General features: G+C 41.1%; 12 protein-coding genes across 39 annotated transcripts in view; 6 read left to right on the top strand and 6 right to left on the bottom strand.

Annotated features, from left to right (window-relative positions):
• Nucleotides 1-5670, top strand: part of LOC141772632 (5-aminolevulinate synthase, non-specific, mitochondrial-like) — a 6226-nt gene extending 556 nt beyond the window's left edge. The window contains exons 1-11 of one of the 2 annotated variants that reach the window (XM_074643830.1): nucleotides 463-609; nucleotides 837-1042; nucleotides 1134-1310; nucleotides 1810-1920; nucleotides 1995-2214; nucleotides 2335-2519; nucleotides 2629-2808; nucleotides 3615-3779; nucleotides 3879-4147; nucleotides 4259-4421; nucleotides 4798-5670. In XM_074643830.1, coding sequence (XP_074499931.1) covers nucleotides 554-609; nucleotides 837-1042; nucleotides 1134-1310; nucleotides 1810-1920; nucleotides 1995-2214; nucleotides 2335-2519; nucleotides 2629-2808; nucleotides 3615-3779; nucleotides 3879-4147; nucleotides 4259-4421; nucleotides 4798-4958 — 1893 coding nt within the window. In that variant the 5' untranslated portion in view covers nucleotides 463-553 and the 3' untranslated portion in view covers nucleotides 4959-5670. Of the gene's footprint in view, nucleotides 1-462; nucleotides 610-836; nucleotides 1043-1133; nucleotides 1311-1809; nucleotides 1921-1994; nucleotides 2215-2334; nucleotides 2520-2628; nucleotides 2809-3614; nucleotides 3780-3878; nucleotides 4148-4258; nucleotides 4422-4797 lie in introns of those variants that run through there. The other variant, XM_074643831.1, reaches the window with a different exon arrangement.
• Nucleotides 5671-10261: 4591 nt separating this feature from the next.
• LOC141772633 (dual specificity protein phosphatase 7-like) lies at nucleotides 10262-14942 on the top strand. The gene is made up of 3 exons (XM_074643832.1): nucleotides 10262-11119; nucleotides 11939-12367; nucleotides 13242-14942. Exons 1-3 carry the CDS (start codon nucleotides 10714-10716, stop codon nucleotides 13550-13552), a joined length of 1146 nt encoding a protein of 381 aa, XP_074499933.1. The 5' UTR covers nucleotides 10262-10713; the 3' UTR covers nucleotides 13553-14942.
• Nucleotides 14943-25255: 10313 nt separating this feature from the next.
• On the bottom strand, nucleotides 25256-30652 carry tnnc1a (troponin C type 1a (slow)). Its single transcript, XM_074643833.1, has 6 exons — nucleotides 30497-30652; nucleotides 28593-28623; nucleotides 28293-28439; nucleotides 26710-26824; nucleotides 26086-26222; nucleotides 25256-25948 (listed from the first exon to the last, which is right to left on the bottom strand). Exons 1-6 carry the CDS (start codon nucleotides 30518-30520, stop codon nucleotides 25917-25919), a joined length of 486 nt encoding a protein of 161 aa, XP_074499934.1. The 5' UTR covers nucleotides 30521-30652; the 3' UTR covers nucleotides 25256-25916.
• Nucleotides 30653-51536: 20884 nt separating this feature from the next.
• Nucleotides 51537-60707, top strand: LOC141772636 (sodium- and chloride-dependent GABA transporter 1-like). The gene is made up of 15 exons (XM_074643834.1): nucleotides 51537-51926; nucleotides 53310-53704; nucleotides 54671-54802; nucleotides 54980-55080; nucleotides 55240-55349; nucleotides 55503-55635; nucleotides 56324-56458; nucleotides 56562-56665; nucleotides 57317-57441; nucleotides 57613-57725; nucleotides 58331-58462; nucleotides 58680-58782; nucleotides 59082-59182; nucleotides 59346-59513; nucleotides 59637-60707. The coding sequence occupies exons 2-15, from the start codon at nucleotides 53473-53475 to the stop codon at nucleotides 60096-60098; spliced, it is 2151 nt and encodes a 716-aa protein (XP_074499935.1). The 5' UTR covers nucleotides 51537-51926; nucleotides 53310-53472; the 3' UTR covers nucleotides 60099-60707.
• Nucleotides 60708-75517: 14810 nt separating this feature from the next.
• On the bottom strand, nucleotides 75518-83669 carry vgll4a (vestigial-like family member 4a). Its single transcript, XM_074643841.1, has 6 exons — nucleotides 83537-83669; nucleotides 82910-83046; nucleotides 81014-81176; nucleotides 80323-80542; nucleotides 78077-78191; nucleotides 75518-77930 (listed from the first exon to the last, which is right to left on the bottom strand). The coding sequence occupies exons 2-6, from the start codon at nucleotides 82989-82991 to the stop codon at nucleotides 77731-77733; spliced, it is 780 nt and encodes a 259-aa protein (XP_074499942.1). The 5' UTR covers nucleotides 82992-83046; nucleotides 83537-83669; the 3' UTR covers nucleotides 75518-77730.
• On the top strand, nucleotides 83579-101693 carry syn2a (synapsin IIa). Of its 5 annotated transcripts, XM_074643836.1 has the most exons (14): nucleotides 83579-83713; nucleotides 86391-86428; nucleotides 87470-87818; nucleotides 94403-94460; nucleotides 94564-94655; nucleotides 94761-94917; nucleotides 95023-95112; nucleotides 95251-95313; nucleotides 95481-95623; nucleotides 95706-95780; nucleotides 95895-95997; nucleotides 96117-96263; nucleotides 98210-98276; nucleotides 100715-100875. In XM_074643836.1, the coding sequence occupies exons 3-14, from the start codon at nucleotides 87478-87480 to the stop codon at nucleotides 100858-100860; spliced, it is 1482 nt and encodes a 493-aa protein (XP_074499937.1). In that variant the 5' UTR covers nucleotides 83579-83713; nucleotides 86391-86428; nucleotides 87470-87477; the 3' UTR covers nucleotides 100861-100875. The 5 variants fall into 5 exon arrangements, with proteins under 5 accessions (XP_074499937.1, XP_074499940.1, XP_074499936.1 ...); XM_074643839.1 differs by lacking the exon at nucleotides 100715-100875 and having other exon boundaries at nucleotides 98210-100367; XM_074643835.1 differs by lacking the exons at nucleotides 83579-83713; nucleotides 86391-86428 and adding an exon at nucleotides 87106-87264.
• A 4350-nt stretch (nucleotides 101694-106043) lies between these two features.
• raf1a (Raf-1 proto-oncogene, serine/threonine kinase a) lies at nucleotides 106044-126868 on the bottom strand. Of its 5 annotated transcripts, none has more exons than XM_074643857.1 (18): nucleotides 126828-126868; nucleotides 122939-123034; nucleotides 117193-117419; nucleotides 116217-116329; nucleotides 116002-116104; nucleotides 115754-115911; nucleotides 115112-115201; nucleotides 112954-113107; nucleotides 112207-112231; nucleotides 110890-111005; nucleotides 110457-110574; nucleotides 110167-110251; nucleotides 109830-110006; nucleotides 109710-109756; nucleotides 109461-109579; nucleotides 109223-109354; nucleotides 107333-107467; nucleotides 106044-107236 (listed from the first exon to the last, which is right to left on the bottom strand). In XM_074643857.1, the coding sequence occupies exons 3-18, from the start codon at nucleotides 117391-117393 to the stop codon at nucleotides 107096-107098; spliced, it is 1914 nt and encodes a 637-aa protein (XP_074499958.1). In that variant the 5' UTR covers nucleotides 117394-117419; nucleotides 122939-123034; nucleotides 126828-126868; the 3' UTR covers nucleotides 106044-107095. The 5 variants fall into 5 exon arrangements, with proteins under 5 accessions (XP_074499958.1, XP_074499961.1, XP_074499959.1 ...); XM_074643860.1 differs by lacking the exons at nucleotides 122939-123034; nucleotides 126828-126868 and adding exons at nucleotides 112401-112520; nucleotides 120750-121221; XM_074643858.1 differs by lacking the exon at nucleotides 126828-126868 and having other exon boundaries at nucleotides 122939-123151.
• Nucleotides 126332-130853, top strand: cnbpa (CCHC-type zinc finger, nucleic acid binding protein a). 3 transcript variants are annotated; one of them, XM_074643868.1, is made up of 5 exons: nucleotides 126332-126486; nucleotides 128918-129053; nucleotides 129299-129364; nucleotides 129568-129766; nucleotides 129893-130853. In XM_074643868.1, exons 2-5 carry the CDS (start codon nucleotides 128921-128923, stop codon nucleotides 129972-129974), a joined length of 480 nt encoding a protein of 159 aa, XP_074499969.1. In that variant the 5' UTR covers nucleotides 126332-126486; nucleotides 128918-128920; the 3' UTR covers nucleotides 129975-130853. The 3 variants fall into 3 exon arrangements, with proteins under 3 accessions (XP_074499969.1, XP_074499967.1, XP_074499968.1); XM_074643866.1 differs by having other exon boundaries at nucleotides 126333-126486; nucleotides 129857-130853; XM_074643867.1 differs by having other exon boundaries at nucleotides 126469-128192; nucleotides 128229-129053; nucleotides 129857-130853.
• A 655-nt stretch (nucleotides 130854-131508) lies between these two features.
• Nucleotides 131509-138040, top strand: LOC141772642 (haloacid dehalogenase-like hydrolase domain-containing 5). 2 transcript variants are annotated; one of them, XM_074643863.1, is made up of 9 exons: nucleotides 131522-131799; nucleotides 132702-132916; nucleotides 133396-133599; nucleotides 133708-133820; nucleotides 133925-134018; nucleotides 134120-134153; nucleotides 134255-134429; nucleotides 135218-135406; nucleotides 136803-138040. In XM_074643863.1, the coding sequence occupies exons 2-9, from the start codon at nucleotides 132896-132898 to the stop codon at nucleotides 137203-137205; spliced, it is 1233 nt and encodes a 410-aa protein (XP_074499964.1). In that variant the 5' UTR covers nucleotides 131522-131799; nucleotides 132702-132895; the 3' UTR covers nucleotides 137206-138040. The 2 variants fall into 2 exon arrangements, with proteins under 2 accessions (XP_074499962.1, XP_074499964.1); XM_074643861.1 differs by lacking the exon at nucleotides 132702-132916 and having other exon boundaries at nucleotides 131509-131799.
• Nucleotides 138041-138146: 106 nt separating this feature from the next.
• gp9 (glycoprotein IX platelet) lies at nucleotides 138147-148418 on the bottom strand. Of its 2 annotated transcripts, none has more exons than XM_074643865.1 (2): nucleotides 148290-148418; nucleotides 138147-139665 (listed from the first exon to the last, which is right to left on the bottom strand). In XM_074643865.1, the coding sequence occupies exon 2, from the start codon at nucleotides 139662-139664 to the stop codon at nucleotides 138930-138932; it is 735 nt and encodes a 244-aa protein (XP_074499966.1). In that variant the 5' UTR covers nucleotide 139665; nucleotides 148290-148418; the 3' UTR covers nucleotides 138147-138929. The 2 variants fall into 2 exon arrangements, with proteins under 2 accessions (XP_074499966.1, XP_074499965.1); XM_074643864.1 differs by lacking the exon at nucleotides 148290-148418 and adding an exon at nucleotides 140458-141099.
• On the bottom strand, nucleotides 141249-242137 carry iqsec1a (IQ motif and Sec7 domain ArfGEF 1a). 13 transcript variants are annotated; one of them, XM_074643843.1, is made up of 16 exons: nucleotides 241490-242136; nucleotides 223519-223548; nucleotides 213600-213707; nucleotides 155910-156189; nucleotides 154332-155614; nucleotides 153837-153998; nucleotides 153405-153527; nucleotides 152909-153075; nucleotides 152646-152785; nucleotides 151146-151175; nucleotides 149408-149533; nucleotides 149219-149318; nucleotides 148823-148984; nucleotides 148290-148466; nucleotides 146638-146687; nucleotides 141249-145337 (listed from the first exon to the last, which is right to left on the bottom strand). In XM_074643843.1, exons 1-16 carry the CDS (start codon nucleotides 241750-241752, stop codon nucleotides 144810-144812), a joined length of 3729 nt encoding a protein of 1242 aa, XP_074499944.1. In that variant the 5' UTR covers nucleotides 241753-242136; the 3' UTR covers nucleotides 141249-144809. The 13 variants fall into 13 exon arrangements, with proteins under 13 accessions (XP_074499944.1, XP_074499943.1, XP_074499951.1 ...); XM_074643842.1 differs by having other exon boundaries at nucleotides 223501-223548; XM_074643850.1 differs by lacking the exon at nucleotides 146638-146687 and having other exon boundaries at nucleotides 223501-223548; nucleotides 241490-242137.
• Nucleotides 242138-248670: 6533 nt separating this feature from the next.
• On the bottom strand, nucleotides 248671-281067 carry nup210 (nucleoporin 210). 3 transcript variants are annotated; one of them, XR_012594936.1, is made up of 41 exons: nucleotides 280449-281067; nucleotides 277391-277530; nucleotides 274989-275120; nucleotides 274276-274372; nucleotides 273827-273977; nucleotides 273225-273357; nucleotides 272831-272989; nucleotides 272495-272563; nucleotides 272280-272386; nucleotides 271056-271196; nucleotides 270797-270934; nucleotides 270445-270600; nucleotides 268439-268637; nucleotides 267340-267485; nucleotides 266179-266397; nucleotides 265753-265926; nucleotides 264884-265076; nucleotides 264472-264578; nucleotides 262935-263039; nucleotides 262310-262411; nucleotides 262055-262183; nucleotides 261701-261828; nucleotides 261485-261620; nucleotides 261335-261397; nucleotides 260689-260868; nucleotides 260521-260601; nucleotides 259481-259612; nucleotides 259032-259190; nucleotides 258544-258635; nucleotides 258223-258397; nucleotides 257316-257491; nucleotides 255545-255765; nucleotides 255030-255166; nucleotides 254162-254276; nucleotides 253229-253375; nucleotides 252145-252395; nucleotides 251856-252060; nucleotides 251263-251382; nucleotides 250686-250763; nucleotides 248859-250034; nucleotides 248671-248813 (listed from the first exon to the last, which is right to left on the bottom strand). XR_012594936.1 is itself a non-coding variant. In XM_074643870.1 (40 exons), the coding sequence occupies exons 1-40, from the start codon at nucleotides 280619-280621 to the stop codon at nucleotides 249931-249933; spliced, it is 5670 nt and encodes a 1889-aa protein (XP_074499971.1). In that variant the 5' UTR covers nucleotides 280622-281067; the 3' UTR covers nucleotides 248848-249930. The 3 variants fall into 3 exon arrangements, 2 of the variants coding, with proteins under 2 accessions (XP_074499971.1, XP_074499970.1); XM_074643870.1 differs by lacking the exon at nucleotides 248671-248813 and having other exon boundaries at nucleotides 248848-250034; XM_074643869.1 differs by lacking the exon at nucleotides 248671-248813 and having other exon boundaries at nucleotides 248848-250034; nucleotides 251263-251385.
• Between the last annotated feature and the right edge of the window lie 7291 nt (nucleotides 281068-288358).

The following is a 288358-nucleotide window of genomic DNA, read 5'->3' on the forward strand; positions in this document are numbered from 1 at the left end:
TGGGATAATAGTGAATGGGTGAAATAAAAAAGCATGGTTAAAATAAAGTTGTGTACAGTTAATTTACAATTTACAATCTAAATCTAAGATGATGTCCTTTCAGTGATAACCTCATTAATGATTATTACATTAATAATCATTAATTATTAATTTCAGAGTCAAGGTCAGTTTCCTCCAAAACTGTTAATTTGTAGAAATAAGGTATTTTATGAATTGGTAACAACAATAATCATTAAAAAACACACAGACTATACATAGCATCTCGTCTGACTGTGTGTGTGTGTGTGGATGTTATGAGATCCAGCCCCGGCATGTTTTGTAACACATGGTGGATGGTGGGGGCTCAGTCTGTTTCACTTCATGTATATCTTTCATCTGAGCAGCAGCCAGATGGCTCTCCTTCGTTGAGAGACAGGTCCTTGAGAGGCCTTCCCTTTTCCTTCCCCTCTTGTCAAGGACAGCTGACTACAGAGCAGAGTGAATGAAAGTAGTCTCTGAGGCTTTAAACATATAACATTCCTTTCACTGGTCATAGATTAGTGTGGAGTCGGTCATGTTTCGCAAGACATTTTTCATCTGTTACGTCAAGGTGGACTGGGATATGTTCAGGTAAAACCATCAGTTTTGGTAGAAAATATTCTTAAATGTTACCTGAATAGTTAGACCTTTTTCACATTGTTGATATCTATCTTTATTTATTATTTAATAATGTTAGTCCCAAGGTGTAAGTAGCATTTCAATATCTGAACATTAGGGAATATACTGAATGTAATGGATGTCTAATTTGCTTTCCCTCTTGACGTATTATTAATGCTTTTCCTCCTTCTCATTCTCAGGTTAAGAGTATCACATATGGACGCAGTGATCCGTCGGTGCCCTTTCCTCACTGGTGTGCCCAGTGTCTTCCTGCAGCTGGCTGGGAAATCATCGCTGGCGAGCTATGCCCAAAAATGCCCCGTGATGATGGACCTGGCCTCCAGACCTCTGGCCAGAGCTCTGTCCTCTTCAGCTTCTGTGTTCAAAGGCACTCCAACAAATGATGGTCAGTTTTAAGGCATCCTATTATAAATTTATATGATTTGCTTTTTTTTATTTTGTACACCGATATAGAAATGAATTCTTGTCTTCTGTAGATCAAAAGCCTGAAGTCAAGTTGCCCCCAGGTCACGTCACGCCCCCTGCCGGCCAGGCCGTGGGCTCCAGATGTCCCTTCCTGGCTGCAGAGATGGGGCAGAACAACAACAGGGTGGTGAGAGAGGCCCGCATGGAGCTGCAAGAGGACGTCCAGGAGATGCTCTCTGCACGCACAGGTAAGCAACCGCACGGCCACACCTGTAACTGGATATCCATAGAGGAAGTCAGTGATGTAAATTGTGAAAAGGTCCTTGTTTGGAGCATAGTGACATTTTTTTTTTTTTTAACAATGTCTTTATTGTTTTTTTGTTATACAAACATCAGCATTATTATGCAATATATTCAATACAGGATTTACTTTAACAAACATAAAATACCCCACACACCCACCCGTTCCCTCTTAACTTTTCCCTTTCTTACAGGGCCTAAATCAATATACAGCTTCACAGTATCAATCATACAATTGAACAGTTAAATGGCACCTCTAACAAAATGAAGATAAACAGAAACAGAAAATAAATATATAGAAAATAAATAATAAATAAAATAAAAAGATTTTCAAAAACAAGAATCCATTCCCTTTTGAGGGTCTACCACTATTGTGACATTTAATGTTCATATCCAATGAATGTATTGATTTAGAGATCACTAATAGTGTGCATCTTTCTTAAACAGGGAAAAAAGATGTTTCGCTTATCGAGGCAGAAGAGGTCAACACAGGGACACCAAAAAACCTTCTTAAACCTTCCAAAGTGTCTCACCTGCTGAAGGACAATCTGCCCAAGGGTAAGAAAGACTCTTCTTAATGATCAAAAACTTCTCTTATTATAAAACCCTCCTTCACTTTTCCCCCCCATCAGTCGTCACCTTTCAGTATGACAAGTATTTTGAAAAGAAGATTGAAGGCAAGAAGACAGATCACACATACAGGGTTTTTAAGACGGTGAACCGGCGTGCCTCAACGTTCCCCATGGCGGACGACTACTCGGAGTCTCTTCACGCAAAGAGAGACGTGTCCGTGTGGTGCAGCAACGACTACCTCGGCATGAGCCGTCACCCGAGAGTCACCCAGACAATCATGTGAGTATAGGCTCACTGATCAGCAATCACCCATAAACATGCGAGGGTGGTGATAAATACAGATTCAGCTCTGATGAAATATGATACGGTGGTTTTAAGATCTTTATTTTTTTCTTCAAGGGAGACATTACGAAAGCACGGTGCCGGTGCTGGAGGCACACGAAACATTTCAGGGACAAGCAAATTCCACGTGGAGCTCGAACACGAGCTGGCTGACCTGCACGATAAGGACGCTGCACTCCTGTTCACCTCCTGCTTTGTAGCCAATGACTCCACTTTGTTCACTCTGGCAAAAATACTACCAGGTACATTAAACTAAGCTTGGAAATATTACATGTGACCTAAAGTTCCATGTCGAAATTGACTTGATTAAACCCAATTCAACATTTTTTTCCATTTGTTTTTCTCCTCTAGGTTGTGAAATCTACTCTGACGCCGGCAATCACGCATCAATGATCCAGGGAATAAGAAACAGCGGGGTCAAGAAGTTTATCTTCCGTCACAATGACGTCAGCCACCTGCAAGAGCTGCTCGAGAAGTCTGACCCCTTCACTCCAAAGATTGTTGCCTTTGAGACGGTGCATTCAATGGATGGTAAGTACACAGCCCTCCATGCTGGTGTCAGTCTTATTTAATTTAAAGGACATTTAAAAGATTTTATCAGAATCACAATCAGCAACACTTTATTAATCTCCAGAGGGAAATCGGGGCATTACAGTTGCTCTTATAAGAAAGCATAAAGAAACATAAGAATAATATAAATAAAGGAGTATATAACGTGTAAATTATACAGTACATAATGCTACAATGTATGTAGAGAAATATAAATAAATTAGAAATATAAGAAATATGTACATCAAACATATACAATATATAACCACGGTGTAAATAAAAAAAAAAATGCTGGGAAGTGGGATCTATTAAGTGTGTTAAATATAAATGCAAGAATAGTATAAATAATAATTAAATAACAATATTTCTTGAAATTTACAGTATAAATGCAGTATTGACTATTGCACAGTTTAGTTTTTGTACAATTTATTCACCTGTGCAATACTCATTAATACTGCATCTTATAACACTTTTTTTATTTATTCCTAATTGATGTGTTTCTATGTTTGATGTGTTTTAATTGTTTGTTGGAAAATGAGAAACATACTGATTTACATTACTGTCACCACAGAAATGTGAGTAATATTTCTCAAAATTAAATTATTAAAAAATAAATGAAATTAAGAATAATTTAAAATAATAAATAAATAAAATTAAGAATAATTAAAAATTTTAAAAAAATAAGAAAAATAATTGCTGTGTTTACAAAGCAGGCATCACATCACAGCATTTGCTATGATGAATGATGATAATGATAAATAGTCTAATGAATGCCGTGCCTTCGACAGGGGCCGTGTGCCCACTAGAGGAGATGTGTGATATTGCCCACCGGTTTGGTGCCATCACTTTCGTGGATGAAGTTCATGCTGTGGGCCTGTACGGGCCCAGAGGAGGAGGGATCGGGGACAGAGACAGAGTCATGCATAAGATGGACATCATCTCTGGTACCCTTGGTAAGTAGAACCCTCACTAATGAGGGGAAATCCATCATAACACCCTTACTAGTTAACATTATGTGCTCCTCTCTGACTTGTAATGGGTTTCGTTTCCAGGCAAGGCCTTTGGCTGCGTGGGCGGCTACATCGCCAGCACCGACGCCCTGGTGGACACGGTGCGCTCCTACGCCGCAGGCTTCATCTTCACCACCTCCCTGCCCCCCATGCTGCTGTCGGGGGCGAGGGAGTCCATCAAGGTGCTGAAAAGTGAGGAAGGCCAGATGCTCAGGAGGAAACATCAGAGGAATGTCAAGCTGCTCCGACAGCTGCTGATGGACTCCGGCCTTCCCGTGGTCCACTGCCCGAGCCACATCATACCTGTCCAGGTATGGAAATTAATCATTTGTCCGCTGCTGATGCAGGGATTCACTCGGGAATCTTTCACTTCTATGACTATGTCTCTTTAAAATGTGACACATGATGTGTCTGTTTGGCAGGTGGCGGATGCAGAGAAGAACACAGAGATCTGTGACATCATGATGTCTCGTTACAACATCTACGTGCAGGCAATCAACTACCCCACTGTGGCTAAAGGAGAGGAGCTGCTGCGCATCGCACCCACGCCGCACCACACTCCCCAGATGATGTTCTACTTTGTTGGTATGCCCACTCTATAAATTATGATGCACATCTCCTGAATCAAAAATATCCCAAGTATTATGTGTTGGGTTATATAAAATATCTGGTGAGAGTAAAATTCTCAATTGGAATAAGAATAAAATGTCATTATACTTTAGAATTAACCTCATCATCAGCAAAGATGATGAAATACTTGAAGTTGCTGACCCTGTTAAAGGAGATGTTTAGGTGAATATTGCAACTCTGAAACAGCTCCCAGTATACATTGGATAGTGAGACATGTATTCCAAAACACAGTTTGAAACACGTTTTACTCTTTTAGGAAGATCTAGTATCCATGTTTTTTGGCAAAGATTGTTGTATCCTCAGCTGTTTGTTCTCTGCTCTGTCCCCACAGACCGGCTGGTGAAGACGTGGAAGGAGGTGGGTATGGAGCTGAGGCCGCACTCCTCAGCAGAGTGTGACTTCTGCCAGCAGCCTCTTCACTTCGAGCTGATGAGCGAGAGGGAGAAGTCCTACTTCACAGGCCTCAGTCACATGATATCAGCAGTAGCCTGATGTCATGTAAAATACTAAAGCCCAGCAAGCCCCACCTCCTAGTACTCAAGCTATTTATTGTATTTACATTAAATATATCACTGCGTGTTGTGTCACCAACACAAATGTACGCTTAAATTAGATTATCATTTTATTATTTATTTATTGCCTTGTCTGGGAGTATTAGTCGACTGAACCATAGAACTTCTAGCTGGTATGCACATTAAAACACCAGGATCCGGGAGCCATTTGATAATTTATTCAGTGAGGATAATGGATGAAGATAATGTTGATTTTTCTGAAATCAATATATTGCCATGCTTACCACAATTAGAAATAACAAACAAGAGGTACATAATTTATCCGATATTATTAATGCATCAACATCTTAAGGATGAAATACTTTCACATTCTCAATCCGGATCCTAATTATAATAAACATAAGTTAATCACTTCACAAAATATACAACCACTTTCTTCTAAAATGAACACATTGCCTTACTTACTGGGTTTCACTTTTCCTCACATGTAAGTGGCTTATATCACACTGGTCTCAGAGAATTAACTAGAGGCTTGAGATTTTGAACACTGGGGATCGAAACCCTGGACCTTCTTGCTGTGAAGCAACAGCACTAACTGCGCCGCTGTGCCACCCACTGTATATCTGTGCTTGTCCCATGCATAATTCACATCATGTAAATGAATCCCTCTATTAAAAAACAAATGCATGACATTTGAATGAGGTTTTTTTTGTATAGCACTAGAGCATCTAAAGGTTGAATTAACATTTTCTAAAGGCCTTGTTTCAGATAAGGAGGACTGTGCTTGTAGGAAACTGCAGCAACGGCAATCTATGCTGCCTTTTTGAAAGAAAAAAAATCCCCTTTTCCTATTACCAGGTGGGTTGTTTTACTGATGTGTTGCAAATGTGCCTATTATATGTTACGCAAAGATCTAATCGGAATAATCTATCTGAACATTTCACGCTAGAATAATCTTCAAGTATGAGAGGGCAGATGGCGTGAAATATCACACACACTCACTCCAACCCAGTGAACACGCAGTATCTTAAATCACTAATATGGTGCAACCATGTCTTACATGCAGTTTTATCTTTATACATTTACCATGACACCCAGGATATTTGCTGCACACACGTGTACTGTATGTGTAAACTATTTCATTACATGCAGCACTCCTGGTTTATCTCTCATGTCAGTGATAACATGTTATGGAATGTGGCATTGCTTCCTCCTGTAGATACATCACAAAAGGTCAGTGAAGGAGATGTATGTGGATTAGGGATGTAAATAGTAGTGTTTATAATAAATAGTAATGATTGTAATAAGTAGTTCTATCATAAACAACATGAAAGGCATGACTGTTTTTCATCAGAAAACCTTCTGGCTTAGTAAAAAGGCAGAGATGCATCAAGTAGTGGTGTTCATGTATAATCAGCTTAAGGGCAGATTTGCGGTCATCCATTCATGAAATGCATCTCATGGCGTTCTTGGTTTTCACCACGAGGAGGCACACTGGCTCTCCTGTTTGGAGCTGTGAAGCCGTGACGACAGACACCTCCTCCCTTTAGCAGATGACTCATAGCTGGAGCAGCAGCTTTCATGATCAACCACTAGATGGTATCAGTAGAGAACAGGATATTGTGTTTCCCATCTAGATAGCATGGCAGATCATATTGGTTGTAATAAAATGCAGCAAATATGCTTCAATGTATTTCACACAGCATGTCAGGCATTACAGGGAATTTTAAATGAATCGTCAGATTTATCTGTCATCGTTGTAGCAGCCTGGTTATAATATGTAGCTTTTTCATACAAGATAGAATTAACATTTCTGTTGACGTTTTCTATCCTGCGTGCCCTATGATCAGCATGTCAAGATAAAATGAGGTCAATAAGAAAGCCCTTTTACTCCCACATGCAGAGAAATATCAATGGAGAGGAAGCTCTCCTCCCATCTGTCTCATCCTCAGTGTACATGTGCACGTGACGGGTGTGTTTATGTGTCCGTCGGGGTATAAACAGCACTTGACATGCAAAAACCTGGGATTCTGTAAATCAAAGACTATAGTTGAAAGTGTGCTCTCTCTCTCTTTCCTCTGAGTGAATTACCATGAGCTCACGTTTGGAGCTGCGTTATGTAACCAAAGTGTTGGTGGAAGAAGTGGAGCAGCCAGGTGACCAACACCACTGTCAGAACATGAATCAATACTCCAGTTATGTTCATGTAGTTGATTTCAAAATCTTGAGACTTATTCATTATACACAGCAGCACCATTTGGTTCTTGGATTGATAAACAAGGTCATCTTTCCACCTAAAATAAATCTTGCTTCATATACAGGGGAGTTCAGTATATCTACATCTGTTGTTGCGTTGTTTGACCTCATTGTCACATATTATTTCCTTCATCCATCACTGTCTTTACAGTTGCAGGCTGCCCAGTTCCTTAATGCAAAATAGTCTGAGGGCAGGTCCAACACTTCTACACTTCATAGATTGAGAGTTCAACCGGAACAGCAATCATGTGTGGTACAATGGACCACAGCCAGTATGTGTTATGTGGTGGTTGGCTGTTGGAGGCAGGTGCTGAAATGGTGGTGTTTTGTGGTGTAGTGTAGCAATGATATGGTGCCTGTTGTTGTGTGTTGTGTGATCAGTCCATGGTTGAGAGCATTTGTGTGTGTGTGTGTGTGTGTGTGTGTGTGCAGGTTTAGCCCTATATTCCTCTGTTAATCCTGATGCTCTGCACATCTGTGTCTCCCCCCCGCTCACGTGTGCAGACAGATGAGCTGCGTGGCTGGATTCCCACTGCACGCGTGTCTCTCTCTCTCTCTCTCTCTCTCTCTCTCTCTCTCTCTCTCTCTCTCTCTTATTCCTCCACATTCACCCATTCACTTGCATTATTATACACGTAAGTGGCGAACCATGCATCTAGTGTTTGTGGCTGCATTCTAAGGAAAGACATTCATACGCACAGCAACATGCTTTTTGAATGAATGTCACCATGTAACATACAGAAGCGTGGGAAATAAAGTCCTTCATATACTTCATCTCGTGTGTAAGAGGAAAAATTGAGGAAGAGAGCCATTTCAAGGGTGTGTCTAATGCTGATGATTATTATCATGATGAAAGATGACAACATACTTCCTTTATGAAATGTTCTGCTGCTCTACTGCATCACCGATTCAAAGTCAGCAGTAGAGTTTAGACTAAACTAATGGATTCAGCACATTTTGTCACGTCTCTGGCCTTGACTCCAGGAGTTTTTCAGTGTTCTGCTTTCCCTGGGTCTCCCCCTCCCCTGCCTGTGGGTGTGGCAGGGGCGCGGCTTCCTCATCAGGCACCTGGTCTCACTCTCCACTCTGCACTCTGCACCTGTCAACAATCACCTAATCAACCCACAGTACAAGAACACCAGCTTTCCTGCCAGTCCTCGCCAGATTGTTCTGCCTACCAGTTGGTATTTTCTCGGCCGCTCTGTATTCTACTTACCAGAGTTATTCTTATGTTTCCTAGTGCTTCTGATATCTAACCTTGTGTTCTCCTGTCTTCTGGATTCCAGTGCCAGCCTCCCATCGAGCCATCCTCACGCCGCCGCAGCTCATTCCTCCAGCTGCTCCACCCTGCTCAACAGCCTGCCTGTCCCCTGCCTTCTCCAGCGCCCTCACCACCTTTAATTATAATAAATCCACCTGACTTTCAACCACCATCCAGCTGTGTCTGTGTCTGCTTCTCGGTCCTAAACCAAAGCCCTCACACATTTGTTGTTGTGTACTAAATGGATAATGAATGGACAGGGATTTAATTGTAAATACGTCATTGCACTTCCTCCTGTGTAATAAACAGATACTAGTAAACTGCTAATACTAACTTATAGTGGTTGTAATATGACTAGTATTGTTATATGAATAATAAAAATGTGGAAATTTGCCTTCGGCTTCATGGGTTGGTCAAAACACATCATAGTAGATCACAGTAAATACAATAACTAGCACAACATGCACAGTACAGATAACAATAACAGACAGTGTGAATGGTGTTTGAGTTTAGCAAAGTTATGCATTTGGTATGAAAGACTTGTTGTAAATGTTCTTGGTCGCTGGGGCAGATATATATAACGTATATATATATATATTCCCAGGGGCAGTTTTATAAATTCTTTATAGTTGCATACTATATAGGTAAATGGCTTATATATACAGAATCTGGTCCCAGCTAAGATACAGTATGTCATAAGATTGCAGGCAAAGTATGCAGAATATAGGTTAGGGGAATTTCGTTTTGAACATGATACACAAATATGCAATAATAATACATGTTATGTGCAATAAAAGATAATAATGCACACAGTGCACTTTCATAGAATAAGCTACTGGAGTTACCCTTCACTATACTCATTTTGAACAGTCTCCTCTGCACTATATTCACTTTTTTAATAGTCGTGTATCACAGCTGTTACCCTGCATTACATTCAGTTTTCGCAGTTTTCTTCATCTCCTTGTATTTTTATATCTGGTATATTTTTTTGTACTTTGTACTTTGCACTACTAACTTTTTTACTGCCTTTTTACTGACATGTTTTGCACTATGGAACTGTGATGCTGGAAACTTGAATTTCCCTCGGGATCAATAAAGTTACAATCTATCTATCGATCTATCTATAATGCAATTCCACCTCATTTGTTAAGAGTTTCCATCCTTCCATCATGCAACTATGCAAATATTATGTTACTCTAACCCAGACACACCTTCAGCCCAATGAATAATTAATAAGTTACACAAGGTTACAACAAGGTCATTTGGAAGCATTGAACAGAACTAACTTTAGTCCCTATAGGAAAATGTGGGGGATCATATTTAGTGATTGTTGGTGATAACAACCCCCTTCAAATAATTCTGCATAAACTTGTTATATGGGTGGCATAGTCAAATTGAAACTGCTGTGTGTTGATGAGTGCTGTTGTTGAAATTGTTGTGTTGTTGTGTGTGTTTTTTTGTTCTTCTTTTTTTGAGGTATTTATTTGTTTTGTCTTATCTTTTATTTGATTTGTTTTCTTTGTTAGATATGTGAAATACATGAAATGTCATGTCTCTCTTTCTTTGATTACTGTGGAAATTCTGACTAAACATTTCATTGTGTAATTTAATTATTAATATTGTTAGTCTGTCTGTATGTGTATATATGTATATATGTAGAATTCAATAAAAAAAATATTGTTTAAAAAAAACAAAAAAAAACTGTAATATCACAAAACACTGGTTTATGAATAGTGATTGACAAAAATCGAGTGACTCCATTGAGATGAAACGTTGTGCTATTTCTGCTATGACTTTAAATCATAAGGAATAAACTCCTCCCTCTTGAGTTGCTCTACTGTCAACTAAAAAAAAAAGAAAAACTCTCCCCATGCATCGGAATGGTAGAAGGAGAATGTGCATGGAGGAGGACCCTGGTACGATGTGGAGTAGCTGAAGTTGATGAAGAGACTTATATAAAACAGTCACATTTAAAACTTATATGTGTGGTAAATGAAAGAGTAATGAGGTCTCCATTAGGACAGGTCAGACTCACTGACTGATGGAAATAGAGAAGAGGAAAAAGGGGAAATCTCTTCGCTTCAAGCAGAAAACGCAGCCATGCACTACTGGCGGAGGAGCAACATTTCTAACGCTTCTTTTTCTCGGCTGAAAATGTAGTTTGTGTCTCGTCGCTCGGGTGGACCATGTAGTAAAGTATTTGCGCTTTAGCTTAGCAATGTGGTATGATATTGAGTCCGATATGTCTACTAATAATGTGACGCCGAGTAAAAGCGTGGAATGGCTGCAGCTGGAGTTAGAGTCCGGGGCGACCTCTCTGCTCCTGCTGGACTGTCGTTCACACGAGCTCTACGAATCATCCCACATCGAGACCGCCATCAACCTGGCCATACCTGGGCTGATGCTCCGGAGGTTCAAGAAGGGCAACATACCGATCCGGACCATCATCCCCAACCACGAGGACAAGGAGAAGTTCATCAGGCGGTGCAAGACGGACACGGTGGTCCTGTACGATGAGTGCACCGGAGTGGACTGGCACCAGGACAGCGGAGCTCCGACGTCCGTTTTGGGGCTACTACTTCAAAAACTGTGGGAGGACGGCTGTAAAGCGTATTACCTGGAAGGTACAACTAGTTTCTCTCTGTCGAATTAACCCCAAAAGAATGAAATTATACATTAATGTTGAATATTAGGTAGTTAAAGTGTGTCTGTGTTGGAGTTTAGAACGGTAGAAAACGGCTACTAACTGACAATTCTAGAACGTTAGTAACGGTGAAAACGTCTAACTGACAATTCTAGAACGTTAGTAACGGTAGAAAACGTTGAACTGACAATTCTAGAATGTTGGGAACGTTAGAAAACGTCTAACTGACAATTCTAGAACGTTGGTAACGTTAGAAAAACGTCTAACTTACATTTCTAGAACGTTGGTAAATATCAAGCTAGTTTTGCGCAATATTAGCATAAGCTAGCATCTTTATAAGCTGTATTAAAGGCGAACAAGCTAAGCAGTTTAAACTTTCAAATACCGACTTTTTGAATGTTAATACTGCGAGACGTTTATCTCTGTTGTTGTGTAGTAACGTTACAGACGTTGACGTTACTAGAAGCGCTATAACGTCCATCCTGTGTTGTGGGTTTTGCGGTTTGTGAGCTGTTCAAAAAGTTTGTGTCACTGAGATTCTCAATTAAAATTCCAAAATGGCTGCGCCATGTTTTGCTCTAGCAGGAACAGGCATGCATTTCATGAATGGTTCTTTTTTTGGGGGGAACTTGAGCAGCTTCTTTTACAGCTCTGCTTCCACACACACCCAACAGACTTTTATTTGCTATTGAAAATATGGTTAATAATAAGCAGTTTATATAGGCTTTTATTGAATAAATTATTCATTTCTTACTATGGTGTGACTTTGTTAACCTGTGTGTTGTTGGCTCTTGTCCAGGTGGATTTGTAAAGTTCCACACAGAGTACCCAGAGCACTGTGAGACCCTCCTAGACAGCTCCTGTCCCAGCTCCTCTCCTCCGCTGTCCGTCCTGGGTTTTGGGAATCTCCGGATCAGCTCGGATTGCTCCGATGGGGAATCCGATCGAGAGCCGAGCAGCGCCACGGAGTCCGAGGAGAGCCCCATCCCCAGCAATCAGCCCGCCTTCCCCGTCCAGATTCTCCCCTACCTTTACCTGGGCTGCGCCAAAGACTCCACCAACCTAGACGTGCTGGGCCAGCACAACATCAAGTACATCCTGAATGTCACACCCAATCTCCCCAACATGTTTGAGCACGACGGCCACTTCAGGTACAAACAGATCCCCATTTCGGACCACTGGAGTCAGAACCTGTCCCAGTTCTTCCCAGAGGCCATATCATTTATAGGTGAGTAGGTCAATAACTGGCTTTGTTCAACTTACAACTCACTGACACACTTTTCAGGAAATAATTGTTAAATAATTAATAATAATTAATAATTGAAAAAATTGTTTTTTGTCACAAGGAGTGTCATGTACTGTATCATAATCCCGTGTGGGCTGGGCACCTTTTATGATGGTTAATCCTTAGTATTAATCAAGTCATTGCTTGATAATTATGTTTAATAACAATGTAATAATCACTACTTCGGAATCATTTATTAACAATGATTATTTGGTAAACTGGTTTGTGAATGGATTTGTGGGACAGGTGGGAGTTTTTCAGATCACAACCTGATTGTACTGTTGTACAATAATATCGCTGAATTTCTTTTATACAGAACAACAATTCATCTTGAAACTAAACATATATTTTCCTTTTTTTGGTGGCACCACTACATTATGTTTCAGTTTCATTATTGATGCGTTGTCTATTGCCACGACTGCACCTGAAACCACAGCTTGTTGACTTGTTTGTTTGGTGGTTGCATGGATGTGTTTCATGAACTAGTTTCCAAAAGTTTTAGGTAGAATGAGGAAGGAAATGGTGTTTCCACTCTCTGGGGTTGTGTTTGAATGTAGGTCCACAACAACAAGCGCAGTGTTGTTTAGTTGACAGTTGTTTGCTGATGTGTGTAATTAACGGTCTACTAGGCACGCCGTTTTCTAGGTCAAATGAATTCTGAAAACAAGAACAGCAGAAGCTTGTGGTACCTTTTTATTGTGCCATCAGCAGGGTTACTTCTGTCAACTACATTGTAATACAAGAAAATATGAATCAATGAAAATATTATTTAGAACAACAACTTTCTGCTGACAGTAGATTTCCCTTGGTCTTACAGATGAGGCTCGGTCTAAACAGTGTGGCATCCTGGTCCACTGCCTGGCCGGCATCAGCCGCTCGGTCACCGTCACCGTGGCCTACCTGATGCAGAGACTCAACCTCTCTCTCAACGACGCTTATGACTTCGTCAAGAGGAAGAAGTCCAACATTTCCCCGAACTTCAACTTCATGGGTCAACTCCTGGACTTTGAGAGGACGCTGGGGCTGCACAGTCCCTGTGATAACCGCTCAACCAACGAGGAGCAGCTCTTCTTCACCACGCCAACCAATCACAACGTCTTCCAGCTGGACACGCTGGAGTCAACATGAGGATCGATTGATTGGATGGCCTTTTTTGTCATTTCCTGGGGTGTCTCTGAGGTTTCTTCCGAGCCCGTCAGACGCCTAAATAGCTGACACAAGTCAGTTACAGTATTTCTGCACCAAAAGGAACTATATTGATCTGTTAAAGGAGCCTGTGTCACAGAGAACATGATCCATTAGATCCAGCCTGCCTGCCTTAATTTCTAACACAAGGATGACTTTTGCTCTCAACCATACATGGCATTAATCAGTGGTCATGTACGACCATAATAGCAGGACATTTCATAACTTTTCTATTAAATCTAGGATTGACTGTTATTTGTTATTCACCAACCGTAAAGCGGATGTTAATGTGTGTCTTTGTATGAGTTTTGATTATTGCCTTGATGGTCTAAAAGGAGTCTTTGGCCAATCCGAATGTTTTCTGGGGACCAATCCGAGATGTTTTGATGGTACTCTAGCTGAGGGAAATAAGCTACTACAGTGATCTGGCCTTGAAATATTGTCCTTCTTCTGATAACTGTTGGCAGCTCACTTGCAGCAGAATGGAGTTACTGCAGAAAGCATTTTTTTGTGCTTTCACTCAGAATACCGTCACTAATGTCTGGTAAACACCACAATGTTACGTAGTTCTTTAAATACAAGATCGAGTGGCCACTTTCTGTTAAAACATCAAAGTTAAAACACATTATTCTCTAGAAACGCCCCTGTACATTCTGTTGCTTATAACTGCATTATTTGCATGTGATTGTGTTCTACCAAGGATCTTGTTTTGAAACCTTTAGGTCACATTTCCTGTTGTTGTTGTTGAGGCCTTGATCATAACCTAACATGAAATTGAACCATACGTCAGTTACTACCAGGTCGTGGTATAGTGTATAGGACTGGCTTTTGCCCCGATTGAAAGGAACAATTTCAGTGAGTAATCAGTGTATAAAGGAATAGATGTTGACCTTTGTTTTTACTCCGACAGTCTTCAGTCTGCAGCTACTCCTTCTGTGGCACAATAATGTTAAGGGAAACATGATGTGTGTGTAATTAGCTGTTCTCTATTGCCAGTCTTGTCTCAGAACAAATGAGTGAGTTTGATGTATGAAAGGAAATGAGTTTGACAAAATGTGTTTTTACCTCACAGAGAGACATTTTCAGGGATTTTTATACAAGTCATCTGTGTCTCGTCATGGCCTCTTAAAAAGTGCATCCAAGGGCTGTTTCGTTTGGTATGTTTGTAAAGATGTACATAAAATGTGGTTGTCATGGGGGACATTTTCTTAAAATCATGAAGGATGTGAAAGTGACCCTATTTTGACCCTTATGTATAGTGTATGTAAAGCTAAATGTCCAAGACATTCTGTACAAGTTTATACAACAAATATATTGTATATTTTTACTTGAATACCTTTTTGTTTGTCTTTGTTAAGAGTTTACTGAAAGTGGATAGCACACTTTCACAAAGTCTCATAGTATGTGGTTGAGTCAGGAGTCTCAGAGTGCATCAAGAGGTCAGAGAGTTGTGGCTCTGGTCTATCCAGCCCTGAGGCTCTAGGTGTGGTCAGATGTCCGCTTTCTGTCCACTCTGATGCCTTGCTTCCTGTCTCTGACACAAAGACAAGTGACAGAGCCAGATCTGTCAATACCACAGTGCAGACACACCCACTACCAGTCACTCAAACAGCGCTTAAAGGAAGAGGAAGATGACATGTACTCTACCACAGATACTTCCGACAGCTCTCCTCTGCTACTTGGGGAGTGATCACTTTTAATGACAGTGTTGTGCCATAGCCATGTGAAGCGCATTCGCCTGTGATTAATAGAAGCAGCCAACAAACCTATGTAAACAGTGTAGGCTAATATATGATATGATTGAATAATGGTACTTAATCAGTGTTTGTCTGCATTAATATAATAGAATATAGTGCAAGAGTTGCCAACAATGTACACAGGAATATGACTTAGTAAAAACGCAGTAAAAACCAAGAAAGTTAAAAGGTTAAATTAAAAAGTTTAAAAAAGATAGATACAGTATTAAGTGTAGTATAGTATAACATAGTATACAACATAGTATAGTACAGCAATTTAACATAGTATGGTAATAGTACAGTATAGTACAGCAATATAATAGTATATAGTATAACATAGTGTAAGATATGTAAGGGATAATGTACAGATTTCCGGTCATTGTTGTGAAATAAACCCAGACAGTGTGATGCAAGACCCGCTAGCTGCAATGACCCACTAGCTGCACATTATCACACTTATTGCACGGCTACTTACTTAAGAAATCAATAATTTGACACAAAAATGGTTGACATCAGAACTGTGTCCATAGCAACGGTCTGTTATAAAGAAATAACAGACCCGTAGAAAGCTGTGATTGACCAATCAGAATAGAGTATTCAACAAAGCCGTGTAATGAAACATAATGATAATAACTAGGGCTGAAACTAACGATTTTTCGATTAATCTGTCGATCATTTTCTGGATTAATCAATTAGTTGTTTGGTCAATAAAATGTCAGAAAACTGAAAAATGAAGACCAGTTTTCCCAAGATGACATCCTCAAATGTCTTGTTTTGTCCAAAAACTCAAAAGATATTCAGTTTACTGTCAAAGAGGAGTAAAGAAACCAGTAAATATTCACATTTAAGAAGCTGCAATCAGTATTTTGACTATTATTTTCTTAAAAATGACTCAAATGATTAATTGATTATCAAAATAGTTGCCGATTAATTCAATAGTTGACAACTAATCGATTAATTGTTGCAGCTTTAATAATAACATAATAATATGTAGTACAGCAATATAACAGATTTTAATAGAATATCAAATTTAATATGGTATCATATGGTATAGTAACAAGAATATATTAACAGTATGGAGAGGTATATAATCAGTCCAGCAGAGAGACAATGGAGAGGTGAGTGTCTGGAGTGAACCAGACACTACGGAGTAATGGGTCTGTGTGTGTGTGTTCAGGTGTTCACGAGGTGAATCACAGCGTTCATGTGTTACTGCCAGCGGCAGAAATCAGTTGTGCATACTTTGCCTTAAATCACCCAGTGATTAAACTACGCAAAACATTTCCAAAGTAGCTGGGAGAAATATGTGTTCCCCTTCTGAGTGTTATGTCAGATTTATGCTCCGTTACAGCTCCGGGAATTCTCGATGGGTTTGGTATTGTTTCTACCTTTGTCTGGGAGATTTACTCATATGTTCTCCACCAGATGACAGAAAGATGATGCAGTGAATTCCCTTCCCTAAAGAAATGTATTTCCTGAACTGCAGCCAAGCTTTCAGGAAAGAAAAAAAAATAGGTGGAGGGAAATGTTCTGTAGTTGATCTGTGCAGCAGTTCATGGTGCAATAACTGTCACTCTGTGGGATTTAATGACTTAAATACCGCACTAAAACACTTTGAGTTCCAGCTCCGGGTGTTTGAGATGACCGAGAATAATATTGTAGTATAGGCTGAAACTAAAATCTTCAACTTTTACAGCACATACAATACAGCACATGACGAGACTTGCAACACCTCACGGTTGTGATGATAAAACCTGTTGAGTGATGGGTTTTCCAGCGTGACTGAACCCAGCTAGCCACATACCTGCAGGGCAAACCTGTGATTAGGTCTGAAAAGACACCCACGATAAGGCTATAGCCGCAGAGCGTGGAGCACACTGCCTGGGGATGATGGGAACCATTAATCAGAGATTATCTGTAACTGGCACTGGGCATCTACAGTAGAGAGGAGTGAGAAAATTATCTATATAAATATATATATATATATATATATATATATATATATATATATATACACACACACACCTTCGTATACCAGTTTTTATCACAGTTGCATAAACCTCATATAAGTAAGGGATAATGTACAGCGAGCCGGTCAGTGTTGATTCACAACAATGACCTGCTAGCTGTACATTATCCCGCTTATTACGCGGCTACTTACTTAAGAAATCAACAATTTGATGCAAAAACAGTCCACCAGAGTTCGAGATCAGAACTGCGCCCATAGCAACGGTCTGTTATACATAGCAACGGTCTGCTATAAAGAAATAACAGACCGTAGAATGCAGTGATCGACCAATCAGAATCGAGTACTCAACAAAGCCGTGTAATAATCAGATATAATGTACAGTAGCAGTCTATGTCTGGGATTCCCTTGCAGCAGCTTTTTGGCACCAACCGAGTGTCAAGTTAAGCATAGTCTTTTTCTGTTATTATAAATCATTTTGTGCCCCGCTGCCAACTTCAAAGGCAACGTGTGCAGTCTTAACAGCTCCTGTTTTCCCCCCGTTACTAAGTTACTCAAGAAAATCAATAGGGAACTCACACCTGCTCATGTAAATAGAAATTACAGAGAAATTATTCTGAACTTTTTAACACCTTTGATGAGAGAAAAAAGTATAATTTCCATGAACAAAAAAAAAAAGGATGTGTGTCTGTGTTTTTCACAATATGTTTTGTGTGACGGGAGTATTTTTGTCCTGTTATGATCACACATGAAGGGAAGCAGAGGCTAAACCAGTGCTTACTCAGCAGTAGTTGCTGGGGAAGCAGATGTGCATGAGACTGACAGGATTGTAGCTCGGGGTGGGGGCATGTGTCTGTTTGCAAGCATGGTGTGTGTGTGTATGTGTGTGTGTGTGTGTGTGTCGAAGAGGCTGAGCAGAAGCCAGTCAGAGCTGGTTCACACCTGCTGTGGTTATGAGAACATACTTAGCATACTGCATGACTGACAATAATTTCACAGCTGCTTCTGCCTCTGATGCACAATAACTGGAATAGTTCATTTATTCAGCTCGCCCTCGCCTGACTATAGAGACTCGGTCGTTTTTACATGAAGGCCAATTCACCTTGTAGCCGCAGTAGAATGAATTAATGTTTTGTTTATCCATAATAATGGTTCTAATAGTTCTGAAAGGGTCACTATTATCCTATTATACAGATAGATGTTTGTCCATCCTGCGGTAAAAGCCACTCTCATCTGAATAACTGCCATTCTTTACCGCAGGGATTTTTACTCCCAGTGGTCTCTCGCTCTGTTTGTTTACAGCAGATGTTCAGGGCCGAGGAGAATAATCCTAATCTCAGTATTTTGCCGAATGCTGCCGAAGAGGAGGTGAAATCATGGAGGGCTGTGCTGTCCTCGGAGGAGCCATGCTGTCTTTATTTCTGAGCGAGGACACTTAATATATCATTATATACTGTATATATGCATTTCAGCGTCTAGACAGAGCCGTATGACAGGAATACAATCTATGGTTGTTACCGGCAATGACACCGAACATTATGAATTAATGGTTGCATTGAAACACAGAAATTCCCTGCAGCCGTGGTTCAGTGAGCTATGTATAACTGTACTGGAATGGCATGCCAGTGATTTCATCTCCTGTTGTTGGGGATTTTGCCATTTGATTCTCAGAACACTTGAATCACATCGAAGCCATTTGCAATGCTTCCCACTTCCCCATATGTGTAATGGAAGATCCAAAGTTAGACAGTCTCTCATAGACACAGAGAGGAAGGACACATTTAGAAGCCGAACAAGGCTCAACTGTGTGGTCTGTTGCCATATTGTAAACTTTAACAACATAACCACAACTAATTATAACAAAATACTTCTGGTAGTGATCATATTCGCAATGCTGTCACCAGTGATGATTCAGATGTCTGCCGTTAGACATCTATCCAGTCATGCTCGGCTTTCCGGCCATCTAACAGGAAGTATCGTATCTCGCCAGATTTACTATCTTTCCAAAACAGCTCTCACAACCCTCCTCACTAACTCTTCAATCTTTTCTGAGAGACATGTCTGTCCTCTGATGAGGAAGAAAAGTGTGAGTTTTGGCAAAGGAGGATACTGGGTCATGTGTAAAAGCACGGCCACATGGAATACTAGTGGCAGAGCGAGGCAGCCATCTGTTAATACCAGAAGTCTCTCATTTCGAAGCCAATTTTGCCATCCGGCGATGTACAGTAGCCCCGCGCTCACCAAGCCACGAGAACAAGGTGATATTTGTTTTGCAGTTTAATCCGTGGCAAATGGCAAAGTGAATGAAAGGGAGCATTCCTCGTGTCTCGCTAGACCCAGCACAAAGTAAAGGTCTTCTGTCTATCATGTGTTCGTGCTTGGGAACTACGGAGGAGGCCGTGCTGGGAGCTGTCTTGCTGTCTGGTATGCCATTCACACAAGGCCATATGTTGCTCACAGTACAGAACTGCTGAGTGAGCCAAAGAGCCTGTCTGTGCTTCTATAACATCAGTGACCCAACTAATGATGTCATAGTGCAGGGGACAGGAGGTTGTCTGTCACTTAAAACAAACAAATTAACACCCAGGCCTGCTGGAGAAAAGCATATGTTAGGATGTCTCTTATTTCTCCAGCCTGACATACAGTTTTATCCTGTAGAAGAATACTACAAAGTACATTTACTTTATTGTACTTAAAGGGGTGCAGTGTGTAACATCTGGCGGCATCTAGGTTGCAGATACGGTGGCCGAGGTAAAAACGTGAATGTCCCTCTCTAGAGCCAGTTGTTGTAAGAGTAGCGTAGGTCATTTGGAGAATAACAAAGCTAGAGCATGTGTCTTTGTGGGAAGTGAGTGGTGAAGCGAGAGAGAGAGAGAGAGAGAGAGAGAGCAGCGGCGAATGTGCGTGAGCGAACAAGTGAGCTAGAGGAGCAGAAGACAGAGTTAGTTTAGCTCTGAGAATAGTGACTGTCAGGGTTATTTGGGGATAAGAGGTTTGGACCCAAATGCAGAGAAGGATGCAGAGGCAGCAGGTAGAGTGCAATGATTTTATGACAGGAAAACTCACGTAACAAAATGCAGCTGGTCCGGCAGACAGGTAACAAAAGTCAATCCACAAAGTAAAGGTAAAAGTAATAGACTTGATATACAAAACTGGAAAAACTCTCTCAAGGGGTGAAACTCAATACACGAGGAGCGACGATGAACTGACAACGAAACAGGGGGGACACACAAACACAGGGTGATTGAACACAGGTTGGACAAATCAAGGTGGGACAGACAATCACTAAGGCGGGAAAACACAAAGACAGGAAGTAAAACCAGACATGACACAAGAGGTGAGTGACTTTCAAAGTAAAACAGGAAACAAACTACAACAAAAACCCAGGACTGTGACAGTGACAGGGGTTAACTCTGGAGCGACCCCGGCCCAAGCAGGTAAAGTTAGCACAGTGATTTGTCCATTCTGGGCTATTATAGAAACACGGCGGCCAGCTCCGTGAAGAGGACCCGCTCCCTACTGTATGAAGATATAAACGGCTTATTCTATGGTAATGAAATATTGTAATCCATTTCTGCCAATAGATCCACTTAATTGTCACACACTGGTCCTTTAAAGTGGCTATAATCAATATTTTTATAAAACCAATGGATCATATTAGTGTGTCAAATTTGAAAGGGGCCATCTGTAGTGACATAGAGAATTAGTGCTCGACTCCACAGCTCTACGGAGCTTTAGTATAGCGTCTTTCAGCTCATTGTTTTGGTTTTGCTGCCCTCAGCTTTACTGTTTCGGTTCACTCTCATGGCTCTCATAGCGTTGCTTCCGGCTTTAACAGGCAGATGTTTTCCACGAAAAAGCTCCGATAAGCCCATTTTACACTATTATACAACAGTAGACAGTTGGCGACTAGCTGATGAACAAATGGAGCATTTATCAGCTAATGACGAGACAGTGGAGACCAAAAACAGAGCTAAACATGACTCCTAATAAATGCTAATATTGCTGCTTGATGTTTAAATAGGCAACTGTTTGTCCCATATAAACTCATACCCATAAAAATGTCAATATTGTGTTTGTATCCACTGCCCATCAAGAGGCCAAAAAATCAATTATTGGAGGTTTACTTTGATTCACTACATTTCAGAGGCAAATTGATTTGTTTACTCAGTTAAATTTAATTGATAGCTAGTACTATAATAGATTGTTACTTTACAGATTAATAGTATACATAGGCCTACTGTAAAAACGTGATCAGCTTATAAAATACAATACACTGTTATAGAATCAACCCAACAAATTGTAAAATGTTCAAAAGCAGGTCCACCAACTACAACATCAAAATGCTGCTTAAATATTAATGAATTAATAATAACTTTTTTAACTTGTAGTGGAGTATTTCAACATTGTAAAATTGCTACTTTTAAGTATACGATCTAATACACCATTTTACACACATAAAAGTTTCCTTTTTGAAAGTGGTAAAAATAGATAAACCCTCCAGTGGTACATAAAAACCAAACAATCGCTGTTATTCATTTGAATCAATGAATAGTCATTGTGGAATCTGAGACTTGTGTGTCTTGTCGTCTTGCTGTTCTGTGGGCCTTTATGGCCGAGCAGTCCAGAAACAGTACTTCAGTGTTCTCAGCACCACAAGTGGGACGGAGCATCATGATACAATATTCTGTCTGTTCAACTTTGATTTGCAGTCCTTCCACTCTCTCTTTGTCTAAAGCGTTCCACTTCCTCATTGTGTATTTATGGCAACAAAAACAACTTACCATTTGCTCTTCAGAAACAGGCGATCATCTAACTTTCTGTATTTATTCACAAGAAGATTATTTATAATAATTCCATGGTTTCTTTTTTTGTTTTTGGAGACGGGGGTGTTGCTCACAGATGGCAGCATAGAATCATACTTTTACCCGCAAGAGCCAGACTATTAAAAGCAAACATAAGAAATCAGTATCACACGACTTTAAAAGAATAGCTAACAATGAATCCAGAGATTTTGAAAGCATATATTCGTATATTTCATGCTGATTGTGAATGGCGAAAGAGAAATTTCCAGAGATTAGGCCGTGATATTCGGCACTGGACAACTTCCAACACCATGTGATGTAGAGAAGCAAGAAAAACAGGAATCCTCTAAACCCAAAAAGCCTGCTGGCTTCAAACGAGGTCTGCATGCGTGGGCCGCAGAGAGATGGTATGAGTATGGTTAACGCCTTCCAAACTCTGAACCAGGTTCGCCCGGGGTATTCCTCACTCTTCCGGGAATTTTTTTTTTTTTAAATCTATAAATCATACTGAGCTGGAAAAATGGTTATGAAAACACCACGCTGTTGGCGTAGCGAAGTAACACTGTTTTAGGACGATTTCATGGTGGATCATGACTGTTGTGTAATGGGTGATTTATAAATCAATAAAACAGTGGGGCAGTGTGTGTGTGCGTGTGTGTGTATGTGTGTGTGTTCTATACACAGCTCCATATCCGCCTGACTCACTCTGAGCCAATGGAATAACCCGTTTTACCCAGCACATACACATTGGTAGAAAAAAAACCCTGAATGAAGTCAGTTACATAATATCCATAGCTTACTATTACCTATGTAAATCCCCTCTATCTCAGTCACTCTCAGAGGTAAGAGGTCAGTATTACAGGGTTGCACACAATGAGGAAACAGGTCAGGCTTATGGTGGCTCATGTGTCCCTGAAATCCACATTACCAAAGGTGGTTCGTAACCGCAGTGTGTGTTAATAACAGCAGGCATGAGTCATCAGGCCTGTCTTACGCAACTGCGTCACTTCTCCACCCAACTCGCTGCCTAGTGCGCCACACCCCAGATTCATTCACACACTGCTCTGCTGCTGCCCAGCCTCCCATTGATGGCGGGGAAAGCACCACTCAGCTTCTGCTCAGAGCTTATCAAGAAGTTGGGCAGCAGAGCAGTCTAATCCGTGCGATAAAATAATGTCAAATTTGAACATCTTTTCACCTCATGTTGTCCCTTGGTCTTACTGCAGTATTTTTGGACTGGAGAAAACAGTAGATGCGGTGTGTTATATTTGTCAGCTGACTGCTGAGATTGGCCTGGCAGAGCAGCTGTGCTTCACTGATGATTGGGGTTTAAAATCCCATCAGTAACACAGACCACGAGGGCTGGATGGAGCTAACAGGACCCTCAGGGAGTCAGAGAGGGAGAGAGATGGAGGGAGGTGGTGGGGAGGCCTTTGGACGCTGTCATCAGTCAGGCCACTGACGTCACCTGCTCACACAAAAAAACAGTCGACCCCATTTCACAAACTGTAGAAAAGATACGATTTAAAAAACGATTGTCGCTTTTTTAAAAATGATGCATATTCATTTTGGAAATAGACGGAAAATTAACCCTCCTCCTAATCATCCCATTAGAAATCAGACTTTTTTTTTCAATACTATAATGGCATATTTATTATTTTCAAAGATTATTTTAACCACTTAGAGCACAAACATATTATACTCTAAATCATCATCTCCTTTTTATCCTGATTGGATCAATCTATGTGTTCTCATAGACTGGCGAGGAAGTATTATCTGTGTTTGGAAAGAGTGCAGCTGTGCCCTAAAATCTCCTCATCCTCTGGTTCCTGTAACTGAGCCAAGCAAACAGATATGAATGTGTTTACCTGCTGACATCCAGTGGCCACAGTGATAACTGCAGCTCAATCAGGGGAGACTTAATTTAGAGTGATCAAATTAATGTATTACATGGTGCACGATATAGTTAGAATTGTCATATTTAGGGGGGTAGTGATGCCATGGTTAGTACAGGAATTTGCCCCCTGATGGAGTCTAGATTCCGGTGGTTGTGGTTGTGGTGGTGAGGTAAAGACAGTTGGCTGGAGATCTGGATGATGGGATGTGGAGCGGGATGAGCTCATTGGAAGGAACCTTATTGGGCGCTGATGTGATGAAGACTAGGGGTGAATGGTGAGGAGGAGGGTCGTACTAAAACTGACAGCAGAGAGGAGAACTGTCTCTAATTTGAAGTTTGACGGCAACAATGTGATTGAGATTGTGGTTGTTGATTTAACTTTAGCCGATGGTGTAGAGGCCGGAGAGTGAGCGACAGGAAGATTTGTGAATGAATGAAAGCCAAAAGAGAGTCTCCTTGACTGAACCCCGATCTGCTACTAAAACTGCAGCCTGTTCATCTGGAAACAACGTTTTACACAACTAAGAAAATGTTGTGAATCTGTTTTTTCTTGTTTTGTTGAGGAATTCCTCTGAATGTGGCACTAAAATTCAGAAACTAGAATTAAAAAGGTTGTTGGTATGAAATTAATCTTTCTTCTCTAATCATCCAGACATTTCAATGTACCAACACGTGTCAGAATTAAAGCTCTTTCAACAATAGAACTGTGATCCCTTTGTAGTTAAATAGCATTCTTAATAAGGGCAAAGGCATCTGATTGTCAACTGGTGTCGCTCAATCCAGATCCCCTAACATGGGCACTAACATGATTAGACATAAATAGCTCCTGTCTCAATAGACTGTGTAACTGGACACGCAACCATGGGAATAGTTCACATGCCGCAGACAAGAGCTACTATACAATACAAATTACACTCATGCATCAACATTTAGGGTGGACACCCACACAAAAGTCTTTTGTTTTGAGGTTACATCAGTCATATTTCAGGCCTTGTTTTGCTTGTTTATTTGCTGTGTGAAGAGCAAGGCAGGGCAGAGAGGCAGGCATGTGATCTGTCTATAAAATCAGGAATGAGATCGTGAACCAAGTGTTGTTTGCTTCTCAATAACAATTGCCAAAAAGCCCGACCTGACCTTGTCTGCAACAAGCCAAACAAGATTCTCATCTCTATTTTTAAAGTGAATATTAGGAGTAATTAGATTATACAAACAAAATGAAAAATTGACAAAATGACTGCTCTGACAAATGCATCTTGTTTATTACATGAGCGCACATTCCAAACAGACGTTTCATGTAGAAATATGCAGGGACATGAGAGGGGGGATACAAAGTCCTGAGGGTGTCTTAAACATACAGAAATGTACACAATGTGCACATCAGAACGTGCACACAGTATACAAACTGGATCCTGGATACATTGCTCTAAAAGTATGCTATGAGCGTGGTGTAAAACTATGTTAACTCACGGATGTGTTCTGCTTTGTGCACACATACATTTTCTGCCCAGCTAAACAACATCAGCCTCTCAGTAAGAAGATTTGTAAACCGGCTGTGGCACTTCAGAGATGAGATTTACCCGGAAACAAACACAAAAGTTGATATTTCGAGCAGCCAGACTGGTGCACTGTGTGGCCTCTATAGGAAAATATAAGAAATTTGGATACATTTACACAAATTCTGTATACATGGGCACCAAAAATGAGTTACAAACTGTATTTACAACGATGCAAGAGATGGTAGAAAAATACATAAACAGTCAGCAACAGTATTCGACTGAATCTTGCAAGGTCGTTCCGTTGTTTTCTATCAACGGCATTCAAATCGGCTTCCAGTTTTCCACAGATGACCATGGAGTCACAGAGAAATAGAAAAATAACACTCTGGATCTTCTCTTGTTCAGGATTACTCCACTCCTTTCATGAACTCCAAGAACTCTGTGGAAAGAAGGAAAACATAGTTAGACAAATGAGTCCAAAACAAGATGCCTTCATCAAGGGAATGTCTTATTTGGTATGTATTTTGGTGGAATCACCTAACTTTCTATCACTTTAATACATTTCAAACTCCTCACCATCGTAGTCAATTTTGCCGTCGTTGTTTTTGTCCCCGTCTTTCATCAGCTCCTCGATGTCGTCCTCAGTAATCGCCTCTCCTGTGGACTCCAGCATCATTTTCAGCTCGTCCAGGTCAATGTAACCATCTGCGTTCCTGCACAATCAAATGTATTAATGCATATAACAAAACCTAAAGTTAAGCTTCACAGATGGCAGCGGAGGAGGTGGTGTGTTTGTGTGTGACATGTGACTGATCATATCTTGCATTTAAGTGTTTGGGAACCATCATTGTGAGAGAGATGAAAAAAAAAAAAGAGTCTGTTCTTTGATGCTCAGACGAGGTGTCTGGCTTACACGGAGTGGGTGTTTGAAATATTCTGTGCTGTCAAAAAGGATTATGGAGCAAACTACACGCTGTACTCTGCAGAGCCGCTTGGCATTTTGTCAGTACGCATAATTGCACATGGGAAGCGTACTTTGCTGGATGAAGAAATTTGATCACTAGTCTGTGGTGATTTTCAGGTGATGGTTTTTGTCACGGAATGTTTTTTGTTGTTGTAAGATTGTGCCAGTGAACTGCAAACTTAAGTCTTATAATTCAATGGGACAAACCAGCGACAGGGTTTAAACATGAAACTCACTTGTCAAACATGCGGAACAGCTCCGCCAGTTCTTCCTCTGACTTCCCTTTGCTGTCGTCCTTCATGCACCTCACCATCATGACCAGGAACTCGTCAAAGTCCACCGTGCCACTCCCTGCACACATACAGTCATCACATCCCTTCAGTCCATATTATCTAACCACCAGAATGCAAATGTTCACCTTAAAGGCCCAATTTATGAACACATTATCTCAATATAAACAGAAACTAGACGAGCTAAGGAATTGGTATCAACCATGTCATGCTAGCTTGTCGGGAAAGAGGGTAAATAATGCTACGAAGTTAAGTTAAATTTTGGCGAAGGAAAACTGTCATGTCCATTTTCATAGGGGTCCCTTGACCTCTGACCTCAAGATATGTGAATGGAAATAGGTTCTATGGGTACCCACGAGTCTCCCCTTTACAGACATGCCCACTTTATGATAATCACATGCAGTTTTGTGTAAAAACCATGCAGTTTTCTTAATGCAGTATAAATGTGTTATTATCGCCTATTCTAAAAATGATGTATTTGAATACATACTGGGGTCCCTAAACAGTCTTGGAATTACATAAATTGTGTATCACTGTAAAGCTGAGACTCTTGTGGATCCAATGAGTCCAACTGTATTCATGTGTAGTGATGTTAGTCCCCATAGTAGCCATTTCGTATAGTGAGACCATTTTTAAAAACTTGACCTCACTGTATAAAATGACCTGTGATGACCTCTAGGATAATCACAGCCTCATGAAACTTTACAATAACAAACTAGAGACCTAGGGCATTCAGAGGCGGGTGGCATTCCTGGGTAGATTGACAATAAGGGGGTTTCTGAGCAGTTTCCAGAACAGAAGTGCTCGCCATCCAATTGCCGAAAAATGCAATTCTTGCAGAAATCTCCAAATGTCAAAAAATGTTGATACCAAATCGCAGCATGGCTTTTTCTATGGTGTTCCTCAAGGTCTTAGTGTCTTAATGTGATATTTTGGAAGGATTATTGATCATTTTAATCAATTCTCGAGTAGAAAAAAAAGGTTAAATTTTGCACCAAATCTGTGTTACAAATGGTATCAACTCAAAAATATGCCAACTGCATAATAGAGCATGGGGATGGCCATCATTTACTTCCATCATAATGTTTTAAGCCTTATACACTTTCACAATTTATTTGAATTAATTCATTAATTAAGTCAAAATCTTAATTTACTGTATAATACCAAATATACCTGTAATTTATATGAGCAAAAACTACAGATTGGGCCTTTAAATGTCCCTTTATGTGCGCTTAGCTCCACTATTTGACAACATGACATATACACTGAAGCTTTATCGAGTACATGGAAAATTCAAGATGACCTGTGCATCATCTGATATGCATTTCCCTTTAATGCAGACTGACACATCTTGTTGCATGTAAGACCCTTGTCTATCATTTGACGTTAAGTTCAGAGGGTCTGAAGTGCACTTGTCTGCACCACATGATTGTGCTATGATGGACCTGCCAGCTGGCTCGCGGAGAGTGACGACAATCAACCAATCATTTTGTCTCTTGCACTGTTAGTGCAGCGTTGTTATGATTTACCGTCTTCATCCACCTCGTCAATCATCTCCTGCAGCTCCTCCGGTGTGGGGTTCTGGCCGAGCATCCTCATCACCTTACCCAGCTCCTTGGTGCTGATGCAGCCGTCCTCCGCATCTTGTACGAAGATGTCAAAGGCGGCCTTAAACTCTGCAACGCCACAGCGGCACAGAGGGAAAAAACTCTATTATCACCAATAAAATGTGATATGGAACCTGGACAGGGTCAACTAGCTTTCAACATTATGCACAATGTACAGATGACAACATAATTCATTCATATTTGAAAAAAATGTATACATACCATTTTTCTGTTCGTCTGTCAGCTGCTCAACCTGCAAGAAGTAAAGCATTTAAATAATAAGTGCTAGTAGTAACACTTTGGTAACCTGATTGTACCAAATTGGGCAATTACTATATTCTGTACATTCTCAGTTACTCTTACGTTATTATGCATTTCGTACCAATGCTCAAAAAAGCCATAAGAAGGGCTTCACTTATGGACATCGGTTAAGATATCTTAAAGGTCCAGTGTGTAGGATTTGGTGACATCTAGCGGTTTGGTTGCAGATTGCAACCCGCTGAGCACCCCTCTGCTCACTCCTCCCTTTCCAAGACTGCGGTAACGTGAGCCTTCAAGGGCAAAACTGTGGTAACGCCGTTCGCCTCGCTCAGAGCCCATCCTTACCATAATAACACTACTTTAGGAGCAAATGAAGTCAGATGGCGGTTGGTGGTACCACGGATTTTGCAAGCATGTCAGAGAACTGCACTGGTCTTCAGGTAACGTAAAAACGTGAAAGGCTCTCTCTCTGGAGTCAGTGTTTGGTTTGTCCGTTCAGGACTACTGTAGAAACATGCCGGTGCAACATGGCGGACTCCATGAAGAGGACCCGCTCCCTATGTGGACATGAAGGGCTCATTCTAAGCTAACAAAAACACAACGATTCTTCGTTTCAGGTGATTATACAATAATGAAAACATAGTTATGAATATTATAGTCCGTTTCTACTAATAAATCCCCCAAAATGTTACACACTGTTCCTTTAAGATACCAGCCTCAGGACTTGATCATCCCTATCTGTTTTGATAACTGTCCAGTCAACAAAGGTCATATTTTGGCCCCACACACTGGGCCATCCTTGACAAAACACAGAACCTATATATGATATGTGAGAGCCAGTAAGAGAAGGAGTTAAAAATAAACAGATAGTATCAGGAACCACAGATAAAGGACACAATACACAGTGCTTTAAATTAGCATAGCTGTGGATCTGGCTCAACAATGGAACAGTAATCCTGGAAAAGCTACCACGAATGAGAGAGGGAGACAGCTGCTTATGTAAGAGTTATTGTCGGTCGTCCACCATAAACTAAAACACATGCAGATGCACACACACATATACACACACACACACACACTCCCCTGGTTATGATATATGAAAACATCTAAACAAACACATGTAATGTACATTCCTGTGTGTGTTTTTACTGTCCCAGCTGCACTGCGCACTTGGGATGTGAGTGGACAGGACAGCCGGCTGACCGTCCGGGCGGTGGTGGACAGACAGCTTTCGGGCTCACAGATAATGCTGGAATTCAGTCGCGGGGGGTTTATCTAAACCTGAAGCCCTCCTCTGGCACCAGGGTACCACAGACGCAAACGCGTCTGACCAATTGGCCAAAATTAGCCATGCGAAGTGGGACTGCTCCATTTGAAGTCATGAATGAAGCAGCATAATGCGGACAAGGGACCTGTCCTGTCAGTGACCTCCTCAGTGGCCCCTATCAGCTCTGATAGGGCGATGAAGTAGGACAGCATCTAGAGACGTATATGGTGTCAAGGCGCTTTTGACATCAGCTGGTGATGGAAGCGATGTGTCGCACAAGCCGCATCAACGGGGATTTGTCAACCATTTAAGTCACATCAGATGAACAAAGTGATGGGGGACTTTTTTTTATACAACAAATACACAGAATATTCCCAACAACGGCCGCTTCAACAGGACGGAATAAAAGTACAGTCTTACATTGTAAACCACTGATCGTGTGTCACAAACTAATAATAAATGTTAGGGATTATGGTTTGTTATCCAAAACAACATACCAGAATCAGTTCACACACAGAGTTTTGGTGAGCATCCAACAAACTAAAATCACTTCATCAGAGGAAGCCAACTGCACACTATGAGTTGTGAGAGGACGTACCGCTGCCTTGTAGATGTCGTTCATGTTGGAGGCTCGTCTGCTGCCTGTCCTGACGGCGTCCTGGCACAGAGGAAGGAGGTACTGTCCAGCTCAGGGCAGGACACTGGCCTCATCCTGGGAGGGTTTTATAGCCGGAGCCTGGCGCTGTCTGGTCCCTCCCCGGGCGCACCAGCCTCCCCTCGGCGTGCGTCCATGAATGTGTGTTTGTGTATGTGTGTCATTTGGCCAATCTGTCACAATCACCGGGCTCAGATAAAAATGCGGCAGCTCTTAGGGGGCATACTTTGGAATGGAATGAAGTGAGGGGGGCACGGTGAAGCCTAATCTCCAGGGACGGGGCTATAGAGACACTCAACATTCCTCCAGACCTGGACCAGAGACGCAGAGGGCTCAGGAGGTTGTGTGTGTGTGTGTGTGTTAGTGTGTGTGTCTAGAGCGGGGGTGGTAGGGGAGGTAAGAGGGTGGAGGCCAGGATGGGGTAGACGCAGACTACAGCCAGCAGACCGTGAAGTGAGGACAGAGGAGGAGGAGGGCAGACCTGTGGAGTCAGAGCAGAGGAAGGTGTCACTGTGGTTCAGGAAGATCTGATCATACAGGCAGGTATGGGCAATGTAGACTTTTTTCATGGCAGACATTTGGACTCATCATAGTAGGAAAAAGCACAATGGTTCCAGTCCATATAAGGCTCGTAGTGAGCCTTGCACCAAGGCCCTGGACCTGGACCACCTACCTGGAATGCAGCCATTGTGGATGTTACACCTGTGCTTTTATTGGTACGACATGTTGAAATGTCTTCCGCAAAAATGGACTATAAGGTCACACAAATCACCTTTTCATCAGCTCACAGGTCATTCTCATATCTGTAGAGAGAGAGAGACATAGGATAAATTCACTCAAATCACCAAAAAAAATCACCTTCTTTCACTTTCCTCCAGATGTTTTGAGGTTTCCACCTCCAGCCCATTACAATAGAAGTAAATCATATTTTGTTCCACTGGACCTTTTTTAGTCTTTTACTGAAGAAAACTGTGAAAACTGTTGGGTTCTGTTGATTATTCAGAGTAACAGTGACACTGTTTCCTTGAAAAAGGTGTTGATGTTGAATTTCTTTTTTAAGTTAAAGGGGCACTATGTAAGAATCAGAAATTGCTTGTTAACAGTGACACCTGTGGTTGTTAAGTCGACGACAGTGAGCGTCCTGTTGCTCGCGCTTGTGCTCGCACTACGTAGACGCGAGTGAGCATCGGTCAAAACAGTGAGGCGACACACACAAGACTGAACGTGATTGACAGCTTAAACCACAATATCACTATATATTTCACCTGCTTAGCAGTAATGTTAGCTGACCAAATGAAGGTTCCTCCATGTCTCGAAGGCCACGGACAATGCTGATCCTAGTTTACCCTCGGCGTCGGTCACATTTCTGTTTTGCAAGACGGACTTCACTAGATATAACTTAGTTTCTTTTGTGATTCCCTGGAGTTTGTGTTGGAGTCAGAGTTGTGGTGGCGACTGGTCGTTTGTTGGCGTTAGCGGACTCCATTTCTAACCGAACATTAGCTATTATTGCACACTGTTAGCCCTGTAAGCGGAGCTGGAAACAGAGACACTCACGAGCGCACATGACGTCACATGCGTTGGATTTTCACGGAAAAACCTGCCCACATTCTCGACATTAAAAGCAGTCTACAGGCTGACAGAGGGAACCCAGAACATTGCGGAAGGTCTCATTTTTTAGGTTCATTTACACCTTGTTCACACATTGGAGATGATAAAAAATTATAAAAAACGTTTATACGTGTAAAAACTAACATACAGTCCCTTTAAAGTTTCAGTGATATGAAGCACCAGAAAGAAATTCCCTTTCATTGGGAATTTCCTCTATTGAATTGGGGTGAAGGCAGAAATCTCAGAAACAGTTATTTCAAACCCAGGGCAAATAAAACTGACCATACCATCAGAGTTAAGTAAAAGAAATATGATTCTTCATTCTTCATTTCAGTGAACCGACACTTTACAAGGAAAATGTTATTGTCTCCCCAAAATGATTTGCATCACATGCGCAGTGATGCTGAAGTCCACACATTAGATTTTATCCTATGAAGAAGACAACTCAGGCAGTTCACACTCTACATGATTCATGAGGATTTCAATTCTTAGCCTTCATGTGCAACACAGATTTAGTCAGCAGAGGGTGCTGTTCACTATATATCGACTAAATTAAATTGTTGCGCAAGCCTGCCTCCGGATAACCAATTTATCAACAGTGGGGTAGGTGAGAAATCTGGGTCAAACAAACCAAACACTTGCAGACACATTTAAATTGAATTGTACACAGTGCAAGACTTTGCAGCATTTTTTCTCCATGTTCTTTTGAAACAAGGCCATCTCAATCACTTGACTGTGTGAATCACACACACGTTCACACACGTGCTCTTGCAAAAAAGCTCTCTCCCACACACACACACACACACAAACACACACTGAGTGATCATGCTGGTTTATAATGGGATGCTAATGGGGACTGGCACAGCTTACAAGCATCACACAGCCACTCAGAGAGACAGAGAGAGAGAGCTCACACTGAACAACATGCATGTCCTACTCTAGCATCTTAGATACAGACACAAATCTCCTGACAAAAGACCTCACATCAGTGCACATCAGTCACATGCAAAGGTGGAGCCTCCATGGAAATAGACAGGCGGTGAGGTGGGGAGGGGACGCGAGGAGGGGGCATGAGGCAAAATTAGATTTCGTGGTGCTTTTCGATGTGTGTTTTCTCCGTCATTCGTCAAAATTTCTTAATCAAAAACACACGGCACTGCACACTGCTGTTAGAATTCAGAGCAGCAAAATGAATCGTCATCAATGGCACCGGCTCCGTCAGCTGAAACCCAAAGCATACTGATGAGTACACACGGTCAGCCAGACAGATCCATTTGGAGAGCCGAGTGCAGTTTGGTGGGTGCCAAGAGTGACGAGCAGCTCTGCAGGGGGCACTAGATTCTAATGTAAAGCTTTCACAAGCGTCCACTCACTCACACACACACACACACACACACACACACACACACACACACACACACACGCATGAACATGCACACCCCCCACCATCACATGCTGTAGTACCAAAGACTGGCACACACACCAAAGACAGCATATGGAGTGCTGTTTCATTGGAGCTCTCCACCAATTTCCTCTTTACAGAGGAAGGCTGACGAAAGAGCCAGCCATCTCCTCCACACAGCGCAATCAGACAGCGCATCTCAAATCCACAATTCACCGCACACCGCTTTTTGAGGGGTTGCCATAGAAACTCTGCCTGGGTAGAAGCGGGCAGAAAATGAGAGGAGATGAGCGGGGCTATTTCCCCCCTCCACCTCCCTCTCTGCCTCCCTGCCACCACATTGTGTCCTCAGAGTGACTGTATTATTTTCTATTCTTTGCCTCTCGTACGTATACATGCTCACATCAAAATTGCTTGCACATATGGGGGTCACAATTAGGGTTAACAATGGCTATTTGTGCTCCACAGCCATTCATGCAAAGTCCAAATGATTACATTTCATGTATCATACTGCAATACTTTCAATTCTTTCATTCTTGCATCTAAACCAGGTTATGTGACATGTTTTGAAGTTGCACAAGCATTCACCTTGTGCTTGTACACATTAATACTTATTTGACAGGCTTGAAAAGATTTGAAAAGCTGAATTTCTACCATCATCAACCAAAAATCTTTTCCTGCAGAAAACATTATAGATTCCAAGCGCGCAATATGTCAAAACGCCCGGGGCGTAACATCTCATGCTGGCAGTACTGAATCAGCTGGACTACGTTTGTGAAGATCTACTATACTATACACAGCATACATCATGTGCATTTAAATACTCGTGTGATATAATGATAGGGCTGACGTGCAGCTGAGTTTGAAGCATAGGTCCAACGCTCTCTCCTCCTCCTCCCCTCCATGTCCTCACCTCCCTGATTGCAGAGGGGTGGAGAGGAGCTGAGCCTGTCAGCCTTCCTTTCTTTCTTTCTTTCTTTCTTTCTCTCTATTCTTTCCTCCCTTCCTCTTTCTCTCCATCTCTGCCTCCTTTCATTGATGACCAACCTGTCAGCAGCTCCTGTTGTGGCAGGGCTGTGAGTGCTCTGCATGTGATTGAATGATACTCAGTGTTTTCCACCATGAAAGCATCTCTGCCCGTCCAGCGAGCGCTTCATCAGAGAAGCCCAATCTCTGATCAGCGACAATGTCTAACCCAAATTGAGGGATTTATCTTTAGAGATGAGGGATGAGGGTAGTCTTTACTTTGCTTCACTGCGTTCAGTGGCTTCTTTCTGAAACTCTTTGCGCCGAGGCACTCGACGTTACGCAGTGTTCCTTACATCAGAGCTCTAATGAGCCAGTGGCCACATTAGCTCCAGCGCCGGCCGATAGAGCCACGCACTAACTCTCTGCCAGGGGGCAGCGTTTTCCAGTCCACTGGACCACCAAGTCGCCTACCACCCTTTCTACCCGAACCCACCTCCCCAACCTCTATAATAGCCTAGTGTATGAGACACCCAGAAAAGATTTCCTTTAAGATATATGGCAGGAGAAGTTCCCTTCAAGCAAGAGAGAAAATGTGTTTCTTCTATGTGGCACCAAAAAGAGCAGTCAAGATTCTGTGTTGAGATTTATCATCGAACACACTTTGCAGTGGCAATGTTGGAAAAAAATAATGGATATGTCATGTTTTTTTTTCTATTTTGACTCAGTAACTAATACTATACAGCCAAATGAGGTAACACAAGAATGATTGAGCCTGTGGCCCACTGATAAAAGTATTGCAATTAGAGCTGTCAATCGATTAATCGATTAAATCGCAATTAATCGCATGATTGTCCATAGTTAATAGCAATTAATCGCAAATTAATCGCACATTTTTTATCTGTTCAAAATGTATCTATAAAGGGAGATTTGGCAAGTATTTAATACTCTTATAACATGGGAGTGAGAAAATATGCTGCTTTATGCAAATGCATGTATATATTTATTATTGGAAATCAATTAACAACACAAAACAATGACAAATATTGTCCAGAAACCCTCACGGGTACTGCATTTAGCATAAAAAATATGCTCAAATCGTAACATGGCAATCTGAAGCCCAACAGGCAACAACAGCTGTCATTGTGTCAGTGTGCTGACTTGACTATGACTTGCCTCAAACTGCATGTGATTATCATAAAGTGGGCATGTCTGTAAAGTGGAGACTGGTACAAATTTGTATTAATGCGTTAATTTGTTCTAATGGGCCCCAAATATAACGTCACATACATATTGTACATTTATTTCTGTCTGTGAATGACTTTTTGGCAAGACCCCAACCACTGAGGAAGCAACACCAATGTCAACAAAACACAAGGGTTAAAGGTATGGCGTAAGTACAATAACTGAATACAATTTGGACTTATAAATGTAGTCTGTGACAAGAGTAAAAACCCTCCCTGTGTGCACACACACACCCATTTTGGATTTGTCAGTGTCTCTGCCTTCTCCTCTTCCCTTCAAATGGCAGCTCTCTGAAATGGAATCAGGCCCTCAGGGTTTCTGACTGTTTCCTGAGTAAAATGAACAGCGGTACAACTTCAGCATTACTACATTTTAAAAGTTTGCTCTATCGAGAGTGCATTAAGAGAAAGCGGGTCACAATTTGAGTTACCACCCAACTTTTAGATTGCCGGTTGCCTTTCTGAGCTAAATCAAAGTTGAAGAACCACATTTCACTGAGATTCTGGAGAATGGTGATGAAAATCTTTCAGTACAGTAATAAAATACAATACATTAAATAGCAACATTAATATTGCAAATGATCCTTTACCATTAAATGCAACAATATAAACAAATGTGAAAATACGAATTCAAATATATGAAAATCATCATTGAATGGTACATCCACGTGTATTAAATGCCACCAATATGGTCAAAGTCTTCATTGTCTTTAGCATTTAGCACAAAGCATCCCTGCCTAAGTACAGTAGGCTACAGCCTCACAGAGCAGATAGCATGACTGTAGACTCTTCTCATAAGCGGGGTAAAGCAGGGGACTGTATTTCTGTCCTGGTATTTGCTATTGGCCAGTGCTGATCTGTGCTCTGTGTATTGTGTCCAAGAGAAAATGTTTTGAAATGGCTCTGGATTCTGTCTGAGTCCTAAACAAACTGTCCGCATGAAAGCTGCACCAGGCGAGATTCGCAATAAAAAAATGTCACAATACACCAATGTAACCGGCCTACATCGTGAAATGGGAATGCAAAAGAGGAAAGTGTCCCATCTCAATCATATTATTAATTCGGTTTTGGCTATTTGGTCAGAAAAGGAAATCGTTGCAAGAAAAGGAAATCAAGATAAAACTACCCTGTTGCCATTTGGAGTGACCAACATGCACAACTGCCAAGTAGTTCAACCTTGGTAGCAAGTAGAGGCATGTCAGACTGTGAGATCTGCTACAACCAGCGGGCAACCTCTAGGTCTGAAAGGTGAAGCCAATGCAAAAGTGACATAAACTTTTATTCTTTCTAATAACCAGCAGGGGGCGACACCTCTGGTTGCAAAAAGAAGTCTGATTGTATAGAAGTCTTTGAGAAAATGAGCCTACTTCTCACTTGATTTATTACGTCAGTAAACATTGTAAACATGAGTTTATGGTCTCAATCGCTAGTTTCAAGTCTTCTTCAATACAGCATGATGTTCATTTAGTAAAATATGGTCCCATTTAGAGTCAAATAGACCATAAAGCAGGGTATGCTTTAGGGCTTGGCTACCTTGTGATTGACAGGTCACTACCACGGCGTTGTCCGATCTGGGAGTCTGAGTTTTCGTCTTACGACTTTAAGCCTTTCACAGTGTGTTTTCAGTACATCAAATTTAATAGTTATGTTTAAGTCGCCTTAAAAATGTCTTATTCAGCATTCAGTTGTACTTAGCTCCACCCTCTCCTATCCAAGCCCCCAGGGAGAGCTCCGGTCGACGATCCGGACTTTCGTAGTGGCCAAACGGCAGTACTGCAACTTCCGTGTCAGTCACATGATACTGTTGGGCCCAAAAATACTTTTTCCCATAGACTTACATTGGGAAAGAGACGTCTGTAACTCAGCGGATAAATTTTTTTGAGGGAATCAACTTCCCAGTACGAACACTCTAATAGCCCTTATTTAAAAATTACGTTTTTAAAGTTGTAAAATGCACTAATACCAGAGTTATTTCCCTTCCTCCGTTCATGTGAGAGAGACCCAGACCGAGGCTGGAGCGCAAGCCGTGATGACGGTGTGACGTTGGGACCCCGTGACCGAGTCATGTGACCGAGCGGACACTACTGCGCATGTCCCAGTTGCCCAAGATCCGCCAAGATCCGGGTACTTTTCCAGACGGAAGTCGAGGTAGGACAGAAGATGCTATATCCAGTTCTTTTAATACATCCATGCTCCTGTCACTTATGGTTGCAAAAAAACAAGATGGCGCCAGCTTCGAAACAGCAGTCCGAAAACCAATGGGTGACATCATGGTGACTATGTCTACTTCTTATATACAGTCTATAGCTACAACAGAAGATCTAAATGTCTGTCTATACAAAGACTTAAAGTGATGAAGAGTAGTGGACTCCAGCAGAACCTTGATGTGTGTCTAATTTTATCATTGTCTGTTTAATCTCAAAAGTCAAACAGCTAAAGAAAACAATATCTCTGAAGGGTTTATGGACGACTCCATCTTTGCCCTCTGTGAGATGTGGGTCCAGAAGTACAGTTTTATTTGTTATACAATTCATGGAACTGTCTGGGGATAAATGCCCTCCAGAGGCTCATTCATAACATACATTGGCCGGAAATTCATTGGTCCTGCAGACAGTCTGTGTTTCCCTTTGTATGTCTCACCCTCTCTCTCTTTCTCTCTCTTTATCCTGCTTTTATGTACAAACACACTCACACAAACTATCATTAGCATACACTAACATACACACACGTCCCCTAACGCTCATGTTCTTCCTTGTTAGTTGGGGTTGCAGTACGTTCGGTCTAAAAGAGGGGGAAAAAAACACCTTTGCATCCGTCTGCGTAGCTGAAGTCCAGCCTAGGGCCTACTAGGCTTCAGTGAAGTGTGCTGTGATTTGACAAGGCCAGTGACAGGAGGCACTGTAAATATCCGGCTGTCATGTGACTCACTTATTGGCCTCAAGGAACCAACGAAAGGTCAATGTTTCCTGATGCCATTGCCAACAACTAAATTAAGTGACTTCATCTCTCTTCTCTCATCATCTCTTGCTCATGCATCCGTCCCATTTTAGGAGATGGATACATTGGAGGTGTTGCATCACACTGCTCATGCACTGCAATGATCATTCACGTTTCTACGTAAGTAAGCACACACACACACATACATTGGGTCCGTTTTACGAGCTCTGCCATCTCTAGATGTGGATATACGTAACACATACACCATCAGGCATGTGGCACGCTATCACAACCTCTGGGTTTGTCTTCATGCATGTCATGTCTGACAGTGACAGCGGCGTATTAATACGTCTCCACAGCTTCTCATAAAGCAAATGCGATCCATGTTCTTTATCCAATAACGCAGTGCAAAAGGTTAAATAGCATAATTTCGCTCTGTCACTAGTTACATACAAGAACGGAAATATACTTGAACTCAAAAGGTCAGTTTTTGGTGCAGCTGCAGCTCTAGTGTGAATGCGTTTCTTTGTCCTAAAATGGCTTAAGGGTCTTGCATTTATCTTAAATTGTTCCACCTCTTAATGCTAATGCATTTGTACTCATGTGCAAAGGCACCAAAACTTTTCCGCTCTAATGGAGAGCACAGAAATGTTATGCACAAGGAGACGAAAAAAGAACCAACAATCCTGTTAAACAAAATAAGTCGCTGTAAAGAAGCGCAGAACCTGAAGGAAATTCAAAAATAGATTAAGAACAGTCAAATATAAGGTAATCTGTTGGAAGGAAAAGCTGGGAAAGGGAGCTATAAGTAGTGGGGGTTTTAAAGCAAAGAGAAAATAGATGCTGACAAATGTCCAAAAACCCTGAATGTCTGTAATGCCCCCAGTGGAAAAGACCCTAATGGGATATCTGGCCATGTGCTAAAACACTCATCGCACTGATTAATTGGGCAAGTTTGAATCAATTTTCCAGCCTGCCACTGGTATATGCCCGTGGTAAATCCGATGCTCTCTAAATAACATGTGGTTTACTTTGAACAGTTTACTGTGCTATGGAGAAACATCATGGAGGAAATAAGTGAGATGGATCCAGCAGCCACAGCACATGAGCAATACTGGTAAGTCATAGGTCTCACCTAGTGGAGGCTGCGGGGTGATAAATATAACAAGTTTGGGATTTGTACTCAAAGCTTGGAGCACTTTATTATGTTGAATTGACAAATAAGCAGCTAGCGTCTCTGTTCAGTGCACCAGTGTGGGCCAGAGGTACAATAATGCACCGTATAACCAAAAAAAACACTACAAGTTATCTATATATCATGCCAACAATTCATTATGCAGGTTACTCAGTGTAGTTTAGTAAACTGTTTCAAACTAGATAGTCATGTGTCTCCCATACGCTGATTGTTGCTACAGTGTCAATGCGTCAGTGATATTATATCTTTGAAATGACTCGCAATGTGACAATAACTGCTTTTTTCTAATTTTAAGTATATATAGTTTTTATGTTTTGTCCATTACTGGATACGTGCAAATCCAAACTAGGGAAGATTTAATAATCATACATGAAGATCTAGTCAAAGCCACTTATTCCCTGCAAAATACCATCCAAGGCCCTCACTGCAAAAATAAAAAAATAACGCTAATTTGCTCACAAGAATTGACTATTTCTTAATATTTATATTGGTTCGGTTTGTTCAGATTTTACTCTTTTAGCTTCAAAATGCATCAACCAGCAACCCACTGCACTCCTATTATGGAAGAAATATTGAAACACTGCCTGTGTAATGAGTCAACTTGATTCTCCATTTTACTTATAATGTAATTCTAGCAGCCTCATGGTCATGGATGGATTACTGAACGGACCTACCGGATACAGGCTCAGGCAGAGCCTCATATATGAAGTGACTGTCATTAACATTTCTTGTTCGAAAGTCAAAGAACTCAGAGAAAAGTAGGGATGTGGGATTACCTCACTGTATTTTCCTTGACAGACTGGAAAACTGACTGGGCGGCTGTTCGATCCCCGGCTCCTCCTGTCAGCATGTTGAAGTGTCTTTGAACGAGACACTGAGTCCCTGCCCACTGCTCCTAAGGATGGATTAAATTCAGATTTCAAATTTCATGTATGAACCTACATGTATGTATGTACATGACAAATCTAATAAAGTTTAAGTTTTAAGAAAATCAATTTGGCCTGGCTGTCATGCATGGTTACTTATCTGTAAGAGCACAGTTTGCTTCCTATAGTAATACTATATCAACATTTTCTAAAGTGAAACATGGAGTACCTCAGGGATCTGTTCTTGGGCCTCTATTTTTCTCTCTTTGTATTTCACCCATGGTCAAATTATATGCAATCCTGGAATTAATTTCCACTACTATACTGATGATACTCAGCTGTACGTGTCTGTAAAGGCAGCTGATCATTCTCAAATTATTAAATTATAGGCCTGCTTGTCTGCCGTGCCCAGTCTGTGTGTGTATTCTACGGCATCACAGGTTTCCTTTGGGTCTTTCTTATATTTTGTAATGTCCCCTGTATTTTGTATTATATTTGTGGAGAGAAATGCCATTGTGCATTTATCTAGACACCCTCTCTGCATATCCACAACACGTGAACAAATTACTGAAATTCAGTATTCAGGAAAATAGACTGAGGAATGGCAGTTCCAGTCAGTCAGTCCACCACATTGGTCCAGACTGAAATATCTCAACAACTATGGAATGGTTTGCCATTAAATTTTGTGTAGACATCCAGGGTTCCCAAGAAGATGAATCCTAATGATTTAGATAATTCTGACTTTTCACCGAGTGCTACCAGCAGGTAAAGTTCTCACTTATCCTGGGAAATATCTCAACATCTATCAGATGGATTGCGATGACTGTTGCATGAAATTTGTAAGAATTGCACCATCTTTGGGTCAAAATGTCCTGTCCATGCCTCATGGTTGATATTTTTTTCAATATTTGTGATTTTCTTTTAAGGATTCCTGAATCTTTGATTCTGTATGCGGATGTTATATTCTCCAGTAGAGTTTTAATGTAGAGGACTCTTTAGACACTGATATATCAGGTGCCATTAAATAGTGATCATTAATTGTCCTTACAGACAGCAGCCACCCTGGCCTCATGGCAGACGACACAAAGACAGCTGGTGAGGACAGTTACAATGCTCATAAATACTACAGAAATTACCATAAGTGGTAATTGTGTTAATTAATTAATGTGACCATATATCATCTACATCTTCAGGGATGTTGCAAGCAATTACCTTTGTAATTACCTAAAAATTTAACATGATATGTCTTTACACTGGAGACATGATGCAGAATTGCTTTTACAAATGTCATCCTTCCTAACATTTTTCAAAGCTGAATAAATCAAATAAAAATGCACATTACAATGTGTGTCGCTGTCTGGGGAAAGCTTGTACTTGCATAAGCGTTTTCTTGCAGCAGCAAAAAAGATGCCCAAAATCTGTTTCTGAAAAATGGTTTTGTTGGCCAAACACGTCAGTCCAGGTGTAATTTTCTCCACTGAGACAGAATCAACACAACATGGTCCTAACACACCCTCATAAATGTTAAAGTAGTGTTTATTGTTGCACTGCTGGATGTGAATTTGTAAGAACAAATGACTTATGAATCATTAATCAAGGACATCATTTATTTATTTCATAGTTCACTATTTGCTGATGTGTTACGCAAATTACAATTCATGATAAACAAAGTATTACTTTACTTTTTTTTCTCTCTTTTTATGATAATAAACCTATTTCTTATCCTACTCTATAAAAACATTTAAGACTCTTGACAGTGTTTGGGAACACATAGACCTCGGAAGTGGGGGGGGGGCCAGAGCCGGGTAACTTTTGTAGTCTGAGATAATATTTTTATGAATAAATGCTGAATTGTATCTGTGTTTTTTCTCAAAACTTGGCCGAGATATGTGACTATTGTCTGGCTGTTTGTTGTGTGTAGGGGATGGGGTGTACTGTAGGTGCAGCGCTGCCTGTGGTACTGAAACGGAGTGGAGGAGATTGATAGACAGACAGACGGAACACGTCACTTAGTTTGGTTTATTTGGCCTACTTGCTTTTCGTGGTTGTAAAGAGAGAAATATGGAGAAAGAGAGAGAGAGCTGCTGGCTGTAAACAGTTGTTTCTACACACCTACCGCTGCTGATTCTGACAGAAAATTGTTCATAAGTTAAAAAAATATTTAGCGCTCTGCTAGAACTACATTCTTATGTTAGTGCTCTGATTAATAAATGTATTCCTTGTAGCCTTCTGTTGTTGTTGTTGTTGTTATTTAGCCTCTCTGAGGCTATTGTATGGTTAAATCAATTAATATTTTTTATGAAAAAGTGACTTCATCCTGTGTCGGACTTAAAAAGCGTTCTATAACGTTACTCAATACTCAAACATCAGTAATGTAGGTCTACTACTGTATCTCTGTTTCAATGCATATGTCCCCCACCCCTTCTGCATGCCTTGAAATTATAAAACTGTGGAAATATGTCTATCAATTAATACCAATGACAATCTTATTGGTTGCTCTGAAATTAGATTATTATTAGATACAGGGCTGAAACTTGCGATAATCAATTGGTTGTTTTAAGTCAGTTATCCAGTAAAAATCCCAAACACATGGGAGAAGCTTCACTCACTCAAAAAAATTCATGTGTCTCTGTGCCTAATGGCGTCTACAAGATTTCACAGACCGGAGGAAAACAACCAATCAGAGCCGAGACGGAGCCTTGCCGTCTCTGAGCAGCTGTCAATCACTCACGAACTCCAATCAAACAGTCAAACTAGGCAGCGCTGATCAAATATGAATCAATATTCTGTTACTGTAATGCCTATTTCTCACCTCAAATGTTTTCTGAAACATCTTGTAGTGTACTGTTTAGCTGTAAAATGAGAAAGTTTGTGACCCGGCAGCCATGTTGAGATCAGTTGAGGACCAAGCACCGCCCACCAGCCGAAGGACAGCCAATAGGAATGCTCAATAGGAACGCTCTTGCTCTCTGAAATGACCTGTGATTGGCGAAAAGTCTTCCATCATGGGCTAGATTTTCTAAAGCCTGAAAACAGAGCCATGAGGAGGTGCAGAAGTCTAGTTATCACTCAGAACACTTGAATTACAATATGCTGAAAGGTTATTATGACATTTTTGCCCAATGATCCCAAAAATATTCTGCCTCCTGCAGGTTTAAGTGCAGAGGAACATGTAGAGGAAAGCATGATGGGTAGTGCCATCAAGCTTTGGGACAAAAACTCTCCCAGGCAGGTGTTTCATGTCATTTTGACATTTGTTATTAAAAGACGTAAGATGACAGCAATAAGCGAAATCAACAGACTGCTTTCCTGGTTCATCTCCAAAGGTTTAAACTATCTCAAGATCCATGTAGCACCAGCTTCATTTTCACTTGCTTATGTTTAGGTTGTGTTTACCTGTGGGCTCTGTTCTCCAGCTTATCTCAGGTCTACCAGCGTTAGCACTGACCAGACTGATGGTGCTAGTGATTACAACCATTCACCCTCCTGTAATTAGCAATTACTGAAGCTCTTCTCCAAGATGTTGAGAGGGTTGAAGAAGTGTTTTTTGGATGTATTAAAGCTGACGTCAATTGCAAATGCAAATATGCTTCTCCAAGCTTTATGTTAAAGCTCTGAATTGGGAGCTTAGCTGGGGAATTTTGTCCACATGCTCTACCCCATTCTTGTCAGTGCTGGAAGGATTGCGTGGTCTCACTGATGGGTTGGACGACCAGCTCCCTCAGCTTTGAAGCTGATAAACCTTTTAAAACCATGACAAATATTCTCCTGCAACTTTGCCAGAGGAAAGGCAAAGAAATTAAATAGGTAGCAAGGCGCAGGAATATGAAAATTTGCTCCATCCACCTCAAACTCAGCTAAGTTTGTCTTCTAAAAGGCTGAAGTGCTTACTCTTGCACAGCTTTGAGCTTATTGTCTCTTCTGGAGCCGTCTTTGAGCTTTTAAAGCACATTAACCTAATGGTCCTGCATCAATATGTCAGCCACTAATAGCCAATAATGTCACAGCATGGAGACATGTTGTGGAACGGTGATCAGGCGGCATTTAACTGCACAACCTCCGTGTCAGTGGCCGACATGGCTGCATGGCACAAGTTCGGCAGCAAGGGTGAGACATCCAGTCAGTTTCCATAGTGATGTGGTTGAATGGAGGGGATTAGCAGGGGCAGTGTGGCGAGAAAGGATTGCAGGCTTCTGTCAAAGCTTGCATTTAAAGAGCTCCATGTCTTGGCTCCCTCCTATTTGGTGATGCTGATGATGGACCCTTCGTTTCCCCTTCACTCCCCACACTTTCCCTCACGCTGACATGTTTTACTGTCTCCTTTCTCAGGTTTCTCAGGTGTACAATACTTGATGAGCCATGTTGTTCACAGTAACAGTATAGTGCAAATGCTGGTGCCAAATCTAAAATAAAAACCCTCAGGATTAACTTGTTATGAATTACAACCAAGCCAGATATTCTGAATTTTATGCCATAAAAGTGCTAACGTGTTGAATGATACACATCTAGTCCAACTTTCCCCCACCACAACATGCAGACCGTTTTCTCACTACACACGTAAAACCTCCAGATTATACTGTATGGATTAGTTTGCCTTTAAATCTGCAGCATGTGAAGTTAAACATGAAATTATTACCAGTTCAGACAGTCATTTTAAGAATGTAATCCTTATCACTACGGCTAACCATTATGTGTGTGTAATCTCCATCTCACTTCAAAGGACACTCAGTAATATTATAATGAACCACATGATCTGATTATTGTGGGTTGGTCATTAATTTGTAATCAAATCGCTTTAATCCTATTATTTTTTATTTTCTATCTATTAACTGTAAGTCTGGTTGTAATGAGGACTGGGCGGTTTTACCAACAAGAGAATTATGGGGGCTGAAATGCAACTCTTAATTACAGAAAGAGGGAACAGAGAAACCAGAGATAATTCAATATATAATAAGTATAATTCTAGTTATTATCGGATACTGTACCTTTGATAGGCCGCAGATTCAGTCACTTTGCTGAAGCATTCTATAAACATACATTGAGGTGGAGATTCAAAGATTATTCCGTTTATCTCAAATATCTATGTAAACACAAGATGTATAGAACAATTCAATCTGAAGACCAAATACCTTTAAAAACACCTTCTTATATTGGTAATTTTTCATATTTGAAAAAAAGCTATTGCTTTAGAAAATATCAAACACAGTGACCATCCACATCTAAGGACACGTTTTAAATACACACTTATCTGGTGTCATCATTGAGGGAAGCTTTTTTTTTTTAAAACACGATTTATTCGATAAGTAATTAATTCTAGATAATAAAATATAAATGTCAATGCTGAGTTTGAAGTGATGTGCAATTCATCAAACAGTTGAAAATTGTCATCCACTTTTCTACCCAGTTGGACTCGTGATTATCTGCTTATTTCAAAACGCAACTAAACATATCATGGGGAGGGAAGACGTCAGGGTAGATGTATACAGTATGTCCTTAACATATCCGGTATACATATTGACACAGCATAAACAAATGGAATGACATAAAACACTAGAAGTATCTATGTACTGCATGGACTTTTAAAGGGTAGATTTCGGAAAAATGGGAAAATCCCAACAAATCTTGCATCATAAATTAGTATCTTAATTAATATTTTAATAGGACGTTTTTTTTTTAATGGCAGACATGATAAAAAATTAGCAGTTCACTGTACATATCATATATAATGTATCTCTCACAAATTCTATGGTTCAATTTCTATGCAATATATTATGTATGAACTTTTACATATATCTATGATTCTATAGATTTTGTGCAGTACCCTATCTACTCTATATATATATATATATATATACCGTGTATATATATATATATATATATATACAATTACCATATATATATATATATATATATATATACCGTGTATATATATATATATATATATATACAATTACCATATATATATATATATATATATATACGATTACCATATATATATATATACACGATTTATATATATATATATACGTATATATATATATATATATATATATATATATAAATCGTACACCAGCAACTTTGTAGAAAATCTTTAAAATGAACAGGAATTACAATTCAAGTGTAATCCTTTTTTTAATGCAGAAACAAATTGCTCAAAACTTAAACAGGAATGTAAATTCCAGTTTATAATGTATATAGTATATATACATAGAATTGAATTTAATAGATCGGCCCCATTGTCACCGATATCCGATCCAGCTATTTGAATCAGTATCGGACTGATATCTGATCCGGTATCGGTGCATCCCAATTCATGTCTGTATTCAGTGTAAAAAGAGGTGCTACATTTGTGTGTGTGTTGTGTTTGCACACATACAAACATTATAAATCCAGACTATTAGTGTGACCTAACAAATATTTTTCTAACAGGATAGCCTTACAGAATGTAATTGTATTAAATTGTTTTCTCATTTTGAGAATCAATCACAACAGATTATCTCTGCAAATGAGTTTGTCAGAGATGGAACCAGTGTGTCCAATTTGCCACATAACCTTTTTTTATATTGATATCATTGTTTATAGCAAGCTGTCATTGCTAGAATACAACCATGTAGGCTTCTAGGATAATTCCTTTCAAAGGCCCTTTTCATCTCTGACATGCGTTTGTATGTGTGCGTATATTCCTGTGTGGAGCGTCGATGTGCTTTTTAACCCTCAGAAGCCTAATCTTCACCATTAATGGACTTTTTGTAGAAGTTAATTAACCATTTTCAATGATAGCAGCACAGCAATCCCAGTAGAGAGCCATACAAGGAGGGAGAGACGGAGACCGATTATGCTGTTGCCTAGCAACACATGTACAAAATTTGAAGCGATTTAGTGCCCCCATACTGGTTCTCATGGAGGTCATATGTTTACTAAATCCACACCGTGTGCTGGCTGTCACACAGGGCTGTCAACAGATCAACACGGGTACCTGTCCCCGTCCTGCTCGTTGCACTCTGATGTGTCGATGCCAAACATGTTAAACCTGCAGCTACTGTAGGCTGAATGTCTCTTAAATCATGGCTGTCTAATTCCACGGATTTGTGGAAACTGCATTTCTTTTGAACGAGTGGCAAATGCTACATCAGAATCCCACGGAGGAAAAAAACTAGTCTTTTTTGAAGCCGTGGGATTTAACTTCTTTGCATAGTTGATCCCTTCAGAAGGTAAAAATCAAAAAAAAAAAAAAAGGGGGGAGAGAAACAGAGCATGCTCCACAAATTTGCTAGATGATTCACTCACTATTCCTGAAATATCATTGGTCAGCCCACCTCACTTATTCCTGCATCCCACAATACTTCACTACGCATGTAAATAATATCTGGCAAAAAACAGTTTGTTATAAAAAAAACTGTCCTCTCAGCTTGTTTTGCTTGTTTGTAAATTGTGTGTGTGTGTGTGAGAGAGAGTGAACGAGAAAAGAAGGCATACAAAGAGACAGAGAGAGATGTAGGGAGGGAGGCGAGACAGAGCTGCTGAGGCACTCACTTCACAGCAATTTAGGTCATGCTAAACAAATGCTATACTAAAGAAGCACATACAAATAGGAGCATCCAGCCTGGAAGGGTTTTCAGTATTATACACTGTGAAGAAGCCGTATACATGCAGCGACTGTCTCAGGTGTCTCCGGTGCCGCACGTGCAAGTGTGAGGTGTAAATGTCATCAATCACCCATGGGTGGGCAGGCCAAATTACATTTATGCTTTATATAGAAATATTGAGTGAGCGGTTATTCAGTTATGCATTGCGTCCCCCGGTGAAATGCATGTATGCCAATTCTTCTATCATGAAGACACGAGTGGTACACCACAGCGGTGTTGTACTCTACGCTCTCTCGGTGCTTACAAGTCAAGAAAAATGTACAGCAGCAATCACGGTTAGAGGCTGATGAAAACAAAGAGAAGACAGCAACAGAGAAGCGGCTGCACATCCAGGCTTCTGACAGAATAACTCTTTGTGGGATTTACCTAATAAGACATATTGATATTTTAAATACCCTGTTGAAGTCTGCCTCACTGTCAAAACAAAGGTTTTGTAAATATTTAGTTGTGATTTTTGCGTTTTTGAATTGTATTTTGCAGCTTTTCAGCAACCAGATTTATCCTGAAAAAGGGGATTGAAACAATATTTACCTGTGCAATCATATAATGTACCTTGGTACAATGGTGACATTATGTTAAGATGCACCATACGTAAAAATCATCACATTGACTCGGCTGTTTGTAATAAAAATACAAAAATAAAATGGGATCCGTACACAATTTCAGCAGAAGAAGAAAAACAAGTCTGCGACAATATGAATAAAATATGTGAATTGCTTATGATTAGCATACTAATGACTAATCATCATGCTAATCAGTTTTCATTTTGTGACCTCAAATTGCAGACTGGTGTTGAGAAATATGAGTGCATGAAAATGCATTCTGAAAAGGGGAGAAATACTCAGAGAATTGCACAATTCAATTTCAAGGTAGGTTATTAAAAAGTAGAGACATCACAGTGGCCTGTCACACTGCTTGAGCCACATACAGAGACGTTTTTTTTTCTAAATTTGACATAAAATGTTGTTATATTTAAAAACCCAATTCAAAAAGTATTGGATTTATATAATATTTTATCTTAATTAATATTTTGTGTTTTTATTTTGACGATTCTCACAAATACAATGAAGGAATTTGTTTTCAATTTCATCTTTAGATCTGTTAATATTTTATTTATTTGAATTTCTCAACATATTTTGGTAATAAAACATTATTTTAAGAAATATTTGGTGTGATTTTGAAGTGTATATAGTCACATTTTAATACAATTCTGTCCATAAATAAATGACAAGAAACTAATGGAGATTCTTCAACGTTAAGTGCACCATCCTCCCCAACATTAAGATGATTTTACAGCCAATGGGCCAGTAAAGAGGGGCGACCCAAGACTCAATCTCAGTCACATACTCTAAAAGCCATTACAAGAAAGGACAAGTAATCCCAGCCTAATGGAGCACGTACAGCGTCCACTGAAAGTAAGAGACTGGGGGGGCTGCTGGTGAAAAGGGCAGTGAGCTGAATCAAACCAAAGCTGCCGAGGTTAGGAGGTCAGCTGGTTGAGCATATATACATGTCACCAGCCCATTGCTCCATCAGCAGGTGTATAAATATGTGTCATGTTTCACACCCCATGTCTGCGGGGAGGTTCAAACCCAGATGGGATTTTAAATGCTGCATTTCATGTGGTATCATTTAGTAGGTTAGTTCACCCCTCATTGGTTTGCCATCTGGTGCCCTCTCAGCCAGGAACATTCACACTGGAGTCTGAACACTGCTGATCTGCCTGCTAGAGCAAGTTCCTGAAGTTTACACCAGTCAGTGTGCACTCCCTCCACCTTCACCTCCACCTCAACTCACTGACAGAAAATACAACAAAAAGTGCATCTGCATGTTCTGATCTTAAGCAGGAAACTAAGTGATGGCACAGGTGGAGTTTGGAAACCAAGACTAGAAGCATGAACTATATTACTACTATTGTTATTACTACTATTATTACTACTATTACTACTATAACTACTATTATTATTATTGTTATTTCTTTTCTTGGTTTTGTTTTGGTTTTGAATGTTGAGGTTGTTTTCTCTTTAGTGTACTTAATGGGTTTGTCTGTAAGCTCATCTACTTAAAAGTTAGTTTATAGACTGTTGTAATTACAAACAGTGGATTGCATTTATATGAAAACAGCCATGAAAAAAGGGAAAAAATAAAGTATAAAAAAAAGAAGCATGAACTATAAAGTGAAGTTTGTAAGATAAGTAGAAGCCAACAGTGACATCACAGTTCATGCAAGAAAAACAGCTGATGAAGAACAAACTTGGATATTATATCAAACAAGTGGGCCTATTTATACATGCTGTGCATCACTTACCAAAAGTGTCGAACTGCTCCTTAAAGAGATGTTTTCTTCTTGTCTTCCACTTTCTGGATGTTTTCTGTAAAAAAAAAAAAAAGTAAAAAAAGAAAAAAATAAGAAAGTAAAAAATCCGCAGCTGGATCTCATCTTCATTTCTGTTCTTTCTTTTTTTTTTTTTAATTATGAGTTTGTAGTCCACGAGTTTATTCTCCTCATATCATCCCCTCATTTGTGGAAGACGTCGGTCTTTGGACGATTATCCAGGCAGAGTTAGAGACAACCAGCCAATGTTCCCTCCATTTATTGACTGGCTCCCTTTATCACAATTTGCCAGATTTGCAGCAGACAGCCTCTGACTGGCCTCACCATGGACCTGTTAATGCTGCTTCTATTACCAACCCAATATGTTTCCATTTTGCACCTCGACCATATATTCCATTACTGGATGGGAGGGGGTGGGGGGGACACTCTTTTCTTGTGGTGGAGGGACACATTTTGTGTCGCTGGTTGCACAGATTAATTTGCATTTTAAACAGTTGAATCCTAAAAGTGTTTGAGGGGAAAACAACCTGAATTAAAGACTTTTTTCTTTTTTTCTTTTTTTTTTAAAGCCCCCAAAACTGACAAATATTTATAACTTTGAACAGAAATTGTCCTTTTTTAGTTGCAAAACTTGCCTCTATGTGAATATCTCATTATTGGTGTTTAATAAAAATGAGGTTGAAAGAGTGAAACAATTTGAAATATTAAAAAAACAAACAAGTGCGATGACAGTGCAGCCTATAGATGAGGAAGAGGAAGAAGAGGAGGAGGGGGGATGGAGAGGGGGGGCGACTTTGAGATGACATTGAGGCTGTGTGGATGGGAGTTGAGTCTCTGGTTGTTGATGTTAGACAGTCGCACAAGGCGAAGCGGCTGCTGCCCGTGTTGATTCAGCCTCCTCCTCTTCCTCCTCATCCACCTCCTCCTCCTCCTCCTACTCTTCCTCTTCTTCCTCCTGGTCTTCAGCACTGGACAGCTCCTGCCTGGACACACTCTAACGCTGCATGGTCCCTTCTTTAAGTCTTTTTAATGGAAGTAAAATCTATTTATGTTCCAAGAAATATTGGGAGTTTACAACTTCACCCACAGGAGGAATCTGCACAGGATACCTCGCTTCGAGATTTGTGGCAGCAGGCAGCGTATCCTCGGAGGCACAGATCACAGATCCATTGTGAGTAAAACTGAATGCTTTTGCTGTCTGTATGTCTGTGCGTGTTTGAAACCCTCAGTCTGGCTTAATGCATGATTCTTTTTTGTATTTGCATTTGCAGAGAGTGTGATTAGATTGTGAATGAGCTTGTCACTGTGTTGCTGTGGGTCAGTGTAATGACTGCATGATGAGCTCTGCACCTATACAGCCAATTAAACCTCGAATTGATTGCTGTTTTGCTCGTCTATTGGATGGTGCAAATATGTTTAGTTGTCAATTAATCGTGTAGAATAGCGTGGGTATGTGTGCAGCCTGATGCGTAAAGCTTTTACGCATTTGGACACCCCCTTTGTCTCCACTATGCGTTTTTGTGTTCCAGTTTATTTGAGACCTCTCTGTTATTTGCTATATTCTGTGTGTGGATGAACTGTTTGTAGAATCTGCAAGGTGGTAATTTGGTGGACTCACACTTCATTATGCTTGATTATCATATAGGCTGTATATTTGCTATTTGGTGCGTCTTGCGCTCCAAGTGCATGTTTTTGGATGCTGTAAATTTGTCTTAAAGTTTTTTCTTCTTTTTTTTCGACAGCAATATCTATTTTTCCATTTATTGGCTTCATTTAATTGCAGACTTTTGTTGTGAGGCTATCTTGTGTTTGCTGTTCTGGTTTGGCTGCTGTTCATTTACGCGTAATTTTTTGTTATTTATGGGAGCACAAGTCCAGCAGGACTTTGCCCATCGATGGGTTTTTTTTTTTGGTGTTTGTTGAGTCTGATATGAATGGATTTTTTGTTGTTGTCAGGCAGTCATGAGAGTGTGCGTTTTTAAAATGCATATTTCCAATAAATAATTGGATTGATAGTTTTATTGCACCTGCCACCAGGGAGTAAATTAATGTGTGCAAAAAAATGTGTTTGCTTTACAAGTAAACCACTGTGTTTTTAGTTATTTATGGGAGCACAAGTCCAGCATGACTTTGCCATCGATCGTTTTTTTTGTTGGTGTTTTGTTGAGTCTGATATGAATGAATTATGTCTCAAGTGTTTTCATGAGAGTATGCGTTTTTAAAATGCATATTTCCAATAAATAATTGGATTGATGGTTTTATTGCACCTGCAAGAGACTAAACGAATGTGTGCAAAAAAATGTGTTTTGCTTTACAAGTAAACAAGTCTGATATGAATGCATTTTTTTTGTTGTCAGGCAGCCAAGTGTTTTCATGAGAGTGTGCGTTTTTAAAATGCATATTTCAATAAATAATTGGATTGATAGTTTTAGTGCACCTGCCACCAAGGAGTAAATGAATGTGTGCAAAAAAAAATGTGTTTGCTTTGCAAGTAAACGACATCTTTCAGCTCCTCCTGAGAAAAAAAACCCTGCTCTATTCACGCTCCCTGCAGGTTAACGGTGGTGTTTGTGCACATCAGGACTTCATCATCTCCAGACATTTGGTCCAAGAGGTTATAGGTTTCTTGAATAACCGCGAAGCTGCTGTCTACGTGGACTGGTGCTGAAGCGTCTCGTCCGACAGCCAGGACCTTTGCCAAACCCAGAAACAGAGACATGGCGACGAACGGCACCAAAACGGACGGACAAGTCACAGAACTGAACGAGGTGGCGACTATCAATGACAAGCCCAAGAGCCTGGACGTGAAGCCAGAGAAGCAGAAAAAGGATTTGCCAGATAGAGAAACGTGGGGAGGAAGATTTGACTTCCTCCTGTCGTGTGTGGGTTATGCAATTGGACTGGGAAACGTATGGAGATTTCCATATCTCTGTGGGAAAAACGGTGGAGGTAAACAATATTATTTGTCACAGCTATATTTAAGCATGCACTGTTAAGAATTTACCAGTAAAATAACAGTAAAGAACTGGCAACAGGGTTTCCTTTATGTTACTGTAAAATTAACATTATTATACTGTCGCTGGAATTTACAGCTTTGTACTGTTAATGAAAAATACAGTTTTATTTTATTAATTTCACAGTATTTTACATTTAATTTACTGTTTAAAGATACATTATATAGCTGTTTTTCCACCTTTCTTTTATATTATCTTACTGGTTTGTTTTAATGCACTATTTAGGTTGTATTTTTTACATACAACATTATTTTTTGCCTAGATGAATAGACTTAGCAGGTTACAGACAAAGGAATAGTCACACTAAATACAATTAAAGGCACTTGTTAGGAAAAAGGCTATAATAGACTTGTTGACACTTTTCCCAAAAATGTCTGTCTATAGCTGGCTACAAGCACAGAATGCAAACCATAACAACATGTGAGTGAAGAACAATAAAGCTAATTCACTGATTTTACAATCATGTACAATGTACAAGCCTCACATGTGCAGATCAGGTCCCAGAATTAAAAAAATACTGCATGAAACTGTAACTGATGATATTTTAGACAGCTGATCAGCAGTAAAGTGCTGTTTTTTAAGAATGCATTATAGTTCAGTTAAAAAACGGCTTATGAGCGTAATTTAACAGGTTTTCTTTTGTATTAACAGTAAAGCACTGTTTTTAGCAATAACAGGTTAATACTGTTGAAATCCTGCTGTAAATTAACAGCAATTATTGACAGTGTGGCTCCCATTCAGCTCCATGATGCACATATACTCGATGAAAAGAATTAATATTTACATGCCTAATTCATTGTGCTGTGGTGTTTTTAAGTGATGCGTCAGTGCAGTTTCAGCCTATAAGATTGGTCAGTTGTTTTTTTTAATGCATAACCTGATCTACTTTTGTTCCATCCAGGAGCCTTCTTGATCCCCTATTTTTTGACCCTCATATTTGCTGGGGTCCCCTTGTTTCTACTGGAAACGTCTCTTGGTCAATACACCTCAATTGGAGGGCTTGGTGTGTGGAAACTGGCTCCTATGTTTAAAGGTATAAACTACATATTATATCTTGATACCAGGCCTCTCTTAAAAAAAATATATATATATATATTAATACTGTTTGGTGCCTTCGTAGAAATAAATCAGGATTTATGGAGGCCACATATAACAAAACATATCCAATGCTAGTTTTACTACACTGCCTAATTCATTTCTGTAATAATAGGTGTGGGCCTTGCAGCAGCTGTCCTCTCCTTCTGGCTTAACATTTACTACATTGTAATCATTTCTTGGGCCATTTACTACCTGTACAACTCCTTCACCACTGTAAGTATTACACAGTGTACTCACATTAAAAAAAAAGCAGCGTAGGGTCAAGGTTGTTGTACATCAGTTACATTAGGCCTGTGATACCTGTGAAGAAATTTTAAAATCCATAAATGTGTCAAGGAGGAGGAAAAAAACACTGATATTTTGTTTTTACAGGAACTTCCATGGAGCTCTTGTGGCAATCCATGGAACACAGATAAATGTTACACGAACCACTCCATCCCAGATACCACCAATCTCACCAGTGCAGTGCAGGAGTTTTGGGAGTAAGATATTGACTTGTTTTCCACAAACAGCAGAGCTTTAAAGTATCCTGCATGCCTCCCCGAGACACATAAAAGAAAAGAAAAAAAAGCCTCCTCTGCTGCATTTCCCTGTGTGTGTATAATAGTCTCATTGTTGCTCGCTCTGACTTATAGGCGCAACATGCATGAAATGACCGATGGCTTGGAAAAACCAGGCCAGATCCGAGTGCCACTGGCAATAACACTGGCCATCGCCTGGGTCCTTGTGTACTTCTGTATCTGGAAGGGGGTTGGCTGGACAGGGAAGGTAAGACGATTGCCAGATTTGGGTATCCAAGACCTCTTATGCTATCCTGGTTCCCCAATAAGTGACAGCAATGCAATATTAATCAGTCTAATATCACCTCATCCATCATTTAGACCGCAGTCAGCATTGTCCAGATAGATTTTTTTTAAATAAGAGAAGTGACATCAAACGCTCGTGTTCACTAATCCCACTCTGCCTCATGGTGGCTCCTCTAATTCCAACTCTCCTGACACGGTGTCTATACTGAGTGTGGATTCATGATAGGAGGAGCAACAAACAGCCATACGCTACAATCTGGTTTTGTCCTCTCCCTCCACTTGGAGCAGTTTCCCCTCCCTTGCGGTGCCACATTTCGAAAGTCGAACGCATCACGTGACCATGGCAAATAAAATTTGTTTTGGTCACAAAATACCCCATCCTCCCCACCCCCACTGCACACTTTGCTCACAAATTGCTTGCACAGTGTCATAAATGCACATTCAAAGTGGAGCTGCGGTGATTTCTTTGCTGAATATTTGATCTCTTTATCTGTTTGGAGGTTTTTTTGTGTGTATGTGGAAGAAGAGGCCGAAGAAAATAAATCAAGAAAGTCTTAAAAACCCCTCATGAACATTTTTCCAAATTTACAATGTCTGTATGCATCATACATTTACTTAATGGTGTTATCCTGCTTTCTCACATTGTATAGGTGGTTTACTTCTCAGCTACGTATCCCTACTTCATGCTGTTTATTCTCTTCATCCGTGGGGTGACTCTACCTGGAGCTAAAGATGGAATTTTGTTCTACATCACCCCCCAATTTGAAAAACTCAAAGAATCGGAGGTAATGACATAACATCATATATGATTCCTACCTATGTACTGCATGCCTGAGTGAGCAGAGAGCTCAGCATCACGCAGCTGAATGCTTGTCTTCCTGTTGTCAGGTATGGCTGGATGCAGCTACCCAGATCTTTTTCTCCTACGGATTGGGATTGGGGTCACTTATAGCTCTGGGCAGCTATAACCCTTTCAATAACAATGTTTACAGGTAAGACTGGTGATGGATTCACGAACATGCTGAATTTAATATATCAGAGCAAATTGGAATAGCTGGAGGTGGCAGTAATTAAATTGCTATTTTAGTGTATTATACGGCTCTATTGAAGACCTTATTCAAGGATACTTGGTAAGAGCCCTTAAAGGGTCTTATTAATGCGAGTTTCTGGCATGAATATAATAACAATCTAAGGAGAAGGCTGTTTCTTGCTGTCGGTGTGCGTGCTAGAGGGAAAAAAACAACAATGATTGCAAACCCTGAGTGTTTTTCTCCAGCAGCCCCATGGTTCTGGGTCACATCAACAATCAGTTACATAAAAATAGTTGCCTTCATTTTGTGTGCATGTTTCAAATAGATCTATATTTCTACATCTATATATTTCTATATATATAAAAATACATTATTTGTCGTGAGTTCTTAAAATGAGATCTGTTTATGTCTGTCATAAACAATAAAAAATGGTGTTTTTGCCAAACATCTGTGTGATCAAAAGGAATAATAGCAGTGATGCAGCTATTCTCTCAGATCTCCGTCTCTCCCGTCCTGTGTGGACTGTTTTGAGGGAAGCTTGATACAGAAAAAAAAACTGAGTCAACTTAAAAATCTTTGACAAGAGGCCTATTTTATATTTCCTCTCCCCAGAGACTCTATCATTGTGTGCTGCATCAACTCGTGTACCAGCATGTTTGCTGGCTTTGTGATCTTCTCTATTGTTGGCTTCATGGCACATGTGACAAAGAGACCCATTGCCGACGTAGCAGCTTCAGGTAACGACAGATTGCATGTTAATGGTTCCGTCGCTGCACGAAAAGAAAAGTGCTCTGTCACTGATACTGATTGCTAAACGCAGCATTTGTCATCACTTCTATGTGTGTTGGAAGTCATAACAGATGAGAATAACCCTGATGAAATATGATTTTTCCCTATTTTCTACCCAGGTCCCGGCTTAGCTTTCCTGGCCTACCCGGAGGCTGTAACCCAGTTGCCTGTGTCTCCTCTCTGGGCCATTCTGTTCTTCTCCATGCTGCTCATGCTGGGGATAGACAGCCAGGTAAGGGGCTTGGAGATGATCTGCTCATGGGCTGACCTAAATATTTAAATGCAGGTACATATCACTGCAGCTCGCCCCTGCTCCCTGCATGATAAGCGTGCAATTTGCTTCTTGTGGACAGATATAGCTGAGCTTTGACATCAGCTGTCAAGTCGTTTTAATGCAACTTTATCACCTCCATGTGCCCCGCAGGTTTCCCTGTCTGTGTTTCTTTCTTTTGTGTGTGATATTTGGGTTCGAATAAGGCCACAGAGACTGGAAATATACATGCAGTTATACACTGGATATGACAACCAGCACTTCGAAGAAAAAGACATAAATGATATAACCCGATTAGGGTAAATAGCCTTTGCATATCAGAGTTATTACCAAAACGGCCTCCAAGAAGTGGATGCTTGGTCATTCAGAAGATTATGTTAGTGTTTCTGTCCCATGGTTTGGTGCACACTCAGTCAGCCTAACCACCAACGTAAAACTTCTTTGGTGAAGAATACGTTTTCCGAAAATATTCACCCACCTTTACATGCTACAAAAAAATATATGATAAATGTGCAGCATAAATTCACACTTACGTTTAATGCTGTTTCTGTGATTCTGTCTTTCAGTTCTGCACCGTTGAAGGCTTCATCACTGCTCTGGTGGACGAGTTTCCCAGAGCTCTTCGGGGTAGACGAGAGATCTTCATCGCAGGTGTCTGTCTGGTGTCCTATTTGATCGGACTGTCAAACATCACACAGGTACAGCAGGGGCAGCTCTCTTATGTTCCCACTGACTATTAATGGCACACGAGTAATAGAATTGAGAGATGTAATTAAAAGATACAAGTGAAATCCACGCATCTACTGTATGTAGCGGGCAAGAAGCAATTTAAATTTGGATTTGCTCTCTTAATGGCATCAAATGCAATAGCAGAGTATGTTATGCTGTATTATAACACCATTTTTCTGTACCCAGGGTGGGATCTATGTGTTCAAGCTGTTTGACTACTACTCTGCCAGTGGAATGTGTCTGCTGTTCTTGGTCTTCTTTGAATGCATCTCCATATCCTGGTTCTACGGTGTGTATCATCAATGTTTCATGCAATATAGCAAAAACGGAACAAAATGATCATTAAAAATTTGCATTTTTCTTCACAATTTAACAAATTGAGTTAGTGAAATCGCACACGTATGAATATGAAGGTTAGAAAACGTCACGCCTATTCAGAGATATTTGCTTAAAATGCTGTTCAGCCTCAAGGTCACGAGCACTCGTGTGTTCCACCTCGCCGTCCTCATCATCATGCATGGCGGACCGGCGGCAAATTGAAATAAATTGGATATGAATATTTTGATCATAGATTCATTTGTCTCGCAGGTGTGGACAAGTTCTACGAAAACATCGCGGAGATGATTGGCTACAAGCCGTGTATATGGTGGAAGATGTGCTGGGTCGTGTTCACCCCTCTCATTGTCGGCGTGAGTGCTCTGAACTAATACAACCGTACATCTAAAGTCATGACATGAAAAATGAAACAATAAATAAAGTCAATATTACCTGCCTGCAGCCACGTCAAGCTGAGACTGCGCTGCCTGTGGTCAGTGGTGTCAGGATGCATAAAGCGTCTCGTGTCTCCCACAGGGGGTGTTCTTGTTCAGCGCCATACAAATGGTTCCTCTCAAAATGGGAGACTACGTGTTCCCAGGCTGGGGTCAGGGAGTGGGCTGGCTCATGGCGATGTCCTCCATGATTCTCATACCAGGATACATGATCTATATGTATCTTGGACTCAAGGGCACTTACAAAGAGGTAAGAAGTGAATTTTCTGTTGGGTTTGTTAGGTAAACATCAGGTCTTGCTTGCTTGTGTTGCCGGATCATCAACATACCTTCTTCTGTTATGTAATTAATATGCGTTGTGTTTCTCTCCCAGCGACTTCGGATAATGCTTAGGCCTCCCGCAGTTGTCAGGCGACCTCAGGAGAATGGACCCGAGCAGCAGGCGGAGACCAACACCGCTAACCTATCCAGCCCTGCCAATCCAGCAAATCCCGCTAGCCCCGTCAACCCGGCTCCCGCCAACCCCGCGAGCCCCACCAGTCCAGCTCCCGTCAACTCCAGCAGCCCCGTGACCCCGGCTAACCCGGCTAACCCGGCTCCTCCGCCAGCGAATCCAGCCACCGCCGCTAGCCCGGTGAACCCGGCAACCAGTCCCACCACCACCGTAACCATCACCACCACCACCACCACCACGGCCAGTCCGGCTAACCCCACCGTGACAACTGTAAGCCCGACCAGCCCACCACCCAACCCAGCTAGCCCGACGGAGCCCGTTAACCCCCCGAACCCAACAAGCCCGACCTCTATCCTGACCAATGCCGAGGCCAACGTGTAGACAACAAAGAAACCCTCATGGAGCATGTAGACAAAAGAGAACATTACAAAAGGACTTCCAAGATTTTAATTGATTCACCTACCTCCAGGGGCAATATGTGATCAAAACAGATTTTCAAAACCGTGTTTCATTTTTTTCTGCATTTGTAAAACCAGGCCAATGATGTCTTATTGTTGGTTTGCATTCTGAAAACAATATCAAAGACTGTTAGTGTTCACAAATACAACCATAAATCTGAATTTAAAAAAATGTAAACATACTGTGTGATACTGTGAGAAAAGAAAAAAACATAGAGATATAGATTAGAGATTTGTTGAATATCTTCATGAATCAAGTAAATACCGTGTGAATATAGTAGATGAAGTAGTGAACAAAATTGACATCATTGAAGAGTGCAAAGGATGGCGTCAATTTTTACCGTGGATGTTTACTAAACCTCACACAGTTGTCTCTTTTCCAAACGTTGCACTCTGTGAGGTAAACTACAGGCCACAAGGCAGACGGGGAGCTCTGAGTAAGCACAATGCCAATAAGAAGTTCATGTTTAGGAGCTCTGTTGCAAAAGATGTTGTGTGTGAGAGAGACTGTTATTTTTCCTTCCTTTTTTTTGGAGTAAAAAAAAAAAAAAGGGAAAACTTTTATGTGATCAAAACATTTTTAGAGTTATTTTTAGGATGTTTTATACTATATGTGTTGTGATGGAGGACCAAAATCAATAGGCAGACAAAAGCAAAAACTATGCCATTTAGTGTTCGGTTGGCAAAGCACAGGGTACAAAGAAGTACAAAAAAAAAAAAGCACAGGGTTAGAGATGTGATTTACGAACATCGACTATCCCTTAATGCTGACAGTCAATCCTGTTTACGTTTTGCATGCTTTCCTCAGGAACATCAGTGACAAATTTCTGAAATGTCTCCTGACAAAAAAAGAAGAAGAAGAAGAAGAAGAAGAAGAACAGAGAAGGCCTTAAGCCAATACACCAATTTCATCGAAGCCATAGTCTGTTTACACGACTGGGCCGAACTACAAAATACAACTTTGTATGCTAGCACAAAAAACCTGGACCAACTCTGTGTTTAAGTCATTCTTTTTTCATTATGTGTAATGATCAATTATAGTTTGATCAATATGTATTGAGCAATACATATGTAGATGTATAAGTGCGGGCCAGTAAGCAAGTGGCCTGTTTTATCTTTTTGTTTATGTTGTCTTTGCTTTACTAGTGAAAAGCACAAAGCTTTAATTTCCCCCAGACTTTTTGCCATGGCGTGTTAGGACAATGTTAGTTTGCTTCTATGGCAGCTACTGTGAAAGGCATCTGGTCGAACAGAACATGTTTACTTTGAAAAGCGAAACAACTGAGCGAAAATGTGAAATGGCTACAGTTCATGTCCTGTGAATTTTGTATAAAGTTAAATCTACCACAGTTTTCTCTGGAACTTTGTTGTAAAACTGTACCGTGTAAAACATGTAACTGTGAATGTCTGTAATACATTGGAAAGTTATTGTCTAAATGTTGAAAAAATGGAGTTGCTGTTTTCTGCAATAATATTTTGATCACAGAAGCTAAAGCACATATCTTACAGAAATATACGAGATGATGATGATAACAAATGAAGATGCTGACGATTATATTAAAAATAGAAACTATGTCTAGTAAAACAATATTGTTTTGTATATTTTTAACTGTCTCACTGCCTAATGTAAAACATAATATAAACATGATATGTATCTAAATGGTGTCACATGATAAAGCACGATTGTTATGTTATACAAACAGAAAAAAAAGACTGAAAAAATAAAGAATTATAGAAAATATAAATACAATACATGCCTGGCATATGTCCCTTATAGCATGTGTGTTTAAAGTAGCAGGCCTCGCACTTTTCAATGCTGTTATCGGGAAATTAGGTCAACCCAACTATCCTATCAAAAGATGTATGCTGCGCTGAATCCTCCTGCGGTAATTGGCTATTGTTCCCTCTCTTGTAGATAAACCCTGTTGTTGTCCATAGAGCATTTTCTAGTCAATAGATATAGAAAAATGTGACCAATAAAATTACAAGCAGGGACTTAAGTGGGATAAAAGTACAAAGGATTATGTTTTTGTTGAGTTAGAATGAGGTCAGGTGGGACGTGTAAAATGAAACCTCTCTTCAGTAGTTTTGGGTGAAGATGAAACCCAGCTTGACTCTACCGTGGGGGTGAAATATAGAAACTAAACATTACAGAAAAATGAAACATCAAAAGAGAAGATCCAGCTTCCTCCTGGTTTATTGAGTGTCAGAAACACAAGCTGATAGAAAGGCCTCGGCAAGAAAAACATCACCACAGAACAGCTCCTGCCCCGGGGGCTGCATGGCGTGCCCACCCGCCCCATCTCCCCAACCTCTTACAACTCTGTGTGTATTTATATGTGTATATGTGTGTGTGTGTGTGTGTGTGTGTGTGTGTGTGTGTGTGTGTGTGCATCTTCTCCCCCACCTCCTGCAGTTGCTGCTTCCATTAGCTTCCAGTGTGATAAAGGAGACAGCACCAGCTGACACCACCACAATGACTCGCCGTGGATAAAAGAATGAGATGTCCTCCTCTAGTAGCTCGTGGCAAACTGTGTGTGTGTGTGTGTGTGGGTGTGTGGGGGCAGAGAGAGAGATGGAGGTTAGGGACAGAAGGCTATGTGTTGGAGCGGACAGGGGTTTGAATAATGCCCCTAATGGCAGCTCGTACGAACTAGCCCCTGATGGATGGCTTGCTAGCCTCCTTTTATTCCCAGTTGTGTAATTTAGCATCATTACCTATGAAAACCAGTCACCGGCGAGACAACCCAAACTGATGTCTTACATCCACGAGAGCCATAGATCATCATTTTCGGGCAGAGGAGGACAGGAAGGAGGAAGCTCTTGATTAGTTGGGAGCAATCTAGCAGAACACAATTAGTCTTATAGCGCCGGCAATTTTCAGCAGCTTCAGCAGTGATGGATTGAACTTCTTTAAAAATGTTATTACCAAAAAAAAATTATCAACGGAGAAAAAAAAAAAATGTTTTTCTGCGTTAGTTGGCTGCAAAACACGTGCTTTTTGTTTTTCTACCAGAGAGGATGCACAAAGAGTTGACCAATTTCTGAACTCCCCTTTTTTTCCCCCTCCCCCTTGTTTTCTCCAACGACAAATAAGTGTTGACATCCAAGTGTTATGCTGAATTTTGTGACCCATAGATTTTGCGACCTGATTAGGAGTTTTGCCTGCATTGCCACTGTTTATTATGCTCACCATTTCACTGAAAACGGGGCCTCCATAGGATTTAGATACTTTAAAAATGAATATCTGCAATAACATATTGTAGCCTCATAATATCTGGATTGGGTCACACATGTTGATAGCTGTGATGGCAGAGACTAGTAGCCATCTGTGTTTGTCTTTTTCTTATAGAGAGGCAAAGTCCCGCCCCTTCTAGTAGACCACCATTGGACCTTATTTCGGAAAAAATATGAACAATAGTCAACGGTGAGAGACAAATATTTTTTGATCCCGTTTGAATTGCGCTGTGAATCACACATAGATGTTTGTCAATTTACACATAATTTTACAAGTCAAGAAAGTTGTAGTTTGTTGTAAAACTGTTGAAGTATTAGACTGTGAAAATACGTAATTAGAAAGACGACACACCCAAAAGTCGCATAAGTGACGTCTCTCTCGCTGAAACTACGATGCCGGTGTGTTTCCTACTGGGATGTACTCACACCAGCAACGGGTCTTGGTCGTTCTTTCGCTTCCCGGATGATAAAAACACCAGGAGTCACTGGATAAAACACATCAGCTAAGATAATGATTCATTTGTGCGTGGAACATACAGTAGCTAAGATAGCTAGCTAGCTAGTGTTGGTGACGTATACTGTGCGATACTAGAGATGTAGTTGACTGAGTGGTTTCACACAAAACTAAATGATACTACAACAAACCTACGACAAACTGCGACTTTCTTGACTTGCAAAATTATCTTTTTATAATTGACATCATACGTCCGATTCATGGCGCAATTCAAGCGGGATCTAAAAAATATTTGCCTCTCGCCGTTGACTACTGTACATATTTGTTTCTGAAATAAGGTCCCATGAGGTCCACCAGTAGAGGAGGGACTTTGCCTCTCTTTAGCTGATCCTTCAGCGCCACTGACTCAGACAGGTCACATATTTCAGTGTAACACCCGTTCCTATAATGACCCTTAGCGACAGCGGTAGAAGATGGTGGCCATGTTGGTGCTGATGTCCAAACAGCTTGTATTTTTCAGTCTTACTGCTTTTTATTATTCTGTTTTCATTTTGTCAGCCCATGTTAGGACAATTTTTTCTTTTTTTGCCTTAATGAGCAGATAAAGGGAACACCTCCCAAAGTCTGGCAAGTGTCATTTTCACTTCCTCACTCTAAATGTGGAAGAAGTCATTGATTCTGTAACTGTGATTAAAGGGTATACTGTATACTTGTACATTAGGTGTGTATATATGTATCAGCACTCATTGATATAGATAGCATTAATTAATGTGACACTATTTATTTTGTTCATGCAGAGTCCCTGGGCTTATCAGCTCCATTTTGTGGCCAGATCTGAGCAAGGGGACATTGTTTGGTGTTTAGCATTTCTTGGCACTCTCTGTCGCGAGCCTATTTTTAAAGTTAAAAAGTGCTCGCAGTGTGGCCGCGAGAGAGGACACTGAAGAAGCAAACTGGTGATCCATGATGCTTTTATGAAAGGATGACAGAACGCTACAGCTTATAAACTCACACAGGCTGCAATGATTAATCCTCATAGCCCACTTAGAGCAAGAGAAACTAATTCTGCTGTGAAGATGAAAAGGCTGATAATTATGTTTATACTTTCTCTGTTTTTAACCCCAGTGCCAAAGGATTTTCTTAATCGCAACGCCCTATTGGGTTTATGTTGTTGTGGGTCACCGAACCTGCATATTTTTGATGTGGATTTTGTGTGATCGTTTGTGACATTTTCCCTCTGATGCATTTGGTTTGCCCCAGACTTTCTGTCTGAGGTACGCTCACCCGAGAATTCAAAGCAAATACATTAATGAATAACTAATCTTTGCAGATGCATGAATCTACATATCAATGTAATCAGAGGATGTTGTGTGCATGGCTATTTCCAGCAGAGGGGCTGAGAGGATGTCAAGCATGCAAAGCCTCTCTGCATATATGCTAATTGGGCTCCATTTTCTCAATCTGAATATGAACCTTTGCTGAAGTGAACTTGTTTACCAGTTCACTCTTTTAAGGTGTCTTTTTTTGCACACAAACTGCACTGCTGCTTTACACATCAAGCAAACACTTGTGCTGTGCAGCTGGGTGAGATCTGAGATTAACGGGTGCACTCTGGGACATGTGAAACTGTGTGATTCCCAATGATTTCGCTGTTTGATGGTGTGCTCTCGTGACACAGCAAATATTGTAGTTATTTCAGGCAGCGAAGCTCGGAGGCAAGCGGAGCATACGATTTCTGTGCAGATGCAAATGTCAGAATCCGAAGCCTATGCCAAAGAGGTTACCCTGTCAAAAATCATAAGGGCTTATCACACTAGCTGCAAGAAAACCTATGGGTTTGGATTAACAAATCCCCCTCTTCTGGAAATTATACAGACCCTTCAAAAAGGACTTCAATTTACATGACATTGCCCTTCCCCCATCTTGCCTCTTTTGGCAGCTCATAAACCTATAATATCATACAGAGAAACCTGTACCTGTCTGTTTCATCTGGTGTCTAATGGAAATATTTCTACCATCTGAATTTCTCTTCTGTATTTCTATACAGTTTTCTTGTATAATCCAAAAAGGGGATAGCAGTTTCAATCAAGGAATACTGCAACAACAAAAAAGCAACTGTGATTAAAATGAATCTCTGTGAGAGTGAATTTAAAGTCACAATTTTTAGCTAATCAGGAGACCGTCCCCTGCTACTTTCAGTTTGCTGTGGCGCTTCTCGTCTTTTGTCACAGCTTATAACGTCTCCCCAATGTGCCAGAGGCTTATGGGGGAGTCATTGTAGATTACTGCCTTGGTCAAACACTGAATGCAAATCAGGCCGAGGAACAGGCGAAGTGAAACACTGAAAAAAAAAAAAATCAGGGTGCAAGAAATATTTAGAAAAGAAATGGCATTTTCTTATTCTTTACATTTGTTATATATGTTATGTGTACAGCGGCATATATTTAATAATTCTGAAAAAAAGAGAATACCTGATGTATTCTAATATTACTTGACTATTTTCCGAGCTTGCTAATTTACAAGACTGAATAGTTCCTGGCAAAACGTAAGCCAAGGGGAGAAAAATTCCACATGGTGAGCAAGACATGTTACTCTGCCTGGATGTCACGCACAGTGGGTGCTCTGGATGATCTTGTGCCCTGATGTGAAGCTAGTGGGAGGAAGGGCTAGCTCTCCAGCGAAGCTCCTCTAATGGCTTCCTCCTGGATTGCCTGCCCAAAGGGTTTCAGGCCCTGTGCTCTACCCTGGGCCTCTTTAGGCTCTGGGACTTTGATAATAGCTGACAAATGAAAAAACTCTGCCGACATCAAATGGAGTTATTTGTTTCCCTGCTCTTACGCAGAAATGACAACAGAAGAAAACGTACTCTGTGTTGCACTGAATTTCATTATTCTGCAGATAATCTCCTGGAAGTTAACCCACACCGACTAGCAATGCTTTACCTCTGTGTTTACAGTATGTGCAAATGATGTGTATTAGCATGTAGTATGTTTGTGCGTACAGTTGTGTTTGCATAAATGCATGCATGCATGTGTGTATGCATGTTTGTGTGCATAGATTTCCTGTATGTGAATGTGTACAAATACACCTGTTAAGTGTAAAGACAAGATCAAACAGCTGCTTCAGGCACAGCTTTAGTAAAGACCTGCATTTTAAATGAGTTCTGTCAAATTACACCTGCACACACTTAACACTTCACTCCTCAGTATGTTGGTGTTGAAATCTCCTCAGTTTATCACAGCCGGGAACTGAAAGTGAGGTGGGAGGTGAGGAGCAGGCGATAAGGCAAAGTTCATGACCCCAAACTATTGTTAGTTTATTCAAAATAAACTCTAAAACAAATTGTAGCCAAGCAAATACTCTTGCATTATTCTAACACATGAGAAATTAGTTGTATATATTGTAGGTGAGAATCACAGTTTTATTGTGATTGTGTGCAAACAAATGCTGATTTGATTATTTTGGGGCATTTTGTTATATGCAAATGTGACCGAGTCACCTCCGCACGTGCTTTGCATGCATTATCCCTACTGTTGCATGACATTTTCACTCATGTAGTTATGCCCTTGACTGCACATTATGACGGCGCAGAACAAGACACAGATATTTAAGCCGACCCACATGCATTAATACCCTCCTCCCTCAAATACGAACCGAAAACTGAGACAAACACACGAGACACGTACAGTGCTATGCTCTGGGAGACACTTTGAAGGCCTGTTAAGATGTAGTTTACTCTTTCTGACACGTAGAAAACACACAGGCAACTTTTATAGAAGCACTGTCATATGCATACAAGTTCATTCATTCCACGTCTGTCTCACTCTCTTCCTTAAACAACGCACACACTCACAGGCACACACGATGATTAAGAGGTCTGAGGGCCTTCAGTGCACGCTTGGACTTGGGGCTGCAATGAATCATAGCTATGATGTGGCGCATGCTTTCTATTCTGATCTGTCAGAGAGGTTTGGGAACTGTGCTCACTGATGAGTGAGCCGGACCAGGCAGGGCCACAGCAGCCTGCTGCCCGGTCTGTCCTTCGTCCTCCTCGGGCACCTCGGCTCCTCTCCCCTCCCTCCCCTGACCTGAACAGTGACAGGTAAGACGCCCTGAGAGCTGCCTGCACACTGCAGTGCTGAGAGACGCAGCACGGGTCAATGAGGTCAGGAAGGAGTCAAACAAGAGTGCAACCACTGATGGACGACAGAACCAACTTCTATTCAGCAGCACATAAGACATATGTTGTTAAATATAAAGCGCGTTTGGATATTTCATATTAAAGGTACTAAATACAGGATTGGGAGCATTTCTATTGCCTCTCAACAAGTCGATGGTGAGTCGCAGTTAACGATGCTAACAGCGCAAACAATGCAAACAACGGAGAGATTGCTGGCAGAGATAACAGTGTTGTGAACCAGAGGGTGGGTGCTACTCTTCCTGGACGGCGTTATCAGCTGTAATCACCGTATGAGGGCAATGCAGAGCAACGGCCGTGGGCTAGCCAGTGGGGCACGCTCACATGCACTAACATGCACGAAAAGCACATGCGTGCAGCCGGCCCAGCTATGTCAACAAAGCACGGAGAAGCTTGAATACAACAACACAGAGGAATAGTGACTTTATTCTCTGCTCAGGTAGACATTACTCCTCTATATCTTTACATAGCAAATAGCGGTTTGCAGCTATATTAATGCTCTGGATATCAAATTTAGCACCTTTAAATTGTTCCATATTAAGGTCATATCATATTTATTATTCAGTGATTATGTATTTAATTTTGAAATATATCACATCCTCTCCCCTTTGTGATGCAAAGAAGATAAAGCATTTGCATCATATATTTAAAAAGAAAAAAAATCAATGGAAATAAATAATTTATAAATATAAATTATGGGGTACCAATGTCAATTATTTAGTTTAACTTCCTACTACATGATCACATAATGAAGGAATTTGCACTCAATTATGAGCAACTTCTCAGTTCATAATAAATGCTTGTACCTTATATTTTTTGGATCAGTTCTTTGGGTCAAGTTCGTTTTCTGTTGTACAAAGTTGGTCCAGTCTTTATCAAGTGTGAGAGAATTAATCTACTCAGTAAACGCACAGGTTGTATGCAAATTTGAAAAAATAAATCCTCTACTGCCACTTTCAAGGTTGAAGACATTGGCTGAGTACCAAAACACTTCCACAGTGCACGATAACTATAGATTGTCATCATTTTACACACACTTTTTTTGCTTCTTCTACAAACCTTATTGTCACTAAAGTGCAGCGTCTTGAGTTGCCTTAATAATGTCTTTTTCAGAGGATCAGTTAACACTCCAGACTCGTGGCCACAGCTTGACAAAACTGACTTCAGTTAGATGATGCTGGTTCAGTCAAACTGTGGCCTGTGGTTTGAGAGATTTTCCAAACTTAACAGTGTTCCAATTTGTTTCATGTTTATCCAATTTATCCTTGAGATGAATTGCACACAGAGCACTGAAAGCTCACACACAGTTATAAAAAAAAAGCTTTTTTTAAAGGTGCAGAAACTAATGTGTCGACATACAAGATGACACTGTAGAGGCTGAAACTTTTACGGAAAATTTAAAACGTGTATGTCTGAACAATTACCTTTTGAAGGCTAATTTATGTTTATTTCATTGCGCTCCAGACTTCTCTCTAATGTGTGATTGTCTGCAAGTCAATGGACGTGTGGAGATAAGCATATCAGTTTTCATGGTCGTCTGTGTAAAACCTTTAACATTACTTATTTAGTTCAGTCAGTTATTAAGTTAGAATTACAATTCGTGTATAATTTCAACTGGAGTTTTGTTTTTTAACACTTGAATCACACTGAAGTAAAAGAGGTATTCAAATTATTACTTACTAATCACACATTAGAAATAATAGTGTAAATGAAATACCACAAATATCTAACATGTAACAATGCATTTGTTGAATAAAGTTAATCAATGGCTGCCCTTTTTATAACACTATTATTTCATCATATTCCCATACATACTAACTAAATCAAGGATGAAATTCAAGTCTCTATTCTATAAATAAGACCCCAGATGTGAGCTTGGAACTATCAAATAGGTCTGACAATATGAAGGGAGGCAAAGCGTTGTGCTGGAGTGAAGTTCCTGTGGTCTGTCAAACACATCCCCTGGCAGGGCTTAATGTGGCGTGTGACACGTCACACCCTATCACTCTGCCTTACAGATGACCAGCCGCTTACGTATGCCGCGTGCACCACTGGATCCCAAACCAGACACTGTCAGGTGTGATAACGGTTTGAGCGCCAAACCCACTCTGAAGCCTTGCCCTCTCCCATTCCCCCACAATTCATTTGATGCTGCAGCCGCACACAGCTCACGGTCTGCTATGCACTACTGCGAGCATGTGTGCTGTGCCCTGAAGATGCTTTCATTCCTGGTTCACCTGCACATTCCCACCCCAGGCTGAGGGCCAGAGATAACCCCACCGCTCCGCTCCCTCAGACCAGCCAACCGCTCTCCATCACTGGGGGGTTTACAGAGATAAGGACTGCTGCTGATCCCAGCGCTTTGGAGGGAATCAAATAGCTGAGGTTCAATGTGGTGGATACTTAGACAGCCAGCGACAACGGTGCATGTTATACATATAACTTACCCACATTTAACTTATGTCATCCTATTAGTACACCACTGTACAACAGCTAAATTCTTCCTCCCTTCAGAGGAACTATTCTCTCAAAATTGCACACTAAAGGCTCAGCTTTTTTCTCTTCTTTATCTTGTCATTTGTGCCCTTTGGTCCCAAAATGTGCTGCCTATTTGGCAATGGAGGTAAATGTTCCCCCAGCACACACTCATTATTTCAATCCTCACAACACTGTGGACAGGCCCGACCTCTTTGACAGCGTTTGATGCTCTCTTGCTCTCTCTCTTTCTCTCTCTCTCTCTCTCTCTGTGTGTCACCATTTCTTCCACTTGATGGCATTTCTATTCATTTCATTTTATCAAGGCTACCTGGCTTTTTGTGAGCATTTGAGGTGGAACATTTAGTGGCATTATGTGACAATCATTCAGCTTGTTCACGAATGGAAGTAAAAAGAGAATTCTGCTAAATGTTGAGTAGGAACCACAATAATGATTTCATTATAATTGCATCAGTTTTTTAAGGATGTTTTTCCCTATTGTAAAAGAGGCCAGCCCCTCTGGATAAAAAGCTACGTTGTATTAAATATTTTTTTGTAGCTTTTTTCGTGAAGCGACTCAATTTTCTTTTATTAAAATCAATCTCTGCCCGTCACCTTTTTTTTTTCCTGACTGAGTTAAAGTTGACTTCACTGCGTATGCGTATAACGAAGCGAGTGAATGAATGAGAGCACATCAAAAAAGTGTAAAGGTTTCTATACCTGAAGCATCTTTGACACGTCTTCCTATCTGGTCTAACCGGGTTGGCTTGCTTTTTTTTTTTTTTCTAAGTGAACCTCTGATCATTCCCCATTTGCTCTGTTTGGTTTTCGACATGAAGGGGAATGCTGAAGCAGATAATAATTCAGTCTACTGTACAATCTCTGGGCACTGAAGTCTGATAAAACAATGTGATGGTGGAAGAGAAGAAAAATCAGCAAGGAGCAATTTTTCTGTGCTGGATTGTTCTCTTTGATCTGGAGTGCAGTGAAAGGAGGGCATTATGTAACGTCTTCAGCACACACATGGCCGACTGTGTGACTGCCAAACACACGGGGGGAGTGGTAGTGGTGGTGGTGGTGGGGCGCTGTGGCAAAGGGGGGGGGGGGGGGGGGTGAGGCAGACAGACAAGAGGAAAGAGATAGGGCCATGGAAGACAGTAGTAGATGGACTTGTGAGGAAAAACATTGCTGCTCATATTGGTGTTGGGTCACTTTCCTTATTAAGGCTGCTCAGTCAAGCAGCTGTAATGTAGGCCCTAACAAGCCTCATAATGAGGCATGAGGATGCCCCTTAGTGATGGTTCAAACATTTATCTGCTGCTCAGCGCCCAAAAACCACTGTCTCAATACACATCCTTTTCCGCCTGTTGTCAAGAGCGGAAATTTTAATAATTACATTGGGTCCTGATCTTGTAGGAAAAATATGGTCTGTAGCTAACAAGAAATATTACCCTCATCATTTGTATGCCCTAATTGGAAGCAATTCATTATCTTGAAGGAACAACAAAATGGCAACATAGTCATGCAATGGTGCACAAGCAGATGGCCCTTTAAATCAATCATTTACAAATCAATCAATAATATATAAAAGTATGGAATTCAAGCCAACTGTATCGGTAGGAAATCACCGGCTGTGTCGAGCACCATACGGCCGTACGGCTGGGCCAAAATGTGCTCGGCGAAACGGGTCAAAGATGGAGCTGAGGAAGCACGCAACATAATATAAATGTATTAATAGGACCCTGCCAAATCAATGTAACATGCACGCCACACAAGACGGCCTAATCAAGAAGGAGCTGTCTTAACTGATGGAGGGAGGAAGTGAGGAAAAGGCAAAGAGCGATTGGTAGAGTGTGTTGGTGGTGGTGTGCAGCTGAAAGCTGATGTTGAGATGGCCTGACAGGGTCTGTTTCTGTTCATTGCAAGACTGTTATCCAGAGTGACCGTGTTGTCTTCCCTTCCCTCCACAAAGGTTATGCCATTGCCAGCAGTCCACATGACACAATGAATGAGCCACAATTGCCGGAGCCAGAGACGCTCGTCAGGTCGGTCTTAAAGTACGTACCGAACCCTGCACTCGATCCGTACCACATTCAAGAGTCATTTAGGGGTAAATCAGCGTTGGATCTCAATATATCCCCCCTTGATTGCGACCTATAGTGAGGCTACGGCTGCATTTTAGAAATGACGTGCTTGGTAATCGGGTGTGTTGGGCTGTCAGCTCAGGGTGCATGATCTTGCCAGCATGACTCAAGTCTGCCCGTGAGCTGCTTCCTGTGCCTGTGCATCTACTCCAGTTGCTTGTATGATCTATTTTAGATTCCTTTGCCCAAGGATGTGTGTGCATCCTCACAGCAGAGAGCCACAGAAAATAAGGAAAAAAGAGGAGGGGGAATAGATAATGTTCAAATAATCTACAGGCAATCATGCAAATTCCCCAGACGTTGTGCACTCGGGGATGCTGTACATAGGGGTGCAGCCTCGCGTTCTATTCAGGCACAACACATTTTGAATTATAAAAAAGGAAAGAATGAGATCTCTATCAGCCATTTGTACAGGCTAACTTGTAGGCAATATGTGAGTCAACATGTGTGACACTGCAAGGGCCACTTTTCTCATTTAGTCCGTTGTCAAATCATGCATTTACCCAATTGGATTAATTATGACTCCATACCGTGTCCACAGTGCACTGTTAAACCGCTGCCATTGGTCCGTTCCCTTTACGTAACCGAGAGCAAAATGGAGAAGACAGTGTTCAACATATGTGTGTCTTGACCGTGTCTGAAAGCAGCAGAGTCCATCCTGTTACAGCAATAACAGGAGGCAGCAAGCGAGAGACCAGTCCTCCATCGCAAGCACAGATGTCATGCTCCTTGTGGCCTTCACACACTGAAGGGGCCAAGTCGAATTTGGCGTGACCCTGATGTGTCATCTTGATTTAGACACTAGTTTCGTGTCGGCCACCAATGTGGCCTGATAACCGTGTGCGTGTATCTGCGTGTGGATCTGCGATTGGTTTTTGCACAAGCAAGGAAAAAAATGTGGATCTCCTCTCCATAATCCCACAAGAGCAGGCTTCCTTGGAAGGCATGGTGCAGCAGAAGCAGGGGCATTGTGGTTGGTGAATGGCTGGGTCTAATCTCGTGGAGGCAGTGGTCTGTTGGAGGGGCTTTTGAGCAGATTTGAGCCCGAGGGGTGAGAGCAACAACAACCAAAAAGAAAGAGAAAAAAAAAAAAGATCTTTCTTTTCTAGTTTAAAGATTTGCGTTATGAATGGTGCTCAGCAAATTCAAATTAGCCAAAGTGGAGGTATACTCATTTACATTTTCATTCAGCCTTTAAGGGTTCTATTTATAGCTTAAAATTTAACTGTGGATATGCTAATCCGACGCAACGTTTCCAATACATAAATACATCTAAAATGAAATAAAAAAAAAAAAATCCCTTAAGGCAAGCGTCTGGGATCTGGAGCCATGTTGGGTAAATCTAATGCATTTTCTCTCAGCATGAAAGCAGTGTCTTGTCACCTATAGACCCTTTTCACATGTAAAGTACATTTTCACGTTACTAACAGACACATTGAAGAAATGCTGCATCCGTATCAATCTTCCCAGAATGATGACGCTCGTGTCTTTTGTTTGATCTCCAGGGACTAAGAGAGTTTAGAGGAGCCTTAAGAGTGGTTTAAAAGCGCCATCTGCTGGTTTGGGAAAGATAAGTCAGCTAATCTCTGATCCTACTAAAGCCTGGTTTTACAAGAATTATCAGTCATATTATCCCATTTCCATTATAACATAATAATGTGGAGGCTAAAGGCTTTCTAGGTCAATTCTTAAGTCTGATTCAAACGATCTCTCATCGCTGACAATCCACAATTTTTCTCCCTTTAAAAGTAATGGAGCAATTACCCAGTCTTTTGTTACCATGACACCAAATCAACCAAATAACATCTATGGCCAACTGGGTCCAAAGAGGCTTCAAATGTACCGTCTGTCTGACGTCAGCTGCTCGTCGAGAACATGACGACTCGGACATAGAATTTATTACACAGCCATTAGGTAGAAATAGAAAGATATTAAACATACAGCTGTTTTGAGACTATTGTGTCAACAGGCGCTGGAAACATAAATGTGTGAATCACAAGAAGCAAATAACTGCATGTGCATAACCTACGGATAGAGACAGCGGGCAAAGGGAGGGTGACTCACTAAACTAATATTAAAATATTCCAGTATTTAACTCTAAAGAGCAACAGCTTCTCCAGGATCACGTTTTCCAGCCTCCTCTACTTTATGTTTATGAAAGCTGGTGACAAAACACTGGAAACACGACACAACTGGGCTGCTCCAGGAACATACGCAAACATCAGGCGCTGTTCCACATACTGTATGACCATCTAAGGGACATTTGTCCAATGCTGGTCCCTCTGAGCCAAAGATGTCTGGTTAATATGTTGATAAATCACACTGTGGCGACGCCTGTCTAATGAAAATAGAGAATGACTCCTGATTGCTTGGTTCAAAAAAGGAGTGCTCTAATCAGTGTAACCACCTCATTGACTCAAGTATCTGCAACATTGAAGTTGCAACAAAGAGGTCTTGAGTTTTACAATTGACCAATATAGCAGCGCTATTATACGATTTGAGAGATGAGCAAAAGAAAACAATGCAGTAACACTGCCATCTATCTAGCTATCCTCCCATCAGTTATTTTGGGACACTGTCTGCAAAGCCACTTGGATTAGAATGAATGTTGCCCCTGCCATTACTATTTTCACCTACTGGCTACCAACCATGACCTAGTAGCTAAGCTTTGACTAAAATGCAGGCCACAAGCCTTTATTTTTATAGGTGGATTTTTAAAAAAAATGTTTTGAATGAACTGTTGAAATTGCTCATCAGGCACTTTGTAGCTTGCAATAACAAAATGTTTCTTTTTTTAAAACATTTTTGCTCAAACGTGCAAATAACACAATATAGAATGTGTCACATTTTATTTGGTAATAAAATATGCAACAGGAACAATGCAAAGGTAGGCATTTGTATGTTTATTTGGAAGAAATTAAGTACAAAACAGTGGCATTTTCTTCCAGAGAAATAAGGACAAAAGTGAACAAATGTTACTTTTCTTCTATGTGGATGACACCTGAAGCAGGACCTTTCTGTTTTTGAGATACAGGTAGTCTAAATATAGCAATTAAATAACAATGGACTAATACCCCAAACATATTACTGAAAAACCTACTTGTGTCAAACAAGCAGATTCCATGATAATCCCTAAAATCCACTAGAGTACACACAAAAAAGCTAAACAAACGGTTAGTACAGAAGTCTTTGACGCTGCACCGAGAAAGTCTTTGATCGAAAGACTGTTGTGTTCCTGCACTTATTCATCATCTGACACTTGTGGGAAAATAACCAACTCTTAGAAAGATTTTTTTTCAAAGGCATGGTTAGAAGATAATGAGCATCCATGCTACATATGAGTACACTACTCTCAATAGAAACAAAATATCTATGATCATTCCGCGCGGCGCAATGATAGTCTTATGAGTAAAATATAAAGACAGGATAGTGTGTGTAACAATTTAAAAACTGTAGAATATTAGTACAAATGGATGTCGTCATAGACAGTTAATTGACATACAAAACAAATCTGAATTTACAATACCATATCTTAATCAGTGTTGACAAATAAGGTTAGGCTACCATAAGTAGAGGATTTCAGAAGGGTGAGAAATTAATTCAAAAAACATTTGTAACCCACTTGCACCTTTTCTCCGTGATAAAAGGAAGATTTTGGCAGCTCACACCATGACATTGTCTTGATTAAAAAAGGACAAGTGACTGATAAGTGTCAGGCAGTCATGGTGGGATGTTGATGCCTACTCGTGAATTAAGAACACCCATATTGCATGTGCATTCAAATCTTAGTTTTAAAAGGAAATCAAATGCTTTGTCACTGAAGCAGTGGAGACATCCTCTGTTGTTCTCATTAGAAAGAAACAAAATCAACATTAGAATTGTGTTGTCGCCATGTTTTGCCGAAAGTCCACATGAAACTATCGACGTGTTCAGAATAAATAAAGCCACTGCTAATAGACTGCTACCGAAGGTCAGATTTAGCTGTTTTCAGTCGTGTAGAAAGCTGTAGCATCCAGGTCCACAGAATAATAAGCAATATAGCCTTTTAAACTGCATTCAGACAACCTTGCCAGAGGCTGTGATTTGTAGATGGGTGCTAAGATATACACCTACATATAGTAATGAAAACCAGATACAAAAAATATATTGAGTACAACTGTACCAGCAGTGAGTATTTCTAAAATGTTACAGATAAAAAATAAATTCTGAGTAAATATATAGTATAGAATAAGGTTTGTAATAGAAACCAGCTATTTGAAACATGCTTTCTAGTTAGACACATCTACTATGATTGATATTAGTTTACTAAGGAATCAGCCACAGTGAGCATATAGACAGGAAACTAAAATAATTCAGTTAACAGTGGATAAGTCCAGTTCAGGATCATAAAGAAGACAAATTAGTCTAGTGTGTTCAGAAAGCAGAACGGGGGGGAACCAGAGCCTTAATTGCATTATCACATATTCAAAACACAAGACGTATCTTGAACACATTAGTTCCAACTGAAACAGGTAACCCTGCTACCTAAACGGTCAGAAACGTAAAATGAGACCTGGCTGACTTTTTCAAGTAATATAGATTTTAAAAAAGTGTTGTGATTTTAGAGTGGAAAAACAATAAAGACCAGATCTATGGCTTATATGTTGATGGGAAAGGCAGGGAATTCTTTGGCTATCAAGGCAGGTAAAACAGAAGATGAGCCCCTAAACACTTTGTGAATCTCATTATCAATGCAAAATCAAAAAAAGAAATCTCTGATTGTACAGTTTCCACAACTAACAATGTTCACCCAACTACGCAATACTTCCTTTTCTTTTCTCCAATAAAAGAGACGTCGCCAATTTTTTAGAGTACGAATCTGAGCCGAGTGTTCTAATAAAAGGTTGACCTTGAGGTCCACAAGGGAACAGCCTATGTGAGCACCATATGTCTTACATTGTTCTTGGTTAGGGGGAGTTGATGCTTGGCAAGAAATGACAGCGAGCAATCTCCACTCTCATGTGCAAAACACTAAGAGAAGTGGTTCTAATGTTTACTCCCCTCTGCCTCATGGGTCTGCGTCTGGGGTTTGATGACCCCCGTCTTTAGCCTTGATTTGGAGCCAGGCATCTCCCAGCGCCTTGGCAAAGTGGTCGTCCACTGAACCTGTGATGGACACTGAGTTGGACACAGGCTCCGCTTCTTGGTAGTTTGATCCAAGGCTGCGACGGAAGTGCTCCTCAATCACAGGATCACATTCTGTGTTAGCTAAAACAACATTATGATGGGGAGGAAGGAGACCAAAAACCTGGTTAGTACCAAGCACGTAATGTATAAAAATATCACACTAATATATATATATATATATATAAGCATTAGATTACACGTTGCGTATTGAAATGACCGTCGCTTACCGTTGGTCTTCATCGGATCAGTAGGTGGGCTGGGTGAACAGCCATTCATGTGGCAGTGCGAGAGGTTACAATTGCGGTTGCTCGCAGGGGCACAGGTAATCACAGAGGGACGATTCTATAGGTGGAAAAAATACATACAATCAGCTAACACAGGCACAGTACTATGTAGGGTTTGGTAACATAAAAAAAATACTCTACACTTCAACACTGCTTAATATTTTGTCTAATATTTGTCCAGAAATGTTTAATAAAGACGAATCTACTGTTTCACTAAAATGCGAATTCTACAATCTCTGAATATATAAACACAGAGATGAATGTCTATAACAGATTTAAAGAGGCAATCCTTAAGATTTTGGTCCTGGCTGATTTGGTGACACCCTGTTTACTAGTGGTAACAGCAAATGTGGTCCCAGAATACTGGGGGGCAGCAAAACAAACTATTGTTGAGAGTCTGCGGACAGCTAAAGTGAAAGTAGTTGGTTACCTCACTGAGAAGTTGTAGATGTGTCGCCTGCAGCTCTTCATCTAACAGCTCACTGTTGCTGCTACTTCTTGTTCCATTACTCCTTGCAATATTTAAAACTGATCCCGTCAAAAAAAAAATGACGAAAATGACCGTCGTCTTGTTTTGTAGACCGTTTTTTGATGAACGACAACGGTCAAGCTCACTGACAAACACGTTTCATTAACTGTGACTGCTTCATAATAGAAGTCAACTCTGGTTTCGCCACTTACATGCTTTTAATGTGAAACAGCAGAAGTAGGAAATGTTTGGTTTGCATCAGCAGTTCGTAATATAGCAAATTTCTAAATATTGCAATACTTTATCAGTGGGCCATAGGCTCAATCTCCATTGTGTTACCTCATTCAGCGATAGATAGTGACTTAACAGACATTAATTTAAATGAAAATCTTCGAAATTATTACTTTAAGGTAAATACAGAAAAGCCTTGTATGTGAAGACAGCCATCGACATTAATCTGTATGGTGAAAGTCAAACATGGCAAGAAAGCCTCAGGGAGACGCAGTTTTGAGTGGAGAACTTCTTTCAGCATCTGCACAATTAATGATTTTAATATTCTTTTTTGCGTAAGTCCTCTACAGTATTTTCGATTGCACTAAATTGTTTTCTGTTTATTTTTAGGAAGTAAATAACACTTCAATGAAAATTTAAGATGTGAACATGTAAGCACTACCCGTGTCATCTGTGGTTAATTGTGGCATTGAATCTGAGCTGGTTATTTCATTTAAAAAAAGGAAAACATGTTATCTTTGCAGTCAGTGTAATTCCTGTTACACTCATATTTTCTGTATTGTTGCTTGTAATAAAATGCAACTTTCAAACAAGGTCAGTGTTTCAAAAAACAATTTACATCATGCACTGCACATATCTCAACAACATCTAGAATGGTGGTTCATCAAAAAAGAGAAAATGTATGTGACAGCTTAACAAAAGTAGGACCAAGGATGCGAAATATAAGAGATGAGAAGCATCAACAAGGTGAATTATCACGCTACAGCCCACGCGGTCACAAATTTGGGGTGGCAAGCAGACATTCAGTCAGGTGCACCAGCTCAAAAATGTATGTGCACCCAAAAAAATTTCACCGCGCCTTTTGGCGCCACAATTAACATTTCAAGCGTTACCTTTTTTGTCAGGTCCAACACACATTGGTCATTTTTTAACACATTGTGTGTAAATTATTTTAAACAGGAATAAAAAGGTGCAGATAAATGTTTTTTGAGTCAAATGAGGCCATCTCCACCAAAAATGTTGGATCAGAGAATTGATATTCAATACCATTTCTCAATACCACAGTGAAAAATGTACACAAAATTGAGGGCATAAAGTTTTTGATTTTTATCAAAAGATAAATATCAGTGTGTGTCTCAACTCACTGTCGAAGAGAGGAGAGAGCAGAAAGCGCAGCTGGTACCCGTGTATCAATACCGCAGAAAAGGAGCATTGAAACCGTTTCAAATATTCAGTATCGATATGTATTCATACTTCGATATTTTTGACAGCACTACAGGAAGTAGGGGGTCCAACCACATGCTTACATATTACATTTGTAGTGTGTTTGAGCGACAGAAAGAGATGGGCTCAGAGCAGATCAGCTGTTTGGCAATCATCACAGCAGAGAAAAAAAATTTGTGGTAAAGTTGTCTTGTTTTTGCCCCCTACCCAAAGTGAAAGTTTAGTGCTTTCATTCTTGTCACTGAAGTGTTAGAAGTTGACGTACCTGCTGCCGCTCGACAGTCCCACTAATGACAGACCTCTCTCTGGTCCCGACTCCAATGTCGTGGCTGCTTTTGGTCAGAGCCAGAGGCTGGTCTACAGCATAGCTAGAAATGGAAGCATACAGGTGGTTTCCATGGAGACCGTTGGAGGTGGATGTAATGTGCTCCACAGGAGTGTGACCGAGGCTCCAGTGCTCATTATGATTGTCTCCAGCAGAGGCCCTAAACAAAGAGAGTACAAATTAAACATATACCACCAACAGTTTCACCTATTCATAGACAATTCATACACCAGCTGTCGCATCTCATGTCTAGGAAAAGATGACAACACAGTGTAGACTGGGCTTACGCTCTTGTTTGTCTTTTTTAGTGTGCAGCCCATTTGTCGTTGTAAGCATTTCTCAGAATTACTTAAAGATGATAAGCATGATTTTCCTCCTGAAGACTTTGTTGTGCTGGTAATCTAACAAAGTTGTCTCTTAAAATCATGACACTTTACAGCCTGAAGGTAGTATTTGCATTCCACCTGAGTTAATGCTGTAAGGTTATGTTCAAACCTTTGTTTCATAATCTCACACTGTGCCATTTCAGGCTGACTGGTTTCACTGTTCTTTGACTTGTTCAATAAATAAAATTTGTAGAGGATTTTTTCCTCAATAACAATTTATGCTTTAATTTCTGAAGGGAACTTACAGCTGAGTGGCAAACAATCTGCTCATTTTGGTCATGTGGTCCTCATCACAGTTGATTCGGTCGTCCATTTGTTCTTCGCCATACTTCCGTTTGCTTGGGCAGTGTGGAGGAGGCCCGGTTATGTTGGACATAGCATTGGGCAGGGAGGGTGTCCTGGACTCATCTGTGGGAAAGTAATCGGCAGAACAAATAATCTAATTATATTTAGATTCTAGCAACAAGTACATAACTCCACATTGAACATAAACTACTACAGTTTAATATGTCTACATTTATTGCATCATGACCATTTAAAAAAAAAAAACGCTCCCCTAAACTGTTAATGTAACTTGGCCAGGGCATACATTCAAGCAATCACTGATTAACCACATTTACGGTTTCAGTAAACCAATGGTTGGCCTGGAGAGAATAAAGCAGAAAACTGTTTATTTATGCACATTTTGTTTTGTCAACATAAAAATGATTGGGGGGGAAAAGCAACTAAACTGTGATCCAGATTACCCCGCTGACATCCCAAATATGGAAAGGCGAGGACTTTGTTTTGTCTTCAGAGATGGAATTGATTTCTGAAGGCAGCTTTAAAAAGTCAAGTCAATTGAGCAATGAACAAGGGAGTCATTTACTTCTGGAGTAAAACCACCTTCTAAAAATGATTAAATTCTGTGTACAAAAACAACTACATACACCGTTATTGTCAATACATTTCCCTTGCAAAACTGTATTTGTGTGGAATATGACCTCCCCATAGGCTCAAAGTCTGACACATCTGCATCAAATAAAGCAACATTTGCAGTGTTTGCTGTTATTGTTCTGGACTATATAAATGAATGAACGAAAGACTTTATTTCAAAACATAAAAATAAATAAATACAGATACAAAATAACAAACAAAACTAGAGTAATAGTGTCCGAAAAGGAGTAGGTAGAAATAAAACTTATATTTCCCTACCTCTTTCTCACTTCTCTAATAACTCATATGTCATAGAATGATAATATATAAACTATCCCAGATGTATTTACATCCCAAATTAAATATATGAACAGCATCCCAAGTTTATTTACAACCCACATATCCCTCCGGAGTTAAAAAAGTAGATATAAACCAACCCATAACGCAACTCTTATCACAACTCTTCCTCATCCATATACCTCCCAAAAATTTCTTTTTTGTACAGCTTTTTAAAGTGATTTATATTTGTGCTCCGCTTCAACCCATCACCTAACCCATTCCACAAATCCACACCACAGACTGAAATACACATACTCTTCTTTGTTGTACGAACACAATGCTTTTTAAAATTTAATTTTCCTCTTGAATTATATCCCCCCTTCCTGTCACAAAACATTTTTTTAATATTGCCCAGAAGTGAATTATTTCTTGCTTTGAACATAATTATTGCGGTTTTAAATTTGACCAAATCCATGAATTTCAATGCATGTGACTTTAAAAACAGTGTGTTCCCTATATCCCACATCATTTACTATCCTGATTGCTCTCTTCTGTAGTATGCATAATGGTTGTAAGTTGCTTTTATAAGTGTAACCCCAAATCATATACAAATACTTGTGGGTATAGGTCTGGGTGCAGTTTCTAACATGCTTAATTGGAGTGTTTGAGGAAAAGGACAGATAATGTGTCATGTATGGTAGTATTTCCGGTATATAGTTATTCACACACACCAGTATCCACTTTATCCCCAGTTGAGTTAAACCTTGTACATAACAAAGTTGTGTGCTTGACTCCAGCCACAGTGTTGGTCAAAGCAAACGTCAGTCTCAAACCAAAACACAGACATTTACATGTATGTTGGTAATTAGGGAAACCTAAGCAACGTGTAGCTCCACAAATAAGTTAAATAAACACACATTACAACACTGAATGAATGCGAAACTAACCTTCGTAGTGCAGTCTCCCGATGTTATTGTTCATCTTGTCCATGAACTGAGAGTTCAACAGGTCCATGCTAGTGAAGAGCATTTACACCAACAGGCTAGCTGCTAACATCGAGGTTAGCAAGATGCAAAGGTATATCCTAAAGGAGAGGAAATCAGATATTAAACTTGCTTTACACTTGAAGCAATGTAATGGAGACTAGTGTTCAGGTGACGTTAGCGGTTTGGTGGCTAGCAGCTAAGCTAAACACTCTGCTAACTAAAGTCGCTTTAAACACCTACTTCTTACTGCCACGTGTGAGATAAAGAGGTAACAGACTAATAAGGACTGGTGGTGATAGTTAACATTAGTTAGTTAGTTAGCTAACTGTTCTCGTAGTTGCAGGAGCTAACACACTAGCTACTAAAGTTAGCATTAGCAGCTAGTTAGCAGTTAGGCTAAACTTTGAATGCTAGTTCAGTTAGCTTAAAGGTCTCCGGGGCAACCAGCAGAAACATGAATAACCGTTTAACTTAACGTTAAAGTTACACTTTAAATACTCAGTGATAACTTACTTTACTCAGTGGATTTATGTCCAGCAAACTACAAGTTTCAAAGTAGTTTAAACCTTGAAAGTTAAAGTTACTCACTTCATCGGCAGAGTTAGCTCGTTACAGCCACAACATCAACATCAGCAGCAGGCGACCTCGGCTCGTCCAGAGACCAGCTCGCCCTCACGCACTTTAACACCGCAGCACTGCAGACACAAAGAGGAGCGAGGCCCTAGTGGAGACCAGGAGAACGGGGTGAGGACATCCAGCTACAAGGTGTTTTTATTCTCTAGGCTGGAAATACTTTGATTGGCTATTAACCACTATATCTATATGGAGGTCTGTCTATCAATACACAGTATAAACCTGGCTGCTACACAGCTCTGCAGGAGTTCACTTCAGCTAACACAAAACTGTAAGTTATTTAATTATACTATAACAAAAGTTTGACTCCCACTCCTTATCAACTAGACAAAGCACGTTTTGTTTTTTGTTTTTTTACTTTACTTATATTTAAACTATACATATATATAGTTTAAATATAAGTAAAGTATATATACTTTATATAAATATATATATATATATATATATAGTTTAAATATAAGTAAAATATATATACTTTATATGTATATATATAGTTTAAATATAAGTAAAGTATATATACTTTATATATATATACTGTAGTTTAAATATACGTAAAATATATGTGCTTTATATATATATATAGTTTAAATATAAGTAAAGTATATATAGTTTTTATATATATATAAAAAGTATATATATATATATATATATATATATATATATAGTTTAAATATAAGTAAAGTAAAAAAACAAAAACAAAACATGCTTTGTTTCCTGGCCACAGCCAGTGGATACTGTTGGGTCTCTAAACTATGGTGTACGGTCATAGACCTGCTCTATATATAAAGCGTCTTGAGATAACTTCTGTTGTGATTTGACGCTATACAAAAATAAATTGAATTGAATTGAATTGAATTGAATTGAATTGAATTGAATTTAGTTGATAAGGAGTTGGAGTCAACTATCTGGACTATCTGCATCTACCTGCATCTACTTGCAACCACCTCTCCTAACCACTGGTGCACTTTAAACTTTAAACTTACTTCTACAATACATATACCATTTTATAGACTGCACATATTACATATATTTATTGTACACTAAATTTTTTTTATTGACGGACGGTACACGCTATGTCCATTCACTATTTTCATTCACTATGTATATTCTGTATTTCTATTTATTGTTTTATAATCTTTTTGTACACCTCTATGTCTGTATCTGCGCTTTGCTGCTTTGACACCTGAATTCCCCCCCTGGGATTAATAAAGGTTCATCTTATCTTATCTTATCTTATCTTATTTGTAAATTACATAAATATAAACCTTTCTCTGAGCACCTGTAAATAACACAAATGTATTCATTGATCATCTGTGATGTTCGTTCATTATGTTGCATCTTTAACGGTCTCTTTCCCATACATGGCCCTCTTAGATAGGCAGGACAATATGCAACTCTCCCTGTGGTCGCCATACATTAAGACATAACCACTTGTATGTACCATTACCTGTCCTGCACATACAATATTTTGCAATGATTTTCACAACATAACAGCACAATGCAAGGAGCGGATCAGCATCCTGACTGTAGCACAGAGACCATTCACTATCGCTGTACTGTTGGATCTTCTCCTTTAGCCTAAACATCTGATTTATCATTTCAGCAAAGTGGAGGTTGATTTAGATGTTCACTACACCACAACTACCAGCTGATGTCACCCTAGTATCCATGCATAAGATTCAGCACATGATGCAGCTTTTCTCAAGCCAATATACAAAGTACAATTTTAGACTGTCCTCATCACTGTCTGTCATTACCAATATTCAAAAAGAAAATGAGACACCCAGGTCCTGTTTCCAAGGATATTCAGTCAAGAAGGCTTGCACCCCATCTTCATCCTCTTCATACTGTACATTATAAAGAGTACAACACACACCATGCATAGCCTTTATTTATGTATCACAAAGTCACAAATTTGCCTCAACGGGCTTTAAAACCCTCTGTCATTAAATCCTAGATTCAATTAAGGACAAACTCCACATCCTCTAACAGGACAAATAAAACAGTTATGCAGCAGATGTTGTGTATGAAGAGTAATCAGGCAGAGTGACAGTAAAATTACAATATGGAGAAACAGAATGACAATATTATAGTGCCAACATACCAAGCTGTAATTAGAGTTTGTCGCTGTCATGGTTTCAACAAAACTCCACTATTAATGTGAAGCTCGGCTTCGACAGATAGTATTATTATTATTATTATTATTATAGGAGAATTTAATGTTTTATTACCAATTCCCTCTTCTGTTGCATTTGCTAGAATCATAAAATTCACTAGAAAACAACAAATAATAACAAATTTTGTATATTTGTGCAACATTAGGTTTACAAATAATAGCAGTAAAGTCATGCAAAGCCAATTTGGACAAAATATTTACTTATTTAAATATTTACTCCACATTTAAAAGGATAAAACAAATTCAAGGATATATTTAGAAGACAATTAAATATTGGTCATTTATTTAAAGTGTCAACCAGTCCATACAAAATACAGCTTACTGTATGTACTATATGTTTGAGTCTTTTTGTGCAAGTAGCTTGATGCTATATTTACCATAATTGATCTAATTACCTATTATCCAAGTAGCCTGGAGAGCCTGTGCCTGTCAGTGTAGTTTACATCTCCTGATGCCCGAGGGAGTGGTTAACCTGTGGACCAGATTTCAATGACGTGATGACACCAGTCAACTAGTACTTTTAGCTTTATGGTTGTTTGGTAGAAAAATATTCATGCTGAGAAATAAAAATGTCATTGCCTTTGTATTAAAATGTATAAATCTGTAGATTGAGTCCATGTTTGTGTGTTTCAGATTTGTGTGAACTGTGCAGCGCCTTGACCAGACTGCTGGTGAGTGAGTTATTGACGAGTTATTGATTTTATTGATCTGTTTCCTGGAGTATTTTCAAAATGTATTGGAGTCATGGTGGTGTGATGGTTTCATCACACAGCTTTAGCTCCTTCTATATTCTCATTGTATATACCAATTAAAACATGTTAGAGCAGCTTATTAATGCATTATAAGGAGGAATACCAGTGGCAGAATGTAGCAGAATTTTGCAAAAACAAATGTTTTGTTTTTTGCAAAATGGAATTGTTCATAAATGCTTTTTGCAAAGATGTCTTTTCAGCATCATTTATGATAATTAGCAGATAATTTAGTACAGAATAAATATTTTTAAGCTGAGCTTTTGGGCTATCAAAAACAGGGAGGTAAAGCATGTCTTGTTGGCAATTGTAATAAGTAAAATCAGTATATATGGGTTGATAAATCAATTAAGAGAGAGGGTTTACTGCCTGTCTCAAGGGGCTGCTGCTTTCGCTTCTCCTCTCATTCAACATTGCCCACTAGTCCAAACAGCCATTTTAGATTTCATGGCTGCATATCATGCACACACAGAAATGCTTTGCATGGACAGAGGGCAAAGAAAACACAGGGAACAGAGGGGGCCGGAGGAAGGCGACCATGATGTAGTACTCTGTATACCCTCTAGCACTTACACTGGAAACCCCTCTATATTAAATACTGTGGTTCAGAAAAGCATGACGCCTGTGAGGCAGTAGAAAATGGGGGAGGGGTAGGGAAGGCAGACACGCCAGTGAGAGTGGAGAGAGGAGAGAGGAGAGAGGAGGAAGAGGAGAGGCACAGTCGGAGCATCATTTGCAATGCTGGAGGAAAGCACAGGGTAAGGGGATTGGTTGAGGGAGAGTGTAGCGTCACTGCCAGTGAGGGGGAGCTCTTAAGGATGCTCCGCTGAACAGGGTGGGAATACAGTCGCTGGGAGTTTGCATTTAGAGCTCAGCCATTATCAGCAGTACACAGGGACTCCTCTGCAGAATCGTTTTCCACACCTGGTGCTCGTTGACTCTTCTTCTTCTCCTCTTCTCCAGCTGCAGCCATGAATTACTTGCGTCGGCGTCTCTCGGACAGCACGTTCATCTCCAACCTGCCCAATGGCTACATGACAGACCTCCAGAGGCCTGACAACGCTCAGCCTGCTCCACTTGCCACCACCACCCCTGCCAAGTCTCCTACAACCGGCCCTACACCTCCAGCCACTTCCCCTGCTCCGGAGAGGAAACCCCCGACGTCTCAGTCCACCGGGGCGGGCTTCTTTAGCTCCATCACCAACGTGGTTAAGCAGACAGCTGCCTCAGCAGGGCTAGTGGAGCAGACCCAAGTCACGACGTCTAAGAAGTTCAAGATTCTCCTGGTAATTGACGAACCACAGCAGGAGTGGTAAGACAATATGTTGCTCTACTAAGTCATCTTTATGGGCTACGGTATTGTTTGATTGCTCATCCTTAATGATGATTTTCTCCACATGATCCCTTTGAATGTAGTAGTTAGGTAAGGGTTAAAGAAGCACTGAAACAACATATATCATGCACCCTGCAGCTGTGAATGGGCACTGCTGCTGTGGTTTGATGGTACAGCATGCCAGTGCTACAGAAAACACAAAGAGGCAGCCAATACTTAAGCAAATGGGGTCCATTAATTCTCAGAAGTAATGACATTACACCAAGATAGATGCTTTTTATTTTCCTCTATCTTGTCTGTTTTGTAAGATTTTTCGGTGGTTTTGTTGCACATATTGGAGAAATACAAAGTAGGGTTTATGACAGCTGCCAAAGAATGGTCCATTAACTCTAATTATTGATAATATTGCCCTGTAACGTGACATTTTTGCCATTCTTAGAAATAGATATTCCACAGGTTGTGCATTATTGGAAATATATATCATTTCTCTGGAAGTAGACTAAATACTGCAGTGCTTTCCCTCCATCAATGGGGTTTCCCCCTGCTCTCTGATAGGAGATCACGTGACATGCCTTGCACTAACGTACACTAACGGCGCATGGTGCATAGGCTTCCATTAGTTGATCATGCAGGTGGTGTGCAGTACATAGGTAAGTATGAAAAAAAAATATATCATCATCCACACGGCTATATCTCTCATCCCGCTGGGAGAAAGGACCATTGTGTCATTAATGTTAAGAGCGGGCTTACATTAAGGCATTTAAGCTGTTACACTGACAGTCAGTGTCCTGGGGGATCTTACTCAAAAGGTAGCTTAAAACAAGCATCTCTGTCAGTCAAACTGTGGGGAGGAATTAAAGCGCTCTAAACGAGTATGCACACGGATTTAGAAGAAACTTATTTTGAGACTGATATCTTGTCGAAAAAAGTAAAGAATATGGTAATTCTATCACCACATGATCAACACTTGTTTACACAGCTGACATATTTTCCACAGCAGTGTGTGTGTGCTAGAGCTGTGCAGCTGGATATCCCACACATTTACACAATTCATCTTTCTATTGCATAGAAGTTATAGACATTATCAGTTGCCACCGAGAGATAAAAAGCAGGAAACCGAAACTCTATAATGCCTTACTTTGGTATTCTTTTTTCATATCGCAATACAAGTGAGCAAAACAAACAAATAAAACATGACACGGCAAAGACAAGCGGGATAACTAGACTCAAACAAACAGAGCAAAGGGGGGAGACAGTATTAACCAAAGGAAGATAGAAAGGTAAATATGAAAAGATAATAATAACAAAACTACAATGTTCCCTGGCTGCATCTCTGGTTGGGCTGGGGGGGGGTCAGGTCAGAATTTTAGGTATTTATTTCTATTTATTTCTATTTGATAATGCCTTTCTAACGTACAGCGCAAAGAGACTACTTTCACACTGGATGGTATGCTGACTTTTTGGGCTTTCCCGAGGCATGGAATTAAATCTACATCCCCCTTCTTTAAGCATTGGTCACAATCACAATATTCTGTGGTTAAATCCGATTTGAACTACGTGAAATTAACGAATTAATTCCTGAAAATGACCTACAGTAAACAGTAAAGCTATTTTTTACAGAACAAGGAAACAGACCAGACTAGACCATCTATGCAGGGTGTCATGTTGTATACATGGGTGTCACATCAAGGTTAATATGTCGTGTGTATCTGATGGACACGGTGGCGAGACGTTCATTTTACATTGATTAAGATACATATACAGCTGAATTTAGGACATTTCCCTTAAAACACACCAAAATCACACAAATATTAGTAGGTCTGCTTGGCTAATTCAGGTAGCCTTGCAGGATCCACTATGTATCCTGTTTATGTGTACAGGACTAGCCATTTATATAACAGAGCCGCTGATCAATATTAATAAGATCAGTCCCCCGTCAGTGGGACGGATGCCAGCCTCATGCGCTCACTTGTTCCACATTTGTTGCGAGTGGAATGCTGCTTGCTGAGGACTAAGGACTCAGTTTTGGCAGAGGAACACAATATAATACATTAAACTAAAACCCACGTCATTCATCAAAGGTCATTCCTATTAAGAATATTGAGTAGGTTGGGCCGGGAGTGAGATAATGTCTCACACTCACATCGTCCTCGCTGTCGGTATTTAACAATATCTGATATGTATTTGATAAAAAAAAATATGTCAAGTGGTTTCCTGCTCTGACTTTATTTCTGTTGCCCTATGCAGTTTATTCAATATAACGTTAGATCATTGTGTTCATGAGCTCTGTAGACTAGTATCGGTGTCTCGCTTCATATATCTGGTAGTACACATCCACTCGAGAGAAACAGACGAAATAACTCTTTCAAAGGGCTTGCTCTGTCTGAGTGCTACATCTATTTTTCATGGCTGCTCAGTATCACAGAGTGGGGCGATGAAAATGATTTTTCACCAGGGTTGGTTTGTTTGTTTTGCTTTTGTGTGACCTTTCACCCTGTGGTTGTATGTCACCATCGCAGTACAAATCAATTACTCAGGTTAGTGCAGGTCTGCTTCATTCACATCCAGTGTTCTGTAGCTTATAGGTGTTGATGTAGTGCCACTGTTTTGGACTATTACCTGTAACGTAAAGAAACGAATATCACATTGAGAATATTTCGGAGGAGAAAGCTTCAGAAAAGGAACGCGACATGCTTTGTATTCAGCTCTCACAGAGACGGGACGAAAAACATAAAAATTATAGCTGTTGGCGAGCTGCAAGAAGATGAAATGTGTCTTTATATTCATGCAGGTTTTGCTGAGTACCTAATATTCTCTGTAATGTAGGCACACCTTGAGTCTGACGGCTTGTTTATGTGCTATATCTCATTGTTCGATGGGCTGTTTCAAGACTTTTTTTTTTTGTACGCCGCCGCAAATGAAAGCCAGAGCGATGAGTGCTGGTGGCCCCAAGACACAGAATGAAATCAGGAAAGAGTCCTCCAGACTAATTACATCTGGCAGGACGCTCAGACATCAACATCTATTTTTCAGATAAAATGAGTCAAATCTCAGATGATATATATATATATATATAGTTATATGTGAATATGTACAGTATATGTTGCAAGGATTTTGTGTAAAAATAATGTATTTTTTATTATCATTGCACCACCCACATTGACATTTACCATACTGTCTATTAGTGTAGTAGTCAAGACCACCTAAACTGAGACCAAGACAAGACCAAGACCAGACCAGTGCGAGTCCCACACTACATGACACACTAACAATAAAATGTGGAACATGCAAATTCCTCAAATTAATCTGAAAGATCCACATCCTCATAAAAACACAGACAGAAAACAAATGAAGATTCCTCTTCATTCACCTCTTTTATTGCCATATCTACTATATATGTGTGTATGTGTATGTGCACCATGACAAATGTCTTGATAAAATAATCATTTCAGAAATTAATTTTATGTGTGGGAATTTAGATTTTTGTCTATGATAATCACAGTAATGGTGTTAACAAATAGCACAGGCAATTTAGTGATATCCCCGCAGTTGTGGTCTTGACCGGTCTTGAAATACAATCCAGTGTCCTCTTCCAGACCAAGACCGATCTCAAGTACTACAACACTACTGTCTATATAATTTGTTACCATACCATTATTACATTGTTTGTAAAATATATAATTGTGTGTAATCCTTCATATTTTATCAAGAACATTACAATGAATAATTGAATTCTAGGTGTTGTAGAGAAAAAACATTGACCATTACTTACAGTCTGTAAAATGACTAAAGGTGTCATTGACATTAACACCTATCCAGCAACAAATGAGGATTATTTTAGTGTCTGAGATGCTTTTATTATTACACGTTTGTTACTGAGAGCTTGAACAAATAGTAAAAATGTAAAATTTCAGAGGCCTCTAAATGTGAAATGTCCTGCAATTTTAGAATCAGTTATATAAAGAAAACAGAGGTCATTAGTTTGGACGAGTATCTGAATAAGGACTTTGTTGTGTAACAGGTTGTGTTAAGCAGAATAATGAACTGTAGGATAAAGAGTGTAGATATAATCATAGTGATTTCCAGAGTCAGAGCACATATAGAGACAGAAACCCTCCGTCATTCAGCCAGCGTTTTTACTCGTTAGTTGAAGCCACCAGTCTTCCAGAGAGGTTTGTTTTGTGCCAGGAGTGCTCGGCTATAAATTGCTCTTGTGACAGGAGGAGCAGATGTTCCACCGTCTTACTTTATCAGACTAGTGGCCTACATGTGCTGCTCCCTTATTCTCTCCATAATGTCACTCAGTGTAAAGTAGAGGTTCCTTTTACTGAGTCACAATGTTCAAAATTACAAAAATACATACAGCATATTTAACTGGAGTCAGAACAGGGATGCTTTGTACTGTGGGCTTAACCTTCTTCAAACATTACCCACATGTGAGAGTGAATGTTAAGCAGGCTAAATGATGAGACATTAAAATTCAGCACGGACTCCCGCTAACCAAGCCTCTCGGGTGTATCATCTGAATGAAAAATTATTTCACGGCAATGTATGTGATTTGGCAATTTGAGAACCTGCAAACATTAATGAAGTCACTTCTTTTTTTTTTTATTGTCTGTATTGTCTTAGTTACTCTAGAAATCATGAGACAGGAACACATTGTTTTTTTTGTCTTAATTGGTTTCTCATCTCATCTTTAATTCAAGTCAGGACTACCCATATTGATTATTACAAATGAATGATCCAAGTAAACATCTTCTCATTTAGCAGTTAGGCACAGCGCCCAGAGGCTATAACTCCAGCTTTAAAGACAGTACATTAGAAGGGGAATGGCATAAAATATTGCTAATATATAACAATAATGTCCTTTGTTTTTGGATGAAAGTCAACACAAGAGAAGCTGGTTACTGTCAAATACTAATGCATATTAATGCATCCTCTTTGAACGTGTAGCTTCTATGCTCAGTATGCTGAGCTGGGCTCTGCGCAGTGATACAGCATCAAACATAACACTATTACCCGTGCTGACAAAGATTGGCAAAATGAAGTCAGAGGCTTTTTTTCATGCCTGTGTTTGTTTCTCGGGGTCGTGTTTTGGAAACACTGTCTCCGTCTACAGTTCGTATTGGCTCAGAGCATTCATCACAACGCAGCGCAGGCTTTTCATTTTCCCAGATATAGGAGCGGTGATTCATATTTTAATGCTTGTTTACCTCCACAGCCAAATAGTTCCCTGTGCCCCAATTAGATATGGGAATGAATTATTCACTCGCTAAATTGGCAGGGAGTGCAGGGTACGTGACAGCAGGGGGATACGAAGTAAGAGGAAGTGAGAACTCCACAGTATGTCGTCTAAATATATCAACACAGCCATACTGAAACATGGACATGGTACAAATCCTATTTGGATAAAGGTTTCACAATGTTCTGCCGTTTACTCCACTGTTACACTGCTGTAGGTGGAGCTGTGGGAAGGAAACCAGAAATTGAAGGGAAGGGATCTTTTTTGGGCCACCATTAGTATTGATTTACTGTAGATCACCACAGTAGTTTCTACTGGCAGAGCTTATGTTGTCAGTTCCCAGCCCCGGCACATCAGTACAGGAAAAAAGCCAAAGAAATCAAACACGCTGTTAACACGACAATCGTTGTGTGGCTCCTGCAGCTTTCATCTCCGTGTGGTGTCAGTGTATAGACACTGATCCATCTGTATCTTAAATCCCATTGCAAAAGATTTCCACTTCACCAGTGATCCAAAGGGGGAAAAGAATTAAAGGTGACATTTTTTTATTCGGAGCCAGAAAAACCAGAGACTCTCTCTGTTTTAAAAAAGTGCTGAATCACAAGTCGTGAAAAGTGGAGCTATTGTCTGAATAGGAATGTTACCTCTCTGCGGCGTCCTTTATTAACCCCGCTGTGTGTTAGGCTTGCCTTTAAAAATGATGCCACCTGGAAAAGTGTTGTAATATTTTATCGCCGTCCTTTCTGCCAGATTGAAGGGAAGAAGTGTTAGAGAGGCTGTTTGTCAGCAGTTTGAAGAGCGTGAAAAGGGAACATTTGTCTACTCTGTGCTAGGGTGACCAGATCCCAACAAACCAAATGTGGGACAACGAGTATGTTTGTGTGGGACAATGTGGGACACGTTACCAAGGCTGAGAGGTAGTCTACAATTTTGATGTAATGTCCAACTTAAAAAATAAACATTGACAGCAAACACAGTCCCATGATGACAGCCTTCCCTGCTTTCTTCACAGCCATTGGATAAAAAACAGATCTTACAAAAGTGTCTGTCCTGCAGTGGTTTGACTTTTGAAAACTAGAGCCGATGAAAATGTGGGACATCGTCTCAATATGTGGGACGTGGGACAAGGGATAAAAATGCTGTGCAGTCCCTCGTAAAATGGGACACCTGGTCACCCTACTCTGTGCTGTATTTATACTCAACAAAGTCATATTCCAGGTTGTTGTAAAGTCATTTATTTTTAAACACATCTCTATTTTTGGAATCCTTATTCTGTTATTACATGACGTTAATACATCGTTTGTGTTTCTGTTTTAACCAGGGCCAAATTATTCCGGGGAAAGAAACTTCATGGGGAATATGACATCAAAGTGGAGCAGGTACCTCTCTCCAAGCCAGTGCTAGATCCATTTTAAGCACTTCTGTAAAGAGTTGTTAAAGTCCTCTGTCCTGATATGCTTCTCTAATCATCATTCTCCTCAGGCTGAATTCAACGAGATCAACGTTGTGGCTCATGCCAACGGGAGCTGCAACGTTAACATGCAAGTTCTCAGAAACGGTACCAAGGTTATCAGGTGAGACACATCCACCCAAAGTCATAAACTAGTATAGTTTTAATCAACAGGGATGTTGTGCATTTCTTCTGTTGTCACATGTCTGCAATAACTTTTATTTTCCAGGTCATTCAAGCCAGATTTTGTCCTCATTCGTCAACACGCCTTCAGTATGACCCAGAATGAAGATTTCCGCAACCTGGTCATCGGTCTGCAGTATGGAGGCGTCCCATGCATCAACTCGCTTGAGTCCATCTACAACCTGTGTGACAAGCCGTGGGCGGTAGGCACTCAGCAGCCAGGAAGAGCTTTTTAGATAAATGTACTTTGCTCTGTGACATTATTTATAAAAATCATATCTGATTCATTTGCCTTTTTCTTTGTCCAGTTTGCCCAGCTTATCAACACCCACAGGAAGCTGGGTTCAGACAAGTTCCCTCTGATCGAGCAGACCTTTTACCCAAACTACAAGGAGATGGTGAGAACCCACTTTCTGCTGTCTACAAAGATCATTTCAAAATTTATGTTTGACATTAAACAAAACATTGGTTGCTGATTTGCAAATGTAAGATGACATCATATGAGGCGGAATATAACTTTCGTACTTGTACTTTAGGTAAGCATGCCATCATTCCCGGTTGTTGTGAAGATTGGACATGCCCACTCCGGTATCGGAAAGGTATAGAGATTTGTTTCTTCCCTCAGTATGAAAGAAATGCAACAATTTGTTTTGCTATGTATCTTGCTTTTGTTTGGTAACTTGAGACATATTAAATATGAGTCAATTAAGTTGCAGATGCCTCTTTAAATCTCTCTTTCCATCTCTGTGTCTGTTTTTGTGTACAGGTGAAGGTGGACAATCACAGTAAGTTCCAGGACATAGCCAGCGTCGTGGCTCTTACCCAGACGTACACCACCACAGAGCCTCTCATCGACTCCAAGTACGACATCAGAATCCAGAAGATCGGCACCGACTACAAAGCTTACATGTAGGTACACTTATCTCACTTCAAATTTACATGAATGAGAAACAAAAGTGTTGTAATGTGTGTGCTTAATAACACGCTGCAGGAGAACGTCTATATCTGGTAACTGGAAGACCAATACTGGCTCAGCTATGCTCGAACAGGTGGCCATGACTGAGAGGTGAGTGTTAAACAAGAATCCTACACAATACAATACAAAGACATACATGTGATAATCAAACCGTCATCATACTGCCACTGGTTTTGAGTCATATGTGGATTTTGTTTTGTGTAGGTACAAGCTGTGGGTCGACACATGCTCGGAGATTTTCGGGGGTCTGGATATTTGCGCAGTCAAAGCCATTCACGGGAAAGATGGCAGAGATTTCATCACAGAGGTAAAGCTTTTCCTTACGGTTCAAGTATTTCTATACATCAGCCAAAATGAATGTGACATATGTGTCGACATCCTCTTTCTCTCCATCTGCTATATAACCATCCTCCATGTGGCACACAGGTGGTGGGCTCCGCCATGCCCCTGGTGGGGGAGCACCAGGCCGAGGACAGGCAACTCATCGCTGACATGGTGCTGGCAGAAATGAACCGGGTTGTAGAGAAGGAAGCTAACGCTCCCCAGAGACCCACCACCATACAGCCATCCCAGGTATAGTAACACACAGGCACTGAGATCAGAAACATGAGGCCTGTGTTAGTTTAGTATCATTGTTAAAGGTACAGCGTGTAGCATTTAGCAGAACTATTAATAACTATGTTTTCATTAGTGTATAACCACCTGAAACTAAGAATCATTGTATTTTTGTTAGCTGAGAATGAGTCCTTCATATCTACATAGGGAGCGGGTCCTCTTCTGGGAATCCGCCATGTTGCTCCACCATGTTTCTACAGTAGCCCAGAACGGACAAACCAAACTCTGGCACTAGAGAGAGTCTTTCACGTATTTACGTGACCTGAAGGCCACCGTAGTTCTCCAACACACTTGTGAAACTGTGGTAATGTGAGACGCAGAGTGCAAAACCGTGGTACCGCCAGCCGCCGTCTGACTTCCGTTGCTCCTAAAGTAGTGTTATTATGGTAAGGATGGACTCTGAGCAAGGCGAATGCCATCACCACAGTTTTGCACTCAGTGGTTCTCTTTACCACAGTCTTGGAAAGGGAAGAGTGAGCGGTGGGGTACTCAATTGGTTGCAATCTGCAACTTCCATTTAATATACTATCAATTCATTTTTTTATTATTTATTTTCTAAGTGTCACTTAGTGACAAGTCTCTTCGAAATTGCGTGGAAGTTGGAGACAGTGCCTAAGGAGTGGCAGACCAGGGTGGTGGTTCCCTTGTTCAGAAAGGGGGACCAGAGAGTGTATGCCAATTACAGGGGTATCACACTACTCAGCCTTCCTGGTAAAGTCTACTCCAAGGTGCTGGAAAGGAGGGTTCGGCCAAAAGGCGAACCTGGAATCGAAAAAAGGAACAATGCGGATTCCTTCCTGGCCGTGGAACAACGGACCAGCTCGTCACTCTCCCAAGGATCCTGGAGGGGGCCTGGGAGTATGCCTATCCAGTCTACATGTGTTTTGTGGACTTGGAAGGGCGTATGACCGGGTCCCCCGGGAGATACTGTTGGAGCTGCTGCGGGAGTATGGGGTGAGGGGGTCACTTCTTAGGGCCATCCAATATATGTACGCCCAAAGCGAGAGCTTTGTTCGGGTTCTCGACAGTAAGTCGGACTCGTTTCCGGTGGGGGTTGGCCTCTGTCAGGGCTGCGCTTTGTCACCAATCCTGTTCGTGATATTCCTCGCTGGCATCTTCGGTCTGTCACCTCCAGCACTCACTGGAACAGTTCGCAGCCGAGTGTGAAGCTACTGGGATGAGGATCAGCACCTCTAAACCTGAGGCCATGGTTCTCAGCAGAAAACCGATGGATTACCTACTCCGGGTAGGGAATGAGTCCTTACCCCAAGTGAAGGAGTTCAAGTACCTCGGGGTCTTATTCGCGAGTGAGGCGACAATGGAACGTGAGATTGGTCGGAGAATCTGAGCAGCGGGGGCGGTATTGCATTCGCTTTACTGCATCGTTGTGACGAAAAGAGAGCTGAGCCGGAAGGCAAAGCTCTTGATCTACCGCTCAATCTTCGTTCCTACTCTCACCTATGGTCATTAAGGCTGGGTCATGACCGAAAGAACTAGAACGCGGGTACAAGCGGCCGAAATATGTTTTCTCAGGATGGTGGCTGGCGTCTCCCTTAGAGATGGGGTGAGAAGCTCACTCCTTTGCGTTGAAAGGAGCCAGCTAAGGTGGTTCGGGCATCTGGTAAGGATGCCCCCTGGGTGCCTCCCTAGGGAGATGTTCCAGGCACGACCAGCTGGGAGGAGGCCACAGGGAAGACCCAGGACTAGGTGGAGAGATTATATCTCCACACTGGCCTGGGAACGGCTCGGTATCCCCCAGTCAGAGCTGGTTAATGTGGCCCTGGGAAAGGGAAGTTTGGGGTCCCCTGCTGGAACTGTTTCCCCTGCGACCCGACCCCAGATAAGCGGTTGAAGATGAGGATGAGTATGTGTATTTTCTAAGTTATTTCTTTGTCTTTTTTCAGGGAACTGGCCAGAAGGGAGAGATCATTGGCGAACCCACTAAAAACGGCGCCGGGCACCCGCCTCAAGGTTGTCTGCAGTACATTCTCGACTGTAATGGCGTTGCAGTGGGTCCAAAACCAGTCCAGGCCAACTGAGTCACCCAGGAGAAAGTGGGGGAAGTGTCAAAGTCTAGATAACAACGACGTACCTTAGCTGACCACAAGCGCAGACGTGTGTGTGGATGCTAACATAGCTAGAATCAGATCTTGGTGACGTGAGCTCGGTGCAGCTGGGTGCTTGCCTGGACTGTGTTTTTAACTCTATGCAGTGTCAAAATGTACTGTCTACTTGTTGACCTGTTGATTTGTGTGCTTGTATAGGTCACCTATGTTTCAGTGGCTTTTTCTTTGGGGCTGTTGTTGATGATGTAAAAAGCAGATTGTGCCTAGACTGAGTTCAGTGCTGCTCTGTGTTCGACCCAGCTATGAGTCTTTTATTTGCCCCCTTACCCCCCTTTTCTGTTCTCTATTTTGGTGTGTACCTTTAGATATTGTTCAAACTGTGGACTATCGTGCAGTTTGAAGTTTGTGTATATCTCGATATGTATACAGTACGTGAGTGTGTATGGCTGTAGTGGTGATTATTTTCATACTAATACTAATACATATATTTATTTTTGTTTTTGCATGATTGATACAAAGGAAGGTGCAAGTCGGTTATCAATGTCTGATCAACATCGTTGGTTTTACCCCAGCTGTGTTCCCTGTGATTCATGCATTGTGAATGTGTCATAAGTAATGCATATTATACCAGTTCCACATGCAGGATACATGTATTCATTACCAAACATGCATTAACGTGGTGTGCATACACATACAATAGAGTCGTACAGTATGTGGCCTTTCTTAGAGGTAATTATTTTCATCTATATTGTCACCAGAAAATAGATTATTTAAAGTGTAGGATACCAATAGATGGACACATAATAAATATAAAAAATTAGTCTATTAAAGATTTTATTATGTAGGATGTTGTGCAGGCGTCTGCACACACAACTTAAATATATTTATATAATTTTGAACCAAAGAATAAATGATTTACTTTCAGTCTTTGCACTCCAGTAACCCACAATGTAAATACCAGCGAGGGGACTGTTACTACTGCAGTGTGTATTCTCACCAGAGAACAGCGTTCCAAGACAGTACTTGTGTTTTCAAATAGCCGGTTGTAAATCACACACCGGTGAACTATTCAAATTGTTGTTGTCTTTTTGCGTCCGCTTTTGTGGCGGCATGACGTTACGGCTGATAATGAGAAGGTGTATAATGTATGAATCTGCCATGTAAATGCTACATATAAATGCCCCCCTTTACACTGGATATTGGCTATCATGGTGGTGTTGCCATGACAACAATGCAAGTGCTCTGAGGTTGAGTGTGGACGTGTTTCTACCATTCAAAGATTCAACACTCTTCCTGTGATGAAAAGTGCAATATAGATCTTTGTTTTTTAGTTTGAGATCAGATCTTCCATCGAGTTAATTCAAAAAGCTATATAGCCATCCACAATTTTAAAACCTTTTTTTACATAAATGTCACAATCACTCGGTTGTTGTGCAGTGGCTTTCGTGGAGGCCATTTCATATATCTAATACCCTAAATGGTGAAACAGCTAAAACGCAACCAAATCAACTGTAAAAAGAAATCTGTACCGTTTTCCAACACTTTATTTGTTACTATACTATCAAATATGTTCAGCAAGCTCTGTGTGCAGTTCTTTTTCCAAGTTGTATAAAGTGCCATTGTATCTGTGAGCGTATCCTTGTAAAAGCCATGCCTGAGGCTTTATGGGTGTGTTGTTCTGTTTAATAGGAAATATGCCATGGCATTGATCTCCAAGGGAGGAGCGTGCAGAGGAACCCCGGCTGCATGGTTACACCTTGGTTCAGTGATCGTGATTGAATGTCTATTTGGCCACTGTGTGTTGAGGTGAAACGTATATCTTTCAGACCTGCAGGACTGTAACCGTTAAGGGACGTGGTAACATGCTAAGTATATGTACTTTTAAAACCGGTGTTGGACTGTTTAAATCAAGATCAGAGTACAATATATTGTGGAAAAAACTCCATTCTGGATACTTCCCCTCTGTCACTGGCAATAAAGCTTCCTTTGCAATATATGTTTGGTGTGTGTGTGTGTGTGATGTTGTGAGTATTTCTTAAGGAAACACGAGAATATTACAGGTTTTATCAAATATGCAATGAGGTGAGGAGGCCATACACACTGTACTGCACACACTGCATTGCTTCCAATGCATGAAGCGATATCTGTTTTGTGGTAATGTCTTCCCTCTGCTTTGTTTGTGCCTTTATGGTGTGGTGTCCTGTATTTGCGTCAGATCAATAAATCTATAAGAATATGCAAAACTACATAACAACATACTAACACCATATTTTAAACTTTCATCCATCATTCTGTCTTCATAGATAAGAATATCATAATAAATATCTCTTGTGCTGAAACTAGGGGGGCCAGAGGAACCCCAAGGATTTCTTTCACAAACGCCAGCTCCAAACATGACCCTCAAATCTCCTGCAAAGGATGTAAAGCCACGGGTCAGCCCGGCAGCACTGCTGTCTCAGTCTGTGATCCAAGACACTCTAACATCCTGAGCTACAGCAGTCTCTGCTGGAAGAGTAGGCCACTGAGCAGAAGTAAGAATTAATCGCTTTAGCTGTCCAAAATCAAATAAGGACCCTAGCTATTTGAATTGTTCAAGCAGGAGGTGTTTCTATTTTTTTTGTCTTTCCAAATTACATGCATGAGGGCAGCATGATATCAAAAACTCCTCTATGACAGCGTCAAAAAAACATTATACTCTAAGCATCATAAAAGTAGTATGAGTGTATATCTTGACTCCTTCTGCACACACAAAGTCACCATTCTCTTGTCTTTCAGCAAATCCCTGATCAGAGCCTTTGGTCTGAGAGACACATCTTTTCTCCACACTGAAGACACGGTGAACACTGAGAGCGTCCACAATTTGAGGAAGTCCTTTGGAAGTCTGTTCTCTGAATAAAGAAGCTTTATTTTAGATGATTCCACAACTGCATGTTTGCTTAGCTGTACAGGAAATAGTGAATATATTAGGTATTCTGTCAATGAAATAATAATGAAGCAAGCTGTAACGTGAATGTCTTTACAAATGAGATGTTTTAAAACCGCTCCAAGAATAATGATTAGTATTTTTGACTTGTAATTGCTTCACTAGAAATGTATTTTTTTTATTTATATACTGTCTGGTACTCACCGTTTGAACAGTTTACCCTAAATTGTGGTTATAGTGGTTAAATACTGTGAACTTAATAGTGGTTGTAGTGTATTTTACTTTAGACCAATGGAGAAAGACCTACTGGGTGGCTGTGGCTCAAGGTGTAGAGCGGGTCATCCTTTAATCACAGGTTGGCGGTTCGATCTCTGGCTCTGCATGTCGTAATATCCTTTAGCGTGTCACTGAACCTCAAGTTGCTCCATTATATGTATGTACCCGTATGTGATGACAAGAATAAAGTTTAAGTTTTGTTGGACCTAGATTATATGTTTATTTAGTTAGGGAGTAGTTGAGATGTGAATGTGAACAGTTTCTCTTGTGATTTAAAGTCCAATGTATGAGGTGAAATGAAGCAGCAAACGATGTTCTGGCTCATAAAGTGCAGGAAATTAAATTTAATTGACATTTCATTCAAATATTGATTGTATGACAGAAACTTGTTATATTACATTTTGTAATTCCTGACACAGAATAGACATTAATCGCTTCTACCGCACTGAACAATATCTCAGAGGATCTGGATAGGTGCTCAGAGACTCCATCATGAGATTATTTGTTCAGTTTTATTGCTTTATAATGTTTTGCCTTTGTAGATTTATAATGTATCAGCCATTACAGCGTCCCACCAGATCTTCATTTCTTCACCTCGTAGACTTTGTGTAGCAACCAAACACTTGCCTAATCTACACCTGAGCTACCTTCACTGAGAGAGCACAAGGAAGCCACAGCATATGCATTTACAGTATATGGTAACACTTCATTTTACAGGTCCGCAAATTTCATGGTAATTAGGTGATAATTAGGAAGTAACCTATTTGAAATTTCTTTATAATTACCGCCAAATTACCCAAATATTTACCTCAATTTATCGAAAATTACTTTATTATAAACATTATTTAATAATTATATTCCGCTATTTCCCAATAGCTGGTAATTTATTTAATATATTTACAGGAAAAGAATACAAAGTTCATTGATATGCTTTATTTCCATGTCTGCTGATAAATAGATAATAATTAGCAAATAACTTATTTGAAATTTCTTAAAAAAACTCCCTGAATCATTACATCAGCTACCAGGTTACATTTGTGTAGACAATAAGTCACACAATGGCGAGATTTGTATGCTATTTTAGCATATAATCGTTAAATAATGTTTATAATAAAGTAATTTTCGATACATTTTGAGGTAAATATTGGGGTAAATTGGCAGTAATTACAAAGAAATTTCAAATAGGTTACTTGCTAATTATCACGTAATTACCATGAAATTTGCAGACCTGTAAAATGAAGTGTTACCCAGTATATTATCAAGTTATCATATATTTTAACTTTTAACTAATTTCACGCACTGTTTTGCACCAAATTTTGTTGATGTGCAATACATACCTATACTTACTAGGTTATTATTATTATTATTAATATTATTATCATCATCAAGGACGGTATCCTCATTCTGAAACCTTAAAGACCTCCTTAAGACATGTTTAAAGACATATAGTTGTGTCTGGTATGGTGTCATTAACCTTGTTAAAAGATCTCAAAATTACATCTATTCCTGCTCCCTCATTGAGAAATTCACAATCTATGAATGAGCAAATATTTCATTTCTAATTTTAAACAACACAACAATGGTGCACATATCCATATAATCCAAGAATATGTCCAAAATCCTTCTAATAACGTCAATATTTCTGGTTTGTTCTTTTCACAGATATCATCTTTTTGTTATTCCTGACAGGAGAGACTGGTCAGCCACCAGCACTGGTTCCTGCCTACAGATGACCCATGAGTAAGTGACATGGCTGCAGAGCAGAGACCCTTCTATGTGATGCTCTGATGGGAGCATACGCTTGCAAAGGTCTGAGCTCCTGGCGCTAGATGTCATATCAGATCATCACATCTGTTATTTGTCGTAGAACAGCAGATTCATGTTTGCTTTAACGAATATCAGCAAACATCTCCCACAGATATAAATATGCTCACCGCTATGCATTTGTGAGCCTTCCAGATGGTGCCAATGTTTTTTCTCCCCTCATAACAAACACACTGGCCTGGTGGTGGTGGTGGTACAAACCACTGAAGAGCTCAGAGGAGTGACGCTGAGGGCCCTGAAGCTCCAGCTTCCGTCTAGACTCCTCCCAGCTGCCTGCCAAGCTGCTGCACTACATGAACAACGTGGGTCCTGCTGTGGGTGCACGCTGCACCGGCCATCTGCTGAGGAACACAGTGGAAGAGAAGCACAAACATCTCGTAATGAAGGAGAGCGTAAAGGTGCAGAGTGATCATTGAATCTAATGCAATGCACCTGATTAGGTTTCTTTTTAATACTCACTGCTTTCACTGGTTTAATGTGGACCAACACCAAAAAGATATACACCATCAACATTGTTGCTTTAAGGGGGACATGCCATGAAAAACTCACTTTTTGGGTATCTGGAGTGCCTACCAATCCACAAACTGTGAAATAACACAACCCAGTCAGTTTTTTGTGGGCTGTCTAGATCAGAAAACATGTGATTCAACAAGCCATTCAGATTTGGCTCCCCTTCCTATGTCACTCATTAGAATATACCACCCACAGCTTGAGAATTAGCTTTGCAAAGGTGCACCATATTTTTCTCAACAAGCCGATCAAAGCAGACTTTTTCTGGAGGGGGTCTTAACGAGACAGGCGCTAAAACAGAGCATTTCAGACAGAGGGTGAATACAGGTATATTCAGACAGACAGTATGAGAAAAATGATGTGTTTTTGAATATTAAAGCATGTAAACATGTTCTAGTAGAAACCCAAAATACAAGTATGGACCTGAAAATGGGCATATGTCCCCTTTAATAGCTGAATAGACAACATGCAGAGCTTCTTGTTGCCATCTGGTGGTGGAGCTGAAGCACAGGAGGCCTACATACAGTATCTGTGTTATTCTGGTTACATAATTAGCCACTTGAGCTGCAGCAGTAGTGTGCCTTTACTTTCTCACAGAATTGATAAAACCATTGAAATGAAAAATCACAACATACTTTGTACGCATTGGGATTTTTTTTCATACACGAGGTTGCTGTTGCAGCATCACGGATGTTGTCGGCCCATTAGAAACATTTATATGAGTATCACATTGATGGCTTTTTATTGCCAGATAGAGTTGGAGGCTATAACAGAGAGAGGCAAGCAGCCGTCTTGGCAGACACTATTACATTGATCTTACAGATTGGTGCACCACATCTGGAGGTTGTCTTTGTCAAATTGCATTAGTAAAGGAAATGTCTTTCTCTCTTCCCTTTAGGAGAAACAGAGTTCCTTTTAATGACTTAATACACTTAACCTGGAAATGATATGACTTTAACGTTAAGGTCCATAATTATTTATGGTGGAAAGTAACTACGTACATTTAGAGTTTTGAGGTACTTGAGTATGATTTCATGTTACTTCAACAGTAACATGCTATTTATGCAAAACAATCTAATGTCATTTATGAAAATATATCAGCCACATGGATCATTCTTCTGCAGAATGAGCACTTTTAGTTTGAATATTTTAAGTACATTTAGCTAATAATACTTGTGTACTTTTACTTAACTAGGACTCTGAATGCAGAGCTTGTACTTGCAATGGAGTAGCTTACTTTTAAGGATCAGAACACATCTTCCATGCAGGTCTTGAGGAGGACTGATGGACATCATGGAGGAACACCCACTAGATGGAGCTACTGTAAGCCGGAGCTGCAGGACGTTGAGGCTCTGATGGTTTCATTTTGGCCGGGCTGTGTGGCTTGTCAGAATGCAGAAATAGAACAGATAAACACATATAGCAAAACTGTTGTAAAAATAGACGACTAGCGGTCAGCCGATGACCTTGGTCTTATTGCGTTGCTCTGCTTTTGATGACCTCAGGTCTATTTTACCCTGTGATGGGGCTTTTTGAGACATGTGATTTAAGTAAGACAAAAGGACTCAAAAAGCTTCCAGCATGCTTTTTTGTTTGCCTTTTTTTTTTGCTTCAATTCAAAAGGGACATGAAGGATTTAAAATGAACAATTATTCCCATATTTAGATCACAGCAAAAATTCCCATGTTTACCATAAATATGCACTTGGGACTGAACAGTCAAGTGGCCCTGCCCAGCAGGACCTACATGTTGGATGTTTACACTAAAACAAAACATAGCTGTCCTGTTTCCACCGTGCACATGTCCCTCCCTTGCTGAATGATTGTTGTTCCACTGAGCTTGCCAGTGGCTATGCAGCACACAGCAGCATCAGCCAATGGTGGGATCCCCTGGTGGCGTGTCTGGACTGGATCCCCTGTGAGGTTACACCACGTTGCCACTGCTACAGCAAACATTTCACCCTGCCACAAAGTCTTGCACATGTGTGGGATTTTACTGTGAACAAGAAGAGAAACAGTTTAATCTGACGTCAACTCACCTGCTTCCAAATGAAGCTCAAGTGGTCGACATCGCCAATACAACATTCAGTGTTGATTATTTCCACAAGAAGAAGAAGCTAAAAAACAGAACCAACACATCTTTGGCAAAAGAATTTAACTTAATTTTATTAAAATATTGAATAGACAACTTTCTCACCAAGTACACAATAAACGTTTAACCTCCTGAAAGAGACATCAAAGACAACAAATACAAATTAGTTTCCAAATCATTTTAAACACTTAAGACAACCGCCAAATGTCCAGCTCATGATAGCCTACCCATGCTGAGGACTGATAAGGACGTGTGGGTATCTATACATCAGTTTACTCAGAGCTGTGAAGCCAATGCGTTGAAAAACATAACCATTGCTTTTGCTAAAATGTGCAAATTCAATTTTTTCGTCATCGCTCACGCTCGCTGTCTGACAGGCTACAAGGCCTCCGACATGACCCAAAAAAGAAAGACAATTAAAAGAAGAAAGAAAAAAAAAAAAAAAAAGACAATAATTTCCCATATCTACGCCATTATCGTATAGACAACGCAAAATCAACTACTGCTGTGCAACTAAACGGACTACATCCAACGGCTTTGTTTGTGATAACAAGAGGAGGTGAATTGTGCGGGATCTTAGTCCTCTTAAGGCATGTAAGCTTTAAACAGGTCCTCTTCATCAGAAACCAGGGCGGCCAGAAAGAAGGGTGTGCTTCACATCACAGAACCCAGATCAAGAGAGACGCATCTGTCTTTCTCTTGAGCTTCCTTCAGTGTCCATTTATCGTCGTCTTAGGTAGGTGTGCGTGCATGTATTTACAAATTTTACCAAATGCATTGCCACCGTGGAGCCTCTGCATACTTCTTAATACGTGCAGTGATAAGCAAGGCACTCCCTCCATGTGTCTTATGCCAACCTCTTCATCCATCATCACTCACTTCCGTAGTAGCTCTCAGATGCACTTCCCTGTCTCCTCTTTCCTTACATATTCTATTGATTAGCACGGGTTTATGCATGATTGTATGTACATGTTTAGGTTTGCATCTTTATGTAGAGAATTTGGGCGGACTGAGCATTTGGACTATATTGGATATTTCAAAAGAGAAGGAGGAGGGGAAGTGGAAGGAGAGGAGGAGGAGGGGCCGTGCCGTCTGATCCTCTAGAAAACAGGCAGTCTGGTGGAGGTCAGAGTACAGGCATTGATATCCTCCGTGTGAGAGGCTCTGTGCAGGGACGGTTCTGAGGCACTGCGGTTTATCTTAGGTAAGGCATGCTGGAGGAGCTCGATGGAGGACAAGATCTAAAAAAAAAATGTATAGAAGAGAAAAAAAACAAGGTTAATTAAACAAAAACACTCTTGGTTGAGCTTGAAGTCTACAGTTAGACAGTGCTTCACCTGCGGGAAGAGCGGCCTCTCGTCCTTGGACTTCTTGATGCAGTCGGCCACCAACCTTTTCATGGCTTTGGGGCAGTTCTTGTAGAGCTTACTGAGGTCTGGGGACAAATAGCCTCTACCCACCATGAAGATAATCTGAGAAGAGGGAGTCACAGACGGCAGATGAGACTGTGTGGAACATATTTGAAAATATTTTAGAGTTGAACTGATCTGAGTAAGAGACACCTCAGCAGTCCATCTCAGAGATATTTTAGAAATAAAGCCAGTCAGTTGATGGTAACAAGCATCTAAAACACTGGAGCTATTATGTAGGCATGAGTGCATGATGCTGATAAAAGGATAATAAGAGTACTCTATGTGCTTGCCAGTTCAGCAGTGGCTCATAACAGTACTTATGGGCACAGTTTGTGCAGAAACTTTAGCATATTTTGAATACAGACACAGTAGACAGAACTAAACAAGGAGACAGACACGATCCAGACCAGGTCTTGTGGCCTTCCGGAGGACAAAAGACCACAGACACACACATATACACGATCAGCCATAACATTATGACCACCTGCCTAATATTGAGTAGGTCCCCCTTTTGCCGCCCAAACAGCCCTGACCCGTCGACGCATGGACTCCAATAGACCTCTGAATGTCTGCTGTGGTATCTGGCACCAAGCAGTCAGTAGCAGATCCTTTAAGTCCTGTAAGTTGCGAGGTGGAGCCTCCATGGATCGGACTTGTTTGTCCAGCACATCCCACAGATGCTCGATTGGATTGAGATCTGGAGAATTTGGAGGCCAAGTCAACACCTCGAACTCCATCCATCCACATGATGTAAAAGAAAATGTGATTCTTCAGACCCGGCCACCTTCTACCATCGCTCCGTGGTCCAGTTCTGAGGCTCATGTGCCCATTGTAGGCGCTTTTGGTGGTGGACACGGGTCAGCATGGGCACTCTGACCGGTCTGCAGCTACGCAGCCCCATATGCAATAAACTGCTACGCACTGTGTGTTCTGACACCTCTCTATCGGAAACAGCATTAACTTTTTCAGCAATTTCAGCTACAGTAGCTCTTCTATTGGATCGGGCAACATGGGCCAGCCTTCGCTCCCCACGTGCATCAATGAGCCTTACCCACCGATGACCCTGTCGCCGGTTCACCGGTGTTCCTTCCTTGGACCACTTTTGTTAGGTCCTGACCACTGCAGACCGGGAACATCCCACAAGAGCTGCAGTTTTGGAGAGGCTCTGACCCAGTAGTCTAGCCATCACAATTTGGCCCTTGTCAAAGTCACTCACATCCTTACACTTGGCAATTTTTTCTGCTTCCAACACATCAACTTCAAGGACTTCACTTGCTGCCTAATATATCCCACCCACTGCCAGGTGCCGTTGTAATGAGATAATCCATGTTATTCACTTCCCCTGTCAGTGGTCATAATGTTATGGTCAGTGTATTTGCACCCATGCACCCCTTTTCTATTACACACGAACAGGGTTGTGTTACGGGGTCTAAAATTAGGCCAGTGGCTCCAGGACGCCCGCCTCTGTTCCATGGTGGGCCTTAGGCCAGCTCCACAACCCCCTTCAGACAGCGACCCAGTGTCTTTCCCCCACCTTCTGGCCTGGGCTCGCAGCCCGACACTGGGACCCAGGCGAGGACTAGACACTTGTCGGACTGTGGGTCGCAGCTCTGTTTTATATGACCAAATCTAACAAGGTAGCTAAAAAACTGCAACCCGACTTGCAAGTTTTCACAAATTGATTTTGCTAAACAAAACCAATTACTGAGTGTGTGGAGGACAAAGTGGGTGAATCATCTTTATGTCACCTATATGCACCACTGCACCACTGTCACCTGACATACAGTATGACATGTGTAAATGATGAAACTTTACCTGATCTCTAGTCGCTATCAGGGAGTACGGGAGCTCTCCCGTCAGGAGCTCAAAGAGAACTATTCCATAGGAATAGACGTCAGACTGGAAGCTGTAGGGGTTGTTATCCTGCATCCGGATAACCTCAGGAGCCTGCGGACATACAAACAAAAAATTAAACATATTTTCTGCTTTAATTTCTTTATTTTGTCTGTTTATTATGTTTCTTGTTTAGTGAAATTAAAGCTGTGTCACTGACCATCCAGAGAATGGATCCAGAGGGCTGCTCCACCTGATGTGAGCCGCTCCATCTGGCCTTCACCGTTGCCAGTCCAAAGTCCCCGATTTTCACCGTTAGCCCTTCATGCAAGAAGATGTCTACACTGCTGTCAAGGAATTACAGCTAAAGCACACTGTGGAAACAAAGATCCTGACCAGTAGTATGAGGATTATAGCGCATTGAGTGCTTTCATCTTACACACACTGAAACAGCCGATAGAAAGGATACTGTTGGACTTCATGTCGCGATGAATGATGTTCTTTGCATGCAGATAGCTAAAAATGACAAAGAATATTAGTTGACATCTTAATTTTGTTTATCAGAGAAGCTCCATTGGTTAGAACTTACTCCATGCCCTGAGCCGTCTGCCTGGCGATGTCGATGAGCTGGATTATCTTGAAGTTTGTTTCCAGGACATGGAGGTGTTTGTAGAGGCTGCTGCCTTCACACCACTGAGTCACTATGGCCAGGTTGTCCTTTGTCATGTAGCCCATGAACAACAGGATGTTGACATGTCGTGTTTTCCTGCAACCAGAGGCAACGGGGAAGAGGAAGTCACCGAAACGATAAGATAAAAGTTTGTAATGAAGATGATTCAACAAGAATTCAACAATTTCCAACTTTCAAAACAGCTGAAAAACCCAGCATTAAAAAAAGGAAACACTGTATCGATGCCATTTCTTACCTCAAGACTGCCACTTCATTTCTGAATGCCTGGAACTGCTCTGGTGTGGGGTCAGTCACCTTTAAAATCTTCACTGCTACATCACCTACAACAAAAACACTCTGTTCAGTTACCCATAAAAATCCACTGTGAGCTCATGTGAAAAGCCGTTATACATGCACACTGATCACTTTCCAACCATTTCATGCGTCAGCTAACTCATTTTGAAAGTGTTAAGTGTGGTATGAAAAAGTGAAAGTGTTAGTGGTTACACCTGAATGTGCCCTGCCCCGTCTGAAATGCATTCCTACCATGCCATTTCCCTTTGTACACTGTTCCAAATGAGCCTGAACCGATGCGGGAGTTCAGATACACCTCGCTGGCCTCGATCTCCCAGTAGTAGCTGGAGTCCCGCTTGTCCCGAGGCCTCTGCATGAACAGAAATCAACAAGGTGCAACCGATGTTAGACTCTCAACCTAAACATAACCAGTTATCATTAGCCAGTATTCTGTAGGGTATACTGGTCTGATGGTATTTACTATACATATTTACTATACATACAAGCAGGGATGGAAAGAGCAATAGAATATTTTACTCAAGCAAAAGTACTTCTGAAATGAGGCGAAGTACAACACTTTGTAGAATAAGCAAAATTACTGATTCATAAAAATTAAATAATGACGTCGTAAATGTAATGTGTTACTTCCACTCCTTGTGCATAAAAGACCCAACATAAAACTTACAATTTTGTTTTTCTCCTGAGTGTTGAAGGACGGGGCCCTCTCTCGCTTGTCAGGTGCCGGGGCTTTGGACGGGTGCGGGGACCAGCCTGTAGGACTCTGGCTGGGGGAACTCCCCTCTTTGGGAATACAGAGAGAAGGAGAAGGAAGCAATTCAGGATGGAAGACTTTGGCTGTGACCAAAATCTATTACTACTTACTGTACAGTGATATATTCAGTGTAGAGGGTTATATAGTGATGCATCAGATAGGAAAACTGTTTTAGACTGCTGCTAAATAGAGTGGTGCAGAGATGACGAATTTTTGTAGGACAACCAGGAAGTTAGCATCGCCCTGGTTCCCACGACAAGAAGCCAATGGGATTTTTCATTGGGTTTTGGTTTATTGCAGAAAATAAGCTCTGTGGCAAAAACATTTTTATGATACTTATACATTTTGTTCGGCAGGATAATCTTCACAAATGAACACCACTTTTATGATGTTTGAAGTGTGAATGCAACCGCGAGAAGTAAAAAGCTAGCGTTAGGCTGTAAACGAACTACATCACGGTCGCGTGAGTATACACAACGAGGCTATAAAGGCGATCGAGTCTTTGGCATGATGACGTTTAGCAGCCTCGTTTAGACACTTGTTAGCAACCGCCTTTTTATGACACGTAAAAGCTTCAAAATTCACCAGTGGGATATTTACTGACTTTTTTTTAATATATATTTTTGAACAAAACGTTAAAATCTCTTGAGCTTGTGTTAACCACAGACCTTATTTCAGGCATCTAACCAGAAAAACATTCAAAAAACCCATTGACCTCCAGACGAGGGAACCGGAAGTGCTGAAATGCTAACTCATTTCTGGGTTTTAGGACACAATCCTGCAGCACTCTATGGGGTATAAGATTTCTCTCTAGACATTCAGGCAACACTAGAAAAAGGCAAATACTCTCTACAGCCAAAATGTTAGGACACACCCTTTGACTTTGTCCCTATTCTCCCAAATCACGCTTGTATTAGGCTCACCAGACAAAGGTCTGTGGTGCCTTTTTTTCTTGTTTGATCACATGCAGATTAGTCTCGCATTACCACCCTACCACCTCTACTGCTGTGTTATGGTTTAATATCTGTGCAGATGAGAAATGCTGTGATGAGAAATGTCCATTTCGGAGGAAGATGGTGATGGCTAGACAGTCAATTCACAAAGCAAAGGTTTAAATTTGAACACCTCTATGTTTTAAATAAATGTAAGATCAGATTTGTGGTGAGGGTGAAGTGAGGAAGTGTGATGCAGCACAAAAGCACACGACATGAATGCAGAGCGAGCACTTACCCGAGTCATGATCACGCATCGCATCCTAGAGAGACAAAAAACAAAACCACAGACAATTGTGTCAGCATGTTCAGACAGTAAACCGCATGCCGTGCAGTCACTCATGGTTTGACTTCAGCACTAAGATGTGAATGCATATAGCCTGTTTGTAATGCATGCCACTCAGACCGCACACAGACGCTCCGCTCTCTAACCTTTTCTGGACTTTCGGATGAGGCCTCTACAAAAGACTGGGAGAAGTGCACAATACCTACTTTCCTCTTCAACCAGAATCTATGGCACCAGGAGCTGGGGGAGGTATTCAGGCAGTCTAGCTACTCCCCAGCAGCGTACACAATACAACAGGCCAGTGAGGACAGGAGGGAAAAAGGGAAACAGTAAAGGGAAGTAAGGAAGGAAGGATAACAAGAGTGATGCCCAGGTTATACTACCTGAACAGAAAATAGTCTACAAAGCATGCAGAACTAGCGAGCTGATTATGCAAGAACATGGGCAGTGAAAAAGCAGAAACTAGAACTTAACAGGGGGAAGTCACTCATTTTAAAAATCGCTAAAATAAGATGCTATCAGGGGAATTACAAAGAACAGGCTCAACCCGGTCCAGGTGGATTACTTAACACAGAGTTAGATAAGAGGTAGAAAGTAGATAGTTGGAATGCCTGAGAAGTACGTTGGAGAGGGCAAGAGATATTTTAGGAGTGGCTTGAACATACAGGAGTACCCAAGGGGGGGTTGGTGTGTAGTTACCTCAATCATGCTGCAGTCTACAGGCAGGGTAGTGCTAACCATGTGGACGTTGGGCGTGGAGGTGGAGCGCTGCCTCTGGGAGAGCCAGCCGCCTGTTGGGGTGTAAGGCGTGCTGTAGTTGAAGGCATGAGGGGTGGAATATCGATGGGCTGAGCTGTGGAGGTTAACAGGGACCAAATGTTACGACAGAGCAGCTACTGTTTGTCTACAATACATCTTCCAAATGACAAACACAATGCTGACATTTGACAGAAGAGCAAACACTGAATTCTGTGACTTCTTTAAAAGTGGACTGCTGAGGGCGTGGTGGGTGGTTGAGGTAGGGGCTCTCTGGTTTAATTTCTGTCATTTTTCTTTCCCCATTCAAGCATCATCTGTCATCTGTTATGTTACGTTGTAGAGCTGCAACAATTAGTCCACTAACCGATGATTGTTGACGTCGGTCGTCAACAATTTTGATAATCGATTAAGTCATTTTTTTTATGCCAGAAAAATATATAAAATATGGAGATTACCTGCTTTTCTCTGTTTTATCTCATATTGAACTCAATATCTTTGGGTTTTGGACTGACAAAACAAGACATTTAAAGACATCACCTTGGACTCTTTTCTGACATTTTATAGACCAAACTATTAATCGATTAATCAAGAAAATAATCGGCAGGATAATGATAATGATGGTTAGCTGCCTTATTATCTTGTGTCACAATTTGAACTGCTACCACTCATGTAAAATCAATGAGAAGCATACTATATGGGGAGAAAAAAACAAAATAAAAGTAAACTGAAAAGCTAGTAGTTATTGGTTAATTTCATCATGGCCTCCCCCTTCTCCCATTTTTGGCTAACTTGACACTGTAGAGGTATTTTGCCCTTGATGTTTGCCAAGCTCTTGTATTGGCTCAGCTGAAAAGTACAAAGCTCACCAGCCAAATATGTTAATCTGCAAACAATCCAAATGTTAGTCTGACTTCACTTTTACGAGCACAAAATCTCATCTAGTTAAAATATCCAAAAACATATGAACAAGGCCAGTCCTGTTACTGGATTAATAACTGTAGCTGCTGGTTAAACGGGGACAGAGGAAGCTGAATGACGTATTTATAAAAAAACAAAATCATATTAAATCACACTTATGACCATGGAGTGTACTCCTTGAGAACAATCCCCCTTCTGGCAAATACAGGGCAATGTTTCAAAAGAGTGTTTGAGATGGCTCTGCATGGAACAACTTGATACTTTGTGAGCACTAATTTGGCAGCTCAGAGTGCTTTTTAACCATTTTAAGTGCTCCTGAAACAACAGGCTCTTTTCACGCCTCTTGTTGCATCACCACTTGGACCGGTAAGCCTCCATAAAGCTGAGGAAGTCATTAAAAACGGGATTTAACTCAATTCAGATAAACATTAGAGCTACGACTGTTTTGCGGTCGAACATGACAAATAACAGAAGATGACAACGGTCATCATGGCTACGTAAACCTGCCGATGTATCTCCACCACTATTGACAGTATACCCATCTATTTTAATTAAAACACTTTCTTGTTCTTTCTGCTTTGCCAGCAGTTTGCCGTCCAAGTAGCACCCCAGTCATTTTTTGACCTCTTGTGGCTATGGAGTGGTCCCCATTTAGTTTATCTTGTGCACAACAACGCACACGGGTGATGCTATACATGTTCCTGCTGTAACACGACAAGATACGTAGCAATGCACCAGCAGGGAAGAAGATGAAGACGGTTAACATGGATGTAAACAATTTAAAATGCTTTTTTCTTCTTTTTTTTTAAATCGACTTTACGAATGTTTTTTATGAGGAAGGAAATGCTTTCAACACATTTTTTAAGAGCTCAAGGATACACACAATGCATTTTGGTGAGTTACACCGACTGTAAACATAACTTTCGTTTGTTTACAAGAAAACTCCACAGGGCCCTGTCTAAAAAAGAAGTAATGTCCCTCTTCTTTCCTCTGGTCGCAGAAGCGGAGGGCTCAATTCAGCAAAATGTAGTGTTATTTGTACGTGTATCATTTGCACCTCAGAATGGGAAGAATTTCATCTTGAGGGCAATAACTTCTGTAGGTTTAGTATTTATCTTATAATAATAAAACACTAGCGGGATGGTTTATGGATTGATCCAACATAAAAACTTTGCCTCACCTTGGAAACCGTGTTAAGGATTCTCTCATTCGCCGGGACGTCAGCGAGGGCAGTGACGGGGCGCCGCTATCACCAGGTGTTGGACACAACCTGAAGATAAAGAGAGAGTGAATCTCTCGCAGCATACAGTGCGTGGGTATGTGTGAACGCTTAATCAAGTAACAGCTGACTGCTAAAGACTATAATGGTTGTCAGGTGAAAGGGCTCATCTCTTCATTGTCAATGATATGGATCTTTCAGTGATTACTGTCTGTTCTATAGCAGCCTGCATGCAAAATAACACAAATAAGCTTCTATTCTCAGTGTGAGTATGCAAAGCCATATATATATATATATATATATATATATATATATACACACACGAGCTTAGACCTAATCAGGAGACCTGCAGTATCAGCAGAACTTTACCCATTTTATCTCAACAACACAATTTCTGATGCACTATGAATCCAACATCAGATTTGATTAGATTGAATACTGAATTAAATTATAAACTTGCATACAGAAAATGGCTTTAGGATGGCAGGTACGTCTGTCAGTTATATTTCTATAATGAATTATTCATGATGTAATGTTCAAAATTTGAAAAATACATTCATTTCAAAATATATTATGCTCCCATTTGGAGGAGAAGATACTTACAGGAGTTGTCTGATATTGCTCCAGTCCACACACATGGTGGGCACTTTGGTGCTACAATGCTCGTGGAACTTGTAGCCGCACGTTTGGCAACGGAAACCATTCAAAAGAAACTTCTGGCAAATATCGCAGAAGGCTAGTTTCAGATACGTTTTCCGAACCTGTAAATGACAGAAAAAAATATTTCTTCAGCAGTGACACTTTGCAGTGACTTGTGTGTGAGGATGTCGCAAAATGTTTCAGGTACTCACGAAATTATGTGTCGTCAAGGGAACATGATCTAAAACCTCCACCAGCAGCTCTTCTCCAATCAGGGAGGAGGAGTCGGTGTTCCAATCCATCCGTAATTTTTTACTGTTACAAAGATGGACAAAAGGCTTTACGTGAGGGGATGTCAATGCAAGCAGCAGGTAAGAATGTGATTTGTACAATCTGTGATCCCTCAAACAGTCGTAACTAAGCTCACCTCCTCTGTCCTGGATGCAGCCTGAAGACAGCGCAGCACTGAGGCTGCAGACCTCGCACCTTTAACGCTTTGATCAGGCAGCTGTGCAGAGTCATACCTGGTCGCACGTTTACCTGAGGGACAGAGAAAAGTATTAATTCCTCTCTTGTCTGCCTGAATGTAAGTAGCTCCATATGCCCTTAGGCAACTGTGTACCAATGCCTTTTTGGAAGTCTGGAAGCCATCTTCTACTTAGGGTGACCAGATCCCATCAAATCAAATGTGGGACAAAGATTATGTTTGTGTGGGCCAATGTGGGACACGTTACCAATGCTGAGAGGTAGTCTACATCTCTGATATAATGTCTAACTTAAAAAATACAATTTCTATTCTGCCCTTTACCATCTCATAACATCTCTATGCTTTGCCAGAATGCATCCATTTGAGCCAAACGTTTCATGTGAGACTCACGTGTAATGTGTCGCTTCATGTCGTATTCCCCCTCGTGTGAAAATGAAAAATAACTGGCAAATTTCGCAAAAAACTCTCTGAGAATCGCCTTCCACCGGTTTCACCCACTTATAAGTAGTTTGTGCTGTAGTTGTATTTCTTTGTGGTAGTTTCCATCATATTTGGCCAAAATCTGCATAATTTGTGACCTTGCGGTGACTCGCATTTTCCCCCTTGGGCATAGCGTAGCAAACACGGTGACAGGTCAACCTGCTCTTGACCCAGGAGTTTGTAGTTTGTTTGACAGCAAACACAGCCCCGTGATGACAGCCTTCTCTGCTTTCTTCACAGCCATTTTATAAAAGCAGGATTTTAAAAACAGCATCTGTCCTGCAGTGGTTTTACTCTTGAAAACTAGAACCAATGAAAATGTGGGACATCGTCTCAATATGGGGGACAACAACAACTGGGACAAAAATGCTGTGCAGTCCCTTGTAAAGTGGGACACCTGGTCACCCTACTTCTACCTGCAGTAAAATCAACTCACCACAGTGCGCTGCTGGTTTGGGAGGTAGACGCGGATAGTGCTGCTAGTCTTGGAGTCGGGCATCTTGCTGTCGTCTGAGGAGCGACGCTGGCACTGGAAGCCCTGGACCATGGTCGGGGAAAGGCACGGGCCCTCAAACGCGGAGTCCTTCATCCCGAAGCCGTTGCTCAGGGTCTTCCACGCTCCCTGGAGGTGCTCCATTAGTAACGCCAAGTGCACTCAATGGTCTGGAAATAAATAAAACACATACACAAACAGAATTAGTCATCCAAAAAGCCCTGGAAGCTCACATCAAGAATGGACAACTTAAATCGATATTACATTAGTTCTCTTTCTTCTCTGTGAGGATGATGGTGGTGTGCACAGAAAGCGTAAAAGACCGGTCTGCAAATAAATAGAGCATAAATGTTTTTCATCATGAAAAAGGTAATTAAATCTATTCGTCCATCAATCTTTTTCAGTGTATAAAACTGTTTAAATTCATATTCTCTACTCTAAATCAAATACTCAGCATTGTAGCCTTGAAAAGTGGCTTTAAATTTGTCTTTTCTTTTTTGGTCCCACCGAAAAAGCAGCTGTGGTCAGTCACAATGGATTCAAATGGTTAAAGGTTTTCACAGACAGTAAAAACAAAGATAGGTTTGGGGGTTATGGCATTGAGAATTTGTTTGACGTAATCTCTAAACATAATCTCCCCCAAGCGCAACCAACCCTCTTGAATGACTCCGTGATTAGGGTCATTTTCAGGGTTATATGTTAGTAGCAAAGCTTTTAGAAGTGTGACAGGAAAAGTAAAGAGAACATGTGTCCTATGTGCTTATTAAACTCTGGGCCCAACCCTACACTATATCACACTATGGTAGTAGTTTTAAGAATACCACATGTGCTTTTTTGGGCATAAAACTAGCAATTGTCCTTTCCTTGGAGAGGGAGCGACATGCAGAGCAATGTAGAGACCAACTAATTCACTCAGACCAGGAGAATATCAGGCCACCACAGAGGTCAGTCGTGTTATTTACAGTATGCGCTTTCAACAGACTCTGGTCAGGCAACAGACAACTAAAACTCAACAGCTTGTCAAGAAGCACACATGGAAGAAACACAGCGACGAAGAACACAGAAAGGGCAACTGATTCCAGGGATGCAATGATTCGACTTTTTCAGTCCCGATACTGATAGCGATAACTGGGCTTTGGGTATCAGCCGATACCGAGTATCAATCTGATACCAGTGTTTAATTAATAAGCTGTATGCCTCAGTGTGGAAGTGACTGGGATCAATCTTTTATGTGTACAAGAAAAGGCTTGACTTAAAAATTGCTTTCCTAACTTTGTAAAACTAAATGTAACAAATATAAATATACAAAATATATGTATATTATAAAATAAATGTAACAAATGAGGAAAACTTTAAAAAATAGGCATTACTAAAGTAGTTTACAACTGTATTTATTAATCTATGAGTGAATGGACTAAATAACAATTACAAGTAATTCATTATTTGACATTTTAATGGGCAATTAAAAGAAAAAAAATAATTTACAAATGAAATATGAATCCATCAATAAATAGTTCAAATTAAAAACAAAAACACCATAAAACAACATAATTTAATATAGCACTGAAAAAACTAGGAAGATTGTGGGTCTTCCACCCAATAACCTTTCAGCATATTGTAAAAGCAAGTGTTCTGAGAGAAAACTAGACTTCTGCACCTCCTCATGGCTCTGTTTTCAGGCTTTAAAAAGTCTAGCCCAACGGGTGACTTTGGCCAATCACAGGTCATTTCAGAGTGATTGTTCCTATTGAGCGTTCCTATTGGCTGTTCTCCGGCTGGTGGGCGGTGCTTGCTATTTCCTTATCTCAACATGGCCGCCGGGTCACAAACTTTCTCATTTTACAGCTAAATAGTACACTACAAGATGTTTCTGCCTAGTTTGACGTTTGATCGGAGTTTGCGAGTGATTGACAGCTGCTCAGAGACGGCAGGCTCCAGCTCGGTTCTGATTGGTTGTTTTCCTCCGGTCTGTGAAATCTTGCAGAACCATTAGGAGCACCGGAGGACACAGAGGCACACAATTTATTCAGATTTACTTGTCTCATGCACTACTGTCAGGATATAGTATTTTATAAAAATAACTTATTTTTTTTTTATAATATTTGCTCCATTTCTACTCACTGCAGCTTTAACTGTGCACAAGTGTTTAGGCAAATTATATTTAACATTTTTCACATTTTCAATCTTTAAATAAACAGTGAGTTCTCAATTTTGTCTTTTGCCAGATTTCTTCTGCCCTTGATAAGATAAGATATTCCTATATTAGTCCCACAGTGGGGAAATTTGCAGTGTACAGCAGCAAAGGGGATAGTGCAAAAAACAAGATGCATCAGCTAATACAGTAAGAAAAAGAGCTAAACAAAGTGTAACAAAATATGAACCATTTAAATAGAAGGAAGTATAAAAATAGGAGCAGTATATACAGTATTGACAATAAACAGACTATTAACAAAATTGCCCAAGTGGAAAATTATATTGCACAGTGAGAATGAAATGCATTTAGCCTGGACTTGGTATTTAAACACCTCCACATCTGCTTTTTTGAAAATAATGTTCTTCAAGTCCACATTCTTCTAGTAAAAATCAAGTATATTCCAGATGCCCATTTACCTCTTACACAGACAGTTAAATGATCTCACTAGCCACCCTGTTGGTTGTTTGGTATGTGCAATAACATATGCTGATCACTCTGTGCAATAATTATCTGATGCTGTGCAATAATTATATAATTATCTGACTGACACTTTGTGCATTAATCTGGCAAAACTGTCATCTCATCAATATACATATTGCATTATCTCTTATATTTTTAATATTTATATTGCACTATCTCATTTTTGTATTATTGTATTATCTTTTCATTAGCACCTATGGGATTGTCACAATCTAATTTCGTTGTACTACACAATGACAATAAAGGGCTTGAATATTGAATCTTGGTTTCCTGCAGGAACAAGTGCTGTGATCCAATTTAGAAACAATAGAATAATTAGCTTTTTTACTCCTGTCTGTTTAGATCTGCGATAACAGGTCAGTCTGCATAACAAAGACAGCTTTACAAGAGTTCCTGTGACCTAACTATCTTCAGAGTCATACATGTAGGTGAGATCAATATCAGCAAGTTAGCATATTTTGGAGCAGAGAGGCTAAACTGACTTTTGAACGCCTTTCAATGGAGCTCCAGTTAAATCTCGTAAAGTGAAATAAGATTGAAATGAGTGCACGGTTTACACACGTCCAGAAGCTATTAGTAGCTACGTGTGTGTGTGTTTTATATAAGGCCTAGTACAGCCAGTTATTACTGTGAAGTTGCCCTGTAGGCCCCAAGTCAGTCAGAGGCTAACTCTCGTTAAACTTCACTCCCATTCACATTTCACTCCTTCAAACGACTAACAGTTATAGTTAGCATGTAGTTCGCATTATAAACATATATTATCAAACAGTTAGCCATGCTAGAGAGCTAGCAGCCTCTGTGTGTGTGAGTGTGTGTGTGTGCTTACCAAGAGAAGTTAGAGAAGTTGTGCTCCGCCATAACTTCAGGAAAAAGAAGTGGCGTCGGTGACATCATCATATTCGCAACGCATTCAAAAAAAAAAAACGGGAAAAAGTTAGACCGTTGGTGAATTAGACGTTAAATAGCCGTTAAACGTAGCGTTAATGTAAAGACGTGAAGGTCATAGACGGGTCTCTTTTTATACGAGACGCTAATATATAATAAGAGGGAAAAGTTTTTAACCCCTTTAGTCGTAGTAGTAAACGCGAAAAAAAATCTGTCGGAGCCTCAAAGTGACACGACGTGAGGCTCTTTCACATTAAAGCTGCCCGTTCCGTGGAGCTGCTGCTGCGTCGCTTTACAGTCAATATTGACGTTAGTTAGTGGAGGAGAAGGTGAAGAGGTTTCAGTTGGTGTCTCGTGCGTCCGTCTGACGCCACTGATTGAAACAGGACCTCACAATCACAACAAGAGCTGCAAGCATCACTCACACTGAGCATAATATAGCACACATTTAATTTAATCCCTCCCACTCTGATTAAATCCTTGTTTTTGCTTATTAGGAAATTAACTGTAACATTTTAAAGTGTTTTTGTTACTTAATATATGATCATATTTCACATAGGTAATATAAGTCATATTCTTCATTTAGCTTCTCAATTTAGCTTCTGCATTTAGTCCATTTATTCATAGATTAATAAATACATTATTTATTTTATTTTTATTTATTTTATATATCATTTTTTATTTTATTTATTTTGACCTATATATTGTCATTTCAGATATTTTTAAGGAGGGGAAAAAATGGTTTAAAAAATGTTTTACTTCTTATTTATCCATGTTATTGTAATACAATATATTTAAAGTCATATTATTCATTTACATTCTGCATTTAGTCCATTTATTCATAGATTAATAAATACATTTAGGAAAAAAAATTATGAATGCCTATTTTTATTGTTAAATTATGTTTTTTATTATTTTTTTTCCTATTTATTTTTTACCTATATATGGTCATTTCAGATGTTTTTAAGAAGTGCAACAATTGTTTAAAACATTTTTTACTTCTTATTTATTCATGTTATTTTTTAAAGTGTTTTGTTCTTAATATATATGACAATATTTCACATATATAATATGTTTAAAGTCATATTCTTCATTTAGCTTCTCCATTTAGCTTCTGCAATTAGTCCATTTATTCAAAGATTAATAAATACATTTAGGAAAAAAATTTATTAATGCCTATTTTTATTGTAAAATTATTTTTTCCCTATTTTTTTCCCCTATATATGGTCATTTCAGATGTTTTTAAGAAGTGCAACAATTGTTTAAAACATTTTTTACTTCTTATTTATTCATGTTATTTTTTAAAGTGTTTTGTTCTTAATATATATGACAATATTTCACATGTATAATATGTTTAAAGTCATATTCTTCATTTATAGCTTCTCCATTTAGTCCATTTATTTATTGGGGCACTTACAAACAAACTAAATAGCCTATATATAGTAATTCCAGATGTTTTTAAGAAGTGCCAAAATTGTTTAAAAAATCCTTCACAATGTTTTACTTCTTATTTATTCATGTTATTTTTTAAGTGTTTTGGTTCTTAATATATTACCATATTTCACATTATATAATATATTTAAAGTCATATTCTGTAGCCACTTTCCCATCGATTAGCTCATATTGGTAAAAATGTTTTTGCAAAGTATATATAATGCGTGTGTAACATCAATAACATTTTTAATGCACATATTTATTAAAATATTAGTTGCAACAGAATGTTTTGCAAAGCAAAGCCCACTACCGGTTTGGGAGAAAAAGGAGTAATTCATTATAACTCCAAGTGTGCCACCATCTGGACAGTTGAGAGAAGTGCAGTATTGTAGCTTTGGAAATTATTTACTGATATTTTATGACATGTCATGTCACTGTTTAGGCTATGTGGTCAAAAAGACAATAAAGAGTCAGCTTGTATATGGTATGTAGGCTAAAGAAAAAGCCTTTTAATGGTGAAGCTTTTTTTAAATGAACAGAAATGCATCATTCTTTAGTTATATGGATTTGAAATGATTTCAAACATCAAACAGACTTAAATATAAGCATTTGTTAGCCAAGAGCACAGCTAATTCTTTTCCAAACTGGCTCTGAAACAGTACCATTTTGAAACCTTACCCTTCTCTATACACTTACCATGTGTTCACCATCTCCGTAACATCCTGGTCCCCTGAGGTCCCCTTATTACAGATGGCTCATATGGTTCTTTCAGCAGGCTGGAGTTGACACCATCTGAGAATAAAACAGCTTCATCATCAACATCCCGGTCAATATGTCCTCATGGGTTCAGCACATATTTGCCTCCCATAAAGCAGCAGCAGATGATTTCACCTAGAAATCTAAATCACAAACCCATGTTATAATCCAATTTTACTTTCATTCTACCTATCTAACTTTACAATTTAGTCTTGCATATTCCTTCTAACAAATAACAGAATGTCAAATACTGTTTGTGTGAAGATGAGGGCAGGGCTTTGTCATTGTGGAGCGTTTTAAGGTACTCCACCCCACATGCAACAGCACCACTGTATTTCAGTCAGCATGGGATAATATGGTGAAACATCTTTTAATCAGTTAAAATTATCCCACCACAGGTTGGGATATTTCCCCCTGCTTTGTATTAAAGGGTGTGAGCCACAGAATGAAGACCACAGGAAATAATAAATGCTATCTCAGAGCTTTGCAACGAAAGCCACCTTAAGACTGAGATGAATGCATCTTTCCCACTTATTGATCTGGCTGAGCACTCAGGCCAGTTAGCTGAGATCCCTGCTTCTCCCATGGACTGTTGTCTCTATCAGTCCACTTATATTCAAAATATGATGCAATCAGGACTTAAACAAGAAGGGTCTGCTATGGAGGACCACAAGAGTCATGTAAATAGTAATAAAGCATTTAATTTATTAATTGTACAATAAAAATAGGCAATAATAAAGTTGTTTACAACTGTATTTATTAATCTATGAATGAATGGACTAAATAACAATTATAAGTAATTCATTATTTTACATTTTTAATGGGCAAATTAAAAGAAAAATAAAAAAAATTAAATATGAATCCATCAATAAATAGTTGCATTTGAATTTCCATGCTGCTTTTACGAAACGTATTAGCTATTGGATTTGCTGAGTCATTTAGCTTCTCCATTTAGTCCATTTATTCATAGATTAATAAATATATTTGGAAACAAATGTATTAATGCCTATTTTTATTGTAAAATTATTTATTAATCAAGTACATGCTTTATTTACGTGACTCTTGTGGTCCTCCATAGTCTGCATCAGGGTTACACAATAATAGTCTGAAATACATCCATTGTTAGATTGTTGTTGTTGTTATTATTGGTTGTTTTAGACATATTTACGCTCTCATTACAATTCCAGATTCTTTGTTTTTCCAGATTTGTTTTCAGGTTTGTTTTATTAGTTTAACATTGGGGCACTCACAAACTAAGTAGTCTATATATGGTCATTTCAGATGTTTTTAAGAAGTGCAAAAATTGTTTGAAAAATACTTCACAATGTTTTACCTCTTATTTGTTCATGTATTCATCAGAAGACTGTTCCCATCACCAATGATTTGAGCCTTATAATTGACTCATAATTCTAAAAATTGCTTGATTGCGCAGAGTCAAAGATTCTAATGCACTTTAGTCTGTTTCTCACACACTGCAAATTCCCCTTTTCCTTCAAATTTATATCAACATTTTTCATCTGCCTGGCTAATTTTAACCATAACAGTGGTAGCATTTATTGAGAACCACATGTAGACATCACTATACAGGTCATTGCACTGATTTAATTAAATTAATCTGTAGATGTATCAGAAAAGTAAGCAGAAAGAGGTTACTGAAGATTAGAGAGGTCACTGTGCCACTTTATATTTTATTTGTAGTTGTAGTAGTAATACCAGTTGTAGTCTATATATATTGTTATTATTAAGGCTATAACATTCCCTGTCATTGGAGGATGAGGAGGAAGCTGGACGCTATCCTGGAGAACCCCTCCCACCCCCTCTATGTTGAGCTAGTCATGATGAGGAGCACCTTCAGTCATAGACTCATCCCCCCTCGGCACAACACAAAGCGTCCGGGTCAATCCTTCTTGCTGGTAGCCATCAGGCTCTACAACCAAGGCTGACCCCCACATGAAAACTGGACTATCTGGACTATCTGGAATGTCTGGACTATCTGCATCTATCTGCACTACCTGCAACCACCTCTCCTAACCACTGGTGCTCTTTAAACTTTAAACTTACTTCACACTACATCCCATATACCATTTTATAGACTGCACATATTACATCTATTTATTGAACACTACATTTTTTTATTGACGGGCGGTACACGCTATGTCCATTCACTATGTATATTCACTATGTATATTCTGTATTTGTATTTATTGTTTTATAATCTTTTGGTACACCTGTACCTCTGTATTTGCACTTTGCTGCTTTGACACCTGAATTTCGCCCCGGGGATTAATAAAGGTTCATCTTATCTTATCTTGTCTTACCTTATGTTACATTTTAGGCTACATATCTGGTCAAAAAGACAATAAAGAGTCAACTTGTAGTATGGTATGTAGGCTACAGAAAAAAACCTATTAATGGTGAATTTTTTTTCAAATTGACAGAAATGCATCATTCTTTAGTTTATTCTGGATTTGAAATGGTTTCAAACATCAAAACAGACATACTGTATCTATTATGTGGCTCTTACATATCCTTTTTTCCTTACTTTTTGGAAACTACATGAAATATTATTATTATTATTATTAATAATAATAATGGTCTTATTTGTACAGAAAAAAAACTATTAATGGTGATTTTTTTCCCCAAATTGACAGAAATGCATCATTCTTTAGTTTATATGGATTTGAAATGGTTTCAAACATCAAAACAGACTTAACCATATACTGTATCTATCATATGGCTCTTACATATCCCTTTTTCCTTCATTTTTGGAAACTATAGTATGAAATATTATTATTATTGATGTTCTTATTTGTAGTTGTAGCAGTAATACCAGTTGTAGTCTAAGTATATTGTTATTATTAAGGCTATAACATGGTGAAAAAGACAATAAAGAGTCAACTTGTAGTATGGTATGTAGGCTACAGAAAAAAAAAACTATTAATGGTGAAGTTTTTTTTTCAAATTGACAGAAATGCATCATTCTTTAGTTTATGTGGATTTGAAATGGTTTCAAACATCAAAACAGACATACTGTATCTATCATGTGGCTCTTACATATCCTTTTTTCCTTACTTTTTGGAAGCTACATGAAATATTATTATTATTATTATTATTATTATTATTAATAATAATAATAATAATAATAATAATGGTCTTATTTGTAGTTGTAGCCGTAATACCAGCTGTAGTCTACGTATATTGTTACTATTAAGGCTATATAACACACCTTAATATTTTATTACAAGTGGGGGAAAAACAAGGCCAGTCGATTTTATGGAAAAAGGACCGTTCTGTCTTTGATTGGCTGATTCATAGAGGCGGTGTCCAGGCATCCTCGTCGTTGATTGGCTGCCTGACGAGTAGCTGGCCAATCAAAGCGCATTATTTCTACTGGACACTGTGAATGACAATTCAGGAAACTCCTGTTCGCACCGCATGTAGCGCAGAGAAGGAGGCGTAAACACTGACGGAGCGAGGTAGCCAGCGAGGTAAGACGTAAAAACAGCCATAAAATGAAATCCATCAATAGATATCATATATATATGTCTGTGTGTGTGTAAACGGTGAAATGATGTAATGTTTAAACCGATAATACGCGGGAAATTACAGGTTTTAGTCGTGTTATTTTTTTTTTGAAAAAACGTTGGTTTGGGTCATATAACGGTACATCGTGCGGCCTGCTAGCACGTTAGCTCGTCACAACGACTTTGGTGTGATGCGCCATGCGCGGGAAATCTTGTTTTTACGGTATATTAATTCAAATATCTATCAGAAACAATCTACGGCAACCTTTTATCTCAATAAGTGTCGAACTGATGCATTTTTTTACCGACAAAATTAGACAGATCGTCGACTGAACCGTCCCGTCTGGGTGCCTCATCGTGATGTGGTGGAAGCTAACGTGTGCTTAGCAATGGTTGCTAGCCAGTGTGTCTCGCGAGCACGCAGAGCAGATCAACGTCACTAGGCCAACACGTTAGCGTAGCTGCAACCTTTGGCATTTGATTCATCACGTTGTGGGTTAGGTTTTACTGACGTGGAAATGCATAGTCCTTTTTTAAGATTGTTTTAAACCTTAGCCGAGTTATCTTTTACTAGACCTTGCTATTTTAGCAGATGTTTAATCATATAAACACGATGTGATAGTGACACACCGTTACCTTCTGGAGCTAGCTGTCCAGTTTTAGCCCACACGGCATGCTTTCATGGGGCCATTTTCTGCTGTAAAGTTATTATATTATCTTAGATACTACTCCGTTGTCTGTACACCAGCAGTAAACGAGCTTTTAATATGTCCACTATATAAACCTTTCAGCAACTATTTAGTGAAACAAGTGTTATGTAAGCCTGAGGCCCCAGCGTGTACATGTGGATGACCACTAACGATTTGCTAGCGAGAAAGTTAGCAATCTTTCTAGAGAGAGGGGTAATTAAATCCAACTTCCTCGTTGTTATCCTACCATAGTCCTCTGGGTAACTTGATTACTCATTAACTCCCTCATTTTCCCTTCGACCCTGCTGCTGTCTTTAGCACCGTCAGCAAACAACATGATCCCCATTGAGGACATCGTGTAAGTTAGCTTAGTAGTTAGCTTGTAGTCTTGATGGCCATTTATGATAAAAATGTATCCCCCTTTTGTTTGCTCGTAGTTTAACTTGTTAGATTCCCCACCTTAGTCACACTATGCTAGACTGACTCCTTCCAGTACTAGTATGTGAGTTGTGTATCTGGCTCAGACATATGTTAAAAATCATTCATCTGAAAATTACTTTTACATCTCAAGAGTTTATATTGATTTTTACAATCCTGCACAAGCATGGTTATTTAATTGTGTCCATGATAGGGATGCACCAATCCAACTCCCAACACCTATAGAGATACCTGGGCTTTGGGTATCGGCCGATACCAGTGTTTGATTAATAGGCTGAAATTAAGACCAGATCAGGCTTGACTTAAATATTGCTTTCTTAACAAATAAATACATAGATATACATTTACTGATTTATTATTAAAACAGATTGTACAGCAGCAACTTGGTAAAAAAAAAAAGTTCAAAATGAACAGGAATTACAGTTGAAATGTAAACATTTTTAATGCAGCAACAACTTGGTCAAAACTTAAACAGGAATTAAAGTTCTAATGTATAATGTACATAGCATATAAACATAGAACTGAATTGAATAGATCGGCTCCGTTGTCACCAATATCCGATCCATCTATTTGAGTCAGTATCGGTCCGATATCCCATCGGTATTGATGCATCCCTAGTCCATGATCAGGTCATTCTTTATGACATCTTGTGTACACTGGCTGCACCGCTAAAACATCCCATCATTGGCAACAGCTGTCCATTTAGCGCTTAAAGCCAGTGTAAACAGCTGCATTGGTTAAAATGTAAGATCAACAGGCTTTCACACCACATATGACAAATGGCTCAACATGTGTGTTGTAGAGCTAAAGCGCATTGTGTCAGTAAGTCTGTGAGTAGTCCAAACAGATTTAGCTACTAGTGACAAGAGTAATGTGCTACATTAATGCTTCTAGGTTTTAACAGCATACTAAGCAGCTTAATTGTTCGAGAGGCCACTTTCTAAGCTTTATTTGAGCCCGAAATGTAGAAAATGAAAACAATATAAACAGGAATCCATATCCTCCCAATCATTGCTGTGACGGGTATGATTAAAATATACATATGCATACCTGGGTAACACAACATTGGAAATTTTCCTAGTGGAAAATCAAGAGGGTGCATGTCGAAATTATCCACATTCCCTGTTGAAAAGAATCGTCCTCAATTTGTGTGTGAAAGCACAGTAAGATGTATGGCTGAAAATCACAGCTAAAATGTGTAGACTGTGAGTCCAATAGTAAAGATTTTTTTTAAACTGTTTACTCATATGTGTCATGTTTTTGTTTAGGAAATGGACATGAGCAGCAGCAGTGATTGCTATCAATGTGGCCGCTCTGGCCATTGGGCCAAGAATTGCCCTACTGGTAACATTGGCCAACGCGGAGGCGGCGGCGGACGCGGCAGGGGTCGGTCACGAAACAAGGGTATGATCAACTATTCAGTCCACACCCAGTATAAGATAGTTATTACAATCAGCTGGTTTGTGTATTATTCTTTTTTTACTACATGTTACATATGCTGTTCACTTGTTTCTGTAATGTGGGGTTATAGATGGGTCTTAGTACAGCTTTCCCTCTGTTAATTTGAGGAGAAACACTTGGAGTAGAAGCCATAAATGAAAACCATGTCTTCCTTTCATCTTTGCATACTAATGTGTCTGTCATTACAGAACTGTTCTGTTATCGGTGTGGAGAACAAGGACACATGGCCAGGGACTGTGACCAAACTGAGGATGGTATGCATTGCATTTCTATTTTTTCCAATTCACTTCTAGGTAGTTGGTGCGAAGTGGTGTTTTCTTACACCACAATTACAGAAGTAATTTAGATTTACATGGTACACATAACGGTATAAGAATTAACATTTATTTACAACCAACCTTTACTTGAAACGGCAATACATATTTAACAAACGGTTCTGTTTTGTTATTCTGTTCAGCGTGCTACAACTGCCACAGAACTGGCCACATTTCCCGGGACTGCAAGGAGCCCAAAAAGGAGAGGGAGCAGGTCTGCTACACCTGCTGCAAGCCTGGCCACATGGCCCGCGACTGTGACTGCGCACACGAACAGAAGTGCTATTCCTGTGGCGGGTTTGGCCACATCCAGAAACTTTGCGATAAGGTGAAATGTTACAGGTGAGTGTCGATCCTTGTCTTCACGTTATAAACATTACAGAAGGCTTGTTGTTTAATTTTCTCACGGTCACTTTTGTCCCGCCTCTTCAGGTGTGGCGATATCGGCCATGTCGCTGTGCATTGCAGTAAAGCCAACGAGACTAACTGCTACAACTGCGGAAAGCCAGGCCACCTGGCAAAAGATTGTTGCACCGAAGCCGGCCCATAATCCGTGCCCTCCTTTGCCCCTCCTTTTTTCAGATTGATGGTTGGTTGTATTATTTTCTCTGAATCCTCTTCACTGGCCAACGGTTGGCTAACGGAGGCTAGTCCCAGGCCAGTGAGCCTCTCGACATGTAATACAATGAAAGGGGTGAAAAAAAATCTTTCTGCATTCAATACAAAAATGTTTTAGTTTGGTAGCGGTGTTATGTATAATGCTTTGTTAAAGAACCCCCCTTTCCAAGCCACTGGTGATCAGAGATGAAGACATGGGACTAAACATGGGAATCTATAGGACCTGTGAGCTTATGGAAGTGAGCCTCATTAAAATGAGATGGAAGAAGGGAGTAAATGGAAACCTAACTTCCATGTATGGTTATTTTTGGTTTGTTTTAGTGGGATAGGAGTTGGCCAAGAGAGTAAGATATGGAAACTGTTCATAACATGATGCATTTCAGCCCTACAAGCAGCTAAAGTGGGCGATAACAAACTACATGTTATATTGCTAAGATCTAAAAATTTTGGAGGTATTAAAAGAAACACGTTCTTTTATAGAAATCTGTTTACAATTTAAATATCACTTGGTAGTCCAAGGTAGACTTTTTCCTTTAAGAATGGCTTTGGATTTTCTTTTTCTTTTTTTTACCTTGGTAAAAATTAAACATCAAGAACAGTTGTCAGAACAGCAGAATTAGGAGTTATTTGGGAATGAAAAATGTTTTCACAGAAATCAAAATGTTATTTTTGTACAATATCACTTAGACTACTGTATAAATACCATTTGCTTGTACTCAGTTTTTAAGTCGGAAGGAAAGTGCAACTGAAGTCCTAGAAAATAGAAATGTAATTTTAAACTATCAATAAAGCTGGAGGAGCACGGGGAGAAGTTGTTGTCTTGATTCTTCTTTTAATAGGCCTTTTCTTTTACAGATTCTTCTGTCTTTTAAGTCTAACATACCGCTTACTTCACTCCTGAGCCAATAATTTGTGCATTCAAAGTAGCTTAAATGTAACCTGATCTGCAGCTTAGCGGTACAAAAACTATTTAGTCCTCTTTGTATTTGTGCGGTCTGTCCTTATGTTACTATACCTTGGCAATGCATCTGAAGCATTCAAGCAATTCAACCGCAAATCAGATTTCCCAGCCAAAATCCTTCCTAGTTTTTCTGCAGCAAATGTAGTTACCCTGAGGACAGACTGCTGCTACACGTGACTATGCATGTGTCCTCATGGTACAATCGGGGATGAAATGGAGAAACGTTATGCTCATGTTGTGCCTCACACTATAAATAAAACCAAGCATGAATTATAGATTCGTAAAGCTCAACACTGGTGATCAGAAACGATGTAAAATCTGGTGGATCAATGCGCTCTCGTGTGTTTCTGCATCCATGTGCGTCTAAAGGAGCACAAAAGCTCCACCTCGGAGTCTAAAATGGCAGCGGGGGCTTGGTGTTTGGTGCAGATGCAGCTCTTTCACGTCTCCTTCCGGCAGAGATGCAGCAGGAGACCCCTCCTCCTCCTCCTCCTCTTCCTCCTCATATGTCGTCATCCCGGTCTCGCCCAGTCAAATTGCAGGCGAGAAAAACAAGCCGATCAGCCTCTTTGGAGCCAGCGCGGCCGGACCGAGCCCGGCTCTCTCTTCTCCATTCATGCCGGTTTCGTTTTAATTTACATATTTTTTTAATCTCTTTTTTTAAAACAAAAGGGAGATGAAGGGACTCCTGCAGTTTTACCGGGGCCTGTGCACCCTGAGTAACCGTCAAGCCAGACGCAAAGCTGGGATTGTCGGTTCTCGGTGCGGCTTTTGCGGAACTCAGTCTAATAGCAAGGTACGGTGGTGGTGGTGTTTGGAGCTGTTGCTGCTGCTGCTGCTGCCTCAGGCTCAGATTGCAAATTATTGACAAGTAGTTGTTTCTGATTTTTTTTGTTGGTTTGTTTAAATGTAATCAGAGAGCCACGTTGCATACATACATGTGTTGCATGCAACTTTTGTACAGATGTGTCAGACGCGCTGGCTGGCTGAGGATGAAACAAACATCAGGGAGAATAACAGCAGCAGATGTAGCCTGCTGTGGTTTCCCTCATGAGAAAAACAACCGCGGACACATTGTGTTCCTGCTTGTTGTTTCAGGCCCCAGTAGCCTACACATTGACAATAATAACCTTTTTACATATCTGTTTGGATAGCTTTAAGACTATGTGCTAACACTAACCAAATACCCCTATATAGGCTTTATATACTGCTTTATATACTATATATAGGCTCTATATAATGTAACCAAATACCCCTATATAGGCTTTATATACTGATTTATATACTATATATAATGTAACCAAATACCCCTATATAGGCTTTATATACTGCTTTATATACTATATATAATGTAACCAAATACCCCTATATAGGCTTTATATACTGCTTTATATACTATATATAATGTAACCAAATACCCCTATATAGGCTTTATATACTGCTGTGTCAACCTCATGCTGTGGATTTTCTGTCGCTGCCCCAAAATAATAAAGGGCCCATATGTCATCCCTAATATGTTATTAGAAATACACTATGATGTGTGGAAAGTCATTTAAAGTAATTTAAAGCTTCAGTAGGCAGAAAGTTTTGGGGCATAATTTGGCAAAAAAATCCATAATAACCTTTCATAATTGTAAAAGCATATTGTAATTCTGAGAGATAACTAGACTTGGCACCTCCTCTTGGCTCTGTTTTCAGGCTTTAAAGAATCTAGCTGGTAATGGGGAGACTTTGACCAATCACAGGTCGTTTCAGAGAAGGAGCGTTCCTATTGAGCGTTCCTATTGGCTGTGCTCTGGCTGGTGGGCGCTGCTTGGTGTTTCCTCAACTGATCTCAACATGGCTGCCGGGTTACAAACCTCATTTTACAGTTAACAACAGTACACAATAAGATGTTTCTGAAAACATTTGAGGTGAGAAATAGGCATTACAGTAACAGAATATTGATTAATATTTGATAAGCGCTGTCTAGTTTGACCGCTTGATCGGAGTTTGAGAGTGATTGACAGCTGCTCAGAGACAGCAGGCTCCAGCTCAGCTCTGATTGGTTGTTTTCCTCCGGTCTGTGAAATCTGTACTACTGTCAGGATATAGTGACCGTTTTATAAAAAATACTTTTTTTAATCATATTTGCTCCATTTCTACCCTTTGCTGCTTTAAAAATGGCATTTTATGTGGAAATGATTTTGTGCAGTGTTACAAATTTCACTGTTTGCTCATCATTCATTATCACCCATTATTCCACCCCAAATTAGATCATGACCATGACATGACCAGACATGTTGCCCCCCTTTATCCATGTTGTGTTGCTTATTTTTCTACGTGTAAAAAACAACAACAATACTGCCAGCGATTTGTCTGATTAACCTGTTTTTGTCCTCCTATTCTGCAGCCACAGCCAAGCTTTGGGCTGTTGTTTGACATTGATGGCGTGCTTGTCCGGGGAAGGATGCCAATCCCCGCTGCAAAAAAGGCGTTCGAGAAGTTGCTCGACTCTCAGGGACAATTTGTGGTGCCAGTTGTTTTTGTCACAAATGCAGGGAATTGCCTCCGACAAACAAAAGCGGACCAACTCTCTCACATCCTGGGAGTACCCGTGAGTTGAGAGAAACTGCTATAGAGGCTTCATGACTGTTTTATTATACGTTGAATGTCCCCTGTCAGCTCTGCTATTAACCTCTCCTGACACTTCATCTATTTCCAGATCACACAAGATCAAGTCATCATGTCCCATAGTCCCCTGAGGATGTTTAAGAAGTTTCATGACAAGTGTGTGCTGGTGTCAGGACAGGGACCCGTCCTGGAAATCGCTAAAAAGTATCCTGGAGTCTTGCTTTATTCTTATGTTTTCTGTTTGCGATCCAAATTGAATTAAGTTAGAATAATACTCACTTCATTTGTCCTTAACGCTGTGTCTTTAGCGTGGGCTTTAAGAACGTCATCAGTGTTGATATGCTGAGGGAATCCTTCCCACTGCTGGACATGGTGGATCACAATAGGAGACCCAAACTGCCGGTGAGGTCATGAAATCTGGGGCAGAAATTGGATGTCCATTATAGATAACGTTTCTTTAGTCATATACAACAGCACATGTTTAGTATCTTCTTTCATTACAGTCCAGTCCTGTTGGCAACCTCCCTAAGGTTGAAGGTGAGAACTTGAACCTCTTATCAGCTGTCAGTATTTGTCAGATTTTTTATTTTAATGATACATCAGATTATTTTATATGCATTTTTTAATCCCACATACAGCCGTGGTTCTGTTCGGGGAGCCGATTCGATGGGAGACCAACCTGCAGCTGATAAATGACATTTTGTTGACCAACGGAAACCTCAGCAGTGTTCACCAAACCCAGAAGATGCCTCACCTCCCCCTGCTGGCCTGCAACATGGACCTCATGTGGATGGCTGAGGCACATTCTCCACGGTAACCAGTGAAGTCACAGAATATTTAAAAGAAGGATTTCATTTATTACAATTAACATTAAACCTGCAGTTGACAGAATATCTTTGGCATCATTGGGCAAAAATTCCATAATAACCTTTCGGCATATTGTAATTCAAGTGATCTGAGAGAAAACTAGACTTCTGCTCCTCCTCATGGCTCTGTTTACAGGCTTTAAGAAATCTAATCCTGTGACGTGAGACTTTGACCAATAACAGGTCATTTCTGAGAGATAGAGAGCGTTTCTATTGGCTGTTCATTCAACAGAGGCAGCTGTCAATCACTCGCAAACTGATCAAATGGTCAAACTAGGCAGCGCTGATCAAATATGAATCAATATTCTGTTACTGTAATGCCTATTTCTCGCCTCAAATGTTTTCAGAAACATCTTGTAGTGTACTGTTTAGCTGTAAAATGAGAAGGTTTGCTGGTGGGCGGTGCTTGGTGTTTCTGAAAACATAGGCTCCAGCTCAGCTGTGATTGGTTATTTTCCTCCGGTCTGTGAAATCTTGCAGATGCCATTAGGAGCACCGGAGGACACCAGAGGACACAGAGGCACCTGATTTGGTTCACATTACCTGTCTCATGCACTTCTGTCAGGATATAGTGACTGTTTTATAAAAAATAACTTTTTTAAATCATATTTGCTCCATTTATACCTACTGTTGCTTTAATTGCTAATGAGCATCAGCAACTAAAGTACTTCGAAGTCTTTGAAGCTGCCAAATGTAAATAATAAATATATCTCTTTGTCTTCCATTTTGGCTCAGGTTTGGCCATGGGACGTTTCTTGTATGCCTAGAGAGCATTTATAAGAAGATAACAGGCAAAGACCTGAAGTACGAGGCGCTCATGGGGAAACCCAGCGAGCTGACTTACCACTTTGCAGAGTACCTCATCAGAAGCCAGGCCATGGAGAGGCAATGGAAACTTCCTGTCACTTCCCTTTACGCTATAGGGTGAGACACCAAGGCTTTTCTCTGTAATGCAAATGTAGTTACTAGAATATGGTATAAACTAAGGAGGCGATGACCTGAATTCATTTTTGACACAGCCCTTTTAACTTCAGCACTTTCGACGCTTTCGATGTCCTAGCTGGGTAGACACATGTGTAACTGATAAAAAAGAATTATAGCCTGTTTAGTGTGTCACAGCCATCCCATAATTATTGCTATTAATCACACCTGTGTTTACCCTGCAATGACCCTGCAATGGCACGTCACAATGGCTGCTGTGAAAAGGGTGTGTGCACATGTAAGTAATGACTAGATGCAGAAAGCAGGAACGAGTACTGCATACCAGCATTTAGTTAACCTCGCCTGACTTTTAGTTACCGGTTATTGAAAGCGCGTGTGCTCACATTTTAACCTTTCAAGTTTACTAAACTGAAAGTTGCTGATGCGTTGCCCAATAATCTGGTGAGAAACATCATATGAAAACACAGAACTCCTCTCTTTCAACTGCCTGCAAGCGTGTGATTAGTGAACATACCTTCAATTTCAGAACTTGCAAGTTTCACTTCAACTTTTTTTGTCGCGGTTGTTGCTGCTGTCTTGCTACAGTAATTGCTTTATGAAGCCTTTTTCACAGCAGACATTTCCTCTTGTTGGAAAAGCAAAGGTGTTACTAACAACACTGACGGCGGCTCTGTCGGTAGACCTTCAAATGAAATGACAACATGGGAAGTCGTGTACACAATATGCTTGGCATTCAGGTGGTTAAGTCGTGAAGAACACCGCTTCTAAGCAACGGCAATATCAACGTTACTGTCGGCGTCTAGAAGCAACAGAGCCTAACAATTTAGCAAGCTAGCAAGGGTGTAACATAATGCAGTAAATGCAAAGGCATAATGGCAGAAGACAAAGATTTGGTCGTTGGGAATATCAACATTTTCCTCAGACCTATTATAACATTAGGAAGAATTACAATATACGACTAAAATTACGATATGTTAACTTATTATGTACCGAAAAATGAACTTCCAAGGCCTCCGCCATTTCTGACAACGTCAACAAACACGTCACAACTCGTGAACTCTTTCCACTTGTGAGCTTGTGAATACCACATTGGGAGGGGGGGGTGTTCATATGGACTCTTCTCGTGAACACGGTAAACACGGTAAAAACGATAAACACGGTAAACACGACCTCATTTGAAGGCACCAAGTGAGCCAGCATGCACCATACCAGGAACCTGAAATAAAAGCAGCTTCAGCCATCGTTAATTTCATTATTTACATCTGGGCTTTTCTTTTGTGAAAAGTCAAAATGTCTTCTGTGAAAAACACATTCTTGTACGTTTCAGTATCTAGGCTACTGCCTGAGGCAATGAATAATCTCCCTTCTGCACTCTCAGGGATAACCTTATGACTGACATCTACGGCGCCAATCTATACAACCGTTACCTGGAGGAGAGAGTCGCTAGAAAGAACCCCAAAGCCGTTGCTAAGATGGTCTCCGCCACGGGTTCTACCACTGCGGTGCCCCAGGAGGAGGAGAGCGACAATCTGTGGGAGAGCGAGCTGGCGCTGCCCTCTGCCACTTCCTGTAAGTCTCTCCTCGTCTGCACAGGGGTCTACAACCCCAACGTTGAGGTGCCGTCCGATGCGAGTCACTGCATCAAAGAGACCGTGTTCCACGGGCACCGGGACTTCAGGTTCGACCCGGCGCTGGTGGAGCCGGACCACATTGTGCAGGACGTGGCGGAAGCTGTCGACCGCATCTTTGAGCAGGAGAAGTTTGTGCCTCAGAAGAGTTGAGGCGACAGTGGTCCTATAGAGGGGGGGGGAGGTGGAGCATTAAACTGGCTATACCACTTAATGTATACACCTGTAGGAGCCGAACACTGTGGACATTGTTTCACCACCCGGCAGGGCTTTGACAAAAATATGTGTCATCTTCTAAACTTTCAACATTGAGACAAACTTTAGAGAATCATGTAACTGTTACTGTCAACCGCTCTTTTCTATTGTTTTTGTGATCGTCTTTAATTACCTGTTTTGAGACATTTAAGGAACCGCCTTATTTGACCCTACTAAGTATTTTTTTAGATGATAGTAACGTTTTAGATAATTGCAAATCCTGAAATCATCATATATTTATTACAAGAATTTACCAGTGTTTTTAAGAAGCATATTCAGATAACGGTTGCCCTTTATTCTCAAGGTGACTTTTTATTATTGCATTTTGTTTACTCATTTATCCTGGAGAATCTATGCATGAATATGAGAGTAATACTTGTACTGTAAAAACAACAGTGTGATGTGCAGTAGGCCTGTCGTCCTCTAATTGTACTGTCTGTCTGCATTCTGTCTAGTTGTGAGAGCCTTGACCAGTATTTGCACAGACCAGAGACTTTCATCTTTGTTAAATGTTACCATATCTTCCTGCCATAACCTGTTCATTGTAATGTAGGAATTCCTTTTTATGCTTTCATATTTTAATTCCAGAAAGAAAAGATATCTAGACATTTATTTAGATACAAGTAAAATTCCAATCAAAAAAGCGTCTGCGGCTCCATACTTGATCATTTGTAGTGTTTCGCTCGTTGTAAATACCTCAACGTAAGAAAATACAAGGAATAGTTACACGTTGTGCAAACTGTCTGTGTTTTATTTCCTATCAAATATGATCTATCAGAAATGGTCAAGATATTGGTCACTCTAATAGAGCCCTTTTCTATTAGTAAACATGACGACGTACTTTGTGGGTGGAGCATAGGAGTTTCTCTGAATATGTACAGTCACTTAGGGACACAAGTGTTACTGAAGAAAGCAATGGGAGTTGGCGCAGATTGGCCAATGACTCAACAGCTAGGTATTTACACACCTGATAGAGAAACCAAAAGTGTATAGTAAAGATAAACTGGTTGTGCTACAGTACACTACAAGATGTTTCTGAAAACATTTGAGGTGAGAAATAGGCATTACAGTAACAGAATAGTGATTCACATTTGATCAGCGCTGCCTAGTTTGATCGGAGTTCAGTGATTGACAGCTGCTGTAGAGACTCCTCAGCTCTGATTGGTTGTTTTCCTTCAGCCGACGTGAAATCTTGCAGATGCCATTAAGAGCACCGGAGGACACAGAGGAACATGATTTTTTTTTCTCAGATTATCTTTCTCATGCACTACTGTCAGGATATAGTGACCGTTTTATAAAAATAACTTTTTATCATATTTGCTCAAAGTTACCAACTGCAGCTTTAACCATCCATCCATTATCTGTAATCGCTTATCCCATTTGGGGATAATTTATCTGGTGCATTTCCTGCGTACATGAGTTAAATTTCCTAGAATAACATTAGGTTGCAGTGCAAGAAAAAAATGTCAGTTACCCAGAAGAAGTCTCATGAGACATGGCTAGAGCAGTTTAGCGTTAAAAACAACTTTATTGGAAAAAAAAACGAAATCCTTTGCCTTGTTATTGCCCTCAACTTTTTTTGCCACCTTGAGTGTTTTTGTAATTCCACTGTAGTAGGTCCCTCAGGTAGCCTTTATCTTTATATTGTGCTTCTTGTGCAACACATCCAGTACTTGTGGCAGTAGCTCCATGTTGAGAAGTGGATTTTCTGTCCAAGTGAGAGAATCGGCGCGGACCTCTGACTGTGCGGTGTGCAGCCTCCTCCTGTGTTTGGGCCTCAGTGAGCGCAAAGAGTCGGCGTTGAATCCTGAATGTCTCTCATGTATGTACAGAGTGAAGGTGGACATTTTGGCTAGTCTCAAGCTCCACAGAAGCAGAACAATGAGGCAGCAGAGCATCACTCCCATCATAGTGTTATAGTAAGTCCCACCGGTGCAGCCTGCCGGGGTACAGGAAGAAAAGTAGTCATCACTGAGTTCAGCGACGGCTCTCTGAGCCACGGAGCTAGGACTGACACAGGTGGGCTCCTCGGAGACGACGGCCCTGTTCCTCAGCAGCCAGTTCCTCAGGTACTGGATCCTACAGTCACAGTGGAAGGGGTTCCCAGAGAGTGAGACCTTTTTCAGACCGACCAGTCTGTCGAAGAGGCCTGGAGACACTGAGGTGAGCTGGTTGTCCTGCACATGGAGCTCTGTGGTGTCTGGGGGAAGATGAGGCAGGTCCACCAGGTTTAAAGAGCTGCAGTTGACCTGCAGACCAGCAGGCAGGAGGGCTGAACACAGGCAGGCTTGACCGGTAGTGTGTGCGCTTAACGTGGCCCAGACGAGGACGGCAGCTAAGCTTAAACCAGAGAGCATCCTGCAGGATGAGGAAAAGGTTATTTTGCACTGTAATGCATAATAATGGGAACAGAGGGGGTGCTTACAGTGCAGCAAGTTGTTACTGTATATTGGAGAAAAACAGACAGTGTCCATAAAGCTGTGTATTGGGACAAGATTAACATTAAGCAACAAACAAAAACTGTTCATCTTCAGAATTTTGATTTGTTAAAGGTCCCATATTGTAAAAAGTATGATTTTCATGTCTTTTATATTATAAAGCAGGTTTAAGTGCTTTATAAATACTGTGAAAGTATTGAAGCGCTCAATATACAGAGAAATACACAGAGCCCGTATTCAGAAATTGTGCGTTTGAAACAAGCTGTTAGGATTTCTGTCCATTTGTGATGTCACAAATATACAATATTTAGACCATTACACGGTTTTAAACGTAAACATTCTAAATGTGTCCCAGTTTATACCTGGTTGCAGTGTATGTTCATGACATCAGCTGACAGGAAGTAAACATGGACCCAAACTGTTGCCAGGCAACGCAATTCTGTTGCAATTCCGTTGAAATGCACTAAAACGGAGCATTTCAGACAGAGGATAAATACAAGTATATTCAGGCAGACAGTATGAGGAAAATAAAGTTTTTTTTAACATTACAGCATGTAAACATGTTCTAGTAGAAACATAAAATACAAGTATGAACCTGAAAATGAGCACGATATGGGACCTTTAATGCCAAAAGTGAATACATCTATGAGGTGAAATATATTAAATATCACTGAGATATAGCCAAATGACAAAGTGAATGTAAAATACAAACCTTTTAGAGTCATACCCACATGGAAGTTACTTCTTGTGGTGCCAGTCATCCTTAAAAATGTAATTACATGTTCACTGTTCGAGTCCAATGTTGCATTTGAGCTTTAAGAGCGTTTCAAAAGTTCTCCTGAACTGAAAGTATTCCTGTTTTGCTACTGCAGAATAATCGCAGTGTGGGCCGGCGCAACGTCAGTGTGAGGAACACACTGACGGTTATGGTGCATTTGACATGAAGGAAATCCATCTGCTTTAAGGAGATAAGAGTTTATCTATTAAAAACAGAGGCGGGGGCTACCCAAAGCTCTCCTACTCAGTGTTTATTACTGACATCCACTGCAGTACTGAGGGCACATACTGCAAAATACAGCTGGGATCATGTGCAGCTTCATGTGAATTTAATTTGATATTTTTGAGAACCAGATACTGAATGAGCTTGAAGAGCAAATGTTTCTTAATGGGAACTCTGAGCTGCAAAGTAGAAATGGACATACATCCAAGATAATTTACAAAAAGTGGGTTAAAGCTGAGAGGTAAGACAATCACTTCCACTGGCTGACCCTGAGGAACTAACCGTGTAGCAGGTACATTTTCCACCTGTAGGTGGTGTAATGGTACAGATTTTCCTTTTCATTTTATAGCACTTTAATGCATGCCCTCTAGTGGAAATGCTGCAACACTAAGTAATGGAAAGTGAGCCTGGAAGTGGAAGATATGGGAGCCTAAAGATAGGGCACAAATGTGAAATGCATTATACAAACGGAGGGAATAAAGTTGAATAAAACAACACATGCATACCATAAGTCATATATTTGTTTATTTTGCGTTCTCAACATTGTCACAGTTGAAGTTTTACAATAACTGGGGTCTTACTGACTCACTACTCACTGTACAAACAGAATGCACATAGAAATGAGGCCATTCTTGTCTTTTTCCTCTTTTTAAAATGTGTCTCACGCCAGACTGAACAGCTTGCAGCAGGATGTGTGTGTTTTGTCTGTGTGTGTGTATGAAAAGAGAGCTGGATGTAAATGGCAGCGAACTTTCTAACAGTCTGTTTCTGATTTCTACAGCAAATGTCCGTTCACAACAGCTGGAGGCAGAGACAATCGATAAATTCATATACCACCCCTCTAATCCATCTATGAGGTGATGTATATACTGTACATCCTGGTGTTAACTGCAGATATCAGAGTAGAGTACTGATCATATACACATTATGTACAGCTGCTTTAACCCCTCCCGCCCCCCGTCTTGGTCCCTTTACAGCTTCTTAAAGACAAACCGTCCTTCCAAGCAGTTCATCCGTTAGCACACCACAGTCCCGTATTTACACGATGAAAGCCCTCAGCAACAGAAGTGCAATGTTTGTAATTTACACAATGGCTTTGTTGATGTAATGCATGCTGAGCTTCGATAACTACCAGCCTGAAATGGAGCAACAAGAACACGTCAACCAAATCAATCAAAACCAAAAGTCAAAATGTATAGGCCGATGTTGTTTTTCCCCCCCATCAGCTCACAGTGAAAAGGACACATGATGATCCATGCAGTGCATCGTTGGGGTACTTTCTCACAAACAATGACTGTAGACATCTGAAGCACTACAACACACACCAAAAATAAACAGATTCCTCGGTTTTACATCATCCCAAGATTTCAGATTTATAGCAAAACAATATGAAATCAATGGAAAGACACATTCAATTAATGTCCCATGATATGTCTGTCCTCTGAACTTTCCTTCACATGAGGAGAAATGTGTGAAAATAAGCCTGACTTATGGCAATGGTTTTTCTTTGTGAATGTTAAAATACATTTACAACCTGAATATCGGGACAAACAGTCACTAATTTACACACTAGAATAGACTCTTATTTGTAAGATGTAGAAAGTTATTCTTTACATAGACCCAGTTCCTTTGTTCAGTTTGCATTTTGTATATTATAACTGCATTTCCTGAAAGAAATGAAAGTGTTCTTTCATATGTGCTTATCCAGCAAAATATTTCTGTTCAGCCCAAAGAGAAGCATTATTCCTTTTTATTAAAATATATACACACATTCCTCTTTCCACTGTGAACTGTGTAAGTAAGTATTTATATATATTCTTAAATGAAAAAAGTTGTATTTTTCACCTGAAGCTCGTCCTGGACAACAAGATAACAGACTTCCACTCTCAGTGCAAGTCTGCGTTTTTCTGAACATGATTGCACTTAAACTTGCTATGGTAACACTGATTTGTTATACAATGTGCAGAGGATAGCCTCACATTAATAACATTACATGCAAAAATCACTCACTAAGACATTCCACTGAACTCCAAGTCTGTGCCTCTCATAAGACCGCGAGGACAGCCGCACATTAATTTACTGAGAAAGACTCTGACTGGGGTCCAAAACAAATATAAATAAATAATGACGCAACATGGAAAGAAGAAAAAAAAACGCACAAATTGGTGGGACGCTTTGCTTGTTGTTAATGTACAAAATCAGTACAAAGATATTGCACATATGATAGAAAAAAATACTTCACTATGTAAGAACTGATTTTAGTCACTCGCCAAAACCGTGTTGGTGAATAAAAGAAATATACTAAACAAGGCAAAAGAAGATTTCAAAAGTGTTTTTGATGTTAAGAGTCAAGAGAGCAGCTGTCGCATATCTTAAAGGCAACAACACGTCCTGTGGGTCCATCTGTAACATTTGAACTGAGCCTCCTAGTGTATTTAAAGGGGAACTACGCCCATTTTCAAAATGTTATTTCTATGGTCTAAGACAGTCCAAAAAATATTAGTAAACATGAATAACTCTCTCCCAAATCCCAAAACTAGAGTGCTAAAACTCAAATTTGTGATGTCATAGAGTATAAAGTGTGGAGCTGCTCCATAGACGATGAATGGGGCAGATGTTCTAGATGACACTGAGAGCACCCAGGGGAATGTTCTGAGCATATGGGAACATTTTCTGTTTCACAACTGAGAACACTACAATAGAATAAACCTCATTTGGGTATATAAAAGAAAACAAAACAAAAATCAGCCTCCCATTCAGCGTCTATGGAGCAGCTCCACACTTTATACACTATGACATTCACATCACAAGTTTGAGACTTACTTCTCTGGTTTCTGGCTTTGAGAGAGAGTAGCTCATGTTCACACATATTGATTGAACTTTCCTAGGCCATGGAAATAACAAATTGGAATTCTTAATTTAGGTGATGTTCCCCTTTAAAATGTCTTTTCACACTTAATCTTCATTACTTTTTTTTTTTTTTTTTACAGTTTAAGCAGTAAACTGAGATTAAAACAACCAACCAGCCCAGTTTATCATTCATAAGAGTTGAAGTCTGCTTTGAGGCTTCAGCCTTTTGAGGCCCGCGTATGCAACAGCTGCCATCCAGAAGCTTCTGATCCACTTGAAAGGCAAAAAAATTCCATTATATATTATTATAGGCCGGACTGAATGGGAGTTCACTCCTTTCAGATCTTCATCCTGTTACCACAGAGTCAGTATAATACTGATAAAAATTCAATTTTGCTGATAATAATAATAATTGTAAGTATAATCTTACAAATTACTTTACGCACAATATACTGTACATGAAGTCTTGACTAAATAGATTATGCATTAATAATTGGCACATTTATTTATGAGAGCTAGGAGACAACACATATAGCTGTCATCTACAGTAAATACAGCACTAGAACTACGATGACGGAGACTCAGTTGTTTACCTGTCCTTTGATTTTCAGTTAGTGTGAAATGATTATATCGAGGTTCTCCACTACGAATGAGCTCTACGGGAGGGCGACGACAAATTGCATTCATATGATGGTTAGGGATCTGCAAAACCAAAGAGTTCTGAAAAGGCTGTGCACAAGTAAATGATGCCATCGTTGTGACGGAGGAAACAGTCAGCCATGTTCTCGTCTCCTGTCGTCTCTCCCTCCTGATTATGTGAAGGTAAGACAGGCTATTAGAGGGATGAAGCAGTGGGGAGCGGCTTGGTGAGAGAACACGTTATCTCTGCAGCCGTCACGGCCGGGCGGCGTTGTGTGTGTGGAAAACATAGAGCATCTTCCTGTACAGAACCCCCCCCCTTGCAAAAACCCTGATGGGGCCCAGGCCCATGGTCAGGCAAACTAGTAAAGGCCCCTGGTGGAACATTTGAGTCCAATTTCCATCCTGCATATTAGTTGGACCTGGAGGTGAAAAAGGTGACTGCGTGTGACTGGTTCCCATCACAGCAGCAGTAAAACACAGTGGACAGGCCATAGAGTTACGCTGTCAGTCCCTTTGGTGTAAGCAATTGTCCCTCCTTCGTTAAGTCCCCTCCTCTCTGCGTTATAGGAGCATCACACTACGGTGCTGATGCCACTGTGTTTAGGTTTGGGTCCGCCAGGTGCCGAACCCGCTTGCTGACTGTGGTGGTGAGGGGCGTGCTGGGAGTGCGAGGCGTGATGGGAATGCTGGCTGTAATGGCTGTGCTGTGAATGGGGGTGTTGCTGCGAGGTGTAGCCCGGGTGCTGGTGGTACTGCGTGTGGGGAGGCGGGTGGTAGTGGTGGTGGTGGTTGTAAGGCGGGGGGTTCTGAGGGACTTGGCAGTACTGGGAGTGGTGACCGTGGAGCTGCACCGTGTGCGCTACCTGTGCTGTGTGGTGCAGGTTGGTCGGGTGGATCTTGTGGGATATGAGAGTGGGCTGACCGGGCGCGGGGAAAGGGGTGTGGCTCTGGGAGGACGGTTTGCCTCGCTTGCTGCCAAAGAGCGACCCAAGGATGGAAGTCGACGCCGAGTTAGGGATGGAGGGTTGGCCGCAGGGGGGTGCGCCCTCACGTGTCGTGGTGGCTCTCCGGCGCGTGTGTGGACTGCTAATGATGGACCCCTGCAGGCAGGAAAAAAAGGTAACAGCATGCCCGTCAGACACCGTGCAAGCGCTACTGCACAAACAGCTACTGAACTACAGCTACGAGGCGCCGGCAGGATGAATTCACGTTTTTTTCTCATTTCAGATAGCAAAATGTTACAGGGCATGCAAATGAGAAACTAAAAATGTTGTCATGGTGGGCAGCAGCAACGCTAGGAATATTTCAGCTTCAAGATGAAGGGAGCCTATTATCAAAGGAGCTAACTGGCCTGAAACAGCAAAATCTGTAACAAGAGTAATTACATTAACACCATTTAGGAGCATAAATCAACAAATGACATCAACAGGGGTAAAAAAGACAACATTTCATCTTCATTGCAGTCAGTGTGCCAAACCCTTTAAGAGTCACACATGCAACTTGTTATAATAGTTTCCACATGCAGAGGATGTGACAGGCAAACTCAGCATCCACACACATTAGCATTCAACTACAAGTCAGAAGGCAGGAGGAACTAAGCTCTTGTGTGCAGACTTCACAACATCCTGGACACTTTTTCCTCCCATTTCTGGGTCCAACACTGCTAACACTATCCATGTATGGATTAGGATTCTCCTAAAATAAAAGCTTGTCCTTTTGGCACATGCTTTGTCTAAGACTGGAGAAAGACCACATGACGCCTTTAAAAGCAGAATGAAATTTTCAGGGTCCCAGACTTCAACCCAACACATGAACTCATGGACACGTGAAATGAGGGAGGGATGAATGAATGAAATCCACATCTTTATGAGTCCGTGTAACAGTAGAGCTCTGACTATGAAGGCTACGTTCCTCCCTGAACCTTACAGCATTTAAGAGAAGTTGTGGATAAGGGGGAAAAAGAAAGACGGGCTGCAGATGTACAGTTTCCTAGTGCCTCACGGAGCTACCACCCTGCCACAGAGAAGAAGAAGAACCAAATGAAAACCGCTTGGATGTGATTGAATGAAAGACAGAGACAGGCGATAAGGGGAGGGATTAGTAGAATCATGCTTGTTTGAAGATAAGGTGTATATTGGTCATATAACATGACCAAAACAGGAGATCTCTGGCTTCCAAAAAAAGGGGGGGGGGCAGGATCAGAGGCAGGCAACCCATGCATGCACACTACCTGGGGCAAGCAGGTCATAAGGCATCCCAGGAAGAAAAAATAAATGATCCAAACAAATGGACTGAGTCTATGAAGCAAAGAAGGTGTAAGACCAAAAAATAAATGGTGTGTTTTCACAGTGCACATCATCACATAGAGAGTAGCTTGGATACCAGCTGCTTCCAACTTACTTCCATATTGCTGTCTAGTGATCCTGCACTGCTGCGACGCCCCCGCTTGCCTGCCCGAGACATGCAATACCACAGATTAGAGATCGACAGCACTCCTGGATCGACTACAGACCGTTTAGGCCGCCCACCAGTCCCGAATGGGGGGCAGTGCAGTGGATTGTGACTGTGAGTAAGGTCCAAATATGGGCGGGGAAGGGGAGAGCGCGTTCAGGCCTGGGAGGGGTGGTGGGTGACAGGTGGTACTGTGGCTAACTGTGGAGTCACATCTTCACGCAGCCTGGAAACTATATTGAAATTTCAGTGATTTAAGTTTTAAAACGCACTTCGAACTGCTGAAAAGTTTGAATGCATTTCTAATGGACGTCTTTTATAGACCAAGGAAATGTCCACAGGGAAGTTTTTACCAAAAGGTTGCAGGCTATTTTGAAAAACTTTAAACAAGGTTGATGCCAAAACCAAATTTTCCCAGATTTTTTTTAACTTGATAAAATATGACAACTTGTTTGTTAATGTTGTCACAAGATGTAGATTTTCAAAAGGGGTTGGCGAAAAGCCAGTCTCAGTGACAGTCACGAAGGAGGAGACACATCAAAAGCAATACAGTGGTTGTTGCAACATGGGATGTACAGGCATATACAGGTCCGAGGGCGAACAGAGCACTTTTTGCCGTTGTTAGGCACACTCAGCCAATGATACATGACCAATAATCACACATAAACAGGAAGATACCTGATGTGTATGGAGATAACACAGTAAATACACATGAAATGGGAGTATGGCAGGAAAGGAAAAGAAAACACTTAACAAAAATGACCCCACTAACATGCCACGTCCTGCACCGAAGAGCACAGGAGACAGGAGGGACGTCTACAGACTTCTCCACTGACTGACCTATCAGTTCCCATTGAGGTATAAGAACAAAGCGTATCTTGTTACCAACAGTGAGGCAGACCCCTAACTGGATTTCATTTTGTTATCAAGTTAATCACCCGATAACTTCACATAGCTGTTATCTGTAATGAATGAAATGTACTCTTGCTTCAGAGACAGAGCGGCTGCGCTAAACACTGATATTCATGGATGTGAAATGACTATTAAGACTGGAAGTAAAAATCTTGATCTGCTTCAGAATGGTTACACATCAGCACTGATTTGTTTGGTTCACAAATATATGTGAGAGGAAATGGCAAATGATGTTTGAATCAAACATAAGATTATCATGAAATGTCTTCGAGTAAAACAAACTTAGGAGTGCAAAAAGTGCGAGGTTAAAAAAAAAAAGAGTGACGATAAAAACATGAAGGGAAATGTTCAGAAATAAACTTATCTAGACGATCAGGGGCAATCTAGAAAAACTGCATTTCTAAGCAATGAACCTCTTCTCATATTCAGTCTATGAATTATAAGGTGGAGCACATCTTAAGTCTCTCTAAAGTATGTTGAGGTTAAACATTGAAGGACACACCGTTCAGACCAAACTATCCAATCACGAGTGAGTTACAGTACATAGTGGATTTAAACTCTAAAATCAATGTATGGTGCCGTGAAACAACATTTTGCTATTTTTTTACCCCCTTGATATCATCACAGAGAGCTGGATGACAGAAGGAGAGCACTTTTCCGTTAAAGAAACAAAGACGTTTTGGCTGTACCTGCTTCGGAGAGGTCTCGCAGGGAGCTGCTGAGGGCGCTCCTCTTCAGGCCCTCGCCCATGGCGTAAGTGTCGTCCAGACTGGCGCGGTTCATGTTTCCGTTGCCGGCTTCCTTCTTCAGACCGGAGCTCTGCGACATGCTGGGCCTCACCAGCCCCTTCTGCTTCTCCAGCTCAGCTGTGGAGAGGAGCCAAGGAAAGACTGAGGTAAGTGGCAGCGGTTTTAACATCTCACTCTGGCCAGGGAACGACTTTATAACTTCTCTGTAATGTATTCATGCACCTTTCCGCTGTCCGAAACTCATGAACGTCCTCTATTGATCTACATCATTTCTAACATCCTGCTTTTTTGAACGTCCAGAAAAAAAACCCTGCTGTCCCGTCTGTTAGCCATCCTGTGAACTCTGTAAACATTCTCCCTCGTAAAGTGCCGCAGTTGAGTAATGCGGACCATGCCCTGTTTCTACTTTACACAGCCAGAGGTAGACAGACTCAGAGGGGGGATGGGAGGTGGAAAAAAAAAAGGCAGCTCACACTCTATTCTGTATTTCTCCATTTCCTGGACCTCGGCAATAGACTCTCGTAGGTCGTCTGTGAACTTCTTGCGGTCCTGGGGGTTGGGCGCATTGAAGTTGATGAGGACTTTGATGTCAGCACCTGGTATCGCTGATGTAAGTCTGATTCCATTTGGGTAATCTGGGGCAGCGGCAAAGAGAGGGAGAGACATTCACACAAGGGCCATTGATCAAGTTAAAACACATTGGGCGAATCTGTGTGAAGTTTGGGGAGTATAAACAATGTCACAGCCCATTGGTTTGGCCTATCATTACTGCTGGATGCGTTGCTGTGCTGAATCAAACCCCGTGATGTTAACACCGTCGGCTAACACGCCACAGGGATAAAGACGGAATAAAAGGAAATGCCACTCACACTGATTATCAAACAGCATGACTTGCATCCCGTACAGAGAGAAGGACTGTCTGAAGCTGTACGTCACCGAGTTCTTCTTTTTTTGGAAGATCTTGGTTACCTAAAATCATGCAAAGAGGATATTTTAAGGGTTGGTCTGAAGGGAGAGAGGAGAGGAGAAGAAAGGAGAGGACAGGAGAGGGCTTTTACCACGAGGAGGTCGTTGAACAGGAAGATCTCCCGCTGATGCAGGCCCAGCTTCTGGAGCTTGTTGGGATCTGGCACTTCAAACAGACGGCAGTAACACACCAGCCGGCGATGGGGCAGTGACAGCACCTACAAGGCAAAGACACCAACACTTTAGAGGTCATTATGGCCTCAGTCCAAAAGCTAACAAGGAACAGAGGTCACCTCCGAGCAGAATTTAAAGCCAATATAATGACGGGTTTTCTCCTCCTACGTGTTTTGCATTCACAGTGATGTATGAGGTGATGTGGTGACACTTTGGATACTACAGTTTAGAGCTGCAACTAACAATTATTTCATCATTGATTAATCTGCTGATTATTTAATCAATTGATTGATTGTTCGGTTGGTTTATAAAATATCAGAAAATAGTGAAAATAATCCTGTTACATTTATCTAAAGTATCTAAATAGCTTGTTTTGTCTGAAAAACAGACCAATCCAAGACATATTCCTATTAATACTATCAGTTATGGGCACTGTAGTTTACATTGATCCCACATATACCATTCTGCATCTGAAAATAGTCCCAAACAAATGCACGATTTCCTGATTGAGTAACGCTTACTTAAAAATATAGTGCCCAGTTGTTTTAAGAAATTATTTAGCCTTCTTTTAAAATTAAAGTTTTTAGTTGTGACTCGTTTTTAAAGATTGATGTCTATATTGGAAATGAATGGACTTGGGGCTGAGAGCAATTTATAGGGTAGGGAAGTATTGTATCATAGAGTATTGAGACATTGTTGACGATAACAAGCTTTAAACATACCTAATACCATGACGATTTACCGCAGAAACAAAAGATAGCCCAGATAAAATCATTATCCTGTAAACCGTATATTTTAAAAATGGAATTCAGGATAAGTAGTTGTTGCTAAGGGAACAACTTATGAGATCCAAATAAACAATATTGATGTTTTTTATGTCGTCATTTGAATACATATCACGTTTATTTCACCAGTGAAATGAACTGGTAACATACCATGAAGCATAAGAATTGACTTCATGCACTGATGTAACTTTGAGGAGTCTTAACATACGAGAAAACATGTCCAAAACAAGTACTGTATTTACCATGGCAGTGGTACTTTATAATTAAAATGAATGAAGTACAAAATAATGTACTACTACTATTAGTGCTAAATCAGTGCATAGCTCCTCCCATAAAGATTATGACAACTAATAAAGAAATGTGGGATCTACAGTATATTCTGTGACTGAGAGGCGTGTGTGTGTGTGTGTGTTTGTGTGTGTGTGTGTGTGTGTGTGTGTGTGTGTGTGTGTGTGTGTGTGTGTGTGTGTGTGTGGCACATAGGGACTACAGATGTAAATGATCTTATAGCTAACTCAGCTAAGAAGCTGTGCACTGTCCCTGTCAAATAAATAAATACATTAAATTAAATAAATGCACCCAGCAGTGGTGAACACCCCGCTGAGCACAGAATGTGTAAACACTGCAGCTCAATGCCGCCTAAGAATTTATGTCTGTCGATAGTGTCTCTGGGGTTCAGCAGTGACAGATGAGATGCTTCAGGGGGCAAAAGTTTCTGCCTCTTTAGGTAATCTGACTCTAAAACTACCTGTTTGATGTGCATTAACTGCAGTGTCCCGGGACAGAGACAGGCACCTGTGCACATACCGTGAAATAATGAATGAAAAAAGGATCAAATATAGTATGATTTATGGATATTTAGCCTACTTACACATCCCAGGCCGTGGTGGAGCGATCCAATCTAAAAAAGAGAGGGCAAAGAGGACGTTCATATGCGGCTGTTATGTTAGGATTATTAGCCTCTGATAGCATGAAAATAGAATCTCTCCTGCTTATTTAATGAGCCCATATGAGGATTTGCCCTTGCAGAATGTGCACCTATAGCCTATTAAAGTGGCCATGAAGATAGGCTCTGTATACAGGGTGGCGATCTGTCTCTGCTGCCGGACTCGAGGGAGTCTGTAATGATGTTGGAATGAAAACAGATCCTCCCCTAGAAGCCCGGAGAGGAACTCCAATGTAGTTTTTTTTATGTTAAAGTGTTTTACAGAGCGTCCTCCTGAGCTTTTAATTTTGCAGCCAAATGGTGACGAGGGATCATTTTTCAATACATGCAATTATTACTGGCAGAGCTGAAGAGATTCCATCCCACTGGAAACCGGCTGAAACAAAGACGAGTGTCTCCCTGAAGCGGCATAGGTTAATCACACTTTTAACCTTCACACATGAAAGAGACATCATTGCCTGCAGAATAAAGTAGACATGCTGCTCCCTGGAGTGCAGTCAGAACTAAATTTGATAATAGCTCTGGTTCAGTATTCATACACAGAAATAAACTGACTAATGATAAGTGAATCAATGGATTATTGTAACTTGTGCCGCCAAATTAACCGCTGGTTTCAACCACTTCTCCATCTGAAACTAAGTGAGAACTATAATGTGCTACGGTAGCAGAAAGTGTCCATTTTTCATTGGACTGCAGCGCTGGGTGACATCTCTCAAGGCCTCCGGGTGTGTTAAAATCACCAGCGTGAAGGTCTAAGCCCAGGCATGTGTCCCCTTTCACACAGCAATACCCAAAGGTACAACAGATTTTCTAAATCTTCCTGTTCCTTCTATTACTTGAACTCAGTACATTTTGGAGTCAGTAGAACAGGAGAAAAGTGGCATTTTTATTTATAGAAAGTCATTCTATGCAAATATACTGTAGCTCTGTGAGTACTGATTAAAGAGTAATCAACAATGTTTATATAGGCTGGGCGATATGGCAAAATCTTCTATTCCGATACAGGTAATTTAATATCTCAATAACAATATACAGTATATCACAATATAGCATGTTTTCTAGTAATTCAATAAATAAATAGTCTATATGAAATAACCACATGGTAAAGCCTATTTTTGTATACTCATGTGTGAATTAAATACTTGAAAAAATAAAAAGCACTGAGCATTTTCTCATTAAATTAGTGCAAAATGAACAGTTTCAAATTAAATTATAGAGAAAAAAATTAATAATTTAGACCACGCATTTGTTTATCACCAATGATTACATCCCAATATGATTCGATTGAAAGACGATAAATTATCAGATTGAATTATCATTCATGTCTACATCTTATATAGGCCAAAGATGCCACACAGATTGATGTCATGCCTTGAAAATGATCTTTTCTTGAACTTTGTAGAGCAGATAATAAACAGTACTTACTGGTTTCTTTCCCACGATGAGCTTCTCGACCTTCTGCACCTGCGAGACGTGGTCTTCGTTGGTCTTGAGCTCGCGCTTACGGATCCTCTCATAGATGCCGACCAGAGTCTCCCGGGGGATATCCTCCCCGTCGTCCACACCTGGCACACAGATTAGTGAAGAGAGTGAGGAGAGAAAATAATACAACTAGTCGATGTCCGAAGGGTGTATCATGCATGTGGCACATTTTAATATATGATCATATCCATTATTGGTTTTGTCACCTCTTAAATTCTTGATGAAGTCCTCCATCTTCATCTTCCTCTCAGGCTTGACGTTGGGGCTGTACATGTCGGTGTTGAGGAGGATGATGGCGAACGCCAGGATGAAGATGGTGTCAGGGTTCCTGAACTGCCGCACCACCGTGGGGTTACAGATGCAGTAGCGCTGGCTGGAGACACGAGACGGGACAGGAGAGATAATATATCACCCATCTCAATTTACAGCCAAACTCAGATTACAAGACACAGTCGTGCCCATAGTGAGGAAATGGTTTCAACACTGCCAGAAGAAAACAGAAGTAAAGCTAGAGCTGGTTCTCTTCATGTACCAATACGTATCATACACAGTTCAGAGGAAACCCAGCAGCAATAACCTGTCTTTCCTAAAACACAATCATTGATTTTGATGATCAGTGGCTCAGGATTGCTTGTTTTCTTTGCAATTATTGGTCTGTCTTCGCTTTGTTTAAATGCTAAATGTGTCCGTGTGTGATCTAACCTGAAGGCTTCGATGAGCCGCTCCACCTTCTGGGCCTCACCCTGAACACGGATGTGGTTCTGAAATTTCCTGAGAGCCTCGTCCAGCTCCATGCTCTGGAAGTCCATTTCATCTACCACACAGCTGGTAACACATGGGGACAGATGTTAACACAAACGTGGTATACAACAGTTGTGTGATCATCACCAGTTTTTTTATATCTTACAGATTTGATCATATACAGTATTTCAGTGTTTACAAAAGAGGATGTTACAATGGAAGAGGAGTTTTTGTGCCATGTTTGTCCCTCTTTTCTTTTTATTACATTATCTATAGCAATGGCCCCGATGTGTTAGTACATTATTAATAACTTTAGTTTATGTCTGAGTGTGCACAAGGATCCTTCACTCACTTTTATCTAATCATACGGAGGACGGGGGGAATCATACTTACTCCAAGACATCTCTGTTGAACTGTTTCTGTCGATTGCCGAGAAATTCTCCAATCATCTGCCTGCTCAGTCCCTTCCTCTGCAGCAGGAAGTGAGCCACTCCGACCGGTGTGTCAGGGATGAATCCCCTCTCAGTCAGGTACTGGACGCCTTTTTCTGGCTTCCTGAGAAATCCAACATTTAGATGCAGGTAAATAACAAAAAAAAACTAGAGAGAAGAATCTGCTACTGTTTAATCTTGAATTCTGAGAAAATACATATTTTGTCTTCTACAATTTGTATGAAAGTATTCTTAAGGCATATTTGATTCTCTAAACTACAGACAAATTAAACTGTCCTCTTAATTTCTTCTTTAAAGCAAATATCTTTCAAAATATCTTTGTATTTGATATTAATACAGCTGATAGTTTATAGTACAACACACAGTGAGGGAACTAAGACACTTCTCTAACATCACCAGGCCCTTAATCACTGCAAACAGGCTACAGAGTACCTACTTGTTGAAGAGATTCAGGCCGATGCGGTAGTATCTCTTGCGAATAACATCATTACTGAAGATGGGCGAGTCCCAGCTGTTGCGAGTCTCCTTGTGGTAAGTCTGCTTGCTGAGCGTCTGCTCCCGTAGGCTGTCCCTCGACGAGGACTCGGAGCTGCAGTTGATGGTGTCGTTAGAGTTGGATGTGCTATTGATGCTGTCGTTGTCCCCGTCGGAGAAGTCAGATTCGGACTTGCTCTGTCGGTTGGCCGAGCCGTTGATGGCTAAGTGGCCTTCCAGCTGGCGGTGGCGGTGGCGCAGGGGTGCGTCGTCGTCACGGGAGGAAGCTCGTGGTGGGGGTCCGTGGGAAATGTGTTTGGGACTCGCCTGGGATGACGTCACGATGTGGCCGTGCGGTTCGTACACAGGCGGCCGTTTGACGGAGCCGCGCTCAGACCGGTCGCTGAGCTCTGCGGAGCTGTCACTCGGAGGTTCTATGGTCAACAAGGGAAGATGGTCCATTCTAAGACGCTGCTCTTGGCACTCTAGAGACGGAGTGCTGCGGCAGCTCGTGTCTGTGTCACGACCCTCATCTTTGGGGTCAATAGGCCAGTAGTCCTGGGAGGAGGAGTTGACCGACCGCAACCGCAAGTCTGATTCTGTGCTAGAGGGCTGGTCCCCTGACCTCAACCGAGCAATAGAGGGGGACATGTCCTCCTCGTCGATGAACAGAGTAACATCGCTATAGGACGCCAACGTTTCATCGTGCATTCGTCCAGCTGCCCTGCGGTGGGACTTCACCTTATAGGGCACTTCCCTCTCCGCCTTGGAGCAGCCCATGGCCTCTGGGTCAGGACCCTCGTCCCCCTGAAGGCTGCGACAGTTCAGTGCATCGTCTATCGACTCAGCCAGAGATTTGACCTGCCTGGAAAAGGCGTCCTCCAGCTCCGTGATGGCATCGGTCAGGTCACCCTGCGGGGCTGGGTGAGACGCCATGTTGGCCTGCTGGTGGACCTCTATGTCTCCACATTCAGACTGCACCATGGACAGCGGGGTTCCGTCCTCCGTCATGGACACCTGCCTCCCTTCAAAGTAGGAGCTGTGCACTTTCTCCGGGCCCTCGAACGAGAGCTGCATCCTCATGTTGGACAGAACGATGCGTCTGGACATGCGGTTCTCAGACATGGAGCTCCTGAGACGTTCAAAGTTCTTGTTCATCTGATACTGGCGGAAGGCTGTCTGGATGGTGCGGGCCGCATGCCGGGTTATGAATCGTCCGCCATATTTACGCTCCAGCATCTCCACCTAGAGAGAAGTCGTAGTAAATTAGCTGTGAAACTGTGCCATCAATGGAATATTTAATTTAGTTTTCATAGCTGTACATGGTTTATAAAGTCAACCTCATGGATGTCACTGATGTCAGTGGCTCTGTGGCAATCTAACAACAGCTTTTCCTGCTTTATTTGTATCAAGAACAATCTCACGCAGCCCACACACAATTCATAATTTTAAAAATGTCTCATGACACTTTGAATCTGTCTTGTGAAGAAACTTTGACCAACTCCAAAGCTAGCTATTCAGCAAGGCTACTGTGGAGTACCTGTTTGTCCTGGAGGTCAGCAGAGAGCTCGTAGCTCTCAGAGAGCGAGCGGGATCGTTTGATGGCCTCCTCTTCGGCCTGCTTACGGAGGATTGACTGCGAGTGCTGGAGCTTGGGTCGACGGGGTCTCTGAGGCCCCGGTTGGACCCCGTGGCTGTAAAGCGGGCTGTCAAACCGGTCGGGGCTGATGGCCGAGCCGTGAGTCACCGGGCCCTGGCCATAGCCGGCTCCACCATCCAGGGAAGGGCCACTCTCATTGGGCCGTCCATCCCCTTCCACACTGCAATAAGAGAGCAAAGGGGCGGTTTGAGATTTCATTTCCTTGCTATGAAGATTAGACAACGAAAATTAAATTTTGGAGTCAGATAAAAGTATCATCAGGTTAATCGCAGCTGTATTTCTGTTCCATCTTATGAAATGTCAGAACAAAAACTAGTTTAACTTCAGGGATTTATGGCCTAAGCTTTTATAAAAAGAAAGTCTTAAAATAGTCAGTAGTATAGTCTCTGTTATGAAATATATAAAAACATATGGGATTACAGAAGTGAACTGCAGAGTGTGTGTAAATGAGTATTGATTCTACGACTTTATAAAACAGTAAAACCCACATTTCATTCAGCTGCCTAATACGCCCCATACCTGGTACGTATCTGTGGAATAATTACTCAGCCCGCCATAGATTTGGCTTTGCTACACTCACAGAATCCATACACTACGTAAACACTCTCCAAACATTAAACACATCCAGTCATCCGTTGTGCTTGCCGGATTATCTCTTACACAGATAATGTGAAAAAACAACAAGGAGGTTACTCACTCACTCTTACACTCTGCCGTATTACAAGACGGCTGCTTATTGCGAAAAGACCGTCTATTCTCTATAAACTGCCAACTCTTCCTCCATATCTTGTCCACCATTCTTCCAGTGAAGTGAAGTCCAGAGTACAACAGGCTCCTCCGGGAAACTAAAGTTTATGCCGCCCCGAGGGCCAATCAGTGACCGACGAGAGTTACATCATGTTTGCCGGAGCGACGACACGCTGTTCCAATACAAAGTCCAGTTTAGAGGAGAATAACAGAGCAAATACAACTGTAGCGGTCCCTTAGAAATAGCCGAGAGATGTGGGTGTATGCGGTGCCCACCTGCTCAATAACTAACATTAAAACTAACTAACATTTCTTGCCCTCCGTGGTACAGTGCCTTCAGTGTTTGCTGGCAGCCTTATGTGTTTGAACTGTGACTTGACACACCCATACAGTGTACACAATCCACTTCCTTCATTAGACAGCCTGACATCAATATGCAGCAACAACAGCAACCAATGCTGAGTGGAAACGTGGAACTGAATATGGTCAAAAGTTCAAACGGTACGTGCATTTGTAAAACACGTTTTGTGACTAGTACATTAATAAAGTTTTACTCTAAACTGAATACAGATTTACTGATGTGCAACCCCACTCAACACGCACGCCAATAAAATGTTTGCCAAAGATGGTCATTCATGGTTCACTATAGCCGATGATTACTTAAAGCCTGGTAGAAGTTTCAGGCTCGGGCACGTTGCATGCCTCAGTCTGCTACTGTACAATGCATACTTATCATTGTGTCAATTTGAATCTAATTCACAACCTACAAGTTGTCCCTTTCTGCCTGCTGAATATTGTATAACAGAGAAAGTGCAATGTAATATAAAGTAAATATCAATCCAAAGGTTACTCTAAGTCATTACAATTCATACATTTGAGCCACTTTGCTTCTTTGCAAGGGCTTCAGACAATTCAGTTTTCTAGACCAATAGAAATGCTCTTGAGAATAACCTCTTCTTCAAAAAAGGCACTTCTGCTTTTCAACCAAGCATTTGAGTGTGAAATATGAAAACATTTCGTCCTGCTGTGGCTGCCAAACTTCCACCAATTATTGTTAGGCAGCATCCAGAAAATATTCAGTCTGATTCCAACAGCTAAGATGGTGTTTGGATGCAACTGGTAACATTATCCTTAAGTAGCACAGGTGTTCAGTTCCACCAAATGCTGCAGCAGAGTGAATTCCTCCGTCCCTTCTGACCCATTCAGGGTCGGCCAAGGCCACCACGACACACAGGAGACCTTCACGGTAAGTAAATGCTAACCGACTCCCTCGGGGCAATAGGTACACACGGTGTAGGAGTGTGGACCAGCACACAGCAACAGGGCCAACAGAGAGAGGATGCCTTTATACTGCTGGACCAACATAAAACCTTGTACAGCACAGTGAGAAATCATACTTTATTGCATAATCGCCATTGGGACGAATCTCCCCGACCATCTGTCGTGGCAAACTGTGACGCCTGCCATCCCTGGAGTTGAAAGTCACACCTTGCGTGCTGTCACAGCATCAGAGTACAGCCGGTGGTAATTTCTAGTTTCATTATTTCTTCATTAGAAGTCTGATTACTGACCTGGATAAAGTGCTGATGAAAGGATGTTTTTGGGTGCATTGGTATATTCATATTAATATGGAGAAAGCCTTGAGAGGACTGGACATGCAAAAAATAATTGTATTTCAGCTTAAGGGGCAAACGTATGGAGATGAATAGTGTAATTGACAATGTGTAGCACATGTCACAAATTAAAAAAATGTTAAAGGATCTTAAAGGTCGTATTGATAACACTTTTATGTAGAAAAATAATTTTAAAAAACCAACATACATCTACAGAGCTTTTAGAACGGTGCTGATGTTTTTTCCTGAAAAAAAAAATCATGATTGTGAATTAATCCTTTTAAAAATGTTGGCGGGTCCAAAACTAATGTTTTGTTTATCTCTGTGGAAGATATCTGACGTTTGGTTCCCACTTCTAACAAGCCTTGTGAGCCAATAGTAAAACAACGTTGGTATCACGTGGTATCTCTGGGTCGTCCGTCAGTTAGTGTGGAAAAAACTGATAAATGGCTGAGATTGACGGTAAGTGCGTGACAAGCACTTGTTGTGAAGTAAATGCAATGGAATGGGGAGGGAGAATGCAACATCTAGTGGCTGAATGTTATCAATAACACCTTTAAGGCTAAAATATGAAAATATATGATCAATATATACAGTATGTGTCAAATGTATCAACAACTACTTGATGGTTTGCCATGAAATTTGGTGCACATAATCATGCTCCCCTCAGTGTGAGTTGTAATAACTTTGGTGATCCCCAGACTTTTCATCTGGCGCCATCACCAGGTCAATAAGTCCAATATTTACTTTCCTGATACCTGCAAAACAAGTGACATTCAGCCTCAGCTGTACTGTATTTAGAGCAAGCTATCAAATGCTAAACTAAGATGCTAAACATGATACTGGCTTAATATCAGCATGTTAGCATTGTCATTGTGGGTATTTTGGCATGCTGCTCTTAGCCTGTCCTGTGTCCTCAAAGAGCTGCTAACGTGGTTGTAGAGACTCTTTGTGGGCGTTCCAATACCCATACTACCATACTATTATGTAGACCAGAAAATGATTTAGTAAATCTCAGTACATAGTATGTCAAGTGCAGTATGCTAAAAATACCAGGATGTCCTACTACATATACTGTGTGAGCAAGAGGGTCAAAGTTCAAGGGGCAATGTTATGGCAAGTAGTATGTCTCAATTGTATGCACACTGAATGAAACAGTGCGTACTTTGTAAGCTGCAGTACGTACTAAAAGTAAAAAAGTATGCAATTTGGAACGTAGCCTTAGTTTCATTGTATTATGTTGCTTTGTTGTATTGTTTTCTGCTGTGCTATTCTGTTGGGAGTAATTGCCTTTCTATTCTTCTGCCTAATTGTGTAATTATTCACGAACCAAAATACATTTCCATCTATGTAATATGACAATATAACTGAGGGAAAGAGAATTGAGTCTACATTAAGGAACAGAAAACACAATAAACTACAAGCTGCTGATAATAGCTACTACAGTGCTCATCTGGTGTTCGCTCTCTCACTCCGTCACCTCTAAAAACATTCAAGGCCCAAAGTCAAAGCTATAGCTGTAGCACCGGTTTTCCCCAATGGGACCCGGAGCCGGCGTCTTTCCTTCCATTTTGTTCTTTCTGCTCCACTTTCTACCGACCAAGAGTCCAGACTGTGTGTGATTGTGGGTGTACAGAGGAAAGAGAGCTGGGAATAAGTGCTGCAGTATTGCTCTGAGGTCATTGAATACTCCACAGTAGAGTGAGGTCAGTTTGCTCATGATGGCGGGAAAAAAGGGGGAAAAAAGAAGAGAAGAGAGAGCGGCATTTTAAGAGCTGATGTTTTAAGATGTAATGGATGTTGAAGGAAAAAAAGAGTGACTGAACTACAGCAGAGCAGGAAGTTGCATGACGTTATTCCAGAAGTGACTCCACATGGTTCAGACAGAACCCTAGAAGTCATGTTTATATGAACATGTTGTATCCACAAGTGTGTGACGATTGTAGAGCCAGTGATGAGAGGTGAAGGATGAAGCAATGACCACTTCCTGATAGCGACCGTGCGCTGCTTGAAATATGATCTCACAACAACTGCTCAACGGTGTCAGTCGCTCAGTCTGGCTCTTTATCCACCAGGAGCCCCCGTTAGTTCTGATGCAGGCATGGATAAGCATGTCAGTTCAGCTGGCAGTGATTTTCAGCCATGGGATCCAGGGATTTGGGGGGTGGAGGGGTGGATTGAGGGGGGGTCGACCATCTCTCTTTCTCCCCTCCTTCCCCCTCAACACATCCTGAACAAACAGGCCCAGACCCCTGCCCAGGCCTCAACCCGTTCCATCAGTCGGACCTGAGGGAGAAACATTCCTCCATCCCGGAAAAGAGGAGTCACATCGACAGGAGTTCTGGGAATAGAGGAAGGCTAATGAAGTGCAGGCTGGAGCTATACGGAGGAAGAGAGAGCCGCAGCGTGGAACTAACATAACTCCCAAAACCGAGTCACAGAGACGACGGAGAAGCCTACAAACTGCTTTGTGCTCGCATGTTTTTCCAATCAACTTCTAAATTGCGGTTTAAGATGCTCTTTTCGGGATAAGAGAGCGTAATTCAATTGTGAACTTAAAAGCCATTGAAATGCTAAATATTTATAGAAAAAAATCTTTCCACATGCAATGTGTTTACAGGCACAACAGTAATCGGACTACTCCTCGTCCACCTGTTTAGACTTGTCATTGTGTTTTTTCTTATTTATTTCTACTTCATGGTGTTTTTACTATCCTTAAAAGGAGACTTTTTCAGTGCTTGTGCACATGCATTTGGGTATCTGGAGTGCCTATCAACCCACAAACTGTGAAATAAGACAACCCTGATGTGATTCAGCAAGCCATTCAGATCTGGCTCCCCTTCCTATGTCACATGCAGGCTCATTAGAATATATAGCCCACAGCTTAAGAACTACCTTTGACAAGGTGCACCGTATTTTTCTCGCTAGCCAATCAGAGCACACTGGGCTTTTTCGGGAGTGGGTCTTAAAGAGACAGGCGCTAAAACGGAGCATTTCGACAGAGGGTGAATACAGGTATTTTCAGACGGACAGTATGAGAAAAATTATGTGTTTTTTGAACATTAAAGCATGTAAACATGTTCTAGTAGAAACTCAAAATACAAGTATGAACCTGGAAATGAGCACGACATGTCCCCTTTAAGTCTGTACTTTTGCATGTTGCCTTAATATTATTGTGAAGCACTTGTGAAGTTCTGCTCTTAAAAGGTTCTGCAATACAAATAACTTACTTTCTCATCATTTTGGGCAATAATGTCAATCTGATTTCAGAAACTTCAACGTAAACACAAAATCTAGTTAAAGGGTCAAGAATTGCAGCAACATTTCTGCCGGAAAAAGAGGGTTTCTTAAAGAGTGAGCATGTGGATAAAAATGACCCCACGTAGGTTAATTTAAGTAACCTCATGTATGTTAAAAAGTACTAATAATATTCAGCCACAATATTCAATTGCAAAACCAACATGGCTGCTAAGGAAGTCTGATCTGCCTGCTGAGGCTTATTTTTATTCATGATGCACAAACGGCAGATGGTGATAAAAAATCTGATTCCTTCACAAGAGGCTTTAAGATAAAATATGTGCAATAACACCAATGCAACACATGTAAATACATTATCAGATTTCCTGCCTTTAAGTGACAATTCTGCTTTAATGCGTGTATGTAAACATACAGTGAACAACTGACCCCTTTCAATCAAATTAACATATCACACTTCTCCCCCCCAGATGCACTGACAACATGTGCCTCAGACACAACAAAAGCAGATGTTTTCTCTCCCTCTCTCTCTCTCTCTCTCTCTCTCTCTCTTCATAGCAACTCAGGGAGCTCATAAATACAGATGCACGCAGCAGCCCTCACAGCACAGATGTGAGGAAATCAGACGTTGTAGGTAAAAGGTTAGGAGACCACACAGTAACATGTTGATACAGTCCAGCATTACGCCAGTAAACACTTATACTCATACTAATGGATGATTCTGTAATGGCTATAACTAGACAGCGAGGAGAAGCAGGTTGTGGGGATTTATAGCATGAAACAGCTGCAAACTGGAGAGCTGCACTGGCCAAGCAGACTGACAGCATCACTCCTGAGAGTTTGCAGCAGACGGTGTATTGTCAACTGGAGCCTCATAAGGCTCGTGGCTGATAACTACTGTAAGTTGTATACTTCAGTTTGAGAGCTTTAGTGGTCATCTGGTGTCTAATCCGACCAGAAACTTGAATGTACTTGAATGTATCCCACGACTGCTGAATGGCTTCAATCTGCATCTAAAAATTACAACCTTTCCAACTCCGATCACAACCTTTTGAGGATAATTGGCAGCCATAATGAATAAGTGAAAGACAGCAGACACAAAGCCTACACAAAGCCTGCTGGTTATCGGTTGGTGAGGATTTTTCAAGATGACTTGAACTAAAATCTTTATTAGCACAGCAGAGATCTGGCAAATTAAAACACACTCCGCTGCGATGTGTGTGATGAGTGGTTTGATGTTTTGTTGATGCCATCCTCCACATACTTGTGAGCAATCAGCAATCAATACTATTCCCCTGTTAACTGCCGGGCCTCATTCTGTCTGAATCCTCCTCCTCCCTCCTGTCAAGACTCATAAAACAACAACAACAACAGAGTCACTGTCATTATCAGTCACTGATGAATAATTAAACTATCACTACACTCAACACCTGCCCTTGAAGAAGAACCAGCTATGAGAAAGCACACACAGTCAGGGCCAGCGAGTGGGAGGGCCGCGACACACCACAGGAATGCCCTTCAGCCGAGCAGAGGGGGGGGGGGGGATTCTGTACAGTAAGACTAAACACACGCATACGGTGACTCAGAGAAGGGGACATGATCTGTTTTCCACTGTGAGGGAGTCACAATTGAAATCGCAGACCCCACTTTAAAATTCAGGATCTTCGTGACTTCGCCTTGAAGCTTCACATTCCTCCTGTCATCATCTTCCAGCGTGGATGATGTGAGAGCACAAAAGAAGCAGGTTAATTCAGCAGCTCTTTTTTCATAAACACACACACACTGTCTCACTGCTGTGCATTAAACAAAAGCCTTATGAGCGCTATAGAAGCCTGGTGTAACCTCATTTTAATGACACACACACACACACTAACGCAAACACACATTTCACACTCTCCTATTACTCTTACCAGCCATTCAGCTCCAGCTCCAGCAGCGACTGGGTCTTCTCTGAATTACACTGCAAACACCACATGCTGGCCGGCACTCACAAAACGATGTAATCCAAACATTAACAGTCCCCCTCAGCAGTCCCCATTACTGCCTCTGACAGACAGACACATCTCAAAACTGCCATCTGCCGTAGCTTCTAGCTGCCTACTTCTTGCAGGCGTCCCCATGTCTTTGCCCTGTGAAAGCAGCTCCCTATGGATGGTAGGCGTACATGGTCAGTGCTAAGTGGCAGTCTGTAATCTCTGACAGACAAATGGAGCTCTTTCCTTTTTCTCTTTCTTCCTCCCTATCCTCCGTGTGCCGGGCTGGTAGGAGTATACGGGGGGCGGAGGCTGGGAGACAGGGGAGTGTGTTTTTTTTTTGCCAGGTCCTGAGCAGTATGGAAGGGGGCGGGGTGCCGGGTAAGGGGGTGTGTGAGCGTGGAGGCTCTGTAGCTGGGTAGAAACAGAGAGAAGGGGATGAAACACCTCCTGCACAACACTAATCATGCAAAGAAAAGGGACACACGAACGACCCTGGAGCGAAACGTGGAATAGAAGATTTTTCAGGCGTGTTATCGGAGAATGTGAAAAAGGAGAGCTCCAGACAGCGAGGGGTTGGGAATGAGAGATAAAGCAAGGCGCTAAAAGCACAGAGAGTAGGGAGGGAGGGGGGGGAGTGAATGACAGCTTGATCCAGTTAGGTGCATAAAAAGGTATAGTAGATAAGTAATGGAATGGAGAAACAGGTAAAAGGACAAAGTATGAGGATAAAGACAGAAGATAATGTCGGAGGAAACAGGGGTTGGGGAGTGTTTGAATGTCAGAGGTACCTTTTGTTGCACGAAAGAAGAAAAAGGACTTAGTGGGTGGAGATGGCCAATAAAAGAGAGCACCTCTATTAATAGAGCCTTTCAGGGTTGAGAAGTGACTGTTATGATGTGCACTAAGAAAAGAACCAGAGAGGATTCGGTGTCTTTCTGCTGCAGAAAGCAGCCCCTTCTGTTTCAAACTCCTTTAAATCAGCATTGTTTAATTGAAAGGATACGTCGTCCTACTGCTAAAAATGCCACCCATACTGCAGCATCATCGCAAAGCTCGCCAGGACTTCCGTCCCCAAACGAACGGTGCCTCGTCTCTTGACTTCACGGCGTTGTTGAGACAGGCCAGTGACTAATCACCCCTCTGAGAGAAGGGGGGTTGGGGTAAACAGCCCCCAAGTCAAAGGTATTTTCTACCTAATGACAACAGGCACAGGAAACAGAGGAGAATGGCTCCCACATGGAGCCAGTTTACAGGGACACCAATCATCCCGACACACACACACACAGCAGTCTCTGGAGGGAGATGTTGATGTCCTCTAATTACAGGTCTGCACCCCTAAAACGATCCCCTTCTCTAGACTGTTTTCATCTGAGAACTTCAAACGGAAGATGCAGAACGAGAGACGAAGCTAAAAAGGGAAAAAGTGTGCATATCTTAACATGTGTTATGGATCGCAGCGGGGATTTATGCACAGACTTACTTTACAATGTGTGAGTCAGGCAGAATGATTGTGTGCAGAAAGGCAGACAGACAGTAAGTGATCTATTTCAGTTTGAGACCTTGGCCCTGGTGGTGACTACAGCTGCTAATGCCTTATGGAGCTGCAGATACTTGACTCAACTTACAGATCTCACCTATCACGCAATCTCACCACTCTCACCAATTTATTCCTGAGTGCCAGTAAACAAAACAAACAAAAAAAGGGAAGCAAAACCCCCTTTAGGACATCCCTTTAATAAAACTTGCATCATTTTGTTCTCACCCACGAGGCGCAGATGGAGGCAGACGTTTAGATTTTGAAATGCGTGCGTGATATTAGATAATAGCCTCGGCGCAGGCTTTCTTTTGCTGGCGGACCACAGGGAGAGGCTAACTAGACTTTATTTGTTTGGTAATGAGATATGAAGTAATATCATGGCCTCATTTTGAAAGCAAAGCGCGTGATGCTTATAACCCCCAAGCCTGTCATGATTGTTTCAGCATGAGGCTCAAGGGCCGCATCAGTTTAAGCGTCGAGCAGACAGGCGTTGGAATGATCTAATTAGATTAATTTCAGGTGAAGCTGAGCTGTAAAAGTTTGCACAAACTTCAGGATACTTGTATAATTCTCTCTGTCTGCCTGCCTCTCCTCCTCCTCCTCTAGTGTTACGATCCAGTCTAGTCGTCCCGTCTGGTGAAGGCCCACTCCATCTCCAGAGTCCTGGCTGCACGGCTCTGCTCCAGCATGATGTCATTGAGAATTCCAAGCAGAGGCCCACTCTCCGCTCATAAAACGCCATTTCTTCAACTCAATACATATGGTCTCTCTGCATTTCAACTCCTACTTTATCATCCCCCCCCCTTCAGCTCCACTGGCCTCCCTTCCTTCTTTTCCTCTTCCTTCTTGTTTTAGTGTAAAGAAAGTTGGATACATTACACTTGGGACAAGGCCAAAGAGGCACCCGCGGGTCAGCTCCACACAGACGCCTTTATCAGGTGCATTCCCACACATGTACTACCTGAATATTATCAGAAGACCAGAAAAACTTGGATTTTCCCATTCCCAAAGAGAGTGAAAAAAGACAGAGCAGAGGAAACGACAAGGGGAAAGTGATAGCTTCCTGGAAACTTGGTCACAAGACTTTGGCGCTGCGTGCTCCGTCTACATGACATCATGCGCCGTTTTCTCATTATCTGCTTTTGCTGGACGCCGAGCGACTGAGACCTGCGCTAAGAAACGGAAAATAAAATGAAAAGTCAGCCCCTCGCCTGGTCTGGAAACAATTAAGACGGGCTGATGTCATAGTTTGATACAACAGCATACTAAATGAGATGTAGTGGCCCGGGAACGCTTTGTGAACACAGAGGACTTTGTGTCAGAGGAAAAGAGAAACACATTTTCCCTATGAATTCTCAGGAACAAAGAATTTTTGTGCATTAGAAGGATCTGGCAGCAGATGTATAAATAGAGCTGAAATGAGAGTAATTAAAGGATATGCTGCCTCTGCTCATCACATCCTGGCGGCAAAGCCGGAGCAGATGTGTTGCCCGTGGGATCCTGTGGGAATGATCAAAGATCATCAGTGGCAAATGATGTCTGAGAGGCTTTTCTCTTTTCTCCTCTTCATACATCGCTTAGTCATTCCAATCTGGATGGAAACAATCTGTTTGTCCAGAGACACATGGAAACTGAAAGCTGAACAGCGGGAGATGTCTTCTGAGATTAGTTTTGTGGCATCAAAACAACTAAATGTTTCTTTATAAGTGCTAGCAGCCCAGATGTATCCTGTCCCCACCACTAGGAGTGGGTATTGAATCTCAGATCAGGACCATAGACTGCATATAAGAAGTGGACGTAGTCACCGTGACGTCACCCATTGGTTTGTGGATGGCCATTTTGAAGCCTAGAGTTGTAAGATGAAAACACAGACAACACCCAGACCAGACAACGTCATGGTAGTGACCTGTCAATCACAAGGTAGCCACGCCCTAAAGCATACCCTACTTTATGGTCTATTTGACTCTAAATGGGACCATCATTTACTAAATGAACATCATTATCATCTTGACGAAGACTTGAAACTAGCGATTGAGACCATAAACTCATGTTCACAATGTTTACTGAGGTAATAAATCAATTGAGAAGTCGGCTCATTATTTCTCATAGACTTCTATACAATCAGACTTCTTGTTGCAACCAGAGGAGTCGCCCCCTGCTGGCTGTTAGAAAGAATGCAGGTTTAAGGCACTTCCACATTGGCTTCACTTTTAAGAGGTAACCCACAGGTCAGGACTGAAGACGTGTTAACGTATTCTCTAAAGGAATAGTTTGACATTTTAGGAAATAGGCTTATTTGCCTTCTTGTTGACTATACTATTAATAGGAGGCTATAGCCAGGAGATTGTTAGCTCGGGTTAGTGTAACAACAGGACAGCTGGCCAAGAAGTCACTGTCCAAAATTTTTTTTTTAAAACACATTTTTATTCCTCAAAAGTATCAGTTTTATGTTTGTATTGAATCCCAGGCAACGTATTCACACTAGTATGCACTAAAGTTCAAAAGACCCCCAGCCCTACCAACAGACAGTATTAAAATGGCACCTGGGTAGCTCACACACAGCGAGAAGGATCCAGGTTTGTTCCTCGGTCTTGTCTGGGTGGAGTTTTTGCTTGTTCTCTCAGTGTTTGTGTGGGTTTCCTCTGGTTTTTGCTCTCACATTCCAAAAGACATATGCAAGTCAGGTGGGGTGGAGACTATAAATTGCCCAAAAACAGGAATGTGGGCATCTTGCGACTTGTCCCGGGCATTTCTCTGCCATCCTCAAAATGACTCAGTGGGCAGACAGAGAAAACGCATGAATAAAATGACACCCTTTACGATGTGAACTGAGCAAAACTCAACCACATGTTTGTTTACTCCTTTCTGTATAGAAAAATACATTTCATGGAACCATGGTAAATTATACAGGACTTACTTCTCATATCTCTCTCTCTCTATAAGAGCAGATTGAGGTCTATTGTGTACTGTTACCATTATTAGAAGCGGGCCCTGTTTGTCCATTTACAATATTTCCCTTTCAGTTCACTCCATTACCAGATACCATGTTTCTCTGAAGCTCTTCGCCGTAGCCCCACCCCGGCACAGAAACACACTACAGCACTATTCTCCCCTGCTAAAAATAGACCCATGTGAGGTGACACACTCTGGTAAACACTCTGCGAGGGAGACGAACAATGCTGCGAAGAACAAGAGGAAGAATGCACATCAACACGAAGGAACAGCCGCTGAATACCCTGCTGATTTCATCTCATTATCTGCTCCTTTGTGGCAGATCGATGTGCAGCGCTTTTTCAATGACATTGTGAGATTTTGAGGTCAGATGATAAACAGTGCGAGACCGGTATCTCGGGTGGTTAGTGCTCAGAGCAGCCCTGACTGTAGATGTGACAAAAGCCATAGCGGGTATAAATACCCAAGGTGGTCATGATGGATATACAGGAGCGTGATACTGCAGCCAAGACCGACCTGACAGAGCTCTGACATGATGAGTCCCAGTCCACAATGGGCTCTCAGAGTGACAGTGCCACCCACTGGTTAGAAATGAAACTTTATACTCTGCCTTGAAGATGTACACCAGGCCTGGGGGCCGACATGCGGCTGTGATGTCATCGAGGACCACAGAGGTCAGGCGTGTTTGTCATGGTTGCAAGTCGGGAGGGTGGCCGGGTTATTCAAAGACACCGGGATGTAAAAAGACCAGCTTTTTCTGGTTGGGAGATGTTGGCGGAGACATGTAGGGGGGTTGGTGGTGCAATAATCTATTTGAGGCAGTGACACACTCACACCTGTCTCAAGCCACAGAGAGAAATTCCTGTGGTTTACATGCACAGCAAAGATGATCATCAGCTTCTTCATTCCCAATCGTAAAGATTACCTAAAAAAACGACTATATATTTGGTTTTCAAAATATTTTATTTCCTGTTCTTTTAATGCAAATAAATATTGTAAGAACGCAAATGTAGCGTGAAATGCATTTTTTTTTTTTATCACTGAACATGTGCACATTTTAAAATAAAAAACTACCAGTGAAGTTATGTAACTAAGTACATTCACTCAAGTACTGTACTTAAGGACAATTTTGAGGTACTTGTACAGTACTTAACTTTCCATTTTCCACTACTCCACCACATTTCAGAAGGAAATATTGTACTTTTCACTGCACTACATTTATCGGACAGCTGTGGTTACTTTACAGATTTATATTTTGTATTAATAATCTGAATCAACGAATAAATTATGATATATTATTGTAGATTAAGCTGCCCATCAGTTAAGTATTCAAAATTTGCCACACCATGACCAGCTGCAATATGAATGTGATGTATACAGTAATGCATCAATAATAATAATCCAACAATATAATATATATTATTCTGACGTGGGCCATTCTGCATAATAATGATACTTTAAGTATATTTTGGTGCTAACACTTGTGTACTTTTACTCAAGTAAGATTTTTAATATAGGACTTTTACTTGCAACAGAGTATTTCCACTCTCTTCTACACTACTTTTACTTAAGTAAAAGGTTCGGAGTACGTCTTCCACAACTGAAAACTACTACAATAAAGTCAGATGTCTCCATCAATTTTCAATCATTTTAAAGTACCAGCCTCTCTACCTAATAGCACCATGGTGGCCAATCAATCATTGAACAGACTCCCAATTTGTGTAACACTTTCAAAATCACGTCTCTCTGCTGTCCTGATTCATGACTGATTTCCAGGCAGGAGCCATCCATCAGCATAATCCCAGAGAATAAAAAGAAATAAAAAATCGATCCCTTGATATAAACCAGACATGTTCCTAAAATAATTATCTGTGCGTGTGTGTGTGTGTGTTTGCAAGTGCATGCGTGTGCATCTGTGCATCTGCCTGGCAATGCAATCAATCTGGAGCCGTGAGCTAAATGACATCATTGAACTGGGTAAATTGACTGGAGGGGTTTACAATGACAATAATTGCTGTTTCAATCAGATTCCATTCATTGCTGACTGCGTGAGTGATCAGATAAACAGCTGATGATCTTGAAGATGTCGTGTTGCTCGATCATTCAAATCACTCACGAGATTTCATTAGCAGTCGAGCGTGAAAGAGTGTTATGAGCTGATTGTAGTATAAATATGTTTCTAGTAGGCAAACAGACATGTTAATTGCATGGAAAGTTTTGAACTGATGTCTTAATGAATTAATGATTCAGCAACTATACGGATGCATATACAACAATACAATAGAAGCACATTCTGCTGCATAATATGCCCACGCCGATGGGGTATTAACGTTGAAGAGAAACAGATAAAGGGAGGAAACAGAGCAAAAACCTCTACATTCCTATAATACTCAGACTGGGATGGCTTACATTCCTCCACTCACCTCTCCACACACAGCTGTCTAATCACTTTAGCAGTTTCCTCCAGCCAGGACTCCAGTTACTTGACGCTGTGCTCCGCCGCCCTTCCCTGGCAAAGCCGGCTGTGCCTCTGTGGCATCCGAAAGCCCACAGCAGAAACACTACGGCTATTGAGCCCTGAGGAGCACCTCCAGGCTCGGCCGTCTACACTGGCACTGGCCGTTGTTTGTGTTGGCAGTGCGTATAAAGGCAGCCTTTCTCATGTCTGTTCCATCACGCCTTTCCAGTCTTTGATTAGTCACTAAACAACATGCAATGCAGTGATGGCCATGACATCAGTATGTCAGACTCTGCCGAAAAAAAAGTTGTTGTCTTCTGGTTAGGGTCATAATTCTGAGCCTCATAAAGAATTTCAAACTTTCAGATTTTGCTCCACTTGGAAGTGAAAGTACAAAACGTATTTCATCTTAATGGCCCTCATTAGGCTGACAGTGATAGAATCATTCAGGAAACATAATGTTATTTTAGGAGAAAGTGCCCAAAACTGGAGGACTGAATACCAATGTGGGTAAGTGATGGTGGATAGGAGTATCATGATCTGCTATATGCAAATACGATTAACATTTAACCTGAAGATACAATACTCACATCATGAATTTCAACACGGAAACACAAGTGATGCCACAGAGGAGCCATTACTGTGATGATAACCCTCATTTCAAGCTTAGTTCTGTTGTGTTTCAAGTAATTTAATCAACTTAAAGGAACAGTTTGTAGCATTTCAGGGGATCTATTAGAAGTAATTGTAATATAATATTCACCTGAAACTAAGAATCGTTGTGTTTTCTTAGAATGAGCCCTTCATATCTACGTAGGGAGCGGGTCCTCTTCACGGAGTCCGCCGTGTTTCTACAGTAGCCCAAAATGGACAAACCAAACACTGGCTCTAGAGAGAGCCTTTCGCGTTTTTACGTTACCTGAAGGCCACCGTAGTTCTCCAACACGCTTGTGAAACTGCGGTAATGTGGCAGCAGAGTTCAAAACCGTGGTACCGCCAGCCGCCGTCTGACTTCCATTGCTCCTAAAGTAGTGTTATTATGGTAAGGATGGACTCTTGAGAGAGGCGAACGGGGATATCATGGTTTTGCACTCGGCGGTTCACGTTACCGCAGTCTTGGAACGGGAGGAGTGAGTGGAGGGTAGGGGTGTAATGATACGTTTTTACAACGATATGATACGATACGTGATGATGATTCTTTTCAAGTTAAATGAACAGTGGTTTAACCTGCTGCTTCTGTTTTCATTTTCAATATAAACGGTAGAGCAATAATACAGAGATCAACCGCTTATAGTGATCAAACAGCTTGGGACAGAATTATTCCTATACAAACGCTGTTTAAATTATTTGCTTATAGTAATCAAGTAGTCCAGCTACAGTGTTCATTTGGGGTCTTTTCATGCATGAAAACATACGGAAAAACATCGACACCGACAATCAAATCTAAATAAATTTGCTAATATATGTTCAAGTAAGAACTTTTTCATTAATTCTTAGTCCCAAAGAGACAAGAGGTCTGACCAATAACGAAACTGCACCGTCAGGATCTCATTTGTCAAAAGGAAATCCTGACCCTTTCTTCTGCCCAAAAACTCTGCACATCCAAGCAGAAAAACAACCTGCAGACCAAAGTCACCAAAGAATGAACATGAGAAAACTCAGGATCAGCTTACAGCCGCAATGAAAACTTGATCACTTGTATTTAAATATTAATCGAAAGCCACAGCTGAAAGCACCTCAACAATGGAAGCAGAATTAAAACAGAAATAATTCATGATTCCCATCTCTCATGTCTTCACTAGACATTGGGGAGGTTGAGCCAAAAGCTGTATTTTGAAATAAAAGAAGAAGAAAAACTACTAACTGGTCAGTGAATCAGTTTTGCAAAGTTACACAGACAACCGGGAAACAATCAATCAGAGAACAAAAGCACAGAGATAAAGCAGCCATCATCGATCTACGCTCCTTTTTTTTCTCGGGGAATGTAAAAGGAAGCGGAGGAAACCTTTTGTGCAGGTCACAAGACTGCTGAGAAATACATTCATGTTGACATATTCCACTGGAACAAGATATCCTGACTGTGCAAGTTCCATTCATACCACGTATCCACAAGACCTGGTGGGTGCAAGTCAGCAGATCTTATATTTCTACATACGCCCCATTCAGGCCGGCTGGGTGGGACATAAAGACCGGCTGTACGGAGTGATAGAGAAACAAATTCTGAGAATAACAAAGCTACAGAATCAAATCCATGATAACAACCCCTTGAGGACGGGGTTACACAGTGCCGTGTTTATTGTTTCATTTCTCTCAATGCCTCCCATAACCCCCGCTTGGGACGATGCCGAGGCATTTACAAGAAAGGAGGGTTACACGGGAGCATGTGGATTAATCCACCATCTCTATGACAAACTACCTGACAGCGGCTAATGACGTTTGGCTTCCAATTAATTCACAAACAAATAAAGCTTATTGGACGGTTTCTAGCGCACAGTGGAACTCAATAACGACGCTACAGTGCTACAGGGGCGAGCCAGTATCATACGTCAACATCAACACAATGCTTGCAACACAACAGCCCGGATCAGAGGAGTCTCCGAATTTAAAAAAGGCATGTCATTAGAGAGGAATAGATTTCAATCTGCTGCCTTGGCTGTATCCTTGAAGGGTTGATGTACGCTCCATAAAGATTACTGTTTTATTGACTGAAAGCACAGCCTGGGTCTCTTCAGGCTGCAGGGCACATCGATCTGTAGGCCCTCATTTACTGATTAGAGGCCCCCCGGCCCGGCTTCCTGAGCCCACGGGTTAACTAGCCGGTCCTTGGTGCAGCAACAGTATGCATTGTATCACAAATCATAATCACGTGTCAGTTTTAACAGAAGATGTTGTAGGTGTGAGAAACCCAAAAAGCACTAAATAACTGGTGGTGCTTTTGGGTTTTTTCCACTAAAGCATGACTTATTCTTGGTTTTCCATGAGACACACTTCCAAAATAAACAGGCTTGGACAAGGATGTGGAAATATCAGAGGGCAGAGAGGATGTTTCTCTACCTCCCATTTACTGGGATGCCACAAATTTGTCTGAGAAGTGGAAGGGTGCGGCCCGGAGGAGACTGACGTGTCTTAACATGTTGGTTTGGGTCGGTTGAATCAGGACCGTCATTTTAATCAACCGAACTTCCTAACTTCCTCTCTAGAGAGTCATTCTCACACCCACATGGTAATCTATGGCTGACGTTAAAATCAACATGAGCCATATGAGAATGTTTTCTCTTTTGCAGCTTCAGTTTGAATTACAGGAGCTCACTCGGCCTTCACGTTTTTCCCCTTTAGATATGTTAGCTCGGCAGAATTTCCTTGGTGGAAAAAGGAATATTTTGTCTCTGGGAAAGGGCAGTCTGACTCTGTTTTACATCTGGTCTACCTCAGATTATGAGCTGCTGACCTTATTACCACATCTGCACTTTTTAGTTTACATTTTACACAGGGTGACCGCAGCTCGCTGGTATGAAAAGAGTGCATGTAATGAGATACAAGAAAAGGCAAGAATATCTGGAGCCATATAGGTGCATTTCATATATTTGGACTTTTTTCTGGTCACTTGGGGGCAGTGGAAACAAGCTGTGTTTGGAGTCACCATGTCTCTGGACACCTGATAAATGTAAAGCCAATATTCATTCTCTTTTTTTTAACTCTGTTTAGCTCTCCACCAACACCTGAGAAAAACATCTGTGTCTTTAGCTGTTAAATGCTCCACTATGTTCACCAGCTAGTCACCAACTTTGTCTTGTCTGCCGTTTAGTGCAGGGGATGTGACATGCTGTGCGATTTTTAGAGCTTTATTTTTTTGTTGCTGAAAACAGCTGCCTGCTGCAGCTGGAGACAGTGCTGATGAGAGCAGGCCATAAAACCAACCAAAAGCTCCGTAAAGCTACGGGGAGCTGCAGAATGTGGGGATAATTTAATTATCTGTGGGTTCATCTTATCATCACTGCATGCGACTCCTTTCACATTGTTGTAGTTACTTCATCCATAATTAATGTAAGAATATTGATTATAGCAGCTTTAAGTTAGTTGTGACTTTTGTTGCTTACGGAATCTATTTATTTATCTAAATAGATTTGTTACCTATATAGATTTGATAAGTGTATTAAATATCGGATCCAGATCTGATTAAATGCTATTGAACCCCTAGCCTACTTGGTAGCTATTTAATGTAAGCAGTAGCTCACGACAGGCCGTGGTATGTTGTGATTATATCACAGCTAAGGGGCATTGTTCGGCCTGACTGCATGCCGTTTAGCAGGTGGATTTTTTTCTGGAGATGGGCACTGCTCAATCAACTCCTCCGAACAAGTTAGCCTTAGACATTTTTTTGTCGGTTTTAGTTCGCTAACTTCTACTTTGTATCTGTACCCTGTTCCGTGTTGGCAGAAGTAATCGTCCCATGACCCTGTCGCTCAGCAACCATGACAACACATTTCATGTTTTTCTCTCAGACGTTGAGTGCAAAGTGAAAGTGCAAAGGAATTAGGCATCATAGCCTTGGTATGTGGTTTTATATCACGGCTATGAACCAATCAGATTGATTTGAACAGTGAACTCCACTGTGCTTAAGGTCAATTACCTCCCTTAAACCTTTAACTAGTAACTTGTACAGCACACTGCAAAGATGTTGCAGTCACAGCTGGAAGGAGCCGTTTCAGAGGAGGGGACATGGTGAGTCAGCAACACAGTAACATCCTGAAACCAACCCTGATAACAGGATGACATCCTTTCCCTTGTATTATCTGGAACTGGGCACTAAGAGCGCAGTCATCATCGCCGCTGTGAGTTACACAGGAGGGCCAGTGTGAGTGTGACAAGTTTACTTTATTGTCTGCTGGCCCTCCTCTTAAAGCTCTTAAATAAACATCTGTTCAGCACAAGGTTAAGTTGCTTGCTCCTCAGCATCATGTCTAAGCAGCTTTGAGACCTTATCTTGGCTGTTTCTTAGGTGGACACAATACAGACTAATGAGCAGCGTAGCCAGAAAAGCCAGTTTGCTGTTTTGGGGTTTTTTTGCGATTACTTTGCATTTAATGATGAAACACAGAGGAATTCTGTGTAATAAAACGCAATTGAGATTCATAGCTGCTGCACGGTGCCTGGTAATGATCCCAGAGGGGAATTCTGCATTTTTATTTGCTTTACCATAAAAACGTAACTCAGCAACGTCCTGCGCCAGGACAACAAGATAACAATACATGTGACTGGATGGGAGTGTAAACACAGGACAAAGAAAGAGGAGATGGGGGGGTTGATAGAAGTGGACAGAGAGGAAGGGGTGCACGTGATAAGGAGCAAGAGGCAAAGATAATGCATGCATTGAATACAGTGCAGCTCTGTATTCACATACAGCGTGACTGATGAGGGAGAAGCCGTCTCACGCTCTGTGCATCTAATAGGCTTTAATGATGGCCTCTCTCAGCCACCCATTCTGTTAACAGGTCTAATGAGAGCAAACAAGCTCTTCATGAACAAAACAGATCATCAGAGGTCCTGCTATAGGTTTCATTGAAAAGATGTCAACAGGATGCTTGAGATGAGCAGGACAATCAGCGGGAATGTGCTGCGAGTCAGAGAGATGTTGGGATTGGACGATTCAGAGGCACGTAAATGAGAGAGAAGCTAAAGGGCCAAAATGTTCTGCCGGTTTATAAAGATGACAAATCACATACATTTGCTTAAATATTAGGGCTGTGTGTATTGGCAAGAATCTGGCGATAAGATACGTATCATGATGGAGGGGTTACGTTCCAATAAATTGTGATATATTGCAATACTGTAAGCGAGGCCAGAATATTGAGATTGAGGATATAGACTTTTTTTTTGCAATCAGAACAGTGGGTTCTGCATTTGCATTTATTACAGTCCCTGTAACATCCAACATCAGAGCACTACCTTGAGAGGGCACATACACTGAGAGGTTGCATCTCTTTGCAAATGAAATAAGGTATTGACTGATTTAATCTTTGAAAGTAAACTATTAATTAAAAATCAATACAGTTTTTTTGAGAATCGATATCACAAAACATCGTATTGCGATATTCGATATATTCAATATTTTCTTACACCCCTATTAAATATACAGTGCAGTTTGATAAAGATGTTTTTTGACTCTATAAATAAGAGGCACAAATAAAACACAAACAACTCTCCCTCCCTCCCGGCACTGTGCATCAGCGTGAGTGTGACATCAGACTACAGAGCAGCAGCGTCGGCACCCCAGTGTACGAGCATCAATGGCTCAATGTTACATACTTTCCATACTCACACATTAGGGCTGGGCAAAATATCAATATTTTGATATGAGACTAGATATCGTCTTAGATTTTTAATATGGCGATATGGCATAAGTGTTGTCTTTTCCTGGTTGTAAAGGCTACATTACAGTAAAGTGATGACATTTTCTGAACTTACCAGACTGTTCTAGCTGTTCTATTATTTGCCGTTCCTCACTTAGTCATTATATCCACATTTCTGCTTATTATTTATCAAAAATCTCATTGTGTAAATATTTTGTTGAAGCATCAATAGTCAACCCTACACATTCATCCATCCTTTTATTCATCTCTCACGTAGGGTTGCAACTGCTTATTATTTTTTGGATTATTATTTTTCAGATAAATTGAGTAATCTCTAAAAACCAAAAGGTAATTCAACTGACAATGATGTGAAACAGATAAAAAGGAGAAAATGATCACACTTGATAAGCTGGAAAGAGTGTTTGGTATTTTTTGCTTAATAAATGACGTAAACAATTATCAAAATTGTTGGTAATTAATTACATGCCCACTAATTTCAGCACCACTCTCATGCATGCCCGCCAGCTCACCACACACCTGCAGCGTCTGACAACGTAAACAGCTGCTGCCTCCGTTACAGAACCTATATGAACCTGCACCTCACAGCCAGAGAGATCACACACACACACACACACACACACACACACACACACCTTCCGAGTGGAGCCCACCTACCTCCACACACATCTGTCTCCGGGGTTGGCCCGCAGTACGGTATGAAACGAGGTCCGGGCTCTGATGACAAATTGCTACTGAAAGGTAAGGTGACCGTGGTTGCTGCTGGAGAGCTCGACTGGATCTACGAGAGACTGGGAACCTCCATCTGACTGATTTACTCTTCACTAATCAGCACATTCCCCTAAACGTCAATGAAAAGAGGAGGCTCTCCTCACACACACATCACCCTCCCCCTGCCTCACTCACTGCCACACTCTTTCTTTGAATCTCTCTTTCATTAGTCTCTCTCTCTCTCTCTCTCCACCATCAGCTGTCCTCTCGTTCTCACCCCCCAACATGCCTCCACCCTGGTCTGTGCTCTTTTATTCAGCTGCTGTGTTGATGTCTATGGTTCAGTGGGGACACGTTCCGAACCTGCGTGTTGCAGCGCTGCAAGGTCACCGATAGTTGTTGTTTTTACTCTCCCCTCCCTCTTCAGGACACATGGTGTTGCCGAAGGGGAAATCTGAGCTCTCAACCAGAACACATCCTCAGACAGCCTGAGCACAATCCAAAAATGTAGTTAGATAACAGGTCATCTGACAACATGAGAAATCAGAATACCATTAACATAAAGGTCTGAGTTTGACAGTCAGAAACAGGTGAACAAATCAGCGACCGTATATCCTTCTTATTCGGCAAAAAGTGTGAGAGTACAGGATGTGATTGTGGCGTTTTACACTGAGAGAGCTGACACTGTATCTGGAAGTAACACTGTCTAAGATTGCCGTCCTGCAAACATCCACCTCTCTACGTTTCCTCTGCTTTTGTGTCCGGCTCAGGCCAGTTCTGTCCAGTTGGCCGTTGCTGATGAAAACATGTCAATGCTCACAGAGATTCTCAGAAATGAGCCAGACATTTGGTGGTTCTATGATTTAAATAAAAAAATAAAAACTGTGGGCTAGATACTGTTTTTCCTTTGATGCTCTATGCGTTTTTGCAAGAATAATTCAGGACAGAAATAACAGATCTGTGAGTCATTCTACTAAAAAAATAATACCTTTTTTTCTCTCCAGTAAAATCATTATTATATCAGAAATGTTAAGTAAGCCTTGGCAGTAAATCTCAATAGCATCCATCTGGGAGGAGAGCCAGAGAAACAGGCTACAAGGCTGCAGCAGCCTCTGTGGGACTCCAGACAAGGCAAGATCCCCCATCTGCCTTAATTTGTCTTCTCTCCACTCACCGATGGCTCACAGTGGAATTAAGGATGCTCATTTATTTGACTTGAAATATCCCCCATTACTTAGCTGCCTGCCCTTGACTTACTCATACACTAATCAATTGACTGATTCGATGGTAACTTTGTCTACTTCTTTATGACAAATGCAGTCAAAGCCATGTATAGACTATCCACACACACACATTCAGCAGCACATTCACATATAAGACGGCTGTTCTCTGCCCTGAAGTCTCTCTACCAACAGATGGCGGTAGTGCACAGTCATCGCTGGCTGCACTGAGACTGATTTAGGGTTTAGGGATATATGGCTGATCAAAGGACTCCCACTCGTCTTTATCAAGAGGGGGGAAAGGAAACAAGTTAATGTAAAGTAGAGCAGCAGTGGGAGGGTTACTGTTTTTTGAAAAAGGGGGAGAAAATGTGCAGGGAGAAAGGAGTTAGAGGAGCAATGGCTACATATTGAATGAGAGAGAGGAGATATTCTTTAGTCCCGAGGGAGCTCATTTAAGCTACAGGGAGACATGTTCGGGTCTGTATGAGGAGACAGGTTGTATCTCTTAGTCTCATTTGTCAGAAATGTCTCCGAGAGTCTCAGAAGTGGCCCTTAATTTGAAAGGAACTGTCTCCGATGTGGGTTAAAAGCCCGGAAACAGTAAAAACATGTGCTTTCGCACTATAATTCTGTTACTAAGAATTATAATAATGATACTGATAATTATCAATTATTCAACTCCTGTGCACCACTGGTTCATTATCTGTGGTCAGACTAATTGCAGCCTAAAGAAATAAAATCAATACACAGACAGACAATATCTGTACGGTATGAATGAACCTCGGTGAATGATGTCACGGAGAAGAAAAGTCACGTGACTACGGGAAACCTGAGCGATACACACATCAGACGATGTGTCTCGGTGGACGCTGCCTGCCTCGTAGATTGAAAGCAGGATTTATCACAATTGCATGCACGTGCACAGATCTCCGAGGCCAGTTGTCAAGGCAACAGCTAAGGCTGACAGAAAAAAAAAAGAATGCACTGTCCGTCTCGTTAGAGGATATAGACGTCTGCTGTGTACGTGCAAAAAACACAGACCTGCATTTACACACAGCTCAGAGCAATTAGTCCAATCAGGATAAACATTTAATGTCTGTTTACCATCCACAGTCCCAGCCTCCCTGACAGCATGGTTATTTCACTCTCACGCAGGGACGTGTGCCGATTTCACAAATCCCGAGCCCACGCAAATGCATGCAAAAAAATTCAGTTCGTGATCAAATATTTATTGATGAAAAAATGATAAATTCTGCTTTTAATGATCCAATGTACGCCCCCTGATGCACAATATTAGCATTGAGAGTCTTGGACAATGATGTTCTAATGTTTAGTCTTCTGCCAAGAGCAACATTTCATCTTTTATTCACCTATTCATTGCAGGCTGAGACAGAGCTGAAAGCCCCCAAAGGGACCACTCTGTTTTATAGAGTAAATGTGCTGTCGTGCTATTATCAACTCCCCCCAGCGTGACCCTACCCCACCTCGCTCATTTCTGACATAAATCAAAACACACTCTGGATAATGAGGGTCTGCTTTGTCGCTGAAAAGAGTCGGTGGATTAGCAGCAATTACCAACTCTGAGCTCTGGGGGCTCAGCTTGCTCACAGCTGTTCCTCCTGTGGTGCAGGTACAGGACAGTGTATATGCACTGATTCCCATTCAAAGCAAGGCACTGAGACAGAGGAGCGACAAAGATGTGAGGACCGCGCAAGCGCCGTATTGCCAGCCTTCAGATTCTGCAGCGGAACACTAATAAGCTGGGCTCTAATTTCTGCAATAATGAGCTGTTCTTTTTTTAGTCCATCTCGGCGTGTGCATACAAATTTGTATGTGAATCAATCAATGCATGTGTGCATTTTTGCGAGAGCGTGCACATGGCCAAACGACTACAAGGTGCAGAGTGTGTATAGAAGAGCTGCAGTGCAGCAGCATGAGCTCATCACTCTACTCTTCTCCCCCTCCTCCTTCTCACCCCCCACCTCGCATCCCCCCCATCCCGCACCCTCCTCGCACTCGCCATTACATAAGTTAATGCAGCACACACCCTCATTATTCTCCAGGCAGGCACTGTGAAGAGATGCAAAGGAATATGTCATCAAAAGTAGAGTATAGCGGCAGAAAAAGCCACAGAAAGAGACAGCGCCTGTGTTTCCCTCTGAGCTTCCACAGTCCACTCATAATAAAGAGCAGAGCTACACATGTTTCATCATAACACGCTTTAATCATAAAACGTGTACAAAAAGGGGGAAACATGACGTTTTTTCCTGACATAATGCATCTTTATTTCGTACTGTACTGTACTGTGTGCACTTTCCTCATCAGACACCTCAGTAAATGCCCTGAACATGAAGAGCGCTCTCTCTCTAGAGGGTGGCATTCTTCAGCATTAGAGTAAACAAACTGGCTTCCTCGGATGATTAGCATTTCAAAAGCTCTACGGCTTAACATGAGCAGAGTAGATACTGCAGCAGAGGCAATGTTCCCAAATATATTTTCCCGTCATGTTTCCACCCTGCAGCAATAGGAGGTGAAGAGACAAGCCTTTCCCTTACGGCTACACCACATTAGCCCGTTTATTACTGTCATCATCACATGTCCTTTCAGCAAACAAGGCAGAACACTGTTATTCTTAAAAAAGGTGATATAAAAAGTAATGTAAAGAAGGAGATCTTCCCACACAATGCTGATGTCCCTGTGGGAGAGACGCCGGTGTAAATTATTCAGCGGTGTGGACATTGACTGCAACTTAAGCATAGATTAGAAAAAAGCCTTTGCATATAACGTGCTTTCAAGTAAACCTCAGATACTGTAAACCAAAGCACAAACACATAGCAAGCTCCTTTTTCTGGTCATGGGCACATCCATAATGATGCACCCCACTGTGGAGGCCAGCCAATGGCAATAAGCCTGAGGACACAGATTGTTGCAGTGTAAACCTATTTTCCACTGGATACACATTTGGACAAGCATGAGTACAAAAATACAGTTTACAAACATGTGAGCGGAAATATCCTGAATCAACTATGAGCACCTACATTTGGGCTTGGCACCAGTCTGTGTGACTGTGGTTCACCTCTGTAGACTATAATTCCTAAAGGAACATTACTATGAATTTAATCTATTCAGCACCAACTCTGCAAGGCCAGAAACCCAGTCCACTTTTCTGTTGAGGCTAACTGCAACTTGAGATCTCCATCATCCTGACATTTCTGACCAGACTACGGCTTCAATCCTAGACACGTCTAAGCTTTTCCACCCCGGAGAGTATTTTTTAACTCACCACAGTGGAACTGCAAGCTCGCCTTGGCAGGTTGCTACTTTTCCATTACAAGCAGTTCTCCCCCCCCCAAAAAAAGATCTCACTTGTCGTAAAGCCAGCGTACCGAAGCAGGGCACCAACAAAGGGGTCAGTGCCTGCTCTCATTTGATCTACAAGTATGATTTTCAGTTCAGTTCAGGCTAATGTTCCCAGAGTTCAATCCCATTTACCTATTATGAAGCAGTGCAGTTCTGTCAGGCGGCGTTTAACATCCCAGTTCACTCAGATGAGACTCCACAGAGCTACTCCGTCCCATGGATATATATCCACTATGGGACGAGGAGGCACTAGTGACAAGCTCCAGATCGGCACACATTAAATAAGTAATGCTGTCGGCGTATACTCTCTGACACAGAACCGGAGTCATATCAGATGTTCCCTGATGTCTACGGTGTCACTGTTACTGGATTCCTGCCTCAGTCACGAATCGCCTCGTTGTTTTAGTCTCTCAGACATTTAGCAGGTTAGCATTAACCCATTCAGGAGATGTTTACCTGCATATTGTTCTTTTTGCTCTGTTTGTTTTGTTTTCTTTCACCATGTTCCATCCAGGAAAGTGGGAAGGGGGATATAAAAGGATAGACAGCACAGGGAGAGGGGATCTAGGGACTGGATGAGTGAGGAGGAGCTTCCTGTTACTGACAAAAAGTGGCCCAATCAGAGCACAAGGTATCACCAAGTGTCATAAAAGTAGCCCAATTTAAAATTTTCATTTAGGGAGGGGTGTTTTCGGTCCTATTGCGTCTGGTCTTCTGTTTTGTCAGTGTAATTAGAGGTCATAAAATAAAATAAAACTCTTTCAGATAATGTTGCATTAAAGGTGCTCTATAGGATATCCAGAGCTTTAATATAGAAGCAAACAACTATTTGCTATGTAAAGATATAGAGGAGTAATGTCTACCTGAGCAGAATCTACCTGTGTGTGTTGAAATAAGAGCTTCTTTGTGCTTTGTTGACATCCCCGGGCCGGCCGCACATGCTTTTAGTGCATGTGAGCGTGCCCCACTGGATAGCTCACTGCTGCTCTGCACTGCTCTCATATGGCGGTTACAGCTGATAACGCCGTCCCAACCGACAGCGCTGTTGCGGAAGCATAGAACCCATCCTCGGGTTCCCTCTCACGTTAACACTGTTTGCTCTGTCAGCAATGTTGCCATTGTTTGGGCTGTTAGCACCGTTAGCTACGAGCCGCCGGTTCAGCCGTCGCCATGTTGAGAGCCATGCGGCTTTAGGCAATAGATAAGCTTCCAATCTCACATTTAGCACCTTTAAGCGTAAAGCGTTTTCAGTCATATGAACCGATTTAAGCCTTTACACATCTTTTATCACAGAGCTATGACAGAAGAATAATTGGCAGGAAAAAAAGTTTAAACTTTTTTGAAATAAATTGAAATGATATTTGGTTTTGGCCAATTAATTGTAATATAGCCTAATTTTTTGGAAATAGTGGGATTGGTGATAGTTATTTATTATTTATTTATTATATGTTAAAAATGTATTCTTTTTTAAATTTATTTGAATTTATTACTAATTTATTGTTTCAGATTTCTTAAACATCTACACTGATATTGGCTTCAAAAATGTTTCTAATGTTCAGAGTTATGTTCATACGGCATGTTGGTGGATGACATATAATGATGATATAAAGAACCTGCCTGTATATTTGCTTTGCCTGCCAATAAGGAGAAATAAAAATCATATCTAAGAAAAACAAACAGTAACAACGATTAAAAAAACAGATAATATGAAAGGCCTGTATGTTTGGAGAGGTCAACACTGTGTGAGTTACAGTGCTTTTGAGGTTCCCTGCAGGCTACATGATTAGAAATCACAGGCTGAATGTAACAGAAATGTACAATTGAAGATATAAAATTGGTCAATCAATCACATAATCCCATCTCTATGGACTGAATAATAATAGAAAGAAATCTTTGTAATCTTTTTTTATGCTGGTTTCTGTGTTCATTCAGAGAGAGATTTGAATCCTGCATGTCAGAGGACGTTCCTGCTGTACACTTCTATGCTAAGACAAAGTTAAGAGATAATAAGGCTTAAAGGAGATGAAAAAAGAATGGCCAGATTATTCTTAAATCTTCATTATCGAAGGCACGTCCTTGATAAAGTAGACTGCCCTGAAAGACCTTGAAAATGTCTTCACTCTTCACTCTGTCTGGGTGCCAGTGATAATATATTTCCGTGGTTCTGGAAAGGAAACCATCAAGCTTGAGCATATAGACAGGAATGTTATTTGATCAGTCGAACGTCAGAAATATCTGCACAGCCTGCTGCGGTCGGTCGGAACGACAACCGCCACTTATCCTGCAGGCCACGGCTGTCCACACTGGTCTGTGCCAGATGGTCTCCTACCTTATAGTTCGGCTGGTTATGCAGTACTTCCACATCGCATTCCACATGGCAGTGACATCACCGGAGGCATCAGACATGCCCGAAAAAAGTGCACATGGCACTAAAGGGAAGTTTAAAAAAAAAAAAAAAAGTTTAAAAGTTTAAAAAACTGCAGCAACTCCCCTTAAAAGAGCCACCAAAAGTACAGTCTGTGCTCACTCCCTTCACGACCACAAATTACACCCCACATCCTTCACTTTCCATGGAGAACCCACAGAGAAATTCATTCTTTCGCTGCTAAAGTTACTCTGTCTGTGCCTTTTCGACGTTCTCCCTGCCCTAGTTTATGTTGGGCTCAGAGTTGCTGCCTGATGACCAAGTAAGGTAAAGGCCCAGTACGTATAGCAGAAGAAAATCATCCCTCTTCTTAACAAAAGCTCTCCACCCACAACGAAGCGCTCACCAGCCCTCTTTCTGCTCTCTGCAGACACCCCTTCCTTTTTGTTCCGTCCAATGCAATCTTTCACTCATCTGCTGCTCCCCAACAGTGATGGGCAGGGCCTGTGTCGTGTATTTGATGTGTGCTTGTGTTTATGACTGTAAGAGAGAGAAAGAGAAAGAGAAAGAGAGAGAGATGGAAACAGAGAGATAGATGGAGAGATAGAAAGAGCACGAGAGAGCTTTCGGTCCCTGTGTGTAATGGTAATACTTGGGCACATGTCCAACAATCACACTGCTCTCAATGGGAAGGCCACGCAGGAGGGAGGGTGGGAGGGTGAACCCCAGTTCAGCAGCTGGGAGAGGCTGTTTTGAGTTACTACTCTGACCTTGCTTTTAACAGCACAGTTTCAGTTCTGGGATACAATCTGAATGTGTTACACTGGAACCGGAGCAATGTAATGAGTTACACCCAATGACCAGGATGTTCCAGTAACTCTGCGGGATTAGACACATTATGAGTTGTCCACAGTGTGCGGAAAAAAAAGAAACAACAATCGTCCTGAATCCTTCCAAAGAGTCACAGACTGAGATCAGCCGTTAGCAGCAGTTAGCAAAAGATGTAGTTAATTATTTAAACTACGTAGGGCAGACCCAAATGCTTAGAGGCTTTGACCATTGCCATGGTAATTGACCTCCTAATCAGTATTCGAATGCTTAGTTTTTAGTTTTTTTTCTTAATATAAGTATAGTAAGTAATAAAAAAGTATGAATCCCAAGAGAGCCCATTAAATAAGGAATATTCCCACAACATTATAAATTTTTTATATTCAACATTAATTATAATTAGTTGTTCTCAGACGTATATTGTTGTTTGTTGTGTGTAGAGGTGCGTGTGTGTACAGCAGTGCGGTAGCGGCTTCGAATACCTTAGAATATGTCTCACCAAAGCTGCGGAGCCCAAAAAACTGGCATTCAGGACAGTCCTAAAACTAAGTAGACCACATAGCTTCTGACAGTACTGTAACACTACTGGGGCTGTCCTTGACCAAAGAAATTCTTAGTCGACCAACACTCCTATGATTTTGTTGACTAATCAATTAGTTGATTTGATCAACACATCAAAGAATCACACAAAAGCACCATTTTAAATCTTGTGTTGGCCAAAGATGTGCTGATATGTTTCTTAGAAATAGATCATTCAGCATGAAAAAAGCAAAACAATTGACTAATCAACTAAAGAGACAGCCCTAAACACTACAAAATCAAAAATCTGACTGAAACGATGACGATAATATCATAAGCATTTGGTACTGAGGTAGCACCAACAGCTGGGGGGGTTCCCTGAAGCCTACGTTCAAAGAAGAGCTGCCAGCTGAATCGGTGATGCATTATTAATGAATCCCGGACATACTGCGTCCTCACCTTCAGAATACTAACGCTTATGACAAACTGTGTGTTTTTATATGTGTGAATGCATTAGCATATAGAGATGTGGCAGACAGCAGGCATGTGCACCTGAATTTTCACAGGTACTGGATCAGTGACTTCACGCCGCAGCTTGCCTCTGATTCAGACATCAAACATCTGCACGACGGGATGCCATGAAGGAAACCTCTGCAAACATAACCGGTGTTGGTGTAGCAGGAGGAAAATGGATCAAAATATTGTAGCTCTTTTCTGCACAACTGCAAAAACCAGGGATCTAAATTATGTTGAATAAGTAACAATTCAGAGGAATTACAGTTCTTTGAAGTTGAGATTGCAGTTTGAAATACACACATGTGAAATTACAGAGGCCGATTTAATTAAAAATAAAGACCACCCAAACATTAAAGCACGTTTATATCGTGGATAATCCATTCATATCTGTCTTTTTCTCTACATCTTCAACAGATAGTGGTTGTTTTGTGCAAAGCAGGTCAATGTGCATCTCAGTCTGAGGGGGTGGAGTGTATGTATGGAACGTAGAGCATCATATCTGTGAATCCTGATAGGCGGTAAAAGGCAGGGGAGGTTTATTTTTTAATGGTTTCAACACAGCAGCAGGGGGATGGGGGTGTGGGAGTGTGAGAGACGAGTGTGCACCTTTTAACATACCTGGAAGCTGCGAAAAAACATACATCAGTGGTAAAACCTCTCAAAGAAAAAGAAACCATGATGTTCAAACTGTTAAATATCTTGCATCCTCTGATTCACTGCTGTGATTTACGGGTTTTAAGTGTCACCAGGGGGACATTAAATCAAATCTGACGACATGATGGGCATGTTGCGGTGAAAGAAGAAGAAATCCCAAAACACATTATAGATTCATAAAAAAAATTGATGTCTTTGTCAACCCTGATGAGAGCCGCAAAGCTCGACTCAGTAATCAGGCGCAGATAACGCAGTAGGTGAAAGGTGAAAGAGGAGAGTTCCCAGTGGGACACAGATGAATGATTTCAGGCATCTAAGTGCTTTTCAGCAGCGCCAACGCTAAACAGACAAACTGACACAAACGAGATCATTCCAAGTGCCAAGTTGCTTAACCAAGTGCTCCTACAAAATAACAGTCCTAACCTGGTTCGCTCTGAGAAATCGATAATGGTTCAAGCCAGCTCACACGCTCTAATGTCTCTCTCAGTCAGTCAGCCTGTGTGTCAGCGTGCAGAGCGGAGCACCACAGCTTTTTTCTCTCAAGTCATGCTAGAGTGTGTTTTAAAATCATATGGATTTGCTTCAATGTTGGGAGCGCTTCAGCACAGTCAGGCAACAAGCTGACAGAACTCTGTGATAATTATAAGTTGTCCAGAAACAACGTAGCGCCAGAAGGACAAGAACCAAACATGACTGCAGCCATTTTTAAACCTACCTCTTGTAAAAGTTGTTGTGTGGGTGCAAACACAGCACATGCCAGTAATCCAGGCAAAACGCTTTGAACTTCCACATCCTCAGCTCAGACAATCAACAGGGCAGAAGAGCAGCAACATTAAAAAGCACCATGGCACCACGAGCGCACGACCCTGCTCACTTCTTCCACCAGTTAATCCCTGGCACGGACGTGGGATCTGTCCTCCTCCGGAGCTCCAGCCACTGGATGACAGCCTGAGTGGTTTTTAACCCGCCCAGAACAACCACATCACTCTTTGGACCTGTGTCACCCAGGAAGCCAGACCTTTCAGGAACCCTCGACAGGACCGATTTGGACCCAGTATTAACGCTCAGGATCCACCTCCCTTTAAAGCTCTATTTCGGCTGCTTCGGCACTCTTTTAGCTCCTATCCAGGTCAGTCGGTCTGTCCTCTGTGCCGGTCCCTACACACAGTGCGTCAAGATCAGGATCCTCTGAGACATCATAGCTCCAGCCGAAGCTCTGCACCGCTCCAGCATGCACAGGTAGAGGAATGTGTAGCAGCAGCTGATACGAGGAGGAATCCTCCAAAACAGGCAGACTCAACAGGGATGATCATCAATGGCCTCCTCCTCTGTCTGCTCCTCTGCTGCATGAAACTTTATAATGAGGCGACAGATCTTTTCTCTCACTCCTCTTCAGCTTAACACCATCCTTCTCCTCCTTTTTCTCCTCTTCCTCCAGTCAAAATCCTGAACCTCCTCCTTCCTATCTCTGTCCCCACTTCTCCTGATCCTCCTGCCTCCTGCTCTCTCTCCGTCTCCCTCTCCCTCTTACAGCTGCTGCCATCTACACAGGACCTCCCAGAAATGTGCCGATTCTGGTTGCCGGGCAACACTACCGTACTACTGAAGCTTCAAATGGAAGCCCAGCGGAGCAGCCCGCGATTGGTTGGCGTTTCAGCGGGGAGGGGCTGCTGCAATGTTGTACGACCACATGAGTTTATATACGCATGCTTTGTTGAAATAAATATAAGCTTCAAGTGCTCTCATGTTTTGTCAGTGTCTCGTAAAGGAAAGGAAATGCTGCTGTACTAGACTCATCAAGGTCATGGAGGCACTACAGGAAACACAAATGCACACAAATTGTTGAGCAGTTATGTTCAATAGAGTGATTAATGAAGTGAATTAAACTGTAAGATGTGAATGGCAGCGATATGCAGAGAGAATAAGAGGGTTAAACATGGGTCAAATAAGTGTGTGTCTTCATTAGAAGCATTTCCAAACGTGCTGCAGTGCTTATAAAGCTTATAAAGACTTATAGACTCTATAGCACGCTGCTCTCTTTTCTTGCTAAAAAGGGTTGTTTTGCACTTGAACACCAGCAGCACAGTGCTGTCCTTTCTCTGCCTGAGATGCAGAGAATCACGCTGCAGTGCCACCCGGTCCCAGCAGTCATGGGAAAGGGGTGTGGAAGGGCCTCTCATCAATATTCAGCCGCTGTCAAGAGTCCAAACACTGAAAATGCTGCATATTTACACAAACAAGTAGAGTCGCGGCATATCGCACAAACACACAAATAAACAAACATGCATTAATGTGTGTGCATATTTACACGTAAACACACTAATTGCTATAGTTAGATCTGTTTCGTCTGACAAGTGATCTCCGCATGACTCTTTTCACACACCTCCTGGCACAATACGGGCTTCCTCTGTTTTTCCCAGGCCAAGATATAGAAAGACCAGAGCAGCACAAAGGCTATACTGAGATCCTGTGTGAAAAGCAAGGGAGGGGGGACACTAAAGGAATTAATTAATCTACACAACATTCATCAGCCTTTTGTCACAACTCCTCATTTACACACATCTCACAGAAAATGACCACACGTCTCAATCTTCATTGATGAAAAAATAACAGTTCACATTCTCTGTGTGATTATCTTCCTGTTTAAATGTCTGCACTCTGAATGTCAGTGCTTACACATCATTTGCTGGAAAGTAAAGACACATTTAGAGCAGATTATGAGATAATATTTAGCGATAGAGTCTAATGCCGGAGATAAACTCCGCCGACCGCAATTAAGGCTGCAGTTAAAAGGTAAGCGACTGCACTTATAAAATATTTTTCTCACTATTTCCAAAAGCAGATTATGTCTCTGTTGTTCATGGTGGTGATTTACTCATGTGGTTCATACCAGATGTAGAACCCTTTTAGCTCCCTCTTTCTAATTCACGTCTGGTTGCCTTCGGTCGGTGGTGAGTGTGGCTGAAAACCCCGCTGTGTCAGTGAGCATAACATACTAGAGTCTGTCAAAGGCGTAGAAGAAGAGCAATTACTGCAGCACTAACTGGCAGAAAACACACAGGTGGCTCCCATTCAAGCACACATGACGGGCTATTATTTGTTTTTGTAGGGGATGAAGAGATGAGCAAGTGCGTATACAAGATGATTTAATAAGTAGATGGATAGATAGCACAATATAGCAATATGCATTGTCATGTCCATATGTGTGGTGAACTGGTCACTTTTCACAATGTGTGCCTCCGCCTAAGTTTTGCTATCTGTGAGTCAACTTCTGCAGGCCGTCAGCGTTTGTCAGTGTTTGACAGGGGTTCGGTTACAAATTACTCATTTTTACATTTACAAATTAGACATTTTTCACCTTTTTAAAAATAGGTAAGAGTGGAAAATGACATTTGGGAGGAACATGCAACAAAGATGCTTGACTGATTCAAATTGGGGACCTTACAGCTACATGGTTACATGGTGCGTGCTTCAGACTGTTTGGCCACCAGGACTCACCATTAGGGAGGCACAATATCAGGTCCGATAAATTATCGGCCGATAATAGGAAAGAAGAAGAACTGTTCGCTGATTAGAGAGTGAAACATGTCATCGTTGGTGTGGATGTTATTCACAGTTTTCAGAGGAAGACAACACGATTGCAATTTGCAAAACAATTTTTTTGATGCACTTTACTTGAAAAATTAAATGAACATTTGAAGAGTCAGAACTGTTCTTTGTTTTTGTTGAGTTAACAATTGTGACGTCAGTTAGATTTGGTTAGGTCAGAGCTATGGAATATTAAATCATCCTCATCCATATCGTGCATCCCTACTCACCATTACTTTTGATGCTCTTTTCCACCTTTGCGATGCCTTTATATAAACCCTGAACACCAATGTCAGTGCATTTCTGCAGAGGCCAGACTCAAGGTCAATTATGAAACAGGTCACATAAAGCGACCAAAAGTCTGTGTTTGTAAGTCAATAAGCATGGTGGAGGATGTGGAAATATGACAGGTATTTCCTTCCTTCCTGATTCCCCGTTGCACTGCAGGTGCATCAATATGAATCTTTCCACCGTTCCAGAGATCAAAAGGCTATAAAAGACAGATGATCAAATCTGCTTAGCCATCAATCAGCATAAATGACCTCATTCAACAAGCTCTTGACTTCTTGTCTCCACATTGCTGCTGGTGCATCGTACTGCAGTGAACTGAAGTGGGCTGATATCGAGCCTTACAGCGCAGGGACCCCACTTCTCCCTGTGACTGACCGGGTCAATCACTGATAATCTGCCCTGAGGATTTCTCCATGACCTGCTCTGAGCTGGAGATGCACAGTCAATACTATAAGCACTTCAAAAGAAAATGGGCTGCTGCGGAAAATCCTCTGGTCAATTGTATGTGAGGAGGGGAGAAAGAGGTGGCTGAATGAAGAGAAGCAGACAGGGAGTCCTACCTATACACTGGAGAAACAATGCACGGATAAAAACCTGGAGCAAGAATGTAAAAGATTATACAGACATGCAAGAAGATGAGATTTACAGGTGTGGTGGCTGTCCTGCCCACAAAGAACCTGATTGGACTTAACCCTGACCGTTTGTCTGTCTCGTAAGGCCTTCCTGCAAACTGATCCATTCAAAAAGGGGGACCAAAGAAGATGGATGGAGATAGCTTAAGATAATAATAGATCATAGAATAAGAGCTATAGCAAAGTTGCACATAAATCCATGACAAAGACATCCTTATAACCAGGATTTAAAGTACACAGAGGAGCATAAGCTCATAATGTCTGTGTTAAGGACAGCCTGTCTGAAAGGATGTGTTAGAAAAGTTCACCCCCTGGTGGCAGATCAGAGTAACGTCCATGTTTGCAGAGCTCAGGGAGTCAATGAGCTGATGTGATCGGGGGAATGAGGAGTCTGATTCACTCTGACTACATCAGCACAACACATCATGGAAATTCATTTTTTTTCTTATTCACACCGCATTAGAGAAGCATTCAATAAATGGCAGATTCCGAGTGGCCAATTTGAACATCTCTACACAAAAACAACACGCATTATTAGATCATTAAACACAGTTTATGTCAGCTGCATGGAAAACGCAGTTTAAAACTGAACATCAGGATGATTTATGGTGGTGATTTATAGTGTCCAACCTCAACTCTTTGCACATGTGTCTCACTGATGTGTCACACAGTTGTGCTTCCCTCTTCTATTTGGGATAAAAAAAACACAACTGCTGCAGTCAGCGGGGAGGTACCATTACTGGCAAAGAGGGAGGCACAGAAGCTCAAGATTATCTGACTAGCATGTTAGTTTATACAACTGGGACGATAATATCATTTCATTACATGAAAGTTACAGCACAGTTGGCATGAGCACAAGCTCTTGCATCATGCAGATTGTACAGTACAGCTGTTTAGGCCCCCAGCCTGAACGCAGCCACGCAGAAGATAGGTGGAGGGGGAAAAAAAGACAGAAGAGAAGAGAAGGACGAGGAGGTTGTGTGGAGACAAAAGCGGGACGAGACAGAGAAAGACACACGAGGAAGAGAAGAGATTCATAATAACTCCTCCAGCTTTTGCTTTGTATTAAAGCAGAAAGCAAACAGCAAAGGCGAAGAAAAAGAGAACAAAAAAAGAGGAAAGAAAATCCTTTGTGGCTGTTTGGAGGTGGATCCCACAGTCTTCAGTCTCTGCCAGCTGTCTTGAAGGCCTTTCATAACCTGAGGCCGAGTGACAGAACTGATGGGGAGCGCCGTCTCCTCTGTCAAAGAGGGTATACACATAGACGCAGCACCAACAGCAGGCTGCGTTTGACAAAAACACACAGCTCAATCTACTACGAAAGAAAAAGCGATGCTTGCGTCTTCTTTAATAACCATACAGTATGAATGATATGGCTTGTTGAATGATGGCTTATAACTGAGCCTATGTTAACACGTGACTATGATTCACCATTTAAAATCCCGGATAGGATTAACATGTATTGTATGAATAAGCAAATACAGTGCGCACGGAAATCCAGAGTCATGAAAACATGTTTAGAAAGTGTGTTAGCATGAGTCATATATATATGCACTCTGTAGAAATGACTTACAGCCATTTTCCAATTATGATAAAAAAAAACAGAAAACCATGGAAATAAGAATGAAATAACATCCTTGTGATATCTTGGTGTGGTTGTTATTATGTAACATTGTTGCTGATAAACATATCCTCATATCTGTTTGTATTTTTTCCAGAGGAACAAAATGTTCTGGAGACGCATCCTTTTCTGATGCACCCGACTCTCCTCTGTGCTGTCGCTTCTGACGTTGCTGTTGGCAAAGGCAGGAGCTTATTATGGGCTGTTTCAAACCACGGGATGCATCAGACACTAGCTACTCCCCCGAGGAAACTTTAGCTCACTGAGATGTGTCCCTGAGAGCCCAACAGCTCCCGTTGGTTTGATAATTCTTACACATGGCTGAAACTCAACCACTGAAAGCTCACTGCCAGCCTACAGATGTCCAGCTGCTGAGGTTTTAGTGGGCAGCAGCCTTTAAGCTGACCGAGCTCGGCCTGAGCCAAGTTTGTGCTATTTTGGCAAAATGCTACAGTAGCATCGGTGGAGAAAATGGTAGAGTAGGTTGTTTGACTTGGCAGACGGATCTAGTGGAGCTCTCTTTATCTCCGTGTTGTCAAAACACCTCCATGAGGTGATTCGTGACCCTATGATCCATTCTCATCTCTGCATGATCCATCATGCTCTACCGCATTACACTATTATTGCGCCTATTCTAATCGGTTCTGTCAGAACATTATTGATGGAGCAGGAGATAAAATCTTAAGGTGTGAATGTCCTATTATCTGTCAAAACTATTAAAAAGGTACAGTGTGTAACATCTGGCGACATCTAGCGGTGAGATTGCAGTCTGCAACCTCTCCCGTGTGCCAAGTGTGCGAGAGCTACGGTGGCCGACGTGAATACGCGAACAGCCCTTCTCTAGAGCTGTTTTAAGAGTAGCGTAGGTCATTTGGAGAATAGCAGTGTGTAGCGTATGTGTGTAAGTGCAAAGTGAATGGTGAAGCAAGAGAGAGAGAGAGAGCGGTGACGAATGTGTGTGATCTTTTTAAGAAAACAAGTGAGTTAGTTTATATCAAGTGAATGTACAGTAGAAGTTGCAGTTTGTGCAGAAATAAATGCTGTAGCTCCTCAAGACCAACAGAGGTTTCCCGAGGTCTTGTTTCTCGGCGGCTGAGACGAGGATTAACTCTGGAGTGAGTACTGTCATCGTTCTGGGCTACTATAGAAACATGGTGGCTGGCTCCGTGAAGACGACCCGCTCCCTATGTAGATATAAACGGCTCATTTTAAGGTAACGAAAACACAATTCTTATTTTCAGGTGATTATACACTAAAGAAAACGTACTTATTACTACTATATTCCATTTCTGCATACAGATCCCTCTAAATGTTACACACTGGTCCTTTAAGAGATCAATAAATAAGCTATACAGTCCTTGGTATAATGACTGCTTTAATGACTATAATCACATCCACTTCACAGATGACAGTAGCTATCAGACAAGTGGAAAATCAAAGGGTTATTATGCAGACAGGCCTTGCACATACAACATGTATCCCTGTTTTAACTAGTGACTCACTGCCAGCTCTGTAACGTTGTGCCCCCATCCACTGATGCTATATGAACTGACAGCATGCTCTGTGCCAACCCATGTGCTGGCAATGCGATACACTGTGTTGCAGTTGTTGTTGTTGTCTCATGCAATAGCAGCATGCACCCTACAGTTACAGTCTCCGGTGGAGGCATAATCAGAGCAATGCCGGCAGTTGTCTTAGTCTGCAAACCGAGCACACTGCGCTGTCAAAGGCTCGGGCTCAAAGTGAAGGAATGTGTTGTCAGTGCCTTGCAGCTCCGGTGGTGACGCACTCTTTTTAATCAGCGCTGGCGTCACTTGAGCAGAGGCATTGCATTAAGAATCTCTCAGCCAATAATGGGAAATGGGCATTCCTGCCGCTGTAACGGCTTTATGGCATGAATGCCCTCTGAGAACGCATGACATTATCTCAATGAAGGGCAAAGCCCATTGATGTTTATTAGCCACCTTGTCCGTGCAATGTTATATATTCAGAGTACAGCGAGGTGAATATGAATCCCAGAAAAGAATCCACGCTCAAAGATCAAACCTCCTGGATGGTAATGTCACGGAAAAAAAGACGTGCACATCTCAACTCCAATACATATCTTTCATGATCTGGAATTACAAAAATTTGCATATTAGTAGAAAGCGATTATCCCCTTTTTCGTGCACGAGCCATGTTAACAACTGCTGAACAACGAAGCTAGGGCACCAACACTGGTGCAGAGTATCTACTGGACCGATCCATGTCATAACCACTCGGAGGAAAACCAACTCAAGGGCTGTGGATTTAGCAATACCATTATGGTTTGATTATTATTTCAGAAGACACAGTATGTGCAGTGTCAACATATTGGTATACGGTATCTCTCCCTGCTTAACACATGGCAGCACATTAACAGACCAGGTTTGATTACGTATTGTCGTTTATTTCTTAGTGTGCTTGCATTTTCAGGGCACACACATTTGTTCCACTGTGCTAAACTGAACAAACACGTCTTGTCGTATTTTAGAGTGTTCTGCCCAAGGCGACCTCCGCATCCCTTGAGGCCCTCAGAGTAGTGAAGTGTAGTATCCTTAAAGGCCAAGAAAGCCTTTGGCCAAGTCCAGGTTATCCTTCTCTTGGCCTTCCAGTATTGTACAAACACAGCATTAGTATTCCAGAGGGACTTGGGCTGCCAGCGATGATGAAATGACATTTACAACAGAACACACTCATCCCGCTCCAGCTCCTCATTAAAGGAGGAGGCACTGAGAGCCTCAGTCTGTTTGACAGACAGTCAAGCCAACATATTAGTGTCAATCGGCGGCACATGTCCTCTGTCCCCTTACAACAACAACAACAGCGACTGTTTCACAAAGTCATCGATTTGCACCACACTTGCACTGATTTGCACTGAGCTCTGCCTCTCGGCCTGGTCATGTGACTTCCTGTGTTTAAAGCTCTCGCTGGACTAAAGCTGGAGGAGGAAACAGGGAGAAAAGAAGTCGGACCAATATGTCCAATTGCTTATTATGCAACAACAAAAAACGGAATGAAGCATGTCATAAAATTATAATTACTGGAACACTAAAGGAACTTGAGAATCTGAGGAATGCATTCATGCATTCATGCATTCATGCATTCATGTGTGCTGTACACATGGAAACAAGATAGAGATTCAAGCCGGTGGATGGCAGGAGCAGATTGCCCGTGAAGGACTCCGTGGAGACCCGTGAAGGTCTCATATTCATTAGGATGACTGATCCCCATGTATGGCATTATATCATGACATGACAGGGTAATTCAGTTCGGCGCTATGCACCAGCTGTTAAGTACATGTGTGGAAAATTCATGTACATGGTTACACTTACAGGGTTGTGAAAATGATGCAGACTACAGACACTACAGCGAAGAAAACAAACTCAAATGTGCCTCTGCAGAGATATAAGGTAACAGAGTGCTTATTCAGCTAAATACTGAAGGTGTCGCGTACTAGGCGAGGGGTAGATTCTGTGCAGAAAATTCTTGTGCAGCACCGTACCAAAAATACAACCCTAACATAACGCAAATCTAATTCCGTCCAACCTTTCATCACGGCAGATCTGACACATGATTTACTGAAGCAGAGACGGGAGCTTTCCACACAGACTGCAGGACTCATCACCATCCCAAAAATAACAGCTCAGACTCAGCCGCATTTTACACACACACACACACACACTAGCAACGCCACACATACGCATTGTACCAATCACACAAGAGAACACACTCACACCCACAACTATACGGCAGAAGCTGCGAGGAACTCATGTGCCCAGTGAGAGCTGTCACAGCATCATCCAGAAATGAGTAATTTTTCTCAGCCGCCAGAGGCTCTAAAACCATCACTCACATGACTCTGTTGTGATTTCAGTCACAATGGTGGGCAAATACAAAACAACACTCATCACTTTGTATGAAGACACATGGCGGTAATTCATCAAGGTGACATTTATCACAGAAAACAAGCGTCTGTTCCACCTCGCCGCCCCTCCTCTGGCGAGAGATGTTGTTTACTAAGAGCACAGGAGGGGAACATGAGAGGACGGAGCAAGGTCTGGATGCCATAGGTGACTCAGCATAGACACTGGAGAGGAAGACGCCGTGCTTTCCTCCACCACCACCACCACCCACTCCACTGCTGTCTCCATGAATGGGAGCTACAACCAGTGCCGCCCCAGCAAGGCGAGCCCTCCTGTGCCGTCCTACCCCGACAGCATTCATACAGAAACACGCTACTCACATGTCGTAGAGGCGGTAACCCATGGCAGAGCCCGGTCTGCTCGGGTGGGACCCCGGGTCTCGCGTTCGCCTGGGGTCCGTGCTGCTCACCACGGCGCGCCACACGCTTGGTTTGTCCATCCTGTGTGCTGGTCAATGGGACTGCGTGACTGAGACGGCGTGCGCACACAGGGCTCACTCACTCTCCCTCTCCCTCCCAGTCACAAACACAGGCAGCCAAGGAGCAGTGTGTGTGATGTAACGAGGAGCGTCCAAGAGGCTGGCGGCTGGTGGGGGGGGGTGGATGGTGATGGAGGAGGAGGAGGAGAAGGTGGGGCGGGGGGAGGGGGTCGTAGAGCCAAGAAGCTAGAGGAGCTGCACTGATGAGAAGCCTCTGTTTTAAAGCATGGTGGTTGATTCTTTACTGGTGCCGGTGTTTTGGGAGGCTACATAAAAAGCAAGAGGACACAACCTGCAGGAGAGCTACTGCGAGATTACACTGTCTCTCCTAAACACGGAGGAGCATCTGCATACGCCTCTCTTCACCCTCTATCTCTCCTCAGTAGTACAGTCCTCAGCAGGGCCACACGATTGGCTCCTTGGTCTCCATAGAAACAGGAGGATGTGTCAGAGGTAGGGCTCATTATCATGCCTTCTCTCCCCTCCCTCCCATTTTGTTTTCACTCCCTCTCTCTCTCTCTCTCTCTCACATACTCAACCCCCCCCCTCCCTCTCCACCCTTCTCTCTTCTGAAATCAATGCACTTTTCTCTGTAGTGTCTTTCAAAACAGATGAGGCTTTACAGCCCAATGAGGGATGAGGCTTTCCAGTCCAATGAGGGATGGTGCAAACAGGTAAAGATGCTGCATATCTCTGGTTAATTATGTCTGCAGAGGAAAGAAACACTGTAGAACTAAGACAGAGATGAGACAACGGAAGCAAACACATGACATAATCAGAAGGAAAACAAGTCATCTGATAACAAGGAGTTACAGACTGTGTTTCTACAGTTCTGGACTTGCCAGAAGTTAGAAGATATGTGGCTTGCACAGACGTTGCATCATGTACAAGTCATGCCAAAACCAGAAAGGAAGTGTGAAATATGAAGCAGAGATACGGCAACATTACTGAAGATTCAATCTTAATTCAGTGGGAAAATTGAAGTTTGAAGTTTTGTCTTCAAAATAAAAAGAAAGTGTACACAATGTACTGTACTGTACTGTACTGCACTGTACTGTGCCCCTATTAGGAAATAGATGGTACCGTTGTTGACACCTTCACCAGGTAACAGCATGCAAAGCAGGATGGTAGGTAGGCAGGAGAGTGTCTATGGAGACAAGCTCTCATCAGGACTTTATAAAGCCACACACACACACACACACACACACACACACACACACACACACACACACACACACACACACACACATACACACGCAGTGGGCTAGAGACAGAAACCCTGGGCTGATGGCTTACAGTCTCCAGGGGAGGATGCGTTTCACTCCGGGCAGACTCGATGGCACACAGCAGCGCTGTTCGATGTATCGAGTGTAAACGCCAAGGTGACTAGCGCTGTCAGACCTTTGTCTTTTTCTTAATGAACTTGTGTAGTGGCTAATTGTATATGTACGTCATCTCACTGCAATTACACTGGCTGTGTGGTTTGTAATTATCAAGCACAAGTGCTGATCTCTCCAGCTCCGACATGTACTTGTCACAGTGTGTGTAAGGCTTGTTCTTGTGTGTGCGTGACCGTACGTGTGCCTGTTTGCGCGTACCTGTGAGTGCAGACTGGAAACCCTTTATAATAACATTGTACAACTTCTCACATGATATCCACTTTACACACAATATATCATAATCTCATAATATGGAGATTGCCATTTACTCTATTGAGCTCGTTCATGTTCGTAGTCAACCCCAATACCTTTCTTCTAAAGGACAAACTTGAGGTTTTAAGCCCTGAGGTTAACACAATTGACCTTTCTTTTCAACAATTATTTGACGTACGGCAAATTGCAGCCTCTAACTAGCAGACTTAAGACCAGTTACCTCCTCATTCCTTGGCAGCACTTATGTAATGTCACCTATAGAGCACAGAGACAGGTAATCAGTGAGGTGTTCTGGGAAAATTCAAGCACAATTCTACCAAAGCTTGGCATGTAATTTAACCTACAGGCTGACAGTTGACCAATTTGTGTGCTCTGTTCACCGTGTGTGTGCGTGTGTGTGTGTGTTTGTGTGTGCACGCACGCATGGCAAAAGGTTGTAGGGGGAGGGGCTCTAACATGGCCAACGGTGAGCTCCATTCTGTGTATCTGCAAACCCCGAGGAGAGTGTTAGTAGTCCAGACACACACACACACACAAACACAGAGGAGCAGAGAGCTGAGCAAGATGCTCTTTCAAATTGACAGATAACCTTAAATTCACTGTTTCAGCAATACACTTCTCAACACAACAGTGCAGACTTTAAAGCCTCTGAACACCCACACAGGTGTTTTCAGCTCTTCTGTCTGATTAGACCTTGCCTCAGGTTGAAGGTTGGCGGAGCTACAATGAGAATTTTATTCGGTCACAAATCCCCATCTACCAATAGGAATGATGAAAGGTAAACATTTGTCCCGTCCTAGCAGGTGCAACAAAGCTAAGAGAAGACTCAGGAAGATGTCAATCAATTACAGTCAAATTAACTCAAATTCGCTGCCTCCAGACACAAAATTATAACTGCTAAAATGAATGTCTCAAAATGCCGTTTTAATTTTTTGGCCTTGAGTGTCCTTGCTAACATCACGACATGTTGCTATGTGGCCCTTAAGATGTAAAAATATTGCATACGTTGGCCTTCTTGCGCCAACCTCCCTGCTCTCCTCTGTCACCATATGGCCCCTTTTAATCCAGCTGGCCTTGGTGTACGATGCGGACTGGTGGACTATAGCTGTGCAGAACTGTGTGCCGAGGGCTTCCCAGCCTCACACAAAGCACAGATACAGGTGTACATTGTGATGCACACACAAAGAATACACATGAGCATGCGCCGTAGATGGCTTTTAGTGTTACAGGAAATGCATGCTGAGTTCCAACCTAATTGCCTCGTGTCTGTCCTCTTGAAGAAGGAGCCAACTGGAAGACTTAATACAGTGTGCTCACATTCACTAAATGCAAGGAAACCAGTCTGATAGCATAGTGGAGAAAGCACAGTCAGAGTGCCAGCAGTCACTGGAGGAGGAGGAAGAGGAGGAGGAGTGATCATTTTGTTTTTTAAACAGCTGAGAAACAACACCAAGGACACAGCTGGAGCTGGAGATTCACTCACATTCTTGCACTAGAGCTGAAGCTATTATTCGATCAATAACAGATTAGTCAGCAATGATTAATCGTTTAAGTATTTTTCTCAGCAAAAAGAGAAAAAAAATCCTTGGTTCCAGTTTCTTAAATGTGAATATTCACTGTTTTCTATTACAGTAAATTGATTATCTTTGGGTTTTGGATCATTGGTATCACAATAAAGGCATTTGAGGATTGGCATTCTTGCACTCACACTTTTTCTGCTGTGATGTCTTACAGACTGGACAGCTAATCGGTTCATAGAATAATAAATCGGTAAATTGATTAATGATGAAAATAATAATTAGATGCAGCACTATCTTACACTAAACATTGTTGTATAAATTTGCTGTATAAATTTGTCATTGTAAAAATGAGAAGAGACAAAATAAACCAAGAGTTGCTCAGCCGGAATTGAAAATCACAGGATTTCCTGACATTGCTTTTTTCTAGCTGAATTGGCTGTCAGTCTCTGCTGAGTTGCCTTCGCTGATATAAAGACAAATAACCGAGATATACAACGGCTGGAGGTCACAAAACGCTCTGTTCTGTACACTTGAACTTCTCAAAACTGATGCAGCACTCTGTTCCCATCAAAGTGCATTCTGGTTTCTCCTCTTTTTAGGGTGACTAGCTCCTTTGGATCTTATAAATCTTTAACAAGACGAACTGTATGTTCACTGTGCAGCGGTTTGTATGTGTCTGCACAATATGTAGGAACAACAGTAACGGTAGGAAGCATTATTTTGTCCTCAGCTGAGCCGCCCTGCTTCAAACACATCAGAGGTAGAGAAAGAGACCGACAAAGAGTGAGTCAAGAGGGAGAAAGCAGACGTTCACAGCAGCAGTAAGAGCTGCACACCACAAGATGGCAGTGCATCACCTCCTCTGCATGAACAACGACCGCCTGATGTGATCAATGCCATTATTACATTACTAATGTTGGGAAAACATTTCCTTCAGCTTCATTGTTAGGCCACATGACAGACACAGTGAGGAAAAGCACATGTTGAATGCTTCATTTCGCAGCATTAATCAAACATATGTGGATCCAACAAAGTCTTTTTAAGTAAGACGGAAGATGACAGTGCACTAAATCCCAGGAATTAATGTGAGTATGTTCACTGTTTACGTGCTTTATCACAACAAGTTATATGAAAAACATCACAGCCCATGTAACCTACAGTACAGTTATTTCAGCATTATGTTCAGTTTTGCGTAACTAAAAATTTCCGTTCCACGAAAAACATTTTTCCTAACCACCAATTAGTTTCATCAGCTGGAAAAACTGAACTCCCCAGAGACAGTGACCTCTACCACCCTACGCTGAAGATGAGAAGCTTAGTTTTCCCCTGCAGTTTTTTCCATGTCACAACGCAGCTCAGCCTCTCTGTGGCTCTCTGGCAGAGGGCACAGCGCTGTGCAAAGGCTCCTTCTGTCACTGACTTGGCCTTGAGCCTGAGAACATCAGAGGCAGAAGACAGACGAGCTTTTCATAGCAGGCCAAACAAAGAGCTGTCTCTCTGTTCCTAACTGTGAAGTACAGACAAGAGTCGTTTCTTGACCCCTCAGGCTTCTGCTGAGGCTCTTCGCTGCCACCGTCAGTAATACTGATGCGGAGCTGTAGCAGCTCTAGCACTCCGCACACACACACACCTGATATTTCCAGTGGTGGAACAAGTACTCAGATCTTTTAGTTAAAGCCTCTGAACACCCACACAGGTGTTTTCAGTTAATCTGCTGATTAGACCTCTTCTCAGGACTGTGTGGACGTGTATAAACTAATTGAGTGACAATCTCATTGAGTCTCCTGTTAGCTCCGTTGCACCTGTGAGGGCGGGACAAATTACACCTTTCTCATTCTTAGATGAAGATTTGTGACTAATAGATTCCGACCAAAGCATCAGCCTACCTTCAATCTGAGCAGAGGTCTAATCAGCCAGAAGAACTGAAAACATCTGTGTGGGTGTTGATCTAAAAATACTCCATTACAAGTAAAAGTAATTTAAATCTTATTTAAGTAAAAATAGAGAAGTATCGTCAGCAAAATATACTTAAAGTAAAGGTACTCATTGTGCAAAATGCCCCATGACTCATGTACAATGTATTGAATAATGGTCTGTCTTGATTGATACAGTACAGAGAAGTAGAAAAATGTGTATTTTCCAATATATTGCGAGTGAATCTTAAGGGAGCAGTGTGTAGATCTGGCGGTATCTAGTGGTGAGGTTGCAGATTGAAACCAACTGAAGCTTCTCCTGTGTGCCAAGTGTGTAGAAGAACTAGGGATGACCGACGTGAAAACGTGAATAACCCTCTCTAGAGCCAGTTGTTGTAAGAGTAGAGTGTGTAGAGTGTGTGTGTGTGTGTGTGTACATGGGAAGTGAGTGGTGAAGCAAAAGAGAGAGAGCGGCGACGACAGGAGTAACGTTATCCGGCCCAGGCGGGAAAAGTTAACAATTTTTGGTTTGTCCGTTCTGGGCTACTGTAGAAACATGGCGGACTCCGTGAAGAGGACCTGCTCCCTATATTGATATGAAGGGCTCATTCTAAGGTAACGAAAACACACTTATAACTTATACACACTTATACACTAAAGAAAAACATAGATCCCCCTAATTGTTACACACTGGTCCTTTAAGTCAAAGGCCAATATAGAAGGGGATTTAGTATTTATTATTATGCCATCAATATGCAATATCACACGTACAAAGGCATAATGAAAAGCTAGTGGAGAGTTCTTTGATCAGGTTGTGCTGTCTTATTTATGCTTTATTATGCACCCATGAAGGCAAAAACATGTATTCTATCAATCTAATCCCTCTATCGTCTGCACTTAAACCCCCCACACGATTCAGCAGTGGCAGCATCTTGTTAATATCTCGTTGGACCTACACAGGCAAATCCCTCTTCTTGAGTAGAAGAGCTGAAAAAGCAGCTGAGCACAAGCGATCACGCGCTCCAGTCTTATTTCCTGGGGAGAAGTGTGCTCGTCTTTGCTCCCTCACCTCATCCTTGATGCGAGCCCTCCCTCTGCTCGATCTGAGCGGCGATACAGAGCTATGGAATTGCAAATGCCTCCCATCAGAGCGGGAGATAGATCTGAAGCGCACGGAGGCCCCCTTTGCTTGATATTACTGTGGCGTGGAGCTGATGAAAAGATAAGCTATGTGAGAGACTCGCACAGTATCACTAATCTCTCACTACATCTAATTTAGCAGGGAAAGTGGAAACGGGTGATAGAGTGAAAGCAAAAGCATCGGTTGAGAAAAAACAACCGACATGTTGTCACTGGGCTGGAGGTGCACCGGTTGCGCTTGTATCACCTAAAGGCTTTCAAAATCACAATGATGTCACACATGACTATCTCTTGAAATGTACCACCTGTGCTCTGTCGCTAGACAGGTGGGTGTCTTTTCATTACTGCTGAGGAGATGCTTTTACTCCAGGCACAGTGCGCTTCTTCAACCTTGACCGAAACACAAACTCCCGCCTTTCTGATTTATAATAAAAATACACATTGTCATAATTAAGCTGCTTTTTCATGCATACAGATTGCCAAGACTATTATTTTTTTCCATCCGCTGAAAAAAAAGTAATTAATATTTCACAAGTGTGGTACGTCTTCAGTCATGACCATATCATGGATAATGTCACGGGCAATTACTGAGAGGGTCTGCGGGCTGATGTGTGATTCAAGGGTTTTAAGGTTAGAGCCGCAAGCAGGATGTGTGTTCGTTACGATGATAATAGTGTGTCAGAGGACATCTTGGTTATTATGGCTTAATACCGAGTCAAGGTAATCTTGTGCTTCCACATTGATTCACAGCTGTCTCCTTTGAAAAAGAACAGAACAAACTGAACAGAGAACTATCTAAGGAAAACAACAACGTCGGGAAACGTCTTCACAAGTCGTCATACAAACAGACCTTGAACACGTGTCACATGATCAGAACTTATCATCACATGCATTTTTTCCCACATAGGTATACATGCAGAAAATGAGTGTCCAGTATATTCTCTTTTACAGCTAATGTGTACTCAAGTTTGTTATTTGATGAACTCTTGTGTGAAAGCTTGCAACAAATAATTATTATCATTAATACAATTAAACTTTTTTTTCTGTTCTGCACATCACAGTTTCCCAGAACTTTTTTTAAATACTCATTTTGTTTCCTAAACACAAATATATTAATTTTTACAAAGACATAAAATAGAGAAAAGCAGTAAATTGTCACACTTGAGAAGATGGAAGCGGAAATATTTGGTGTTTTTGTTAGGGATGCACTGATCCGATGCTGATATCTGATATTGGGCCGATACTGACTCAAATAGCTGGATCGGGACAATCTGGCCGATCTATTCGATTCATTCTATGCTTACGTCTGATTACGAGCACGCCAGTAGACCACATAGCTGAGGGAGCTGACAACAAACATGTCAGCTGTTTGGCGGTATTTCACGCTTGCTTGCTTTCTTGTAATAATAAAATAACAATTCACCAAATTTATATCTGTGTATTTATTTGTTATATTTTGTTTTACACAGTTAGGCAAGTCATGTTTAAGTCAAGGCTGATGTTGCCTTACACATAAAAGAATGATCCCAGTCACTTCCACTCAGTGTGGCAAACAGCTTATTAATTAAACACTAGTATCGGATCAGTACTCGGTATCGGCCGATACCCAAAGCCCAGGTATCGCTATCGGGACTGAAAAAGTTGGATCGGTGCATCCCTTGTTTTTGCTTCATAGATTACTGTAACGATGGATTGATTATCACAATTTCTGGCAATTAATTGTCATTTAACTAACTGATTAATCCATGAATCGTTTCAGCACTACATTTTTCAATTATAGCCACTCTGAATAAAACATTTTCAGCTATTGTGACGATACAAATTTCACTAAATTTAAGTAAAGTTTACTGGAAAAAGAATGAATTGTTGAATGAATGTTTTAATATCTGTAAAGAAACATTTTGCAGTTGTTGAAAGTTGTGGACTTAATATCTAGATTATCAACAACGTTTTGGTGCAGCATAAATTTAAATCTATCTACAGTCTTTAAACAACACGGGGACTCAAACAGTCACACGTGCAAATACACACATTCATGCATTCATCCCTCGGGCCAAACGGATCAGCAGCAGAGCTGACTGAAGTGAAAGGCACATGGCACACAGAGCCCTCACATCCTCCTCCGTTACTTTAGAGTCAAAGCAACTTATCATAAGCCACATGGCTCCGCGTGCACTCCAGAATCAGAACTGTGTGTTTCCAGTGATCCGGCTTCACAGCGCAGCACGGCGCCTGTAATTAACTCTTAAGAGAATGTGATGACGAAACAGAAGCTGCGAACTTCAAAAGACGAACCGAGAGCGTTTCCCGAGAGTTCAAACACATTATGGAAGTGGGCTCTCTGTTTCATAGGCCTATTAAATCATTGTGCAGTTGTGATTTCCCATCTGGTGAAATCAAAAACTTTACAATACTAACAGCAGTAAATAAAAAAGGGCCAATAAAGAAAGAATTCGTACAACTGGCTGAACTTTATGGGAGGCGGAAGGCACTTTCATTGCGGCTTATTATAAAACAGACACTAACTCTTTGCGCACGACAACTGTTCCTTCATTTCCCAAGGACTGTTTGCTGCCACACATACAATAAATGTTTACTGTGTCGTGAAGCCCTTTTTCCAAATGACCTCGGATATTGTCAAGGCCTTACAGAGCGAGAGGGAATGCACACAATCGCACATACGATGCAGGGTTCATGAACCTACATACTGTATGGTAATGCTTCTCCATTTCTACTGCACGTGTGTCGCTTGTCCACCATATTCACCCCTGCGGCTAGATCACAGCCTCGTGATCTGCCTTCCTGTCACCAACCGTGAGCAAACAACACACAAGGAAACAGGCTGGGGGTCTGTGATCCCATGAAGGCAGCTCCCAGGAATCAATAGGCCTCTGCAGAGGTGTTATTAGAGGCCCTGGAGATAATCACAGGTTGGGCTCTGAAATAGTCATTCCCCACCATAATGAATATCATAAAGCATCTGAATTATTTATACATGAAATGGAGCTCCTGGTTCAGATCAGTGCTAATGTTCAGACGCCAAATCAGAACCCAGACCAGCAGAAGCAGTGCATTAGCAGCTTTACGACTATTTGGTAATACCATGGGAGCTTTAAGAGCGGGATGTAAACGCTTGCAGGAAGATTTACACCTCACCAAGGCTGCCTAGCCTTTTGTTTACCTCTGTAAACCCCCCCTGTCTGTATCCACTCATCAGGTATGTTTCCTTAAATGAGGAACGAGGTACTGTAGGCACAGACAGACAGAGTCAGAGAGGGTGAACGTATACAAAGAAGCAGATGTTTTTTGATTGAGTGGAAGAAAAAAACAGAATATTTTGGAGAGGAAAAAAGAGAGGAAAAATAAATAGGGGAGAATCTTGGGTATTTAAAAGCCTTCATTCAGCCTTGAGCTGGGCTTGATGGGTGCAGAGAGGTCTTAGCTCAATGGACAGGACTGAACTAGAAGGCAGCTGCAGGCAGTGAATACAGCAGCTATACAGACTGTACAGGCAATCAGTTAAAACATGCTTCTTCTTCTTCTTCATGGTATTGAGAAACTGCCACAGAAGAAGCCGTTTTCCCCCTCTATTGATGGGTCATCTACATTCCTACGTCAGATCTGCTCATATAATATATAAACATGCTGCTTTTGTGCCATTTCCTTTCAAGTTGCAGCCACATGCCTTCAGATAAATTCAGATTCTTCTCCCCCTCAGTAAACCGTACAGAGCAATTATCCTGTCTCACAATAAGCTGAAATCCTGCATCCCTATTGGTCCGGCGGACTGCTCCACTTCTCAACCTCACATAAACACACTTCCTGCTTTCACCTCGCACGGCTGCCGAGCACTCGACACACAACAATCATGGGGAAACAATACAGGGGGGAGAGAGTACATTACAGTGGCCACAATGGGCAATATTTTTCATAATGGTTTTCCTTTCATAATGGACCCCTACGGAGCAGTATGGGAGAACATATAGATCATTACAGAAGAGGACATGGGGAAATATTGGTGACTGAAAGGGTGGAATACAACAGGAACTTCAGAGAGTGTATAACCGGTTGTAATGTTGACATTATGTTCAGTATGTGGGACATACAGCCCCAAAAGAAGAGGGTTGCTCTAAAGCTCACAGCAAACCCATCCGGAGCCTCTGCGACCTGAAATCAGGATTACGATCCTGCCCATCTTTGTAGGTTTTACGTTTTTATTTTGTAGTAATGTTTTAGAGCTGAAACAACTAATGTTTTTTATAGCCCCATATAGTGATACTTTCGTGTTTAATGGCTAATACTTATATTGATATTTAGATCGGTGTTAAAGGTTGCCTTCCTGCCTTTTCTCAAAGCCCTGTTCCCCAAAATTTATTTTCTGTCTGCTTAATAAATTAATTTCAGTCAAATGTTTTGGTTTATTTGATAGATTAGTGTATAAATGACACAAGCTTGTTTAGTTTGTTTGTGTTATGGGTTCATAGGATTTCTTGTTGTTCTACCTGGGATGTTGCGGTAGGTCAGCAGCTCAATCAAGATCAAGGAAAGTGAAAACAGGTTTGCCTCATTATGTCCTCCTAGCAGGTATGGACTGGACACTTAATATTTAAGATAGGTAAGATAGTTCTGCAGTAAATGACTGTGTGAATTTGGATGCTTGCTCGGTTTAGCTCACCCTACGTACCTGGGCAGGTGGAAGGTTGTAGTTAGATGAGGCCGAGAAGGTAGATAAAGGTAAAATCCCATTCAATGGAGTAAAGGGAGGGGAAAACGAGTTGGCAGCTCGCTGTGAGGCTGCATTTTTCAGTTCTTCTTCAGTTTGAATGTAGTTTTATTGAATTTCCCCAGTGTCATTTTTTGCCCTTTATTTCAGTAAACTCTTTGTTAATAAATGCCACTGTTTTGCACTACTCCTGTTTATTGACCTGGTTCTTCAACATTCCTTTTTAAAGTTGCCGAACCACCTCATCTGCCTTTTATATGGGGTGGCACCACAAATATCGGCCAATAATAGTTTTTAACATAAAGTACAATCTTGATATTGATCCCTTAGATTGTGACCAACATGCATACTGAGCTAACCTGACCTGCCAGATGGTTTGTTACACAGAGCCATCTGTGAAGCCATCATTGGAAACAGCTTAGAAAAGTGCAAGCACTTTCAAAAAAACACTTGGCAGGTGATTGGACGAACCATCTATCAATCAAACTCTTGCCGAAGCCAGTCGGGAGAAGAGCGAAAACATTGCCTTCAGTGCCGTTCTTTGCTCTTCTTTCAATGAAGAAATACTCTCCAGTTCTGATATAACTGATGCTATTGCAGCATCTACACTAACCTCTTCAGGAGCCGCCATTGTCGTTTTGTTCCATGTCGTGTCACACACACATAAGCCATGCCCATAGCTGCCAGTAGCTCCTCACTGGACACTGATTGTTCCGTGCACTGGCTTACCGGATACAAACGCGTGATGTGATCCCGTGATTCTTGAGTGATCTTGTGACATCGCGAGAATCCAGCTGCCGTTCAAGGTAAATACTGAGCGGGATGTTTTGCTTAAAAAACTAGTGCTAGTGCCCTCTAGTGAACAAACTATGTAATGATATTGTTTCTAAATCACCTCAAACCTAATTTGGCATTTCTGCACTGCAAATTCTTGTTACTTATTGGCCGACAAATACACTGATACCAATATAGTTGTAATACGCAATATTGGCTGATATATCAGCCTGGCTGGAGCTAAATCTGTCCTGACGGTTTATATAATGAACTGCAAGGAATTATGGCTTCACTTCGTTGAAAATGTGTTTGAAAGTATGAAAGTAAATGTAAATGTTTTTGTGCAACTATGCTTTCTGTAGTTTGCTGCTTTACTTCTGCTAAATTCAAATTAAGTTTAATAAAGCGTAGCAGATCAAGAAGCCATTTTCACCTCTTTCACTTATATATTGGCAGTTGAGACACTTTTTGCAGTTAATGGAAACTTGGAAGTACCCAATTTATAATTCATCTCTTAAAGTAATTACCCTTCCTTCTTTTTATTAAATCAGTTTTCAATGTTTTAACATTTAGCTCTTTTATGCTGTACATTTCATTATGCCATCATTTCTCCCCCTCTGCTCTCAGCTTTTATTACCAGCCGCTGACTGACTGTGCCAGTGAGCAGTGCAGGCGAGTCACGAATAGAAAGACATTAAGTACCTTGAGGAACATGTCTGTGGGTTATTCTGCTCAGTCAGGTGGTAGGCTGGTAGGTCAGGTAATAGTAGTAGTTTACTTTATTTCACAAATGGGACAGTACCATTTAATACATAAACATGATAAAAAATTTTAAAAAATGCCAGAATTAGCCAAGAGGCTATTTTTCATCTGTAGTACCTCACAGCCAACCACCTCTGTTCAGGTTCAGATATTCTTTTGTGCTGGAGGCATCATCACACATGCTACATTAATTTAACTGGGTCATGTGTGTACACGTGTGAAATCTTGGAGTCAAATTAACAAACATTTTGCTGTCCAAGTTCCTTTTTCAATTTCGTTCCCATTTTTTTCCATTATCATCTGGACCAGGGCTAAAATCTACAAATTGAGATATAATTGAGATATTTATTAAAGAAAATGTGCAATTTGGTCAATTAAATGGAACAAGCTAAAACAATTACTCTGTGGATCAAGAGAAGATTATATATTTAATCAGCAACAATTCTAATAATTCATTAATTTATTTGTTACAGTTGTTTAATCAAGCCAACTGTAATTAAGGGATAATCTACAGCGAGCTGGTCGTTGTTGCGAAATAAACCCCAACAGGTCGATGCAGGACCCAGACGTGACGCTTGAAACAAAACTGGTCCTTCAGATTCCGAGATCAGAGCTGCTTCCATAGCAACGGTTTGTTATAAAGAAATAACAGACCGTAGAACGCCATGATTGATCAATCTGAATCGAGTATTGAACAAAGCCGTGTAAAAATAAAAGTAATATTCTCTGGTTTCAGCTTCTCAAATATGACAATTTGTTGCTAAAAATGTAATATCTTTGGGTTTTGGACAGGTAGCTCCCACAACTTGTGATGGACATTTTTCACTATTTTTTTTTTTTACATTTCATAGATAAAATGTTAAATTGAAAAAAAACCAACATATTAACTGTAAATAATCATGATTTGCAGCCCCTAAATGTAACTTATTCTTCTTTTGCAATCAATGAAAGCTGCTTTAATCAAGTGCGTGGAAATGTTAAAGCCAACGGAACCACATCAAGAAAACTACCACGTGTGTTCACACAAAACAAATCCTGCAATCACAAAAACCTGGTGAGACGAGTTTCCCTTTATGCGCCAAGCATTCGGATGAGCTGGCTATTACTGCACACACTGGCGGTAGTGAAGTGAACACAATCAATTTGAATGGTTTGTGGGCTTATTGTTGTTGTTGTTTACTCTACGCTCCTCTTGCTGATCATCTTAGCAGGCTAAGTGGCAGAATCATCATAACCAGCGGTCCAACGACTACATCATTAGCTAACTACATTGACTCAAATATGCACATTCAGGAATGGGAAATAGGCTATTACATCTGAGCTATTACATTATGCTTGTGTAGCTCTAGAGCTGATAAAACACATACGATTGCTTTGCTGAGAAAAAAGAGGTAGATAGCGTGACAGAACAGGTACAGAGTAATATGAGAGGAGTGTAAACAAGGAAAGTGAGGAAAAACATACAGCATGAAACAACGGTTCAAATGAATCTCTGGGGTATGTTTCTGCTATAACAGCGTAGCAGCCGCTCTGCCTGCTCTGAGTGTGATTGGTCGTCCCCAGAGATCGCCCCGACTCTGGCGTTAAGCATGTTGTGCGAGTCGTTCTCTGTGAACGCTGCTTCAACACTAATGTTGCCCCATAAATTCCCCTTATCTTCTTTAACTCAGTTTCTAAAGTCTGTACTAAATCTTTTAGACAACGACCACATCCAACAGATGTCTGAAAATAACACAACTGGGCAGCAAGTCACCTTTTTTTTGCAACATTATTCTGCTGAATAATGCTACAACTAAGTTTTCTTATAAACTTTTCAAATATGCTCACTCAAAACATCTAAAACAAGTGGAGTGATTCAGCATACTGGAGGGCACGGCACAGCAGCTCACAAATGGCACAATAATTAATATTTCACTACCTCCCCTCATACTAATACCACACAAGCACAGTCAGAAAATACACAAAGATCAATCTCTCGCTGAGAGCCTCACACACCCCCGACGCTTCAATGGAGAATGATTACCCGACAGTTTTTTTCCACATTTCTTTTCAGATACTGGGTGAAAAATTTTGTTTTCTAGTGACTCAGTGATCTACAGCGCACACTACATGACTGCAACATCCTGGATTCAATCTGGCCCCTGACCTTTGTCACTTTTCTGTTTTCCTGTCTCGCTAAAAGGAAAAAACTGCATAAAAACAAGCCAAACATAACAGAGCAAGGACATTATGATAAATGTTGCTTTCAGTTTGATTTATGCGGAAACTTTTAGTCCATCCTGTCATTGAATATTTCTTGTGAGTGTGAGTATGTGTGTGTGATTCTGACCCTTGACAGACTTGTTGAGAGCATGCTTTCAGTTTTTCTGCCGCCCACTCACATTCATCAACATCCAAAAGATGAGGAATACATTTTCCCAACAAAATATACACCAATATTCAACAGAAACTATCTTATACCTTAATGATTACCTCTGGGAAACAGTTATAAAGCAACCTGTGTGAGCCTATACAGAAGCAAACAAGGCTGCTGAGCTGGAGAGGAAAACACTCAACCTTCGATCACAGCCAACATCTTGTTTACAGTTGTTATGATCTATTTAACCTATTAACTTTCACCTGTGCTTGACAATTTGCTTACAGAGCAACAATCACACGGGGACCATCAGAGAGAACACAAATGAGTGAGGTATTAATCAGCGAGAAACAGCGAATTCCTCATTTCTGCAGCGTTACCAAAGTCTCAAAATAACCCACAGATGTTCCTACTCATCAGAAACGTCTGAACGCTGCTCTTTGAAAATAAAAAACACATTCCCACTATGCATTGGGATTTATTTTTGGGCTGCACATGAGCCAGAAAAGTGGGCTATGGATTAGGCGCACATTGCTGTTTGATGATGAAGCACACAGCACTAGGGGGCGTCTTTGAAACTCTCTCCAGCCTTTTGAAGCCCCCTAAGTCTGTCCCACCGACGCGGCTGTCTGCGCTCATCTCTCCTTGTTTTTAGAGAGGCTCTCTCAAGCTCTGAGCTCAGCACAGGCTAATGGGCGAGCAGCGATGAAGGCTCATATACGCAGGGATCATTTCATTAAGGCTAAGCCTAATGATCTCTTCCAACAATGCATTTGGCCACTGAAGTTCATTGTGCACATCAGGAAAAACAACACTGCAGCACTGAAACTGCTGTGTCATAAAAAAAGCTGATGCTTGGAGAGCAGCTGCAACAGACTCAAACATTAGGACACAGCAAAGTTTTCAAGCTGTCCAGACCCATATATCTGCCACTGAAAGGCTAATTACCAAGGCAGCGATGTGAACCGCAATGACTTTTAGACATTAACAAGGCGAGAGCGAGACAAGAAGCTTTGCCATGGTTCTGGAAATGCTGTAGTACTCATGGTAAAAACATGGAGCACATAGTGATAAAAAATAACATCTTACTGTACCCAAAGGAAGCCGACTTCCATTTACGGCAGGGGACGACTCTTCTGCAGCCGGCAGACACCAACCTCCCAGGATTCTCTGTGACTTCGACAGGAAGGGAGGCATGTCTCCTACAGAGGGACAAACACAACACGTCTCAGACTGTTGACATAGAAGAAACCTGTAAATGTTACATGACAAGCTCTGCATTAAAATTATCCATTTTCCCCTCAGAGGTTTCCTACTGGGGGTTTTTGACTTTCATGTCTTTACCTCTGTGTACTTCATTTTTCACAGATTATTTTAGAACAGTACTGCATCATTTTTCTGTCATGCAGCAAACCTTGTAATATGGATTTCTGTTCTCTTGTCAGTGCAGTCTTTACAGGAAAAAAGGCATCAAAGGGTCCGAAAAGTGACTGGCTTCAAACCACTAACCACAAAGTATTACCAGAGTACACATCACAACACACAATATTACTAATGCCACATGTGAAGCAAAGCTGAGCTTGTGAAGTATTAAAATAATTCACTTAAAAGACCAGATCAGTGTTTGCATGCCCTCAACATGTGATAGCAGCGCACAAGGCACCCTTTGGTGTCTGTATGAGACCCACCTGGCTTTCAAGTAACTACAATATAAACCCATCCATGTCAATATTAAATGCTCAGAGATAGTGGTCGGGGTGTGTGGTGACATAGTTTATAAAGCAAAAAAAACACACATAGGACAGGTGGATTGGTCTAACAAACACAGGGCTTTCATCCAGGAGGCTACTGTTTGTGTCCCGTGTGAAACCAACAACATGTTGTTTGTCTTTGTGTTCACAACGTTAAGTTTCACTTTCAATTTACAAAAGTAGTAATTTATTCATTTATTTTTTAAGCCAAACCATGATGTTTGTTGCTAAACCTAACAAAGTGGTTTTGTTCCCTAAACCTAAGCAAGTGTTTTTGTTTGAATTCAAAACGTTAACCGCATGTTTACTGCAACTGTATTTGAGCGTCATAGTTTGACACGCTGGGCTACCCAGTGCGTTAGAGAGTGACGCCAAGGGGTGTTGGCAAAGCGTCAGTATGTGACAAGTTGGGATGAGAATGTGTTGTTCCTTGCTTGAGATGCATACTGGTAACTTATTACAGTGAATAACAGGCTTAGTACATTATTGATCCATCATTGTTGCATGGCCTACAGATGATGCATTTATGTGACATCATAAAGATCAGAAAAAAAACAACATCACTACTTGGAAATTTCAAGTTTCATTGCCTTTTTAAAATATGAATTCAAAATTCCTTCTCTAATAAGCTTAGGTTTGTGTGACCTTTTTCACGTCCTTGTACAAAAGTATCCTAATTTGTACTTTATTGGAGTTATCTAAGTATATGTCCATGTGCACTTATGATTAATGTACTTAAAGCCTAATTAGTACAACTTACATATTGTATACTTGATATATTGTTTACTACACATGTGTACTTGACAGTGCTATGAATGCTGTTGTAATTCATGTGTATTTAAGTACACTTTTTTCATATTAATGGCAGACATTTTTACCATGTACTTGTATTATTACCTTTACCTTATTATACCTGTATTAATATACACTTAATATAGTACCATACACTTAAAATTTGTCATGTTTTGTTCCCAAAAATACCTGTTTATCTATTTTTGTCTCTGACCAAAGATAGAAATGGAAAGAAACAGACCAGTTGTAAAATTAGCTCAAGAAATGTGAACACGTCACAATTTAGGGAGAAAAGAAAGACAACCTGGTTGATCAAAGAAGAGAAAATGTCACACGGGGTACTGTAGGTTCTTTGTAGTGTCTGTGCGGATTCATAGTTTGTGCTCGGTGTACTGCAGTTAAAGCGGTTTTGTCCTCTACTGATCATTGCTCAGACAGTTCTCATCTCCTTCCACTGGATACCATTTTCCACAGAGGCCTTTCTCTCTCATCTACTGTTTGTTAAGTTTTTCACTGAGCTGGGCGGCTTGTCTCAGACAGGCCGGGAACGGTTCTCAGCCATTCAATATGCAGTCAAAAAACAACAGCCTAGCCATCTGTCAAAGGGGATGAGGTCAAAAACACAAAGCCATCAAGTCCGTAATGATTGCCATAGCTGATTTGATTCAGGCAAACTACATGTACATGCTGTATGTTGAAGGAATAATTGCTAATTGTGCAGTCAAATAAAACCATATTCCAAATAACATAGTCATGTATTCTGTAAAAGCATTAGTAGCCAAAAATATAAGCATCCTTCATTCAAACACAGATTGTACTCAGGCTCTGTATGAAAAGTCCTGAGTATTATCAATGGCTAATTGTGTCATGGCTCCTGCCATTTACTGCTGTTTCGGCATATTGAATTATTAATTTAAGAAATGCTAATGCCTCTGCTCTGGCGGAGTTGGGAACTGTGAACCTTGAGTTAGTCTGAATTTTCTTCCTGTCTCCCATGAGTTACTGTGATGGTGTTTCAGACCTGTCAGTGCAATGACTGATGCACAAACACCCACAATTCATGAAAAAAGAAATGTCAGCTCTTTTCCACCGCGGGAGAGATGTTCGAAGACTCAAAAGCCATGTTCATCTTTGTCTTTGCTTTCTTTCATGTGGAGGAAAGTGTTTTCAGAACAATGCAGAGGGACTCGCGCAAGGACAAAGACGAGCAGGCTCGGTGTCCTACCCATCAAAGTTGAGCATCGCTCTCCATGGCAACAAGAGATGGCGGTGGAGACGAGAGAAGACGATAGGTTCGTGCGGTCCCTGCGGAGAGCGCCGGCTGACGGTGAGAGACGGTGAGAGACCGGCCCTGAAACACAGCACGGTCACCTCTCCTCCCTGCAGACAAATAGCAGCTCAACTGCCCTGACACGTACTGTCAGAGCATCGGAGGACCGGCCGGCTCTTTTTTAGGTTACGTTTCTGTATGAATTAAGCACAGCTCAGTCCACACATTGTGCTGTTTTAGAGAAGTGCCCCGCCTGCAGATAGAAAACTGCAGCTCCATCGCTATTTAAGCGAATCCCTCATCTGTTAGAAGCAAAAGAAGTTGCAAGAGTGCAGTCTCATTGCTCCCATTTATGTTAATTCCTTTGGCATTTCGTTCTGCTTTGTAAATGATTCCCCACATGCAACAACAAGAAGGCCTGAATTAATGTGTAAATTGATTGGAAACACGTTGTTTACTGGTGTTGTTTGGAGACACACTCTGAGAGAGGTTTTGACCTCTACAACAACAGCCCAGCAAAGCTTTATTCTCTTCATTGTCATCTCTACAATAATGGGAGGCATGGCGGGGGCTTTATAATCCCTGCCTCTCTGTTTTCCCAACTCTCTGTGGAGAATTACAGGGAAATAAAAGCTGCAGACCCCGCCGAGGCTTTCCTCCAGAATACCTCCAGTCACTCATTATATACTGCAGCTCTCTGGCAAGCTACTGTGGCCTTCGTATGCGTTCGGACAAAACATGTTCAAACATCATTCCAAGCAATAACGTTTCAAATTTCAATCTCAGTTCTCAGGCACTCACAATTAAACGCCTGCCATCCATCACAGGGCACAAGTAAACAGGTATAAATAACAAGAGCACAAATGGACTTTCAAAAAAAAAGTGCTCACCAGTAGACAAGAGCACTTTCATCCTGCACTCTCATCGCAATTGTTGTGATGAAGTGTCGGACTACTCCTGGCTACACTAGGCTTTTGTCATGCGCTATAGTCTGCGTTTATGAATGGGCGCAGCACAAAAGTGCACCAGGGAGTGGGTGAACATCTTATCTTTAGACATTTACTGGAGAACAATCCAATAACGGCAGGTCACTGAGGCTGTTGAGCGCCCGCCTGCCTCTCTCACCAAGGTCCTAATCACATCTGAATGAAGCCATCCATTCTGATTACAGAACAGCAGACCAATTAAACGCCGCCATGTTGTTATTCCTCTCTCATTAGCCTCGGAGTGTGTATGAGAATAATCCCCTCATCACCGACAGGGCCAATCTCTCTCTCACACATACACAGGCTAAAACTTCTATCAAACCAGTGCAATGCAATCCATCGGGAGCAAGGCTTATTTATTTATAGCGCCTGTGCCAAGTTCAGTGGCTTTTCAATTATTAATGATAATGAAACCTACCAAGCCATGTAACACACAAAATTTTAAACAGCCAGGCTCACTTGTGTCATGGTGTGGCATATTAACGGGGTGAGAGATGTAAGTGACTGTAAGTCTGCTGTGTGTTGTCAGCAGAGTGCGGCGCTGGCAGTTGTAGTGATTTTTAAACAGCTTTGAGCTCTGATACAAAAGGAATCTCAGAGCCAAGACAGATCATGTGACTGATATAGAGAAATTCCCAGCAATGGTCACGGTGATTTGAAAAACTGGCTGCTGCTTCACTTTAAACAGATGCTACTGAATAATTGCACTTAGATACTATATCCATCAGGGAAAGCGTTAGAGCCAGCAGCGAACAGAAAGTTTTCACTGAGGCTGAGTGTAGTGGAGCTCTTTCAGTGTGGAAGCAAAGAAACTTCAAGTTTTTAAAATTGCACTTGAAACTATTTTTTTTAAGATTTCCACTTGAAACTAGTGGATTTTTAAAAGAAGGGGATTCAAACCACATATATTAAGTCAACTATCTCAATGATCTGTATTCAGTGGTTAAGTATTAGAGGTACAGTTTGTAGGATTTAGTGGCATCTAAGTGGTTGCAGATTGCAACCAACTGAATACCCCTCCGCTTACCCTTCCCTTTCCAAACGAATCAAAGAACTACGGTGGCCTTCAGTTAACGTAAAAATGCAAAACGTCTCTCTCTGGAGCCAGTGTTTGGTTTGTCCGTTCTGTGCTACTGTAGAAACGTGGCGGAGCAACATGGCGTGACTACGTGAAGAGGATCTGCTCCCTATGTAGATATAAAGGGCTCATTTTAAGCTAACAAAAACACAATTCTTTGTTTCAGGTGATTATACACTAATGAAAACATAGTTATGAATATTGTATTCTATTTCAGCCAATAGATCCCCCAAAATCCTACACACTGGTCCTCTAAGTGGTGATTATATTTCACAACCGCGCATTCAGTTGCTCATAAGATTAAAATCATTAAGACCTTTCTTTGCTTCAATAATTAACTATACAACACAGTGTTGGAGGAGGAGCAAGATCCATTCATGTATGTAGGACAAGCAGCACATATCTGGTTATTAATGTTGTATTTCTTGAATGCCAATGAGCCTGTTTGCTATAACATGTTGTTAATGAACGCAGCTTTGTAGTGGAACCACTCTGCGGATCTGCATTGAGATGTAACAACACTTGCTGTACCACCTGGTGTTGGTAGTGCACGTGAAATTATATGAGGCGTGATTAGCAATGAGAGCTCTTGGTGCATCCCCAGCTTCATCAGCAGAGTCCCAGCACCAGATTGTCATATTAATAATAATCGAAAAATTAATGGGGAGACAAGTTTTTTTATTAAAACGCTGATTTACAAAACAAAATAGCCCTTTATTCTCATCTAAAGGGGAGTTTTTTGTTGCCACTGTCGCATAACAATGCATGCTCATGGGGATCTCTTGTTGGGTTTCTAAATTATAGAGTACGGTTTTGACCTGCTCTATATGAAAAGCGTCTCAAGATAACTTCTGTTCTGATTTGACGCCATATTAAAATAAATTGAATTGAATCTATAAAAGCTGTAGTTACATTTATTTGTGAGATTAATTCTAAAAATCCACCATTTATTTAAGTTTTACCTCTATTTTATTAGATCTCTTTTTTTACATCCTTTTTTTTATGTAATTATTGGACTGATTTATTTGTGTCTTTTATTCAACACTCTTTTTATTGTCCAATTATGTAGAGTGTTTTTGATTAACTGCTGAAATTTGGTCCGTTTATTGATGAATTCATCCACTTGTGAAGTGTTTTATTATTCCCTCGCTTATTGTCCAATTACATGTAATTTAATAAACTGTTTTATCATCACCGTATGTCCTACATAAAACACCTTGTACATCTAGTCCAATTTACATGTCCAGCCTTGCTAACTTGATAGAGATGTCAGCTCAACATTACTGCAGTATCACCAACTGCACCTGACACAGCAGGAGATGAGCTGCTCTTGAAGCTTTTCACTAATTTGCAGGATCAGTGCCATCACTCTATCGCTCAAAGCTGAGCAGAAGTCTGCAATCACTTTAATTCAGAAAATATCACGGCTTTTGCATCCAACCCCGTGTATGCAGCCGCCAAACAAGTCACATGATGCAAAGTGTGCTGGTAGAGCTGTGCACGACGTGAAGATCGAACCTAAGATTAAACAGTTAGCACAATGACAGTTTTGGCAACACCAGCTTCATATTGATGAAGGGAAGATTCTGGGTGCCGTGGCCAAATTCACAACCAAGCAGGATATGCAGAGGGTTGCTGTTGCTGCCATTTGGGAGGTTTCCAACCACATCAAAGCATCAATTTGGTGAGATGGGATTGTTTGCCTCTGAAGCCCTGTCCTTCATTTCCACTGCTATGCTTTTAGATTCTACCATCAGCAGCAGCAGCACAGCGAGATGTGATAACAAAGAGGAGCTTCTTCGGGTATCAATATACTGCATATGCATTATTATTATCTGTTAAGGTACGGAAAACCATTTCACCAGTTAAAGTTCATTACATTTGACTGCATGATATTGCACACTGTACTGGGGTCAGCCACATCATGATGGCCAACAATTTTCAACGGTGAAAAAAAAAAAGTATAAACAAAGACTTTTTTGTTTTGGATCATGTTTTCCAGTTAATATTTGTTGCCAGTTTGAAATGATCGATACCGAGTGCTGCATAGTAAGGCTGGACGCCAGTGATGGCAGTGAAATTGATTGAAACATCACTTCATGATTTATGTGAATGAACACTGACTTTTGTTTATTATTTCAGAAAAAATCCCTATTTTGTCCACAAGCAATTTCACCTGAGCCAAAGTTTTGTAAACACTCTCCAACTATAATTCAAATAACATTTAATAAAGCATAGAGTGTTTGAGTGTCATTAATATTAGGCAACCTCCATAAAACCAGTAAAACAAAAAAAATATGAAACATTGATGAGACATATTTGTATTAAATTTTGATATAACCTATTTTCTTCAGGGATTTTTTTTCTTTCCTTTGGTTCGCTACCGTTGATGGGGATGCTACAGAATGGCAGACAAACTTCACATGCATATATCTCTCACTCTTGCGTCACAAACACATTTGCTGCGCTGGTACAAAGACAAAGACTGGCACACATCTCCAGGCTGTGGCCCACTGGATTCGCTTCAAATTTGTGATAGGACATTTAGAGCAGAATGAAAAGCGGCCTGGGGAGCGCAGACAGCCGAAGCACCTAAGGAGAGAACAGACATGGCCTGGAAAATTTTAACTGAAACACGGGACAGGCTCCGCTACACACTATGCTCGACTTGTCTAGACACTGGTGGGTCCTTAATACACAGCTACAGAGGAAGAGGATCCCACAGCGAGGCGTCCCTAAAGAGAGAAGCTGCAGATAAGGAGTGTGTTTACCGGGGAGAGAAGCCCATCTACTCTCTACATGCAAGCCATATTTCTTAGCTGTGTTCACAGCATGATGGATCCACATTACAGTTTTAAATCAGCCCACATCTTAACTCATCAAAATCACCCCCCTACACTCTTAGAAATAAGGGTTCCAAAAGGGTTCTTCCTGAGGTTCTACCCAGAACCATTTGCTTCTGAAGAACCCTAAATTCTTATATATCTCACCCGTTTAAATTATATTAAAGGTCCCATATTATGCTAATTTTCAGGTTCATACTTGTATTTTGTGTTTCTACTAGAACATGTTTACATGCTGTAATGTTAAAAAAAGCATTTATTTTCCTCATACTGTCAGCCTGAATATGCCTGTATTTACCCTCTGTCTGAAACGCTCCGTTTTAGCGCATTTCGCCGTAATTGCGACAGAATTGCAACAGGATTGCGTTGCTAGGCAACAGTTTGGGTCCATGTTTACTTCCTGTCAGTTGATGACATCCACATCCACTGCAACCAGTAATAAACTGGGACACATTTAGAATGTTTATGTTTAAAACTGCGTAAAGGGTCTAAATATTGTATTTTTGTGACATCACAAATGGACAGAAATCCTGACAGCTTGTTTCAAATGCAGTTTCTGAATACGGGCTGTGTGTATCTCCCTGTGGATTGAGCATTTCAATACTTTCACAGTATTTATATAGGACTGAAGCCTGCTTTATAATAAAAAAACATGAAAATCTCACTTTTTTATAATTTGTCCCCTTTAAGGCTTAAAGTTAAAGTGCTCTGCTGCGTCACCCGGCCCGCCTCAGCTCTACTGACAATCCAACTCTTTTGCCCATTTTTGGATTAGCCGTGAGTTAGGCTGTGTCGTCACTACCAAGATGGTGACGGTCGGAGCCACCCACTTTGAACTTCACAACGGCTCTTCAGAAACCTACGGGTGACGCCACGGAGACTACGTCCATATTTTATACAGTCTATGGTTACATCACACGAGGAGATGTTCTTCTCTCTAATCTCAAACACATACACACACAGATCAGAAAATGATGGCGCATCACACACTACAGGATATTATTAAGATTATCGTGCCAGAGGGAGCAACGCACCACCTCATTTGATCGCTCTCACATGATCACATGATGTGGGGCTGCAACCTGCTGTAGTTATGCTTTACAGTGAGAAAAAGAAAACCGAAGGCTAGAGTCTGGATGATAAATGGTTGGGGAGACAAGGTCAACACGGGTTATCTATTCTTCAGCAAGAAGTGGAGGGGAGATTTTAATCTATTTAATATCTGTCAACAGTAGTATGCTAGCTAACGTTAGCCTCAAGGGCCAGAATATTTGCTTGTAAACACCGTCAGCTGCGCCGGATTGTCTCTCTCATTGGCTATTGTGGTCCCGCTCGTAGTACAGACGTAATCATCCAGATTTTCAAACATGTTTGAACTTATTCCAATCGGCTCTGATGAGTCTGCAAACAGTTCTGGAGGTTTGAGACTGGATCTGTAAACCCGTCACATGTAAGGGATAATGTACAGCGGGCCTGTCATGGTTTTGAAATAAACCCCGACGCAAAGCGAAGTCTTGCATCGCCCTGAAGGGGTTTATTTTACAACAATGACCCACTAGCTGTACATTATCCCACTTATTACATGGCTACTTACTTAAGAAATCAACAATTTGACACAAAAACGATCCTCCAGAGTCGGACATCAGAACTGCGTCCATAGCAACGGTCTGCTATAAAGAAATAACAGACCTTAGAACGCTGTGATTGACCAATCAGAATTGAATATTCAACAAAGCCGTGTAATAATACCAGATAATCTGGTCCGAACATCGGTATTGTTGAAAATATGGGTGTTAAAAGATCCTCCCAGCCCACTCAGGGCTAAAGGTGGAACCGGTTCTACCAGGAACCAAAAAGGGTTCTCCTGTGGGGACAGGCCGAAGACCCCTATATGGTTCTAGTTAGCAGCATTATTTCTAAGAGTGTGCAAATCTCCAGCCACTAAGGTTCACACAGAGAACAAGCTAACAACAGTTGAATGTGACCTTGGCCTGCACTTGACATCAAATCTCATCATTTCCTCCACCCTGTAATATCCACAAACACCAATAACAGGCACCACATCAGGCCTGCCTCAATCCTTCAGAATGAGGAAAACCACTCTAGCACCAGGACGCCAGGATATTCAGCTTTATATCTATTATGTAACACCATGTCTCCACCAAAGCCTTTCCCACCCTAAAGGCACAGGATTTACAAGTGTTTTAAGAGAGGATATTCACAAAATTCAGGCAGATGTACAATCCTGAGCAACGATAGAGTAACATGGAAATACCTGACTAGTTGGACATACCTGACCATTCTGGAAGAGTCACATTCAGACCTGGAAGACACAAAAACACTTGGTAATTGATTTTGTTGAGCAGAAGAATGCTGCAGTATGTCAGTAATGCAGCTAAAGACATGTACAGTAACAAAAAACGCCTCATTGACCAGCATCCCTTGATTCAGCAACTTCATTACAGCAGCAGAGTTTAGTGAGGGGTGCGACATTTTTGAAAAGATCAATCTGACATCCTAAGAAAATGCCCACACTTTAAATTCCAGCCACAACTTAGTGACATTCACAAAATTATACATTGATATTCCACTGGGTGTGTAAAAAATGTCTCCTCTGGCAATGCAGTGCACATTATAAATGCAGCATCTAGCCTTTGCAGATATAAAAGGCTTTCTTTTGTGCTTTGGTGTTGATTAGAATAGAATTTATTGTCACTGCACAAAGTACAACAAACTTAAGTAGCAATCCTGACGGTGCATTCACACATATCAAAGAGGAATAAAAATATAGAGGAATACAAATATAAATCATAAATAGAAAATATGAGTACATGATTAAACTATATGGTCATTTTTGAGGCTGTAGTTAGTGGTTGTACAGCATGTGATTGTTTGGAGTTTCTATCATTGTGTCCCCTTATCTAAGAAAACAAGGGTGGACAAAAACTTACAAACACCTTAACACCTCATGGTCCCTAACATTACTATTAAATAGGTCTTTTTGGCGTAAGACATCTCACAGTTGGGAAATTACAGGTGTACATTACTAAAAATTAATGATGGCTTAATTCCATTTAGCTGCTTCAGACATCAATAAAAAGTTGAAGTCTGTGTGTATAAAAGCGAGAAGTCAACTTCAACTCCCAAGGTGCATTTCAGCAACAAACATCCAATCATCAAGCTTAAAAATTGGTTATGTGCGCTGATAACAGCAGATGGAAGGTAAAGTCTGTGTCTCAATTTGCGTACTTCCGTACTTCCACTTGCTGTTTTGAGTGCAGAAGTGCGTTCACACTGAGAAGTATGGCAAAAAGCAGTGCACTCTTAAGTACCTGGATGTTGTACTCAAAACGGTCAAAACTTTGAGCGTGGAACGCTGGACGCTTCTCACCCTCAACGGTCACCATCTTTGCTACATTGCGGAAGGGGAGGGGCCACCAACCTATTTCGAACTTGGTGAAAATGGCAGGCGAGGTAGCAGCAGCGGTTGCGATGAAACAGCAAACACCAAACTACACAAATTTAAGTTACATATGTGTTTTTTGTACCACTATACTGTAGTCAGAGAGATGCCATTATGGTTAGTTAATCAGTCTGAATTGAATTACTGCCGATACGGAGTAATCAGTGGCTGACTATCACCAGCTGATCTACCGAGCCTCCTGTGAGTGCACAACAGCTGTGTGAGCAAAACCCTGTCAAAATTCATGCACTACACAAGCAAGTACACAGTGTACTACATGGAAGTGTACTAACGGATCTATCCAAATTGAGACACAGCTAAAGATTACGCAGTTTGGAAAACTGATGACAAACCTTTTTGGGTATATTTTGGATGAATGCATCAACTATGGTGCTGGCTTTTTCTATATCGCAATGGCAGCCAAGGCTCATGGGTATTGTAGTATTTAGGGCCGTCTGCCATGCCAAACTGATGGACAAAACATTAATTTTCAGAAAAGAAATTTCAATAATTAAAAGTTGTGGTTATAATATAAACGTATAGGTTTGCTACATTATCCAGGAGACTCTGTAACTGTTGCCGCCTCACTGTTGTGCCTTTCATCGTTAGTGTTATTAGTAACACCTGTGCTTCTCCTACTATGTCAATACTAAATGTCCACTGTGAAAAAGGCCTATCATGTTGCACAAGTTAATTTAATACCGCTCGAATACTGTGGTATATATGGATATTTTGGGTGCATATTTTAAAACAAAGCTCTTCAAACACAAGATATCAGGTACCTACTAAAAAACACAAACCCTGGATGTCATCATATCAAATTCTCTCCATTTCTGTCGTGAAATTTCATGTGCACTTTTGGAAATAGGCTGCAGTAAATGGCACTCCAACAGCAAAGGAAAGTACTCTTTACACCAGAGAAATAAAATGGAGCCCGCTCTGTGAACCGGAGCACTAAGGGGCAATAAAGCTACTGCATGGCTGCATCGGGGCAAATTTATGAGCCCCGTTGTCGCCTTTTTTCACTTTTCACATGGACAAAACAATGAGGTATTCATGGTGAAAAGACGGTACACTGACTGACTATACCATTAAGGTAATGTAAGCTGCAAAGGTTCTTCTTAGACGAGGTGTACTGGCTTGAAGAAATATCCTGATCCTCTCTGTTGTATAATGCTGTGTCTAATTCTCTGTTGGGCTGACTGAATTTTTTTCTCTCCTATCTCATCACTCTTAGTTACTTTTCTCAGCCGTGCATCTTTCTCTTCACTCCACAATCTCTTGCATTACTTAAACATCTGCTTCCTATTGTCTGGTGTATCGGTAAAGACATCCAAGCATCCTTTAAGTATTCCATAAAGCACAGAACAGACTTGATACCGCTGGTGTTTTCATTAGCGCCAAATGCCATTACGATGTTGTTGGAATTAGGTTGAGGTGAAAACTAGAGCTGGGTCAATATAATGCAGTGATAGGATGAGATTCATTGACACACAATCTGCAGTCCAGATCCAATGGCAATTACTGAAGCTATTGATTGCTGTGTATACAATGCATCACTGAAAAAAATGATCAGACCAAAACCATATTTCACAAATGTTTTGCTGAATGATATGTCAATTTTTTACACTGCGACCAGCCATGCAGGCCGAACGTCTTCCGAGACCAGAGCAAGGAAGCAGTGGTCAGAACCCTGGACAGCTCCTCTGTCCTGCAGAAAGGCCACTACAAACCACTACTACCACTATCACTACTAATCTGCACTAATCCTAATCTGGGTCATGCCTAGATTGTTGGTTTGGTACAACCAGAGACAGTTCAGAAAGGAGTTTCCTGTATCTGTCACGTGGGTTTCGCCACTGCCTTTAGTCCCTTTAGGAGACTAGCGGCAGGTACTGACTGAGTCTATTAACTCCAATGGGAGAAGTGAACGTGGACACAGATCGTGACTGATTCTTTCACCCCATAATCACCAAAGTAAATACTGGACCCATTTTTCACAAGCCACATATCTTCTGAACATTCTGACACAATAACTGCATATTTCAGACGGACAAATCAGGAGAAAATTAACTTTGTTCGAGACCTTCCTCTGTCTCGGCAACACACTCTTGCGACATCTGGCAACCAACATTCGCGAACATCAAGCAAACATCTGCTTTCATCCATCTACACAACGTTCACACTACACAGGATAGAAGCGAACACGCCATATCCGCACCCATTTAGGAGACAGGATGTGGATACAATTTCAAACCAATGGCGTAGTTTGAAATGCGTGATCCTTGTTATAGAGTATCTTTCTGCAAGACTATCAGTGTAACACTTTGCAGAAAACAGATGGATACAGTGTGAGGTGTCATCATCATCAGTTATTGGTATTAAAGCGGAACTTCATCACTTCATGCATTTGATTTCGGAGCCACTGGCTTGGTAAGTTAAGGCTGCAGGTGACAACAGAGGCGTACTTTACATTCAGTTATCTTCTCCTTTTCATGAAATTTGTAATACCCTCCTGCGGTACTGCAATTTGCATGAGTTGTCTCTTTGAGTGAAACAGAATCAATAGAGCTCAGTCTGATTGGATTTGGGGTAAATTGCTAAACCTTTGCTATAACCTTGGAGCACAGTAGGTTGTAAGACAAAGTAAGACAGCTCTTTCTGAATGTATGGTTTTAAGAGACACATTGATGAAGTATTAATTAATTGCACTTGCAGTCTAGACAAGGCTCATTTGTCTGGTCATGAATGAATAAATTCCACATTTTACTGCCGTATGTAAGCAGCATCTATCATCCGGATGATGATGATATAAAACGTGAATGGAAGTTAGAATGCAAATAAAGCTGTTTTTCTTCTGCACCGTGCAGAACCGCTGGCTACTGAGCTTCTCTCAGGTGCATTCCCGAAGCCTTTTAAATAATGCATGAAAAGACAAATCCCATTGGAGGTATCATTCCACAGGAAGGCCTCCACGAGCTGTGAGATCGGTTTCTCCCACGGTGGCCCTAAGAGAGGCCAAATCTCCGGTGGCAGAGTTAAGACTTCAACCCAGCTGCTTCCTTAAATCACATCTTACACTGCGGTCTTTAACGTCATGTCAGTGTCTTCAACCTGCCCTTTAACTCACTGTGTTCAACCGTGTGTGTCTCTTCACATGGTATAAAGTCGTGCCCTTTTTTTCCTGTGGCTCTGTTGCAACAAGGGCAGCCTGTTTCCTGTTGTGAGGGAGGAAACGGACAGAGGGCACATCCAGCGCAAAAAAAAAATGCTGACTCAGAGTTTATCAGTCTGCAAGAGCAAGTGCAACTGGACACGACTGCAGAAGTGCACTAGTCTGCTCATTTAATGCCTGGCTTCAAATGAACATCTTACACTGTAGGCCACAATGATTCACATGCCAACATCTCGCTGCCCATGCATCCCTGTTTTCCCTGTGTCCTTACGTAGCTTATTTTTAGCATAATCATTTCTGTGGTTTCAAATGTATCATAAAAGGCTTGGATACTTTCCCCTAAAGCTGTTTTACTTTCCTCGCCTCTTTCAGAAAAAGACTACAATGCTCCAATGTAATTATAAACCCATTATTTGTTTTTCGCTGTAAAATATTGAGTAGGGTTAAGCCTTGAAGAAATGGCTTCTAGCACTTCATCACATTACCGCCCTTATTATGGCAATAAGAGAAAAAGCAGAGTGGTAAAGCAATAAAGGAAATGCATGTGTGGCTATTTCCTTTTCCTGAATTCGGAAGAAAATCAGAGGTAATTACAGTTTGTCCAAGGTGTGTGATTGATCACGTTTTCCAACTAAGAAGGTTTTTTTAAGTGTGCACCGGAGATCACATTGCATGCAAAACATTACAGGTTTTTTCTCTTGTTATTGTACATTCCTTTTGCCTAATATTTTGCATCCTTCCAGTTTGAAATGAGGACATGCAGCCCTAACTTCATCTTTGACTGTATGCTGGAAGAAGCAGGAATTCCATTATGAACTTCACAGAGTCCTTAACTGAACTGCTTAGACCGGAGTTATTTCCAAAGTTACCCAAACAGTTATTGGGTTTACTGAATATACTGTGTCATTCGGTGGCAACCATGACAGCCGTGAAACGCTTCCAGCTTCAGCAAACAAACCTCTCCAAGCTGTGATGAAAAAGAATAAATCACATCCGAAGTAACACTGAATTTACTAAACTTTCTACTGAAAGCAGAACACCACAATTTTGTGGCTCTGGCCTCAATTTACAACAATGTCACCAAGTGATCAATGACTTGAACCTGCGGTCCAATATAACAGCTCATTCACACTGGCAGCTTCCACAGAGGAACACTGAGAAGCTTGACGTTCTAGTGCAGTATTTCACAGTTAATGACAGCATTTTATACGATTTTTCTCCTCAAAAAGAACACTGCAGTCGAGATAAAGGACTTTTCAGCGTTTGATGTAGATTTCGCTCTTGCTTGTCTGATGAGGTGCATGCATGTCTGCTTCCCTTGGACATTTTTCTCAGTCCAGTGCATAAATGAAGGGCATTCATCATGCGTTAAGCTCCTCGGTGCACCACATACTTGTGGCATTACTGAGACCTAAATGATCTGTATTAATCAGCAACTAATTACAGGCAGAAATATGTCTGGCTAAGCAGATCTAATGAGACGGTCCAGTTCTCTGTAGTGGTTTGCTTCTCATGGTGCTGTCAAATTATGTATCTCTAAGGAGTTAGTGGTGCGTGACCTCCACTGGCTGTATGCCCCACCAGTCCTTCACACACACACTTGCACACACACATTCACATTTGTACGTATAACTGCTCAAAACAGTCCACCTGCTTCCTTCATCCACTTTCATTTCTCATCATGTACTCATCTGACGTTGCCCTAATAGTCAATATATTATTTAGACAAATGCCAAGGAGCAGGAAATGCACCGGCAGATGGACGGGACCTTTAAGAATTGATACTGACTCTGTCACTCTCATCAGTATTGTTGTCAAGGCGGGAGCGGCGTCTTTATTGATGAGCCTTTGGAAGACATTTCATCTATCTGCCTTGGCTGGATTTAGGCATGCCAGGGTAAATATTTTGTTATTTCAGGCCAAAAAGCTGAGGCGATACTTAACCAAGCTCTATTCAGTCTCAGTATATACAATTCAGAAGTTTCAAGGTTCTAATTTCAATAGGATCTGAATCTCCTTGACACACGTGTTCATGCTGAAAAGGTACACTGCTCTTTCTTCACCTGACCAAACACAGAAAGCCGGGTTACAAGAAAACTTTCACTCTGGCTACATTCCTGAACATATTGCTCGGATTTAGGTGAGCTCTCACAATCTCCAGGGTTACGCCGAACACAAACAGCAGTGCACACCGTGTGGAAACACGCAGCTTATAATCCAACATCTAAGACTGGAAGCAATGGAAACTGTTGAACCTGCAAGTCCCTTACTCAGCCAATTGCATGTAGACTATTATAAACCACACAAACAAGACACGAGAATCAGCAAAAACTGACTTCAACATCCTGCAGATTTTTCAGCACAAACATTAGTCGTCAAAGGCCCAGCCAGCTGTCAGGGAGTCCATGTTTGACATCTACCCGTGATTACTAAGAAGATGTGTGAGCAGAAGGTCCTCATCTGTGTTTAGCTGTTGACTCAGCCTCCGCCTCGTCCGCGATCCACACATACACACACACACACACACACATATATAGCACTCCCACTTGGCAAAAAACTAGTGGCAGCCTTTCAAACAGCTCTCCACAGGTACTGTGCTACAAATTGCCTTCGATTCAGCTGCTGCATCAGCTGGTTTTGACAGCTGCAAGGCGGATAATTGGTTCAACTGTGAAGAAATAAAGAATGAACAAGCAACTGTACTCTGGCCTCGTGGCCCCTCCAAGTGTGCTGCTATAGTGTTGATCACAGTTTGTAATGATAAAAGAGGGTGGAAAGAGATTTAGCTAGTTAGACTCTATTGTATTTTTCCTCACAAACTGACAAAATAGGAAAATTGAGAACATTTTAGGGAGTGTTATACAATGTATGACAGAAAGTTACGCTTGCTTTCTTTCTTTCTGAGAGCAAACCCAACTATATAAACAAACTTTCCACATACATTTTCATGGTAATGTATTCCTTTATGTATTTCTGTATCCTGAGGAGATCTAATTACAGTTTATATTATTCTTTAATTAGCTAATGAAAAAAAAACATTCAACAATTTTGGATATGAACTTGTACACTTTCTTGCCCAGAGTTGAAAAGATTGATACTACTCTCATATCTGTAACTTTAGACTAAATATGAAGATACCACCAGGCAGCAACCGGCTCGAGGAAGTCAGCGTCGGGCTCGCGCTTGTGCTCGCTCTACATAGACATGAACGAGCATCGCTCAAAACAGTGAGGCGACACACGTCAGCTAAAACCACAATATCACTCTATATTTCAGCTGCTTGGCAGTAATGTTAGCTGACCAGACGAAGGTCTCTCCATGAATCACTGCTGATCCCAGTGTGGGCTTTTCCTGCATCAGCCTCCCAACCGCGGCCGGAGGGAGACACCGGCACCCGGTCGGAGACGATAACGTTTCCCGCATCGGAGCCCCGTCACTTCACAAGACACGGAAAACCACTGTTGGTCTGGAGGAGCTGTTATTTCTGCATAAACGTCCACTGTTCATTCACTAGATATTCTCAGAGCCACGAAGTCTTCTGCAGTGTGTAGTGTGCGCGCATGAACGTGAGGTGGAGCGAGCTGAGTGAAAGCAGGCGGGCAGGCAGAGGAGCAGAGGAGCAGAGTACAGCAGAGACTCCGGTCCTGGAGACCAAAGCTACGGTCTCCCCCTCGTCCTCCGACCGTCTCCAACACTGCTTAACAGACGGGCTTCACCAGATATAACTTTGCGGTTTTGGTGCTTCCGTGTAGTTTGTGTTGGAGTCCTGTCTGAACAGCGTAGCCACATGCGAGCGTGCATATGGGACACCGACCCGGGTGATTTATACATGTAAGATGTTACAAACAGTCCCTTTAAGTTAGCATAAACAGGGGGAAACAGTTAACCTAGCTCACATTCTTAACCCTGCATTGTTTACATCCATGCTAACTAGCTGGCGATCTTCTTCTTCTCTGCCTTTGCTGGCGCATTGTTACATATTGTGGCTCCTTAACAACCACCTGTAGAGCAGTGAGTAATGTGAAAGCATATAGGTCTTTTTCAAGACATGTCACAGTAGGAAAAGCACAGGTGTAAATTATGAAATTAATGATGGCTGAATTCCATTTAGCTTCTTTGATTTCAGGTTCAAGGTATCGTGCATGCTGGCTCACTGTCACTCTCACTGGCACACTTGAATAGAACAGAGCCATTAGTGTTATTAGTTACCCCTGTGCTTTTCCCACTATGACAAGTCAAAAATGTCTGCTGTGAGAAAGGTCTATTGGCAGGACTGCGTATCGCATCACTCACAGTCACATGCTTGTTCGCTGTGTGCATGAGAACAGACGAAACAGGGGACCCACTCCATAGTGCTACTAGTGGTCAAAAACACCCCAGGGTATACCTTTAAAGGTCCCATATCGTGCTCATTTTCAGGTTTATACTTGTATTTTATGTATCTACTAGAACATGTTCACATGCTTTAATGTTAAAAAAAAACTTTATTTTCCTCATACTGTCAGCCTGAATATGCCTGTATTTACCCTCTGTCTGAAACGCTCCGTTTTAGCGCATTTTGACGGAACTGCAACATAACTGTGTTGCTAGGCAACAGCTTGGGTCCATGTGTACTTCCTGTCAGCTGATGACATTCACATACACACTGCAACAGGAAATAAACTGGGACACATTTAGAATGTTTATGTTTAAAACTGTGTCAAGGGTCTAAATATTGTATATTTTCGTGACATCACGAACGGGCAGAAATCCTGACAGCTTGTTTCAAATGCAGAGTTTCTGAATACTGGCTGTGTGTATTTCCCTGTGGATTGAGTGTTTTGATACTTTCACAGCTTGCTTTATAATAAAAAAAACATGAAAATCTCACTTTTTTATAATATGGGACCTTTAAGTCTCATTTCAATGTAAATCAGACTCAACTATAGCCTATAGGTTGACACTGAAATGAAAACCATGGAGATTCAACTGAAATCTATTGGTGCCTTCAAATGAAACTCGTGAGCTTGTGTTTACAACATGTGTACACAATATGCTTGGCGTTTAAGTGGTAAAGTCGTGAAGAACACCGCTGCTAAACAACGGCAATATTAACATTACTGTCGGCGTCTAGAAGCCACAGAGGCTAACAATTTAGTAAGCCGTGAGACATGTTATAAAATTACCAAGAAAAACAATAAACGACTAAAATTACGATATATTAACTTATTATGCACCGAAAAATGAACTTCCGTGGGCGTTCATATGGACTCATCTCGTAACAACACGGTAAACACGACCCCATTTGAAGGCACCATATGGTGGCTTAACACCGGTTGCAGATTGGTGCTAAAGCCATACATGTCTACCGACACACCTTATTAACACACGTATGTGGTTGTTAATCCCTCAAGTTCCTATTTGCATATCATACGAGCAAAATGCAAATGAGGAACAAAGCTCTATGCTTTCACACCACGTCCCCAGCTAATAATTAGGAATCTGAAAGTGATCTCAATCAAAAACCTCGACGCTTTTGGAAATATATGCTTGAAATGAAGGCACATTATCCTGCACATCCACAGCCACAAAGGAATTTGACAACAGTATTATTAAATGTCAAAGAAATTAATAGCAGGACTTTTTTTCTTACTCTCTCGCTTGTTAAAAATTTTAAAAAAGTCCAATCTAACTGAGGCAGCGGTGCAGAGTTGAATTTGGTGATTTAAACATAATATGGTTGCCTGACTCACACTGAGCTGACCGCCCTTAGTGTGGCCTTTACCAGTACCACCATCGGATGTAACAGTGCTCGTTAAAGTCATCATTATCCTCTCTCTTGGGACAACCAACTACATCAAAGGACACAAACCAACCTTAACTCAGTCTTAATGGGCCTGATTGAGGGAACCAGAGGTCAGCGGTGCCTGGCTTTCCTTTCCTGCAGCATGACTGCAGCCGGCCACACTGAGATGCAGGAGGGACGGCCCATAACAGATGAAGGCGGCCTGCAGTTGATTTTGAGTGCAAGTTGCAAATTATCTTTGCCCATTGCTTGAGATTTATAGGTTGGTCTGAATGCAAATCATCCCTGCGTGGACATTAATCTAGCAGGGGTATTTCATTAGAGGGGGCTTTGCTGGAGAGAGGGAGATCATGTGCTCGTAAATTTAGTTTGGCACACTGATTGTTCAGCAGATCGCAGGGTAAATGAGTGGACGCCGCCAGCCACGAGAAACAGCTTTCTCCATCATGCTATTATTTTCTGCCGAGGGGTCCCAAAACACATGCTAAAGGCATTACGCTGGCTTGGGGTTTACTATTTATGAACTTGCCAATCTCCAGTCTGCATGAGGGGACTTAAGGGCAGCCGAGCAAATTACAGTAAAGAAGCCAAGACACAGTCGCTACAACCAAAACAGAAGGCAATACAAAACCCCCAGTGACTTTAAAGAGATAATGCAGCATAAGCCAAAATCGACAACCTAGAAGGACCTTTATCAAACACTTCAATATCTATTGATTAGCTCCTCTGACTATTAACTCCTCTGGCTTGACTCCAAACTCATCACAGATGTACTGTGCAACATCAAACACGGATCAATGTTGTGATGAAATATATCGAAATATCTGTCATATCGACATTCAGAAAATTGAAATCAGTGACATATTGCAAAACATGTAATTCAATTTGCAGTTTTGCATGTATCTTCGCAGTTAATGCAACGATGTAGGGCTTTAAGAAGGGCTGCAACAATTATTTTCATTATCAATTCATCTGCAGATTTCTTTGGTCTATGAAATGTCAGAAAAAGTCCATCACAATTCTCCAGTCCAAGATGATGTCTCTACTGTAAAGCTTAAACAATGAAACCCAACATTAACTCAGGATGCATTAACCCCACCTCAGACTTTACTGACTTTAAAACAAAATCAGTATCCCTCCCACACAATGTATTCCAACTCTGATGGAAGTGAAAACAAGCAGCAGCGAAACAGGCAAAAATATCACTAAAATACTTTATCAGATCACTGCTTAGAATACAACTAAACACATGTTTCCCTGACACTCATCTTCCATCAAAAACTCTTATTTGCATAAATCCGGCAGCTGCTTTAACTTGTCAAAACATTTAATTGCAGGTCTTGAGCATCTAAGCAATTACAGTGTAGAAGCAGCCGGATATGTGCAGTGAATGTAAACCACTCTACAAAATATGGATATACTGCATTGCTTGTCGATTATCTTTACATGTTTGTTTGTTTGTCTCAACTTCTAGTACACATCCTACCCGAGATCTGGCCCAGAATCAACGACTCGAGAGCTTTGCTGCTCATTCATCAGCATTGAAACATTCATATTAGCACAATTAGGGCGTTAACAGAGCGATAGTTGGAGTTAGCAATGATTTGTCACGTTATTCATCAATATTTGATCACTCAAGATTACTTATGCTTCTTCACCGACTGGTATTCATACTGAATTTAAATGACTGCCTGAAAAAAAGAAAACACTGCAGCCATCATACTCAAATCTAACGGTGCTTATTTGAGACCTAACACTCCTCTGAATGCAATTTTTTCCATGCTAATGCCTGTATTATTTCAGAAAACAATGAATATCCAACTGTCTAGCGAATCACCTTTGAGTTTAAAGATCTGAGTTCAAGTACATTTACAAAAACTTCAAACAAAGCTGTGCAGAAAACGATACGTCAGCTCTTTGTCATCTGCAGCTGAAAAAGTTATCTCTCCAGCGATCACGTCGGCGTCCCAAATATTGTTTACACTCGCTTGGCTAGCTGGGCCTGGGACAAAGTTTGAATGCTAAATGTGGGCTGGCGGATGCATCCAGCAGCACCGAGATAAGAAGTGAAAGCACTCGCGGACGCTATTCCACTCCAAACCCCAGAGGACATCACGATGGATCCACTCTGATTAAACCAGCAGCGTCTCCTGCATCATGAACGAAAAACATTTACGACAACCACACGTTCCACTTTTTGTTTCACTTTACAGCGTATCATATTCACCGGCCAGACGGACCAGATGTGTGCTTCACAGTCTGCTAAAGCCTTTAAGTCTGTCAGACTTAAGTGCTCGCGAAAAGTCATTTATCACCAAGGTGTGCTGCAAAAAACTTGCAACCCAATCTTGTATTACTTGTCATTTAATTCCTAAGTGAACCCAAGGGATATAAATAACTGTAGAGCACTGTTAAAAACAAACACCATTAGGAGCGAAAAACTGCATAGGGTCAGCGTAAATACTGCTGGACTAAAGGGCTGACAAGGCAGGCAACTCAGGAGCCATGAACAGATGAAAGCTGATACGTGTGTGTGATTGCTAATTCTTGCCAGAGAGATACACCAACCATCTGTTTACTAGTCTTTAACTTGAACTCAGGAACCTGTGATGAAGTGTTAAACAGGAGCTTTAGCTTTGTGTTAACAGAAACCGATCCACCGAGAGAGAGACTCCTCCTCTGCTGATTATGCTCAACCAGCACCTGGGGGTTACAATTAACCAGGTGGACGAGTTTATGGATCCGCGTCAGGGTCAGTGCACACCGAGATGATTTCCGATACCTGCGCAGCACTCGTACATCCTGAGAGCCTGACCGACAATGTTACCCAGGAGCCTGTTCTGCAGGATTCACGGGGAAATCTGTTGACTTGGCACCACAGGTTCCACTATCAGTGGTGCATCACATTTCCTGCTCTCTGCATTTTGTTTCTAAAAGGAGGGTAGAGGGGAAAAAATGTAAAAACAACATACTGCCACTTACAGCCAACCCAAGATAGTAGCAAACAATCTTATGCATCATTCAGTAGCAGAAACGCTTTATCTGCCACTTGTTTTGGAACAGAATATGACTGTTATACATGGTCTGAGATGTGCCTTTCTTTTTGCCTTCCCTCCTTTCTTTCCATCAGGAAGTCACTGAGGATATCTTTAACCAACTGACAGCACAGCACACCTTTGCATACAGTAAGAACAAACAATACGCTCTGTGTTCAAGATGACTGTAATACAAATATACAGTTGACAAACAGCTAACTGAAAAGAAATGGGAAGCAGAGAGGGATGACAGATTCAAACTGACAGATGTCTGGATTGTATTAAGATCCCTAGTTAGATAGGACTATAAATTCACTACTGTACATGTTACATGGCAGCCTGCATGCATGAGTGCTAGACTGTGCAGGTAATGGATTTAAACTACCGAAAAGGGAAAAAAAATCTGCAAAAGCAGCAAAAGAAAATTGCACAAAGCAGGGTCACTTGAGGCTGTGAATAATATGCTAAGAAAACAGCATACATAATTTGGCTTTTCAACCTGGACCCTACAGTATTTCCACATGTTTTTGTATCCAAGTGGCTGATGGGGACAACAATTTCAGAAATTGGTCCAGTATTGAGGGAGAACGTTGTAACCAGCTGCAGCAAAACGAGCTGTGAGGGCAAGTGAGCAGCATCAATGTAACGTTACGTCCACTAAAAGTGTTTGTCTTTGCCACTGACAGGCTCAGATTGTTATTATTATAAGTGTCTGACAACATTATGGAAAGGACCCTACAGGATTAAAAAAACGTTTCTAACCTTTTGCTTGATCTGGTCTGCTTGTTTTTGTGTCCAAGTTCCGCTCAAGGAGAAGTCTTGTTGTGAAATCTTAATATCCATATACTCTGGCTCAAATAAATACAGACGGCCATCGAATTCAAAGACTTAATCCACATTGTCGAAATCATGTAAATATTCAGCCATGACAGTGAAAATCTTTTAGATAACACTTAGCTACGCTTTCTGTGCTCCAACACAACAAACTCTGCCCGGCTGGCCACCGTGGATGTATTGCACTATTCCACCGTTGTCTTCCGGCAACACGCCACCTCGCCTTATTTCAGAACGAGACTTCTCCTTGCGCGAGACTCTTTTCATAATGTCAGACATTTATGATAACAATCAGATCCTGTCAATCACTTTTAGTGGACGTAAAATGACGGTGCCAGGTTGCCCCAGTAGGATTACAGTGCAGCCCATGAGCAGCTGCCTTCTACAGCGCTCTCCCAACGGCAACCCTTAATGTTGAGCCCTGTGTCTCCCTGCTGTAGCTTCATATTTAGCATATAGACGTGAGAGTGGTATCCATTTTCTCCTCTAACTTGAGGCAAGAAAGCAAATAAGCATATTTCCCAAAATGTCCTTCGAAGTAGAAGTCTATCTTTATCCTTTCACAGATAACTGAAGGCTGCAGGGACTTTAAACTGTCTACTTGTGTTTTTATGGGTAGGTAAATCATAGCAGAGCATCTAAATTGATGGTCTTCAATACCCAGAATGGGATACAATTGGTTTTTCATCCTACTATAGCTATGGCACTAGTTTTATGTAAATGATTTCACCTGCTTCCATCCAGCAGGTGCAGGTCAGGTGCTGATTACAGAGCTAGAATGACAACCAGCATGGTGAGAGGGAAACAGGACATGCTTAACAGGACAAACAGAGCAGTGTGTCTACATTGTTGGCTTAATGTCATAATAATTGTCATGTCACTGGAAGCCGGATGCATCTCGTCTCCACTACTGTAAATGACTGAATGTCTAATGGAGCCAAGGTCTGAAGTGTGTCTGTTTAAACAACATTAGCAGCTGCTGTTTGCAGATGATGTTGATATTCAGGCTCTGGATCTCTGATTTGCATTTTTTCAGCAGTTTAGTTATGAAGTGAGCATCAATATTCACAGAAACATTCTGAATGGGCTCCTTTGTGTTTCCTGTTGCAATTGTTTGTTAATGCAGTAGCAAACAGGAAGTAAACTTGGACCAAAGCTGTTGCCCTAGCAACAGAATGACAATGAAAATGTCTATACAAACAGACAGACATCGCCATCCTTTAGAGCCATGCCGCCAGCATAGCTGAAAAATAATAAATGTCCACCACAAGTCACCAGAGCTCCTGATCCATCTATCATCTGTAACCGCTTATCCTATTCAAGGTCGCGGGGGGGGGGCTGGATCCGATCCCAGCTGACATTGGGTGAAGGCCGGAAACGCCAGACTATCACACGGCTGACACATAGAGAGAGACAACCATTCACGCTCACACCACAGGCAATTTTAGAGTCAGTCTTTGGACTGTGGAGGGAAGCCGGAGAACCTGGAGAAAACCCACGCTAGAAGGGCCCTAAGCCGGGTTTGAACGTGCTGTGAGGTGGCAGTGCTAACCACCGCACCACCATGCAGCCCAGAGCTCAAGATGATGACTACAAATGTCTTTTAGACTCCCAGCAGCTGCTCAGACCTCCCTCTGGATGTACACAGTCAAAGGCAGATTAGGAGAAGACCCCCAGCCTGGGAATTCCTGGGAATCCTTCAGGGAAACCAGAAGTAAACCTTAGAAACAGACGTGAGTTGCCACTGTGTCCCTGACCTCAGTAAATGGCAAAAAAGGAAGACTAGACAGTTTAATTTCCCAGCACACACTATTTAAATCCCATTTTCTCCATGCTGAAATGACCTTTGCAGATCTTAGAATCAGTCTTGCTTAAGACCACTGCATTCTTTAAATTGCTCGCCGCACTTAAATGACATTTTAAATCCCGTGTCCACCATAAACCACGCTGTACATTGTTAGCAGCTGTCATATTTCATCAGGTTCACGGGGGTAATCACAGGCTCCTCGCTAACCTCTGTGTCAGTCTAGCAGAGATCTAACCGGTCCACTGAAATAGTGTTCAGACACTGTGACCGTACAGAATGAGAGATAGTGACAGACTGATTTTCCAGGGAAATCACACATGGTACTCCGTAGTGGCCGAGACAGATTTATAAAGGGAGCGCAGTGGTGTTACAGTATGTCCTAATCTCACGGGTCTGGTTTTATCAGTCGCCGAAGACATACAGTCCATGAGTCATCGGTATTGATTTGCTGTCGCTGATCTTGGTGACACCAACACGCCCCTCGACACAAAGGTCAAACATGATCACATGAATCTACAGGCTGTTGAAAAGTGGAGTTAAACATCTGCATGCTGAGGCATTTAGGAGATATAGAGTGTGAACTTCAACACACAACTATGCAGGGGAGGGTAATCCTGAGGTCTTTACCAGACACTCCTGCTCCACTATACATCTGCCCTATACTCTGCCTGCTTGAGGTTTAACCCACCGCCCGCAGATAGAGCCAGCCCTAAAATATAATTGCATAATGGATCCATCCCAAGCATGTGCCTTTTTTCCCAGGGGTTGTAGTTATTCCATATATCACAGATTAATGTGCCTGTCCACGCACATGAAATCCTCTTTTATGACCACTGAGGGCTATACAGCAGCACATGGGCATATAGTTCAAAGTTACAGAACCTGACAAATAAACAAACAAAGCAGAATAATCAGAGACTATTTAAAAGCCTACATTTTATAAAAATGGTTTGCACCTCGGACAAGCATGTATCAGTGTGTAACTTATCTCAATCAGAACTTGATCTGCTAGATATTTCCATAGGTATATACACTCTCAAATGCAAAATGAAGCATTTTGGAGTGGAAATGAATCTGTTGGGAGGGGAAACTACTGGTTTGTCCATCTCCATCATCTCTCACAATGATGCTAAATGGTTTTGCATATTTCCAAAATATGGTCAGAGAAGCTCTGTACTGTCCAACAACAATACCCATTTTTTCCACAGACCCATTTTCCATCAGCAAATATATCAGTTGAAGGAAAAATGCCAAAGTAGATCAGTTCCACAACATTTGGCAGCCTTATCTGAATTATATTGGACCTGAACTCTCTTCCATTATCTCACAAGGAGTCTCCTGAATATGAATTCATATATCCTGTGACTTCCCTGCACTATGGACTATTTCCTATATGACCTCAAATATATATATTTTTTTATCTGAGCTGTACCAGTGTTTGTTTTTGTTTTGTTTTTTATTCTTATTGTGTTTGTGAAAATAAGAAAACCCCATAAACATATTAGTGAAAAAAAAAAAAAAAAAGGAAAAGGAAAAAGATGCCCAAAGTAGTCTTATAGTTGCAGCTACAGATCACTGTATTGTGCATGAACTAGTTAAGGGTCTAATTTAGCAACAAAATTTTTTTAATTAAGTACAAAAAAATAACTTTAAATACTTATGAAGAGATTCTGATGAAAAGAGGTTGTGTCTTACTTCTCCTGTATGATGTGCTCCTTTATGGCTCCCAGTGCGAGCAGGCTATATACCTGTACCTCTCCTGTGTTTCACTCTGTTTGCTGATGTTTGCTGATGTTTGTTGATGTTTGTTGATGTTGCTGCTTTGACACCTGAATTTCCCTCCGGGGATTAATAAAGGTTCATTTTATCTTATCTTATCTTATATGGTTTTGCATATTTCTAGATATTGTCAGATATAAGAGCTCTGTACTGTCCAACAATACCCATTTTTTCCACAGACCCATTTTTCCATCAGCAAATATCAGTAAAAGGAAAAAGATGCCAAAGTAGTCTAATAGCTGCAGCTGTGGATCACTGTGTTGCAGTGTTGTGCATGAACTAGTTATGGGTCTGATTTAGCAAAAAAATAATGAAATTAAGTAAAACAACTTTAAATACTTCTGAAGAGAGATTATTTGACTCTGATAAAAAAAAAGAGGTCTTACTTTTCCTGTGTGATGTGCTCCTTTATGGCTCCCAGAGCAACCTGCAGGCTGTTGCTGCCCTGCAGCAGCCTGCAGGTTGCCAGGTGCCGCTGGTACTCCTCTTTCAGACAGCCGTTCTCCGCGCACAGATCGGACACTTGCTGCTCCAGCTCCTCTATCCGTCCTCTCTGCCTCTCCAGCAGCTCCTGCTGGGTCTCGATGATCTTGTTAAGCTCCTTCAAATATTCCACAGCCCTGGTTGGGTTCTCGGTTGGGTTTTCCATGTCCTCTCTCTCGCCTCCGACGCAGTTTGTATCGCAAGAAGAGAGACGGTTCCGTGGTTAAGTCCAGTTTCGGTTTTACGCACAAAAAATCAGCCGGTTGCGCCTTTTACGCATCGTGTTAAAGTGTCGGTTGTGGGGTGATAAATAAGAAGCAGTGTGTTTATTACAAAACTAGTGCACACTAAACTACAAGCTCCTGATCAAGCTGCACAAATATCAGTCAACCAAAATGTGCCTACATGATGGAGCTGGTGTAGTTTGCTCTCTCTAGTCTGTGAAGTCTCCTCCTGGTTGGCAGCTCGGTGTGACATGTCCTGTTAGGTATAGCAGCTTCTTACCTTTAGCTCCATGCTGCTGCCGTGACTTTTCGTAAACAGACTGCTGGCTTGTCAAGGTAGGCGGGGTTTTCAAGTTTTATGAATCTGCAGGTCGCATTGAGCTCTGCAGCTGCAGGAGGAGGAAGGAAGGAAAGGGGAGGTGGTGGATTTGGATGGGGGTTTTTTTTCCATCTTTTCTCATCTTGATTCATTTTCAGTGCACACAGAGCATGCATGCACATCCTCTCCCCTCAAGATTACACAACAACTTTGTTGTGTTGTTGTGGTCCGATGCTGTAGTAGCATAGTGTGCTGCTGCTGCTGCTGCAGAGTTGTTTACTATGCTGCTGTCTGTGTGTGTGTTGCCATTTCACCAGCAGCAGGCTGTAAACCCCCCCTTCTACTAGTCTAGTGCAATTATCAGAATAGATGGGAGCAGTGTTTAGTGTTTGAATCAAAAGATGACTTTGTGTGTTTGCACAGTCAGGAGGCTAGTGTGGTACCCATGGGTGTATGAGAGCAAACTGCAGTGATGTGATATAAAAAGAGGCTGATGCTTAAAAGTTTCATGGGTGGCCATCAACGGTGCCATCTGCACCTCGTGCTTTGACAACAAGATGATTGTTGGATTTCTATGACATTTTAAAAGTAGAAAAAAAAGCTGCAGTGGGTAGAAATGGAGCAAATATGATAAAAACAAATTCAAAAAAATGTTTTAAAATGGTCACTATATCCTGACAGTAGTACATGAGACAGGTAATCTGAAAAAAAATCATGTGCCTCTATGTCCTCCGGTGCTCCTAATGGCATCTGCAAGATTTCACAGATCGGAGGACAACAACCAATCAGAGCCGAGCTGGAATCTGTAATGCCTATTTCTCGCCTCAAATGTTTTCAGAAACATCTTGTAGTGAACTGTTTAGCTGTAAGATGAGAAAGTTTGTAACCCGGCAGCCATGTTGAGATCAGTTGAGGAAATACACAAGTACCGCCCACCAGCCGGAGTACAGCCAATAGGAACGCTCTTGTTCAATGTAAATGTTTGTTCCATTTTTTATTTTTTCCCTGTTAAAAGGGTTTTGTTTTTGTTGTTTTGTTTTTTGGGTGGGCAGTTTTTCCTTATCCGATGAGAAGGTCGTACTTTAAAGGACAGGGGGTGTTGTTTCATGTACTGATTGTAAAGCCCCCTGAGGCAAATTTGTGATTTGTGATTTTGGGCTATACAAATAAAATTGACTTGACTTGAACGCTCTCTCTCTGAAATGAGCTGCGATTGGCCAAAGTCTCCCGTTACGTGCTAGATTTTCTAAAGCCTGACAACAGAGCCATGAGAAGGTTCTGGCCCAGCCACCATGTTGAGATCAGTTGAGGAAATACCAAGCACCGCCCACCAGCATCATTTTACAGCTAAACAGTACACTACAAGATGTTTCTGAAAACATTTGAGGCGAGAAATAGGCATTACAGTAACAGAATATTGATTCATATTTGATCAGCGCTGCCTAGTTTGACCATTTGATCAGAGTTTGCGCATGATTGACAGCTGCCTCCGTTGAATGAACAGCCAATAGGAACGCTCTCTCTCTGAAAAGACCTGTTATTTGCCATAGTCTCCCACACTAGATTTTCTAAAGCTTGAAAACAGAGCCATGAGGAGGTGCAGGAGTCTAGTTATTTCTCAGAACACTTGAATTACAATATGCTGAAAGGATATTATGGAACTTTCCCCAATGATGCCAAACATATTCTGCCTACTGCAGCTTTAAAGCAAACGCAGCCTGTGTAACAGAAAGAAACTTCTCCATTTAAAAATATCTCTTGCAGGATATATTGCAGACATCTGTACAGGAACTGAGAGGTGCATCAGATGGCAGTTTGCATTATTCGCTCTGCTCCCTGTGTCTGGTCGCTCCCCCATGGCTGGTTTTGTTGTCAGAAAAGCAACACTCACATTTTCATATCCACTTCAGACTCATTTTGCTTTTGAAAAAGCAGAATTGAGATGTTGTTTTCGTGGATGCAGTTAAAGTGCAAACTGCTTTGAGAAACCAGAGCGGCAGCAAACCAGTGACAGTTGGAAGACAGTGGAGTACAGATGGAGTACATTAGGGTTTCTTTTTCTCTGGGGCTCCCTAATCCACATGGCAAGAGGCCAAGGACGGCTGCAAGAGCCTCGACATGCCACCCAGAAGGATATACAGTACATTAACAGCCAATAGTCGCAGGGTGGTGTTGCACATTAACACTGCCAAATGCCATTTCTTAGGTCGTCAGTTGGGATGCATTTCCAGTGGTTTATACCCCACAGAAACTGCACACGCCATTGTTACGTAAATGTCTCTGTTGTGTGCCTTCAACACAACAAAACTGCCAAGTTCCACAAGCAGTGTTAGAAGGGAAGGAGATCATCTGTCAACTGGAAGGCCCACATTCACATCCATGTGTCGTAGCACCTATTAGAGCCGTTAAAGTGTCCTTCAGTGAGCTATTGAATCCCTTCCAGCTGTGACGCTGCTGTTCCTCACAGACCTTGTGTTTGAAAGACAATAAACACAGGAGAAGACTACCACAAAAAAATCACATCCATAAACTCCTATTCTATAAACCTAAATCTTCCATTTTCATATTTTTCTAGTCCACAAGTACACTATGAAACCATGCAGCTCCATCACTCACACATACCGTCTGCTCTTGGGAGTTTTGGAAGTACTGGAACTCATGACTTGTGGATGAGTGATGCCAGCTACCACAGGATATTAACCACTTCAAAAAAAATACTGCTTGTCATTATTATGCTCTTGGGCTCTCTGCTCTCTTCCTTTGGCTGACCGGTCTTATGCCGGTGCCAGTGCGGGTGCCAGCCAGAGAGATTTATTTTGTGAAATCGCTCATATATTTTGCACTGAGGCAAACCCACTCGGAAGTCCTCTTACTTCAACTCGAGCCAGCTCTGATGGAAGAAGGGCCCCCGAACATTTAGCAAGCAGAGTGGAAAACTTTTTTCAGAGAATGCCAAATACTCTCTGCTGAAACCGACTATATAGACGTGTATTTGTGTGAATGATCTTAACTGGCACACAAAAGGGGAAACATTGTAGACAATAATGTAATTTACTTAGTTTTCTGATATTTCTATGATACATAATTAAAGGTGCTATTGATAACACTTATAGCATTCAGCCACTAGATGTCGCATTCTCCCTCCCCGTTCCATTGCATTCACTTCACAACATGTCGTTGCCTGGCTTTACCGTCAATCTCAATTTATCCATTTTTTTACACACCAGCTGACGACCCAGAGATCCCACGTGATCCCAACGTTGTTTTACGTTTAGAACGTTTAGAAGAAGGAACCAACGTCGGATATCTTCCACAGAGATAAACAAAACATTCATTTTGGACCCGCCAACATTTTTTTAAATGATTAATTCACAATCATAAATTTTTTATTTATTTTCTTCAGGAAAAGCTGTTTTATTCGGCACCTTTCTAAAAGCTCTGTGGATGTTTATTATTATTTAAAATATTCGTCTACGTAACAATGTTATCAATAAAACCTTTAAAGTCATAAATATCAAGGAGGGTGAAAAGAGGAGATGTCACGCGTCATCAACGCGCCATATCTTTGGGGTACAACACATGCGCCGTAAAAATCTGATCTGCACTCACCGAAATTGAGCCAATCGCAACGCTCGACCGCAGCTCCAGTTACACTGCACATCTGTCATACCCCATACCCCAAGATTGATACCCCCATTGATAAATACCCAGACCAAATAGGGAGTTTCCTCAGTGGTGCTCCGGCAACAAATCAAAACAGGAAGAATATAGATTGACAGCTTGATTAGGTTTGCATTGACATTTGTGTAATTCTTTGTATGAATTCTGCAACTTCTCTCATCATACTAGGATTTTTTCTGAGGTAAACGCTCACAAAGCCTAGAAAATGCTGAAATATCTACCACTAAATCCAGTTTCAAATAACCAAACCAACAAACTATAGACCGACCTCTGACTTCCCTCACACAGAGATTGCTTTCCAGGAAGACCTTCTCACACCATCCTGAGGGAGAATCCTCACTTACATTCTTGTCAGGTTTCATTCAATGCCCACCTCATTGATCCCCTCCACTGACAGCACAGTAAGCCATCTGGAACAGTGGCGGTCTCCCTTCACCCAGGACACAACGAGATGGCTCTCAGCTCGACAGGCTGACAGGTGTGGTTTATGCAACCTGTGTGCCTTAATGGAGAGAATAAATTGAGTGTCATTTCAGCTTAACACGGATGACTGCCTTAATGAGCTATAGATATACTGTACGGTCACGTTTAAAACCCACACGCCACTATCATGTGATGGGAGTGATTTAAAAAACAGTCATTTACACGTTTGAATTTCATCACATTTAAATAGAAGCGGGCAGTAAATCTAAACTAGTGTGCTGCTGTTTCCTGAAAGCACCTGCTGAAGCGGAGAGCCAATCAATTGGTGTGTTTCCTTTAACACAACACAGCAGTTAACATGCTTCCTCCTCCTAAGCCAACCAACATCTTAAGAATACGCTCAAGCCCCTGTTGCCAGCCCGAGCTACACAGCTGGTCCTCCTCATAAACACCTCTCTGGCAGGAGTTGAGATTCCTGTCTGTCTAACAATCCTTTTGAGAAACAAGGAGCATGTGGGAAATAATGCAAAGTTGGCTATAGAGCTGGTGCTGCATACAGTATGTCCTACTCAGGATTATTTTTTCAGTGGGGGAAAAAATATTTTATTTGAGTAAAAGTAACAATACTACAGTGTAAAAAAACACTCAAAACAAGTAAAAGTCCTGCATTCAAAATATTACATGTAAAAGTACTAAAGTATTGGCATGAAAATACTTAAAGTACCAAAAGTAAAAATACTCATTATGCACATGATTATAATTATGGATGTATTCATGTGTTCATCACTCCCAATGTTTGAGCTGGTAAAGGTGGGGCTAATTTGAATTACCTAATAAACTGCTGGGTAGCTTAATAATCATAATTTATTAGTTGATTTATATTTTGCGTTAATAATCTGAATCGGCAAAGAAACTAGTAAATCAAGTTATCATATAAATGTAGTGGAGTAAAAAGCACAATATTCCTCTCCAACATGTAGTACAGTAGAAGTATAAAGTAGTAGAAAATGGAAATACTGAAATAAAGTACCTCAAATTTGTATTTGAGTAAATGTACTTAGTTACATTGCACCACTGTATTTTTTCATATGCAGTAGTGTATGTTTGTGGGTTTTATGTGTCTAAACATAATTTCCACAGACCACTGTGATTAGCTTTGAGTATTAACAACACTAGATTAACTAATGTTGATAATTAATGAATTATTTCTGTAATTATTCAAGCAAAAATGAAAAATACTCTCTAGCTGCATCTTCTTAAATGTGCAATAATTGTGAATTATTATTATACAAAACAAGCACCTTGGGACCTGAGAGGAGGGCATTTTAAAGACTAAGTAATTCATTGATTATTTTGATATAAAATAATCTGCACATTAATGGAAAATAATCTTTAGTTGCAACCCTAAATAACACACACTTGAATTACTAAAACAAATTACAAATACACACAAAATCCACATAAACCAGGTTGCACCCAAGAAGTGCACCACAACTGATGTCCTGCTGCTTGACAGATAATTCGGTTGTGCTCATTCTCACCCGTTCACCTCCTCGAGGTTGTGCAGCATTTGCTGACATGCAGGTGGCTGCTGAGGGCATACAAATGAGCTGGGTGACCGGGACCCACCACAGCAGGCCAGAGCAGCGTCACAGACAGATGGGAGATATTTGATCAGATGTCGCAGACCTTTACACACCCTCAGGGAGTCGCAGAGACAGACACTCTGCTAATCCCCTCAGTTTGTGTGTGTACCACATCAGACTGTGCTGTGTGTGTACAGGCTTTGGGATAAATGGGAATTCATCCACTGTTAATACACAAAAATCACCAGTTTCTATAAAGAGGAACTTTCTGTTTAAATATTCTACTTCCCTTGCATTGCTAGTATAATTTCTTGCGCTGCAATCAATTTCATTGTGCTAAAATAATCCTGTTAAGATGCATTCTGTGTTTTTTCCCCACATATACAAAATAAACCAGGGAAAGAAATAGTGAATAACAATGAAACAATTAAACGGTGAAAACTTCTAACCAAAAAGAAATGAAACACTGAATAGGATAAGACGGATTAGATGTCAACGAAATGCAACAAGGAGGAAAACAAAGTGTATAAAAGACCAGATAAATGAAACGGCACTGATGCAGAAAATTAATTCATAGGGATGTTGGTGTAGGAAATTGCAGGTTGAGTGGCTGTGAGACAGAATCAGTGTTGCAAGTGGAGGAAAAGCTGCAGTATTTAGTTCAGACTGGATCTACATCTGTATTTCTAGTTATTCAGAAAAGAAAAGATGCTTTCTGTGTGGCTACTCGTCTGTCAAATTCACTGTTATGGTGAGATTCTGGCTAGAGGCAAAAACGTTGTTTTTTCATGCACTGGTCAATTTTGCTTCCATAACATGTCTTCATTAGACTAGAGGAAAGAAAACAAACATCCAAAATACACATATAGGTGTTTATTTTTACAACACTGTCTATTTGCATCTGTAGATTTCACCAAAAGTTAACATTAGATAATGCCTCATTTGCATATTTAAACATAACATTTCAGAAAACTTGTAATACAAAAAAAATTGTCTTTATGTAAGTAACTACAAGAGAGATGCTGAATGTGAAAAGTACAAACTTTAATTAGCAAAAGGCAAGAGCATATTCACACAAGCAAACAAACTTATATCTGTATTATGTGCTGAAAGCTGTTCAGATATGATTGTGAGGCAGGACTAACACAAACACAGCACTGCAGCCATTTGATCATCGCACATACTCCTCTTACAGTAAAACTGAATTTCCCTAGCTAACATAAATATACGATTCCTTGTCGAATACAAAAATATCACACTCTTGTGTCTCTGCAGCTGGACAGTGCTACAATAATCTCCTCCCAGAAACGTGGTCGGGTAAAAAACAAATGGGAACAGACACATTACAGATTTCAGAAATGACGTTGGGTCACATTTGATTGCTTCTGCGCTGAAGCAACACCGGGATAAAAACTGAATGAAGGTTCACATTCCTCAACTGTTTCACATTAATGAATTACACAGGAGCTGCTCGACACAAATGCCCAGAAGAGAAATAAACCAACTTTTTTCCCAGTTAGCATTATGCACATTTGAGGGTTCGTCACCTCTGAGGAGGGTTTCAGTGGACGGTTTAAGTGGAAAGCGTTTTTAGCTACAACAAAACTCATAAAAATAAACATTTTCAAGTGAATGTTTGCTTTCCGTCATACATGGATGAGGTTCCTCCTGAGATACTGAAATTCACATGTCAAATATATTAAGTAGCACACAAGTAATGGGTGAACAAACACAAAAAGCGATCTTATTTAAAGCACAAACTAGTGGTTTGGTTGTTTTCAAAAGATGTCAGTTAATAACAGAGCGGTTTTGTATAAAAGCTATTTCCATGGCAAACCACAAAAAAAGACACACATATATATATATATAAGTCCACACACAAAAACATACACACAAAGAAAAATAGCCCTGTTATGTTCCAGCTCTTAACTGATCTGCTATTCTGAAAAATTAAGTTTCTTTTAAGCATCGATACCAACGTGTGAATACAACGGAGATTTTGCATTCTCATCCCACAGCACTCGTACTGAGGGACCGAGGCACATTCAATATGCATTAATGGCCTGTGGTGTTCTACTTTTGAAGAATAGAGACCCTGACAGAGAGCTTTATCAGGACTTGTAGTCTGGAGAATAGAGACGCGACCTGGGGCTGCTGTTTGGATCCGTCCTCGGTAGCGTGCGGTTAAAGGAATTCATTACTGGAGAGTCAAAACCTGAAAAAGAGCCAAATATAGCACCGAGTAAATAAAGCATCTACAGCAGAAAAGACCAGTCACTTTGTGGAGAGAAAATATTATGAAGAAGAAATAAATGGAGCAAATCAGTTGTTCAAATATGGCAGAATTTACAAGGAAATACCACTTGGTTTAAAAAAAAAAAAATCACAAATGTAAAGCCTAATTTGTATTAGTAGCATGTATAAATCTCTCCCAAACATACAGTAGCAGTCAGAGCACAGGCTATAAATTGTGATATCAAACATCGCCTGTGGCAGAGTCATTCACAATAAATTAAATTCAGGCAGGAGTTGAGATATAATGCTTTTTTTTGGCTTGATTTTACATCCAAATGAGCTTTAATTTACGATGGGTGAGGTGGTATTTCATCAAAAAATCTATTCTGACAGAAAACTGTCCTGGATTTTCTGATTAATTCTCATTGGAGCTTTACAGCCTGGTTGCGTCACAGATTTAGGGGTTGAAAAAACTTCTCTTTTCTGCCTTAAGAACAAAGAGAGATGGTACTCAAGTGTTAAAAAAAAAAATTGAACTGACATTTTGTGGTATATCCCTTTGAATATATGCTTCAGTCTTTATTTGCTTAACAGCCGTAGCGGGGGAAGTGTCACAGTGACGGTGTCCTACCTGAGATGGGTGGCGGTGTCCTCTGGATGAAAGCGGGGTGATAAGCTTGTTCCCTTGGGCTGAACACAGTGTGGAGGACTGCAGGGGATAAAAACACATTTAAAAACAAATCAGCACAGTGTCTGAAGAGCTCAGTATCAAACAAAAAAAACTCTAAGGAATCACACAGTTTCTTCGCAACTTTCAGGTGCTTCAAATTGTGACCGCGACTGATGAACACAGACGGGACTTGTAACAGTCCCTTTGTTATGAAAGACGAGCTGAGCAAGCTGTGTCTGGCTTTGTTGGAGGCGTTCATTCTCAAATATATATAAAAGAAATCACAGCATTTGTTTCAGCTGCCATTATTACAATGAGGGAAAACAAAACAAAAAAACATCCTTGTACACTCAAGTCACACAAACCCTAATTCCATTAAACAAAAAATGACAAGATGAAACTGAAAACTATTCATGTGAAACAGACAAAAAAAAAAAAAATTCAGGTTTTTTTAAACACTGTATTCGTATCACTGTTACCTCCAACTACCTCAGTTTTACAAGAATATAGCGTTTCCTACGGTAATGCGGTGACCCACCGATGATGATGATGGCTGTACCGGCCAGCAGAGCGAACAGGGTGAAGAACATCATCTGGTAGCAGTTTATGAAGCTGTGCAGGGAGTGGCCCCCCTCCATGTTAACAACTGGAGCAGCAGCTGCTGAGAGAGAGAGAGAGAGAGAGAGTGGGTGAGATAACAGGCTGTCAAACACCTCTTCAAAGTGATGAGAACATACGATACAATAACATATATTAGCTAATGTGGCACTGAGGGATAATGATGCTCGTAACGGTGGTAGTGAAATTTGAAAATCTGAATGAAATCTGCCTCGTCCGTGTGCTTATGTCCTAGACATGACAGAAATATTATTGAACAATATACAGTTTTACTTGTTGGTAAGTAAACTAAACGCAGGAAAATAGCTAAATTCTGTAGCTATGACAATAAACAGGTTCCCTTTTATATATTTAGATTTATTTTAAGATTAAACTACGTGGATCGCATTAATTAATTATGCGTTTTTTGAAAAAGATGACAGCCCTACTACCTTGCCTGTGACCTTACACATAATAAGTACGCTTAAAGCAACATGATTTTGTCGCTTGAGGTGCAGTGAGAGGATATCTCACCTAGCTTGACAGCGTTGGGATCGGCCACGTGAATCAGAGTGACTGGGATGACGATACTCTGGCTGCAGGAGGTGCTGCTTATGGAAATGGAAGCTGAAACAGCCGCTTGAGGGTCCACGGCGCTGACGGTGTACTTTGACAAACTGGGGAGGCCATTGTGTACTTCACTCTCTCGGACGGCAATGTTGGGAGAAGAAGACACCACCTGCAGTAAAGGTAGAAAAACGTTAAGTACATACTGTATATACTTAAAAGGAAGTTTATTCTAACGAGGGTCTTACTAACTGACCTCCATGTTGGACAGGGCAGCGGCGGGGCCGTAGACGGTGAGTTCAGCTGTCGGGTGCAGGTTTGTGAGGAGCAGCTCAGTCTGATCGGAGTACAGGCCTGGCTCCATGGGCAGCCTGGCGCTCACTTGTTCCCCAGAGAAGGCGCTGCCCTCCAGGCCGGCCCTCACCAGCAGGTTGGTCATGGACATGCTGAGCACACGGGTCTGTTGGTCGGTGATCGGCTGCAAGGTTATGGAACATGTGTAGGAGCCTGGGGCGAGAATTCACAGAGGTAAAAGAGATGGTTCAAGGTTAATTATTGGTGTGTGCATTTGGGACAAGAAAAGACTATGTTACCCCTAGTGTGGTCTCAAAAGGTGCAAGAAACATAAAAGCAATATATATTCCCACTCAGTTCTAATGTCTGAATTTGTCAGGGAGGGTCATTCCACAATGCTCGCATTAGGACCTCAGTGGGATGCAGCTGAGTGGTTTCAGCCTTGTACACACACAGTGGATCTCCTCAGAGGTAAGCCAACAACTGGAAGTCCCAAACCCCCAAACACAATTAGACCGGTGCTTTCAAGCAACAGGGAGTCTCCTCCGTTCAATACATCACCTGGACACATTTTACAGTTCCATGGGCAATGCAGATATTGATTATCCTTGTAAAGAGTGTTTTCCTACTAGTCGTGCAGAGCGTACGTATAAGCTGTGTGCCTAGGTTAGATTTTTACCTTTTAAAAAAGGTAGAAAATGATTGTGAATGTAAAAAGAAACCCATTCAGTAATAGATGCTAAGAGGTAGTTTTCAATCAATACATTTATAAGTACAATCCGTGATCTAAATGTAAAAAAGAAGCAGAGCCCCAAAACCAAAAATGTATAATAAAGGATTAGATCCTGCTACGACACACAAATTCATCAACGAACATTAGTCATCTAATTCAAGTTTACATCAGTGCTGCAGGAGTAAATGAGGCCTAATGCACTTTATCTGAATATAATGATCAAATGCTCACAGTCGTTACACAATTATAAAAGACTCTTCTGCGTCTTTGGCCATCAACGCGATTCCCTGGTCTGAATTCAGATGAGCCTTACCGATGCTGGAGTCAAAGCTGGTGTGCGTTTTGAAGACATCATTAGCGGGGAAGTCGATAGCATCGCTGGTGAAGCTCAGATGGCAGCTGACAGAGGTTTCTGGGTGCAGCTGAGAAATAGCTTCAGTCTGGGCAGAGGAACAGGTTCCTGCACGGCAAAGGACACATAAGATACAAGATGCATAAGATACAAAACCTGTGTGCTTCATTACACACTTTGTAAGTAAATCATAACAATCATATAAATATTGACAGTCTTTAATTTTTCGGCAGGGCAGTTACAAATGAGAACAGAGACTGTTTGAGAGTTGGATGAAAAGATTGATATCACTTTCATGTCTGTCTGTCCAACATGAAGCTACCCAGCCGGTTAGCTTAGCTTAGCACAATGACTGGAAACAGGTGGAAACAGCTAGCCTGGCACCTCTAACAACACCTCTAAAGCTCACTAATTAACACGTCGTATCTTGTGTAATTCGTACAAAAGTGTCAAAACAACGATTTGCTGTTTTATGGGGGGTTATGTGACAGACTATTTATTGTCTCTGAGTAGTTGCCAGGCAACAAGTGGACACTCCAAAATTACAGGTCGCCATTGACAAAATAGTCCAGCACATAACCTTATGTCATCATAATCATCCTTAAAACAGCAAATTGTTGATTTTTCCTTTTGGTTTTTGTACAGATTAAACAATCTAGACATGACATGGTAAATACTGAGCTTTAGATGTGCTGGTTGGCAGATTTTACCACCGTTGGATAAAGCCAGGTTAGCTGGTTCCCCGTTTTCCGGTCTGTGCAAAGCTAAGTTAACAGGCTGCTGGCTGTAGCTTCAGATTTACCATACAGCTATAAGAGTGGTATCGATCTTTTCACATAACTCTCGGCAAGAATGCAAATTAAGTGTATTTCTCAAAATGCTGAACTACAGTACCAATGAGGTTGGTTCCTCTTCCTCTGGTAGTGAGTAGGACCTTCGTTTCCTTGCCGATCCTGACGGGTGTCGCCTGCGCCATAACAGCCGTCGTTGTAGTTGCTTCGACTACCACCTACAGTGCAGAACCATACAGAGAAAGAAAATAAATCCGAAGAAGATTCAGTTATATGCTTGGAATAACCACATTATAATTTACACCCACAACTAATTGTTTACATCAATCACACCAGACAGCGAAACAAAACTGGTTAAAACACAGCTGAGTGTTTAACAAACTGCTACCTCTATCAACATCTCCTCTAACCCTGATAAAAAAACCCACATTCAGTTCATTTCGTTAAAACGCTCGCGAGCATCTTTGTGTTTAAGATGAAACACCACGCACCAGATCTCATCAGTTCTGGTTCTGCTAATAAGAAATATTCATATAGAATAGCAGGTTGCATTCAGCTCACGAGCAGGGAGGAGCATGACAGGATGGAGTATGGTGACAATTAATCATTCCCACGCTCCATCATGTATGAGCGTCTCAACAGTGGTAATGTCATGCACACACATTAGGCAGAAACAAGGTGTTACTGAAAGGTGATGATGGATTCACTATACATCTGTTGCACTTTTATTCTCCTTGTGATATATATTGCTGATAGACTGATGTGGTGTGATGCACTGGTGGAGAAGATGAGAAATCTCTAGAGAATAGAGATGTCGAAGAGTAGAAATAAAGAAACCAGAGAGGTGTGCCGTTTGCATAATTAGAACCGGTTTCTCGTAGCTCATTCATCACAGTCGTGACTAAAAGGGAATCAGTCGGTCAGTGAAGCATTGCAGCCAAGATAGTAGCTACTGCCTACAGATAACATACCTCTCTGTATGTTTTCAAAACACCAGGTATCTCGTAGTACACAGTAACTGTCCCGGAGTCTCTGGCTACTGCTGCACCACTTTTAGGGTCCACCTGAAGAACACCATTAGCCGAGGAGCTCCAAGTGCCATGAGCGCCTGCAGGGAAGAGAAGATAATGTCCGGCTTTTAAAGAATACGTACACTTTGTTAAAACAAAACAGCTTATAATATGCAAGCTAAAAATATAAGGATCTCCTCAGCCAAAGGAAGTACTAAGATCCAAATGGACTTAAGATGAATAAGTACTTTATCCTTAAAGGAAATTCAATAAAATGCAGCACCAGATATATTCCAATTCCACTTAACCACAGAGAGAGTAAAATTGAACTGCATAAAGATTGTGGAAGAACACAAAAGCACACGATGCATCACTAGGCTGTCATCTTTGGAGTGCCAAATCTAAACTATTAGCTTTCAAAATGTTTCCCTTGGACACTGTACATCTGCTGCTTAAAGAACATGTAGCTCTCTCACCATCTGGGCTGCTTAACTGGGCAGCGAAGCAGACCACATCCCCCACCACCAGTCTGTGGGCCTCATTCGGGTGGATGGAGTGTTCGACAGGTAGAGGAACGTAGTCCGCCACGCCCACGTTCTCGCTGTCCCACACCGCGAGAAGAGTGAGGCCGACGTTGATGGTCCTCACTGTCAGAGTGTGGTTACCGGGCCCGATCCCCACCTGCACCAGGTCGTCTCTGCAGGACAGAACAGAGGTCCACGTTGAATTATAGATTATTTATAACTAATCAAGCTATCCTTTAATACAAGTCATTAACAGAAGTCAAATATGGGCCGACAGGAAGTTATTGTAGTTATTAGTAATTCTCTTTCTGTACCTCACTGCGACACCCTATAACCCGTTACTGATCCCCATATGACCCTTCATTCATCCCCTTGTGCTCGATCCCTTGAATCCTTTCATCTACAACCCTACAGAAATTCATCCTCCTTATCTGTCACTCCATTAAACTAATTTGCAAACATAAATGGCATTGTGTTTGTTACTAGAGAACTTGGTAAACTGGGTAAAATTGGGCCAATACTATTAGACATGCTTAAAAAAAACAAGCTACTGAGAAAAGTTTTGAAAAACAATACATCCCATTCCTTAGTTTAGTGTTTTGTTTTTTTCTACGTCCTATTATATTTATCTTTTTTCCCCCCTGACAGAAAGTCTTTGCTTTTTGCCTCCATCTCCAAAGACTCTGTTCTGAACAAACAGGACCAAACTGCTCCCACCGCAGATACCAGTAAAATCCAATTTGCTCCTTGGAGACTCAGTGGGATCTAATCACAGACTAGCCCTTTTAGTCCCGATACTACCGGCCCTTTACCACTCTGATTTTTATACTTTTCCCTTAAAATTGTCTGTCAGCACCTGGAGAACCAGGTAATAGAATCAATTTATTGTGCAGACAGATGAGGGAGTCCCTCATCAGGAGGGCAGCAACGCTCCTCCCTGCCCAACACTCCTCCCATTAATTTAGCACTCACTCAGGTGGAAACAACTCCATCTGAAATGAGGTCAAAGGAACAGCCCAGTAAATTAATGTTGTAAACTCCTGGAGCAGCCTGCCATGACCTCAACTCACTCCGGTTGTACCCGACAGATATGAATGTACACAGTCTGAACCAACGGTATGGTCTATCACGGCACTGGCTAAGTATAGAAAATATTGTTATGGATATAGCTTGTGCGGCTCAATATCATAAAAACACACCATGTCAAATACGTAAAAAAAAAAATCTATATTGTGGCAAGAATCCATGTTTTTATTTTTACATTGTAACAATGCCGTGAGCAATGATGGATCACAAATAAAATACATTTTCTGTTCAGCTGGTAGAGGGTGAGTAGTGTGTTTGGGCTGTCTCTCTCTCTCTCTCTCTCTCTCTCTCTCTCTCTCTCTCTCTCTCTCTCTCTCTCTCTCTCTCTCTCTCTCTCTCTCTCTCTCTCTCTCTCTCTCTCTCTCTCTCTCTCTCTCTCTCTCTCTCTCTCTCTCTCTCTCTCTCTCTCTCTCTCTCTCTCTCTCTCTCTCTCTCTCTCTCTCTCTCTCTCTCTCTCTCTCTCTCTCTCTCTCTCTCTCTCTCTCTCTCTCTCAACTTTGGGGCTCTAAACAAACTGCAAAACATATCCTCCCCCCTCCTCTGCTTGTCAAGAAGTCTTGTTTCACTCACTGAGTCACTCTGTTTATGTAAGTCAGCAACATAGTGAGAAGGGTTAATAGATTGCGGGTTAACAGACCTGTTTGTGGAAAACGTGAGGTGGGAGCTGGAGCTGTGTAGGGCCTCTCCAGTGCTGGCATGAAAGTGGACGGTGAAGGTGAGCACTATGCCCAGGGGGAATGCTTTCAGGCTCTCCCTGGTGTGCGTTTGGAGCACTGGACTGGTACTGAAGCGCACGTAGGACACAGGTACCACCTGAGGAACGAAGGGAAGAACCAGCGTCGCCGCACTCAGTAACTGCAAGGGCTATGTCAACTGTCATCTCAAGGGTCAGTACTGCTGTTACCGATCACAGAGTGGCCATACAACTTAGTCCACTGAGAATTAGCCTGGAGCAGATGTAACAATAATACAGAAGGACAGATGACAATATTTTTACAAAGATGCACGCCTGATGTATTCTTGCTAGGGCCGAACATATGAAACAAATGTTGTCCATAAACCCTCACAGGTACTGCATTTAGCATAAAAATATGCTCAAATCAAAACCTGGCAAACTGCAGCCCAACAGGTAACAACAGCTGTCAGTGTGTCAGTGTGCTGACTTGACTATGACTTGCCTCAAACTACATGTGATTACCATAAAGTGGGTGTGTCTGTAAAGGGGAGACTCGTGGGTACCCATAGAACCTATTTTCATTCACATATCTTGAGGTCAGAGGTCAAGGGACCCCTTTGAAATTGGCCATGCTAGTTTTTCCTTGTCAAAATGTAATGCAAGTTTGGAGCGTTATTTAACCTCCTTCACCACAAACTAGTACGACATGGTTGGCACCAATGGACTGCTTAGGTATTCTAGTTTCATATGATGTGACTATCTATATAATAACTAGAGCTGACAGGTCATTGAAATGGATCTCACTGTTAATACCCAGAAGACACAGAAAAATCTGAAGCGCCTTTCATGCAGTGGCTCTCAAACTGACCTTCAAAGCGAGGATGAGAGTTTGATTGACACCAAAGGTCTCCAGCGAGGTGATCAGCAGAGAGGAGATGCCGGTAAGAGAGCCAGAGAAGAGGAAGCCCTTATCATCCACTTGAGCGATAACAACCTGGTCAGGGCAGTCCAGCATCCGGTAAGAGAGTGCACCTACACCATCCCTATTAGACATAGAGAAGCACATCCACATCAAGTTTATCCGAGTTCTGTCATTTTGTAATAAGAGTTGTTGGAGAAATCCACACATTTGTCTATACTCGTGCTTTTAGAACAGATGCAGACTACTGTGCAGGCACTTGTAACTCACCTGCTAGTTTGGAGTTTGAGGGCTGAGTTCGGAGCCATCAGTAACTCCCCAGCCTCTACTTCGGGATTAAGCATGTGTAGATTGTCATAGACCTTGATCAAAGCAAAACGTTTAAACCCCAATTATTACAGGGCTTTAATCATTCTTTGATGTTTAGGGACAAGAGACATGTCATAGTTTAATGCAGTCTGAAGCTGGATGCATTCAGCTCCAACTAATCTGCAGTCTTATCACTTCACAGAGTTAACAGCTTCAGATATTCCAAAGCTCAGCAACTTCAGTGCTCTGCTGCCTTTGAATGACAGCTCTCTCTATTATGAAGAAGCAGCAGGGGGACACGGTCACGATAAGCAAAGTAGTCCATAAAAAGGGTCTTTATAAAATATTTGCATATACAGTATATGTAATAGTGGTGCTCAGGACACACAGTGTTTACAGCAGTTTTTCAGGTGTATCCCTAGAAGAGAGTTATAGCCACAGTGCTGTACCTGGATCTGGATCTCATCCTTGAGCTCCAGTAGATTCCCCGCTAACTGCCCAGCCTCGGGGTCAGTAACTCTGAGCACCACATTCAGCCCTGTCCGCCCTCTCGTTCTTCCCGTCACCCTCATGCCAAAGTTGTGCTCTGACTGGAGCTCCACGTTCGCCTGAAGGAGACAGGCACCATTATGAGAATGGCAAAAATAGCAGCAGCAAATCAAATAAAGAAGGCAACAGTGACGAGGAAGCAGGGACAAGGCAGAGGCTGACAAGGAAGCAGAGACAAGGCAGATGCAGTTTTTTTTTTTTTTTTTAAATCATAATGTAATGCAGGGACAGCACATCTTAAATCAATCTGATAAAAAGGATCGAAGAGACAAACAGGAGCCAAAAATAGGAATGGCTCCGTTGCAGAAACTGTATGTGGTATCAAATGCAACAATCAAGTGCAGGGTACCTCAATGTTTCTTGGCTGGACATCCAGAATGTCTCTCTTGGTGGTGGACCAGGTGAAGGTGAGGCCAGGTACGGCGTTGCCAAAGGAGAAGGGTGTTTGACTATTGGTCAGACCCATCACATATACAGGCATCTAGATAAGGAAAGGAGATGAATGAGGAGATGAATGAAGGCGATCAGTGAGTACAATATTGCCCAGAGAGAGGACTGAATTATTGTTTCCCAGTTAATTGCAGAGGGTCATTCAGTGGTAAGCCCCAAACTCTCACTGTATGTTAACAGTAAACTAGGGTTGGACATAGTTTTTCAAAATAAAAGCCCTAGGAGGTAACTATCTTAACATGCAACTCAGTATGAGGCTGTTTTTTCCAAAATAAAAGCATGGATATATTATAAGAGCAGATAGCTCAGTACAGGTCTCACTAATGATATTAACAATACCTTGATACCTGTTGTGATGATGGCATTTGCTCAACCATTGTATTTTTTTCTCTCTCTCTCACTGACACACAAATTTAAACAATTTGTTCATGTCCGCATAGAGAAGAACGACACAAGGACACAAATACTAAAGGTGCCGTAGAATACATTTACAAAATCATGGACCAGTGACATGGATCTTATCAATAGCAAACATAGTAGGCCTACTCAGTTGTCAGGGATAGAAGTAGCAGCGTCTCCGCCATACAGTGTATGGCGCCTGACAATGATAGCAGAGACAGCACAGCACTTTGCAAGCCGTATGGCCCCCTTTTTCGGCATCCCAAGTTGTTGAAGCCCTCTAACGACCAACCTGTGAGTGTGTCTTAGGCTGCCAAATATGAAAACAAGTCGTCTGCACCTATTACCCAGCTCTGAGATTGTATTTGGGAGTGGTTGTTATTTAATTACCTTGATCATAAAGGCTTCCTCTAAGCTAGAGTCAAAGGTGCAAGCTACCTCTGGTAGGAAACCAGATAGAAAGGTTGAGTTTGGTAGGAAGGCATTTGGATGGGCACCAAGCACACTGTCAAAATGTTCTACTTTTATACATAAACATACCTGTGTTTTTGTCTTCATTCTTGTAATAGGTGCTCTGATTCGAATGGCTGTCAATTGCACAACCTCAACTTCTACTTGATCCTGTGGACACAAGAGAGAGAATAAGTTTTTCATTATAAAATCTAAGTGAGCGATACACTAGTCCTCATTACTATATATTATATTTACCTGAGACACAACGACTAGCTTCCCAGTCTCGGCATCAACAGCTTGGACCAGTCCTGTCACAGTGACATTACCAATGGTAGCACCCTTGACATGGCCCATGCCATTAACAGACGCTATTTCCTTATTGGAAATAGAGAAAAGGATATTGGACTGAGGCTGAGGGCCACCCTCCGATGTGATCTAGAAATGACAGCAGGAATGAAAAAGGAGGGAGAGTTTTAAAGAGAGAAAAAATGAGCATCACTCTTACACGAGTGATCTTGACAACACTGACAGTTTAGTCAATAGCTTTCATCAACGCAAGGTCTGATAATAATTTACTGAAAAACATTATCTGTTGTATACTAAAGTACTCAAGATTAGAAAAATGGACAGCCACCACAAATAGTAATACACACGCCCTGCACATTGAGTTTAATGTTCAGCAATTAGGATGCCTCTTGGATAGATGATAGATGAAGTTGAGGCAAATGAAAGGCGAGTTGGATGTTTAAACCAAGAGCGATTAGGCTAACATTATCTCCCAGAAGAGTCCTGGCAGAGGGCTCTTTTGGAAGATAAACTGAGGACCAGATGAACTCTTCTGGCAAGACGAACTGAGGCCAGCTGTTTCCAGACGAAACCTAAGCATCAATATTGTACATACCTGCATCATTGCTCCAATTAACAGAGTCATTTTCCTTGGGATGAGTTTGAACGGTGGAAATACCTAGAGGTGAGAAAAAAACGTTACATGTGCAACACATATGCAAATAAGTCAAGATTTTACATTTTAGAAATTCACCCAAAATTATACCTCAATTGGCTGAGGCGCAGATGCAATTTTTCTCCCGGTTTTATCCACAACAACAGCCGACAGAGTGGTCTGACCAATAGAAGCACCTTTCACCATGAAAACAGCTGTATCATTTTCTGTGGACGCTGCTAATGGTCTGCAAAAGAAAAAAACATTTAGGATGTTACATGAAGCCTTGCAAGTTCCTGCAGTATATCCAGGTTTCACATTACTTACTTTAGAGAGATGATTGCAGAAGCTGACTTGAGTTTAAGATTCATGAAATGGAAATAGCTGGCTGGGAAGGGCTTCTTATTATCATCCAAGACTCTGACATAAGCTCTCACAGATTTGCCAATCTCCACCTGTGATACAGATGAATGACATCAACCATTGGGGAAATGATCATTTTGGTTCACAGGCAGGGCAAACCGAATGATGCGTTCAAGACGGGCTGACTTTCATGCAAACTGGGAAGAGCTAGAAGAACACGACCATATTTAGTGCGTAGACGTCATTGAGCCATTTCAGGAATGTGTTCTACTGACGATCGGGATCATCTAGTATAACATTGTGGGGCTGGAAACTCACCTTGTCAACCACTCTCACATAAACCTCCAGGATGTCAGAAACATGGACCGTGGCCGTGGCAGGTGCTGGAAATGCCAGACAAAGGTCGTGAACCATCACCTTCACCTCCCCTGGGTAGACGGGAGAGACCTGGGCACACAAACAATTATCTGAATTCAATGGAGCGTTTTTGAGTAGTGGTGTATGAATGGATTTCCTGGAAATCAACAGTATGTTGTGAACTAATCCTATCACAGTCCAGATGTTCCTTCTTACCTGAGCTGTTCCTTGGGCCTCCTGGAACTCCACGTCCGCTATCCCTTTAACACTGGTATTGACAAAGAAGTGCCCTGAACCTTCTCGCAGTTCCAAGATCGCCTGCAAAACAAAATACAATGATTGCCTGAAAATGATTATATGACTAAAATTATTTCATATTCAGAAAACCGTCCCAGTGCACTGTAATTTTTTTGTGACAACCAGCTGGCCTTGCACGAGACGATCAAAGACGACCTCTGACCAAACTCGCTCTTTAAAATCCTCTTACACAGGTCACTAGCTGTTATTTAACCCCCACACCTGCCAAACACGGCTCCTATATCACACAGGATTAGGAGGGGGAGGCCCACTGAGGGACGAGGGATATAAGATTGTGCTTAGAGCAATGATTATTAACTGGTAACTCTCATTACCAGTGTGATTTAATTAATTTCCATGTGTTGTTCTGCTTGTTTAAAGGGTAACTAATATCCCTTATGATGAAATATCAAATGCAATTTTACTTTTAGTAAAACAAGCCATGAAAGGCCTGTGTGTCTGTCAGTGTTTACCCTTGCAGGGGTAAAGAGATAACCCAGTAATATGTATGTGAGGCCACAGCACTGATGCATCTGTCCCTTACCCGCACATCTGGATGGTTGTATATGGTAACTGTATCAGGAGAAACCTTCACATCTTCAACCAACAGCAGCTCCAGAGTGGCTGAGACAGGGGTCAAGGGTTCGTACTGTCCAAAAGAAGAGTTGAAAAAGAATTAGTGTTATGGTTACAAATGTAATTATTATACCAGCATATAATACAGTATGCTGGGAATGCCTGATTATGAAGGCAAAACTGGGTGTATAAATGAAAAAAGGAAGTAAGCTGAAGCTGAAGCAGATCAAAATAAGCTTACTTATCACATGTAGGTGACAGTTTATTGGGAAACAGCAACAGCATGAAAAGAGTATAACCTGCACACTGACTGTGCACCGGCGCCCTCGGCTTACTTTACGGTCTTTCAGAGGCTGTACCAGGCTCAGTTTTAGAGCTAGAGTGAAGGTACTGGTTTCATATGAAACTAGAAAACCATGTCATGTACCCACAAGTCTCCCCTTTACAGACATGCCCACTTTATGCTGTATGACTGTACAGCTGAGACTCTTGTGTATCCAGTGAGCCTATTTGTATTCATGTGTGATGATGTTAGTCCCCATAGTAGCCATTTCATTATAGTGAGACTATTCTTTGAAACTTGATCTCTCTGTATAAAATGACCTGTTGTGACCTCTAGGATAATCACAGCCTAGAGACTAGAAACTAGAGACCTAGGGCATTCAGAGGATGGATGGCTTTGCTAGTTAGATTGACAATAAGGGGGTTTCTGAGCAGCTTCCAGAACAGAAGTGCTCGCCAAATGCCGAAAAACGCAATTCTTGCAGAAATCTCCAAATGTCAAAAGTTTTTGATACCAAGTCCCAGCATGGCTTTTTCCTATGGTGTTCCTCAAGGACTCGGTGTCTTAATGTGGTATTTTGAAGGGATTATTGATCATTTTTATCATTTCTCGAGTGGTAAAAAAATGCTTAAATTTAGCACCAAATCTGTGTAACAAATGGCATCAACCCAAAAATTGCTGCAACAACTTATGAGACTTAATAGAGCATGAGAATTACCATCATATACTTCTGTCATAATGTTCTTAGCCCCTATACACTTTCAAAATGTATTTTAATTAATCAATTATTATTCTTTTTTATTTCTGGTTAATGACTTGAACAACTTGACACAGTGCTGAGCTGCATCTCAAATTAATTCAGATTATTAAGGTTTCATTCATTACTTCAGGTTCCCAGCTTTCAGATGATGTACACCACTTCTATGTGACATATACTTTTAACCTGCCATCTCCCCTAAAGACCCCCTGTACCTCCCTAAACAAGACAAAAATGGGTCTATGAAAAAGAGGAGGGGAGTGGAAAAGGTTGAATAAATGTTGTTTGGAGTCAGACCTTAATTCGGTCAAAAAACCTCCCCTGACATTGATCTGACAGAGCAAAATGTTCACAGATCAACAGAACAACATTACACAGATATTTTTGAATAACTTTCAGCTGCTTCTGCTTTTTAGAGGAAGTGAAAAAAACCTTTAGACATATCTTAGAGGTTGAGTCACTTACTGGACTAGGAACTTTGGCTGCTGCAAGATGTAAAGCCTGGTAACCCAGAGCTGTCACTGTGATGACAGCGATGCCTGTTTGATGATGGACAAGAACCGTCTGTCGTCCTGCAACAGATAACAAAAAAAAAAAAACAGTAATTAAACAAACAATCCAAACTATTTGTCATCACTAATCTATAGAAACAGACAGCAAAAACACAACAAAAACTGTATTCCCGGTAATAGGTGAATGGATAATTCCCCGCCTGCCTCCACCGTCTTAGAATTAAATCCGGCCAGAGCTTTCTCTCCTGCCTTTTCCTCATTACTTTCCAAATGTCTAAACAAAAGAGTAAAGTTAAGCCGACAACCCACTCTTTCTAAAAACACAAACCGAGTAGAAAGGTTTATGGCCAGTCACAATGGTTTACCGTGAAGTTTCATCTGTTTGTTGCCTTCCTCGAACAGCTGGAGCTCCATGGGCAGAGTGGGTTCAATACTGGCCAGCGACGCCATGCTTGATTCCCACAATATGCTCAGAGAGCTGAAGTTGTCAAACTTCCTTCCTTGTTGATCAAAAGCAGCCAAGTCCAAAATGGGATTACGGTAATTTGAAACAGGTACCTAGAAAAAGGTAGAGTTGATCAATTAATTTTCCAAGCATTATGTTTCCATTATGGAAGAACTTTAATAATCCTCATCATCGAGGTAAAGATACTTCCTAACATTTTTACAGGAGCTATAATGTGTTATTTTTTCAAGTCCTTTTGTAAGATAGCAGTCGCTTTCTTGGAATGGCACGTGTCACCAAAATTTCAGTGATTTCAGCATGAACAGCCGTGGACAAAGATAAGCAATAAGGCTGCATCTAATGATTATTTTCATTGTTGATTAATCTCATTTTCTCGATTAATCGATTAGTTGTTTGGTCTATAAAATGTCAGAAAATGGTGAAAAATTATGATCTGTTTCCCAAAGCCCAAGATGACGTCCTCAAATGTTTTGTTTTCAGTATTCAATATTCAGTTTACTGTCATAGAGGAGTAAAGAAACCAGAAAATATTCACATTTAAGAAGCTGCAATCAGAGAATTTTGACATTTTTTCTTAAATTACTCAAACCAATTATGAAAATAGTTGACGATTAATTGAATAGTTGACAACCTATCGATTAATCATTGCAGCTCTAGTACATGCAAGTAATCAATATAAAACAAATACCAGTATTTTAACGTAAATGTACGCAGCTAAACACAGCAAGGTGTAGCTTGTTGAGCCTTGTGAAGGTACCACCTACGTACCACTTGTTTGTTCTGCTGCAGCAGTGGGCAGGTCAGGTCCAGCTGGGGGCTGGTGTACACTGGGACCAGGGTGAGGCGAGACGGAGGGGCGCAGACGAACTTGACCACCGCCGGCTCCACAGCAGGATAAGGATTGGTCACACTGGCCTTGTTTCCCACCGTCACCTCCAGCACCTGAAGAATAACAAAGACAACTGAAACTCATATTTCTATAACTACTGGGAGCCATCACAGTAACACAACGTGGACACTCCCGTATACAAAGGGGCAATATGAATAACTATAGGTGGATTATAAAGCTAAGATTTGTATCTATTATATTTACTCTCAAGATACAAGAAAAAAATTCAGAAAATCTAACCATACAATTCTTTAGCTGGCGGCATGAATGGTAAATAGAAACAATGTGATTTCAGTAGATCCCACCTGCTCTCCCAGGGCCCTGCAGGTTGCTCTGACCCAGTGCTGGTTATAGTTGTGAGATGAAGGATTGGTCAGAGTGAGGCTCACGCTGGCCTCATCCTCAGCGCTCAAGTTGCAGAAGAACTTTGAGGGCTCTAACACCCAAGGCCGGGGCCCTCCCTCGAACAGCATGTCTTTAGATGATCCCAGAGTCACCACGGCCACAGACACCGGGTCAATCGCCTGCCAAACAACATTATTTAATCATGAAATGTTACGGCAGGACATTTTCAGAAAGAAATGCTTTTACAAATGTCCACAGATTTGAGGGACCAAGATGTAATAACAAAGGAAAGTAGGTGTGCAAAATGTCATAGAGGGACATTTTGAAAAACAAAGAGAAAGATATCTCAATAAAAATATGAAAGCAGGTATTTATGTATATCAGCTTAGCCATTCTAGTTTCAAGAGGAACTTTGCTGGGGAAATGTTACGCTGAAATTCACAGTATTTCACAGAAAATAAACTAAATTGGGTCAACCTTTAACTACCAGGGCAAAACATCATACAATGGCTGCAATATTTTGAAGAATACTACTCAATCAATGATAAAAAATAAAATACACAAGCTCAAAAGTAGTGCATCAAACAGCATGTTACTGTACTGATGAAAAATTGCTTCCTTGTAGGAGATTTGGTCACCTCATCATAATACATGTCATACTGTAAAATGAAGTACTCGACCACAACAGTGGAAGTCATTTTCATTCCTGTGCAGTACTAGAGCCCAGGTGTAGAAAACAAAGGAGTGTATAATGCATAATTAAAATGCACAGAGGAAACCCAGGAGGAGAAAAATTTTAACACTCGCTGATCATCGCATTTCTGCCTCGATTGTAACGAGAAACTGTGTGTATGGATGTGCATGAGTGAGTTTTGTTTCCTTCGAAGACAAAAGCTAATTGGTGCTTTGAGGTGAGTTGAGAGAATGAAAAGCAAATCACAACAAAGACTTCAGGTAAAGTTTAAGATAATTACACCCCGCAGATGCCTCATAGCATGCGAAGAGAAAATGTGTGAAGTTTTATAATAAATAAACATCTAAAAACTACCCACAAGGAAAAGGGCAAGAAAATAAATCACAGTTCATGATGAGCCGCGGAAGGACAAAAGCTTTGGACTCACTCTGAGAGGAAGATAGGCAGCGATGGTGATCTTGACACTGAGGTGAACGTTGCCGTGGGTGTAGCTCACAGTGAGTACGGTGTAGCCGGGGGCCAGGGCCTTGGCTCTCACCCCGCTGCAGTGCTCCTGGCCTGGAGCCAGCCTCCCTGGATCAGGACAATAAGGGTTGGAAGAAGCCAAAGAGTAAGTGAGAATGCATTATGACAATGCACAAATAACCACACTTGTTCATCCAGGTGTACTCATTTATCACTGGAGTACAGAGAGGTCTTATTATTTGTCTCTGCCCACTCTTCTGATTAATAATACAAGATTCCAAAATGAAAAACTGTAAATCTTTCCAACAGAGGAACTTTGAAAGAGATAAACGTTGCAATGTCAATCTGAAAGCCATAAAAATGTAAAAAAGATTCAGGAAGAGTTAGAGAGCATTATGCCCATACCATTTGTCAAGCACAGGCCAATTTATTTGGGTGGCTGACTAATATGGACATGTGTCAACAGAAAAATATATTTTTGTATTCATTATTTCTATGATTAAACTGCAGCTGAAGGTGTGAATTGATTAAAAAGTTCTCCTGCACTTGCAATGGAAATTGTGCAGATTGGAAAACAAGACAGATATAATTTAAGTTTTTATTAATGCAACAACCACAATGAATACAAAGGGTGTTCCTCCTACACGACACACAGGACTGAACACAGCTGTGCATCAGTAAGTAAACTACATATTTTCAGTAAAAGGAAGTGTGCAACAAGAATACCTTCCTCAGATAAGCCCACAACATATGCATATTCATTTCAGCAGTTTTAAATAAACTGTACCCACAATGCACTTTCATGCCTGCCTCTGGTTCAGTTGGCTGAGAGTCGTGATCAGTCATATCTCACATTGATTGACACTAAACAGAGTGATCAATGAATGAGCCTCCACTGGTTAGTGACCTTAACTGAATGCCATTCTACCATGGGTAGAGTGAATTCACTCACAATATGTGATGACAGTAGACCTGCTGCTACACTAGAAAATATTGTGTTCATTTTATTTATTGATTTATTTTTCATCACAATATGACCCAGTCAGATCTCACAGACTCACCGTCTAGTAGCTGGAAGACGCCGGGGTTTTCTTCCTCAACCTGCAGGTCAAAGTGGGAGCAGTCGCTCAACATGACCCGCTCCTTCTCCACCTCCCCCAGGAGGCCGAAGATCCTGAGGGGTAGATCCAGAACCAGGCCGACCCTGGACTCTACCAGGCAAGGAGCGAAGTCCATGGCCACGGGCTCAACAACATACACCTGATGGAAAACGGGATCGAAGAGGTATAAAAGAGTTAGCTTGAGGGCTGGGAATGATAGTAAAATGGGGGAGATTCAAGCTATAAGACTGCAGTGTACTTTTATGGCCGCACAATTAAGTTAGATAATTACATGTCACAATTTTATGTTTCCGTGATTAATAATAATGCACTTCAGAAATAATTTATTATCAGTTGTGTTTTCAATTCGCTTGAAGGATTTCCTCAAGTATATACTTCCATTAGATGTGACAAATTACAGCCTTTAATAAAAATTAATGATGGAAGAAGTAGAGCATCTTTCAAAAAAAAAAAATTGCAGCAAAAAGTACAATGAAGTTGTTCAAGCTTTCCCAAATTTGAACATTGAAATTGTTCCAAAACTTGAATACACATCTTTAGCTCTGACATATATGTAAAACCCAATGATGCCAAACATCTAAGTACATCCATCCATCCATCATCTGCATCTAGAGTGAAGGCTTACTCTGAAGTAATTAAAGGGATAGTTTGGGTGATTTGAAGTTTGTTTTGTATGAGGTACTTATCCATACTCAGTGTATCACCTACAATAGATGACGGTCAGCACAACCCCAGATTGGAGAAGCAGAAAGGGGTACCAGCACAGGAGCAAAGCAATGTACTGCTGTGGACGGGGCCAGCAGCAAAACATATTAAGCCACCTAAAAGAAAGGCCCACCTAAAATAAATCAATATCAGTTTAAGTGTATGCTATATTTAGAATATTTTCACAGCTTTATCTTGCTGTCGGACACTGAATTGCAAGTGAAACTTATCTGTACTCTCTTCAAAGCCAGCCGACTCCATTGACAGACACAGTATAGATACGTTTCACTTTCAGTTCAGTTCCCTGTTGGAATATATTCTAAATATACCGTACACACGGATATTGATTTTCTTTTAGGTGAGTCTTTCTTTTAGGTGTCTAAAATACGTTTTGCTGCCGGCCCCGTCCACAGCAGTACATTGCTTTGCTCCTGTGCTGGTACTCCTGTCTGTTTCCCCCACCCAAACTATCCCTTTAAGGAGTAGCTACTTTAGGAACAAAAATGATGAGGAGCAACAATCAAAGTTAAAACATGTTAAAGAATATATTGCGTAGGTGGTGTGGTTTGATCAGATTTGATTGACAGTGGCCTGGCAACATGAGTCTCATAAAAATGTCACCACATTTTTAATCAGATATTGCTGGTTGCTGCAATGGGAGTGTGCAACACCATCATCTTTTCCAACTGAGAGTCGCCTGCATTAAACCAGCGAGAAGAGCACATATAAAACAGCACAGACAAATATCTCATGTGAAAAATAGCCAAAACTGTCTCGGCAGAAAAGTGTGAAGCTGATACAGAGAAAAGGTTTTCATGGCTTTGAAATGAAGAAACGAGGTCCACAACACCTGATAAAGGCTTAAGTTGCCACAATATGTAAGTCAATTAAATATAGTTTTAACAAAAATGAATAAACTAAAGTCTTAATCCCCTTAAATCCCTTGAAGATATTTTTGTAGTAATCACTTTGAGAGTATGAATGTGTACGCTTCAAGAGTAATCTTAATTATTAATTAGTGGATTGTGTAAACGAGGAGTGAAAATATCTTTACTCAAAGTGGAAAATGCTGTATGTTAAGGTTCTCAAGTTTCATTATGTGTCATTATGAACTATAAAACTGATAAGACCAATAATCAAAGCAATCAGGATTATCATTTGAGCCATAACTACATCATGCCATATTAATATTTAACAGGTGTGTTTGTTTCACAATGTGACAGTTCTGCAGGTCAACTTACGTTCATCTGGCCAAAGTGTAGTTGGTTGCGTAGATCATGAGCGTAAACTACACTGACGCCAATGTCACTGACTGTTGTCATGACTCCTTTCACGGTCACTGTGGCCACAGCTGTGTTGGAGGAAGACCAGCTGAAATTTCCACTCCCTCCTGTCGCCTGTCACAAGCACCAGGAAGAAGGAGTCATAACATGCACCAGAATGACACCGCTCAGTGGTAAAATGACAAGGTAAGGTATGAATAAGAGCTAAAAAACACATACAAAAGTTGTCATAAGGTGTCATAATGCTCGATACTTCTGCCCAAAGACAGATTCACGCACAAAGTTTTTCATTCGGAAAAGGAATAGTTACCTTTATTGTGTACTGATAGGCTCCGACCTTGGGCTGCCATGGAAATGTGAGAATACTGGGATGGAGGACTATAGGGTTATAGATTTCTACATCCTGCTCATTGTGGACTGGGTTGGCGAGTGCATGGACATTTCCAGTCTGAAACAGAACACAGGTCACAGGAAATGATTAAGCTCGCTCTACTGAAGTGGAAGAAAGGGGCAGAAGGTAAATGCAACAATGATGCTCCAGCTGAAACGCAGACTGAAAATAAACTCACTTCATCCACAACAGCTTTTAGGGTAGCATTAATGAGAGTCAGGCCTTCTTTGAGCGCTTTGACACCATGATATGATCCATTCACAGATGACTGCAGGAGTTCCAAGTACTCGGCGGGGAAACCAGTGTCAATACGGACGTTCTGCAAAATCAAAAATTAAACACACCACATATTTAAACCACTGCCTTTGTATGAGTCTAGATAGAAGCTGGTTTCAAAATTTTACAGACTACAGGGATATTTTTTAATGGGTGTCAAGATTTTGATATATTCATACTTCAATGGTGACAGTTTTCTTATCGCTGGTGTGAAATATTGGCTAATAAAACTCATAGGCTAGCGAAGGAAGGCTCAAAGTGCACTAAATCTTTCTTCTCTAATGTCTCTCAGATGTGTTTCAGGCTGCAGATGATCAAAGATGACCAAATCCTTTTTTTAGTTTTCCATAGTACAGGAACTAGGAAAATATGCAGGCCCTTTATCTAAGCAATGCCACTAATAAAAACAAGCAAGAAAAATTGTTTAGCTTATTTCAGAGGTTTTCAAAGTGGGAAGCGGGCCTCCCCAGGGGGGCTCCAAACAGTTTCAGGGGAGGCTCAGTGAATGGAAGTGAAAAAAATATTACATTACTTATCAAAGAAGATCACAGAGAATAGCCTAAATGTGTGTGATTTGGTTAAAGAGATAGTTCAGAGATACAGTCATTTATCTACTGTTTTTGAGACAAACTAATAAATGCCTTAGGAAAGGCATTTATTATGTATTTGCTGTAGTCTAAAGTTATGTCAAACAGCAATATTAAGCTATCTTGGCTCAAGCATCGAGTGTCTATGAGATCTAATAACATAATCATTATCCCATAGGCATCCAGGAATTGAGCAAAATTAAGCAAATAAACTAAAGGGGCATTGAGGGGGCGCCTTTTCCCAAGCTTTGTCTGAGGGGACACCCACAGTCTCAAACTTTGAAAACCCCTGGCATATACTGTATAACATACAACAAGGGTTCTGTTCGGTTATCTGCAATTTACTAATGATGAAACGTGAAATATTGGATTTTATCGACAGCATAACACAATGCTGGTCACAGGGCGAGTCCAGAATTTATTTGAGAAGAATTCTTGCCTGGCTTTCACAATTACCGTCATAATCTCTAGCGATAGATATAGCAATCATACAGATTACATTTAAAAAATGAACAGGGATTTTCCTGAAGCATACTTACATCCGAGAGGTAAATTTTGTTGCCGGATTTATCAAAGACTTCAACGAGGATTTCATATACTCTGCCTGTTTCCAGAACCCAGCAGTTTCCTGGACGGATTTTAAAACCTGAACAAATCACAGAGAAAACAGAGGTAAGCTACATCATTTTTTAAAAACTGAGACTATGAAATACTTTAACTATTATGTTTTCAATAGTAGGAACAAGTAACAGACCTAGGTATCCTGGTTCAACCACATACAGAGTGCTGTTGGGTAGGCGAGACACTCCCTGCATTCGAATGCCTAAGTAGATGCTATTAAGGAACGCTGACTTTAGGCACACTCATTGACAATGACAGTTCTAAATTACTTGCTTGATTTTTGCCAAATGCACAATACTACTCCTCGTAGTACCATTCCACTGCTCATAGATAAAAACACCTCCATTGCTGCAGCTAACACAGATCCCCACACTATATATCATCAGCTGAAGATGTCAAGGCAAAGACATGACATTATACAATTATAATGAAAGCTACAGAGTACAAGTACAACTTGTCAGAAGGATACTCTTATGATCCAGCACCACGTTGATGTGTCCAAGCTGAATTGCTGTAACTGTGGAGGTGCTTTGGTCCAGACTGGACACTGCAACATCTGGGTTTCCATTAGTGCCGATCGCACTGTTCTGAAGGTGCAGTTCATACTGATCACAAGGCATAAGGAGCTCTGGACAAACACAACACAAACACAAATTAGCTTAAGAGCTGGCATCTCTGTACTAGACCGATCTGATACTGAAAAAAAGGCACAGCTGCTCCACTCATCTGGTCACAGTGAGCTGCATTAATAACTGTGTCATGTTATGAGCTGTGAGTTTGCTAAAAAACAGCTTCAGAAACACTACAGTAGCTATAGTAAAAGTAAAATAATGGATTTAAATCTTTACTGAGCAGAGTCAGACCTGTCATCGTGCCCTGTCTTATCTTCATGACTTTGTATCGGATGGAAGTTCCCGCCAACAAGTAGACGTCATGCGCCGGACTCAACAGGATGTTCTCTAAAATCAGCAGCCTCACCTCGGCGGCACCCACATCCTGTGGCACAGAAACCATAGTTACAGAACAACACGGCTTCCCGCCTTAACAAACCAGAACAAACTGGCTACATTGTTCATATATATTGGTTATTTATATCTCTGAAAATAACTGTTCTTCCTTATTTGTTGGACAATGTATTGTATGATTATCTATTTAGGTAAAAGGTTAGCTTGATGACAAGAAATGCTGGCTACAAAATCTTAGGAAAGACAGAAATGTAACTTAACTGTCAATACTACTGTGACATCATATATATAAAGCAGGAAGGACTCATTACAAGCATGCAATCTTTTGATATTTTTACATGTCTCCATCTCAGGAGATAAGCTATCACACAGACAGAGGGCACAACCTAACTAGAGCTGATTCTACTCATCTGAGACTGTAAAAATAAAGTGGATTATTTCAACTTTGTGCTGGCATCAACAGCCAAGACATGTATCTTTTGCACCAGTTAACAGCTTACCTTATACAATGGCTCTTGTATTTTAGCCTTCAATTTAGCATGTCCTGTTTTCTGTCCTGATACCAAAATAATATCGCCCTGTTTCCCAACACGCTCCATTTCAGATATGTATCCAGGGGGAGTATAGGTGGACTCTGAGAATTTAAGTACCCTTGAGGAAAGAAAAGAGACATATTAGAAAATACATTTGAGACTCCTTGCATCTGACCTCAAGAATTAGTTCATTTCAGAGGAAGAGGAACAACGAAGTAACAAAGTAACATCACAATACTTTGGCAAAACAACAGGATCCCTGTATCAAAAGTTTTATGGTTAGGTTAGTATATCAATGTAGGTTGATAACTTTGTCAACTTTTGGTTTGCGATCAGATTTTTTTAAAAAACAAAAATAAAAAACAAACTGAATGCTCAGTGGAGTTTGAATGCTGCATTAACACAGGGGATCCTACCGTAACGCATTGTAAGAGTCAGAGAATCCATTCACATCTACATCTTTCACTAAGGTCCAGTCAAACACCAGACCAGCCAGGGTGCTGAAGGTGTTTCCTGCAACATAAAAAATGTTCAACACTCAGACCTTCTATTTCTTTAAGTCACAAACTTCAAATCTAAACACATGGGGTACGAGATATTTGGGGAGGAGCAGATGATTTTCAACTTGTGTTATATGAGGTCACTATACTTGAATATATAATGGATGCTGAGCACAATTGTCTGAAAGCTCCTGGCAGTCGAATTAGCTACAACAAAAACCAATAGGCATTTCATTACAGGATACTTGCCGTCCTTTTGCAATCTACTCCATCTGAGAAATCTAAAATGCACTTTGAGGCCAAAGCAAACTAAAACAAAACACCGGGCCCTGGAGCCATCATCAGAAAGAATCAGGCTGGAGCTGCAGCTCATTAAACTAAGTGTGTCTGCCTTAAATGGAACCAGTCGAACAGAACAAACACAGCCACCTCACAGTAGCAGCCTGAGGGGAAAGAAAACGCAGCCTGGAGCCAGCTCAGTCATTACCCTGGGAAGTCTTTAGAGCAGCAAATAAACTATACGGCATGGATGGAAGTATTGATGTAAATTATTCTTAATAGTGTTAAGGTGATATTTAATTATCAACAACACCAGCAGCGTATCACTGTGATGAACCAGTATGTGTCACCTTCAGAGTCCAGTGCATGGATTTTGAGTGCCAGTGGTGAGTCCTCCAGATGTAGCTCTCTGGTGGTCGACACTATCTGGATCTCATTGATGATGTCGACAATGGCGTCGCAACGCAGTACCTGTCCTGTAACTGCAAATAGATGAGAGGACAACACATTATATACACAGTACATACTATACTACAATATTCAACAAACCAGGAAAAGCTCAGAAATAAATGGCTTGGCGTTTTAAAGGAACGGTGAATTAAAAAAGCAGAAGCGTAATTCTTGTTAAGGCACAATGCATAGAAATCTACCTACTGACTAAAACACATACTTTATCATCTGTATGGAAGTAGCCATGGAGAGTGATCGCTGTCCTCTGCTTTGCACACGATGCTCTACAGTAATCAATCTAGTCAAATCTTGTGGCTTTTCTGGTCTGCGAAGTGGGCTGTTGCATGAGCGACAGAGATTATGGTTTGTGAATGTAAAACAGGTAGAGCGAGTTAAGCCGCATTCAAAGTCAGCGATTGTCTTACTTTGTTTTGATTTTTTGGTTTGAAAGAGACATTTGAGATGTATGTGGAAAGGCCAATGTGTCTGATTTCCTTATTCCAAAGCAAATGGTCACAACTGCCAGTTATCCATCGTGACTGGCCAACAGTGCCACCGGCAACAGATGACATACAGCGTCAGCATTACACAAGAGGAAAGAAGGAAGAATTAAAAAAAAAAAACTGTTGTGCAACAGAATGACCATTAGACTTATTACTCAGAAGAGAACAGAGCACAGACACACTACACTATTATACTCATATGTTATACCCTACCCACTGTATTTATACCATCTTCCATGGCTTTCCCTGCTTTTGACTTCTGATCCTCTGCTTTTGCATCATCTATATCATAGTGCAAAACATGCATTTTTCATAGAGCAAATCAACTGAGCGCTGCACAGAGGCTGATTTGAATACCAAGCCAGCACTAGCATCTTATACCTGTCAAGACCTGCTGGGCTGGTTGAGAAGGTTCCCTTGTCCATGTGACCCAAAATTCATGGAGCTTTCATGGACATCTTAACCTTATATAGTTCATTATATTAACAGCCTGCCAAAGTAACCCAACCTGACCTGCCGGATGGTTTGCTATACAGAATTTTGTGTGATTGGTGATCCCACGATTCTCGCATGATCTCGTCACGTCGCAATAATCCAGCTGCCGTGCTAGGTAAAAAGTAACCACTATTTGGACAGCGTCTGCTCCTGAACGCAGCCCTTTTAGTTGCATATTCTCGGCATAAGAAAAACACAAAAAGTTGCACATGGATATCTCCACTTAGGAACCTTGCATTTGCATGTCTGTAAACATTTCTGTCCGACTCTAAGCAATCTCAGTCAGAAAACACACGTGTATATCCCTGTGTCTCTGCACTAACTCATTTAGACTTTTAAAAAGGAATTCAGAAAATGTACAACTGGACCAACTACGCAAAAATTTATTTCCTAACTCACACATAGGAGCAATTCTTGAATTAGTTACTTGTGCTCATAGGCGCAGTTTGAACTTTAAGGTTGGGGGTTCACAAAAAAAATCTAGAGGGAAAGTAATGTGTACAACGCAGAGAAGTCTAATGTAATGGGATGTGTGTAGTTTACTCATTACACCCTCCAAACTGAATTTGACGCAAGCAAGCGTCAGTGACAAAAAAGTTTGATTGCACTATTTTCTATTGGAATGAACTAACCGGCCGCAAGCGGCGCAGCGTTGCGCAGTGTGCGTGTTTGAGCTGAACTTTTGTCGGACGCCCTCTTTCTATTTATTCCTTATTCCAACAGTGGGGAAATTCCAAAAAGAAGAATGGCTGATTGGTGAAGATGAAATGGGAGTTATCTGATACAATACCTCCTCATTTCATAACAAAAACCTTAGGAAAGTGACAGCTGGCTGGAGGGAGATCACCAGGAGATTGCCTGAAAGTTTACTTATGCTAATGTTGGCTGTATTGTATGTCATTTTCAGTTAATATCGCAGTGTAAAACCTGTGTTTTCCCATCTTTTAAGAGGCTACGCCTCTAGTCTGATCTTGACCACACAGATGATAGATATGTGGTTTGAGTACGTGGCGTAACAGAAGTGCATATTTAACGTTGTGTGGACAGAAAGTGTCCGATGTTATTAGGTTATAAGTAAATAAAAATACCACCAATCTATCTTCTTATCTTGCTGAATCTTATTCAGTCAATATGAATACACAACAAGGTTGATATTATTCGTCATTACAATAAATTATTAGTTCAACGTTATTATAAAAAATATAGATGCATTTCTAGGGGGTTCATTGAGCCCCCCCGAAGCAACGCAAACTGCGCCTGTGCTTGTGCTTACTAATTGATTAATAAAGCAACCATGTATTTACCAACATCTTCAGCCAGAATGATGCTGGTGAGTCTGGTGGGCTGGGTGGAGAGAGCCTGGAGAACAGCTTTCTGGGAGCAGCCTCTGCTGCTCTCCTCATCCACAGGCTGGATGCTTGCTACCTCTGGTCTGGTGGACGTCCTGGAAGAATATGACCAGAAAAACATACAGGTCATGTACAGAAGTGGAGTAGCCACAATAACAATGCTGACCTTATGTTCATCATAGCAAGATTTGAGGTGGAATAACATTTTTATACCTGGGGGCAGGGTCTAAAATTAAGTTTTTTCCTCACGTGCCACTGGGGCAGGTCACTGAATATTTCTACTAGCCACACAATTGTTTTGTCTGCCACCTCTGAAATCTATGTAGAACGCTTAAGAATTGTAAACACTAGGACTGTGTTTTGGCAAGAATCTGGCGATACGATAGCCTACATATCATGATACAGGGGATACAATTCAATATATTTTGGTACTTTAAGCAAGGAAGCAATATTGTGAGTTTTTAAAAATTAGGAAAACTGTGCATAAATATGCATAAAATCTGAGTAAATCTTTTTTTTTTTCTTTTACTTTTTTATACAATCAGAATAGTGGGATTTTCTTTTATCACAGAGGACTCATATCTTTGCAAATAAAATAAAGTATTGACTGAGTTAATCTTTGCTTTTAAACTATTAATTAGAAATCAATACACGTTTTTTGAGAATCAATACAGTATCACAAAACATAATTTTATTGTCCTTTATTTAACCAGGTTAGTCCCACTGAGATCAAAGATCTCTTTTACAAGGGAGACCTGGCCAAGATAACAGCAAGACAGTTATAGTGAAAGTAACAGACAACACATAAATTAACAACATTAAAACTTGCTCATAGAAAACCTTAAACTCATTCAAGGTAACTAAGTTTTGAAGTTGAAGATCAGATTGTACATTATTCCAAGCAGTAGGTGACGAAAACCTAAAAGCTTTCTTTCCCAATTCAGTCAGTACTTTGGGAACAACAAATTGCAAAATGTCCATAGAACGAAGATTATGACTTCCAGTTTTCCTTTTTAAAAGAGAAGACAAGTAAGAAGGAACTAAACCTAGAATGCTTTTATAGATAAACACATACCAATGACTGAGGCGACGAGCACATAAGGATGACCATATTATGATAATATTGCAATACGCTCCATTTTGTTATTTTCAGGCAGTGGTAATAGACAGTAGAAATATGGATCATGTAACCTTAAACCCTTTATTTAGGAATTGCTTTTTAAAAATAATATTTCTTAATATGTGCCATGGTGGCAGGTGACTTGAAATTTTGACCTGCCACAGCCAACATTTACCCTGTATTTGGCCGGTGGCAGGTGCAGGTGGCAGGTGCAGGTGGCAGGTGCAATAATTATGTGATGCTGTGCAATAATTATATAATTATGTAACGGACACTTTGTGCAATAATCTGGCAAAACTGTAATCTCATCAATATACACTCACCGGCCACTTTATTAGGCACACCTGTTCAATTGCTTGCTAACACAAATAGCTAATCAGCCAATCGCATGGCAGCATCTCAATGCATTTAGGCTTCTAGAGGTGGTGAAGACGACTTGCTGAAGTTCAAACCGAGCATCAGAATGGGGAAGAAAGGGGATTTAAGTGACTTTGAACGTGGCATGGTTGTTGGTGACAGACGGGCTGGTCTGAGTATTTCAAAAACTGCTGATCTACTGGGATTTTCACGCACAACCATCTCTAGGGTTTACAGAGAATGGTCGGAAAAAGAGAAAATATCCAGTGAGCGGCAGTTGTGTGGACGGAAATGCCTTGTTGATGTCAGAGGTCAGAGGAGAATGGGCAGAGTGGTTGGAGATGATAGAAAAGCAACAGTAACTCAAATAACCACTCGTTACAACCAAGGTATGCAGAATACCATCTACGTCTAACCTTGAAGCAGATGGGCTACAGCAGCAGAAGACCACCCGGTACTAGCACCGGACACTGTATTAGGTACACCTTGTACCTAATACAGTGGCCGGTGAGTGTACATATTGTTTTTTTATATTGTATTATCTTTTATATTTGACTATCTCTTTTTTTATTGTATAATCTTTTTTAGCACCTAAGGGATTGTCACAATCTAATTTCATACACAATGACAATAAAGGGCTTGAATCTTGAATTAATTTCATTCCCTGCTTAGGGGTGGGGGGAGTGGGGGGGGGGGGGGGGGGGGGGGGGGTTTGCAGCTTTACTGTAAACTTGGATAAAGATTAAAAGGTGAACAACAAGAAAAGCTTTTAGCTGTTTTAGTGCCATGGAGTCACATGCATTGAAATTCATGGATTTGGTCAAATTTAAAACCGCAATAATTATGTTCAAAGCAAGAAATAATTCACTTCCGTGCAATATTCAAAAAATGTTTTGTGACAGGGAGGGGGGTTATAATTTAAGAGGGAAATTGAATTTTAAAAAGCATTGTGTTCGTACAACAAAGAAGAGTATGTGTATTTCAGTATTTGTGGAATGGGTTAGTTAGGTGATGGGTTGAAGCAGAGCACAAATATAAATCACTTTAAAAAGCTATACAAGAAAGATATTTTTGGGAGGTATATGGTTGAGGAAGAGTTGTGATAAGAGTTGTGATAAGGGTTGTGTTAAGGGTTGGTTTATATCTACTTTTTAACTTTATGTGGGTTGTAAATAAACTTGGGATGCTGTTCATATATTTAATTTGGGATGTAAATAAATCTGGGATAGTTTATATATTATATTATATTATCATTCTATGATATATGAGTTATTAGAGGAGAAATGAGAAAGGGGTAGGGAAATATAAGTTTTACTTCTACTTACTCCTTTTTGGACACTATTACTCTTCTTTTGTTTGTTATTATTTTGTATCTGTTTTTATTTATTTTATGTTTGAAATAAAGTCATTCATTCAAGTGACTGAATGTGTAGTCTAGACAGTGCACTTGGGGCCATGTGGCCTCACATGCCCCCCACATGTAACACGACACTCCTTCAGTGTCATGAGGCAGACTGTATAGTTTGATTTACTCACCATCTGTAGCAGCCTTCAGTCGTCTCCAGTGTGAAGTTGATTCTTGTACTTCTAGCAAGCGGTAGCAACACTTTGGGGATGTTTAGTTTGGAGGAACCGTCAACTTGAATAACGTTAACTAATAATAATAATAATAACACTGATAGATTTAACAGATTCATTTCCGGCGTCATGAGATTGAGACTGGCAGCGAATGAATGAAGTTTCTTAGTAACTAACTAGCTAAACTTCTTCTTCCTCCGGCCCATTAAAGCTAGGTATGTAAGCAGTAGTTTCTAGGTTGTGTGTGTGTCAGAGACAGACGTCTGGCTGAGCTAACATCACTACTGAAGCTGTAACGTTAACTCAATCCCACGCTGTGTGTCTTCCTGTTCTAGTTTCAGTTAGTTAACAGACACATGATGATGACAGTCTCAGTAGTATTATTGTCCTCCAGAGTCCTCCACTTCAGCTCCTTCTCTTCCTTTATCCTCGATAATACTTAGGAACAAACAGCAGCAACCTCTAGTTTGAACTCCCCAGGTTTATATCGATATATGTACAGTTAGCAAACAGTAGCTGAACCACCGACTCATACAAAAACCCGCCATTAGCAATAATTGGACTTCCAGTGTGCATGCTGGGAGTGAACATACGTCATAGAGGAGAGTAGGCAACGTGCAGGATGACGCGCTTTCTTAAAGGTACAGTGTGGTTGTTTTTTTTCTACAATTGTTTTGGATTGAATTGAATTGATTTGAATTGAATTGAATTGAATTGAATTGAATTGAATTGAATTGAATTGAATTGAATTGAATTGAATTGAATTGAATTGAATCACCCTACAATGTCAATATATATTCAGGATTTCATTCAATATTCTCAGGATTTCAATCAATATTCTCAAATTTCACATTATATGTATAATAATTTCCTGAACGGCATGCCATAATATATATATATATATATACATATATATATATATTGAATGAAACCCTGAATATATTGAATGAAATGTGAGACTATGGAATGAAATCCTGAATATATTGAATGAAACTCTGACATTATGGAATGAAATCCTGAATATATTGAATGAAATCCTGAATATATTGAATAAAATGTGAGAATATGGAATGAAATCCTAAATATATTGAACGAACCCTGAATATATGAATGAAATCCTGAATATATTGAATGAAACTCTAAGAATATGGAATGAAATCCTGAATATATTGAATGAAATCCTGACTATATTGAATAAAATGTGAGAATATGGAATGAAATCCTAAATATATTGAATGAACCCTGAATACATGGAATGAAATCCTGAATATAATGAATGAAATCCTGAATATATTGATTAAAATGTGAGAATATGGAATGAAATCCTGAATATATTGAATGAAATCCTGAATATATTGAATAAAATGTGAGAATATGGAATGAAATCCTAAATATATTTTTATGAACCCTGAATATTTGGAATGAAATCCTGAATATATTGAATGAAATCCTGAATGTATGGAATGAAATCATGATATATATATATATATATATATATACGCATGTTTTCTGGTAATTCAATAAATAAATAGTCTATGAAATAACCACATGGTAAAGCCTATTTTGTATACTCCTGTGTGAATTAAATACTTGAATGAATGTGAAATGAATGAATGAAAGTACTGAGTATTTACTTCACGTGTGCATGCTGGGAGTGGACATACGTCTTAGAGAGTGGGCTACGTGCAGGATGACGCTCTTTCTGTCATTGAATTGAATTGAATTGAATTGAATTGAATCAACCTACAATGTCTGCAAGCCTGGATTACCAAATAGTCTACAATAATAGAATAGTAATTTCATATCATATATTATATATATATTATATTCGAAGATACTGGAGTTACCCTGCACTATATTCATTTTTAACAGTCTCTTCTGCACTATATTCACTTTTTTTTAATAGTCCTATATCACAGCTGTTACCCTGCACTATATTTACTTTTAACAGTTTTCTTCATCTCCTTGTATTTTTATATCTGGTATATTTTTTTGTACTTTGTACTTTGCACTACTAACTTTTTTACTGCCTTTTTACAAACATGTTTTGCACTATGGAACTGTGATGCTGGAAACTTGAATTTCCCTCGGGAGCAATAAAGTTACAATCTATCTATCTATCTATCTACCTACCTATCTATCTATCTATCTATCTATCTCGATAACTATATATAACATGTGTTTTATACATATACATATATATATATATATATATATATATATATATATATGCATGTTTTCTGATAATTCAATAAATCTATATAAGTCTATATGAAATAACCACATGGTAAAGCCTATTTTGTATACTCCTGTGTGAATTAAATACTTGAATGAATGTGAAATGAATGAATGAAAGTACTGAGTATTTTCTCAATTTAAGAGCTTGAGTGCAAAATGAACAGTTTTCAGTGAAATTTTTAAATATAGACCTAGCCTATATCGCGATGGAAACGATATGGAAAAATATATACGTTAGACATTTTTATATCGTTTTGACACACACACACACACACACACACACACATACTGTATATATATATACACACACGCTCCTGCATTGTTGGTTATCTTGAGGCTGTCTTGTCGAAGATTAGGAATAATGACAAGTACAATTTTTCATTATTCAAATTAATATTGGGCTCAGATATCTGTATCCCCTTTTGGCACACCTAGATCAGCAACTGTAAATGTCACTTATAGCCCTTGTCGAAGCAATGCCAGTTCATAGGTACACATATACAATCAAATCCAACCCAAAAGTCCTTAAATGTATCCAATCTATGTCAAGCTTAATGTGCAGTTTTTATTGACTCTGTGTCAGAGAGATGTGCATTTATCTCTGTAGATTTTAAGGCCCTTTATTTCTAATATTTTATCCCTCCCATGTATTGTATGTAGTGGTGGACAACACTTTAAACAACAAAGCCATCAAATATGACACCATCATCAAACATGGCCACAGAAAAGTTGAACTAATGTGAAAAAAAATTGGTTTGTTTATTCACAAGTATATGATTCATTGCTTAATTGTTTGCATACAGTGAGTTTGTATAATCTTGCTCAAGTGATAACTTTAAGTGTTTGGCTAACACAGCCAATAGATCTACCTGTCCGTCGACTCTGGCCACGTAAGATAAATGAAAGCCATTAGGACACAAATCAAACATTAGCCTGCCTTACTACACAAGCAATGTCTGCTCTGCATGGTGAATGGATACGAAGTGCAGGGCATTTAGAAGTTGGCTGACACAAGTAACTGAATAATTTGTCTACAGCATGATTGATTTTGGATTGTTTTATATTAAACTATACATTAATCTATATAACCAGACAAAGCAGACCATCATGAACGTCTTGCTGCCAGTCATTCTGGCATTGCATCCCACAGTTTGGCTGTCTGGGTCTTCAGTATTCAAACAAGAACATGCAATGTACAACTTTTTACCTCTAGGTGTCACTGACAGCTACCTGTATAATATTCTCACTCCGGCATGGATGACAGCAATGAGTAGGGGACAAGTTTATTATATGAGATAAGGGTAAAAAGGGGAGAAATGTCAGTGCTCTTTAAAAAATGCAATATTTAACAAAATAACAGTGGTTTAAAAGACTATTTTGAAAAAAATGTCAACATGTTTGACAGTGTAATGGTGTGTAAAACCAAGAGCCCAACTCTAAGAACATCTAAAACTAAATTTCCCCTTTTTTTGTTGGTGTGTGAGATCATATTCTGGCATTGAAATTGATCCTGGGATAGAGCATGAATTGCTAACAGCATGATAATTATGCATTCTGAGTTCAGTTGGCTGCATTATTTGTGATCCATCCTCTCATCCGCTTTGAAGTTATTACAGCAACGCTCCTGACTGCTTTGTGCCTCTCGTTTTCCTGACACACAGAGATGCACAGCTTGATTAGCAAACACGCTGTGGTTTTTGAAGTGTTTCACATAATGCTGTGTTGTGCCAAAGGTGACATATTGTTTGAGTCAGAGTGCATTAGCAATGAAGGCCCATCACTGCCTGCTGCTGTGTTCCAATAGACTGCATTTAATGACAACCATACAGTTGCAACTGCAGCAATATACACACATACTGTATTGTATATTCACGTGATCTAAAGTGACGACTCTTCCAACCAAGTTTGACTTTTTCAGGTTATTTTGGGTTGAAATGAAATGACGTATCTTTCCTCAGTGCAATGATGAAACCTGAGAAGACAGCAGAACTTTAATTTCTTTTGGCAAAGCCGCTCTGTGCGGGCTTTAGTCCTACATTTAGTTTCATCTTTGTACCCCATCCACGGCCAGAGCAAGTACAATTCATGTTAGGGAGTGAATGATGTAATGTCTGAGAACATGCAAAACAATACCTGAATGTCACGCTCTGTGTCTCTAGCACTTCACATGGAGGCCCATGTCTAGACAACACAAAGTGCAGCACCAGACTGAACTCAGTCAAAGGGAAAAGTTCTTGTCACGTAGAGTTGTTTCTGGGCGATTTCCTCAGTCCAAATCTGGCAGACTTAAGAGCTCAGCAACTATTAACTATATCCAATGAAAGAACTGGATGTTCTCAAGTGGTTGGAAATATTTTTTCATTAAATTGTTTGACTTTGTGACTGTGTTGTTGTTGCTGAGTTAAATGATCATAACCTTTAAAAGTTGCTGATTTCAGTGCATTTAATCAATTATTTCTTAAAGGTTGTCCTTTCAGATTACCAGTGTGATATATAACGGCCACCCACTTTTAAATTGGGCAATGGAGCTGCATTATATACCACACCCATCAAAGCCTTTCACCTCTGCTATTAGACTAAAAGCATGCAGACATCACCCATATGTTTCACATCAAATAGTTTCCTATGTCACATATGGCTGCAGCTGCTTTAAAATCCCGTCTCGTCTAGTGTCTCTTTATCTGGTATGCATCAGCAGTCACATCCTTCCTGGTGTGAAGTCGGGAACGTCGCTTGGCCACCATGCTTGGCTTGGTCCAAACAAGTGGTGGGTGCAGAAGGCCATGGCACTCAGTGGCAATGTTCTCAGCTGGTGGCTCAGAAACGTAATAGGCTTTGGAAAAGAAGGGTCACTTCTTCAAATAGTTTTGGAAGTACACAGCTTAAGGGTCCCCTACTGTAGGCGTGAGGCACAGTGAAAACTGCTGTAGGCAGGCATAATAAAAGGTGTTACTACCCAGTGAAATCAGCTTTTGCCTCTGGGGAGCTATCTTTTGTGTTCCAAGAAATGTAAAAAGTGACAAGGAGAGGCTCAAATACCCCGGTACAACTCTGTGTGTGATAAGACTGCGGATGTCCAGAGGGTCTTGACGGAAGAAAATAATTTCCTTCAAATATTAACATTTCCCTTGAGATGTAAAACACCTTTTTCCTTTCAGATTAACTTGGTCTACGGAAAGTAGAAGAGGGCAGTTATGCAGAGCTGTGCTTTAAGTGTTAAATCCCTTTACACAGCCTTTACTACGTGCTGTAAATTCCCCTGCCATTTCCATGGTGTAGGCATTAGGTGGATAGAGCTGAGTGGGTTTGTGTTTGCAGCTCCGGATCATGGACAATGGAGGTGTAATCTTGCCAAAATGCTCCCACCAGCCCCACATTTAATGTGAGCAAACTACTTTTTATTCACAACTTAAATAGGTTTTATTTCTCATTCAAACTCACATCAAGTAAAATTATGTTGATAATTTGAGACAAGTTTGTGGCATTAGGTAGTTTTAACTATACCTCTGAACCATGTTATTGGTATCACACCACATTTAAATGTGTTAAATATTCAATGCATTAGTGAAGCAGAGTTGCTATTTCAGCACTGAGCCAAAAGCTGTTGTTGTATACTGTGGGGCAGACATGCCATTTAACTACAGCCTGGAAAGTCTTTACAAGACACAGGTGGGAAGTCACTTTCACCACATTACATTGGCTCTTAATTTCCCATAGTGTAGCCCCCCGCGTAGCCACAGCGCCCAGCCTTTGCTGGTTTACTTTAAAGACTTCCTCTCCTCACTTCGTCTTATAGAATCACAGTAGTGTGTTGATTGAGAGTACAAAAGTCGAAAAAACTTTTGAGAAGCTACAACAGTTATTGGTCCTTGGCCACAAATGACGTTACTGCCAAAAGACAGCTATTATTAGAAGATTAAGAATAATCATCTGACACTTTGTATGTGTACTTGTTACTGGGTTTCTTCCTATAATTCTGTAATGGGATGATCCACATTCAAGTTGAAGTGAAGTGGAATTACTCAACAGATAGCCTGAGGCATACAATAAATCAATTTAGACCACCCCACACACTACCTCTCTGGCCTAACAAAGGTTATAACAAACATTACGAGGCCCTACCCATCTGTTTAAACAAGAGAGGAAGATCAGGAGGACAATGTATCACACAATGGACAGATAACGTTAACGCCTGTTGCATTAGGGGGCCCCCCGAGTAGACAATGATGTCACCGCCACTGGCATCAGTTGTAATGATGAATATTAAAGCCATCGTCGAAAGTACTGAGGCAAGAATGACTTCACTCTGCTCGGAGAACAAATAACAAACACGGCGTATTAAACTTTAAACTTTAATTCAATATTAGTGTGAAAGTGCCCATTAGGCCACATTATTACGAGGCGGGGGTGCAGTCAGTGGGCTTGGGCAATTAGTAGTGGCATAAGTCACCATTCAAACATGCATGAATGAGAAATTACAACAGTGTGGGGTGCAATTACCTCTCCCAAATCAGAGCGTGTCAGATGACATTATCTCGCAGGCTGAGAGCCATTACTGGACTGAGGGGGAGTAAGGAGAGGTCAACTACTGTGGGGGGAGCGGGTCATTTGGTCCCTGCCTGTGACATGAGGACATCTCTCTGGAGTCCAGAGGGCCTCAAATGTTCTCAACCTATAAGGCACAAGGCATTTAGGCACTCATTTCTGTTCGACCGATGATTTATTTGTATGTAGAGACTGTTGAAAGTGTACAATTCAGAACTGAAAGCAGCATGGAGTTGTTGAAACGGCACAAGGGATAATTTACTTCTGAAGTGGTATTTGGCAAAACAGTCCAGTGTATAGCGACAGACATGTTACTGCAGGTGGCCGTGGGTTACGTGTGTTATGTAATCTTTTGTCGTTTGTACAACATCTGTGGAAGAAAGTGAAATGTGATGGTGTGAGTGTCAGCAGCTTGTGGGTGCTGCTTGGTTGTGTTTGAGGCTCCGCAGCAGGGCAGGGCTGCACAGAACAGATCTCATAGGGATTAGCCACTTGGCTCATGTGTGCAGGTTATTAATGATCATATGAGCGGGTCAACTGTGAGTTGAACTTGTGTTCAGTGCCCCTGCGTCATTCATGTGTCTCCTGTAGAGGGGAAAACAAAACCAGGCAAATCAGTACAGCTGTTATTATGTAAGTCATGTAGACATACTTGGCGGATAACTGGTCTGTCATCATAAGGACTTGGAGAGTTGTTATGTAGGTCCAATTGATCCATACGCTGCTAAAGAGTTACAAATGTGCAAAATGGAGAGTCATTTTTAAGCTGAATTGTGAATTAGATGAGAGACAAACAGGCCAACATAGTGTGTGACCGGTGCAGCTGCGCATGCATTTTGATTATAATGAGCAGAGAAAACTAATAATGGGGCCAGTGACTCATCTCTGTCATTGATTAGTCGAGGAAGACCCCTGAAACAAAGTGATCAATGGCCCCAGTGCCCCCTTGTGCCTGTCTGATGATCAGTCTATTCATGAGGCAGCTTTTATTCTCACAATGATCCTGAAGATCAAACTAAGAGAAAACTGGAGAGATATTGAAAAAGGACAGACCCTTGTATATAATGCAGTATATATCAGATTCC

This window comes from Sebastes fasciatus, chromosome 8 (genome assembly GCF_043250625.1).
Source record: "Sebastes fasciatus isolate fSebFas1 chromosome 8, fSebFas1.pri, whole genome shotgun sequence".
In the NCBI taxonomy this organism is placed as follows: Eukaryota; Metazoa; Chordata; class Actinopteri; order Perciformes; family Sebastidae; genus Sebastes; species Sebastes fasciatus.

Coding starts and splice junctions, on each gene's coding strand:
- LOC141772633 (XM_074643832.1), top strand. CDS start 10,714: ATGTGGTATGATATTGAGTCCGATATGTCTACTAATAATGTGACGCCG. Junction 11,120..11,938: donor TAAAGCGTATTACCTGGAAG/GTACAACTAGTT, acceptor GCTCTTGTCCAG/GTGGATTTGTAAAGTTCCAC. Junction 12,368..13,241: donor AGAGGCCATATCATTTATAG/GTGAGTAGGTCA, acceptor TTGGTCTTACAG/ATGAGGCTCGGTCTAAACAG.
- tnnc1a (XM_074643833.1), bottom strand. CDS start 30,520: ATGAACGACATCTACAAGGCAGCG. Junction 26,825..28,292: donor TGACGAGGTGGATGAAGACG/GTAAATCATAAC, acceptor GTATGTGTGCAG/GGAGTGGCACGGTGGACTTT. Junction 25,949..26,085: donor CGGCAAAATTGACTACGATG/GTGAGGAGTTTG, acceptor TTCTTTCCACAG/AGTTCTTGGAGTTCATGAAA.
- LOC141772636 (XM_074643834.1), top strand. CDS start 53,473: ATGGCGACGAACGGCACCAAAACGGACGGACAAGTCACAGAACTGAAC. Junction 55,636..56,323: donor GGGTTGGCTGGACAGGGAAG/GTAAGACGATTG, acceptor CACATTGTATAG/GTGGTTTACTTCTCAGCTAC. Junction 59,514..59,636: donor TCAAGGGCACTTACAAAGAG/GTAAGAAGTGAA, acceptor TTTCTCTCCCAG/CGACTTCGGATAATGCTTAG.
- vgll4a (XM_074643841.1), bottom strand. CDS start 82,991: ATGCTCTTCACTAGCATGGACCTGTTGAACTCTCAGTTCATGGACAAG. Junction 81,177..82,909: donor CGGGAGACTGCACTACGAAG/GTTAGTTTCGCA, acceptor ACTTTCCCACAG/ATGAGTCCAGGACACCCTCC. Junction 78,192..80,322: donor GGACTGTCGAGCGGCAGCAG/GTACGTCAACTT, acceptor TTCCACCTATAG/AATCGTCCCTCTGTGATTAC.
- syn2a (XM_074643836.1), top strand. CDS start 87,478: ATGAATTACTTGCGTCGGCGTCTCTCGGACAGCACGTTCATCTCCAAC. Junction 87,819..94,402: donor GACGAACCACAGCAGGAGTG/GTAAGACAATAT, acceptor TGTTTTAACCAG/GGCCAAATTATTCCGGGGAA. Junction 95,781..95,894: donor CAGGTGGCCATGACTGAGAG/GTGAGTGTTAAA, acceptor TGTTTTGTGTAG/GTACAAGCTGTGGGTCGACA.
- raf1a (XM_074643860.1), bottom strand. CDS start 117,393: ATGGAGCACCTCCAGGGAGCGTGGAAGACCCTGAGCAACGGCTTCGGG. Junction 115,202..115,753: donor AGCAATATCAGACAACTCCT/GTAAGTATCTTC, acceptor CTTTATCTTCAG/GTTGTGTCCAACACCTGGTG. Junction 110,252..110,456: donor GTACAAAGGGAAATGGCATG/GTAGGAATGCAT, acceptor TTTTTGTTGTAG/GTGATGTAGCAGTGAAGATT.
- cnbpa (XM_074643866.1), top strand. CDS start 128,921: ATGGACATGAGCAGCAGCAGTGATTGCTATCAATGTGGCCGCTCTGGC. Junction 129,054..129,298: donor GGGTCGGTCACGAAACAAGG/GTATGATCAACT, acceptor CTGTCATTACAG/AACTGTTCTGTTATCGGTGT. Junction 129,767..129,856: donor GATAAGGTGAAATGTTACAG/GTGAGTGTCGAT, acceptor CCGCCTCTTCAG/GTGTGGCGATATCGGCCATG.
- LOC141772642 (XM_074643861.1), top strand. CDS start 131,680: ATGAAGGGACTCCTGCAGTTTTACCGGGGCCTGTGCACCCTGAGTAAC. Junction 134,154..134,254: donor CAACCTCCCTAAGGTTGAAG/GTGAGAACTTGA, acceptor TCCCACATACAG/CCGTGGTTCTGTTCGGGGAG. Junction 134,430..135,217: donor GCTGAGGCACATTCTCCACG/GTAACCAGTGAA, acceptor ATTTTGGCTCAG/GTTTGGCCATGGGACGTTTC.
- gp9 (XM_074643865.1), bottom strand. CDS start 139,664: ATGCTCTCTGGTTTAAGCTTAGCTGCCGTCCTCGTCTGGGCCACGTTA.
- iqsec1a (XM_074643842.1), bottom strand. CDS start 241,752: ATGGAAAACCCAACCGAGAACCCAACCAGGGCTGTGGAATATTTGAAG. Junction 156,190..213,599: donor TGGAAGTCGGCTTCCTTTGG/GTACAGTAAGAT, acceptor CTCTTATTGCAG/TGTGGAAGGGGATGGACGGC. Junction 153,076..153,404: donor CGGCTCATCGAAGCCTTCAG/GTTAGATCACAC, acceptor TCGTGTCTCCAG/CCAGCGCTACTGCATCTGTA.
- nup210 (XM_074643869.1), bottom strand. CDS start 280,621: ATGACGCCGGAAATGAATCTGTTAAATCTATCAGTGTTATTATTATTA. Junction 262,412..262,934: donor ACAACCATCCAGATGTGCGG/GTAAGGGACAGA, acceptor TTTGTTTTGCAG/GCGATCTTGGAACTGCGAGA. Junction 259,191..259,480: donor TCCAGCCAAGAAACATTGAG/GTACCCTGCACT, acceptor TGTCTCCTTCAG/GCGAACGTGGAGCTCCAGTC.